At 41.4% G+C, this 209364-nt stretch overlaps 12 protein-coding genes and 1 pseudogene across 23 annotated transcripts; 7 read left to right on the top strand and 6 right to left on the bottom strand.

Annotated features, from left to right (window-relative positions):
- The first annotated feature begins 217 nt into the window (after positions 1-217).
- Positions 218-13486, top strand: LOC136964125 (myosin heavy chain, fast skeletal muscle-like; annotated as a pseudogene).
- A 211-nt stretch (positions 13487-13697) lies between these two features.
- Positions 13698-148345, top strand: marveld2a (MARVEL domain containing 2a). 8 transcript variants are annotated; one of them, XM_067258091.1, is made up of 10 exons: positions 13739-13775; positions 14020-14173; positions 14613-14709; positions 15282-16265; positions 16398-16618; positions 17110-17145; positions 17390-17541; positions 17978-18149; positions 18640-18690; positions 19023-19454. In XM_067258091.1, the coding sequence occupies exons 4-10, from the start codon at positions 15299-15301 to the stop codon at positions 19140-19142; spliced, it is 1719 nt and encodes a 572-aa protein (XP_067114192.1). In that variant the 5' UTR covers positions 13739-13775; positions 14020-14173; positions 14613-14709; positions 15282-15298; the 3' UTR covers positions 19143-19454. The 8 variants fall into 8 exon arrangements, with proteins under 8 accessions (XP_067114197.1, XP_067114196.1, XP_067114192.1 ...); XM_067258090.1 differs by having other exon boundaries at positions 13758-13775; positions 13944-14173; XM_067258096.1 differs by lacking the exon at positions 14020-14173 and having other exon boundaries at positions 13698-13775; positions 14613-14676.
- Positions 27588-34487, top strand: oclna (occludin a). The gene is made up of 9 exons (XM_067258098.1): positions 27588-27638; positions 28022-28102; positions 28439-29096; positions 29184-29351; positions 30358-30482; positions 32106-32291; positions 32477-32648; positions 33353-33394; positions 33669-34487. Exons 2-9 carry the CDS (start codon positions 28050-28052, stop codon positions 33765-33767), a joined length of 1503 nt encoding a protein of 500 aa, XP_067114199.1. The 5' UTR covers positions 27588-27638; positions 28022-28049; the 3' UTR covers positions 33768-34487.
- On the bottom strand, positions 35628-37319 carry LOC136964442 (ankyrin repeat domain-containing protein 34B-like). The gene has a single exon (XM_067258563.1). The coding sequence runs from the start codon at positions 37317-37319 to the stop codon at positions 35628-35630; it is 1692 nt and encodes a 563-aa protein (XP_067114664.1).
- rasgrf2a (Ras protein-specific guanine nucleotide-releasing factor 2a) lies at positions 47818-70118 on the top strand. The gene is made up of 28 exons (XM_067258063.1): positions 47818-48096; positions 55506-55612; positions 56851-56998; positions 57112-57201; positions 57408-57661; positions 57767-57846; positions 58002-58195; positions 58378-58487; positions 58604-58722; positions 58846-59009; positions 59172-59238; positions 59376-59512; positions 59657-59739; positions 59945-60193; positions 62544-62744; positions 62841-63052; positions 64032-64157; positions 64482-64571; positions 64972-65078; positions 65929-66041; positions 66201-66261; positions 66728-66831; positions 67099-67183; positions 67434-67631; positions 67736-67815; positions 67927-68044; positions 68213-68281; positions 68454-70118. The coding sequence occupies exons 1-28, from the start codon at positions 47818-47820 to the stop codon at positions 68547-68549; spliced, it is 3741 nt and encodes a 1246-aa protein (XP_067114164.1). The 3' UTR covers positions 68550-70118.
- Positions 70456-77675, top strand: ckmt2a (creatine kinase, mitochondrial 2a (sarcomeric)). Its single transcript, XM_067257902.1, has 10 exons — positions 70456-70477; positions 72476-72662; positions 74287-74485; positions 74837-74932; positions 75083-75304; positions 76196-76281; positions 76525-76648; positions 76760-76894; positions 77034-77159; positions 77259-77675. The coding sequence occupies exons 2-10, from the start codon at positions 72514-72516 to the stop codon at positions 77373-77375; spliced, it is 1254 nt and encodes a 417-aa protein (XP_067114003.1). The 5' UTR covers positions 70456-70477; positions 72476-72513; the 3' UTR covers positions 77376-77675.
- On the bottom strand, positions 79371-86395 carry LOC136964371 (ubiquitin-conjugating enzyme E2 L3). The gene is made up of 4 exons (XM_067258470.1): positions 86343-86395; positions 84844-84939; positions 84462-84648; positions 79371-81299 (listed from the first exon to the last, which is right to left on the bottom strand). The coding sequence occupies exons 1-4, from the start codon at positions 86367-86369 to the stop codon at positions 81145-81147; spliced, it is 465 nt and encodes a 154-aa protein (XP_067114571.1). The 5' UTR covers positions 86370-86395; the 3' UTR covers positions 79371-81144.
- Positions 92104-93949, top strand: hic2 (hypermethylated in cancer 2). The gene is made up of 2 exons (XM_067258544.1): positions 92104-92322; positions 92438-93949. Exons 1-2 carry the CDS (start codon positions 92104-92106, stop codon positions 93947-93949), a joined length of 1731 nt encoding a protein of 576 aa, XP_067114645.1.
- ajm1 (apical junction component 1 homolog) lies at positions 110771-114064 on the bottom strand. Its single transcript, XM_067258595.1, has one exon. It carries the CDS (start codon positions 114062-114064, stop codon positions 110771-110773), a length of 3294 nt encoding a protein of 1097 aa, XP_067114696.1.
- A 2370-nt stretch (positions 148346-150715) lies between the features above and the next one.
- Positions 150716-180061, bottom strand: LOC136964118 (rab-like protein 6). 5 transcript variants are annotated; one of them, XR_010879049.1, is made up of 17 exons: positions 179776-180061; positions 178756-179150; positions 178359-178493; positions 178049-178095; positions 176519-176575; positions 176031-176122; positions 175553-175693; positions 175264-175369; positions 173916-174019; positions 172714-173123; positions 169795-169954; positions 155103-155312; positions 154638-154890; positions 154311-154500; positions 154030-154085; positions 153310-153666; positions 150716-152811 (listed from the first exon to the last, which is right to left on the bottom strand). XR_010879049.1 is itself a non-coding variant. In XM_067258074.1 (17 exons), exons 2-17 carry the CDS (start codon positions 178883-178885, stop codon positions 152792-152794), a joined length of 2280 nt encoding a protein of 759 aa, XP_067114175.1. In that variant the 5' UTR covers positions 178886-179150; positions 179776-180061; the 3' UTR covers positions 150716-152791. The 5 variants fall into 5 exon arrangements, 4 of the variants coding, with proteins under 4 accessions (XP_067114175.1, XP_067114174.1, XP_067114173.1 ...); XM_067258074.1 differs by having other exon boundaries at positions 153498-153666; XM_067258073.1 differs by having other exon boundaries at positions 150716-153666; positions 176519-176571; positions 178048-178095.
- A 12733-nt stretch (positions 180062-192794) lies between these two features.
- aldh7a1 (aldehyde dehydrogenase 7 family, member A1) lies at positions 192795-201583 on the bottom strand. The gene is made up of 18 exons (XM_067258421.1): positions 201355-201583; positions 200355-200408; positions 199436-199501; positions 199270-199350; positions 197996-198119; positions 197770-197902; positions 197591-197635; positions 197355-197432; positions 197003-197100; positions 196867-196908; positions 196619-196713; positions 196361-196445; positions 196063-196169; positions 195848-195964; positions 195575-195672; positions 195158-195231; positions 194986-195061; positions 192795-193138 (listed from the first exon to the last, which is right to left on the bottom strand). Exons 1-18 carry the CDS (start codon positions 201547-201549, stop codon positions 193084-193086), a joined length of 1623 nt encoding a protein of 540 aa, XP_067114522.1. The 5' UTR covers positions 201550-201583; the 3' UTR covers positions 192795-193083.
- An 849-nt stretch (positions 201584-202432) lies between these two features.
- On the top strand, positions 202433-205745 carry phax (phosphorylated adaptor for RNA export). Its single transcript, XM_067258361.1, has 5 exons — positions 202433-202558; positions 202958-203595; positions 203759-203879; positions 204492-204575; positions 204754-205745. The coding sequence occupies exons 1-5, from the start codon at positions 202454-202456 to the stop codon at positions 205024-205026; spliced, it is 1221 nt and encodes a 406-aa protein (XP_067114462.1). The 5' UTR covers positions 202433-202453; the 3' UTR covers positions 205027-205745.
- Positions 205746-206932: 1187 nt separating this feature from the next.
- On the bottom strand, positions 206933-207964 carry LOC136964565 (la-related protein 6-like). The gene has a single exon (XM_067258721.1). The coding sequence runs from the start codon at positions 207962-207964 to the stop codon at positions 206933-206935; it is 1032 nt and encodes a 343-aa protein (XP_067114822.1).
- Between the last annotated feature and the right edge of the window lie 1400 nt (positions 207965-209364).

The following is a 209364-nucleotide window of genomic DNA, read 5'->3' as shown; positions in this document are numbered from 1 at the left end:
TTAGGGGGGGGGGGGGGGTACTGGTGATAAATCTTGCCAAGGACGCCAAATGTGCTAGGACCGCTACTGATTCCATACATCATAAACCTCATTTATGATGTCACATGTTGTGTCCCTGCAGGTGAGTTTGGTCATCAGCTTGAGGAGAAGGAAGCCCTGGTGTCTCAACTGACAGTTTGAGTAGGAACAGGAGGCCAAGGCAGAGCTGCAACGGAGCATGTCCAAGACCAACAGTGAGGTGGCTCAGTGGAGGACCAAGTACGAGATGCCATCTAGCAGCGTACTGTGGAGCTTGAGGAAGCCAAGTCAGTAGCTTATTGTTGATTTTGGAATTTAAAGTGAGCAGCATGAAATACTAACATGTATTTTCAACTGAAATACTTAACACCAAATGTATTTTATAGCCTCAACAAATAATATTGTATTTAAACCACACGAAAAAGCTGGCTCAGCGTCTGTAGGAGGTTGAGGAGCAGATTGAGGCTGTCAATTCCAAGTGTGCCTCACTGGAGAAGACCAAACAGAGACTGCAGAGAGAGGTGGAGGACCTCATGATTGATGTGGAGAGGGCCAATGGTCTGGCTGCCAACCTTGACAAGCAGAGGAACTTTGACAGGGTAAAGCAGGCCAAGACAATCTGTCCACTGACATGATACTTATGGCACAATATCTGATTCCTCTTATCAAGAATAAAACCTTGATTTCCTATATGAGCTAACTAAAGGAATTATGTCACTGAAAATCAACTTGATCGTCCTAGATTTTGACGGATTGGAAGCAGAAGTTTGAAGAAAGCCAGGCTGAGCAGGAGGGGTCTCAGAAAGAGGCTTGGTCTCTCAGCACAGAACTCTTTAAAATGAGCTTGGTCTCTCAGCACAGAACTCTTTAAAATGAAGAAGTCCTAGGAGGAGGTTTTAGAACAGCTGGAGACTATGACGAAAGAGGACAAGAACCTGCAACGTGAGAAAATCCAAACTTTTTAAACTATTTATTCCCTAAATGTTCATGGTGAATGAATAGAGGCACACATTACAACCACATCTCTGAGCAGTTTTCCATTCAAAGGGTTGGAAATGCTTTACTAAGGGAAAGATTGTACAATTTGTATTAACAACTTTCTTTGAATGTGCAGAGGAGATCTCTGACTTGACTGAGCAGATTGAATAGTCTGGCAAAAGCAGCCATGAGCTGGAGAAGGCCAAGAAGACAGTGGATACGGAGAAGGCTGAGATCCAGACCGCTCTGGAGGTAACGATATCACAGTGTATCCCAGAAAAAAAAAAAAAGTAAAATGGAATAAAGGTCAAATCAGCTGCAATGTGTCCATATTTAGGGAATATGGCATGAGGAATCCAAGATTGTTTGTGTGCAGCTTGAGCTGAACCAGGTCAAGTGTAAAGTGGACAGGAAGCTGGCAGAGAAGGATGAGGAGATGGAGCAGATCAAGAGGAACAGCCAGAGGGTAATGGACCATAAAGAGCACCCTAGATTCTGAGATCTGTAGCAGGAACGATGCCCTGAGAGTCAAGAAGAAAATGGAGGGAGACCTGAACGAGATGGAAATCCAGCTAAGCCACGCTAACAGGAAGGCTGCTGAAGCCCAGAAACAGCTCAGGAATGTGCAGGGACAACTCGAGGTGAGGACAACATACCACGTTGCAGAGCTGCAACCGTAAAACACTGTAATATTAGTGATAACACAAAATATGGACATACACGCATTTGCATAACTTCTGATCTCAGGATGCCCAGTTGCACCTTGATGACGCTGTCCATGCATCAGGACAGCGAGGACATGGAGGAGCAGGCTGCCATGGTGGAGCGTAGGAACGGTCTAATGGTGGTTGAGATTGAGGAGCTGAGGGCAGCTCTGGAGCAAACAGAGAGAGGCCGCAAAGTGGCTGAGCAGGAGCTAATGGATGCAAGTGAACGTGTGGGATTGCGTCACTCCCAGGTATTGAGATTGTGATCTCATGAGATATCATATAGCAAGGTAAAAGTTAACAAATGATTAACTGTTGATCCTCCTCCAGAACACCAGCCTTATTAACACCAAAAAAAAGATGGAATCGGACCTGGATCAGATGCAGGGAGAAGTAGAAGAAAGTGTCCAGGAGGCCAGAAATGCAGAGTAGAAGGCTAAGAAGGCCATCACTGATGTGACGGGCATTTAAAAAGCATGGACCACAAAAGACTTCCCGCAACTCTTACTTAACTAGAGAGGGTACAATTTCTGGGGAAATTGTAGGGTGTGGTTGCTTGCGTCGGTTGCATTTTTACAACTGATATTTCTGTATATTTTATATAAAAATGCATAGGGCCTACTTATTATTTATAAAGATTACATAGATTTAAAAGCATCTTTTTTTTGCTGCTCATTTACAACTCAAAATACGAGTTAAGTGTAGAATGAAATATGATGTCTTCTCATTTCCCCTGCAAGAGGCAGCCTCATAGCTGAATCAACGAATACATTTGGCAGACCGGTGTAAAAATTGACCTAATCTCTGTGATTTAAACGTCCTTTTAAGTTTTCCAATTCTTCTTGTGATATTTTCAGGCATTTAGCCTACTCATATTGCATTCACTCATTAATAAAGAACCCCCTTTGAAGATTATTCTACGACGTTACCAGCAGTAGAAGATGGAATCGAGATTCAAACATTACCATCTGATAACTGAAAAAATGCCCCCAAAAACGTAAATAAGCTTGACATTTATTTAGTGGAAAATCGCTCATTCATAAAAAGCTCACTGGTAGCGATCATTGTCAGTAACAACGCTAAATGCGATATAGCCCTGTGTGGAGAAGCTGCCCCGGTAAATTCTACTACAGTACAGTACTAGACTACTGCTGTGTTCGTCTTGGTAGCGATTGCGTTGGTTGAATTCGATTTAACGTTCCGTTGTACGGTTTAGGCTGAAATTAATTATTTTCATGAACAGATTGACAAAGTTTAGGCTGTGGCAATGAAGTTCAGGTTAGTAGTCAGATAGTTTCACCTATTGAAAGACTTTTGATTTAGGTAAGGGGAGTGCCGAACATGTTCTGTCGCCGTTTGACTTCCTAAACAGCTGTGTAGATGTTTTTGTAGTGTGCCTCGCCTAGGATACAGCGTTGCAGTGAGCAACACTGGTTTGAAACCACAGGTAATGATAATTTCACCAACAAATCGTTTACTTGTAATGTAATGTCATAATAAATCCACAACGAAAATGTATTTGTGAGGAATGTTTATTTTAACGATTGAAAACAGATGCATCATAAACCACTGTAGTATGTGTTGCCCGGGCAACAGAGGCTAATGTCATGCTAATGCTTCAGTGAAATAGTAGACTACCGTTTCCGAAAGTAGATGTGGGCCTACTTCCTTAATAATATCAGCTAATATTGTACATTACATTTCACAATTGTGTTTCACATCACAAAGTAAAATGAGTAAATAGTTATCACCCTGGCCTCTTTGCTTGTGGCGTTTCTGCAGCTGCCTTGCAGTAAAGCTATAGTTAGCCTAGCTATCCCCCAAGTTAACAGATGCGAAACGAATGTCTGCACGCGTGTTTTCGTGACGTTAGTGACGTTAGTAACGGTGGCTAGCAAATTAGCCACTGTTAGCTTCACTTTTCGCCACAAAAACTTAACTTGAGCCTAAACCATGCAACGGAACGTAAATAAAAATACAAGCAACTCAATCGCTACCAAGACGAAACGTTTGACACCTAGGTTGTCTATGTAGGCCAAATATTGACGAAGATTTAGGGGGGCAAAAAGAAATAAAAACTAGAGAGGATACAATTTCTGGGGAAATTGTAGGGTGTGCTTGCTTGCGTCGGTTGCACAGGGGTCTGTATATTTTATATAAAAATGCATCGGGCCTACTTATTATTTATAAAGATTACATAGATTTAAAGATTTGCTGCTCATTTACAACTCAAAATACGAGTGAAGTGTAGAATGAAATATGATGTCTTCTCATTTCCCCTGCAAGAGGCAGCTGACAGGCTAAATCAAAAGGAATACATTTGGCAGACCGGTGTAAAAATGGACCTAATCTCTATGACTTAAACGTCCTTTTAAGTTGTCCCTTCTCGTGATATTTTCAAGCATTTAGCCTACTCATATTGCATTCATTCATTAATAAAGAACCCAATTTGAAGATTATTCTACGACTTTACCGGCAGAAGATAGAATCGCGATTCAAACAGTACCATCTGCTAACTGAAAATATGCCCCCAAAAACGTACATAAGCTTGACATTTATTTAGTGGAAAATCGCTCATTCATAAAAAGCTCACTGGTAGCGATCATTGTCAGTAACAACGCTAAATGCGATATAGCCCTGTGTGGAGAAGCTGCCCCGGTAAATTCTACTACAGTACAGTACTAGACTACTGCTGTGTTCGTCTTGGTAGCGATTGCGTTGGTTGAATTCGATTTAACGTTCAGTTGTACGGTTTAGGCTGAAATTAATTATTTTCATGAACAGATTGACAAAGTTTAGGCTGTGGCAATGAAGTTCAGGTTAGTAGTCAGATAGTTTCACCTATTGAAAGACTTTTGATTTAAGTAAGGGGAGTGCCGAACATGTTCTGTCGCCGTTTGACTTCCTAAACAGCTGTGTAGATGTTTTTGTAGTGTGCCTCGCCTAGGATACAGCGTTGCAGTGAGCAACACTGGTTTGAAACCACAGGTAATGATAATTTCACCAACAAATCTTTTACTTGTAATGTAATGTCATAATAAATCCACAACGAAAATGTATTTGTGAGGAATGTTTATTTTAACGATTGAAAACAGATGCATCATAAACCACTGTAGTATGTGTTGCCCGGGCAACAGAGGCTAATGTCATGCTAATGCTTCAGTGAAATAGTAGACTACCGTTTCCGAAAGTAGATGTGGGCCTACTTCCTTAATAATATCAGCTAATATTGTACATTACATTTCACAATTGTGTTTCACATCACAAAGTAAAATGAGTAAATAGTTATCACCCTGGCCTCTTTGCTTGTGGCGTTTCTGCAGCTGCCTTGCAGTAAAGCTATAGTTAGCCTAGCTATCCCCCAAGTTAACAGATGCGAAACGAATGTCTGCACGCGTGTTTTCGTGACGTTAGTGACGTTAGTAACGGTGGCTAGCAAATTAGCCACTGTTAGCTTCACTTTTCGCCACAAAAACTTAACTTGAGCCTAAACCATGCAACGGAACGTAAATAAAAATACAAGCAACTCAATCGCTACCAAGACGAAACGTTTGACACCTAGGTTGTCTATGTAGGCCAAATATTGACGAAGATTTAGGGGGGCAAAAAGAAATAAAAACTAGAGAGGATACAATTTCTGGGGAAATTGTAGGGTGTGCTTGCTTGCGTCGGTTGCACAGGGGTCTGTATATTTTATATAAAAATGCATCGGGCCTACTTATTATTTATAAAGATTACATAGATTTAAAGATTTGCTGCTCATTTACAACTCAAAATACGAGTGAAGTGTAGAATGAAATATGATGTCTTCTCATTTCCCCTGCAAGAGGCAGCTGACAGGCTAAATCAAAAGGAATACATTTGGCAGACCGGTGTAAAAATGGACCTAATCTCTATGACTTAAACGTCCTTTTAAGTTGTCCCTTCTCGTGATATTTTCAAGCATTTAGCCTACTCATATTGCATTCATTCATTAATAAAGAACCCAATTTGAAGATTATTCTACGACTTTACCGGCAGAAGATAGAATCGCGATTCAAACAGTACCATCTGCTAACTGAAAATATGCCCCCAAAAACGTACATAAGCTTGACATTTATTTAGTGGAAAATCGCTCATTCATAAAAAGCTCACTGGTAGCGATCATTGTCAGTAACAACGCTAAATGCGATATAGCCCTGTGTGGAGAAGCTGCCCCGGTAAATTCTACTACAGTACAGTACTAGACTACTGCTGTGTTCGTCTTGGTAGCGATTGCGTTGGTTGAATTCGATTTAACGTTCAGTTGTACGGTTTAGGCTGAAATTAATTATTTTCATGAACAGATTGACAAAGTTTAGGCTGTGGCAATGAAGTTCAGGTTAGTAGTCAGATAGTTTCACCTATTGAAAGACTTTTGATTTAAGTAAGGGGAGTGCCGAACATGTTCTGTCGCCGTTTGACTTCCTAAACAGCTGTGTAGATGTTTTTGTAGTGTGCCTCGCCTAGGATACAGCGTTGCAGTGAGCAACACTGGTTTGAAACCACAGGTAATGATAATTTCACCAACAAATCTTTTACTTGTAATGTAATGTCATAATAAATCCACAACGAAAATGTATTTGTGAGGAATGTTTATTTTAACGATTGAAAACAGATGCATCATAAACCACTGTAGTATGTGTTGCCCGGGCAACAGAGGCTAATGTCATGCTAATGCTTCAGTGAAATAGTAGACTACCGTTTCCGAAAGTAGATGTGGGCCTACTTCCTTAATAATATCAGCTAATATTGTACATTACATTTCACAATTGTGTTTCACATCACAAAGTAAAATGAGTAAATAGTTATCACCCTGGCCTCTTTGCTTGTGGCGTTTCTGCAGCTGCCTTGCAGTAAAGCTATAGTTAGCCTAGCTATCCCCCAAGTTAACAGATGCGAAACGAATGTCTGCACGCGTGTTTTCGTGACGTTAGTGACGTTAGTAACGGTGGCTAGCAAATTAGCCACTGTTAGCTTCACTTTTCGCCACAAAAACTTAACTTGAGCCTAAACCATGCAACGGAACGTAAATAAAAATACAAGCAACTCAATCGCTACCAAGACGAAACGTTTGACACCTAGGTTGTCTATGTAGGCCAAATATTGACGAAGATTTAGGGGGGCAAAAATAAATAAAAACTAGAGAGGATACAATTTCTGGGGAAATTGTAGGGTGTGCTTGCTTGCGTCGGTTGCACAGGGGTCTGTATATTTTATATAAAAATGCATCGGGCCTACTTATTATTTATAAAGATTACATAGATTTAAAGATTTGCTGCTCATTTACAACTCAAAATACGAGTGAAGTGTAGAATGAAATATGATGTCTTCTCATTTCCCCTGCAAGAGGCAGCTGACAGGCTAAATCAAAAGGAATACATTTGGCAGACCGGTGTAAAAATGGACCTAATCTCTATGACTTAAACGTCCTTTTAAGTTGTCCCTTCTCGTGATATTTTCAAGCATTTAGCCTACTCATATTGCATTCATTCATTAATAAAGAACCCAATTTGAAGATTATTCTACGACTTTACCGGCAGAAGATAGAATCGCGATTCAAACAGTACCATCTGCTAACTGAAAATATGCCCCCAAAAACGTACATAAGCTTGACATTTATTTAGTGGAAAATCGCTCATTCATAAAAAGCTCACTGGTAGCGATCATTGTCAGTAACAACGCAAAATGCGATATAGCCCTGTGTGGAGAAGCTGCCCCGGTAAATTCTACTACTACAGTACAGTACTAGACTACTGCTGTGTTCGTCTTGGTAGCGATTGCGTTGGTTGAATTCGATTTAACGTTCAGTTGTACGGTTTAGGCTGAAATTAATTATTTTCATGAACAGATTGACAAAGTTTAGGCTGTGGCAATGAAGTTCAGGTTAGTAGTCAGATAGTTTCACCTATTGAAAGACTTTTGATTTAAGTAAGGGGAGTGCCGAACATGTTCTGTCGCCGTTTGACTTCCTAAACAGCTGTGTAGATGTTTTTGTAGTGTGCCTCGCCTAGGATACAGCGTTGCAGTGAGCAACACTGGTTTGAAACCACAGGTAATGATAATTTCACCAACAAATCGTTTACTTGTAATGTAATGTCATAATAAATCCACAACGAAAATGTATTTGTGAGGAATGTTTATTTTAACGATTGAAAACAGATGCATCATAAACCACTGTAGTATGTGTTGCCCGGGCAACAGAGGCTAATGTCATGCTAATGCTTCAGTGAAATAGTAGACTACCGTTTCCGAAAGTAGATGTGGGCCTACTTCCTTAATAATATCAGCTAATATTGTACATTACATTTCACAATTGTGTTTCACATCACAAAGTAAAATGAGTAAATAGTTATCACCCTGGCCTCTTTGCTTGTGGCGTTTCTGCAGCTGCCTTGCAGTAAAGCTATAGTTAGCCTAGCTATCCCCCAAGTTAACAGATGCGAAACGAATGTCTGCACGCGTGTTTTCGTGACGTTAGTGACGTTAGTAACGGTGGCTAGCAAATTAGCCACTGTTAGCTTCACTTTTCGCCACAAAAACTTAACTTGAGCCTAAACCATGCAACGGAACGTAAATAAAAATACAAGCAACTCATTCGCTACCAAGACGAAACGTTTGACACCTAGGTTGTCTATGTAGGCCAAATATTGACGAAGATTTAGGGGGGCAAAAAGAAATAAAAACTAGAGAGGATACAATTTCTGGGGAAATTGTAGGGTGTGCTTGCTTGCGTCGGTTGCACAGGGGTCTGTATATTTTATATAAAAATGCATCGGGCCTACTTATTATTTATAAAGATTACATAGATTTAAAGATTTGCTGCTCATTTACAACTCAAAATACGAGTGAAGTGTAGAATGAAATATGATGTCTTCTCATTTCCCCTGCAAGAGGCAGCTGACAGGCTAAATCAAAAGGAATACATTTGGCAGACCGGTGTAAAAATGGACCTAATCTCTATGACTTAAACGTCCTTTTAAGTTGTCCCTTCTCGTGATATTTTCAAGCATTTAGCCTACTCATATTGCATTCATTCATTAATAAAGAACCCAATTTGAAGATTATTCTACGACTTTACCGGCAGAAGATAGAATCGCGATTCAAACAGTACCATCTGCTAACTGAAAATATGCCCCCAAAAACGTACATAAGCTTGACATTTATTTAGTGGAAAATCGCTCATTCATAAAAAGCTCACTGGTAGCGATCATTGTCAGTAACAACGCAAAATGCGATATAGCCCTGTGTGGAGAAGCTGCCCCGGTAAATTCTACTACTACAGTACAGTACTAGACTACTGCTGTGTTCGTCTTGGTAGCGATTGCGTTGGTTGAATTCGATTTAACGTTCAGTTGTACGGTTTAGGCTGAAATTTATTATTTTCATGAACAGATTGACAAAGTTTAGGCTGTGGCAATGAAGTTCAGGTTAGTAGTCAGATTGTTTCAACTATTGAAAGACTTTTGAGTAAGGGGAGTGCCGAACATGCTGAGGAGTTTTTGTTAGCTACTCACACTAGTGTCTCGGGTAGGCTACAGCGTTGCAGTGAGCTACACTGGTTTGAAACCACAGGTAATGGTAATTTCACCAACAAATCGTTTACTAATGTCAGAATAAATCATACAACGAAAATGTATATGTGAGGAATGTTTATTTTAACGATTGAAAACAGATACATCATAGACCACTGTAGTATGTGTTGCCCGGGCAACACAGGCTAATGTCATGATGCTAATACTTCAGTGAAATAGTAGACTACTGTTTCCGAAAGTAGATGTACTTCCTTAATAATATCAGCTTATATTGTACATTACACATCACAATTGTGTGTCATATCACAAAGTAAAATGAGTAAATAGTTATCACCCTGGCCTCTTTTCTTGTGGCGTTTCTGCAGCTGCCTTGCAGTAAAGCTATAGTTAGCCTAGCTATCCCCCAAGTTAACAGATGCGAAACGAATGTCTGCACGCTTGTTTTCGTGACGTTAGTGACGTTAGTAAGGGTGGCTAGCAAATTAGCCACTTAGCTTCACTTTTCGCCACAAAAACTTAACTTGAGCCTAAACCATGCAACGGAACGTAAATAAAAATACAAGCAACTCAATCGCTAAATCGCTAAATCAAGAAGGAGCAAACATTTTAATGTATTTCAAACTGTCATAATTCAAAATTGGCTGAATATTTGAAAAAGCTGAATCATTTGGGAATAGCTGAATGTCTTGTGAACATTTTAAAGGTTGAATGGTGTCTCTAGCTGAAAGTATGCTGAAGTAGTTACATTTGAAAGAGGAGGAAGCTTTTTAATGATTTGAAAGGATTTACCATTACTTTTAATGGGAGAATAATTTGCACAAAAACCTTAATGTCTTAAAAAGTATAAAAGTAGGGAGTCAGGTGGCTGAGCGGTTAGGGAAGCAGGCTAGTAATCTGAAGGTTGCCAGTTCGATTCCCGGCCATGCCAAATGACGTTGTGTCCTTGGGCAAGGCACTTCACCCTACTTGCCTTGGGGGAATGTCCCTGTACTTACTGTAAGTCGCTCTGGATAAGAGCGTCTGCTAAATGACTAAAATGTAAAAAATGTAAATAAAAGTGAGAAATACCAAAAGTCATAGCCAACATCTCCTGAAGGAGCTGAACGTTTTGATACAAAGTGAGAATGCTGAAAACCTGAATGGTGATAGCTGACCATGCTAAAACAGCGGAAAATTGTGAAAATTTAGTAGAAAGTTATAAGCTGAAGCTTCAAAGCAACCGAAAGGTATTTTTGAAAGGGGCTGGAGCAGCATTCCAACAATGATTTGAAAGGATTTACCATTACTTTTAAAGGGAGAATAATTTGCACAAAAACCTTAATATTTAAAAAAGTATAAAAGTGATAAATGAGAAAATACCCGCAAGCTGAAAGCTGAAATTAATTTCAAAAATGTTTGAGTCACACAAAAGAGGCAGTGTGGAATCTGAACTGCATCATCTAACAACGCTAACAGCTAAAATAGCCTACAATGCGGGAGAAGCTGAAAGCTGAACTGTTAAACAGAAGAAGTAGGCTAGCTAGTCGTAACAAGAATATTATCGTTTTAACAGCTGAAATTATAGTTGGGATAGTAATAGCAGTAGCAGATGTAGCCTACCATTGAGTGTGTTTACTCGGCTTTCTTAGTAGGATTCAATGTGTTGATGGAATGAAACATACAGCAGTAGAGCCGATACAGGAAGACACGGCGACACTTTGTTGCAGAAGGATGATGGTGCAAGTTTTGGCCGTGGAGCATACAACGATTAATAAAAAAGAATCATGTAGACGCGTTTATTGAGTAATCGCATAACTAATTACACATGTAAACGGAGTAATCGTATTATTGGTATAAACCGACAATTGCTAGTAATCGGGTTTCTCATGGTCAAGTAAACGTACCAATCACCTGTGCGAGAGACTGAGTGGTGCGTGTCTGTCGTTAGGGTGATGGTGCAGCTATGATTGCTAACGCTCTGAGGGCAGAGAATAAGAGAAATGTAGCTAGAATCCACACCTCAAACAAGATAACCTAGACGCAAAACTGTACGTCCAATCCAAAATATAAGGATATTTTCCGAGACCCAAGACTCTGCCGAAACCAGAGATATTCTTTATATGTCTGTGCAGTCAGAAATACGACTCTACCTGCAGTTTCAAAAACGTGTTCCTTTTGCTTTCCTGGTGCGTGTTTGTTTGGTTGCCACGGCGATGGAGCAGCTGTGATCGCTAACGAGCTAGGCAGAGAGAAAAACGAACATTTACCTAGCATCCACACCTCAAACAAGTTGACCTAGATGCAAAACTACACGTCCAATCAATAAAATGAGGATATTTTCCGAGACCCAAGACTCTGCCGAAACTAGAGATGTCCTTTATATGTATGTGCGGTCAGAAATATGTCTCTACCGGCAGTTTCGAAATCGTCTTCCTTCCTGCTTTCTCTGACGGATTTTACCCACCTCTCCATTGAAGTTAGTGAGAGAATTTGAAAGGCTGCTCTCGCTTCAAGGCCCATAGCTGAAGATCTGTAAATGTGAGCTCTTTAGTAGTTACATTGGCTGAAAGAGGACAATTTTTCCTACATTTTAAGGTATAACTTGTTTCTGTATGTTAAACTATATGAACGTTAGAGGAATTTGTTTGACAATTTAGTTGAATATCAGAAAAAGAGCAGCTGGCTGCTCATTCATAAAAATCAAGAAGGAGCAAACATTTTAATGTATTTCAAACTGTCATAATTCAAAATTGGCTGAATATTTGAAAAAGCTGAATCATTTGGGAATAGCTGAATGTCTTGTGAACATTTCAAAGGTTGAATGGTGTCTCTAGCTGAAAGTATGCTGAAGTAGTTACGTTTGAAAGAGGAGGAAGCTTTTTAATGATTTGAAAGGATTTACCATTACTTTTAATGGGAGAATAATTTGCACAAAAACCTTAATGTCTTAAAAAGTATAAAAGTGAGAAATACCAAAAGTCATAGCCAACATCTCCTGAAGGAGCTGAACGTTTTGATACAAAAATTTTAGGAATCGGTGAAAGTATGCAGAACTAGTTAAAGGCCAAAAAACGGCGGAAGAACTAAGAAGTTGATATAATAATAATAAAGAGAAACAGGAAAATAATAGTGAGAATGCTTAACAGCATTCTCACAATAAAGAGAAACAGGAAAACAATAGTGAGAATGCTTAACAGAATTCTCACAATAATAATATATAAGTGAGAGAACAAAGGTTGTGCCCTTGCCGAAGGCAAAGCACACCCAATTATTAGAACTCTCCTATTACATCTCAGGCTGCCATGATGGCTGAGGAGCTGAAAAAGGAGCAGGTTACCAGCGCTCATCTTAAGAAGAACCTGGAGGTCACGGTCAAAGACCTGCAGCTCTGTCTGGATGAGGCTGAGAACCTGGCCATGAAGGGTGGCAAGAAGCAGCTCCAGAAACTGGAGGGGTGAGACTTATTTCCGTTGTCAACAATATTGAAATAAACAATCACAAACATAGCGCTTTGTTTTAGACAACGTAATAAACATTACATTTTTTATTATATTCAGTATTTCTAACTTATTACACCTCTGAAATGTTAAAGGTGCGTGAGCTTGAGACTGAGGTGGAGGCAGAGCAGAAACGAGGGGGAGATGCAGTCAAAGGAGTGCGCAAGTACGAGTGCAGTCAAAGAAACTCACCTATCAGGTAGGAACATTTTCTCCTCCACACGAGTATAGCTGTAAGTAAATCAGTAAATCAATTATACCACAGACTGAGGAGTATAAGAAGAACATTTGTAGACTTCAGGATGTGGTGGACAAGCTCCAACTCAAAGTGAAAGCATACAAGAGGCAGGCTGAAGAAGCTAACTCTCAGGAGGAGCAAGCCAATTCCCACTTGTCCAAGCTCCGCAAGGTTCAGCATGAGTTGGAGGAGGCTGAAGAGCGTGCTGACATTGCTGAGTCCCAGGTCAACAAAATCCGGGCCAAATCCCGTGAACCTGGAAAGGTAAATAGCCTACCTTCCTGTTTTACAGTTAAGGTTATAACCTTAACTGTAAAAACGATATCAATAACTGAAAAGATAAAAGGAAGATCTTGAAGGAGCTTGAAACATATCACGTTAAATGTATTTTCTTTGAATTTCCCTTTCAGGCCAAGGAGGAATAAACCTTACCAGACGGCTGTCTAGAGTTTTTCCTGTGTATCATAAAATATGATATCCATGGAAACATTCTAAGCATGTAATAAAAATGCGAGCATAAACTACGACGTGATGTGTTTATTTGTACTCATACACAACCCTGTTCATTGTTTCTTTATTATCGATACCCAATTCCATAAATTAGTCATCGGTATCACTTCCTCAAGGTGATCCAATTTCACCGTACGTTTTTCTGCTACAGGTAGGTGCTAGGTTGTGGTATTTGAAATGACGTCAGGACCCGGGATGGGCTAGTCACGTGGTTAAAGTCTATGCGAAAAATAAAACCTGTGTGGGTTTCAGAAAATGGGAGAAATCGCCTCACTATTGAGGAACCAAAGTTAAGGTAAGCGAACTATTTCAGTAGCCTACAACGTTTCAATGCTGATTCGCGGAACTGACCCGACAATGCCTATGTAAAAGTAGTATATAATTACGCAACGAAAGGTTACTTTTTTGAGTATTGGTGTCGTAGTTAAGTTGCAATCCCTTTTATAACCTACTTTACATTTAGTTCTCCAAGGAGGTCATGCATCAAGAAGGCTTGGGGGACTCAAGAAAGCTAATGTAATCTATTTCTATTGATGCAGTAATATAAGAAACAACAACTTCAATCAAACATTGATGAAGGATAGACTGGACCTGTCGTCGACTGGAAGCACTGAATAAATTGCCCTTTGATACTTTGCGCTGCGAGAAATGGTGCCTCAGGCGCGGAGTCAACTTGATTTCTGTGTTCTTATGGTAGCAAATGACACTTTTATGCATTTTTAGTATCCGTTAGACTGAAGTAAATTGATATTGTAACCATATTAATTAATTATTAAACACACTGTTAATTTAGTCATGATTGAACCAAAACGGTGGAAAACAATGTTTAATTGAGCCTATATGCTACAGATGTTATGACCCTGCTGGGTTTAGCCTAGCCTGAGGCGACTTTTTTCCGTAGCCTAAACAATATAGCCCATGTCAGTCATCACTTTCCTCAGGGTGCGACTCATACGAATTCCTTTTTAGAAATCATTAGACTTCACCAACAGCTAATAACATTCCACTCACTAGTGTGTACTATAGAATGGCTTTTGAATTTTTAAACGGTTTGAATTTAGACACAATTTATGAATTTCAATGATGTGCGTGTACCTCGTGCTATTTGAAAACCAACAACTTGTCTTTGCAGGTGATTCCTGGGTAAATGATTATGTATGTACAGACAAGGTTTGCATTCTGACCTGCAAGCCAATGTAAGTCGAGCTGAGTGACTGCGTGTGAAAGAGGTATTCAAACAGTATGTTTATACAGTATATACATATTAAATAAAGCCAACTCTGGTCCATCTAAACAAGGGCACTTTTGGGAGATTTGATTTTTGGATAAGCAGAAACATATTTTTGTGCTGCCACTACTATTACTTTACTGAGGCATATAAGGGTGTAGCCTACTATCAGGTGCAACTAAAATCTGAGATGGCATCTTTGTCTAGTCACACATGTGGTTGTGGCACAAAAATGAATCAGCTTGCTTGGTGAGCCCGCTGTCTTATGGTGATGGGAATAGTCCGTAGGATGCAAGATTAGCATTCATGGTTATAGAATAACATTATGCTGCATGTGGGGCTGACTAAAGGTGTCAATGGTGCATTTCTGGTAAACATGGCATCAGGGATTACTTAAATCTTTCCTGTGGTGTCATTCTCTTAATATGTGTTTGCTAATAATGTTTGCTAATGTCACTATAGTATCAACTTGACCTAGAGAGATTAAACATTTTCTTGATGATTTGCAACAATAGTTGAATCTCCCATTTTTATATTGTGTATGTGTGTGTCTGGATCTTCCCACACCCTCAGGGCTCATCTCCTTTCCCATGTCCTCTGGAGGAGGCTTGTACGGCCGCACTGAGCGTGTCCGTCATGCGCCACACTATGACCAGGTCCCCCCGGGCTCCCCACAGAGAGACCACCTCCATGATCTCCAACCCCTGAGTCAGCTGGATGCAGAGCTAGCTCTGAGCGCCGACCCCTTACCACCTCCCCCCCTACCAGACCACCCCCCTGTGGGGCCTGAGTTTGACTCAAGTGACAGCAAGGATAACGCTGACCCGGAGGCTGACCCGTCTATCGACATAAAACCAGTCCACCGCTTCATTCCAGACTCCTGGAAAAGCTTTTTCCGAGGCACCAGTGGGCGTAGCAGTGACAAGCCTTGGTCGATGCCTGGCTCATCCTCCAATAACAACAACAACAGCAGCGAGGGTGTGCGCTGCTCACCCCCCCACTCGCCCTCTCTGCCGGGGTCCCACCGGGACCCCTATGGGGGGTCGGGTAGCAGCTACAACTCCCGCAAACAACTATTGGGAGGCGGGAACCACCCAGAGTCCATTTCTGGGCGGACTTACCGTACGGGTTTGACCTATAGCGAGCGTGTGGAGGAGTATCATCAGCGCTATGACTACATGAAGTCCTGGGCGGGTCTTCTGAGAATTCTGGGGTGTGTTGAGCTGCTGTTGGGGGCAGCGGTGTTTGCCTGTGTTTGCGCGTACATACACAAAGACAACGAGTGGTTCAACATGTTTGGCTACTCTTCTCCTGGGGGTACGTATGGGAGTTATGGAGGAGGAGGGATGTATGGAGCAGGCATGGGCGGGTCTTACTACACAGGTCCAAAGACTCCATTCGTGCTGGTGGTCGCAGGCTTGGCCTGGGTGGTGACTGTGATTATGTTGGTGTTGGGGATGACCATGTACTACCGCACAATCTTGCTGGACTCGTCCTGGTGGCCTCTGACCGAGTTCACTATAAACCTGGTTCTGGCTGTGCTCTACTTGGCCGCAGGTGGGTCCCACCATGCAACACCTCTACTGGAGATTGAGAACTGGCCTCTCCTGTATTGACCCTATGCTACTATTGTGTCCTTTTGCGCAAGCTGAGAATCTCCTAAACTACGATGTTCCTTGTTCCCTACAGGTGTGGTGTACGTCAATGACATCACTCGCGGAGGTCTTTGTTCGTACCCTGTGTTCAACAACGGCATCAGTGCGGGCTTCTGCCGCACAGACGCAGGACAGACGGCTGCCATCATTTTCCTGTTTTTCACCATGTTGATCTATCTAATAGGGGCCTTCGTGTGTCTCAAACTGTGGAGGCACGAAGCGGCTCGCAGGTACCGCGAGAAGCACAGTCAAGAGGTGAGGCTCCTTCTGGATATTCGTAAGTGAAAGTGGTGGAGCGATACCTGAGACACACATTTCAGAGAATATCTAGTCACTCCCAAATTTGCATAGCATTTGCTCACATCATGCTTATAGACGGTACATACTCACGTGTATCTACATTCTCTGTTATCGCTTGGGGATTTTCTCCACTCTGTGTTGACAATTACGTAGCTGAAAAGGCTTGTGAGAAAATCATCGTCCTTTGAGAATGTCCATTAGAAGATGGGGGGGCTGTCATGGCGAGTTGCTATGCTCGCTTTGTTTTGCAGCACAGGGACTTTTTTTCCCTTTTTCATAATATTCAGTACAACATAATACATTGTTTTGTACAGTGTCTCTTGTAAATTGTTTGAAATACAACATGTTATGTAAATAATTTACATAACTTTATGTAAATAATTTACATAACACTTGATTTTGCTTTTGTGTGATATATATATTTTCTTGTATTACCTTTTGTTTAGATGCAATCGAGAGAGTTGCCTGGAACACAAGTTTTGGTAAGCGTTTTATTAATTTGTTACTGTTTCATGAAATCTTTTAAAATATGCATGTCAGATTAGCTGTTAATAGGAAGGAAACCTACAATTAAAGGGGAACCAGACAGAAAGAAATAGATTCAGGTTTCTTTCAGCTACGTTATTATCCTTTCTAGCTCAACAGATGACCCATTGAGTAAAACAGTTTTGAATCAATCAGTCTCTTCTCGGGGATATCCATAATATTTGATCCTTTCTCTTCCAGATTGTTCCAGATCATGGTATTCCTGAACAAGTCCAGCATTCCACTGTTGTGCCCGTCCAAGCTGCCCCCAAGGTCGGCCTACCCAAGGTCCTACAAGGGGCCATTCCCTCAGGACACATCCCTAAACCAGTCATCCTACCAGACTACATTGCGTGAGTGTGGCATCTGTGGGAGCTAAGAGTTAGATTTGTGTGAAAACTAACTGCGTATTTCAGACTTCTTCATGTTTATATATGTTTAGTGGCCATAAAACGGCTGCTATCATCCCGATTGGATTGTCAAACAGTGTTAGTAGGTTCCCAGTTTTGAGCAACAGTGTCATGTAAGCATTCGTTTCTTCTAACACTGTCTTGTATATATGATTAAAAGACTACAGCCATACAGTCTTTGGACTGCATTTGCTGCTACCGGTAGCCAGTACTGGAGCTTATGGGCACAGACTACCCTAACACAGACTACCCTAACACAGACTACCCTAACACAGACTACCCTAACACAGATGTCGTTTGCCATGTTATAATAATTTCACTGTTCAGGATGACCCTGTTATACTGTGCACATAATAACACGACTTTTGATGTCCTACAGTAAGTATCCAACTGTCCGCACAGACGATGAGCGTGACCAGTATCGGGCTGTATTCAATGACCAGTATGCAGAGTACAAGGAGATCCACTCTGAAGTGCAAGCAACAGTGAAGAAGTTTGATGAAATGGACGCCATGATGCGCAGCCTACCACAACAGACCAACAACCCCATGGTGATTGCCCTTGTTCAGCTATCATTCATTCACCCCGTTTTATTTTGAGGTTTGGTGCTCTTACACTTTCCAAAGAAGCTTCCTTCTATCATTTCCTCCCCCATAACAGTATTGAAGAGGTACTTGGAGGAATTGAATAACTACTAAACACAGTGTTGAGAAAAATCCTACTCTCATACATGTAAATACTGTTTGTAGTTTTGAAGGAATTTGTGTTTACAGCTATTCCTTTGATTCAATAATTTCTAAATATACAGCACCAGTGCAGAAATATGGTCTCTTGGGAATGTTTCACCCATTTTCTTTCCTCTTGTGCTTCGCTTCATTTCCCTTAGGGAACACGCCCAGATTTCCACAGGCTGTTTTTCTTCTTCCTTCCCCTCAGCTCACTTCCTCCTTCCATCATCAGTCATTTCCTCAGTGTCCTGTACTTGAATGTCCTTAATTTGCTCCGAGATATCAATGTTTTGCATCAAATTTTCTTTTTCAGGAGTATGAACGCGTAAACAGAATCCTCCAAGAGTACCAGAGAAAGAAAAATGTGAGTCAATCTTCTTACTTTGTCTTTCACTTACTGCAAGGTCATTTTGACTATTTCAGAGTCTAGTATATGTTTTGTGTACCAGTGATTCTGTTTAACCATTGTGTGAAGACTTCCCACACGCACACTCTCCACCCATTTAAGTAGAGGGTAACAGTCCTACAGTAACAGGACTATTGTATTTCTTTTTTTAAACATCATATTTCTTTTTTAAACAGCATATGTATTCTCTATACCAAACTGATCTGATGCTATTTGATCATCACATTTGATCTCTAGTACTTATTTTATTTGGAATTCATTATAATAAGCAATGTGCCCGTCAACCCTAGGACCCTACTTTTTTGGAGAAGAGAGAGCGTTGTGAGTACCTGAAGAGCAAACTCTCCCACATTAAGCAGAAGATTCATGAATACGACAAGATCATGGAATGGAACGATGGTTATAAGTAAACATCTGCAGAATCTCGAAGAGAAAAACGTCCAGGTCCTGAGAAGAGACGAGTGGTAACATCTTCAAATCAGAGAGAAGCATGTCATTTTAAAATGTGAACTGATTAAATTGGTAGGATATCCCTTGTGTTGTCTTCGGGGTCATTCTGACCCATCAGTCATTGTGACCCACCGTCGTATTGCGACAAATTTACCTCATACAAAAACAAAGTGAAGCATTTTCTTTTAACTGTCGGGCTGCCTCAGACCCCCCACATTGGAATGGTTAAAATAAAAATTATTTTTATTTGTTTTTCTATTGGGTAAAATTGGGTAAACACAACGACGGTTCGTTATGAACCTTTGGGTCATGTGACCCGAAGGCAGCACGAGGGTTAAATATATATATAATATACACACAAGCATCTAAATATGCTAACATATATGTAATATCTAAGCAGATAAATAACGTTGAGAAGAGAGTGTGTAGGTGTGTTTCTGTTTCCCTGTGTGTGAATGTATGTTGAGTAATTAAGTGGTTGGATTAATATCTGACTGAAGGGACCGCTTAACCCTTGTGCTGCCTTCGGGTCACATGACCCAAAGGTTCATAACGAACCATCGTTGTGTTTACCCAATACAAAAACAAATAAAAATAATTTTCTTTTAACATTCGCAATGTGGGGGGGGGGGTCTGAGACAGCCCAACAGTTAAAAGAAAATCATTCACTTTGTTTTTGTATGCGGTAAAGTTGTTGCAATACGACGGTGGGTCACAATGACTGATGGGTCGGAATGACCCGAAGATAAGACAAGGGTTAAGCAATGCTTCATTTTACTAAAATGATCTATGCAAGTCAAAGAGGTACTGTTAACATTCTGTAGCTGTGGCCTTCATTTCACTCATTCATTTCAACTTCAGTGGGATATTTAGTGGATTTGTACCTCCTAAAGTGTTAGGGAAGTGTAAAGGGAGAAAATGTTTTTGCTGCATTCCAAATGACGGGTTATGTAAATAATTATATTAAACTGTTATTAGTTGAATGTTTTTCACTGTCACTCGATCAATGAGCACTGGATATATTCATGTTTTAAGCACTGTAGAACCTTTACAGCCACCGTTAAATTCGCTGTCAACTTCACCTTCTGAAAGTGCGAGTTCTCTATTTTGTGATGTCCATTCCATTGTTGCGGATGCCCTATATAATTATCGAATCCATCAGATTCTGGTTTGTTTACATTTCTGATTCTTCACTTCTACTTTTTTTTTTTGGTCAAATCATATCTCTTAACAGATATGGATGGAAAGTGATGATGGAATATTACAGAATGTGTTTTAGTGGCACCTTTTTACGTTTACCACATTGCCTATGTAGTGTTAAGGCACTTTTCCCATTAAACCCATTGTAGCTTTAGCATCTTTTTGAGTTGTTCAGTAGTATGTGTATGTGTTCATGTATTCATTCTGTAAAAATGTTTGAAAGGTGTAAATGTATCCTATACCTTGATGGTTTGTCATCTGTTCTACGGCATTCCCATGTTGCCTTCTTGTGCTGTAAACATTTGGATGCAGGTATATTTTTGAGAAATGCTAATCTGTGTTGTATTGCATTGGTGCTTAAAACTACAGCTCTTTGATTGTACCTTGTGTCTGATTGTGTGTGTGTTCTGTGATATCAAGCTGCCGGATGGTAGTATTGGATTATTATTATTTATTTTTTGTAATTTTAGCACAGAACAAAGGAATCAGGTAAAAAGTAGTAGCACATGAACATCAAGTGAACTAACTTACACACAAATTATACAACATACGAAGTACATAGACAAAAATAATAATCAAACGAAAATGAAAATCAAAACAAACCTAGTCAGAGGTTTCAGGGAAAAAGGATTCTACACTTTCCACAATTTTACTACTTTTTTTGTTATCCAAAGATCTAAGAGACTTCAGTAGAGATTTAAATTCTATGAGAAAAGGCACAAAATTAGGAGATGAATTAGAGAATTTCTGCTTGTGAATATAGAATTTGGCATTCAGAATGATAAAATTAATTAGGTACTCCAGGGCACCATTACCTGAATTATTGTAGAAACATATCCATCCAGCCGGACTATTCAAATTTGGGTCTAAATAGACCCATAAGACCCGCCTTAATATCTTTGACGTCCAATCACCGATTTTAATTCTGAAAACTGCCAGATACTCATGACAATTTAAGCTCAAAGCACATATCATTGGTTAAGGGGTTACTGCCAGTCAAAAATAAAAGTATCGTCAGCAACGGCAGCCATTGTTTTCCGAAGCGGAGCCAGAGCGGATACCATGGGAGATTGCCTACAGTGATAGATTTACAGCATCGAATTGAAATCGGAGACGATATTATGAGTAAAGACAAGTTTCTTAATATGTGTTGTCAATATTGTCAATTAAAAGTCTAAACTTTTTACTTACGAAGAATTTGTTTGTGGGAGTGACGCGAGTTTTTTCAGGAAAGAACTGCGTGTCCTGCCGTGTCCGGCAGGACAGGCAGTCATGACGGTAGTAGCACTGTTTAGCCTCGATTTGAGCAGATTTCTAAAAAACTTAGAAAAACAACATTAACTAGCTAGATTATATACACTGTAAACTAAATGTACATGCCTTGATTGGCCAATTCGGTCGATTGTGGAAGAAACTCCAACGTTTTTTAGTTATCGAGAGGAGTATCCAGCCATAGCGCTAGCTACTTTTGGGGCAAATAAATTTCGGTTTCCCCCATGTTTCCACTAGTCACTAGAATGGTCATAACTTTTAATCAAAATACGATATTTCTAATCTGTCTTCTGTTCTACATTGCCCACATATTTGTGGATATTCCACCTGCTCAAAGTTTTCCTCCATCTTGTAATTAAAGTGGTTAAAAATTAAGTTGTCTTATGAGGTATGGTGGATGGAGAAGTTTTTGTAAAAAATGGCTGCCTGAAATCACCTTGATAAAATATGATTTGCCTTAAGTAATCATATATTTATTCACATCATAAAAATCCCCTAGTTCTCTGCTTCAATATGGTATCAACAGTTAAGGTGTATAATTTAATATGAAAATTCATAAAATTTGAATATTAATATGAATATCATATTTCAACAGCATATGGAATGTTTGGAATGTTGGCATGTAGGCAGGATAGGGGTGTAGATAGAGTTGGTTGGTTCAAAAAAGTTAGACTCCAAGTCTGTCCAAAACCTTTTGGAAATTTCACACAAAAAACAGATGAGATAATGTTTCAAAGTTCTGTTTACAAAATGTACAGGAGGAGTCAATGTTGGCAAACTTAGCAACGAGGTAATTAGTAGGGTATATGTTGTGTTAAATTTTGAGGTGTACTTCCTTAGCCTTGTTAGAAATACAGTACTTATACGGTAGAAGCTAAGCCCTCCTCCAGTTTATGTTCTCAATTTTAGATCACAAAACTTGCCTCTTGGCACCACTGCAGTCTTTCTCTGAATAATTTGGCGAATATGCTTATTGTTACATTTAATGTGTTAAGTCAAGTCCATCCAATAATAGTAATGGCTGTGATATATCGTGTATACCATAACTCAAGTGATTTTTTATAAGTAAAATTAAACCATTTGGGATTGCACGAATTAAAGAATTAAATTCTCTGAAAGGAATTGGGAAACTGTGTACATTCATAAACTCTTCATACGATAGCATATCACCAGATTCATTGAAAAGATTAAGAATGTGATTTTAAATCTCTTTGGAACCACCTAGGAAAATATAAGGATTTATTCTTAATAAGTATGTTACAGTTGTTCCATAGGAAAGCTTTATGCAGTGAAAAATTGTGGACAAAAGCAAGCTTCCAAGCTAGAAGGGCTTGTTGATGGAACCTCGATAAATTAATTGCCAATTTATTTGGCAAGAAATTACATTTTAAAATAAAAGAAAGACCTCCAATTTTGTTAAAAATTTGATTTGGGATAAAATACCAAATTGACTCAGGGTTTATAAGACATCTTTTTAACCAGTTAACTTTAAAGGTGTTCACTGTGTCAATGAAATCTAGGACTTCTAGACCACCTTCTGCTTTACTATTGGAAAGTACATTTTTCTTTAGTTGTGATTTATTTTTCCAAATAAAATAAAATAATAAATACAATTCTATTTACATCAGTGGCTGTTGAGTCATTTACAAATAACGATAAAGCTGGATACACAAAACGAGATAGACCTTCTGCTTTGGAGAGGAGAACTCTACCCAAAATAGACAAATCCCTTTGAAGCCAGATGTAAAAAAATATTTTTTGTCTTCTTTAGTCTACTTGAAAAATTTAGATGTTGTCTAGCAATAAGATTTCTAGTTATAAATATACCCAGATATTTTACGGAATCCTTAACTGGAATATTTCCAATTACACTAACATCACAACCATGCAGAGATAAATAACAATAATTTCACATTTGGACATATTCAATTTTATACCTGAAGCTTTGGAAAAATGCTATAGTAAGTGAATAGCATTACATACCTGGTTCTTGTCTTTTTTTTTTATCGTAGTGTCATCCGCCAATTGGGAAATTTTTAACTCCCTACCAAATATTGAGATTCCTTCAAAATGTTTGTCAGATATAATTCTAAGCAATAATAATTATGTGACTAAGATAAATAAGAAGGGGGAGATAGGGCACCCCTGCCTGACCCCTCTATTAATTTGAAATCTTTTAGAAGTATTGAGATTAATTATAACCGAGCTATTAATATCTTTATAGAACATACTGACAATGTCAACAAAGCTGTTACCAAAGCCAAACGCTTTAAGGGACTGGAAAAGAAATGTGTGCTCAATTGTGCCTTATAAAAGTCTAGAAACAAAATAAGTGCCTCAGACTTAACTGCTTCTGCATAATCCAGCAAATCTAAGATGAGTCTGATATTACAACTAATATGTTGATTCTTCATAAATCCTGTCTGAGTTTCAGCTATAATAGAGTCAAGCCCTTTCTTAAGTATGTTCGAGTAAACTAAAGCCAATATCTTATAATCTATTGTTAACAGAGTAATAGGACGCCAATTATCAATTAATAGAGAATCTTTGTCAGGTTTTGGGATAAGAGAAATAATGCCTTGTTTCATTGTAGCTGTCATCTCCTTGTGGCTGATGCATTCTTTGTATACACATAATAAAGAGATATGAAGAAGTTCCCAAAAATGTATATAGAATTCAACAGATAGGCCGTCAATTCCTGGAGATTTGCCCTTCTTCATTAAAAAAAGTGCATCTTTAACTTCATTAACTGATAGGTCTGATTCACACAATGATTTAAAGTCCTCATCAATTGAAGGGATGGTTGCCTGAACATCATCCATGAAATTTGCACAATCTGCTTCATTAAATTGTGATTGATACAAATTCCTATAAAATTGAGACAAAATCAGAAATTAACTTTGGATCTTTAGAAGGAACTCCATCAATATTGAGGGCAGATAAACATTTTCTTTTAAAATTTATTTTCTCAAGAGCAAAAAATTAGCTAGTGTTTTTTCCCCATCTTCCAGCCATTTGGCTCTTGACCTAATGAACGCTCCTTTTGCCAAGTCTAAATACATTTGGTCCAGCTGTAGCTGGATTCTCCTTATTTCAATTTCTTCTTCCAAGTTAATGTTTACTTTTGTCAGTAGAGTGTCAAGTTTGTGCATCAGGTCAGCTTCTACCCTACTTTTTTCTTTTTGTATTTCCTTACTCCTTTTAATAGCAACATGTCTGACTTTGTACTTAAAGAATTCCCATTTTGTCTTGTAGTTGTCAATTAGGCCGTCATTGAGGAATTCTTCTACTCGATTTTTGATAGTCATTAAAGGAATCATCGTTCAAAAGAGAGTTGTTAAATTTCCAATAACCCCGAAAACCAGAAATCTCCTTAGTTGCACTTAACTTCAACATAATTTGCTTATGGTCAGTTCATGGGGAATAAAGATGATTGACTTCTTTCACAAATTGAAGGATCGATGAAGAAACCAAAAAAATATCAATTCTAGACTTTAAAGTAAGACTACTGTTACACCAAGTGAAGTCTGTCAGGGCGTGAGGTGGGGTTGGACCCAAACGCAGGGGAGTCGGCAGGCATGGTTGAAACAAGGGTTTATTCACAAAACCGGGGAACAGATAGGGCACTCACAGGGACAGGTATTGTAAGGACAAGACAAAGACTGGACACAAAACAGAAACTTAAATACACAGAACCAAACGACACAGGTGGACACAATGACGCTAACGAGACAGGTGAAGACAATGACAGGGAAACACTAGGGCAGGACAAAAAACTGAAACCGGGGGGGGGGGCACGGCTGTGGCCGTGACAAAGTCTTTGGTACTGGGATTGAAGAAGCGCCATGCATCAGTCAAAGAAAGGTTGGAGCAAAGAAACGACACATGGTTATTGTTCCGTGAAGATTGGTTCAGTCTGGGGGGGTCTCTATCTATCTCGTCATCGGGACATTCATTAAAGTCCCCACAAAGAATTATATATGAACCCTGGTATTTATTATTCAGATATTTCAATTTGGAAGCTATGTCATTAAACAAGACATTGTTAAAAAGCGTGGGAATTAAACCCATATATATTGCAAACAATAAAGATCGCATTGTCTTGTTTAATTATCAGTGTAATCCATCTACCATCCTGAGAAGAAAACGTTTCAAGAATATCCCCTTTAAATGTATGTAATAAAATTAAACCCCCTGCTGAATGAGTAGTACCATGGCAAAAATGAACTAAATTACCCCATTGAGCCTTCCAGAATTTTGCATCTGATTCACAAGAATGTGTTTCCTGAAGTAAAATAAAATCTGCCTCAGTTCTTTTACAACGAAGAAATATTGCTTTTCTCTTAGTAATATCTCTAATACCTCTGACATTTAAAGACATGACTTTTAGAGAATTAAACATAAAATCCATACAAAAACGTTATAGAAAAGGGATTACCTGTAAGCACTTGAACACCAAAAAACCTTGAAAAGTGCTAAGAAAATCCACCAAAAAGGAGGTGAAGATTAACAACCATCCAAAATGGCATAACAGATAGTGACAGAGAAGACTATACATTGCGATGGCTATATAGCCATCGCAATGTATATACATAATAAAGACAAGTAGTATTATCGGCAGAACTAGCTAAAGGACCATGGAGCTTACGGCTAAATATGCCAACAAATAATTAGTAAATGTCCACCCAACAAAGGTAGGTGGAAACTGAACAATGTTAAACAGCATACTCGCAAGAAAAGGATATAACTTTAGTAGGCCTAAGTATCAAAGATCTTGAGTGACCATTCTCAGTATAAGCTATGACTTACGACTGTATAGACTTTCTATGTTACCTGTGAACAGTCTAGACTGTTCCACAGGTAACATAGAAAGCTATCTAGAAATCTATCTTTTTTCCGTTTATGAAGACAGAGGAGCCGCGAAACGAAGCCTTCTTCCCTTAATCTCTTGCTTTCTTCACTAAGGGCCACAGTTTCTCTCTGGCTGCTTTCTCTTCAGGGGATAGAGCTTCTGTGAGTCTCAGTTTGTTGTCTAAAAGACTTTCGCCTCCCTCCAGACAGCATCACGAACACGGAGCGGAGATTTTCCGAAAAGTCTCATCATGTTTCCCGGATAACACAAGGATGGCTTCTAGAATACCAGCAGTCTCTCTGTTGTCGCATGTTGCTTTTTTTTGTTGTTGGAGGTTTTAACGGAGTATCTGGAAGTGGAGTCACAAGTGACTCCGAGTCACCATCTTTTTCTTGACCGTTAGTTTCATCCACATCCTGCATGTCAAAAGGGTTGTTGCTAGCTTCATCCATGTGCTGCATGTTCGGAGTAACGTTAGTGTTATCAGTTTTCTCCAGACTCAAGGTCTTTTTGCTTTTCCGTTTGGCCATTCAGGTCCTTGTTATGTTTACATTTAGTCATTTAGCAGACGCTCTTATCCAGAGCGACTTACAGTAAGTACGGGTACATTCTCCCCGAGGCAATTAGGGTGAAGTGCCTTGCCTAAGGACACAACGTCAGTTGGCATGACCGGGAATCGAACTGGCAACCTTCGGATTACTAGCCCGCTTCCCTAACCGCTCAGCCACCTGACTCCCATGTTGTCACTTATCTATGGTGCCTTCTAGTAATATTTACAGTTGCATCGGTTAGTTAAACTCAAACCCTCCGAGTTACCTGACAGAGCGAAATCACACCGCTGCTGTCATGTTGACCTCCATCTTGGAACCATCAGGAATCGGTAGTATTGGATTTTTGTAGCATGCATAAAATTGCATAAACGTCATGTATGTTTTTCAATGCGCATTGTAGACAGCAGAGGACTGGTCAAGTTGGAGATGTTGAAATTAGAAACCAAACCAACCAACCAATTACAGCATTTTAAGTAAATGGGCGGGGGAAAGCTATGATGACGCGCTCACCTAAACTAGGTGTGGTGTTGCTTGTATTTATGAACGTCGAAGTGTCTTTGCCTGCAACGTTTCTCAAACAGGTGAGTGTTTTGTTTCTCCATTGTAAAATACAGAGTTTTTTTGCGTGCAATTTGATTCGAACTGTGATTGGATTGCATTTAGTCCTCCTTTCAATAGTGTTCTTTGTACACCTGTGTACCAAAATTACAACATTTGTTTGTTGATCAAGCAACTGTCGTTGGATATTTGCCGTTGAATTATTCTTGCCAAAGTTAAATTACTCTTTAATTAGAAGGCCATTCTAATCAAATATTTAAATGGTGTATGGCATTGGAGAGTTCTTTTACTTTCTAAACAAACCAAAAGCATTAGCAGATAGCGGGGCATATTTTAACAGAACAGTAGGCTACGTCATTGATTTAATGCCTCTGTATTTTCTTAACACTATTCTGTCTTCCAACAGAAATTCAAGAGCCTCTGAGGACTGAAAAATGTCTTCAAAGCCCTACGGGAGTCCACCTCCCTACCAGTCAGAGCATGAATTGTGAGTTTGTTTACCTTAACCTAGTATACTTTTCTTTGTGTGTCCTGCATGATTCTGTTATTGTAACGTATCAGCTTTTGGCCTCATACGTAGGTTTAGGGGTAAATAGTGACATGTCAATTGGGTTAGGGTTAGTGTCAATAGACCACCGAAACTTCCTATCCAATTATTCACCACAGAGCAGGAGTAGTGTTGGTGTACATGGTGCTACTTTTTTTTGTCCACACCAATGCTAAAGCATGACCCTAAGCCTTTGTTTGACCTAACTGTGTCCGTTTTAAGTATAATTTGCACAGAAACATGAAAGGAATTTGTCTTCCCTGTGTGTCTGCGTAGTGAAGAGCAACCTCAGCAGGCCTACTCCTTCTACGCAGACGATGAGTTCCAGCACTTCTACCGCTGGGCGTCTCCTCCTGGAATCATCAAGATCATGGCCATCATTGTTGTTGTGCTGAGTGTGGGTGTTTTCGCATGCGTGGCCTCTACACTCGCCTATGACTCCCAGGGAGCGCTTGGCGGGTTTGGGGGTGGTATCGGGGGAGGTGGTAGTTATGGGGGAGGAGGTGGTTATGGAGGGGGAGGAGGTTACAGCAGCTTTGGCGGTGGAGGATATGGAGCTAACAACGGTTATGGTTATGGTTCACTCGGAGGCAACTATAATGACCCACGGTCAGGCAAAGGCTTCATGATCGCCATAGCGGCCTTCACATTCATCGCAGCCTTGGTCTTCTTCATCATCATAGTGTCCCGGCAGAACCTGTCAGAGTCCAGAAGGTTCTACCTGTCTGTGGTGATCGTGTGTGCCATCCTGGCTCTGCTGATGTTCATAGCCACTATAGTGTACCTGGTGGCCGTGAACCCCATGGCCCAGTCGTCTAACTCTGTCTACGGGGCCCAAATTGCTGGCCTGTGTGCCCAATACCAGCAACCACAGTCAAACGCGATGTTTGTCAACCAGTACCTCTACCACTACTGTGTTGTGGAACCACAAGAGGTGAGTGGGATTCTTTCTTTTTATCTGTGTGGTAAGTAATTGTATATGCCGTGTAACTCCTTGGCCCATCTCCACATCCTCTTCTAGGCGATTGCTGTGGTGTTTGGGTTCCTAATTACAGCCGCTCTGATCATCATGATGGTGTTTGGTCTGAAGACTCGTCAGAAGATCCGAAACTTCGGCAAGGAGAACATCCTATGGAAGAGAGTTAAGGTCATCAATGAGGAAGCCCCGCCCCAGGATGTAGAGGCTTGGGTGAGTGAGAGGGGACAGGAGTGTAGGGACAGTATCCTGTGACTGTGTTCTGTGTAAGGTGCGATCAGGGCAGCCTCCTGCTAAGGTTAGGTTAGACCGTTTGTCTGCTTGTGGAGTGCAGTAGAAGCAGGTCAGAGCTGAAGTGGTTGAACTCGTTTAGCCAGTCTCTGGTCTATAGCAGTGGGGGAGGATAACTGGAGTTGTGCTCTCAGTTTCTGGGTGTGGTTTAGAATGTGTGTGTTGCTGTAGGGGGTGGGGGGTGTGGGTCATGTGGTTTCACTCTTACTCAATCTGTCAAATGGCGGATGGACATCCACAAGAGCAAGTATTAGGTTAATTATCTTTTTCTATACTGCATTACCTTACACAGGACAATGCATTTAATCGGAAAGATTTATAAACAAAGAATCAGTGTCTGAACAATGTTTAGGACCATCTTCCCTCTGGGAAAGTACCAAAGTCATGATTGACAAAAGTTGGGCATGGATACTGTATTTTGTCAAAAACTAGGAGTGATTCAAAGCTTTGTTTTGGTATGCTCATTTCTGGTATTTAAGTTCCTGGAAGAAGATTAACTGGTCGGACCAGTATTAAAAGTATACAGACTGCCAGCTATCAAACACTCTGGAAACTGCTGAAGCAGGGTTACTGCAAGGCTTGTTGCCTCCCACAACTCATTAGATTATTGTTATGTTGTGAAAACAAAATGTTCTGAAGTGTCAGTCCTATAGAGGCATCCCTGGGTGGGAGAATTTAGCAAATGTCCTTCGTTTGACTTTTTTCCCACAAGTTCAAGTTACAGTCTTACTATGTTGGCTATCTCACCAATAGCGGTGTGGCGAGACGAAATGTTAGTAATAATAATTTTAACTGAAAGATTCCTCAGATTTCAAGCTCAAAGTTACATTCATGTGGGAACCCTTTTTCAAATTTATTTTAAGTAAAAAAAAAAAGTAGAAATAAACAAGTAGACATAAACAACCCTTCTGTTTTGGTCTTTCCACAGGTGAACAATGTGTCAGGTGTCCCTGATGAGGGTATAGTGGCTGACTTCCCTATGAAGTTTGGGGGTTCCAGGAGCCACCTGGATGACAACAGCACAGACTACGACAAACCACCCATCAGTCCTGAGTGAGTACAAACACAAACAGACAGGGCTTTATAGAAGGAAGTTTCCCTGTTGGGAACAGTGCAAAAAAAAAAAGCTATGCTATGTCTATACCAGTGTTCCTCAACTGGTCTAACCTCATGACCCACTTTTGTCCTCAGTCATTAAGTCACGACCGGGGGTGGGGCGGGCGATGTCCGTCCATTTTGGGGACGGAGCAAAAACACATGTCTGCGACCCACTACACACCAGCTTTTGATGCACTTTTGGGTCGCAACCCACCAGTTGAGAAACACTGGTCTATACTGTATTATTAGGACCAAGGTATCTCAGGTTGATTAACAGAACTGTGCAGCCTTCAGTTGTACATACAAAAATCTGTACTAGCCTGTACGGTACAGTACATAGCAGTGCTAAGAAATGGCAAGTAACTAGCTGATCTGCAGTGCTGCAGTTTGAGTGAGCATGCCAGAGCTTGCTGGTGTGCAGAACTGAGTGTTCCATGAAGAGAGATGGTTCTCTGAGAAGTTTGTCCGCTCAGAAGCAGTTAGGGCAGATCTGTCCCACAGAGACAGCCCCAGATATATTAGGCGGCTCCGCAAATGAGTAACTCGCCACATGACTGCAGTTGTACAACCGACAGATGTACCTTATCACATGTTAATTAGCTAGAAGGCTAAGCACAACTCCCATCATGAGTTATGCATTAAGCTAAATCTGTGTTTGTGAATTTGAGAGGTTGTTGTTGCCTTGGCGCATCCCTTCATTTTAATTGCGTCTCAGTGCCTTGGTCCCAAAAGTAGCAATTCATTATATGGGATTGATTGAGAACCTGATCAAGTGACTGGAATTGTCTTGGGAAGATAACAGGTTAAATGAATTATTCACTGCCATCTTTTTTACTTTTGTGTACTTACTGTGGAAGCTAAAACGAGTTGGAAAGTAAGTATTCCCCATTCCAGTTCTACCATATAAACCTTGGTGAAGAAGAGATGAGAAGGGAGTGGATGGGGTGTTTGTTACTATCTTCCAGTGAAAGAAGACCATTCTAAAAATGCTGCCAATTTCCCGGCAGTCCAAAATCCATCTTTTTAAATGCCCTACCATTGTAAAGCGACTCCAATGCCAGTGAAACAGGAAACTTGATATGATGATTTGGTTAGGAATGGGTTAGGGTCGTGTTCACATTTTTCCTAGATAATCTGACTGAGATCTTCAGAGAGGTTTTGGCTGTGCTTGTTTTTGTTCAGTGAGGAGTAAGATCACCAATTTGGGAGAGAGGAGCAGGAGGAGATCCCTGTTATTAAGAAGTCACAATTGATTTGTCACAAAGACTCAGTTATACAGACTCTTCAGATGTTTGCTTCCTCTTGCACAATCATGTAATTGTCACAAATATGTGATGAGTCATGGCATATCTCCTCACAGAAACTCGAAGCAAAACGACTTCATAAGTCAAGTGTTTTTTTCAACACCAGCCATGACTAGTTTGTCTATGAACTACTTTGTCTACATTCATTGTTGATAGTCCAGTACTAGTTACATTTGTGACCACTACACAACATTATAGCCTTATACAAGCCTAGAAGGCTATAGTGATATATGGAGCCTTTTACAAGTCTCTCGCTCTCTCTCTCTTTCCACAGGCCCCCTGTAGAGTATCTCATGCCTTCACGCAGCAGCGCCCCCTACAGCAGTAGCTCAGAATTGGCCAGCTCGGCGGGGAGGCCCAAAAAGAAGCGGGCTAGACGACCTCGCCGCGCCAATGGACAGGAGCCAGACACAGACTATGCCTCATCTGGAGATGAGCTGGATGACAATGACTTTGACAGGTACACTGAACCCCTGAGTCCCAGTCATTCTCTCACCTCGGATCACATTTATCTGCATTGTGCTTAAGAATGCCGTTGCAGAAAATGCATTTCCTCCGATGCTGAACTGGCTTCTCTCCCCTCCCTCTTCCTAAACTCACATGTACCTTTTTGTGTAATTTTCCTTCCCTGGTTGACACCGTTAGTGAGTTCCCACCCATAACCAATGAGCAGGAACGTATCAACTACAAGCACGAGTTTGACCGGGATCACCAGGAGTACAAGGACCTGCAAGCAGACCTGGACGTCATCAATAAGAACCTGTCAGACGTGGACCGAGAACTGGATGACCTGCAGGAAGGCAGCCCCCAGTTCCTGGTGAGCAGAATGACATGACTCGCTTAAAACATTCATGGAAATCAATTAACAAGTAATTCTGTCGGTACAAGAAATGCTTTGGGTTTAGGGCAAGGTAGGAAATTTACATATTTTTTCGGGGACAATTGTGGCCGAAATCGGGTATTTTTCTTGGCATAGTCTCCCTCCACCCCAAGCCAATCTAGCTTACATTTTTTTAATGGTCGCTGGGTGAGTGAATTTCATCTTTGGAACCTGAGATGGTGACGGAGACTGTTTGCTGATCCTCATTACTCCTCACACTTGCAGTCACAGGTCTAATTTAAGAAGCGTAAAAAAAAAAAAAGTATATATTTTTAGAACGTTCGGTTCTTTAGGCACACGCAACATCAGTAAATGCAAAAATCTACAACATTCTATGGCAACTGGACCGGGTTATATAGGCTACGATGTTTTTGACAAGTTAATTAAATTATCATTATTATTAGAGGAAATTATGGGGGTATTTTTTGCCCCTCTCCTAGTGATATCAGGGGCAAAATTATATTTCATAGGGGCAGTTTTGCCCTCGTGTATTTCCGACGCTGGTTTAGGGGTGGAGTTTGGGTGCAGGGTTTTCTCGTAACGGATGAAAAAGCTAATAAAAATAGCTGGAAAAGCCAGAGAAGTTTGGGTCACGAACTTTCAGCTATTTTTTATTTTATGTAATTTATCTGTATCTACAGGATGCCATGGATGAGTACAACAGACTGAAAGACCTCAAAAGGGTATGCATCCACTGTTGTGCAGAAGACAAGCTCTTTTCAAGTCATCAATGTATTTCACTCCCTCTATTGTTTGTTTAGTTTCACATCATTACCTCTTAGAGACAGAGTTGCAAAGCAGGCATTTTAGTGTATCCTCTCATGCATGCTGCTAATGACTGATTTATTAAATCCTCTCTATCCTCGTGTTTACCCTAAACTACCGTTGTCATGTACCAAGCCGTATCTCAGCTGCTTCAGACAAGCGCAGAAGGCTAATGTTCCTCCTCTCGCCCAGTCGGCAGATTACCAGATGAAGAAGCGTCGATGTAAGTACCTGAAGGCCAAGCTCTCCCACATCAAGAGGATGGTGAGCGACTACAGTCGTGGGGCCTGAAAGACATCGCTTCACCCAAGGTCATCCCTTACCACACTCACTGTTGAATCATCTTGGAGGATTCATTTGCAGCAAGAGAGTCTGCCCATCAAGCACTGTATGCTAAACGGATTCTGGATAAGCTATTCCATTCTGAAAAGCTATCCCTGTCCTTCCGAATCCATGACTGGTGAGATTTCTGCATGACGGAGGGTTATGGGAGTGGAAATAATTGTATGTTTTGTGTACTATGCCACTGTTTTGTATTTTTTTTTACTCAGACATTAGGTAATAGTTGACCCTTTTCTTCTATGCATACTCACTGTATTTATTCGGTCTCTTCCAACACTGTAATTTGTCTGAATCTTTTGAGTGAATCGTGCCAGACTCGGTATGACTTGGATCCTGAATTGTTTTAACTATCACCAACATCACCAAAGTCCTTGTTACTTGTTTGTATTCTACGATACTTTTTTACTTTTAAGCAGAATGGATTGACAGTTGTAAATATGTGAATATACTGTGCTGTGATGTTCATCAAGGTCTCCAAGTTGGTCTGTTTGTGTAAGTTTTGTTGTCGCCTATAAATTCTGGCGAATTCTACAATACAATATAGTCCATAAATGTTTTTAAATGAATTTGATTGTATAAAAGTGTAATGTTATTTCTTTTATAGAATAGAGAAAATACAACTTTTTAGATTTTTATTGAATTTTCAATCAAAATAAAAAATTTACACCAGTTCCTTCTTAATATCTAATCCTTTAACAAACAATGGCAAAGCAGAAGCTGCAAATTCACACAGGACACGACTAGAGTAAATCTCTAGCAAAAACAGGAAGGGTATTACAGACACAGGTAAATTATATAGTGTACCTGGAATAAGGTGTCTCATTCTTAGTCTTAGGATATATATTTTTCATACAATATACTTAAAAGTTAAGCATAAGACCTGTCTTCAATAAATTTTTCTTGTCGGTTACGGTGCGTTTACACTGCAGCGACGCGATGCGAGCGTCATGTTTTCCATTCATTTTCAATGGAGCCAGGCGAATCGCTTGCATGGTGTATTATGGGTAGCGACGCGATCGAGTTGCGATTTTCTCAACTTTATGCAAATGAGGAGCGGTTTTTTCTTGTTTCTCGTAACTTAGCAACCATGGTAAACTTTTTTAGTTTTCAGTATTTAAGATGGAGGAGAAACTAATCACCTGTGTGGCTGCATATCCAGTCCTGTACGATACGTCTCTGTATTTGTACAAAGATATTAATAAAAATAATGAGGCCAGGCGCAGGTTTGCCGACGTTGTCGGTGCTCCTGGTGGGTTTTTTGTACTTTCAAATTCAGTCTCTCGTCACATTAGTTACGTAACTTTGTTCTGGTAACTAACGCTATACTAGTTACAGTAGTAGCCCGGCTGGAACTCCCTGGTCGTATCGACAGATTAGCAGAGACTTTGAGTAATAAAATAAAACGTTTTTACACATTTTAACGTGTATGTCTATTAAACAGTTTTGTATTTTGTATACAAGTTGTATTTTGATCGATGTTGCGAGTACGTAAACCCAAGTGCACACTTAGCCATGACAACTACAACAGAGAACTACAATTCTACATGAATCTGTTTGATACGCCCCCGCGCGTGGTGAACTGTGGGAAGGCGAGCGATGGCAATCAATTCGCTCGCTGCAGTGTAAACGCACTGTAACTCACAACTTTACCACCCATATGAGATGGAAATTGCCATCCTTGTGTCGATAAGCACATACGTTCCTTCACTAAAAACCTGGGTTGCAATCGTTAGCGTTGGCATAACTGACAAGTGACTAAACGCGACAGATGGATGAATGCACTGTTCCAAGTCTGTCCACAACAGCCCCTCAATGACCAAAGATCCCGTCAAAGTCACCCAGGTGCTTGATCTGCTCCGTCTGCATCGAGTGTCTCCTCAGCAGCATTCTCCTGGTCTTCAGCTCTTTTGGGAGGCCAGGAGGAGCCGAAGGTAGCAGGGTCTTCAGGCCTGCTACTGCTCCGCAGACAGCCCTACTTCCTGGGCTGGGGTTGGAGCCCAACCCAGAGATGTTGGGGATTGGAGAGTGGTGATGATGAGGGAATAGTGGGGGCAGGCAGCTGGGCCTCGTCTGGGAGATGTGGTCCAGTTGAAGGGACCCAGAGCCCCTGCGCTCCAGCCCAGAGAGGGCTCTTCTGGTTAGGACTGGGGCTTCTAGAGATTCCCTGGAGCCCAGCAAAGTTGAGGAACGTGACATGACCAGCTTCCTGCTCCCCAGAGGGGCTCTGCCCTCCTCAGGAAAGCCACTGGCCAGCTGAGGGTCTGAGCTATAGTGATCAGCCCCAAGGTGTCGTCTCTGGATGATGTTTCGCAAGCTGGACACAGCCAGACTGGGGAGGGGGCAGCCAGAGTCTCTCCCCCCAATGGAGGTGGAGGACGATGGGGATCCCTGGCCTGAGTGGAGACTGTGTGAGTGGAGGTTTGGGTGGGAGGCAGAGTGAGAGGAGAAGAGACTTGAGATGGATAACTTTCGGCGCAGTGGCCCCCCAGTTTCCCCCACTTTGTCCTCAGTGTTAGTGTTGATGATCTTGTTCTGGTCGGTACTGCAGCTACACCTGTGGGGGATTCTTTTGTCATATTCTTCAGTGTTCAAACCCAGCCAGTTGATCTTGACTGAGAGATCCTCTTCCACATCTCGGAGGTCTTCTGTTGATGAAGGGGCTAAGCTGGGCTGACGGACCAGCAGGGAGGCAGGGATCCTTAGCCAGGGCTCTGAGTTCAGCCTCTGGAGAGGCTGTTGCAGTCTGTCCAACCTGCCCAGGCCTCTTGCACTGGAAGGGGAGGAAGGTTGGGAACTCATGCCCCCCGACCCAGAGCACATACTCTGCTTGAAAGAGAAAACTTGGCGAGGGCCACCAGTGGAGGAGGAAGAAGAGGAACATGGAGGGGAGGTGAGGAGCTGGATCTCTGAGGGAGATGCACAGGGAGGTGCAGCTGAGGAGGGGTGCAGCCCATCCCCCTGATCCAGGGGAGCAAGAGGGGGTACGTTGAGGTACTGCCTGGCCCTTGGCTTCCCACAGGGGAACGTGTCCGTGGTGATGATGATCACCTCCTTTCCCTTGGCCTTGCAGGTGTCCAGCAGCAGCTTCAGAACCTCTTGGTCCCCAGCAGTAACTGCATAAAGCAGTGCTGAGCTTCCAGAATGATCCTCCAGGCCTGGGTCTGCACCACTGGCCAGGAGCAAGGACACCACCGCGGCCCCGGCCTGCCCCCTGCAGGCATGCATGAGGGCCGTCCGACCCGATTTGTCCTGAATGTTGAGGTCGGCTCCTCTTTCCAGCAGATACTGAACCAACTTGTCCCGGCTGGCACTCTGTGCATCGACGTGCTGGGTCCTGCAGGCCACCATTAGGGGGGTCTGGCCCTGCCCATCACTCTCATTGATGTAAGCCCCTCCCTCCAGGAGAAGGCGTGTGAGACGCAGGCGTCGTAGGAACACGGCTCGCAGCAGGGGGTTACCTGGCTCGTGAGGGGCCCCTGACACATCGTCCTCCCCCTCCATGGCCCCAGTCTCGGCCTTGGAACCCTGCTTGAAGACCTGCTCCCGCTGGACAGGTGTCTGTGAGAAAGAGAGGAATGTCTTTTTAACTAAAGTTGTTCCATAAAAACAGCTATCCACCAGTTCAACTATAGAAAGGCAACAAATAATAACTTTGTGTCATTGAAATCTAGTCTTTGTCCACAAGTTTACAGTAGATAACTACATCGGATTTAAGAGATCAAAATGTTAAGGTGGGCTGTTTGCCAATATGTATAATCTGAATAATTTTTTATAAACTGTTTCTTTTTACAGTATCAGAAACCCATTCAAAGCTGTTCTTGTCTTCTCTACATGGTTTCTATAGACCTTTGTGCTGTTAATCCTTGCCTCCCCTTTCGATCAGAGACTGAGATTGAAGTTACTGTAGTCGTGTCTCAGGCTGAATGGAAACATATACTGTACCAAAGTGGAATAATACCATTGAAATCCCCAAAATACTGCGAAAGTACAATTGATGTCTTTGTGTGGATAAGATTCTGTGTGTACACTAAAAGCTGCGAATCCCAGTACATATAGAATTTTATTCGACAAGTTTGATCCAAATATTTGTATGTGTCTTTACATCTGCCCCTCTCAGTCGCTTCAAGTCTGGTGGCGAGTCAGGTGGCTGAGCGGTGAGGGAATTGGGCTAGTAATCCGAAGGTTGCCAGTTCGATTCCCGGTCAAGCCAACTGACGTTGTGTCCTTGGGCAAGGCACTTCACCCTACTTGCCTCGGGGGAATGTCCCTGTACTTACTGTAAGTCGCTCCGGATAAGAGCGTCTGCTAAATGACTACATGTAAATGTAAAAGTCTGCTTTAACCATAGAGAAGCAGTAATTACTCTTATTTCCTGTTGAGAATATATGACAAACAGTGCAGAGGACACTCAGGAGCACAGTGTGGTGTGTGGGTGGCGGGAAAGGAGGGAAAAGCACCTTTGTCTCTTTTTAGGGCAGAGGAAAAAAAACATTTTCTCCAAAGATGTTTTTTCATTTTTAACTGAAATGTGAATATTGTGCTGTTTAAAAAACGTGTTTTTGTCATTCAGTTCAAACCTGTGAATCACTCTTAATCTCAGGCTTTCTGTTGTTCGAGCCTGAGGATCAGTGGGGTGGTTACCAGGGGCGTTGTTAGACATAAAAATCTACTGGGGCACAGGCCCCTATTCATATGCTTTTTTTCTTCTTCCAAGCGTGCTGCGCACAATGCACTACTCGGCTATAGAAACTCCCCTTGCTTAACTCTCTATACAACAGTTCAGGGACGCAAGTTTGATATCAGCTTTGGCAGGGACATCAATAGTTAATGCGAGCGCACATTTTTGCATTCATTTGAGCGCAAACTGTTTTTTTGAGCTTCATGTAATATGTTTTAGTCAAAATAAGATGATCGGTTTGTGTTTTCGGTTAAACTGCTTTGATTTTATAAGTGTTGATTGGGATACTGCATTTATTTTTTCCGGGATTATCAATCTCAATTAATGCACTGACTAATAAAGTAAATTGTTAAAACTCAAACTATAGATTTTACTGGGGCACAGCAGATTTACTGGGGCACGTGCCCCAGTAAAAAGCGTCTAACGACGCCCCTGGTGGTTACTGTCTAACACAAACGCCAACCACAGTTTCCTTCTGTTCCAATATTATATCTATGAACAGTTTATATTTCCAAATACTAAGTATTGAATGTTAAATAGTAGCAAGGGTGAATCTTTACAACAAAGGCACTTTTACAAACAGAACATGCATAATATAGATCAAGAGGGGAATGAGTATTTCAATCAAAAGGATTCAACCCATTCAAATAGGTAGCTCGTAAATACTGTATACACAATTGCTGCCTGCGTTCTGTTGAATCAAACCCTTATTCCTGAACATTGTTCTCTTTCGTTATTCTATTTCGTCTTGGCCTTACCATGCCTCGATATGAAAAATACAGTAGCTGACAGGTCACGCTAAGCTGTGTGTATTTATAACTTGTTGCCATTAGCATTGTTCTGGTTTCCATGGAGGAGTGAGGCAACAGTGCCGTGTGTGTCTTTGACTCTCTGTCCTGTCAGCAGAGTGCTGTCATGCTCCACCTGTCTGTGGGGGATCCACAGAGGCTACACTTGAGAGTGAAGAGCCCAGCTCCAACACTCAGGCTCAGTTAGAAGAGATAGCGTGTGTGTGCGTGTGTGTGTATGTATGAAGGGCCCACCAAACAGAGGAGTGAAGAGTACCCTGGATCCCACTCCTGAAGCTCATGCCAACCATACACAGAGGTGAGAAGTGGTAGAAATCGACAGAGGGAGATGGATGGAAAGAGAGAGATTCACTTCGGGATGCCAGTCAGCTCTTCCAAGACAAATTCTTTGTTGTTGCCACATTCTAAGCCACAAATCTAGACTAGGAGAGATATTCTCTATAATCGTCAGTTTAGGTTCATTCCTTTTAATGCTATGGTCCGTTTCCCCACAGAATATCCTATCTTAGATGTTTGTGTACAGACAGGATAAAGCTTACTTGCAATCAAAGCACACAGGGTTTTCTGGACATTATGATGGATAATGTGGACTCCAAAGACTACTACGGACATTACAATTGTCACTCTTCTCATCAAGATTGTGATTAAACCTGTGACTTAAAATCAGCTATGTGAATTATAGGAAGCACATCCACAGACAATCTCATCACAAAAATCGAGTTACTCACCAGTCCTTGTGCTCTGCTCAGCCCTTCTTTTCCTACAAGAGCGCTGAAAACCAAATATCCATTCAGCACGGGTGGTGTTGCGTGTGAGTGCTGTACTGGGGAAGGCAGAAAATTCAGCCAAGGATGTGAGAGTGTGTGTATGTACGCTCCTATGGGAAAAGTGAGAGAGAGAGAGTGATATAGACTACAGTAGGTGTGACGTTTGTCAGCTCCGAGAAACAATTATCCCTAACCAAGTAGTGCAGCGCAGCAGCAAGGAGAGGTGGAGGGGGCAGTTGATGTGAAGAGAGAGAGAGCAAGATGCTGAAATAAAAGAAAGGTGAGGGAGATTTTGAAAGAGAGAAAAAAATCACATTGAAGAGAAGGAGGGCTGAATAATCTTGATACATTTCATGGATTTTTAGGATGGTTCACGATGCATTGTTCATCACTTTACAATACTCATGACCACACGTCAACACCTTACCAAAAATGTATTGTTTTTCCTCGTCTGGCTTGTCTTTTAAGGAGTGAACTAAGTACACTAAACTGTTGAAATGACTGCTGAGGGGTCAAGGGCAGAGCTGAGAAATCTATGTGTTTAGTTCATCAATGACATCTCCATGACAACAGTCAGAGGGATGAGGAGGCGTGCGTGTGTGTGTGTGTCCATGCCTGTGTATGTGTCCTATTCAGATTTATGAGGTTATGATCACCATCTTATATGTTATGGTTCAATGTAATATTTTTTTTAATTTGTATTTCTAATCATTTCATAATTTAATCAAGCAAAGCTTTCTCAACAGACTGACAGAGAGAGAGACATGAGACGAGACATGGGGAGAGGATGGGAAAACAGACAAATGATGGCACATTAACAGTTGATGGGACGTACACAAACAGACAGACACAAATAAATGGGAGGACATGTTTTCTATCCATTTGTGACAGCAATCTTTCTGACAGGACTAAGCTTGTCCCTTTGTCTTGGTGGTCATGCAGAGGAAATAATGTTATGCCACTGCTAAAAGCATGACACCTTCCATTTCTGCGGTCTGAATAGAGGAGGAGCTGAATAAACCTAGGCTCCCATCCACACTGAAAAACATACCAAATCACTAATTAATGAATTATCCATCGTGATCACATCTGAATGAAAATCACCCACCTGCTTGCCTGCCGTGCTCTTTGCAGGTGCAGGCTGAAGCTCTTACATGCCAAAACCAAGACATGTCAGAAATATATTCTAACACTCAGAAACCTACATTACAACATGAATCAGGCATGAAAACCTTATATTAGATTCTGTCTACCTCGACATCAAACCTTATTTGCTTAAAAACTGTATTTGTTGTGTTGATGTGCCCAGTGCACAAAGGTATTCTTTACTTGTAGGGTACACATGTTCAAAAAATGCTTGCTTTGAAAAGTACAACAAAAGGCCCTATATAAGGCTTTGGCACAACTGCTTTATGTCCTCGGTTAGCCGTTGCCATAGGAACAGAGCAGACTTGTTTGCAAGGATAGCTGAGATTTTCACCACCAGATGGAGACATCTCACCTATCCTCAGACTCAGACGTTGCAGAGAAAACGAAGACAAGAAGTATTGGTTGAAATGTGCTAGGCTCTGCTATATAGTATGTTTTGAGTTGGGCTTTGGAGAGATATACTCACATTACATTACTGGTATTTGACAAACATTATTAGGATTTCTTCTTATTTTTAATTAGCTCTGATAATCATTCGCTAATTACAAAGGCATCAATTCAGAGTGCGAATTATGCAATGACAATCGGGGGTTCAACTTCTTCGACCAAGGCGTAAAGTAATATTTACGATTACAGATAAGAACGACATATAAATGTACCGACCCCCCAACCTGTTGTTTTTACCTCTTTTGGGGGGTCTAATGCTTAATTATCGGGGTCAACCACCCTCCCCCAATCCCCGCCGTAATTCGAACCTTGCAACAATTGGATGGAAACAGAAACATATTTTAATTCACCATCAGTCACATCATTGCAAGACATACTTTAAAAAAATCTTGTACATACTTGTACAGATAATGTTTCTTTTGCTCCTGTTGCCTTTGACCATATGTTTATGCTCCAAACATCAATAAAACAGTTTGTGGTGGGTCATTTTAGGGACTTATGGGTGGCAGTTATTTTGGGAGTGACAGACATACAGTATTGGTAATCCTCCATAATCCTTCAGTGCTTGTTCCATCAAGCAGAGGGCAGTTATCAAAGCCCCTGACACTGCAGACCCACTCAAGTATCTTACTCATCTTATGTGTTATCACAAACTGGTGTTACCGTGCAACTGTGGCCACAGTGCAAACACCCTTGTCAGAACAAATATGCTAAAAACCATTATAACAATAAAACAATTCAAACCAATGTACTTGAAAGCGATGCAGGCCAATAAAAGGAAATTGACCAAATGGAACATCGTTTTTGAGAAGAGATGCCAGGTCAAACCTTCTTTTGACCTGATAGCAACAAAAAACAAAAAGCTTGCTTAATGCTCTATGTGCCAGGTGACAGGTCAGACTCTGATAACCCTGCAGAGGTGACAAGCTAGTACCTGTCTGACCCCGGGTGGGGGACCACGCACACAAGCCCTGGCCTAATTTCTGACACACACACACACACGCACACACATACACACAAGATTGATTTAACAATAGCAATTGGAATGATTTAGACACAGCTTTGTCTTAGGAGGTAAGTAGCAGTTTGTGGCCAGCTGTGATCCAACACAAGTGTGTACTTGCTCTCTCCTTCCTCCACAGCAAAACTGTTCCTCATCATACCCACACACTCCCTCTCCCCCTCCCCTCTCCCTGTCTCCATCCACTGTTATAGAACAATGTTTAAGCCTCTAAACAATTTTTTTTCTTTCATTTGGCTGTGTTGTATGTTGTTTTATTGGTAGGTGGAGAGGTCAGGTCAGGAGAGTAGCCTTCAGGAGAGTAGCCTACAGTAAAGTAGGATCAGGCGAATCTAGTCTGAATGACGGATGGTTAAACTACTCTCTGATTGGAGAGGGTGTCATTATACTGTTTTTTCATCTACACATCACAAATCCTTCACAGATCCCACAGGTCAAGCTTATTATTGATGTGTAAACTTATGTTCTTGTGTTTACAGTACCCAAGTTTGAGACACTCACCTGGATGTGTTTTGTTTTAGAACAAGACATTATTAATAGTTCCCATTCACACTACAGTTAGAATGTTCCCTGTAGTAAATTCAGATAGGGTTTTCCCAATGCTAGTCCAAAATACTTTTCTTGCAGTAGCATGTGATAGTTCTGTACCATCTTTTTTCCATCATGCATCGCTTTTCCCCCTTTTTGTGTGCTCACCAATGCATTAGTCAGCATGTTTGAGCTTTTCTGAACCTAGCTCAGGGCAAGCTGCCGGAAAGAGGAAGGTTTGGTTGCTTTTGTGTTTAAATTTCCTGAGCGTAAGTGGGTGGGGAGTGGGTGCCTGGGCCCCTCTCAGAACCTGCTGTGTTTCTACCCACGGCTGGGTGCAGAGCAGAAGAACAGAACCGCTGAGGGCAGGTTATTCTGAACCGACCCCTCTGCTGGGAGCGGGGGTGTATCTGGACCGGAGTGCTGCTGTGTAGCTACCTGCTCCAGAACTTTTCTAAAAACAATGGGCTTGAAGCTTATGATTTTTTCTTCCTTTTTTTTTTTTTATACTGCTTTTTTGATACTAATGTACGGTGGCCGACATGTGCAAACGCGCTGCAAATTAAGAAAACACATGCAAATAATCAAAACACAAGAAAATTAAGAAAACATCTTCATTAATTTGACAACACATGCGTAGTGCTCCGTGGCCCGAAAATCAAGCTGTTCCACTTAGCGCTCCCCCTAGAGGCCTGGAGAACTTCCGTTGTGAAAACTAGATGCAGCGTTTTTGGTTTGCGCGCTTTCGTTTTTGCAACGCGTTTATGTACTGCAGCGTGTTTGGTTTGCGTGCTTTCGTTTTTGCAACGCGTTTACGTATTTGCAGCGCGTATATGTATTTGGTTGTGTTGTGTGTATTTGCAGGTTGTTTGCTGAATGCTGCGCATGTGTTGTCAAATTAATGAAGATGTTTTCTTAATTTGCTTGTGTCTTGTCTATTTGCATGTGTTTTCTTAATTTGCAGCGCGTTTGCACATGTCGGCCACCGTACTAATGCAACACAAATCACCTACAGGCTTTGTGTATAAGCGTTTCTAAATTGTGCAGCACTGGGTACGTTTTACAGTTTTTCTCGATTGGTTACACACATTTTCTGAATGCATATCTCATACTCTCAGAACTCTACACACAAATCAAGAAAACACACACACAATGGGCAAAACCCCTCACTTCTCCTGCAAAATTAAACTTTACATTCAAAACAATGTTATTTCTTCTCATAATGGTATTTTGTCTTCAAATGACACACACAACCCATCATGTGAATCGACATTTATAAGAACCATTTGAACACTGATGTGCTCAATGTAAAACACTATCATCATAGTGATTTAGGCCTTTTTTTGTTCAGTGTGTTATAAAATATTGAGAATATTGTTTTTATACTCAGATCACAGAAATACACGGTAACAAATATATTTTACGTATTTTTCCCAGAAAAACAATGTAAGCAGTGTACATCCCAACCAACACAAAGTTGCACATACAGTGCTCTACATACAAAACAACATAATCATTTACTGTATAGTGTACACAGTTACATTATTATTATTTTTCTTTGTATTTGCCGCAATGTTATGGCGTTATTTTCTAGGACCATGTTCATGATTTCAGTTTTCTGTTCAGGAGACAGAAGATGTTCCCGACCACCTTGTGTTGGTAATCTTTCAGTTCTGCCAAACAAATAGTAAAATACTGTAAATACTGTGTAGGAATACAAAGTAGGAATACATTTCCCAAATACTTGAAACATACTTTATTTGTACAGTCCTACAGAACAGTCCACAGGCAATACTGTACTACTGTACTCATTGAGTACTGTATTGATATGCAGTAGGCCTACTGCAATTTTGTAGTGAGAGTAGATTTCTTACCTATTCTCATTTCGGAAAGTCCGGATGATGGATGCTACAGTGTACCTGCTCAAATTTGGCTGTACTCTTTGCCCAACCTCCTTCATTGTTAGACCATGGTTGACTACATGGTCAACCAAAGCGGCTCGGATCTCATCAGAGATTATGGTCCTTGGCCTTCCTCATCCTCGTCCTCCCCGTCCTCCTCCTCTTACTCTCACTCCTCTGCCTCTGTTTCCAATGTTGGCATCCATTGCTCAAAAACAGAAGAGGTCACTTGTTGCCCTTTTATGCTAAAGCTCTGATTGCTAATTGTAAAACTGTGTGACAGGTGTTTGTCCTTGCGATGAGTCAGAGTGCGTATTTGAATGGCAGTGTGTTCCTTGTGAAAACAAAAGATTTTCTTCATGAAAATTGTTCCAAATGCAGAGAATTGTGTGTAGTGTTTTGAAAAAAGTGTGTTTTAGAACTGCAATTTGAGTGTAAAGCAGGAATTGTGCTTGTAGTTTAGCAGAATTGGTTCATGGGGTTGGTGCATGAGTTACATGTTGTGGTCATTGTGTCTCAAGTACCAGTATTTGTGTGTAAACAATTGAGAAAAACTATAATACTAGCTGAGAATTGTAAGAAAATGTGCTTACTTACAACCATTCAAAATACCTAGAGACTGCCACATTGTCCTGTGTACAAGTTCTTTATTAATTGCGGCATTCCAATCAGACTGATAGTGTGTGTCATGGCGTGGGCTGTGTTTTGTTTGCAGAAAAGTGTATGTGTCTGTAGCACCACACCAGCCCATGTGACCGTGGGTCCTCCTGATCTCTCCCAGCCTTCAGACCTAATCCTGACCTCAGGGCCTTGGCATTATCACTCTCCCGCAGGGTCACTCAGGGTTTATCAGCCAAACCCCCTCCTGCCCCTTCCTCCCCAGTACACCCCACCAAACACACACCTCTGGCAGCTTAGTTCAGAAAGTGGAGCAAGCTGTGAAGTTGGTAATGTGGCCAAAATATTTTGTTATCACCCCCCCATCACCCCCCTCCTCCTCCCCCCCAGCCCCACCCCACCAGTATTTACAATATCTAAATGCACTCACAGGCATCTGTACATGAAAGAGGACACGCTGACAGCACACATGCACACACAGACATCTGCATGCTCACGCGCGCAAACACTTAAGTACACACTCAGAGTGACATCTGTTTGCCCTGTCAAGCAGCCACGTAGTTTCAAAACAAACAACATTTTGAATTCAACCAGAAACTGTTTGCGCATTGTGAACCTTACAACTTCTGCTTTTGACAAATTTTGATCAAAAACGTGGTTGGGAAATGTACCAATTTTTTACATTTTAATTGACTTGGATTTCGCATGTCAAATACAATAATATGGTCCATATATGCTTTTAGCAATCTTTGCCAATCCACGTTTGGCCTGATAGTTGTCCTATGAGTTGGCTAAACCATAAGACGTGTTTAAGAAAGAGAAAAAAGGGAGATTTGTGGTGGTTGTGGATGTGTGTAGGGGGGTGGGGGTGAGGGGGCTGGTAGAAACAGTTAAAATTAGGTTATATTAATGTCTCATCCACTACATAGAGCAGGATATTAGCGTGTTACAGTTGGCTTGCAAAAAGTACTAGTGATGGGAAGTTCGGATCATTTTACTGACTCTGTTCTTTGAATTCGTTCAGTAAAATGGGGGAGGGGGGGTGTTGTTGGGAGGTGAACGAATCTTTCACCTCCCAATCGTGTCTTCGGATCAATGTTTCGTTCTTCTGCCAACCGAGTCTTCGGATCAATGATTCGTTCATCTGCCGGGTATGAGTCTTTGGATCATTTTTCACGTGACCTGCATAGGCTCAGTACTGCCTATCTAGAGGAAACAGAAATGATTCGTTCATTTTGACTGGGTCTTCGGGTACGATTCTTTGGATAATTTTTCACGTGACTTGCATAGGCTCAGAAGAGGAAACAGAAAGTATTTGTTTACTTCATTCACTTTCGCGTGACTAGGTTTAGTAAGACGTGAATGATATTCGCTCACAAGTGATAATTATAGTTTTTGTTATTTTAACTTGTTTTTTTTCTCGGCCACGAGAAAATGAACGAATCGCTCTCTGAGACTACTCGTTACTCCCGAGTCATACTAATGATTCGTTCAAAATGAACGAATCGTTCACGAACGACACATCACTAATAAGTACAATGTTCTACCTTTTCACCACGTATGCGCGCCGTTGAAGCGCGCACGCCGTTTATTGTACTGTAGCCTAGAGATCCACATCACAGCGACAGGGCATTCAGACAGTAGGCTAGGCCAGTGCTGAGAGACCTGTCTCTTTAAGTTGGTGTCAAAGCCGATTAACGCTGATCTCGGTCGTGATTCTGTTTTTACCGTCTGTTCCCTGAATCTATGTTAGTTTCCTGAATCTATTTTGGTTTCAATATTTGAAGCAGGCCTGTTTAATTTCGAATCAAGATTTTCGACGTGATACGCATTTGGATATTAAGTTGTGGTCATGGAGATCTCATTCTACTGACAGCGGGTCGGAGAGTCTGATGTACGCTGCGCAGCGTGCTAGGACACTCCAACTTTTCCTTGCGCGTCTGTGGTAAGCTTGGATTACCTCGTTCGTATACAAAGCTCCTGCTATCTATCCTGCTCCACAGTCTTCTTCAAAATATGACTAAATCTCACAGATGTGATGCCTCTCGTCACTTTTTGTAACTATTAATAATAGGCCGAAGATGCAGAAGAGCGTGCGATACAATGAGGGGCACGCTCTGTATCTGTCCGTGGTCGCGCGTAAAGAAGGCACAAAGCGTGGCTCCTTGAGCAAGAAGACGACGGAGAACAGTCGGTGGAACGAAAAATACTTCGCTCTTTATCAGAATGTTCTCTTCTACTTCGAAAACGATCAAAGCGCGCGGCCGTCAGGAATATACCTGCTAGAGGGCTGCACGTGTGAAAGGATCCCTGCGCCGAAAGTGTCATCAGTCGGGAAGGAGTCGTCGGATAAGCAGCAGGTAAATTGAAGTTCAAGAAACGAAAGGGTTTGGATAGATTATGTGACAAGTATTTGGCAAATTTTGGCACGGTACCCCGTTATATTGTGTTAAAGCGATTACTCACACAGAAAGGGGATTATTACGCACAGAAAGTGCAATTTTGGGGGAAGGCCGTGGGTAGGCTACTTCAAGATACATGGCCGGTGCATAATACCAATTTCTTTACTGTATATGGGGAATATTGTATTATATTCATCCACAAAAGTGAAAGTGATTTTATCTTAAATTAGATTTGAGCGGCTCCTCAGACAAATTGTTGACACTTGTGGCAGTGAACCTTGACAGGAAGGCTGGCCAGTCATTTCCACAAACAAGATACAGTGTTACTTATGCATCAACCCTGCAGATCGAGTGGAACTTGAACCAACACACATTTTCCATCTCATGCCAACATACAGCTAAAAGCTGTTTTACATTTATTATGGCCTTGAGATTTTTAATCTTGAAGTATTTGAATGCTAGCAATGTTGGGTTGAAAGCAATTTTATGTAATATACCTGTAGTGTGGTTCAAAATGTAAAGTTTTTCTTCCTCTCTACTACACTGTGTAAAACTAACTGACCCCAGGATTGACTAAGGCAGCATTCAACTGTGGTGTCTGAAATCACAGTGGATCTGGGTACCAACCAGGGGGGTCCTTATGCCTATTTTAGCCCCCCCCCCCCCTTTTTATACATATTTTTGACAGTTTTTTTTAAAATATAAAACTACAGAGAAAAATCACACTCTTTCTGATTGAACCTGAATCTATGAACTGTCTGAATCAATGGATATCCGCAGCCCCAAATGGGCTCCCCCAAAAAATTGCGGCAAGCTACGCGCGCAAACACGAAACTCCCCTTGGGGCTAAGCCCCCCCCCTTTTTTGAATCCTAGAAACGCCCCTGGTACCAACTGGTGCTGAAACAGTTCAATGTTTTGGAGTTTGGGTTGCTTTAAGGCCCCTTTTCTGTAGACACGTCAGTTGTCTGGGGTAGTATAGCACATGTATGTATGCATGTTTTTTGTTGTTGCAAAAGACCCAACCCAAGACTTCAGTCATTTGATCAAGTTTGTTATTTTTCATGCACATCAACTCTTTGAGAGTGTTTGTGAGGCTGTGATTGACCCCTGGCTTCATGTCTGATACCAATCAACACCCGGACCACAAGGGTATGAGGCTCCCACTGTCAATGGTGTTAACGTGACTGTGTGCCTACTAATCAATGGGAGGGGGGGGGTTGTTCGTGCGTGGGTATCTATTTAATGTTTTATGTGTTTTGTTCTACATTTTGTTTGCCACTCACACGCCAGGTTTCCTTGTTCTGCGAGGGCACTAAATAATCTTGAATCTTGAACAACATAGCATGGAGAATGGACATAGTTGTTTTTGGTGTTGCACTACCACAACCAGCTGAAAAGAGATGTACACTGCCGAACAGGTTGAATGTATGCAGTAGGCCTTTACTATATGGTGTTGCCATATTAAGTGTGTATGACAACCCCCACTACAACTGTATTACTGTAAGATTCCACAACGATGACTTTGATAGACTCAAGTAAAGTCACTGCAAATCACCTCTCTTTTTCTCCCACTTTCATTACTCTGTCTCCCACCCTCGACACACTTTCTGTCTCTCCGTCTCATGCAGACACAGTCATAGAGTCACACGCCTATGACAGAGGCCCAGTGCCATTGCCCATGCCGTCTGACAACATGTCATTAGAGGCCCAGGGGCTTGTCTTTCTCGCTAGCTCCCCAGCTCTGAGTTATCTAGACAACAAAGGGATACGTGCTATAAAAGTGGAAGGTTTCAGTTGGAGGATTTGTAACAGATGCCATGCTGCTAAGTCCTGAACTACTGCAAAGTGTAGCAATATGTTGCCCCCTAGTATACTGCAGTGATGGTAACATGGTAACTTCACATGGAAGGTTCAGCTTACATGAATATGCAGTAGTGTGTTCAGTGGTAGACTGTCAGTAGTCCAGGAAAGCAGAGGATTCATGTGCTTCAAACACAGTTAAAAGGCAGATGGGAATTAACAGAACAAAACATCAGAGAACCTAAAAGCACTCAGGGACAATGGTTCTGAATTGATTGATCAGTGTTCTACTGATGTCCTCAAATAGCCTCTCTGCTCACAGAGCTTCTGCCAAAACCTACTCCTTATTGATGAACAATTGCTAATACATGCATAATGATAAGCATGCTAAATCAAACAATCGCTCCTGAAGCAAAAAGCAGCAATCCATTCTCATTTGCTGCTGTTTTCACTTCTTCAGTCAACTTTTAACCGGGAAGTTACTCTAGAACCCTATCTCCTCAGAGGATCCAATTGTCACGTGACGCTTAACACAACTCCTCCTGATTCTTTGAGGTGGGGGCTGTGTGCATGGGTGCCGGGCCTCACCACCGGTGCTGATGACAACTGAGACATGTCGCCTCGTTCGGTCTGCGCTGCTTATTTGGGGGCCGACTGTCACAGAAGGTTCCGTGTGAAAGCCCCGGCTCTTGTGTGATCCTCGAGGGAGAGGTGATTGATCTGCATACAGCTGCAATTTGGGATGCAGTGTTTCACACACGATTTTGCATGTTTGTGCACACTTGTCGAGAGCTTAAGACAAATACATCTAAATTATGAACCATTTGGTGGAGAAGGCAGAAGTGGGAAAGGGTTGACAGGAGAGAGGCGCCATGAGGACTCGGGGTGAGAATCAAGGGGGATCTTGCGCATGCTACTCCAGCAGATATGAGTGAAACACTGCTGTATCTAGGCATTGCCGCTTCTTAGATAACCTACTTTAGGTTGGTCTCTGATAAAGAAAACTTATTTATGCTAATGCACCTGACTGCTATAGGCTACTTAACCGTGTGGCAGGAACACCGATTGATCTGTTTCCATGGAGACGGTTGGTTGGTTGGCTGAAGTGGTGCAGTTTTAAAACACAAACAGCAGCCCTTGTCAAGAAATGTTATGCAAGGCAGTCCACAAGTTCAGTCAGAGAGAGAGAGAGAGAGAGAGAGAGAGAAGAAAAAGAGGAAGATGACAGTGGGAGTGAGAAAGTAGGTGGAGAAAGACTATTGATGAAAGTGTGTTTGTGTGTTGTGGGGGGGGGGGGGCAAGGGGAGAGGTGCTGACTCTAGATATGAGAGCTGATGATGTGTGTTCGTGGAGGTTGGGGACCTGATTGACAGCAGTGGATAGTGCGGTAAGGATGGAGGGGGATGTTTCCAAAGGTTGGGTGGCCTTTAAAAGCTACGGTGTCTGCTCCCGTGCACGTACGGTTCATTGCACTTTTCAGAGCCACTGTGACAGTTGGAGATGGAGAAGGCAGGGGAAGGGTAGTGTGTGTGTGTGTGTGTGTGTGGGGGGGGGGGGGGGCAGTGGAACTGCACAGGGGGCTTTTGAATTTGAAGTCGACAGAGCCAGCGAGAAAAAAAGACGGGCAGAGGATTGTGAGTGTAAGTGAATCTTGTACGTAGGAAACAGAAAGGGAGAGAGCACGAGTGAAACAGGGAGAAAGACAATATCTGAGCTTTAAAGATGAACTCTATCACGAGATGGGTCAGTGCAAACGGGGACACGTAAATCATGCAAGGATATCAATGCTCGAAATTCCAAGGGCCTATCAGGAGATAGAGTCCCATTTCTTGAAGTGTGTGTGTGGGATGGTGTGTGTGGTGTCTGTGTGTGTATGTGTGTGGTGTCTGTGTGTGTTTATGTCTGAGTGACTGTATAAGGTTGTCAGTGCTCTTGGATGCTGTTTTGCTTGTCTAAGAATAGCAGCCTTGACTGGTTCTTTTTGCCCCAGGACCCTGTCTGAATACCAAGTCCTTCCACAGTATTACTGACCTGAGAAATACTTTGAGTGTGCGTGTGTGTGTGCAGGGAGGGTGGTGTGTGTGTGTAAGGGGTGTAAGGGTGGTGTGTGTGGTGTGTGTGTGTGTGGGGGGGGGGGGTTGTGAGTGTGTGTGTGTGTGTGTTCATATACACTGTAAAGGGGAGTCAGGTGGCTGAGCGGTGAGGGTATTGGGCTAGTAATCTGAAGGTTGCCAGTTCGATTCCCGGCCGTGCAAAATTATGTTGTGTCCTTGGTCAAGGCACTTCACCCTACTTTCCTCAGGGGGAATGTCCCTGTACTTACTGTAAGTCGCTCTGGATAAGAGCGTCTGCTAAATGACTACATGTAAATGTAAATATGTAAAGGAAAAAATAAAAGACAATTACTATATTTCAAAAAGTGAAAATTGTAGAGAGTCTTAGCTCCGCCATAGGGTCAGTCATCCAATTAGACTTTGGTGCCTCTGTGAGCAGCACCAGCTCAGCTGACAGCGAGCTGAATTTATTGTTCTATCTTCAAACGCTGAGCAGAGGAACAGAGGGGGGTTAGGGTTAGGGTTAGGGAATCCCTTCAGATCCTTTGTCATAAGGCACCAATTCTTTTTTTAAAGGGAGTCAAATGTCTAGATAGTGTTAGCATGATGCTGTGTGTAGCAGGAACACCTGTTGTGTTGTTTTGGGGGTCTGAGTTTCACCTCGAGAATGCTGGTTAAGACTCATAGGATATCATTTTGTTTATATGCCGGAGAGATAAACCAGTGTGTTTTGGGTAAGCTAGGGCTCGAAGGTCTCTCTCTCTCTCTCTCTCTCTCTCTCTCTCTCTCTCTCTCTCTCTCTCTCTCTCTCTCTCTCTCTCTCTCTCCCTCTCTCTCTCAATGTCTCTCTCTCTGTCTCTGTCTCTCTCTGTCTCTATGTCTCTCTGTCTCTCTCCCTCTCTCTCTCTCTCTCTCTCTCTGTCTCTCTCTCAATGTCTCTCTCTGTCTCTCTCTCAATGTCTCTCTCTGTCTCTCTCTCTGTCTCTGTCTCTCTCTGTCTCTGTCTCTCTCTGTCTCTCTGTCTCTCTGTCTATGTCTCTCTGTCTCTCTGTCTCTCTCTCTCTCTCTCTCTCTCTCTCTCTCTCTCTCATTGTTATCCCTGAGCTTAAAACAGGCCTGCGGCCAGGCAAGCCGCATTAGCAGCTACAAGGAACTGCACAGCCCTGATGGTTATGTAAGCTCCCCCTCCTCCCAGTCCACACACACACACACATGCACACACTCATGCACAAGTACACGTACATATACACAAGCATGCACATCCACATACACACAGAGAGTGGATACGTTCTTGTACATGTATGTGGAATGCACAAACGGAGACACACAAAAAATGAAAACACGAACAAGCCTTTAAGCCTCTCTCTGGTCTTCGTCCTGCACACGCAAGCTAGTGTCTCTCAACCGCTTATTGTTGCTGCATCAGCTTCCTTACACAGACCTATCTCCCTGTGTTACCCTCAAAGGGAAAATGTTCAGTCCATGACCAGTGTGTGCTGTATAGTCAATTGGCAATTTATTCTCAACAAGCCGTATAGTAATTTTGATGTTGTTGCATGAATCAGGATGGATTGAGGGTTGAACAATTGTACACACAGTCAGAAAAGGTTCAGTTACGGGAGGGATTTGTCCAAAATCTAACTTAGTCATTATCCTAATCTCTCTTCCTCTTGGTTTCAATTGTTGAATTGATGTCTTACTATGTCTTACTGGAGAACGTCAGGCTCTATTCATAAGTTAACCTGATTAAGATGTCAGTGAGTAAGTTGTTGGTGACACACACATATTACTGGAATTTTAGTTAGTGCAGTGGCTATGATGCAGATGGTGATGACAGTTATTCTCAGTGGCTTTGGTACCTACATTTCTCAGATTACAATTGAAAGAAAAAAAGAAAAGAAAAAAAAAGAAAGTACTTATTCAACCTCCACATCATCTAGTCACTTATGCACATTATAAAAGCAATTTATAAGCATATGGATTTTTTCCCTTTGTGCTATGTAGTGCTGAAAAATGATCTTGTATTTTCTGGATTGCATTCACATAAATTAGACACTGACAACTGACCAAGGAGACTAAATTCATAAGAACATTGTTCCTGTCGTATGCCTGTTTGCGGCTCGCTAAATCCATGGCCTATTCCTTCCTAAAGTGGTAGGAATAGGGTTCTGGTCCTGTACTCGGCTTGTTTCGATACCGACAACCGACCAAGGAGCAGGCCCGAATCATCAAGTTACAGACCCGGTGCAGTGCTCGTGAACCAGGCACGAAAATTGGGCAGGTGTTTTGCTCAGGACCCAAGGACGTGCAGTGCAAGTGTGAAATTGTTTGGAAAAGCGGTTCGCAATAAACGCTTTCGGTGCCATGTTATAAGCTGCTCTAAATTATGGAACCTGTGGTGTTCTTTCGAGACTCCCCACCCAAGGCCTACTCCGTTTGACAGATCACAAAAATATTTCTGTCAAAGGGTTCTGCACTAGTCGGGCTAATATGAAGAAGCGATCCTAAACTCATAAATCACATTACTGTTGCACATCGTTCACAGACCCCATAAAGACCATGGTCTTTTCACGGCCCATAAGATGTTTTCTCTCTGTTGCCGTTTTTTTGTCTAGGTCATCAAAAACCAAAAGAGTAATTTATGTGAAACTTGAAAAATGCAAAACATCCAAGATTGTTATATATCCGTGCTCTCTCAAAGCCAGTTATACGCCGTATTTAATGTGAAGGTTGAGCTGTAAATGCTGAGGGAAAAATAGGATTCTGTTGTGTTAATTCAAATAAAATTAGATTTTCTATAGTCCTTTTTACAGGCAATGTCACAGAGTACTTCACATATGCCCTTAGAACTGCCCTTAAACTAACCCCCTCAAAGAAGACTGGAAAAATTCCATATCCACATGTGTGTGGACATCATCCACATAATTTGTGTGCATTATCCACGTGTGTGGATGTTTGTGTTGGACGGGGGTGTGGGGTGCTTATGTTTGGAAGTGTGTGTGTTCCATTTGTACATTGAACCTTGATGAATGCTTCACTGATGTACAGTATATAAATATATTGTGTTTGTGTTCTCCATGCACACTGAAGCAGAACATGGAAGCCACTTAATTAGATAATTTAGAAGTGTTTGAGTTAAGTTGAAGGGGTCACTACAGCCTGGAATGTCATACTGGCGAGCGCACCTTCGTCAGTGGGATGGTGGCACATAGGGCAAGACAGCAAGGTCTGGGTCAGGTGGCTGAGCGGTTAGGGAATCGGGCTAGTAATCAGAATGTTGCCGGTTCGATTCCTGGCCGTGCAAAATTACGTTGTGTCCTTGGGAAAGGCACTTCACCCTACTTGCCTTGGGGGAATGTCCCTGTACTTACTGTAAGTTGCTCTGGATAAGAGCGTCTGCTAAATGACTAAATGTAATGTAAATGTAAGGTAGCAGTTGAGGTTTGTCGAGTCATTGAACGCTGCGGGTTGCCTGGAATTGTGATTGTAATTTCCGTTTCCCATCTAGCAGCACTACTTCCTGGTCGTCTTTGGCCATGATGGACAGAAGCCGCTGGAGTTGCGGACGGAGGAGGAGTCTGACTGCAACGAGTGGGTGGAATGTATCCAACAGGCAAGGTAAGGGCTTCAGTCAGTGGACTCCGTCGCCAAGCAAGGGGGGATTGGGAAATGGGATGAGAAGGAGGTGTGTGTTTGGGATTCTGGGCTGTTGAAGATATGGTCTATCTTTTAGTGTGCTGCAGTCTAAGATGCAGTAACTGTGTCCTCACTCTACCCTCTACAACCTCCCCCCCCCCCCCACCGCCGTTGTTACACATGTTCACCATCTGTTTTTGGTATGTGTGTGTGGTGTTGGAAAGAGAGGGTGCGTGCATTTGTCTGCTTGCGTGCACTCTGCTTGGAGCGTTTCACATTTAGGTCACACTCTGGTGCTGTACAGCTACAGTGATTACATCACAACCCTGGTCTTGCCACTCAGAGCCTATTTTTCATTTTTTCCCTTTCTCCTGTCCTACACACTCCTCCTCTCGCTCTGCCCTCGACCCTTTATTTCTCCCTCCTTTTATCTCTGTACTGTACTAATTTGCCCTAGATCACATACTTTGACCTAAAAAAAGCTTTGCTTTGATGATGATCTCTGGATGTTTCTATGGGTCACGGAGGCAGACTCTAACCTGGCGTTGTAATAAAGGCCGATTTATACTTCTCCGTTTTTACGGAGACGGACACAGGGAACGACCTCACCGACAAGGAATTCTCTCTCCATGCCCTCTCCGAGCCCCTCGGAGAGCTCTACGTGCGCCTCCTGATTTTCCTGACTATCCGTCTGTCCGTCATTTTACGGTTACCCCTTGGCTGTGATTGGTCCGTATTAAGAACCGCTTGCGTCAGGGGCGGGGCGGGGTTGCCGTGATAAACAGGACGAACAGAATCCTTTGACCGCCATTGCTGTAAGTTTTTACAATTCATATTTCAGCTAAACAGTACATGTAAATCAGCATCTGAATACAAATGTGACGAGAAATGGGCAGTGTAGTTGCTGAAAATGTGCGTATTTTATTGATGAAACGGCTAATTTGTACATTTGCTCCGACTTCTCGATAATCTAGGTAAATAAACACTCGACGACGATTTATAAAAAACCGTTGCGCCACCTACTCTTCTGGCGGTGAATTGTTTTCAGCACCCACAGCCTTCGGAGTACTATAAATTCAACCAATCCGTCCGACTCCGTCCGTCCGTCTGTCCGTAACGGAGTCGGAGAAGTATAATTCGGCCTTAACACTGTGTTCTTTTTGCTTCATGATTGATTTGAATGCCAGTATACACACCTTCTCTCCCCCCCCCCCCCCCAGTTACTCTGACATCATCATCGAGCGTGAGGTGCTGATGCAGAAGTACATCCACCTGGTCCAGATCATGGAGACAGAAAAGGTAGCAGCCAATCAGCTACGCACCCAGCTTGAGGACCAAGACACAGAGATAGAGAGGCTGAAAGCGGAGGTACACTTGCACACTTTTACACCCACAGAACACACTTGTGTTCATGCTTTCAAAGGTCTTCCGTCCTGTCAGTTCAATGTAGCCTGTGAACACACTGACTACTATTTTCCCAGATTGTAGTGTTAAACAAGGCCAAGGAGAGGATGTTGCCTTTCCAGCTAAACCAGGAGGAAGAGGACCCAGATATTAAGAAGATCAAAAAGGTATTTTAAACTGATGGGGCACTGGAAGGACACAGGGTAATGTAGCTAGCAACAAACCAATCCCCAGGATGTTTTACAACAACCTACCTGTAACCGTCTATTGCCAATTCACGTCTCTCTATTGCCACCAGCTAAAGTAATGTATATGTGTCAAGCTCTTACCTAATCTGTGTGTCTGTGTTTGTGTGTGTCTTCTGAACCTGCAGGTCCAGAGCTTTATGCGTGGATGGCTGTGCCGGAGGAAGTGGAAGATCATTGTCCAGGACTACATCTCCTCGCCCCACGCCGAGAGCATGAGGAAGAGGAACCAGATCGTCTTCAACATGGTGGAGGCGGAGACGGAGTACGTCCACCAGCTGTCCATCCTGGTCAACTGCTTCCTGCGGCCGCTACGTATGGCGGCCAGCTCAAAGAAACCCCCCATTAGCCATGATGACGTCAGCAGCATATTCCTCAACAGGTACAACATACACACACTCACAAATACTCTGGGATTACGATTAAGTGGATTTTGAGGCTATTATTTTCATCAATCATTCCTGGGGCCTTTTTTGTCTTTCCCCAGTGAAACCATCATGTTTCTGCATGAGATCTTTCACCAGGGTCTCAAGGCACGGATAGCCAACTGGCCCACTCTCGTGTTAGGTAGGCGATTACATTTGGAATCTTTGTACCAAGATTGTGTAACTTTTGTACCTAAACTACACTTTTATCCTTGTATCATGGTCAATTCAATGTATGTATAGTGTCCGGTTGGGGTGTCTCTGGCTGATAGGTGTCTCTGGCTGTTACGTTTTCAGCGGACCTGTTCGACATCCTGCTTCCTATGCTGAACATCTACCAGGAGTTTGTGAGAAACCACCAGTATAGCCTACAGGTGCTGGCCAACTGTAAGCAGAACCGGGACTTTGACAAGCTCCTGAAGCAGTATGAGGCCAATGCTGCCTGTGAGGGCCGCATGCTGGAGACTTTCCTTACCTACCCCATGTTCCAGGTGACGTACACATTTACACACACCAACATGTGCACATGCATTCTGTGTCACACACCCACAATGCAAACTCTGACTTCAGACCCTATTGAACATCTTAAAAAAATGTTTGTGCTGTAAGTTTGGTTGGACTTTGAGTGTGTCAAATGTTTATATTTATGTGTGTGTGTTTATTTACATTTCAGATCCCTCGCTATATCATCACCCTTCATGAGCTAATGGCACACACACCCCATGAGCACGTGGAGCGCAAGAGCCTGGAGTTTGCCAAATCTAAACTGGAGGAGTTGTCAAAGTGAGTGTGTTTCCCAGGGTTCGGGGTACAGTTAAGCATATTTATGGGTAACGAGGGATAAGCAAGAGGCAAAACAATGATGATGAAGATGGTGACATGGGCTGTCATGTTGTCAGGATGATGCATGATGAGGTGAGCGACACAGAGAATATTCGCAAGAACCTGGCCATAGAGAGGATGATTGTAGAGGGCTGTGACATACTATTGGACACCAGCCAGACCTTCGTCAGACAAGGTCAACTGTTCTCACACATACACACACTTATATTCAAACAGTCACACACACAGAGAAATAAATGCATTCAACAAACAACCAAGAACATTCTCACATTGTCTCTCTGTCTCTCTGCTTCGGCAGGCTCTCTTATCCAGTTGCCATCCAGCAGTGAACGAGGCATGCTCAGTAAGGTGCGCCTAGGATCCCTGTCACTCAGGAAGGAAGGGGAACGACAATGCTTCCTGTTTACCAAACACTTCCTCATTTGCACCCGCACCTCTGGGGGAAAGCTCCACCTGCTCAAGGTCAGTCCTGCAGGACATGCAAACACATACAAACACACAGACACAGTGACATACACACTCACATTTGACAAACATCAAAGCGTTTTGCTTACGGAACGAAGAGCTCAATAAAGCACATGACGTTGTTTCTAACCTTTGACATTCAACGTCCACCCCCTGTAGCAGGGCGGTGCATTATCTCTGATAGAGTGCACTCTCATCGAGGAGCTGGATGCCAACGATGAGGACTGTGAGTATCAGTAGATACTTGAATATTTAAAATGTCATGGCTTAGTTGGGATCTGGCTTGTAGTCTTTCTTTTACTGGACCTCAGGTAAACCAAACTGCAATTGAACCCTGTCTCTGGCATCTCCTGCTACCTGTAGACAATGCTGCTGGACAGGGCTTCAACCACCTGGAGTTCAAGATAGTAGTGGAGCCCCCTGATAGTCCTGCTTTCTCCGTTGTCCTGTTGGCCCCCTCCCGGCAGGAAAAAGCTGCATGGACCAGTGACATCAGCCAGGTGGGCCTTTCCTTGGACTTTTTGAACTACATGAACCACTTGGTGAACCAAAATAGGAAAAGGAAACGTGGTCATCGTCTCACTCTGCACATCTCGTTCTCTCTGGCTACCTCTCTCGATCTCTATCCCTCCATCTCTCTGTAGTGTATCGACAATATTCGCTGCAATGGCCTGATGACAAGTGTGTTTGAGGAGAACTCCAAAGTCACTGTGCCACACATGATCAAGTAAGAGACAATATTGGGGGTGGAGAATGCCAAAGCACACGATTGCACACAGTTTAGACCAATTCTCAGCAACTGGTTTGTCTGTTGTTTTTCACACCAATGAGGTCCATCATTGGGTCCCCAGACTTCTGAGTAAAGCCAATCACGTATGGTGATTGGCTTTACTCATCTGATCCTCCCCCAGTCTAACCTGCCACCTCTTTAGGTCGGATGCCAGGCTTCACAAAGACGATGTCGACATTTGCTTCAGCAAGACCCTCAACTCCTGCAAGGTCCCCCAGATACGCTACGCCAGCGTAGAGCGCCTTCTGGAGAGGCTGACTGACCTGCGCTTCCTGTCCATCGACTTCCTCAACACCTTCCTCCACACCTACCGGATCTTCACCACGGCCGCCGTGGTCATGGACAAGCTGTCCGACATCTACAAGAAGCCCTTCACCTCCATACCCGTTAGGTATGGGTACTTTGCACATGAACACAGTCACACACGCAAATAGTCCACACTCCTAACTACTACACACGGGCGCCTTAAAGGGGGGAAAGGTTAGGACAATTTTAAGGCCCCTGACTGACAGGGGCCTTAAAAAATAGGTAAAAACTAATATGAAATGACATTATATTATATATCATATAAACCATCATCGTTGAGTATATATATATATTTCAAATATAATAATACAATTAATGATCTCTTTGTTTTTGCTTGTGTTTGGCAATAAAAGTTAAATATCCCCATTGACCAAAAAGTAAACATCCATATTGACCGACCACCACGAAATAGTGATCACAATGTCACCTAGTAAACATAAATCAGGTTTTCAAAGAAGGTCAGAGAAAAAAGAGAGATAGGAAAGACAAAGGAGAGGTTTTCAATCTCTTGAAAACCTCAAGAGATTGAGGTTTTCTCACCCATAGAGGTGGGTAGCCAGTAGTCTGTGGTATTAACCTGTTGGCTTAATGTCCATAGTGAAATAAGATAACTAGCTACAGACCAGTGTTAGCCTACATTTCATCAACATTTAATCAGTACAGGGAAACGTTTAGCAAGATATTCCTATTAAATCATTGTCCCGTCTCCCCATAACTGTACTCCTCCCTGTTCCATTGAAGAAGGTGAGCAACATTGTGTTAACGACATGCCAGTTAGCATCATTCCAGGGAGTCTGTGTGGATTTCTCTGCCTCTCTTGCTCTCTTTACCATAACAAAAAAGAAAAATAAATAGTTATTAATGACAGAAATTCAAACTAATTATTTTCTCACATAATGATCATTATGAAAAAATGAACTACTGTCTGTACTGGATGATGGACAGTTGGAAACAGTGAGTAGTTTACTTCAGTCTGCATGTAAGTTACAGACATTTAAAATAATCCAGTTTGATACGTTCATTTAGATTGAATTATGGCTGTTAAATTACATCTATAGATACAGATACAGATTATTCCCATCATGAAGGGCAATTCATTTGAGAAGCTTGCAGACACACACACCAAAAAACTATTGGATCTAATGTATTTAATCAAGTGGTGGTGATACAGAACTGTACGTAATTTGGGTCAATGTTCTGTAGTGTCAGTGTCATTTATTGGTATATGGCATATTTTTAAATATACTGTATATATCATATATCACATGCATTGTCTAGATCCTACAGAGCCAGGGCCCTCTCAGGTAGAGCTAGAAGGAGGAAGAAGTGTGGAAGCACAGGAAGAAGGGAAAGAAGGTTACAGTTACAGTGATGATGAGGATGAGAGATGCATGGTGGAAGAAGACAGAAGTCATAAAAAGGATGTTGACCCAGGTTTGTGGCCAGCAGATTTGACTGACAGGGACAGGGAGGCTTTTGTGAGGGCACTGGCCAGCAGAGATGATGAGGATGTACACATGCAGACTTGCATGTACAAATCACCAGCAGTAAATATTGTGCTAGTACTAGTATTCAACTACAAGAAGCAAGACAGTTGCAAGCCTTTAATTAGAAGCCCTCTGTGACATGCTTGCGTGTAAAAAGGGCTATACAAATACATTTGATTTGACTTTAATTAGAGTTATGTAAAGCTTTTGATGGGACAGTTACGTCCTAGATTTGTGGTGACAACAGCTGCGCAGAGGGGGCCCAATTAGATTTTTTTGTCATGGGGCTCAAAATTCCTGGCAGCGCCCCTGACTACACGTACACAAACACACAAGGTGCACATAAAAAAACGTACATACATATTCACTCACACATAGACATGCTTTCTACTTGTCTGAAACAACTTGTCAGTGTTCTATTTGTGGGCCCACTCATTTATCATCATCTCCATCCAACCTTTTGTTTCTCCTTTCTCATAAGCCAGACACATGCATGACTTCAGTCTTTCGCTAATTCCACCTTCCATATATATATATTCTCCCCTCATCACAACCTCCCTTCTTCCCCAACCCTCATCCTCATCCTCCATTCATCTGCCTTCCCCATCCTCCTGTCCTCCTCACTCTCAGGGTCCAGTACCACTCATCCGACCGTCTTTCCATCACAGCCCTCTGTCCTGACTACAGCTTGAAGATCACACGGCTTGCCATGGATCAGTCCAAGTAACCACTCGCCCAAAGTCCACCTCTTCACCTCCCTCTGATATTTCTTAAGCATCTATACCCCTCATAAACCCACCCAAGCCATTTTCCTTGATGAGATCTTATAGATTAATTTTGTTGGATTTGTTTGGAAGTTGCTTGTAATAGTTTTTTAGTCTCAGGAATATTAAATCTCTCTTTTCTCTCTTTTCTCCATCCCTCACCTCCTTTTCTCCCTCCTTTCAGATCCTTGGAACTGTTCTTCGCCACCAACCAGGGCACGTGGGGGGGCGACCACCTCAACAACAAATCCCCTCGTCTGTGTCGCAAGTTCTCCTCTCCTCCTCCTCTCTCCATCCCCTCTCGCACCTCCTCGCCCGTCCACTCCCGCAAACTCTCACTTAGCTCCCCAGTTGGCACTAAGGTGGGGGCTCTGGACCTATCAACCACCCCCTCCTCTTCTGCCGCCAACTCCCCCACCTCCACCAACTGCCCCTCTATCTCCTCCCCGCCGCCAACCTCCATCAAGCCACCGTCTGGCTTGTCCTCCCCTCCTCCCACCACCACCCGCTCCCCCAGCTTCCCCCAGACCCAGGGGATGTCGTCCCCACCCCCCACATCCACCAAGGCCCCCTTGGACCTCAGCCGTGGTCCAAGCTCCCCAGAGCCCGGCCCTCCCGGCGGGGAGGACGGAGGGGGAGAACTTCCACGTATTGACGCCTTCTGTGGGAAGCTGAGACGCAGCATCCGCAGGGGTAAAGCTGGTGCTCATGCACACACACACACACTCACACACCCACATGCACACACAGATACACACACACATATGATTCACACAGTCAGCCACACTGCTGTGTGCACGCATGTGCAGTCCCACCCATTCACTTGCATTTAAATAGCATATTTATGTTCATTTGGTTGGTGTAATATTGCTACATTGGCTTTGTGGAGAATTCAGATATCTGTCTGTATAGCGTCAGCAACTATACATTATTTATTTTCTGTATAAATCTAATTAAATGTTGACAACTACTGTACAACACAATAATTTTGATAATTGTGCAAGCAAAGTTGAAATGTGCCATTAAGTCCCCTCTATATACTGTCTTGTTGCTACAGCGGGCTGTGTTCCGGCATTTATTTACAAGTGTTTGAGTCCAGTGTGACAGAATAAGCTCACATTGGCCCGTCATCTGAACAAGACCAGTGAGACAGAGACATAATTGGGTCATTATTACCCTCTAGGAAAATAATCTCTCTCTCAGATCAGATGCTCTGCTTGACCCTTTAGGGCCACCGTCACCATCTGGCCAGTCTAACAGCCTGCACACTGGTAAACAGTGTCCGCCTTCTACGTCAACACCTGGGCGACTAGAGGAGAGGACAGGCGAGGGGAGAGAAAGGGGAAATGGAGATGAGATTAGTAGAGAGGAGAGGGATAGAGGAAAAGGGGAGATGAGTGGAGAGGAGAGAGATGGAGAGATAAATAGAGCTCTTCCATTTCTTAAGAGGGAAATTAGAGGGAAATTACGTCTTTCAAAATGTGGAGAGCTCTCACTCGGCTCTCACATCCATTGTGGCTTTCCATTGGCTAACACCAGGCACTTGGTGTCACACCAGGATTCAATTATTATAGACTAGTGGCTATTCTACCATGATTATTCAACGTGCGCCCATCACACTAGTTCCCTGTCATTGGAATGTGGAACTTACTTTCTCTGTTGTTTTTATCAGCGGTTCTGGAGACTGTGTCTCTGGACAAGTTCATCCCTGAGGCTCCGCCCACCAGTGAACCAGGAGACATGTCTCCCTGTCGCTCGCCCTCCACGCCCAGACATCTCCGCTACCGACCGGCAGGAGGTGGGTACGGCACACACACGCTCGCACAGAAGCACGTTCACACAAACACCACACCCGCTCATTCAGTTTGGCTACCCGCAATATTTTTGGGGCTATCTCGTTGTTTATGATCATTGACCTATGCACTTTTGTAAAGCTTTTGTAAAGCTCTCCCTTGGAAGTCGCTTTGGATAAAAGCGTCTGCTAAATGAAAATGAATAAATGTAATGTAACTCACTCTCATTAACTTTCCAATGTGTTCAATCAATCGCTCTCCCTCACTCACCCAAGCATACTCACTCACTTAACCACACTCAGTAACCTACCTGTCTGTGTCTGCTGCAGTGCAATCCGGGGAGAACCCACGCTGCACAATGTCACCGGCCTCAGCCTTCGCCATCGCCACAGCAGCAGCGGGCCACAGCAGCTCTCAGGGTAACCAACCCTACTACATTTACATTACATTTAGTCATTTAGCAGATGCACTTATCCAGAGCGACTTACAGTAAGTACAGGGACATTCCCCCCAAGGTAACTAGGGTGAAGTGCCTTGCCCAAGGACACAACGTAATTTGGCACGGCCGGGAATCGTACCAGCTACCTTCGGATTACTAGCCCGATTCCCTAACCGGTCAGCCACCTGACTCCCTGACTACTAACCAGGATTGACCCACTCGTCACCCAGTGCCAGTTCATATAGTAGAACTGTTTACATACAGGTTTACACCACTGTAGCTAGTGTCCAGGTATAATGCTGGGGAATGGAGGGGTAGTGTCATCAGTAGTGTTCTTACAGGTGATGAATCATCCTACTTCCCCTATATCTCTCCTCTAGGTTTCACCAACAATGAGAAGACCTGCGACAAAGAGTTCATCATTCGCCGGGCCGCAACTAACCGTGTCCTCAACGTGCTGCGTCACTGGGTCTCCAAGCACTCGCAGGTGTGTGTACACCCAGACAGCCACTATCCTTGCTGCATTCATGGGCTTATAGTGTTTGACACTCCCCCAGTATCCCTCTTCCTTCCTCTTAATCTACTTTTCTTATCTGTCTGCCCCCCCACCCCCGTAGTCTGTCTGCTTCCCCCTTCCTCCTGTCAGACCTGCTCTGTGCTTGGCCTGTGTCTCTGCTCCCAGCTTTGATGTCTGCTGAAATGTCACCCAGCCTGGGGCTCCTGCCCTCTTCAACTCCTCTGTCAGAGCAAGTGCGTGTGTTTGGGACCTGCTCTTTTTAGCTCCTACGTAGGTTTGTGTGTGTGTGTACGTGTGTGTTTGTTTGTGTGTGTGGGTATTTGTAGGGCAGCCAGGACAGATCACAGACACAGACAGGGATATGGTGCTCTTTAGCAAAACACCTGCAGCACATACAGAAGACAGAACATGCCTCGAGGTACCTCGCAAGGAGACAGTGTTCACAGCAGGATGGCATGTAACAGAGTTGCTCAGTGCTTTTTGCTAATACCACAGATGAAAAACTGTCCTCCTTGTCAGCATAGCATAGTGATAGTGTCCCTGTGAGAGAGAGTCTGGGTTCCTGAGGTTGGTGGAAACCCTCCATCCCTGGCTGTGGTTGGCCTCTGCTGGGTACTTTACTGTGTGCTGAAAGAGATTGGAGACAGAAGAGATCAAGAGATGGTTGTGCTTTTTTACAGAGGTCAAAACCACAGATAACATTTTCCTTCGTATGTGTGTGTTTCTGTGTGTTTGGGTGGTATGTGTGTTTGGGTGTTGTGCGCATTTGGGTGGTGCACGTGTGTGTGGGTGATGTGTGTGTGCATGGCACCCTGTTCAGGACTTTGAGATGAACGGAGAGCTGAAGATGGGTGTGGTCGGTCTGCTGGAGGAGGTGCTACGAGATCCTGACCTGCTGCCACAGGAGAGGAAAGCCACTGGCAACATATTAAAGTACAAAGACAAACATGGACACACACATGCAGAGACACACACACACAGACACACGTTTACACTCACACAACTACTCAGGCACACACTCACACATGGATATCTGGATTTACATGGATTCTGTAAAAAAAACATTTATTGGTATTTGTTTTTATTTCCCAGTGCTCTTTCTCAAGATGAACAAGATGATGCACAGCTAAAGATAGAGGACATTCTACAGATGGTTAGTATTCATGTACTCACTTTCTATATTTGATGGCCGAGCACCTCACAGAACTACTCTCTGAACCTCTAAGAAATTCAATGACATGCACTACTAGAAGGCTCTAGATTGACAGTGACAATCATGTGTAAGGAGTTGCTCAACTCTGATATTATTTGTCTCCTGACGGACACAGAAAAGCTGTCCTCTGCTCCACTTCATCTTGGTAAGATGTTACCCGTCTATGATGACGGACTCTCCCTAGACAGTAACACCAGTCTTACAAAGTTGCTCACTCTGTATTGTGGTAAAGTCTCTACCCCACTCCTTTCTAGACAGAGTAGAATACTGTGTCAGTCCATGTTTTGGTCCTCGCATATCAGCTCTCAACAGCTATGCCTATTTGTGTGGAGTATGTATCAACACTGAATTTTTGTGGTCTCTCTGTGTGTGTGTTTGATCTGTGCGTGTGTGTGTGTGTTTGAAGGCGGAATGTCCTAAGGCAGAGTGTTTTGAGTCTCTGTCAGCTATGGAGCTGGCTGAACAGATCACCCTTCTGGACCACATCGTTTTCAGGAGTATCCCCTACGAGTGAGGACCAACTCCCTCCGCCCCTCTCTCCCTTCATTCACCCCTCACTCCCTAGAGCCATCCCTCCTTCCGTCAGTCACTCCCTTCCTCGATTCCTTTCTCCCTCCCTATATACCTCTCTCCATCCCTCCTTTAGGACATGTCCCAATAATCTGCTAATTTCCATGTCATTGTGTTGAGTGTTACAAGTCATTGGTAGGAAGTGCATGTGTTCCTAAAGCCACATAACATCCTGACTTGTGGCATTGTGTGCGCCCTGTCCACCAGGGAGTTCTTGGGCCAGGGCTGGATGAAGGTGGATAAGACTGAGAGGACTCCCTACATTATGAAGACCAGCCAGCACTTCAACGATGTAAGCTCTACTTTCAGGAAATGGATGTCTGAGTCAACACGCAAAAATGATCAACAAACCATCATCCCAGAATGTTTTTTAACCTCTAAACCCTCTCTCTGTCTCACTCACTCTCTCTCACACTTTCTCTCTTTTCGCTCTCCCTTTCCTCACTCTCTCACTATCTTTTCTCCCTCTCTTTTTTCCCTCTCTGTCTTTCTCCTTCCCGCTCTTTCTTTATGTCTCCATCTCTCCTCTTTCTCTGCTTTAGATGAGTAACCTTGTAGCATCTCAGATCATGACTCACACAGACGTTGGTTCCAGAGCCAGCTCCATAGAGAAGTGGCTGGCTGTGGCCGATATCTGCCGCTGCCTCAACAACTACAATGGAGTCCTGGAGATCACCTCTGCTCTCAACCGCAGCGCCATCTACAGGCTAAAGAAGACATGGGCCAAGGTCTGCAAACAGGTAGGGGACATATCCTTAAACTTATTTTTTTTACTTAACTCATGTCATAGTATGTTTGTATTTATCCGCCTTTCTTCATCTCTTTTTGCGTGTGTCATTTTTAGACCAAGGCACTGATGGACAGGCTGCAAAAAACGGTGTCATCTGAAGGAAGATTCAAGAACCTAAGAGAAACTTTGAAGAAGTGAGAATATGACCCCTGATAAACTTAAATGAAGATCATCAGGCATTTTGTATCTGGAAATCTGTCTTGTAACATTGATTGGTAATAACTGCTTATGGATTGTGTGTGCAGTTGTAATCCTCCATGTGTGCCCTACCTGGGGATGTATCTGACAGACCTGGCCTTCATAGAGGAGGGAACACCCAACTTCACTGAGGAAGGACTGGTCAATTTCTCCAAGATGAGGATGGTAATAAAAATAAAGGAGGTTTAATGGCTTGTGATGTTCCTAGTGCACTGTACTGCACATCAGTTCTTAAAGTAATTTGTCCATGTTAAGTTGAAACCCATTAGAGGTATAAATGTTAAAACAATAATAGTCTTTCTCACATCTCTTTCATCTCTCGCTCTTTTCCAGATTTCTCACATCATTAGAGAGATCCGTCAGTTCCAGCAGGCTCCCTACAGGATAGAGCACCAACCCAAGGTAAGATCTCTGCCCTAGACACTTGAGAGAAACAGCGTGGTTACACTTGTAAAGTACCGATACAGACAGATACCCAGTCATGTAGCACTCATCCGTTAATTACCTTTCATCACACTTTCCCTCCTTGACTTTCTCTCCTTCCCTCTCTTTTTCTCTCATCGCTCTTTTTCAGGTGACTCAGTTTCTACTGGACAAGACGCTGGTGATGGATGAGGATACTCTATATGAGCTCTCACTGAAAATAGAACCTCGCGTACCTCCTGGCTAAACACAAACACTACAAATCACACACACATGAAATACCTATGCACGTACACAAGCATGTGCACACATATTAGCATGTGCACTTGCATGCACGCATGCACACACAAATACACACAAACATAATAAACGTCTCTATATGTTTAATGCTTATGTATCATTTGTAAGGCTCAAACCAGTCGAATGACGGAGCTTGAGAATCACCTGCTTTTGAGTTAAATAATCCATATTTGGGATGTAGGGCTTATTACAGAGCATTGCCAATTATCTTGCTCAAAGACCTCAGGTGAAGATGTGCCTTTGTTGTTAATATTTAATGTACAATGAAAACCAGATCTAATGAACTCTATTCTTTCAGATTTTTTATTTAATTTCCTAATGATAATATTCAGTACATCGCCGTTGGCCCCACAGTCATAAGATTACACTGGCTGAAGTGTAAGCATAGCTTTAGGTATTTCTAAGACTGGCAACCTGTCCTTCAACAGGCCAAACCTGAACATCTTTGAACCTGCCAACTCACTATCATAGTTTTGTGTGGATTTAGAGAATGCGTTATGGTCGGGACATCCAATTCAGGATGAGTCGTCAGGTTACGAGAGGTTACAGTCTTCTCATTGTGGATGGTAACGGGCCAGCCTCTCATATGGGATGACTCACATATTTCTCTCTCTGTAACATATACCTATATTTATTCAGATGCTGAGTTGGGTATTTTGGTTAGTTAAATGGTATCTGTTACATTCTGATTAGCCCCTTATTCCTTTTGATGCTCATTGATTAGATAGGACTGAACTTTGGTCTGTCATTTTGCATGTTTATTTAGCTATTCATTTACTGTACTTCTCAACCATTTTGTTGAAGATGTTTATTCATCCACAGTGTACATTGGTTGCTGTTATTTCTGTTTAGCATCAGTTAAGTATTACAAAGTCACAAAAACAAAACTCACAGGATTTTCGGATGAATTCATTTGTCGGGGCACAATGAAGCCCCAGCGAGTTCAGAAAATAACTTCCAGTTTGGTCAAACAAACATTTCCAGCTGGAATCCTAAAACATCCTATTCAAAAGCCACACATTACTGTCTTTGAAAAAAGGCTGTTGAAAAGTTAAAGAAATGAGAACAAAATGGCTGTTTATGACAGTAGACAGTTTATGTACTGTTTATTTAAAACTTGACTTCCTTTTTTGTCTTCCGTCTAACTCATTGTTGTTAATTCCTGTTTGATGTATGAATTTATAGTATTATTTGAAAGACTACTTGTTTGACAGTATTAGTAAAAATCTGTGCACTGTTTTTTTTTGGGGGGGGGGGGGGGGGGTAACTTGTGCAAACATTTTTGATAATTAAACTAGGGCATGTTTTTTTCTTCCTTTTAATGTATTCGAATAATTTTATTTAATGTGAATTGCATTGGCTGAGAACTGTAGCACACTTTGTTTGATTGCTTCCTTTTTGTACAGTCCTGAAATATCAGGAATTTGTTGACAATGAAATGCACTGACAGTATATATGACCCCTGCTTTTATACATTACAAATGTACTTGGTTATGATCCCAGATGTTGTATTTTTTCATGCACTTCTATAGAGAATGTACAGATATTTACACTTCTGGCTTGTAAATAAATAAACGTTTTTAATGTCAGAATCTTTGTTTTTCCCTTTACTGAGAACTAACTAAGCACTAACTAAGCTCAAGAAGCTCAAGGACACAGTGGATATGGCTCCTGCTCCTTAATGGCAGTGAACTCCGGAGAAACATGATTGGTAGGCATGTGGTCTTGTTCCACCCATTGGCTCAATGGTGAGATAATGTCTGATTGGTCTAAAGAACAGGTTGTAATCCCACATTGGGGGAGGAGCATTTAAAGACAGTGGGGAGGCAGACTGAGTGAGATCTTAAACAGGGAGGGATAGCGATTCATCCACAGGTACTGTACCTTTTCTTCCCCTCTTTTTCTGTCATACAGGGGCTAGAGAATTCCCAAAGCATTAAAAATTCATTAACCAATAGTTTAATTCATAATATGTATTCATATTAAATGGGAAATGTATTGGGAAAATAGAAAAACACTTTTATACTGTTTTGTCTTTTATGCAATTGTTGTGTGACTGTTTTACAAGCAAGTGGATGCAGGCTTATTACACTGGTTGGTAGCTCAGTTGATTAGTGTTGTGATAAGTGTTACGGAAGTACAGTTTTGAAAATACAATTATTTATTGAGTTGTCTGTTCACAAATAGCAAACACTAACAATCAATATTTTTCTACACAACATCAAGTATAAATTGTGTTTTTTTATCAGTAGGAAATGCCAGGACACAATGTCACTATTCATTGTCAGCTGTCCCTTATCATGGAGCCATTGTGCAACTTTAACTCTGAGTTCAGCTCTCTTGCCTTATGGCCTATAGGATGAAGTTGTTCCAAGCCACTAGCCTGGGTCAGTTTTTCTGTTACTTCCCCCTATGGAAAAGGTAAGGATTTAAGGAAACTAAACTGACCTTGGATCTGCTGTTGAGAGCTGGTTATGGTGTAATCTCAACCACAAAGCTGTATAATCCACGGTGACACTAACCAATAGAGGCTTTTGAGGCCAGTGTGAACAGTACTCCGACACCACCTGGACAACCTGCTGGTGTCATTTCAAAGCTCGCGATTTGTAGATCAATCCTCTCTCCACTTTCACCTACCGTACTGCTTTTCTATCTTTTTTCGGTCATCTATTTGAACCTCTGCCCCCCCTGCCCTCTCTTCTATATGTTGGCTGGAGAGTCTCAGGAACTGTGGCTAGATCAGAATGTCCCTGGTGATCAAAAGGTCTGGGCAAGGATTTATGCCAGACAGGGCTTTGGCACAGGAGCCCAAGCTCAGGATTTCTCCAGAGGTCTATAAATAATGCCAATGCCCCAGGAAGACCCCTCAATCACGCTTGAAGATTGCATGCTTGGAGTCTAAATCCAAAGGACAGAAAGGTCACAATATTGGGTTGAGGAAACAGAAAGATGCTGATGGGCAGATTAGTCACTGTGGGCGCCTGATAATGGTCTTCCTGGCTTGCAAACGCTATGAATCTGTCAACGAATCACTGAACAACTGTTCACAGCCCTTTTTAAAGGCAAAGTCCTGCTGCTTACTGTGATTCCCCTCTGACCAGGAGATTAGTCTCCTATCTATCTCAGAGCTCCTGTCTATATCTGTCTTTCGGGTTTTAAATGACAGTAGATATGACCTTCAGACGTCTGCCTCAAGACTTAAGATGGGAAAAACCTCACCAGGACAAGGGTTATAACACAGGGGTTTTACGTGATTCATGAGGTTCACAATACAGTTTTAATAGGATCTGTAGCATTATATTCTTTATTGATTATTAAGCGTTAGTTAACATTGACAAACCTCATCCATACCCGCTGAAGAAGGACAACTTTACTCTACCTGTTTGTTGGAAGCGTCCATTTTGTGTCAGCCAGTCTGAGTGCTAAGAGGCGTATACCAAGAGGCTACATGACCTCAGCTTATGCTGCCATCTGCCACTACCTCTCCTACTCTAAGCCTGTTAATTTACTGTAAACGGTGTGTGGGTGTGTGTCTGTGTGTACGTGTGTGTATTTGTGAGTGCGTGTGTGTGTGTGTTTGTGAGTGTGTGTGTGTGTGTGTGTGTCGGTCTGCGTCTATTGTTTGGGGTCACTGATAAACCATAGTTCATATTCAATGCGGAAACATCTATGTGGTAGTTGGGTACAATTCAGAGCCTAGGGTCAGTATATGGGAGTGCCAGCTATGAGCAACACAGCCTATGATTAACTAAATAATGACCATCCGTATGCAGTCATCAGAGTTGAATGCCTAGGCTCCTCACTTCTGGAACTCTATTTTTCTGTAACCTTTCAGTAACAAAGCTTTCCTTCTCTCTTTCTTCTCCCCTCCAGTTCACCTGAATCTGACAAAAACCACCTCACTTCCAAAGATGGCTAACTCCTTCACTCGCATGATATCTGGCCGCAACACAGCTGTGCTGTTGGCTAGCCTGGGCGCGAGTTCTGTGGCAGCGGGCTACTTGATGAGTGAGTCTGGCTCTCTGATTGCTGAGGAGAGAAAGAAGCTGTATCCTCCCAGGTCAGTTGACTAAATCACTAGTTCAATGAACCATCTCCAAAATGATAACGTAATTTACACAGGCCACGAGGTGTGTGTGTGTTTGTTTGTCAGAGCATAAAGTCAAAGGTAGGGATGAAACATTAGAGGCTCACAGACAGCCTGCTCGACCTTTCCGTCACCTTCAGTGCCCTTTCGCTCACTTCTCTTACAGACACAGACAGACTCACGCACACACATACACACGTGCACACACACATTTGGCAGGAGTCAAACAGGTCATCAGACAACTACTTTAGTTTTTTTTTTTAAGAATATTGTAACAAAGAATTTACAATGAATAATTTAAGCAGATATTATTTTTTGTACAAAAACAGAGTGATTTGAGTTGACTCCTCTCTCTCTTGGCTCTCGACGAAGGCGGTCGCATTTTTCTCTCCTCCCCTCCCTGACCTTCCCTGCTTGGCTGTGTCTTGTGTCTTGTCTTGTCTCAAGATACTCTCTCATCATCACTCTCCGAAACTAGAAGCATGGAATTAATTAGCTGGTCTCTCAATGCTATTGACATAATCTTCTCGAAGAGAAGCTCGGGTTCGGGGGAACCCAACTGTCCGGACGGAACGTTCGCAGCTGGCTACACGATGGACGCGTGGGAGAATTGGCGTGTCGTGTGTCTAGCGGCGCTTTCCGTGGAGGACGTTCGGAACCATGATTACAGGCTTTCTGCTGTTTGGAATAAGCGCTGGCTTTGTATATCGGAAAATTAAGGAAACGGCTGCAGCCATCAAAAGCCCCGTTAGGCTCCCCTATATGATTGATGCGGTGGGCAGAGTTGTACAACGCAGCATTGATTACAACAGGGATAAGTTTGCGGCTCTGCAAAGGAAGATGGAGGACATGGAGACCTTCCTGAAGGGTGGACGTGAAAATTGAGTTGTGGCTACTCGTCAAAACAACTACCCCAATCTTATCCACTTTCGGCCCCGTAACCAGCACAGGCCTTGGCCAAGGCCGTCGCTGGAAAACAACTCCCCTGGAGAGCGCTGAAGCGAGACTATCTTGCTCCTCCCCCCCCCCCCCCCCCTCCCCCCCCCCCCCCCCACCGACATCTGTGGTTTGGTCTCTGCCCGGGTCATGACCGAGGATGTCTCCTGGCCAACACAATCTGCATAGGGAGAATCGAACTGATTGTGGCCTAGGTCGAGGGCGCCAACCCAGACCTACTCACACATTAACTTTCACCTACTACAGATATCACCACCCCCCCACCCCCATCCAACGCCTTCACCTGCTTGTTTCCCCAGGGTGGCTGGCGGGTCTGTGTCCAGCGCCTACAATGGCTGCAGGTCCAGATGCTGCTTGTCTACCCCCCCCACTCCCCGTTGCAAGTCACGTGTTTTTGTAAATGTTGTTGTGCTTATGTGCGGAGGTTTTTGTCTGTTCCCACACTGTACTCCTCTAGGAGCATTGTCTGGGTGTTGCCTTTTTCTCTCCTCCTCTCTCCTCATGTTATACTGTAACTTTCTAGTTGGCGCCGAAAATGGCTGCCTAGGTAGGCTCTCCTGTCAAAGTAAATTCCTTGTCTGTGCAAACTTTCATGCCGAATAAAAACCCATTCTGATTCTGATTCTACTTTTCTTTACAGCTCAGACTTCCCTGACTTGAGGAAGCACAACAACTGTATGGCAGCTGCCTTGACCCCAGCTATCTATGGCCAGCTGAGGGACAAGTTGACCCCTAACAGCTGGACCCTGGACCAGTGCATTCAGACTGGTGTGGACAACCCCGGGCATCCCTTCATCAAGACTGTGGGCATGGTGGCAGGGGATGAGGAGAGCTACGAGGTTGGTATAGGCTTCTGTTTTTCTGGCAGACCAGTGATCACAGAGGTCATTGTGTTCAGTCATTGTGTTCATGTCCCTGCAGTAGGTCATTTAGTCTGTCAAACAGATATCTGGTTATCCATTATTTATTTTCTCTGTTCCACTGGCTGGCCAGATGTGTTTCTGTCTGCTAGTCAAGTCTTGCTTTGTACATCTGTCTGAATGCGTCCCTTGTGTGTTGTTTGTGTGTTCACGTGGCAAGAAACCATACAACTCTCCATCTCGGTACAATATTACTTACTTTCAGATTTTCAGAACAAATGGCAGTAGTCTTTCCTGACAGAAACCCCTCCCTCCTCCTGTTCCTCACAGGTGTTCGCTGAATTGTTTGATCCAGTCATCAAGGATAGACACAATGGCTACGATTCCAAAACCATGAAGCATCCCACTGACCTGGACTCATCCAAGGTGAAGCTCTCCATCCATCCGTCTGTCCATCCATCCATCCATTCTTCTTTCCTTCATAGGTCAATTTTTTTCTAATAGTGCATTCAGTAAACAGCTGGCCAATGTGCATCATGTATGATTTGGGTCCTCCACCCTCACCCTCTTCTGTAGATCACGTCTGGGATGTTCGATGAGAACTATGTGCTGTCGTCCCGCGTCCGTACCGGACGCAGCATCCGCGGCCTGAGCCTGCCCCCTGCCTGCTCTCGAGCCGAGCGCCGCGAGGTGGAGCGCGTGTGTGTGCAGGCCCTAGCCGGCCTGAAGGGAGACCTGGCCGGACGCTACTACAGCCTGGGAGATATGTCCGACAAGGATCAGCAGCAGCTCATCGACGTGAGTCCCTGATTCCCACGAACATCACCCATCCATCCACCATATGCAATCTCTCGTGTTCCTTTACTTTCAACTTGATCATGTACTATGATTGAACACTGATCTGTATTATTCTGTGAACATAAATATTTTACATTCATCCCCTGAATCCAAAGACTTGGGAAGCTCACAATTAGGCAAAACAATCCAAAAAAGAATTTGAACTGGGCCTACAGTAAAATGGAATGGCTACAATATCAAACTGTCTCAGTCACAGTGGATGTCATTTCACTCTCCTAATTCTTTCTGTCCAACCCAATCATACTGCCCCTCCGTAGGAGCACTTCTTGTTTGACAAACCCGTCTCACCTCTGCTCACATCGGCCTTCATGGCCCGTGACTGGCCCGATGCCAGGGGGATATGGTAAGGCAAAAGCAGTAAAGAGACCATTCTCTTCTTCATAGTTTAGATGGACCAAGTTTATGGGCCAAAGCAGTAGAAAACAGACTAATTTCCTCGTAGCTGTAGACACCTAGCACTGTATGTGCGTAGAAGAGAAGTATTTTTATGAGTGTTCAAATGACTTCTCAAGTGTTTCTACTGAGATTCATTTAAAGTTACTGTAAATGTGCCTCCTACGCTGCCTGTTCAACTTTAATCAAGGGGATCCAGATTATACTGGAAAACTACTGCCTGTCCAAAGCATCATTTCTTCCTAAATAATAATTCCCCAACCATCACCTCTAACCCATCTTTTCCTTTTCTAGTAACTAACTATGAAGTATCACATCTGCAGAAATCAAAGCAGAATTGCACTCCTACACAGCTCAGTATTCCCTCAAACTTCCCTTTTCCCTCCTGATTTTTCTTGTTGACCCCGCCCCCCACACCAACCCACCCCTTCCTGTCAGGACCACTTCCTCTTTGACAAGCCTGTCTCACCGTTGTTGACATGTGCAGGGATGGCCCGTGATTGGCCAGACGGCAGGGGCATCTGGTAGGGTCTATAGGCTTCTCATAAACAGAACCCTCTACCCTGCATGTGTGCTGTGATTCATATATTCATGATACTTATTTGCTATTCCCCGCATGAATTGACGGGATGATTGGAATGTACTATACTGAGGTGTCTCCAAGTATAACTGACAGTTTCATGAGTGTTTCATACTAGCAGATTTCAGGAATGCTAAGAAAGCAAGTGAACCATGTTTCCCTGTTGTCTCGGTACTGTTTCTCCTAGGCACAATAATGAGAAGACCTTCCTGATTTGGATCAATGAGGAGGACCATACCAGGGTCATCTCCATGGAGAAGGGAGGCAACATGAAGAGAGTGTTCGAGAGGTTTTGCAGAGGACTCAAACAGGTGCAACTCCTACTTCTCCTTTCCGTCTCTACAACTCATCGAGACCTGTCTAACTTACATGCAGTGTTGTATGCCGTGACCTCAGCAGCACTGTGCTCTCCCGTCCACTAGGTGGAGAAGCTGATTCAGGAGAGAGGCTGGGAGTTCATGTGGAACGAGCGTCTAGGTTATGTCCTCACCTGCCCCTCCAATCTGGGCACTGGGCTCAGGGCTGGTGTCCATGTCAGACTGCCCAAACTCAGCAAGGTACCTCCCTCACACACACACAAACATGACAGAAATATAACTTATGACATTTTAAAATTAATTTAAATAAAATACAGAAAGAAACAGCAGGAGCGGTACCGTAATACAAGGATTTATAAAATATTGCCCTGGCCTGTAGGATCTCCGCTTCTCTAAGATCCTGGACAACCTGCGGCTGCAGAAGAGAGGTACAGGAGGAGTGGACACCGCCGCCACCGGAGACACCTTTGATATTTCCAACAACGACCGTCTGGGCAAATCAGAGGTCAGAAAACATCTAGCCTTCTATCCTTTTGTGACCTTATGCTGGTAATTCTCATAATGTTGTCATATCCATTTTAAATTGCGTTTGTGTGTGGTGTAGGTGGAGCTTGTCCAGCTGCTGATTGACGGAGTCAACTACCTGATTGACTGTGAGAAGAGGTTGGAGAAGGGTCAGGACATCAAGATCCCTCCCCCTATTGCCCAGTTCAGAAAGTAACATCCCAACTCTGAAACAAGAAGTGACCCACTCCACTGTTAGACCAATGGCAGGAAGTGAGGAACTAGGTGGGAGAAGCTAGCCCTAATCCCTCCACTCATCCCCAAACAGCATTTCCGGAAATAGTAGAAGTACTAGACTGTCATCTGGGCTGGATGTCCTGCTCTTGATGTTTCTTAGTGCTACTAAAGAATATTGCAGATAGAATAGTCTGATTCCTGATATTTGGTTAGGGGTACCTACCTCAAGCAAGGTCTAATCTGTATAACTAACCTCAATAAAAATCTATGCTTGAACATACTGATTTGACTATTGCACATTTTTAAGGAGTTCAATTGTGGACAGTCATTTTCCCTCTCTTTTACTGTGTCTACCTCACCAAAAAGTTACTTTAATTCCATAATGTAATGTAACTAAATGTATTGTTTGTAATGAAGATAATGCTTTAAAACTGAGGGAGGAAAGTTTTGCACAACAGATTTGGACTCACGCTTCTGCGTAGTTCACCTGGATTGACAAACTGGGTAAAATGGGACACAAAAAAAGGGAGTCAGATGGCTGAGCGGTGAGGGAGTCGGGCTAGTAATCAGAAGGTTGCCAGTTCGATTCCCAGCCGTGCAAATGACGTTGTGTCCTTGGGCAAGGCACTTCACCCTACTTGCCTCAGGGGAATGTCCCTGTACTTACTGTAAGTCGCTCTGGATAAGAGCGTCTGCTAAATGACTAAATGTAAATGTAAAATAAGATTGAATGAAGTAGAGGTCCTGGGTAAGAAGCACCTGTTTGAAATGAAAGAAGCTCTTGTTCCTCTGTCTGTAGACCCACAGTTAGGCAGCTTAGTCACTCAGGGACCAATTGACCTTCTTTAAAAGTTCTTAGTGACGTGTAGCTAATGAAGCTTATGTCTGCACTATATTTAAAATCTTAGTGGGTTAGTGGGGGTGGGAAGTATTAGACAATGTGTGGGACATAGGATCTCCAAATCTCTAAGAAGTAGTAGCAGTACAATAGTTCCTACCCCTTTACACACAAATTCATAAACCATAGAATGATGAGATGAGATACAGATTGGTTATCTTATTCCAGCGCAAAGTAGAAAGCTACCTGTAAACTGGCCTAATCAGAGGTCGTCTCTGTATCATAGGGTGGGGTGAGGTCTCTGTCCTGAAGCTAAACAAATATAAAAACAAATGCAAATACAGGCAACCCAGGCCTGGCAGACACGTCTTCAGTGTTTGGAGAGCAAATTGAACACAGCTCACCTAACACAATATACGCAGATCTATGATCATGTACTCATCAAGCCTTTATGTACATTAGGGCTGCAGCAAACGACAAACAAAACAAATTTGATTTGTTTTGAATTCGAAATATATAATCGACCTATCTAGTTACTAATTATTACACACGATAAAATTTTTGGTTTAAAGTTTCGTAAACTTTCCCACACTGCAGTTTGGCTTCGTTTGCACCATAGACTGGATCAGGTTTGCACTCCCAACCTGCGCACTCCGACATTCTCATAAGTACAGTGTAGTCTCGTCTTCTACGGGAGCGTAGTCTAGAGCTACAGCGCCGCACTGATCAAATAACGAGTTGTCGACAACAGAAATATTTGTCGACACATTTTAATTAATAGTCGATAACGTCAACTAATCGTTTCAGCCCTTCTGTACATAGTATTTTAAACAATATTGTGGCATCCATCTGAAAGTCTGAACATGTGATTATTTGTAGGTGGGCAAGTTTCACACACCAATATAATATATTTTTATTTGTGTTATTAAACAGTGCACTACTTTGTCAGTGCTCAGCATATTCAGTCCACAATCTGTCTCTCATTCTATTGCAAATACCTCTTTTTTTGTGACAAAATAGTGACTAACAACACAGCACTTCCACAGGAAAATATCTTATCGGTGTTCCTTAAAAAGAATTTGACTTCGGACTCAATGTTGAGTAATTAATCAATAAATAGACTAGTTGACAAAGTGATAGTATCATTTGTGTTTTATTGATACATGATAAGGCCCTTACTTAGACAACCCAAAAGCATATCTGATCCTCTACTGTCATCTTGTACAGTACGGCCTGCTTGTTGTTTTGTTTCTGCTTTAGCTAAATTAAACACTGTTGACACACTGATTTCTACAGTTTGGTCAGAGACAAGATGAAGATATTGGAAGAGGGTATTAAAGGCTACTGTACCCTCAACCCATTAATGTTATCAAGGATATAACTGACCCTCAACAACTGACACCAGTCTATGAGAATGGGTTTCAAAGAAAGGGCTTAACAATATGCAGGACATCAGGGAGAAGAATATGTGGGGATCAAAGGTGTCTATGTAGTTAGACATCTGTTTACGCAGACACAATAACAGACATATACCCGCAGACAGCATGTTGCCTCATCTGTGTTCTTGGTCCTGTTCAATTGTATGCTGCTGCACTCGTCCATCCTTGACATGACCTTGGGATTTTATGCTCTATAACTAAGTAATAAAAGATTGGGAGTGTGCGAGATGAAAAAGCCCCTTCAAAAGAGGCTCTTATAATAATGTCGATCAATCACTCCAGAACAGTAATGATAGAGATCATAACTAGGTGTGTTATGTTATATTATCTGATCCATATGCAACTTTACCAAAGTTGTTACACCTTTCCTGAATTCCAAGGTCATAAAACCCATCTTGTGGTGGACAATCATATACACATCTAACAACAGTTTCTGGTCTCATATAGTGGTGACTGAGTTAAAGCCAGTGAAAGACTGAAACTATTTGTCAAACAAACTTCCACAATAACCAGTGCTACTCAAGGGGTCAAAACAAGCTATTCACATGACCAGCGTACAGATGTTGAAGATGGCCAACTGCTTCCTGAAGCAATTTATGGGTAAAGGCATAAAGAGTGCAATTTGTCCTTTGGAAGTGCCACAGGTAAATTAAATTCCAAACTAATAATCTTAAAAATATACATTTTGAACTGAAGGGACACACATACAGTTTAACTTTTTATATAATCTGAAACATTGTATTGGTGATAAACTGCAGTTTTATAGTGAACTTAAAAGCTAGTTCCACAAAGTAAAGTGCAACATTAGCAACAAAAAAACATATAAAAGAAACATTCCACCACACAACTCCTGAACTTTCATGTTTTAAGTGTTATCTATCATTTTGTTGCCATTGGGGTGGTGTGTTTTGTTACATATTTTGGTGATGGGGGGGAGGGGGGGGGGGGAGTGAAAGGGAAAAAATAATTAGCCATCATACCACAAGAGCTGAGCCTTACATTTAGTCTCCAAAACTATCAATAATACAGGGTTCTGCCTTGGCTTTCAATAAACTTCTATGAACAAATCAAATGAACAAATCAAGCAGAACAGCATTTTTGTCCTCATCTTTCTTTCATTTCTGTGACGAGTTGCCTTCTTAGACCAATTCAAAATGTGTATAATTTAAGAAAATCAGTAGAAAGTTAGTAACAGCCATAAGTGGCCACCAGAGGGTGAGAGCCGGATCACTAACAAGTCCTGCTGCCAGCCCAGGGAAAAGAGAAACTGAGATACACCACTTCATCTGCAGATGGGCAGGCTCTGGGGCAGCTGAAGGGGAACAAGTATGCACGTAATGGGCATTTTTGAGGTTTTGGGGGGCAGGAGCCGTGATGGGATGGCATGGGGGGGGGGGGGGGGGGGGGGGGGGGAGCTTGGAATAAGAACGGTGGGGAGAAGAGAGTAGGCCAGGAATCACACCATCACTCTCTCAGTCCACTGGTCGCTTTTCACCATGTTTCTTTGTAAACTCTTCTGCATTCTTAAAGAATTTTTTACGGTCCTTAGAGTATTCCTCGGCTAGGTCCGCCCTCAATGGGTGTTCTGGCTGGGGGTCATTTACCAGAGCAATAAGGGACTGGATCACTGAGAAAAAAAGAAAAAAAAAAGTTAAACAACAATAATCATCATCATCATCATAAATATATGTAAGTGTCATGTGGGCATGCTAAACATTAGTTAAGTCATTATTTTACCATCTCCAGGTGAGCTAGAGACTGGCTTAGCACTAAGACTCAACCATCTTACTTAATCTGGGGGGGTGTTCCATCAACGTAGATTAAGGAAAAGCCAGGCTTATTTCGACAAGTCTCACTTACTTCAGCGAGAGTACCGTTCCATTAAGGTGGCTTATTCTAGTTCTAGCTAAGTAACCAAGGTAACTTATACCACCTATGAACTAGCCTGCTCCGTGTCAGGCTAAAAGTCGAGCTAATTTAAGATGTGTTGCAAATAATTTCAAACAGGTGGAAACAGAATCTCAAAAGACAGTTCCCTCGAGTGAGTTCCGACCCGCAAATCACTTTTGTTCTGTCTGTGCGTCCCGTAAGTGCAGAATTCTTGTCTCACAATATGACCCAGCATGAATTAATTTACATGTTTACTTCATCTCCAAAGAATGTATTAATTTAAATAAACAATTTAAGAAATAATGTCACTTTCACTGTTTTCAAAACCCTTTGGTTAATTGACATAAAATTTGACTTTCTTGACAAGTTTTGTCAATTATGGCATATCCGTTCTTCAACCCTGTGGATGAAGGTGCTCAGATTATACAAAGAGCGTTCATCCCACCAGCCCCAACGGTCTTCAGAGACAGAAGTATGCTTCCCCGGCCAGTATCTGTGGAATAGGTATAGGTTCAGCAGGCCCAGCATAGTTTATCTAGATAGATTTTATTGTCATTCTTAATATATATATATATATATATATATATATATATATATATATATATATATATATATATATATATATATAGGTTGGCAATTAACACATAATAGTAACCTACCATCCTTTGTAGAAAGGAGAGTAGTAGACTATAATAGCAGAAAGGAGGGTAGTAGACTATGCAGTCTATGTAGGTAGGCCTAGACTATCTGCTGGAATCACACATAAGGACGCAAACTCACTGTAGCCAAGCCTTGCCCACTGTTCAGTCTGTCTGCATCTCTGTGTGTCTTTTGCATGTGGGACATTCTTGAACAGGGTTGGTGACTCAGAAAGGTTTAGTAAAGGCAACTATGCCAGGAAATAAGAAGGGTATACTTTGCTCCAAAGCAGTATACCTGAATATTTTCATCATTTTCCAGTTCATCTTGAAACACAAAGAATCACTGATACTTTTCATTCAATTGTATAAAGTATTTTCATTGTTTAAAGTAGCCTATATGTTGACAAGCTGCTGTATTACTTCATCCTCTCCTTCCGGCTTCCCCAATGTTATAGGTGCAATATACTTCCCCCATGGGTGTACCCAGTCCCACTGGAAGACTCAGGGGCTGACTGCCTGGTGCCCCCAGGGTTGAAAAGGCGTTTCTAAAATGCCCTCTAGTGGCAAAAATGAGACAAAGTGCCCTACTGTCTGCCATTCACATTGGAAAGTATGCTTGAGTGCCCAGGGTGCCCCTTAACGCAATAAATGATAGTGTGCCGTCTATAATAAAATATTTAAAAAAAAGTCTTAATGAGTGCCTTTATAGTACAGAAAATGTACTATACCTGTTCCTGTGCCCTTACTTCCAATGGAAAAGGGTGCTGTTATGAAGTGCCCTGTATGTTGCCCCTACATGATGTGTCTTAAATGGTGCCCTTTCCAAAAGAGAACATGAGATGCTGTGCCCAACAGCCTGCCCTAAAAAGCTTTCCCAAAGTGAGGCCATGACGACACTTGGGGTGTCATCCCATTCCCATTGTTACACTGGTGAGGCTGTTTCCGCCCCTGCCCTTCAAACAGCCTGAGTCTGCCACTGTCCAAGCCCCATGGACCTGTGGAGGCAGACTATGTTAATTGGAAATCTTTCCATTGCCTAAATGTACAGGTGTCATCTTTCCCTTTGATTTTAAAGCTCAGCATTGATCTTATCAGTTGATAAATGCATGTGGCAAAGTTATTTTGAAGTAAATAATTAATTTTGTTCAAGATGTGAAGACAAAAACATTATTAGCCCACATCAAGTGCAAACCATGGCCTTCTTCAGTGTTTTGAATTGTATCCTCCAATTTTCAATTGCTGCCACATTCTTTTTTTGGCTATTATTCTCAATCTCCTGTTGACAAAATTGGCCAGTGATTAGGCTACTGTCAGAACGGTTTCGGACAGCTCATCAAATTACGCTAATTATCAGTAGGCCTAAATGCATTAGTTATATTAAGTAGATTTGGTAGGCCTACAATTTACGCATTTAAACAGTCATAATGGTTTGACAAGTTGTCTCCCTCGCCATGTTAATTGCGGCAATATTGCCCTTTTTGGGCAACTCCAAACTCCAAAAAAACCTCAACAAATCTATTTACGCTGCTGAAAATAACACCACTGCTGGTTTACGCTTTTCTTTTTGCGACATAACTCCTCTTTTCGACGATCGCTTGATCTGGGCTGCTTCTGTTCTCCATGTGCACGCACAATCAAAGTTTATCGAGGTCTAGCTTGAATTAGCGTTGCTTGTTAGTGGAACGTAACGTTAGTGGAGTGGCTTGAGGCTTAAAGCTAAGTTGACGTTTACCTAAGCGCGGCTTTTTCGTTTAAGCGCGGCTTTCGTTAGCGACGTTGATGGAACACCCCCCAGGTCTAGCAGTCTAAACCACCTGTGTGCACTTTCGAAAAAAATTGATTCAATCCCTACCTGCCCCATCAGGTCTTTCCCTCTATTTCATTCTCATCTTAGAGGGGAAACACGCTTAGAGTGGCTTGGAAAGTGGAAATCCCCATGCCCCACAGCATACAAATACGGTGGCAAAGAGGCATGGCGTTTGTTTCTGTGTGTGTGTATGTATCTAACCTACCTTCACAAGGAATAACATCTAAATTGTGAATACACATCAGATGTAGGCTAAGATTCTCTCCTTGCATTCTGAGCTTTAAGATCTAACTTATGGGGTAGCAGTGAGATAAAGACTACCAGAGCAAAACTACTGAGGGAATAAGTCTTTCAAGTGTGTGTGTGTGTGTGTGGTCCTTGGTGTGACTGTGTTGGTCTGTTCCCATGTATGAGTGTATAACACAAGCTGGTGAGCATGCATCTACTGTACCCTGGTCAGTTTTTGTGGCTGGCTTCCAGTTCTCTGCACTGATCACAGGCAGGCACACCTGGCCCTTCTCATCGATGTTGGGGTGGTAGATCTTTGTCTTGAACGTGATCTTGGGGGGTTTGAAGGGGTACTCAGCGGGAAAGATGATCTCAATCCGAAATGCACCTTTGTCATATGGGGGGTTGTCCTATTTGAGCAGAAAAGGAGAGGGAAAAGAAGGGGGAGGAGGTGGGGGAAAGAAGGAGTGATGGTTTGTAAGAAATGACTATGACGGCAAGTTGATCCACAGTTCAATGGCAAATGAGTATCCTTGCAAATTAACACAGCTTAATTGTCATGGGTCAATAAAACGAGTGAGATTAACTACTGGTAGACTACTTACTGGAACAATAAGGCCTTGCCAAGTCAAAATATTTGAGTCATCCACTTGAATGTTGCGGAAGTTTTTCATCCCAGATTTGCGGATTTCATCAAGTTCCTGTGAAGTATAAGAGAAAACCATCAGAAGTACGCCAACTAAGTAAACCTACTTGGAACACTTGACCAGGAAGATGATGTGTAGGCCAATGAAAACCAATGGAAAAAAGAGCACCTAATGCAGTTAATCTATTTACAGTAATTCACTATCAAATATCTCCACCTCGGTTAAACCAAATTGTGTCTTACTAGAATCCTTTAATGCCTATCTACATAGGGTGGGCCCTGAACATTGCAATGGATCAGACAGCCTTGGGTAGGCCTATTTTTAACAATCTCTCTTGCTGGGGCTGCCACGCCCCTAATAACATTAAGTTAACATAAAATACCCAATACTGCATGAATACATTTCTATTTCACAGCTTTACTTGAGCCATCTCCAGACAAACTCAATCTGGTTATTGACAATTGATTAATCTGTTATCTGCTTTAACGTTAACTAGCTATGTGATCAAAGTTAAATTGAAGTGTTCAATACATATATCTTTTTTTGGTGTATTTCCTCGCCTATAGCTAGGGGTTTATAGTTCGAGCTAGCTAGGTAATGTTAACGTTTGTTACAGTTAGCTAGTTAGTGTAATTGTAAAACACTTCTAAATTCCGCAAACAAAAGCAACGATCATCGTTTCTGTAACAGTGTTAGTAACACAGTACTTGTACCCAGAGCCATATAAAAATATTTTTATATTTCTGATTGTACCTACCTGGATAACGTTATTAGATTCGTTGATGTGATAGATCGAACAGTTGCAAGTCAATAAAGTTTGCTGAGTTATTACATGTCGCTAACTAGTAGACTAGCTAAGCTGTTGGCTTTCAACGCTGTTTACTTTGACACTTACCAATTGGTTGTTGTGCCTTTACTGTACTATATAGGCAGTTAGCTTGTGTAGCTACCTTGACTGAGTGCGCAAAAAAGCTAGCCACTGGCTAGTAGCTAACTAGCAACTTCCCCATTGTAGCAAACACTATTGTGACTGGCTACCTAGGCGCTAGCAAGCTAAATCGAAACCTAGTAAATGTATAATTAAAAATTACTTTTATAAATGGCAATAACATTTTTTACAGACGGTTTTGGTTATGACCAAAAAGTTGGGCAGTGTAGTAAGTATTGGATATTTGGAAATAATCTCATGAGCCGGTGCTTCGTCACTCGTTCCCGATAGAGCTAGCTAGCTAGCCACCTAGACTAGCACCATTAAAGTAGCTAGCTAGTACTGTGTCTGGCTAGCCCTGATTCTGTCTGCAGTTCTTCTTTCACTTTCTGACTAGGCCTACATCGCACGACGACATACTCACAGTAAACGACACTTATTTATATAATCGTGGACTTATGCCTTAAATACAATACTGATTTAAAGTAATCTGACTAAAAACGATTATTTGATTTCTAAGCAAATGTACCTTATGTAGCCTCCTGCTCGCCGCCATCGTGGAATTACTGTCTATACCCAGAATACACAGCGAAGAGGCGGCATCTCTGGAACGGAATCCTGCATTCCAGTTGAGATTTTTTTTAAAGGCCCTTTGACATCATGGGTTATATTACAACCCATGGCCATGTAAAAAAAATCATACCAAGTGGATGATAAACTTCACTACCAATTGTATTAAAACTAATATGGCAATTGTAGCCTATTAAATAATAGTGTTAGCTAGACACTCACCAAGTCAACTAGAGTTTTCATGAAACTGAGTGCCACTCTGTTTGATAAACGGCTATACATGTAGAATGTTGATGATGACCCCGACTTTAACTTAATTGTGGCTGTTTTTTGTGTGTAGGATATCTGCCCCATTGCGTAAATTATGTTTCATCTAATTACAACAAAGATGATCTAATAGTTTTAATGTACATTTCTTATTCATCGTTATCCTAATATTTGCCTCATATCTTCCAATGAATTAGCCCCCTGGGAGTACAGTGCTAAGGGCATAAAGTAGGCTATGCATGGTTCCCATTCACATAGACTACAGTTTGCGGCCCAGTCATCATCCATCATTTGAACTAAGAAGGAAGAGGTACAAGCCTATTTACTGCCTTATACCTATCAATGACAGGTCGGTAAAGAGAGGAGCATGCATTCGAAGCAGTAGGAGATACAAAAATATGGTATTCTTATCTGAGCTAATCCCTGTAAAATGGTTGGTTTACTGGCATTGTCTTACTCTGTAGTGGGACATTTTACACATTTTAGTGCCTGGAGGGTAATTAAACCAACGTTTACAGACAAATAAGAAGGTAAACTTAGCATACTTTGGTACACTATTGACCACTCAATTTTGTCCTAAAACTATACTTCCATCCACACAAATCAGAAAAAGTTTCAGTGAATGAACAGAATTGTTGTAGGCCTATTTGTAACAATGTAGGCTATTATCTTGTTTGAGATCACAATAAAAAGTGTGAGTTTCACACTTCTTATACATAAATGTATGTGATTGGTGACTGGAAGTAGACATAGCCTATACTTCCAAATTAATGCGACCTGTTCCAGATCGGAGTATACTATAGTAGCCTGTAGCCTACTATAGCCTAGACGTGTAGCCTGACTGTCATACTCATAATTTTAGTTAGAATATGAGTCTGATACCGCTCCGTTGGGCTGTGAGTATGGGGCGTGTTTCAACCAAACCCGGAAAAAAAGGCCTCTTCACTCAATTGGATAGACCTACAACCAATCAGAGCAACCTAGTATGTTGTTTCTTGAAAACGAATTCAACCAAAGTGCTCTTTGGTGATGTGGTTGATTACGTTGCTCATCTGTCCATCATCGTATAAAGCCCGCCCTGCAATTTGATTGGTCTGAACAGCTCTTGTTCGGACATAGTTTTTCCCCAACCGAGCGACCCCAGACCCAACTTCCCGACCAAATTTTTTTGTGGGCGGGCTAAGTTTGGCCGGCACCCAGGCTAATAGACGTGTGCTTTATCTCGTCAATAGACAAAACATGCGGGAAAGGCCCTTTTCTTGTAGTAGGCCTATAGGCTTATGTAGCCTACATGAGCTGAATTGGTAAAAAAAAAAAAAAAAAATTTAATCGGTCACACATCGGCATAAATGTGAGTAAGGTTATTTTAATCACTTAGTCTAAATGTAAGGTTCAGTGCCATTTATGACAAGTGCAGGTACAGGTAGGCTAGGAAATGTTTTGTAGGCTCTTGTTTCTAGCGGCCTATCTAAACCTAATGATGCCAATAACAAATCAATCATAATCCTAAAGTCTTAAAACGATACACCTCGTTAGGCTAAAACAGAGAGCCGGTATTTATTCTGCTGTCAGGTATGGAATGACAGTTGAACATCCCTTTGGCACATATTTGTAGTCTGGCGTGTGTGAAGCTCCGGGTTCTCTGTTGCCTCCCTGCCTTTTCGGAGGACTTTTATTTAAATTAGGTCAAGGGTTAGGATAGGCCTTCCAGCGTATCAAGCCCCTGCATCTGCATTCTGCAAGATGGCGTGCGAAGGGGTATGAGGGGCGATGAGGTGGAAAGGCTGGATGGTAACCTATATTATAACGCTTTCATTGATGAATCAAGGTAATATCCGTTTTCTCTCCTTCAACTTGTTTAGTATATGTACATCTTGCTAATCATTGGTCGTGTTCCATAGATGTTCTTTTTGGTGTTATTTTTTATATTTTTATAAGTGTTGGACTGCGAATAGCCTACCGTGCTCCGTGAGCCTGGAGAATTTCGTTTCAGGTTGTTCGCAACTCGAGTTACCATTGCCCCTATCTATAGGCTACCACCAGCAAATTGTTTACGTTCTACGTTGCTCTTCAGTGTGAATTGTATGCTTGTATGTTACAAGTATTGTCAATACCTATTATCTATAACCAATGCTTTTTGTGTAGCCTACTAAAAAAGCTTTTGATGGAAGACAGTCTACAAATATTCGGCGATGGATCTATTGCCTTGTTTTTTTTCTTGTCGCATCATTTAGGAGCTGTTCAAGGTGTATTTTTTAGTCCACTTTCGTACGCTGTGATCTCACCGTCCTTTAATACAGATAAAGACTACATTTTAATTCTGCGTTAATGCTCAGGGGCTTTATGTGGAAGCATAAACCCAATGTGTTTGTCATTCAAAACAGCCTACGAAATCCTTTGGCTATGCGGCCATGAAGTGACTTACCGCAGTACAGGGAAAAATCTGTCTCTTTAATTCAAAGACGGTATGATAGCTGTATGGATGATCATATTTATTTTGACGGGCAAACACACACATGCCAACTATACAGATGAATTATCAAATACAATGTGACAGTAGATTTAGATTTGTATTATTTGTGCCTAATAATACTACACCTCACTAAATTTGAGACACTGAAGCCCTGCAACTCATAGGCTAAAGTCAAAATCGAATTACCTTAATTGAATGGTTTTACACCAATTACTAAATGATTTTTATTCCACACCTTCTGCTTGTATGGATCTTAATTATACCTTTTAATTTAAGTATACTTATTTTTATTTAAACCTTTTATGCAGTTCTTGTCGCTGTCTATATGTGAAGCAGTGTAAGGTCTCTTGTTCCTTTTATTACATCATCTATATCTCTAAGACAGGGGAGCTAGAGATAAGCCTGAATGTAGTCAAACTCATGGTAGTTGAAAGTTATTTCAGGCTGTGTTTGGCCCCATCTGTTGACTTATGTTTATGTTCACAACAGATACAGTGCCAACTGGAAACATATATATTTTGAAGAGTAATAAAAGTAATTATAGATGAGAATAGAATAGTGAAAATGGTGAAGAAAATGTCTTGATTGCAATGTGTAAAGAAAAGTCTAGTGGTGCTGTATGAAAGAAAGCATTGTTTTTGTAATGAGAGGGACTGAGTGAAGAAGAGTCATGTGGTTGATCAGGTCCTGTATGAATACTCTTTAAAGGCAACCATTTCCCTTTCCTTACTTGAGGTAGCCTTTCTCTGGTAAACCTCCAGCATGATCAAATAGATTAAAAGAGGGTTTATTGACACACCAAGGCAAAGGTAAGTTGGATTTTAGGCTTTTTGTCTGACTACTACATCTGTTTGAGGTAGTGGACTGACTCAAATTACTATTATTGTCTATGCTTTATGCAATTTAGTGAAATCAGGTAATGTCTGAAGGCTTTTACATGGCACTCTGCAAACGACAGTCATATGATTGTATCCTGCTAATACTCTGGGCATGGGACATTCATGGAGAGGCTTGATATTGTGACTTTACAGGCAACCACAGGCCTGTATATGGGAGGCAAGAAATTAAGGAAAATTAACATTGGGTTCAAGCAAAAAATTGGACCTTGCTTCAGTATTTTGACATCGGTCATACGATTTAAATAATTATCTGAAGAGGTGCCAGACATTGATGCAATAAGACTCATTCATAGTTGTGGACATTTAGTCATTTATCAGACGCTCTTACCCAGAGCAGGGTTAGTGGACACACTGTCTTGTCTGCCTTTGGCCTTAAAACACAGAATTCCACACAGTGTTCACTTTTAATTCAGCTGGTTTAACAGATTAATATTTCCTCATAGTTCCACAGCTCTGTGTGCTTTAGCTTTGTGTTCCAGCTTACCATAAAGCAGTCAGTACTGCTGTTGGGTGAAATGACTCCTATGGTATGGCCTAAGCTTGTTTACCTTGAGCCGTTTACTCATACTTGACTGATCCCCAACCTTGCAAAAAGCATCTTCAATGGTTTTGCCTTGTTTTGACAATAGGAATTGCATCAGTAACCAGTTTCCTTTGCCATTATGATTGGATACTCAAATGATCATTGTACAATACAAAATTAATGCAAACTGAATGATTACGTAACCATATCAGGTTATCCCTTCACATTTGCTTTGTAAGATACATTTTCTGCCTTGTTTGTATTAAAAGGGAGTATATACGGGTGGCTGCCTATCACCGTATCAACTTCACTGTAAGAACCTTCATCACAGTGCTCAAACGTTTATGTATTTTTAGAAGAAAAGTGGGTTTCGTGTTCCTTTATCAATCTATGCCAAAACAGATGTTGCTCATTCTTATCAGGGAAAATATCCCATTCTAATGCTAAAAATAAACAGGTGTGGTGTCATTTGCTGCTCATATGCACTATATTTGGGAGCATGATGTAGATATGAAGTTATAGAGTTGTTTCATTCATTGACCCTTGAAAGTGAGTGAACACTGTTAACAACTGCAGTTTAGTCTAAAGAAGCTGTTTGTTTTGGTAACATTAATATAAGATTTTATGGGGCCCTGCCTCTAGAGAATTTGCCTGTTATTTAATGATACAATAGGCTGTAATCGGTTGTAGTTTACTGCCTTTGCATGTACTACATGTGTATCTTAGGTCCACCCTGCCCTGCAGACAGACCCAATGCTTGTGCTTGTAAAAACAAACAAAAAAAACCCCCACGAAAGCTAAACATTAATACCACTGAGCGGTGTGCTTCTGCATAACATATTTGACCAGTTGTCAAAGGCATACAAATGCTTCCAGTCCTCATTGTACTATAACGGCAACATATAATATATAACATTTTTATTTTATATTTATGGAAACCGGAGACGTTCTGTATCTCATAAGTTCTATTTATAGTGGACCAGACTCCAACAGTCATTACTGGCAGTGTAGATAATACAGTAGAACTGTCTTTAGACTGTGCAGAGGTAGCTGCAGCAGTGATAATCTTATAGGGATAGCTATCAGGGTAGTGCTGCTCCCCTAAAATTGAACAGTGGCAGAGGAGATAGAGAAACTCGTGGCCAGGGTGGGGCACCACTTTCTATTTTTACCATGTATCTATGGTCTGTCTGTAGACCTTTTTTAAGGATTTGTTTGTGTTTGTGGAAATGATAGCCTATTCAAGAATTGATTCAAAATAGTTTCCTTAAATAGCCTTTTCTCAGGCCAGTGCACTCAGGGCATTGTTGGAATTTCAGAAACATGTCTGGACCTGCAAGGGCCAGGTCTGCCAGACAGAATTATGTCTGCAGATGATTGTAAGTTTGTTACTCTCAGTGTTCTACCATAGCCAGTTCTATCTCATTAGGCTAGGGTGTTCTCTCACTCTTTCTTCTACACAGCTCTCTACACTTTGTTGAGCTGTCAGAATGACACTTTGTCCCTCTTTCCTTTTCTCGCCATGGTCCATCCAGGTGTTTAAACCAAAGTGTGTGTGATGGAACATCCAAATTATGCCAAGCAGCTGTTGCTGCAAATGAACCAGCAGCGATCCAAAGGTTACCTATGTGATGTCATCATCGTGGTGGAGAATGCTCTGTTCCGCGCCCACAAGAATGTCCTGGCAGCCAGCAGCAGCTACTTCAAGTCCCTGGTTCTCCACGACAACCTCATCAACCTCGACACAGAGATGGTCAACCCCGCTGTGTTCCGACAGGTCAGCAGCCCAGCCAGTTCATAACCTCACTCTATAAACACTATTTCAGTAAATTTAGATTTTTCTTATCCTAAATTGTTAACTCAAGCTGACTCTATACTATCTCTTCCTCCAGGTGTTGGATTTTATCTACACAGGGAATTTGGCAAACTCTGACCCCGTCAGTGACCATAGCATGTCTGCCCTGCTAACAGCCGCGTCATATCTCCAGCTGACAGACCTGGCAGCTATGTGTCGCAGGAGACTGAAACGTAACGGCAGGACAAGCTCCAGCAAGATTCCCACTTCCACGACTTCCCCGATCTCCAACGGACGTTTCTCTCACCCGCAGCGTCTGTCCTCCACCCCCCTCAGGGTCACCCACAACAACCACTACCAACACTCAGGTTCCAGGGAAGTCGAAAAGAGCCACAACCAGAAACAGGATGGGCGTTTAAAGGAGGATCTTTCAGAGGAGGAGGTGTTTATCTCAGGCTCGCGTTGCATGTCTCTCAGCCCTTCTGCTGGTGATGGGGTCAACAATGGTGTAGACATGGGGCTTGGTCTGGGCCTGGACCTATCCAAAAAGAGTCCTTCAGGAAGTACAGCAACAGAGGAGGTGAGCCCTAGCAGTCTCGCCCAAGGCTCGCCACCGTCTGGCTCCCCTTCTACAACCAACAGTGCCTCCTTCGAGTATACACCCACAAACCCCACAACCGCCAGCGTCAAACCAGGTCAAGAAGCAGGAGAGGATAAAAGGCTCCCTCAAAAGACCACCACAGACCTCCTGCAAAGGGCTGCTCACAAAAGGCCCAGACCCAGGAGCTTGGGCTCAAAGGTAGGGGAACTTAAGACACCATTGCCAAATGGTCTGGGAAAGAGCCGTGGCATAGATGGAGCAGAGCTGAGCCACAGAGGTGATAGTTTGTCACCAGAGCTGGGGGAGGGAGATGGCGAGGAGAATGGTCTGGAACAGAGTGAGGAGAGTGGCCAGAGCGAGAGTGAGGGTGGAAGACGAAACCAAAAAAGAAACGCCAATTACATATACCGACAGCCCCAGCAGGGCTTTGAGCCCCCCTTGGGGGACAACCTGTACGTATGTATCCCTTGTGGCAAGGGCTTCCCCAGCTCTGAGCAGCTTAATGCCCACGTGGACACGCATACAGAGGACGAGCTGTATATCAAAAAAGAGGAGGACGAGGACGAGGAGGAAGATGGTGTGTCACCAAAGGAAGAGGACCAAGACGACCCTGAAGACCTGAGGTCTCAAATAATGGAGACAGAACCAGACATGGATGGATCACCACCTTGTTACAACTGTACCATCTGCAGCAAAAGCTACAAGGACCCAGCATCGCTACGCCAACACGAGAAGAGCCATTGGCTGAGCCGGCCCTTCCCATGTAATATCTGTGGCAAGCTGTTCACCCAGCGGGGCACTATGACGCGGCACATGCGCAGTCACCTGGGCCTTAAGCCCTTTGCCTGCGAGGAGTGTGGCATGCGCTTCACTCGCCAGTACCGTCTGACGGAGCACATGCGCGTCCACTCGGGAGAGAAGCCCTATGAATGTAAGCTGTGTGGTGGGAAGTTCACCCAGCAACGCAACCTTCTCAGCCACCTGAAGATGCACTCCTCACCCAGTTAGAGACCATGCTGGGCCATTAGCAACCGATTACCTCATTGTTCGAAAACCTGCTCCCGGGCATCCAGAGTGACCTCACTAAGAATGTACCCATCTTTCTAAAGCCTGTCTGGCCATGCATCACGTGGGCCTACATGACCTAGTGTTTCGCCATGACCTCACTTTTTCAGAAGCCCACCTCAATGCATGCAGAACAACCTCATACCAACCTCTCACACAGGCAAACTGTTTATGCAGATTTTCTATACTTGACAAGGGCAGTATACCACCACTTTCAAACCAACCTCACATATATATATACCTCATCTAAGCCAAACAGTACATTACTGCTCTATATAACTCACCCTGGCTGGACAACACTCCTCAGGTAAAACCAAAGACTCCTCCCATCTGAAGATTTTCTCCTTGGGATAGAATTTATTTATTTCACATTTACTGCTTTTTTAAATGAAGCAAAATATTAACCGGACCTTTAATTGATCATAGCTTTGTGAATCCAGCCAAACCTCCCCCAGGGTCTGACACCATGGCATATTTATGGCTGTGGCTAGGCAACAGGGTATCTACCTTTTGGGGCATATTTTACCTCAGACGTAGGTTGGATATGAGACAAGCTTGTCATTTGGACAATATAAGTAGTGCCACTCTACAGCTGGATTGAGATGACCTACATTTAGATGCAGACATAAGACACTGAATGCATGGCATCATCATTATCAGGGATGTTTGTAATGCAAGTCTTTTCCTCTCAATGTTTTTAGTCTATCCTCAAGTCTTACGTAAAAGCCAAATTTTGGGTTCTGGGGTTGAAGATGGTATTTTGTAATGTGAAGGTGAAATGGGATCATTTGACCTAAATGAGATTGTTAGGGGATTCTTTAGTTTGTGGTTTTTGTGGTATTAATGTGTGTTTAAGTTCTCATATGTAGGTCTGTGATACTCTCCGTGTTTTCTTTACAATTATTATTTTAAACGCAGTATTGTCATACACATGCACAGTTACCTTATAATTCCTCTTTCAATTGAGTCCTGAAATATCATGTTCATAATATTTGCATGTAATTCCTTTGGGATTCTTGATATAACAACAGCTTATTATTAAGAACTGAAAGCTTTCTGCTTAAGTATTATAGTGCTACAGAGAAGTGTAGTAACTGGTGAAAGTTAAATCCAAAGAGAGAAATGACGACAAACTTAACAAACCCCCAGATAATAACCAAAGTTTTTTCATTAGGAGGGAGGTTTTGCAGTTACCTCCTTTGCTGGTATACCTTTTCCACTTCAAACTTTCTATGCCCACGTCAATTTAACAATTTAGTAGTGTGGTGTTAACCATGGTCCCTCCATAGTCTTGTACTGTACTTGCTCCAATTCATTTATATATTTTTGTCTGACCAAAACAAAGGCTAAATATACACCAAGTACAGCTAGTCAATCATTCTTTATGGCAAATCTGACTCGTTTTGTTTTTAAGTGTCTTACAGTTTGAGCATTTGTGGTTGTTTTGTCTTTTGAGCTTGTAAATATCAGAGTACAGGCAATTTAACCACGAAATCCTTTGCTCATTAGACTTTTGTTTTTAAGTCCATTGTTTTACCTTAAACTCTGTCACATGAGTTCCTGTGCTGCTTTATGAGTGTCAGGGGCCACATGTGGTTGAGTTGGGGAGGAGGCTAATCAAAAACATTCCAGCTAGCTCTGCAGCCTAGTACATGCATCACAGACAGATTGCATAGGTCTAACCAGGAGTGTGGTAAAGTGGAATAAGGAATGTGATCAGTAATTAGCCTCAGACTAGTGATCACCTGCTGTAAATCCTTGTTCCAAGTCCAAAGGTGTAGACCCCCTCTCAATTCAGGAGCATTTTCATCAAGAGGGATTCCAATGTTAAAGTGGCAGTCATATTGCGTTTGCATTTCAGTAGAAGCTACTTCTCAGTTTGATTTCACAGCTGACTTCTGGTGACTTGATATAGGCATTTAGAATGTAAATTATACGGTTGCAGTGTTTTCTTTTTCATCTTTCAACCGTGACAGTAATTCATCCACCATGAAACTTCAGGGATAGTTTATAACCTGTTGGTACTATTGTGGATTTCTCTATGCTAAATGCAAAACACTAGTTTCCTACCCAAGATTTTTGTAGTGGTGAAAGGGGGGAAATCCAGTTTCAGATAATTCTTGTTTAAAGGTAGAGGTGTTTTAATGTTAATGATTTTAAAGATTAGCTTTTTGAATATGTATGAGAAACCGCATGTTTAGTATGAAAGATAAAAGCTTGTTCCAAATTTCCAGTTTAGTTTCTAAACCAAAGCACATATTGAATGATGAATTGATGTGATGATAAAACAAATAGTGTATATGAATTGTTTGTTTCCATTGTTTACATAAACTCTTATGTCATACCTCAGGCAAGGAGAGGTCAGTTGAAGCGGGTACTTAATTTGTCCATTTTTAGTGTATTGTTAGACCTTTAACAATGAAAGTAACTGCATGTTTTTTTATAGCATTTTCTGCTGATGTATTTAGAAAAATACTTAATTCATTCTTTGATTGTGACCAAACAAATGTTTTACAGAGAAAGGCAATGAAGATTTGTTGTGTAGAAGTATACTAAAAATAAACAACCCCTACAGATAAAAGATACATTTTTTCAAATGAAAAGTCAGGGATTTTGTTACTATTCTGTCTTATTGTGCTCTAATTTATATATTTTTGTCTGGGTTTTTAGAACAAGCTTAGACTGGCCTCTCCTTAAACACAGTTTTAAAAATATTGGCAGTGGTCACTTTTATATCTGTCTTTTGAAGAATGTATTTATTAGTTTCCCTCAGTTTTTACCTCTTGATGAGAACCATATATGGTCAATATCAGGATAGGGTGTAACTACTTGTTCATCTTACAGAAAGATGACACAAAGCATTAAAGGTATAGTACGCTTCAAAATCAAAGGTGGTCTGAAAATGTATTTCTATGCACCAAAGATGTTTTCATTTAGTCTAGTTTGTATTTTGCTATATTCATTTTTATTTTATTTTACTCCTTTACTATCCAACACATTAATAAACTAGATCATATCAGCAGCCCTCAAGTCTAATTATGTTGAAAAGTGACTTGATATATGGCTGCTCTTGCCAGTGGCAGCTAATATGAACATTTTACAGAATAGATAGGGACTAACTTAAGAATTTGGCGTGTACTATCCTTTTAAAAACGTAGCCATAATCCAGGTCAAACAGTGACATCTTTTTCTATGATGAATAACTTAGCCCAAAGCATGAGGAATACAAATATGATAAAAAAAAAAAAGCTTATTTGTTTTGTGGTTCTTGTATGTCGTTTCTGAGTAAACCTGTGCTCGTTGTCACATGTCCATATCCAATATGCAGAACCACTGAAGAATATTGTGTTTCATCCACTGAAAGAGGTGGTGTTGCCAAAGCAACCTGGTTCAAGCATGTCATTTAAAAAGGAAAAAATGTAAAGCTGTTCCGTCTACTAATGCCATTTAGGAAGATGTTGCATTGTATAGGCCTACATCTGGGGGGAAAACATTACCATTCTCAGTTAACCCTTGTGTTATCTTCGGGTCATTCTGACCCATCAGTCATTGTGACCCACCGTCGTATTGCGACAAATTTACCTCATACAAAAACAAAGTGAAGCATTTTCTTTTAACTGTCGGGCTGTCTCAGACCCCCCACATTGGAATGGTTAAAAGAAAATTATTTTTATTTGTTTTTGTATTGGGTAAAATTGGGTAAACACAACAATGGTTCGTTATGAACCTTTGGGTCATGTGACCCGAAGGCAGCACGAGGGTTAATGTTTCAGAACAGCATTTGTGATGCCATCAGTTCATTTTGTGCAATATTGCAAACTAGATTGTCGATTGTGGCCATTTCCAGACAAGGAGGTCGGTACAATTTATGAAGGAAGACTTTTCATATGATTGTCAATCCTCTTTTTGTCACCTAAACTTGAGTATTCCAATATAAAAGCCACTAAACTCAAGCCAAATGCTTTTTAGGGTTTCTGACCCCATTTTGATGGTAGACTACATATACTCTGTAGTATGATTGTATTATTCTCAAGACCACATGTACTTGTTCCATTTAAGTCTGTCTTCTTGACGATAATATTTTTTCCCCCTGATAAACTTGGAACAATGCTTTCTCACAACTCCATGGGTTAGAGGGTCTGTCCAGCATTGGTAAACACAAGGCCTGCCTGTGACTTGTGCCATGTGATTTCATCTATAGACACTGTCTTAATGTACAAAAATAGCAGAAAACTTGTTTGTCCTCAGATCTTTTCATTAAAAATCTCAGAAATATGATTTAATTCTTTGTCAAACGTGTGTGCTATTTTGTTTGGGATTATATTTATAGTGCATTATAATGAATGAATATCAAACATTACAAATGTGGTTGCAGCTATTTTATGTAATTGTGCTGCCTAAAATGAGCAGGGTCTTACAACCCAGCTCATCTGAACCTAAACACGTCACTACACGATGCTATGATAAAAGGTGTGAGAGGCATCTGTGTGATCTGTGGAGATCCCTCCCAGGGGCTGATAGAGGCACTGGGGGAAGGGAAGTGTTCAGCCTAGGGCTCGAGCTCACAGCAGGGTGGGGTGGGGTGGGTTTGGGTGAGTAGATGAAGGGGGTGAGGGGCAACGTCTGCCATCTGTGGGAGTATCTATTGTGCCCAAGTTTGAAGAGAGATTCACTCAGTAGTTTTTCTATTTCTTTTGTAGTCTTTATCTCACAGACCTCCAGGTAGAACAGAAATCAAGAAGACAATTGTTTCCTATCAGCTGTGGTGTATTCACTATTTAGATGTTATGCCCAATCAAGTAACCTAGATAAACTCAAGGAAAAAGTCTATCTTGTGTATTTGTGCGCTGTTGGGTAAGTGGGTAACTCAATCATGCATACAAGGGACACACATTCAGTCACTTTGGTGAACGAACCGGTTGCCACTCTGGGCTCCTAGGCTGTTGATAATGTGCGGCCCATTATAGGCCCTCATCCTGTGGTGTCACATGCCACTTGACCCTTGAAAAGGTTAGAGTTCAGCACAATGGGCTGCATTTTGATTTGTACCCTCCCTCCCAGCCTTCTTTTTAGTCAGCCGTCTGCAAGCCGCAGCCCACAGATGCCTGTCTGAGAACACATCTGCGGAGGGCAATCATGCCCATATATGGCAAAGGAAACGTAATGAGATGCATTTCATTGTAACTGTTCCTCAGGAGTGTATTTGCATACAGAAGGAGGTGGCAAAACCGGCTAAACTCCTTAAGTGAGCAGTTGAGGGCTAGCTTGAGCTTGCCCCTGGAGCATAATGGTTAGGATTAGTGTTCTGGAGAAGACTACCTACATTATAGTGGATTGTTTTGTTTGGTGGGGAAGCCTCTTTCCATCATTAAAAAGATTATGTTGTTGCTAAACTTTTGAATTTGTTTGTGCTGATAATACTAATTTGAGTCTGTTGCGAAAGAAAACCTAGTGGGCACAAAGGGGAGGGGGATTGTACCCCTGAACCCTACAGCTGGCCTACGTAAAGTAGGTTTTTGCTGCTGCTCTGAACACCCCCCTCCTCTCTACCCAGTGCCCCGGTCTGGGCCCACTACAAAAGGACAAAGGGGGTCGGGCATTTAGGTTGGGTAGAGTGGTGGAGGGACTTACTTGGCAACAATAGGAAGGAGAGAGAGGGACCAGATGAAAACCCTGGACATCTGCTGCTCTAAAACGTATATCATGCTAATATACAAATGGCTTCTATGTCACACACAAACATGCTTCATTGACCAGATGAGGTTAAATTATGAAGACCCCCCAAAAAATTACTTTAGTATTCCTTCTTAGGATGGGGATGTAGCTAGTGCCAGATAGTGTCTGGGTGCAACATAGCATCTAGGTTATATATAATAATTGCCTTTGAATGGCACAATGTGTCCGTTGCTATGCTGGTGCTGACACAGAGTTTGTTGCTATATTGTATTGGCATGCATGTGGTACGCATAAAACAAACGCATAAAATAAAATGTCCCTGGACCATGATACCACTAACATTAATTTCTGCAATTTCTCTTTGGGTTTAATAAATTACCTAGCTACTGTAGGAGCCTGAGGTACCGTTTTAGGGAGGAAAACAAACTTAGATTTGTTTCATTTTTAGAAACGTAACATTGTTTTATGTATAATATACTCACAGCATGAGTGTTTGGTAAGCCTACAGTATAATGTCATTATTGTAGCATAGTTTTGAGGATTCCATCTTCACCAGCCTCAGAATTCTACAATGCACAATATTTGTGTTATTGTACACTTGTAATTTGTTCTTTCTTTTGAACATGGTCTGGATAAATGACTTGAAAATTGGTCTTTAAAAAGTCTGGCAACATTCTACATTAAGGGTGCATTGACTACATAGCAAAACCTATAGTGACAACATTGTGGTTACATAAGGAACTGCTCTGTAGTTACACTTCATTAGAGTTTAGTGGGACAAATTATTACACTTGTAAAACTTGGTATGGAGGGGGTTGTTCTTTCCAGGGGTGTGAATGTTAACATTGATCTTGTTTTGGTAACAACAGTCAACTGACTTTTTTCAACATTAGTGTGTGTTATTGTATGTGTAACAATGTACTGTGGCAACCCTGGAGCTCGGGGCCAGGTGATGCAGGGGAGGTTCTCGCTACCTGGCCGGCTAATAAGGACCACAGCTGCGCCTCATCAGCCAATCAGGGTGAGTCGCGGCATAAAATCTGGCCAGGGCAGGGGAGCACATGAGAGGGAAACCGTGGTGAGAGTTGCATTGTTTGATTAACACGCCCTGTTTCTTTTTTCATCATGCTAGAGAGCCACCAGGGCCACATGGGGATGTCCGTGGACCTTTCCTTCCATTGAGGAAGAATTTTGATTTGTGAAATTTGCATTTGAGCCCCACAGTACACAATGTCTGATATCATCTTCACATACTCCATAATGCATAGTATCAAAACATGGTCATTGTTTTGCATTGCATTTTTTGGTGCTCTCTGTTTTGCAATACATACATGAGTATTTGGTTAGCTCATGCAGTAAGAGCTGTAAGACCTGAAGAAATGTGTGCATCAGTTCACAAGATCCATAATTTCAAAGTAAGAGCTTCTGTTAGCGTGAGTGGCAATGTCATGGTTCAACCATTCTGTAACTGCCACAGCCACGGCCCGGTCCCTGTCCCTTTTACACCCCCTGCTGGTTCTCCTGTGTCATCCTACCTAGACCCTCCACACCTGCTGCCCATTACCTCATCATCCTGCAATAATTCAACTTGGCTTTCCAACCACTCCTGGTCAGATCGTTGTCACAGCTACTGTGGTAGTATGCCCTTTTGACCCTCAAGCATTGCTTGATTTACTTGCCTTCTATAAAACCTGTTTTCTTTGTGCCCAGGATTGTCATCCGTGTACCCAGTACCTGTTTGCCTGCCGACCCACTGGTTCACAACGCAAGACTACAACTAAAGACTACACCCCAATAAATCAACTCATTGTATCTGTGCTGCGTTTGGGTACACTCTGTACTACACCGTAATAGTAACATAACTTGTTTTATCACCCTTGAATGAGTATCATTCATTGTCTCTGTATTGACTGGTCAAAAGATGAGATAATAGCATTATTTTAACATGGGTTTATTGTTGTCATCATTTGAGATATCAATGTGAAATTTAACATGGTAGTACTTCCATTTCCTGTTCCTAAGGGAGAGGGAAATTAAGTTAAAGACACATGAATTGTGTACACAATTTGTCATTATACATCTTTGTTAATATTGCTGCAATATTGAATCATAATCACCCTATAGTGAGATATGTATCCCACTGTATACAAATCCACAGTCCTTCCAAAGTCTATTGGACCTGTGGACAGTGACGTTGTTTTGTGTTGAAATAAGGCATTTATACCACATTTTAGGTTCTAGGGTTTACAGAGTGGAAATGTCATCATAAAAGAGGGGCATAAACCGTGGGACTCAAATGTGGTTGGATTATTGTTTGTTTTTGTGTTCGATGTATTTGTTTTGTTTCATGGACCTGTAATGAGACTACTTTATAAGACGGGGAGGCAAGCTTAACGTTGAGACTAATGAAAAAGCTTAATTTGGCAACTGCAAGTATGTGAGATTCTACTTTTAGTTAATATTCTCTTATGCTGCTAATTCCTAAACTGACAACGCTCTTTTCAAGATAATATTAGAGCGGCATAGAAAAACGATCAATTATTCTTCACAGTAACTTGATGTCAAGCTTTCATATTCTAATCATGGTACCGTATTAAGATATACAAATGCTACTCTGTATGACTGAGACTACACCCTCTCCCTCAACTTTCTCAGGACACAGACATCCAAAGAGCACTTTTTTACCTCTTCCAATTAGGCAACACCCTCTAAATATTTGTTTCTGGCACCCTCTAGAGTATGTAAACATTTAGCAAGTGTTAAAACAGGTTTTTGCTTTTTCTCAAATCTGGATAACATTTCCATCAGGAGTGGTTGGTAAACTGGTGAATGATTAGTTACAGTTCACCAGCATTTCTATTTAAAGAGGAAGCCTCATATTACATAACACTTCTTATTTAAAAAGGTATTGTATATTGTAAGATATTGTTCATTTATATATGTAAATGAGGAATAACTTTCCTGTTTGAGGGTGAAACTTTTAATATGATAGGCAACAGTAATAGGACACCGCCTTTGGAGGAATGTGGAATCAAAGGTATGGGCCCTTTCAATGCTACTGTATGACTATCATAGGCATTGAATGGAACTTCTCTGTACCAGTTAGAAGCACAGCCAATAAGAAACGTGCTGGCTTGCTTTTGTTTTTCTGCCCCAGATCCCCTAAGCATTCCATCATGACCTTATTCTGCATGGAGACCCCATTAACACACTTACACAACCGACCCCATTGTCATGGTAGGAGACTAGTCAGAATGACCCTGCGGTTCCCTTTATTTCATGGACTAACAAGAAAGAACTAATGCTCTCATCAGCTTGCACTCAGCCAAGATGTCCAAATAAATATCCATACCACATTAATTTGAGTCATCCACTTTTGTTCAGTCTCTAGAGAATATCGGTGTGGTGTTGCGTAGAGTGCGGGACGAGCTAGCAATAAAGGTCTAGAACAGGGGTGCACAATTAGAATTCAAAGGCATCCTTCGACTAACATTTTCTCCACCCAAAGGTCCAAACCATTACCAACTAGAGAGTGTACAATTTCTGGAGAAATTTTGAGGTGTGCTTAAGTTGGTTGCAGCTGGGCCATTTTTTGGGCCGATCACCTCCAACTAATATTAAACATAAAAACATTCTGAGAATTTTCATGAGTGTACTTAAAATTTTACAACTGATATTTCAGTATATTTTAAACAAGTAGGCATACTTATTATTTATGAAGATTGCATAGATTAAAAAGCATACATTTGTTGTTGCTCATTTAGACTTCAAAATACTAAGAGTGAAGTGTAGAATGAAACAGGGTTCTCTTCATTTCTCATAGTACAAGAGGGAATGGCGAGCCTACAGTGCTGATTTTGTACGTTTTCCACTGACAAAGAAATGATCAATCTATAATTTTAATGGTAGGTTCATTTGAACGGTGAGAGACTGAATAACAAAAGTCCCAAAAAACACATGTCAAAATTGTTATAAATTGATTTGCATTTTAATGAGTGATATATGTATTTGACCCCTCTGCAAAACATGACTTGGTATTTGGTGGCAAAACCCTTGTTGGCAATCACAGAGATCAGACGTATCTTGTAGTTGGCCACCAGGTTGGCCATCCTAGTCAGTCGCCATAGTTCTAGTATTAGGCTGAGGCTACTCTCCTCCACGACTCCCCAACGTGACGTCATTGGCGAATTGCGCTAATATGCTAATGTTAACACCAAAAACGACAAAAAAATTTCTTTAACACCATTTGGAGACACGATTTGGAGATATTTTAAATTATATACATATCTTGAGTGCTTCATGTAGGGGAGAGTGGGGTGAGGTGTGCCAGTTTTTACTTAAAGTGACTTTAAAGCGGGGCCATAACAGTAATGCTTCCAACTAAAATATATACATATATTTCAGGATGTGGTGCAACCCTGGGAACAATCACTTTGGATATGAAATATAGTATTTAAGAAATATAGCTTTCTGAAAAAAAGTGGTCTCGTGGCACAACTTGCCCCCGGTGTGGGGTAAGTTGTGCCTTTAGAGAGAATACATTGGGGTAATTTGTGCCATTGATTATTTAAGTAAAACAGTATATTTTCATGTCAGAAACTGTGATGCTATATAAAAGCTAGACAAATTCAATAATAAAAATACTCATTTAAGGTTTATTTCAAGTTATTTTACAACATCAAAGGATTTTCTACAAGTCTATTACGCCACATGAGCACATCAAAGACTTGATTGGCAAGTCCAGTTATTTTATATCCTGGCCTTATTTCTTTTCCATCTATCTTTTTCTTCTCCATGTATCGTTTTAATTACATCCTGCATATGTTCATCTGCCTCGCCACCTGACGAATGGACTTCCCCTTCTCCACCTCTTCCACTGCTTTGTCCATGTCTAGAGGAGTGGAAGCCCTGCCTGTCTTCCTGTTATAACTCCGTAGCATGATGGTCTATTTCTATTTTCTGTATAAAATTAAGAATGTCACATAGTTTTAGTGATAAAATGTAAGAATACAATGTACAATTACAATAAAATAATATGTTTAAAATATTCATAAGTGGCACAACTGACCCCAGGCCCTTTGGCACAAATCTCCCCAATCCCACGTTTTTGGAAAAAATGCATCATCCAGCAGTTTTGAGCTAAAATCATGCTAGCTATATCGACTCATTGTATAGCTTACCAAAGCACTAAAACATGTGTGAAATGTTTTCAAACTTGTCTATAACTGTTCAGACACAACAATCAAAAAGCCTTGATCATAGAAAATGTACTTTGGAAGGCAAAAAACAGTTTTTTGAACTTAAATATGGTTACCTCTCATGCAATGAGGCTCTCTTCTTTGCAGGATAAGTAAAATGGCTGACTCTTCAAAAATGTGTGGTCACTTGACCAATTTCTTCTATGGTTCCCTAGAAACAGGGGGTGGCACAAATCCCCCCCCCCCCCCAAATCACCCCACTATCCCCTACCCATTAATCAACAGTAGTGTTTAACCTGCCATATGGCTTTTAAGTATTTACTCATATGACATTTCATTACAGTTTTTCTCGATTGGTTACACACATTTTCTGAATGCATACCTCATACTCTCAGAACTCTACACACAAATCAAAAAAACACACACACAATGGGCAAAACCTCTCACTTCTCCTGCAAAATTAAACTTAGCATTCAAAACAATGTTATTTAATCTCAAAATTGTATTTTGTTTTCAAATGACAAACACAAACCATCATATGAATAGACATTTATAAGAACCATTTGAACACTGATGTGCTCAATGTAAAACACTATGATGAATGGAAAACACTTCTTCTTCATTCATCATAGTGAGTTAGGCCTTTTTTTTGTTCAGTGTTACATTTACTACAGACAGTACATACATAAGTGTGTTGTAAAATATTTGAGAATATTGTTTTTATACTCAGAACACAGAAATACACGGTAACACATATATTTTACGTATTTTTCCCAGAAATTTTTTTACACAGTGTACATCCCAACCAACACAAAGTTGCACATACAGTGGTTTACATACAAAACAACAGAATAATTTACTGTATAGTGTATACAGTTACATTATTATTATTATTTTTTGTATTTGCCGTAATGTTATGGCGTTATTTTCTAGGACCATGTTCATGATTTCAGTTTCCTGTTCAGGAGACGGAAGACGTTCCCGACCACCTTGTGTTGGTAATCTTTCAGTTCTGCCAAACATATAGTAAAATACTGTAAATACTGTGTAGGAATACAAAGTAGGAATACATTTTCCAAATACTTGAAACATATTTTATTTTTACAGTCCTACAGAACAGTCCATAGGCAATACTGTACTACTGTACTCATTGAGTACTGTATTGATATGCAGTAGGCCTACTGCAATTTTGTAGTGAGAGTAGATTTCTTACCTATTCTCATTTCGGAAAGTCCCGATGATGGATGCTACAGTGTGCCTGCTCAAATGTGGCTGTACTCTTTGCCCAGCCTCCATCATTGTTAGACCATGGTTGACTACATGGTCAACCAAAGCGGCTCGGATCTCATCAGAGATTATGGTCCTTGGCCTTCCTCATCCTCGTCGTCCCTGTCCTCCTCCTCTTACTCTCACTCCTCTGCCTCTGTTTCCAATGTTGGCATCCATTGCTCAAAAACAGAAAAGGTCACCTGTTGCCCTTTTATTCTAAAGCTCTGATTGCTAATTGTAAAACTGTGTGACAGGTGTTTGTCCATGCGATGAGTCAGTGTGCGTATTTGAATGGCAGTGTGTTCTTTGTGAAAACAAAAGATTTTCTTCATGAAAATTGTGCCAAATGCAGAGAATTGTGTGTAGTGTTTTGAAAAAAGTGTGTGTTAGAACTGCAATTTGAGTGTAAAGCAGGAATTGTGCTTGTAGTTTAGCACAATTGGTTCATGGGGTTGGTGCATGAGTTACATGTTGTGGTCATTGTGTCTCAAGTACCAGTATTTGTGTGTAAACAATTGAGAAAAACTGTACAGTGTGGGGCTGTAGACAATGTGATGGAGAGTTAAATTAGCAAACAGTTGCACCCACAGCATGGGTAACCATTTGGCCGAAATTTTGTTTGCTAAGAAGCCTATCGAATGCCCATAGTCATTATCAGAAAAGCCCATAGGTAAGTTATGCCAACAATTTATTAACATAAAACAATAATTAGACACTCTTAAAATGAACTTTATCGTCCCCCACAGATGCATCAGATGAGATTGCGGTGGCTCTGGAGGCCGAGACCGAAGACCCTATGAGACATCAATTCATAATTTTAATTAGGCTACATTTAAAAAGTAAATGGTGTGGAAGTAAGACAGGCATTATTAGAATTATCAGTTTTAGATTTTTTTTTCCATTTTGAAAAAGTTATTAAATTTAGCATGGACTTAATGCTATTTTCCAAACGTTATTAACGCATAGGCCTACTGCGCTGCATGCTCAGCACAGCTGGGAAAGTCCCAGACAGCGCTCCATTCTACGATTTGTTATCCAATCATGTGCGTTATTTAAATCACTTTATGAAACTCAGACAATCAAAACTAAGTTTAGAATGCATGTTAGGAGAAAGACAGCGAGAGAAGCAAAAGCTAAAACTGAAACGAGAGAAGTTGTAGAATGGCTTGTGCATAAGTCAGTAAATACGGATCTCACACGCCACACCTTGTATTTCTCACGCTGAGAAGTAGCCTAACTAAGGGATACCTTGTCCCGCTATATAAAATTAATGGACGAGGCACAGGCATATGGAGGGAGGATTTCTGCCGCTTTCTGAGGTTTATAGCTGTCTCAGTTATACAGTTAAATGCCACCTACCAACCAATCTGAAACACCAGCCCCCACTCCCACTTATAGGTTATAGGACCTTAACCAATATTGTAGCACCACCCACAATATAGGTTGTAGTCTACTATATTTACATTTACATTTAGCAGACGCTCTTATCCAGAGCGACTTACAGTAAGTACAGGGACATTCTCCCCGAGGCAAGTAGGATGAAGTGCCTTGCCCAAGGACACAACGTCATTTTGCAAGGCCGGGAATCGAACCAACAACCTTCTGATTAATAGCCCAACTCCCTAACCACTCAGCCATCTGACCCCCCACTATATAGGCATTACCTATATTTTCTCTCATATATATTTATTTCTATTATTATTTTCCCACACTTAAGACTCTGTCCATTTTTGCACTAGATAGACAATGTTGGTGTCAAAATGTTTGTCTTGGTCCCGATTGAGTTGCTTGTATCTCCACCAACGTTCCGTTTCACGGTTTAGGCATAAGTGAAGCTAATGGTAGCTAACTAGCCACAGTGAGGACGTCAGAAATAGCTAGCTACCTAAACTGCTAGACAGCTGCAGAACGCCACAGGCAAAGGCCAGGGTGATAACATGTAGCTAGATGTGTTTCCAGGCTGTGAGGTCCAGGGGTGAGGTCTAAAGGCCAAATCCCAATACTCTGTCTTAAGGAGGAAGAGCAAAACGGAGCACAGCCGGCTTCTCCAGGTGAGGAAAATGGTACATTATGCCTGCTAGGTGGTGCTATTCTGTTCTGTAGCTGATAATCCAGTTCCAAAGCACACAATGTACCAGCTGTGTTAGCCAGCTACTGTACTAGCTACCAACCAGTTAGCTAATACTTCAGCTTTGTTTTCTCTGTATTTGCGCTGTTGAGCTAGTATCGTGGTGGGACTGGTCGATTATTAAAGCATAAATCACGAAAAGGGTATCAAATGATGATCATAAGTCCTGTAAATCAATCAATGGCATTAAATATCCGAACGATTGGAGTGGATACTACAAGCGCACAGTTTTCCAACTTACAGTACGGAGAGCCGGTCATCTTCTGACAGGGACAGTAAAAATTAATTTCAAGCTTATTTACGTTTTTGGGGGCACATGTTCAGTTTGCATATGGTACTGTTTGAATCACGATTCTAGCTAAAATACTGCGACAACGTTGTTTGAATCAGCTTGTTTCAAAAGGGGTTCTTTATTACTGTAATGTCGCCCAAACAGTGCATAAGCTGGTTTATTGGATCAGCTTTGGTTGAAAAGATTATTTTTGTGGAATTTACTACCCTGGATCATTTATTTCCTTATTCGATCCTGGCTGTTCTCAGCACTTAGCTAAAATATGTTTTTATTTTATTCTACTGTGAAGATAAACCATAAACTTGTCTTTGGGTACACACACAGTACAAGTCATGCATGAACATGGACACACAAACTGCAATTGGAGTGACTGATTGGCACAAGAGCTTTTGTGGTTATGTCTCCACCTAAAAACAGTCAGAAATTTGTTCCCAGTGTTCCCATGTCATTTATTACATATATATTATAAATAGCACACAATCAGACACATATGAAGAAAGGTAGAAAAAATACAATAACCTTTTCTAGACATTTTAATTTGAGGTCTTCTCATTTTCTTCATTCTCACATTTTCACTTGAATGGCTGACAATGAAAATATCCTGTATAGCATTGTTTACAACTATAAAAAATTACATTATCGAGCAGGTTATTATCAATGCTATGATAAAATCTGAGAATAAAAATAGAATTACGTGCAGTAAGTTTCTTCTTGCATTTGTACATTTAGTCAGCCAAAAAGTATAACATAAATATATCTGTGCTACAGGCTCAACAGTAGTTTGTCTTTAGGAAGTGTTGATAAATGATGCATACTCTATTTATGTCAATCCAAAAACAAAAAGCTTGACAATAAGCTACGGTTAGCTTGTTAGCGGTTGACAAAGTGTAGCTGTGTACCAAACATATTTTCCAATGAGGCTAAATAACATATCAAACATGAGGCAATATAACCTTTCTTAGGTTTCATGTTTTCTCTCCCCCCAAAAATTACAAACATAATAGAACTAGTGTGGCACAAATACACAACTAACATCATCTTCAAGCATTTTAAACTTTACATACCATACAGCTAAACTTGCCAGATTTGGCTCACCTTTTTTAAGGACAAAAACTGTACCTGCAAATCTCACTTACGAGTTTATATATTGTACTTAAGAGAAAGTATAGCTATTATAATAACTGATAACTAGCTTAAAGGAAATTGCATGATTTATCAGTAGTGCACTAACCATTTTGTCTAAAGTGGATGAACATTAAACTTTTTTCTATTCACAGTGTTTCAAATTTAACAGTATAAGCGAACACCTAATGTGTGTGGCAGACAACCGACCCATCATTAATCTACACGTTTTTGTCAAATATTGCTCCAGTAATTCTACCAAGAAAACATTAAAGCACCACTGAATTAAACTTCAAGTTGAAAGTCACATCAGTAAAATCACTTAAAGGAATAAGTTAATTTACAACACTACCATCTACAGTATGCAGTGATAGTGCAGCTACCCTTTAAAAGGATAAGAGTAGCACAACTTTCCGTTTTTTACTCATTTTGAGGAACACATTATCCCGATCATTCCAATCTCATTTTAATTTCAAACAAAAATGTAATTTTCAGGGGAGTAGCTTTGTCCTGTGGTATGTCATAATAATATAATGTCATAAAAACCGTACAATTCTTAATGTTATGGTTGTCAACAGCAAAAGGAATGTGATCAGTTAACCCATATTTTGCATAGAAAGTGTTTGTGTAGCTAAGAAAATAATATACCAATAGCCATACCATGAGTGATCCATTATGCAAAAGTCACTTAGTTTTTTCATCACAGGAAAGGACTACCATTCCAATAATTTCAAGAATGGATAAAATAATGATTTATAGTTCTTATTAAATCAAAATGGAAAAATTATGGGCAAAACCCCAACATGATTAATGCAGAGTTTGGGAATGACTTGGCCTCTCATTCATGTAGTGAAAAAGTAATTAAATGGCGTATTCCTTTTTAAAAGTATGTACTACTCATTTTGCATGTGTCCAATATTCTGATAATAAATAATACTGGCATCATAAACATGAGTTTCTTCAATAATAAAATACATATCTACAAACATTTATAATAAATAGGCTTGATATATAGATATGTATATATATAACAATATATATGTATTTCTATACATATATATTTACAACAAAAGGTGCACTTAAATAATGTCATCAAGAAGATGGGGGGTGCCTACCCAGTCGAGTGTTCTAGGCTCAGAGGCAGCCATGATCATGCACATGAACTGCTTACCTGTCCTCTTGTCAATAGGATAAATGGTTGTAGGAGTGAACCTTCTGTTGCTTTCCACAAACTCGCAAAGCTGCTGATAGACCTGTGGATATTCGTGGCGTAAGAAAACACCTCGGATTCTTAGCTCCCGTTGGATGTTGATAAAGCAGATTTCTCTGGCCTTCCTGCCCTCTTCTCCCTCTTTGTCAATATCAGCTGTGCCAGGTGGTGGTGTAAGGATCAATGTTTCCATGTCACTTTCTTTCTTGTGAACCTTCCTCTCTGGGCTAAAGGATGCCAGAGCCACCTTGGCATATTTTCTGACGGTTGGGGCTTGGTTCCTTGGCGATGGTCCATCAGGCAACTGGTCACCGACTGCAATGGATACATTCAAAAGGAAACATTCATTTGGGTCGTACTCTGTGCCAGCCTCTTGGAGCTCCTTGCAATACTCCCCCAGGTTGTCCTTGAAGCTGTCCAGTTCTCGAAGGGACAAGTAAGTAGGGGACATTAAGAGACTTTCTAGGCCATGTTGCAGGAAGTTACTGGATGACCCTGGGTTTGGAAAACCCAAGAAAAGGACTCCTCTTCCTCTGGAAAGAAAGCCCACTTTGGCAATGCGGGAGAAGGCTTTGTGCACCTCGACAGTCTCGCGGCAGTGCTTAATGATGTGACGGCACACACTGCCGATTCGTCCGTACAGACAACTTTCTTTATGAATGTCCCAATCTTCCCTGCGACAATTGCGTGAGCAATAGTAGGTATAGCAGCTGTGACAGGATTTGAAGTAGAGACAAGCATTGAATAAGGTCTCTGTCCTTCTGCATTTGTTGTTTGAACACATCATGGTGTCATCCTCATCCGGACTCTGATCTGGAGAACATTCATCTGCACTCCTCATGGCATCGCTGCCACCGTCTATGTCTCGAAGTGCATCAGGATTAATTCGTATAGAGGTGGGCTGCTTGTCTAGTGGTCCTGGTTCTTCTGACCCTGCCTTTGAGCCCTTTCTGGAAAGAGATGCTGCCTCTTCTTCATCAATCAATTTCTTGAGTTGGTCTAGAAGGTCTTCACTTGCTCTCCGAGTGGGAGGCTTGTAGTCAGTAACAAGGTCTGCGAGTAGCTCATCGAGTTGCTCCAGGCTTTGCTGGAGTGAGGCGCTGTTGTGTGTCTTTTCTTTGGTGGAGTCCACAGAGCAGGACATTGTTTCTAGCTGAGTAGCTTCTTGAGACACAGCAGTTCTTGAGTCCAGCACATCCCAACTAGCAGATCGTCCTTCAGACTTTCTGAGGTTGCCTGGTCTAATGTCATTATCAGTTATGGTGATCTCAGGAGTGACAAACCAAAGTTTGCTGGCTGTGCTCTTTGCTGTTTCAGTTGGACTCTTATCAATTAAAGAATTGTCAGACAAGGATAAAGCTGCGTAACGTCTTGGTGAAGTTGAAAGATTAACAACCACCGGCTGTGGTTTATCATCCATGGCAGAATTTCGCTTCTCTTGAGCAAGAAGGTTTTCATAACTTCGACCTCTCTGAACAGGCAAGGGCTGCTCCCTCTCCACTCGAGAGTTGAGAATATTGTCCCAAGACCTTGAGTACGGTCTTCCGTCAGTACCAATTCGTGGTGGCTCCATGCATGGATTAGCATACCAAGGTGTTGGCATTGTCTCTTGCCTAACTCTGGTTGGAGTGACCTGGGAGACATATGATGCTGGATGGGTGGAATAACCAGATGCATCCGAGCCATACCAGTCGTCTGGTTGTTGCTGAACAACTTGTGCACGTTTATGATGCTCTGTGTAATATGCCCTTGCCGGAATGTGATGCTCTGGTGGGGTTGTATACATGCCATTCGCATAGAAAATTCTTGGTGGCCCTGTTTGAATTTGATAAGTCCTTGGATCTTCCCCAAATAATGTTCTTGTTGGTGGTGTCTGGATAATATATGTCCCTGGCTCACTTGCTGTATATGCCTTTGAATATGCAGCTTGCACTTGGTATGGATAAGGCTCTAATTCAGAAAAATATGATCGGGTAGGTACAGTGTGCACCATTCGAGTCCTTGGATCCTGGACATACTGCACTTTGGGAGTAGGATTTTGACTATGTATGTCGTAGCATTCCTCCTGATAGTAAGTCCTTGGCTTAGTAGGGGCAATGGCCACATACCTTCCTGGGTCATCTGCATAAAAGAACTTGGTTGGCACATTGGGGCTGGAATGTGCCCTGCGTTCCCTACCATGATAATCACCAGACGAAGGCATTCTTTGCAGAGGGATCTCCATTGGCTGAATGTAACTATTTGGCATGCTGTGGGAATACTGGTATGCTTGCCTGTACTCTCCACTGAATGAGTCAGTGGGAGTTGGTGTCCTTGACGTGGAGAAATGGCGAGGCACTGTCAAACTTCTACTTCCGGTACTATGGTACCTCTGCCAGGGTATGTCAACTCTGGCAGTCACAGGTTTTCGTCCAGAATGTTTCAGGATGGCCATGTCCGGTTTGATGTCTACCCGACACCTGACATGAGGGCTTGTTGCTGGCTTGTCTGGCCCTCCCTCTTCTGCATTGTCTGCAACATAGAAAGGCGAATAGTGGCTTACATCGGCCCTCTGGGGCTGCAGCTTTATGGGATGCACCTCATGCATGAGAGCCCTGGTTGCTGCGTAGGAGGACTCCCTACGTGGTGATACCTCAGGTCTCCAGTTAGGGTTCCGTGGAGCCCGTTGGGCCTCCCTGCCTCTTCTTCCCATGGATGGGGAGCCTTCAAAAGAGAGAGGCGTGAGGTTGGTCTGAACTCGGGTGGCACTTTTTGATCTGGCCCTTCTCTTTTGCTCAGGTACAACCTCTTCTCGTGCCATCTCTGTGGTTAGTGGTTGAGGGGTGAGTCTATGGCTGAAAATGTCTGGTGCAGAAAAGCGGTATACCTGCTGGCGGCCCAATGCATTCCAGGCAACATCTGGATGGGCTGCATGCCTGTCAGCCTTCCTGTATGGGTATTCCATTGAAGATTTGGTGGATTTGGGGTACTCCAGTGACTTGTAGTCAAAGGTACGACAGTGCCTCTTGTTGACGTTATCCTGATTGTCCTCCAGTGTGTTGTGGTTTGGGGAATCACATTGTTTAGAGAGAGGAGAGGCTTTTGAGTGCGAAGAAATTAGATTAACTTTTATATCTTGATACACAGTTGATACCAGTATGTCAGGTGGGTCTGTGCGTGTCATCTTAAAGGGACTCTTCTAGTTTTCCCCATCAAATTGTTGTAAGGTTGATATTCCCTGAAAAATTAGAGATACAAGTCAATTTTTTGTTGTAAGCATAACAACACAATGTATGATAAGACATTTTTTAAACATCAGACCAATGGTATTTGTTATTTTCGACCTAATTTGAACAAATAAATAATATAATGCTTTTTAAAATGTGCCAATGGCATAATATTGATAGTGGGACAGTAAGTATTTTAGCCATGATACACACATACTGACTTTGCTACTCAGATTTGTCCAGGATGCACTCACACACACAAACTCACACACACAGTAAGGAAAGCTCAACATTATATAGCACAGTGAAAATACATATCAAATGGAGAATTAGGACAGAATAATTAAGAGGGTGAAAATGAACAGTAAGCATTTCTTCATGAAGATATGGATGGGTTGTTGACGTGACAGCATTTTCACTGTCACAGCAGATAGAAACTTTATACTATTTGTCACTGATAACCAGTGGCGGCTCCTGATAAATCTCATGGAGGGCGTTGATGGAAAAGGATACGGTTTCTCGATCAGTGGGTAAATTAACTGCTAGCAACAAGTATTGCTAATAGTACTAATAATACAAATAGTATTTGTATAAATGAAAATAAACTGACTCTCACAATCATCTAATTCAGTTGTCACATTCAGAATGTATTTTTATCAAGAATAAACAGCAGTGGAGCAGTATTTTAAATGATAATGTGCAATGAATATAGTAAAATAAGTGCAATCACATGATTAACTTTTTCAATTACATGACTCACTTATATAGCAATTTAGCTTGTCATTCTTTCAAAGCAGCCATGTGGTCAATTACTATCTCATTGAAAGCAGGCATGTTCCTGCTGTGTTGTCTGGGGAAATAGCCCCCGGTGGGATGTCCTAAGGCAAATTAGTCCCGATGGAGGGGCCAGACAAAGAGTGATTCACAAGACGCCATATGAATTGGCAAAGAAGTAGCTACAGCACCTCGCATGGAAAAGGGAAACCGGGGCACCCTCCTGGAGCCTGACCTAGAAGAGGAGCTCACTGGCTAGGGTCTGGTGGCCGAGCCTTGACCCACGGGGCTACGCCAGGCACAGCCCCGAAGGAGCTATATGGAGCTGTCACCCTGTGGGCCCACCATCCACAAGGACAGGCATTGGGGTTGGGTGCTTTGCAAGCCGGGCGACAGGCAAAGCCGGGAACCTGGGCGTGCTGACCCCCAGCATTGCAGACTGGTCCTAGGGATGTGGAATGTCACTTCTCTGGCAAGGAAGGAGCCAGAGCTAGTGCAGGAGGTGGAGTAGTATCAACTAGATATAGTTCAGCTCAACGCATAGCATGGGTTCTGGAACCAAACTCCTGGAGAGGAGTTGGACTTTATTGGGTGTGCTCAAGCCTTCGGCGAGAGCACAACATTTGTTCTCTCACATATATATTTATTATTATTTATTTTTGCCCCCCTAAATCTTTGTCAATATTTGGCCTACATAGACAACCTAGGTGTCAAAAGTTTCGTCTTGGTAGCGATTGAGTTGCTTGTATTTTTATTTACTTTCCGTTGCATGGTTTAGGCTGAAGTTAAGTTTTTGTGGCGAAAAGTGAAGCTAACGGTGGCTAATTTGCTAGCCACAGTCACTGACGTTACTAACGTCACGAAAACACGCGTGACTACCTGTAGCAGAACATTCCTTTCGCATCTGTTAACTTGGGGGATAGCTAGGCTAACTATAGCTTTACTGCAAGGCAGCTGCAGAAACTCCACAAGCAAAGAGGCCAGGGTGATAACTATTTACTCATTTTATTTTGTGATGTGAAACACAATTGTGAAATGTAATGTACAATATTAGCTGATATTATTAAGGAAGTAGGCCCACATCTACTTTCGGAAACGGTAGCTACTAGTTGTCTACTATTTCACTGAAGCATTAACATGACATTAGCCTCTGTTGCCCGGGCAACACATAGCTACTACAGTGGTCTATGATGCATCTGTTTTCAATCGTTAAAATAAACATTCCTCACAAATACATTTTCGTTGTAGGATTTATTATGACATTACATTACAAGTAAACGATTTGTTGGTGAAATTATCATTACCTGTGGTTTCAAACCAGTGTTGCTCACTGCAACGCTGTAGCTTACGCGAGACACACTACAAAAACATCTACACAGCTGTTTAGGAAGTCAAACGGCGACAGAACATGTTCGGCACTCCCCTTACTTAAATCAAAAGTCTTTCAATAGGTGAAACTATCTGACTACTAACCTGAACTTCATTGCCACAGCCTAAACGTTGTCAATCTGTTCATGAAAATAATTAATTTCAGCCTAAACCGTACAACGGAACGTTCAATCGAATTCAACCAACGCAATCGCTATCAAGACGAACACAGCAGTAGTCTAGTGTACTGTAGTTGAATTTACCGGGGCAGCTTCTCCACACAGGGCTATATTGCATTTTGCGTTGTTACTGACAATGATCGCTACCAGTGAGCTTTTTATGAATGAGCGATTTTCCACTAAATAAATGTCAAGTTTATTTACGTTTTTGGGGGCATTTTTTCAGTTAGCAGATGGTAATGTTTGAATCGCGATTCCATCTTCTACTGCCGGTAACGTCGTAGAATAATCTTCAAAGGGGGTTCTTTATTAATGAATGAATGCAATATGAGTAGGCTAAATGCCTGAAAATATCACGAGAAGGGAAAACTTAAAAGGACGTTTAAATCATAGAGATTAGGTCAATTTTACACCGGTCTGCCAAATCTATTCGTTGATTCAGCTATGAGGCTGCCTCTTGCAGGGGAAATGAGAAGACATCATATTTCATGAGATAATTTCATAATGAGCAGCAAAAAAAAGATGCTTTTAAATCTATGTAATCTTTATAAATAATAAGTAGGCCCTATGCATTTTTATATAAAATATGCAGAAATATCAGTTGTAAAAATGTCATTAAAAAACGGACCCCTGTGCAACCGACGCAAGCAAGCACACCCTACAATTTCCCCAGAAATTGTACCCTCTCTAGTTATTATTATTTTTTAGTTTATTCTTTTGTTATGAGTTGCTCAGGGTGAGTGGCGCAGGTGGGTGTGGGGATACTCACAAGCCCCCGGCTGAGTGCCACTGTGTTGTAGTTCTCCCCAGGTAATGAGACAGTTACCTCTATGCAACTGCAAGTTGCTGGGGGGAAGGCTCTGACTGTTGTGTGTGCTTATGTACCAAACAGCAGTTCAGAGTACTCTGCCTTCTTGGAGTCTCTCGGTGGCGTCCTGGAAGGGGTTCCATCTAGGGACTCTTTGGTTCTTATGGTTCTGTTGGGAAACTACAACCCTCACATGGGCAATGACAGAGAAACCTGGAGGGGGTGATTGGGAGGAACGGCCTACCGGATCTGAACCCGACTCTGAACTCATCAGACTTTTGGCCGTATGTCTTGGACACTTGGGTAAAGAAAATAGCAGAGCTGGCAACGTATCACCACCTGGTGGTGAGTTGGATCAGATTTGGGCTGGGCAGTATGGCCTAAAAAAATTCACTGTATAATTCTTAGGCATGGACTGTAACAGTATCATTCGTTCACTCTACCGTGGCTAGCACAGTATAGTCAAAATCCAAATCGTAGGCCAAATTCATACCAGTATATTTCTATACCATTCATACCGCCCACCCCTAGATAAAATGGCAGGGGAGACTGCCGGACAGACCTGGTAAACCCAAACGAGTAGTGAGGGTGGCCTGGGAAAGTCTGTCAGAGGCCCCTATTCGAGAGGTTGTCAACTCCCACTTCCAGAATAATTCATGCTTCACGGGGGAGGTTGGGAACATGAAATCCAAGTGGGCCATGTTCAAGGCAGCCGTTGTAGAGGCGGCTTGCAGGAGCTGTGGTCAGAAGGTAATCGGTGTCTGTCGTGGAGCTAATTTAAGAACACGCTTAAGGAAAAACATGGTTAGTGGGAGGAGTTCAGGAATGCCTTGGAGAACGACTTTTGGATTCAAGGAAGTTCTGGCAAACTGTCAGCAACTCAGGAAGAGAAACCAGGGCTTAACTCAGGCTGTGCTCAGCTGGGGGCAGAACCCGGACAGGGGATAACGTTGGGCATGGAAAGAGCACTTTGAGGAGCTCCTGTACCCGACCAACATGGCCCCGGTGAAGGAGGCAAACCCTGAATATTTTCCTAGCACAGGTTGCCGAGGTAGTAAAAAATCTCTGTGGTGGCAGGGAACAACGAATTAATGAGATTTGCCATGAGATGCTGAAGGCTCTGGACATTGTTGGGCTGTCTTGGCTGACACACTTCTTCAGTCTTGCATGGGAGTCTTTATAACATAGGAAACAGCAGACAAATGAAGGCTACATAATCATTTGCATGAATGTAGGCTACCACAGCATTGGCAATTTGACTAGAATAGATGTGGAGGTTGAACAAGTACTTCCGAAATGACAGATAATTGGGTGTGCTCAAGCCTTCGGCGAGCACAACCATTATTCTCTCACGTATATATTATTATTATTTATTTATTTATTTTAGATTTAGATTTAGTCATTTAGCAGACGCTCTTATCCAGAGCGACTTACAGTAAGTACAGGGACATTCTCCCCAAGGCAAGTAGGGTGAAGTGCCTTGCCCAAGGACACAACGTCATTTTGCACAGCCGGGAATCGAACTGGCAACCTTCAGATTACTAGCCCGCTTCCCTAACCGCTCAGCCACCTGACTCCCTTTCCCACCCCTAAGGATCCGTCAATATTTGGACTACATAGACAATGTCAGTGTAAAAAGGTTCGTCTTAGTAGCAATTGCGTTGCTTGTATTTTTATTTACGTACCGTTGCATGGTTTAGGCTGGAATTAAGTTTTGGTGGCAAAAAGTGCCTCATGTGGCCAAAGGGAACTCAGTGCTAGCCTAACGTCACAACGTCAGCACACGTTAGCAACGATGCATAGATATGACGTGCATAGATGTGCTAGTAAGACTGTTGCATAGCAAGTATTGTATCGTGCCGTGGTGTATAGCAGCATCATACATTTAAGCAATTCAAGACTTGCATGTACAGCAAGTAATGTCACATTAAACAATGTATTTAAACTCAAGCTTGTGTTGTGTGTCGTTGTGTTCGATGCCACAGCCTAAGCTTTACGTCCAAAGAAACATTTTTTATTTCTGGCACATTCAAACAATCCCCTCAGTGAAGTTTGGCTAGCAACAGCAGCTAGCTTGCTCGTAGCACAATTTACCAGGGTCGGCTTCTCCACGCAGGGCTCTAGACTGAGACCAAACATTGGCATTGTTACTGACAATGATCGCTTCCAGCAAACTTCTTTTGAATTAGCCATTTCCCCCTAAATAAATGTCTATTTTTTGGGGGCATATTTTCAGTTAGCAGATGGTACTGTTTAAATCGCGATTCCATCTGAAATACTGCCGGTGACAACGTTGTTAGAATATCTGGTTTCAAAGGGGGTTCAGCTTGTTTCAAAGGGGGTTCTTAATGAATGAATGCAATATGAGTAGGCTAAATGCTTGAAAATATCACTAAAAGGTAAAAACGTAAGGTGACGTTTAAGTCATAGAGGTTAGGACTATTTTTACACCGGATTGCCCAATTTATTCGTTTGATCCAACTTTTCAACTGAGGCTGCTAGCTCACTATTCCCTCTTGCAGGGGAAATGAGAAGACAACCGTTTCATTCTACACGTTACAACAAATGTATGCTTTTAAATCTATGCAATCTTCATAAGTAATAAGTAGGCATTTTTATAAAATATACAGAAATATCAGTTGTAAAAATTAGTTAATAAACGGACCCATCTGCAACCGACGCAAGCAAGCACACCCTACAATTTTCCCAGAAATTGTACCCTCTCTAGTTATTATTATTTATTTTCCCACCCCTAAGGATCCCTCAATATTTGGACTACATAGACAACTTTGGTGTCAAAAGGTTGGTCTCGTTAGAGATTGCATTGCTTGTATAGGGATTTACGTTCCGTTGCACGGTTTAGACTGAAATAAAGTTTTTGTGGCGAAAAGTGCCTTGTGTGGCAGAAGGGAAGCGCTAGCCTTACGTCACAACGTCATCACACGTTGGCAACGACGCACAGATACAACGTTCTAGTAAGACAGACAGTGATATCAGAAATCCCCCGCCCCCCCGGTCTGACATGGAACAACACCCCCCCCCCCCTCCCAGTCAGACACGGGGCGACCCCCTCCCACCACCACAAATTGCTTTCTAATCTGTGGGAAACACTGCAAGAAATCTGCCTGCAGTGCTTGCTACACTTGCTGAGGAGGTAGATATAAAGAAGGACCCAGTGGCACGAGGGTTGTACACATACTGTGCAACTTACAGATTCGTTGCAGCTGTTCACCTGCAGGCAGACATCCTGCCCTACCTGGCACAGCTTTCCAAATTGTTCCAGAAGGAACAATTTCATGGCAATCAAAAACCATGTAAGTTGTGATGTCACATAGATTTTTATTTATAGAATTAAATGTCAGTTTTCCTCTGTAAATACAAGTTTAATTTGCATGTCTATTTAGGTTCCTGTTACCATTGAGACATTAAGAAAAATTAAAGCAGCAGGTGAACAGCAACCCGAGGGCTCCTTTCTAGCTCAGGTCAAAGAGAAAGTGACCCTTAATATCGACGCCGAAGAAGAGAGAGGGAGACGTGGGGCGCCTCTTTCCAACCTCACCTTATGGGCACGTTTTCAGACACAAGTAAGCAAGCTCAAGAATGAATAAACAATAACGAGTATATTATCAGCCTAAATTTTAATTTTCTCTCAGTGTTTCTACCTTTTCTTATTATTATTATTATACATCTGTCATGGGAGTCTATGGCAGCCCCAACCACATGGTCAGAAGTTGTGAAATTTGCCACACTCTTTGGGACCAGTCCCCTCATCAATTTCACCAAGTTTCATGTCTCCCATTCCAACCATCTAGCGCCACCAATGGGTCAAAGTTGAAGGTGTGTTTACACATGTTACTCTCGAACCATATGCCACATTTTCCAAAATTAGGTATTGTTGGATTCCCTGGATCAAAACGAGTTCAACGCACTCTATGACATCATATCCAGTTATATAGATTCTCCGCCATTTTGTATGTAAAGGAAAAGCGTTTTTTCGCTACTCCTCCTACAATTCTTGTTGAATCCAAGCCTCACAAAAGTTATCCCCTGGAGCTTTGATTTTCGCAACCGTTTGTTAGTTACAGCCAATCAAATTGATGTGGCTGAATTGATGTGGCCGCCATTTTGAATATAAAGTTTTTTCGCTACCTTTCCTATAAGGTTTGTCCAATCTTCACCAAATTTGGCACTGATCATCTTCAGATCAAGCCTCACAAAATACATCACATGTTTTTTTGATTTTCTACACTTTTGACTGGAACAGCCAATCAAAGTCGTCAACCAAGCCACCATAAAAGAAGTGAGGTCATATCTCAGCACCTCTTTACTGCATTGACACCAAAAGCTGATCAAAGTCGGCGATGAAGCCGCCAAAACAGGAAGTGAGATCATATCTCAGGAAATATTTGCTGAATTGACATCAAACTTGGTACAGGTGCTCGGGACCCTGTTCCAAAGAGGACCACAAAAGGTTGTGTCATCTAACCGCTAGGGAAGATCCCGTGTCTGACACATTTTAACTTGTGGTACCAGATGAATTGATGTGGCCGCCATTTTACGTTTTATAAAAGTTTTTTCCCTATTCCCCCCCCCAAAAAATCCAATATTCACCAAATTTGGCACAGATTATCTTCAGACCACAATCACATTGACATGTCAAAATAGGACTGAATTACAGCTGTTTAAACTTGGGCCAAATCTGACAACCGCTTATATTTTTACACAGTAACTGAACACAGTAATTTTCAGCACTGAGAATAGCTCACTAGGACAAATTGGTGTCCCTGGCAAAGGCAAAGTAAGAAGTTCAAATCCAGCCAAAGCCAACGAGCCTGCCAGGTCACTGGTTTTCTGTTTAGCGAGACTGTAAGCCACTGCAAAGGAAGCCAGGTACAACTAGGGATGGGTATCGATAACCGGTTCTTGTTTAGAACCGGTTCCCAGTGAACCGATTCCTTGGAATCATCAGCCAAATTCTTTAACGATTCTGCTAACGGTTCTCTGTGCCGTTGCGCATGCGCAAACTTTTATCGTTTATTCAGACTGCAGCAAACATGGCAACTAGGCAGAAGCGTTCTAAAGTTTGGTTGTATTTCACACAACAAAATTACAACAACGCCACTTGTAGGGCGTGTAAAAAGTCTATTTCGTCGAAGGGAGGAAATGCCACAAATATGAAGAAGCATTTGAACACACAGCATGGAATGAAGCTACTGGAACGTCATGTGTTCGATGCATGCAGCAGCGCAGCTAACGTTCGCGCTTCATCTCTAACTATCCAAGGTAGAGTTGAAGCATACATTTTTGCTCCGACATTCGTCTCCCATTATTGATCACTTCACGTTAATTATCGGAGGGCGTGTGTTATCAGCAAACGTTCGCGTTGTCGTGTTAACCCAATATTAAACTGAGCGACACTGTCATATTATATGATTTGACCTTGGCTGAAAATGGAAGATTCTATAGCTAAGCTAGCTTAGCTGTAACTGACATAGCTTAGCTATAGAATCTTCCATTTTCAGCCAAGGTCAAATAGAAGTGTAGAAGAAGAGCAACAACAAAATTTACATGTGTATGTATACATACTGTATATGGTGTGTAGCATTATAGAAAATTATATAAAAGAAAATTAATGTAAATAAACCCGTTTGTGCTCTTTTCCCCCCCCCCCTTGCCCAATAAGAATTGATAAGAGAATCGATAAGGAATCAAATCGATAAGTAGGAATTGATAAGGAATCAGAATTGTTAAAATCTTATCAATACTCATCCCTAGGTACAAGGCAATCGCTAGCTACCTGTAGTCTAGCTGTATATAGTCATGGCAATCCTCACACAAACTATCAAAATTATTTTAGATTTTTCGAAACGGTTTGATCAGTACAGCCAATCAAAATCTGCGGCAAAGCCGGCAAACAGGAAGTTGGGTCGTATCTCAGCAAATCTTTGATGGATTAAAGCTGCATTTATTCAGAACCCTGTTCTGAGGATGTCTAAAATGTTTTTTGTTCATTTTACCTGCTTTACCGGTTTGGCCACCTCATTGCTGCTTGCAGCTATATTTGACCAATGTTCTCATCCATCAGGACAAGTCCCAGCTAGACATAATGACTGCAATGGCATCCGGATATGATGAGCTACATCTGCTTTACCCAAACCTGTCCCTCCTATCAGCAATCGCCCTCACAATACCTGTATCAAGTGTGAATTGTGAGAGGGATTTCTCTGCGATGAATAGGGTAAGTCCATCATCATCTCTCAATCTTAGATTCTATCAAAATGTTAAATATTACACAAAAGTATAAAATAATCTAAACTTCATTCACTCTCCGTGTATAGATCGAGACAGACTTGCGGAAGAGGCTGCAGGGAAACAGTCTGACAGCTTGCATGAAAATAAGCATAAATGGTCCACTTGTAAAAGAGTGCAATTACCAAAGGGCTCTTGAATTGTTCTTTTAAAACCAAGAGCCTGAAGCGATGCCAGATGTCAGCTCTGCCATAAGCAGTGACTGTGATCACCTTTGCACATTTTGACAATGTTGTTTTGCACTTTCTTTTGCACTTCAGTGTTATATAGTTTGTATAGTGTTTGTTAAAATTGCACAAATTAATTCACTGTTTTTGTTTCAGTTGTTATGTTGTTTAGCACTTCTTAGCACAAATATGTTTAAATATTTGTAAAGTGTTGTATAGTTTGTATGGTGTTTGTTAAAATTGCACATTGCAACTGTTATTTTGAACAGCTGGTTATTTATAGTGATATAATATTATTTAAATTTAATATTTAGTGTTTAATAAATAATTGTTAAATGTAGTACAGAGTCTGTAGTCTATCGCACAAACTTATAACAACATTAAAAATAAATGTTTATTTAAATACATTAAGCTACATTTTAAACCCATCACCACATCCCCACAAATATTTTTTTATTTATTACAAAATAACCAAATGCATTAATGATGGGACAGCATTTACAGCTCAACAGTCATCCAAGAATATTTAGTCATTAATTTCTTTAAAAAGTTAGCTTTTTAGACTTCAGGAAGAAACTGTTCCCCAGTTCTTAACACACTTTGACAAAGAGGAGAAAGGCATGGATTTTAAGGCTCAAAATAGTTTCCCTAGAGAGAGTTCACTCCATCGTCTCTTCAGTAACAGCGTAAGCTTGATGTCTAGGGACTGAGCTGCCAACTCTGCCAGAGACCGCATAGCATCTCATTTAATCCTCATAACAACCGTGACATCAAAAGTTTCCACAGGCCTGAGTTTGTCATCAATATATCAGGCTGAAATGGTAATGAGTTGCCAATTTTCTCATGCATCAGATATGTGGCAAACAGAATATATGTATTATTACTTTCATCAATTGCAAATAATTGTGCTCATTAACTCTAATTCAAAATCCCAGTGTGTTTCACCAGATACAATTAGAGGTGTGGAATACAATTTTGTGCATGTCAAGCTGCAACAAAGCAACATACAACATATCCCGAAGTCTGCTTACACCTACAGGGAATTGTATTTGAAACCAGACACTCCTAATACAGCTACTAGTTATCTTCAAGGCACATCGCTCAAACATCAAGACTCAAAGCAGTGAAATTCAAGCATTTGAATTGAACCAAATCTAGTGGAATTTTTCAGACCATATTGTCAGTGGTTTGGTATAATAATAACGTTTTCTGAAAAAGCTTGAAATTAATACCATACCATTGTCATTCATTCTACAATGTCATTCAACACACAAAAAAACGCTTAATTGTTTAGCCATGTATATTTTTTCCTCACAATTGATTCAGACCAGACTGCTGCTGTGCTAAAGAGACGGACCAGTGAAATGAAAACTGGGTCAATTTACTGTTATCCGGGGGGGGGAATTACGCTGCCCTTACGCTGCCCTTTTCCCTTCAGCAATTCACAGGGGTGAACTGCAATAACAAGTATTTGTTCCGTTTTGAATTAAATATGTTAGTCAGAGCAAATCGAAGCAGATTGTGTTCTTGTTCTTGCTTTGTCATCTCTGAGATATGCTAATTAACAACATAAAGCATGGCATACATTACATCCCCACAGGACCATTTTCATCTGTGTTATCCCTCACTTGGAAGCTTCTCATGGTTCCTGATGTTCACGTGATTACTGGGTGGACACACACACTGCACATCTGCAAAAACACGACTACAGAACACCGCAATCTAATACCGCAGCAGATTACAATTCTTCTGTGTGTATCTGTAAATGGTGCAATCACCTCTCAAATAGATTATCTGATCCATTTGAAATGGCTCCGCACAAGTAGAACAGTCCCTGCTATTTGCAGAGAGAAATGTACAGTAACTGCATTAGTAACTGTGATGCAATATGAGGACATCTTGTGATATAGTTTCTATGGTTGTTGATCAATCGACATTTTTTTTTGTGTTCTCGTGAACTCGTTTGACGTCATCTTTCATAGCCAAGTACTGTTGTAATCCAAAAGACGCAATTGATGAACAATGCTTAAAATACCCAGATGTGAACTTGATCTGCCCCATTTATTGATGATGCATGGGATGGTGACTTTGCCAGCGGGAATGCATCTGATATTCCAGAAGTAATTGCATGGCATTCTCGCAATCTTGCAAGACCATTCTCATCAAGAACGTTCTTCTCAAGAACACAAGTACGTTCTCGCATTCTTTTGTTTATGCAGACACTCATCTGTAAAGGAAATGTAGGGCTGCTGTATCAGTGCTGCATACAGAATATATAAGTTAATAGCTATGCTATATCATATCTGGTTTCCATGGATACTAAGAGGGCTATAGAGAAGCAATTGCTTTTCTAAGACTGTAAGTTATTTATTTTACTGCAGAATATAATGTCTACCATGAAGTAAAGGGATATTCTTTGGGAATTAATTAATCTACAAGCAATTAATTTAATCCATCACAAGCCCTGTGATCTATATCTGTGTGTGTGTGTATAAACTCTAAGGGGTTTAGTTTCCCCTCAGCTCAAGAACCAGGCATTCTGCAAAATTCTAATTTTGCAGGTGTCCTTTATATAATCCAAAGGATTGCAGTGCGGCTTTTGAAGTTGTTTGGATAAGCATTTCGACATAAAATAATGAAAAACTAATTCGCAGCCGTTTGGCTTGCTCTCTTTGCTCTGGACTCAGCCATCTTGAGTTGACTGAGCTGCACTAAGACAGGTCTCACAAGCCTGAAAAATATGTGTATGGCGAATCGAAAACAGTCATAAGGCATGAACAATATTATTTATGTCAGTGCGATACAGAAAATCCAAGACTATTTTGCTGATGCTGGCTAGCTAACTAAGAAAAAGATTATATTTAAAGTGGATGGTTTATTTCAGTAGGTGTAGCTGGAAGGTTATTAGCTACAATTGTTGCTGTAGACTAATGGCTCTGGACTACACAACGTCACAATGGTGTAGCCTAGAAAGACAACAGGGATTTGATTTTTTAATTGCTTTAGGCATCAGTAGTTCAGGTTAAATACTGCATGGCTGTGCATTTCATTCATGTGCTATTTTCCCCTTTTCTTCTTTTACGTAAAACGGGTGAGAAGTTTGCCATGGACAACAGTTGCCATTAACCTTATTTTTAATACCTTTGAAAGTGTTTACACAATATTGCATCTGAAATGAGAGACTATATCAGTACTAGTTTCTACACAGAAAAGACATGAATGATTTCATCAAGAACTGCAGTGATGTCACTTCCTTGAAGCAGAATAGTGTGGAACAACTTCAGCAGGTGTATGGGTTGAGGCTCCACAATTTAAAGAGCACACCATGGGATTCACGTACTGAGAAGAATATTTGATTTTAAGGAAAGGGGGTGATCAAAAGCTTTACTCAAAGAGTACTAAAAATGTTTGCCATTTAACTTGCCTCAATTAATAGGCCTCTCTTCTAGGCCTGTTATTCTTAATAAATTAATTCCTTTCAATGGCTACATTAAGATTGATTGGTTTTTTTGTCATATAGTTATGAGGCATAGTTAAATCTAGTAGGAACTCTCCTACTTGATACTTCTATTAATAAGAGTGTTGGCAGCACGGTAGCTAATTGTCAGATCTAAAATATCACTGTCAGCTCCTGCTTATTTTTCCTGGCTGGTTTAGCTCTATTGCCCATTTAACATTGTGTAGTCTAACAATACTGTCTGACATTTTTCTGACAAATGTTTTGTGTCAAAATAACCATCTTACTCAGAGAATGGCCAGCTCTGTAGCCATGACCATGAAAAAATAATGGGCGTGTCATTCCTAATTGTACTTCACCCTGGAAGGTCAAGTACATTTTGTAAAAAAATAATAATAATACAAAATTAATGTTTGTTTTTTTTATAGCGCCAGATCACAAAATAAGTCATTTAAGGTTACCTTTCCTATAAAACATGTCTATACCTTGCTCTGGCCTTATTATTTATCTTATTTACACGACGGCATGTCATTTCTGTCTCTACATGGTCGGATATCATGTCTGCACATGATATCTGGAATACTGTACAATTCTTTATTCCAAAGACAAAAAATAAGGTTAGTTGTTCTACACACTGCAGCTAATAAATTAAAAAAAGTTGACAAGCATATTTCTGCTTTTCACAAGCCAAATGCTTAATTATTATAATATATTTTATTTATAATTCTCTTTTCTTATACTCAAAGCTCTAGTCACCTTTAATGATGGACTGGCATCATGTTGGACTCATGTTCCAGCTAGTTCACATTCTGCTTCACTGTCACACATACACAGCTTTCAATCACACTTTTGTTTGTGAAGACAGAAGTCTTTCGTCCATATCTACTGCCAAAGTGAACAGCGGCTTAGAGTGTAGGGAGTCACGGTGTGTCAAAAAGACAACTGCTATTTCAATTCCCCATACCCCACTACCATTCACGGGCATGTGCACACACACAAAACATGTCAAGGAAATGGTGCTTAGTAACATTATCAATTTACAGTTGAAAGCTCCACAAGATTGAATGCTTCAGTCTACCATCTGCCAGATCAGTAAGCAAAACTGCTACAGGACCCGAAAGCAGACTGAGACAACAGAAATATGTAGAGATCCAACTATGAGAGCCCTATGGCCTTGTCTCTATTCTGGCGTGAAGAATAATTGAGTGTTTAGCTTAGGTTTCTGGACTACTAGTAGACACACAGAGGGAATACCAGAGTTTTGCAAAGAGCATCTCCCTTTTAGACATGCATGAAGTGTCACCAGTCAAAGCCAGTCAGGGGAACCATGGTATACCAAAGGCCTGTCTCTTGTACAACCTTTCTATTTTGACCCTGTTTCTTTATCTGTTTCAATTTACTTTGTTTCCCCTGTGCCCCATTTTGCTGCTCCTGCCTGGCCTGGTTAACTCCACCACCATCAGATTCCCTGCCAGTTCCCTCTCTGCCCAGTAGGAGCCTGATCCTCATTCCATTGTTTACCCAGACGCCTAGTTTATAACCCCCAACTTAACTCCCCAATCTTTCTCATTCAGCATGGTTCCCTGACTCCAACTCTTCAAGGAAAGCCAACACATCAATACCAGTATTACTCATCTTGATGATGATGTTTGTAATAATTGGTACTGGCAAATACTGGAATTGGACCAAGCTTAATAGTAAAATCAATAGTAACACTTAATAACTTTTACCAATATATAAAATCATATATATGGCAGACCTGGGTTCAAAACAAACACCACCCAATAATCAAACAATTTGGGAGAATTTGACAGAACCTTTGGCTGAATTTAACATGGAAAATTAAGTGCCAACATTTTTCGAGCTCAGATATTTATTGTTTTTTTTTCCAATACAGTCATAGCTGTTCAGTAATTAAGTGAATCTGTTTTAACAGTTGGTTTTCAGTGAACAAAAAACAGCACAAGCTGTTAAAGCCCCACACAGTGTTTATGCCAATAGTAAATCTCTTGGACGTTCCTATATATAACCTAGTCTAGTGGATTAAAATCTCCTATTATAGTCAACATCTGTGTAGGTTCACAGACACATTGCCCCCTACTTATAAAGCGTATTGATTCTCATTTTCTAGGTGCGGCCTATAAGTCTGGCTACTATGATTTAAATTCTCAACGCCACAAAGTATTGGGTCTGAATCTAGCAATCGTTCACTCTTGACTGCATCAGTAGATTTGTCCTCAAAAGTAGTTTTGGATTATGTTAGACAGCTCTGTCTGTAAGATTAATTGGTGTATTATCAGAGCTAGTTATGTCCCTCAAACGTTGTTGTAAATTCTAATTTGTCTGCTTATTTTATGGTATCTAACCCAGGTTCCAGGTAGACTGGTCAAAAACACTTTGGTTTGATTAAATATGTTTTAAAAGAGCTTTGTTGAGCAAAACAGTTGACGTTTTGATGGTAGAATAAAGCATAAGTTCCCTGTCCTAGTGAAGAAACATTTAGGAAACAAGCCATTCAGTGCATACATCTTTCCAGATGCATCTTTACATCTTTCAGCACATGCTATTTGCATGTATGGATGTTTGGCTAAATATCTTCTCTAATAGTTACAAAATGAGGGAACGTGTCATCTTTCTGTAAGCCACAGAACACAGCAGGGTAAAGAGGGGGGTGGAGAGGGGGTGACACAAAAGCACGTTTTCACTTTGTAAGAACACACACTACATGTCATTCGCCAGCCCTCTGGGTCTGTACAGCTGGCATAGTGAGTCAGGCAAGCAGTTAACCATTTGTAACTATGCTGCACTCTTATGAATAGTAGATATACTAAGCAAGATGCTAAATATGCCTAGCAAGCCCTACTGTAATTCGGTCAGTAATCTATGCTTTTTTTGGTGGTCATACGTAAAGACTGGCCCAGCTGTGGGGCTATATTTGAAATGCTATTTCAAAGATTTAATGTACTAGGACACATGGAACACATATATATCTAGGCCAACATGGATGAAGGAATGGCTAAAGACATTGCTAGCTGGTATATGTAAATTCCTATTGCAAATGAGAGCTGTGAAATGTTCACATGTTTTGTTCATGTTTTTTGCCTTTCCAAATATCCATCTCACCTGACTGGGAATGGGAGCATGGAGGAAATTAATGTGTGTGAGCGTGCACCTGTGTGAGTGGTGTGTGAGTAATAGGGCTGCAACAAACAATTTTTTTGTTTGTCTACTAATCTAACGATTATTAGAACGATTACTCGGCTAATCGGTGCAACATTGTCATTCACCATTTAGGCTTAATTAACTCTATTAACAAGTAACTGATTGACTGATGCAGCATTCTGCCTAATATCTCCTTTTGTATGTCTTATGCATATGGAACAAAATAAAGGTGAGTGATCAGACGTTTTATTTTTGGATAAACAATAAATTAATTAATAAATTAACACTAGGTGCATTCCAGTTGTACTCAGAAGTCGGAATTTCCTAGTGATATTTAAAAAAGGGACAGTAACCCCAACAGTAGCCTAACAGTAGCCCTCATAGTAGCCCCTCTCCCCCATCACACCTATAATACATGTCTTACCACTTTTTGATTAAATTCCTCCAATTTAACCCAACTTTTTGATGCAATTATGTTAGCTAGCTACCATCACTCATCACAAACTTTCATATTTTAAATGAAAATGTAGTTGATTCCTGTTTATTAACTACATGTAACAATTTTTTTTATATCTTTAGCTGACAGTTTTATAATAAATTTAGTCCACAGACCACTTTTTTACTTTTGATACTATAAAGGTGAAATGTTACCCTAACCAAAACAGATGTTTTATCATAGTAGATGAGTGCAGGTCGAGAAAGCAAACATTTTGATGTTACAATGTTGTTTCTGTGTCCTTCAAAACGACCAAAAAATGCTGTGTGCCAACCAACCTCTGTAGCAAACCAACCCCGGTCTCCCCTACACACAACAGATTTTTTTATTTTAAGTTTTGTAAAACGCTAGTTCGGTTTCGTTTGCACTCCTCATAACCACTGTGTCGTCTCATCTTCTATTGGATTGCATACTGGAGTATAGTCTGGCGCTACAGCGCCACACTAATCAAATTACGTTATTGCCAATAGGGTCCAACTGCAGACGTCTCGCCTCAGACCTCTCTCCTGAGGCCCCAGGTTAGCGTTACGTTTGGCGAACATCATCACATTATATTGTGTTTTAAAAGATCTAGATCTTAACTGGGTAGCTAGCTAGCTCAGGTGATAAAATAGCTAAAGGAAATATATTATTACAGAGAATACTATTGAATAATCATAGTGAAAATATATATTGGAATTTTTTGTTCAAATACTGTTATCATAAAAAATTATGCAATAATGTATTCCTTTAGTAGATGACTTCATGCAAAGCGATGTAGGCCCACAGGGTGTAATTTGGTCCTGCGACTTCTAGATCTGCAATCAAGTACTCTAACTAGAGAGCAATACTCTCCCTAATTCACCACAGAGCTATACCATCATTTGCCTACTCAGACCACACGTCACCACTCCATGCCACCACTCCTCGTAGTGTGCAGAGAGCAACAACCGGTGATCACTTTTGAGTCTGTCATGCCTGAAGCAGAATGTAATTGAGTTAACTATTTGGCTACCACATTTTTACCATTGTTTTTTCTATTCACTTTAAGATAAACCCAATAACTAATCAATTATGTCAGTGGTAGAGTGGGCTGTATCAGTGTTGCATGCAGAAAGAGACATACACATTATGCAGAGAAACGTGGCTGTACATTTTGTGTGTAGACTAGTGGTGGGCCGCCGTTATCGGCGTTAACGCGCTGCGACTCTTATCGGCGATAAAAAAAATATCGCCGTTAATCTATTCTCAAAGTTGGGTTGGGAGCTAGGTCTATACTACGCAAGCTATGATGACTTTCACCTTGATATTGTCGCGCGGATGTATACCTAGCCGAATTGCACTGTAGGGGGCGAGAACGAGTCTTCGAACCTGTGGGTAGGAAATTATCACATCAAACGTGACGTGCTAACATGGATGCAGCTATGAAGCCGCCTGGTTTGCTTCAGGGAAAATGTATTTTTAAGAAGCTTCCCAATGGAAACCTCGACAAGACTAAGGTTGTTTGCACCTTGTGCTATGCAGAATTCGTAGGAGTTCTTCCAGTCTCAAATACCACCTAAACGCAAAGCATCCCTTAGCTAATGCGGAAGATGCAGGGCCAAGCACTGATGTAGCGCAGGGGAAGAGTCGTTGTCAAACTACGATGTTGAGTGCAACCGAGGCAAGCCCGTCAGCACAGCTCTATCAGCCAAGCTAACTAATCTAATAAACAGTTAATAAACACAAGTACATCTTATTGAACATAATTTATTTTCATCACCAATTATCATAGTAAAACAGCTTTCTCAAGCAGTTTGTGATGCATTTTGGAAACAGGAGATTTAATGCGCCACCTGGCTTGAGAAACCCGTTCTCAAAGACTTACTTCTGGTCATTATTTGGGTAGCACACATATTCTGAATGCCTTCGGCGGAATTCAAATGAGCCATTTTAATCTAGATTAATGCCAAAATTACAGTGAGATTAATCTAGATTAGGAAAAATGATCTATGCCCACCACTAGTGTAGACCTATCTGTGAGAGATGCTTCATGCATGTACCTATTAACAGGTAGGGAGAACATCTTATCTCAGATTGATGAATGACAGGACATAGTAGGGGCCTTGCATTGTCTGGTGTCAAGGGGAGAAGGGCCTATTGCATTGCCATGTTTTCCTGTTCTCCGGTAAACTGACAGAAATGCAGTTTCCCGAGTACAGTATTATGATCTTACCCATTGAGACATTTACATTACATTATGAAATTCTATTGCAACCTTTGTACTTCCCAGAGATTAACTATTGAACAGACCTAGGGTTTCCCTGCCAGTAGGTAATGGTCCACTGGGTGCAGGCAGTAAGGCGTCAGCTATACTCTGCTCTGGTTGCAACGCATGCACCTAAATCTCAGCAGCATCCAAGACCACGTGACCAGGACATGCTATTTCATCATTCTATGCTGGAGGTTAATCTCAATTGGGATGCCCATAAAGATGTTTTTCCCCTGATCACGTGGTTTACGGTGAAGTGTAGTGTAGTGAGTACATGCTTTTGGGATCCTACGTTAGATTTTTGTCAATATGCTTCTCTCATGAATCCACGCAATGATTGAATTTGGTTGACAGCAGTTTATCAAGCAATGAAGCCTATTCCAGATGCATAAACTTCACGGCAGGAGACATTTATTTTTGTTGCAGTATTTTAAGCAGTTTGAGATATCTTTTTGAAAGGGCAAGACCGCACCATCAGCAAGTTTCCATCAGAGACATATCATAGGCTACATGTTGTGTTGAAAAGAACGCAATGAGCCCATCCTGCATTGCTTGTTGGAATTCTATATAACACGTTCAAATGCGTGTAGAATTTCTGACAATAACACTGTCGATCAGTTACAATTGGCCTACCGCAGGTTCCATGTTGCAAAAATCATTTACCCCACACTTAGAATGAAATGTCATCGATGCTTTGAAATGATGCACTGCACTCTTCATACCAAAGCGCGCTCGACACCTGCATCTGCGATAAAGCATCCACTGTCAATGTTTCACCGAATATTACAAAATGGAGATGAGAGAAGGCTTGAGATGCCAAGGATTGGAAAACACACACATTTCAGTTTTTAACATTCTAATGTTTAGATTATATTTTGCCGTTCATGTTGCTGAAACAATTTGCAGGTCATAAGAGATTAGTGTGACTCTTACCGCTTTAGTCCATAGAAGAGCATGCTTTTCCATTTTCGATAGGAAAGCAATTCTACTGCGTGTTCCCAATGACGACATCGGGCATTTCCGGAGGTGAAACTATAATCCCTATTAGCGTTTAAAAGGCGCCTGTCCTCACTGAAGAATGCTACGCAATGCTCTGCACCATCCACATCGGGATACTCTTCTACTACACCCAGTGCCGGGTTCAAATGCGTCTATATGCCTTTGAAAGGGGCGTGCCAAATCGTGTGTGTGCGCGCGCGAATTATAGGATAGTTTATCTTTCCTGAGTGTGTAGTTTAATGTGTGGCAAAAAGAGATGTCTTGCTAGTAGACTAATTGTATATTTGGGTAGACGGTTATTTCTATTACACATTCTATGTGATGGCTAATTTAGTGTGTTATGGTCACAATATTATCAATTTCACTCTTGGAGAGGGTCGGTAAACTATAATTGACTGATCATGAGCTCACCATCGGGTGTCAAGTTAGCATTGCCATGTAGGCTACTTTGTTGGCCTTCAAACGTGAGTAAGGTTGATTAAAACGAGTTCGTTTTGAACAGATTGAAATGGCACACCGCTGCTAACTTGAAGCTTCATGAAATAGGTACTAAGCTTTTATCAAGCTTGACACACATCAAAGGAAACTACTTTTGCAACAATTCAGTTTACTAGACTTCATAAGGCAAAAATACTACTGTTGTCTGACCTCACTGTTTCACTATTGATAGAATATCATTCATTGGACATCAGATTGTGTAGGCTACTGATAGATACCTTTTTAGAATGGAATCTAGAAATTACTAAATGATTAATATTCATAGGGTGTGATAATGTGGGATTAAGGAGACTAAAATTGCATAACTGCTTAGTTGAGTGAATAAAACAGGGATAATTTCCAGTAAATACCGGTATTGACTTTGTGCTTGGGGACCATACAATCAGCCTGTTAAGACTTAGTGGGGAAGGCCAGGTGGATAGAGAACCATTGCTATCTTATCAATCAATACCAGCAAGGTATTGGTTAACTTGAATTATGCATTACTGTCAGTCCCCTCAGAAGGTACACAGTCATGTTGGTGGGTGTAAGAAGGAATTGTGACAACCTCTCTTTAGGGGTTGTTGGCTAGCTGTATTATATCCCAAAGTATATTAGGATGTAGTCCCAACGGATAAATTGATATGTAATAAAGATGAGAAATGTGAAGGCTACAGACATTTGTACAATATCATATGAACTACTCACTACGGTGGCCGACATGTGCAAACGCGCTGCAAATTAAGAAAACACATGCAAATAGACAAGACACAAGCAAATTAAGAAAACATCTGCATGAATTTGACAACACATGAGCAGCATTCAGCAAACCCGCTGCAAATACACAAAACACAACCAAATACATAAACGTGCTGCAAATACATAAACGCGTTGCAAAAACGAAAGCACGCAAACCAAAAACGCTGCAAATACATAAACGCCTTGCAAAAACGAAAGCACACAAACCAAAAACACTGCAATTACATAAACGCGTTGCAAAAACGAAAGCACGCAAACCAAAAACGCTGCAAATACATAAACGCGTTGCAAAAACGAAAGCACGCAAACCAAAAACGCTGCATCCAGTTTTCACAACGGAAGTTGACCAGGCCTCTAGGGGGAGCGCTAAGTGGAACAGCTTGATTTTCGGCCCCACGGAGCGAAAGAGAGAGAGCATATGAGAAGTTTGGAACAACATCGAGGAGGCGACATAAAAAGGTTAGTATTCATTTTTACATGTGGCCTTCCTCTTTTACAGTTTTTCAAAAGAGCAACTTCGATTTTGGTCCCATTTCCAAAACAAACTTCTCATATGTTCTCTCTCGATCCGTGGGGCCGAAAATCAAGCTGTTCCATTTAGCGCTCCCACTAGAGGCCTGGACAACTTGTTGTCAAATTCATGAATATGTTTTCTTAATTTGCTTGTGATTTGTCTATTTGCATAGTTTTCTTAATTTGCAGCGTGTTTGCACATGTCGGCCACCGTAAAGACCGATTTATACTTCTGCGTTTTTACGGAGACGGAGACAGGGAACGCCCTCTCCGTCAAGGAACGCGTTCTCCCTGCCCTCTCCGAGCCCCTCGCAGAGCTCTACGTGCACCTCCTGATTTTCCTGATTATCCGTCCGTCCGTCCGTCATTTTACGGATACCCCTTGGCTGTGATTGGTCCGTATTAAGAATCACTTGCGTCAGGGGCGGGGGCGGGGTTGCAGTGACCAACAAGAGAACAAAATCCTTTGACCGCCATTGTTGTAAGTTTTTACAATTCATATTTCAGGCAACAGTACATGTACATCAGCATCTGAATTAAAATGTGACGAGAAATGGGCAGTGTAGTTGCTGAAAATGTGCTTATTTTATTGATGAAACGGCTAACTAGTAAATTTGCTATAACTTTTCGATAACCTAGTTAGCATCGCAGTGCAGCGCCAACTGCTCTTCTGGCAGTGAATTGTTTTCAGCACCCACAGCCTTCGGAGTACTATAAATTCAACCAATCCGTCCGACTCCGTGCGTGCGTCTGTCCGTAACTGAAGACCATTTCTTTTAGTTGCTGTAATTTCCTAAATTGCTATTGTGGAACAATGTCCCTAATGTTCCTTAAAACCCTTCAAATGTGAATCATCACCAGTGTCATTGATGTATCAAATAATCCCACTTTTTTTTGTCCATAGTTCAGAGAGTTGATCTTAAAGATCCTGTAAAGTGGACCTGGAAACGAGTTTTAAGTTCGCCACACCACAGAATAATGTGTTATTAACTACCCTTCCAAATTTGAATGAAAAAATAACACCGACAAGTATGTTAAATTAGGCTTTGAAATCGTGAAAAAATCAGCAGTCTTCTCTTCTTGAGACTGGGGGGGGGGGGGGGCGTGTCGCCTGAAGGAGCTGAAGCTCCGCCCCTCGCTGCCTAGTGCCTACCTCCGACCCAGATAATGGACACTATGTCAAGCCAAACAAAACCGTATAGAATTAGAATTTATTTGTTCAATGAGTGAAACATACAGATGCATATAAATGAAATGTTCCCCTGAGCTGTAACAGTAAAAATGGACACCAGAGACAGCAGACAGTGAGCTCTCCAACTAGGCTACTTTTCACACATTAGCTACCATTTCACCAAAATAGCATCATTCTACACCGAGTAGCCTAATATCAATTTAGCGGTTTGAACTAACTCAAAGTTATCTAGTATAATTATAACAAGCACACAGAACTGAGTGATGAACTGCTGTCGGCGGTGGATGGTCCAGGTGCGAGCGGAGGATGAACGGCCGGGGGGGCGATGCTCGGTACGGCTCCGCGCTGTTGGTGAACCCCGTCTGTCTCTGGTCCATGTTAAAACTGTCTGACCAGGGCTCTAGACTATGCGACCAAAATGTGTACGGGTGCGACTAAATTTTTTCCTAGGTCGCACCGGTGCACCTAACCTCCTCGCATCCGCTGTCTCTCCACAAACGAAGCGTTTGTTATCCTAAAACGGAACTGACACTCATGGTTGGATCATATCGTGGTCTAAACCAATCAGAGACAGAGATGGGGCGGGTTTTTGCCTCTGATTGGCTGTGGTCCAGATATTCCTGTAGCTCCGTGCTGTGTGATTGAAATTACGACCTGAGCACCAGAGAGTCAGTTTAGCAGACCTGGGCATTGTATGGCCCGCGGGCCATAACCGGCCACAGGCTGTCTCAATCCGGCCCGCGTGAGGTAAATCAAAAATTTAAAATAAGTAAATATGTAGTCCTGAAAGACTGCAGTGATCAGGCGATTTACATATGTGCACTTGCGCAACCTCACCGACAGGAGAGTTAGCTGTTGGTTAGCCCTCGAAAATGAAAAACTTTGCCACTGATTAACTTTTAACAAGACATGGACTTCTAAGTATCTGTTCACTGAGGTCAAAGTGAAAGCTGTGAAGAAAAACAACTAACGCGGACATAATAAGAACTTGACTGATTCAGTGGGCGCGGGCTGATGGTTTGCTAGTTGAACTGCAGACACTGATCATTACCTGTCAGCTGTCCTTCGCATATCCACCTCAGACATTCAGACAGATTTCGATGCACTTGTTCAAGCCCACTGGATTTCTCTCACAGAACAAAATGAACTGAAAAAACGTATTGCTTTTTGTATAAAGTTGATCAATTCCACATCTTTAACATACTGCAAAACAACTTTTCAGTGTTTGTGAAGATTAACTGGTTACAAATAAAATGAAACACTGTTGTTGTTGTTGTTGTTTATACTGTTTATTACTTCTATAATCTTTCCTATTTGACCTACACCAAAATCTAAAATATTTATATAAATATTTACAGAATATCCTTATTCTTCTGATAACCTGTAGCAGCTAATCAAAATATATACTTTACTGCTTTTTACAATGGGAGAAAATGAATAGTGAGCAAATTGATGAGGCCCTCCAACACATTTCAGGTTTCTCATGTGGCCCCTTGTAAAAATGAATTGCGGACCCCTGAGTTACGAAGCTGGGTCATGGAGCTAACCCATGGAGCTAGGATTTTGATGCTAGGGAGAGTGTGGCAAGATGATTTAGCCAAGGCCATAGGGCAAGAAGGCCAAATTACAGGTGTTGGCCATCTGAAGGGCATGGGACAGCAAGGTGGGACCCGCTATAAGACTTTGAGCCATGAAATGTTAGGTCTCATTTCAGGGAAGCTTTTAAACAGTAGCACTTTCTATTTTGAAATGTTTTATTTTGCTTAAAATGTTTTAGTTTGGTAGCTCAGTGAAGCACTTAAAAGATTTTTTTATATATATATACAGTATGATTGTGCTTCAAATAAAAAATATATTTACCTACTCCTTATTCTTGTTTAAGATCATTTACATAATATATATGAATGTATATGGAGCGTGATAAAAAGGTGACCTTGAAATTGTGGCGACGCAAGGAAAAATTTGGGTGCACCTAAATTTTGTGCTGGTGCACCTAAATAAAAAAGTTAGGCGCACCAGTGCAACCAAGGCAACAAGTTAGTCTGGAGCCCTGCTGACGTGAAATGGTCAGTGGCGCAGAGGCGGCTGTTGGAGTTTAACCTTTCCATGAGCGTGGCTCTTCACAAAATCTATCCACCTATTTTTCCTTTCATTATCAACAGGGAGCTTATAGCATTGCAGCGCAGCTGGAGTTCTTGCATCCAGGGAAGATGCAGTTGCGGGTGGTGGGAGACATCCTGAAGCTAGCTAGCTAGCCAATGTAAGCTACAATAACGGAACAGCAGGAGCAGCCATTCAGTGATCTGACGTAGATGGGGCGAAATGACGTAGATAGGGCATTTTTTGGCTCTGCCCATTAAAACCTGAACTGAAAACGGAAGAGAAACTGTTCTTCGGTCTAACTCCACATTTCAGTGTGACAAAGTTTTAGCGCTTTGCACATGCTTTCAGGAACTCATTTCACACGTATATAATGTACTTAGAAGCAAAACATGGAATTTACTTTACAGGATCTTTAACACAGCTTCCCATATACAAGGTGCAGGAAAAAAACATCCCCAAAACGCCTCAACAGGCCATTAAACAGGTGATTTGTGTCTTGTTGAGTGAGGGCCTACTACTGTGGATAGGTTATTTCCCCCTTGAGAACTGCAGGAATAAAAGCGTTGAGCCTGTAGCACCAGTATACTATTGTTTCTCACTCACTCTCAATGGAGGCACACTGAATAGTATACCTTGGGGTTTGGCCTTTTTACAGTCTTTCACTTAAAAAATTAGAGAAAACTTAGGATTTTGAGTGGAATGCATGAAAATGTGTTTGATACTTCAAATGTATTTATATCTGCAGAATATGACGATATGTCATACCTGACAGACACACCAAACACAAGCTATTCAAAGGTATTTTAAACCACATTTGACAGTTGTGCAGTTGCAGTTCAGATTCTGCAGAGTTCCAGCCGTAACATCAGGATAACATCAAGTGAAAGCATCATCCATGTGGATAGATGGGCTTAAGATCTCATTCATGGATATTCTTCATAGCTTTCCTTTTTAACATTAATATGCGCCAGCTCTGCACTCAGCAGTGTAGCATGGAGGAACCTGCAGAGGACAGGATCAATGTTCCTCCATTCAGGCAACCCTGAATGAAGAGGCCTCTAAGAAACCATCAATCAACCTAACTGCTGGAAGGACCAAAGAGCATGATCTGTTCAAATAGGATTATGTATAAGAAGCCTAGGATGGATAATTAAATGGTCATCATAATTTGGTACCAAGTATATGTTTTTGTTAAAAATGGTACACTTTTGTTTACATAGCTACATGTACAGTTCAAGGTTAACTGTTCTCCACTTGCAAATTTTTTATCTCTGACAAACATTAACACTTATTTTGTTCTGCTCTCAAATTAATAACAGAAGATAGTTGCAGGTCTAAAATGTGTCATTTACTGCAGTATGAAAAAGCAACTCCATGTGAATTAATGGTACAGTACGCGGTACGGTACATTGATTCTAAAGTAGTATTGGATTGTACTGTATTTATTTTTAAATGGCATAAGATGGTTTTTATAATCCAATTTGACATGTGGGTAAGTTGACATTGACACCAGTATGACACCATCTTGACTCCGGTCAAGATGCTTCTATATGAGACATATGAGAAGGACACTTGTACACACCGTATGGACGATGCACTTACGGACTTTAATAACCCATTTCACAATTGAAATGTTGTCTTATTTTTCACCTGGTTACACATAAATGTTTTAATGTGTTCTATTCCAGGCAAGACTGGAAAAAGTGTGGTAGCCACCACAATACATATTTTAGCATATTGTAACACATTCTGCTTATTCTCAATTATGAAGGAACTACAACATTGTCTAGAGTCTAGACTCCACAGAGACTGGCACCAAAGTCATCTATGCTAGCAACAACCTTGAAGTGACTGTCCACTCTCAACTCTAACTCCCACAAGCAAATAGGATACATTCCCCCAGACCCACAGAAGCATGCATGGCGTAAGCAGCTACTGCTGGATCAAGTGAAGCGATTTGGCTTTGCAAGGATAAGTGTGCTACTGGATAAGACCAGTATCACAAAATTAGAGACTACATGCTGTAGAGTGTTGTGGCAGTAAATAACACATATCTTGCAAAATTCTTTTAAACCCCTTTTTTTTCTTTAATTGAAAGTTTGTCATTTACAGCTGTATGTGTGAAGAGCTCAACCAAACGGAAATGTACATACATTCTTCCCATATCAGCTTTGTTAGCCTGGAGGTAATTACGTTAGCACATTGGACTAGGAGCATTCTTTGACTGGCCTGCATATAATAGCCTTCCTGCACTCTGTAGTCCTGGTGCCCAGTGCACAATCCTGTATGCATTATTAATGTGCCTTGCTCCTTGATTCTGCTTGCTGCTTGTGGGCCTCCGCCTGAGGTCCCTTTGGTCCATAGGGGAGGAGGTAAAGGAGGAAAGACATGAAAATCGTTCACTCAGCAGAACAGCTTCTGAATGGGATCTATTGGCACAGTCCACACATGTTCACACACATAGGCACACACATAAACACACAAACTATAAGTTTGCATGCATGCACAGGCCTTCTGTCATCACTCTTACACAGTGAACATGCAGACATCTCTTCAATACAAAGTTCTTCCACTGGCCTTTTTTCTGCCAGTCAGGGCATTAGTACACTATTGACATGGTAGAGCATGTTTTGATATATTGTTGACATAATGTCATTTTATGGTCTAACTCTCTGTCATCGGATTTAGCTTTGCTTCTAGAACATTATCCATTGAATTACTATCAACAATGGATAATTATATAATTTTTACTGTAAATATTTCACCTGCAATATGAAATCATGGACAACAAAGTCAAACCAAATTATTACAGCAAATCAACACAAATTTGATTGCTACCACTGTATTTTCTCATCTACTTCGGTCAGGCTTTCAAGCTTCTTTCCCCACCTAACAATTAGTGCTGTCATTTAGGACCTCATGTAGTGAAAAGCTATTTAAAAAAATCAGCAGGACCAAGACTCTTTTGGGGAGTCTGGGTGGAGAAGCAAGGTGTGCAGGTGGGAGAGTGAGTCAAAGTTGGTTATGTAAACCGTCAAAGCACCTGATGAAAAGGGCCTCATAGGCCTCAAATCAGATAAGCTCAAGGCAATCCAGCTCTGATGTACGAGGCAGAAACAGACACAAGCATACATTTGATTATACAAATGCACAGCGTAGAGGCAACCCAGACAAAATCATCCCTGAATAAGATAACATCTACATTTGTGTACTAACTTCTTGCAATTATCACTGTAGGCTGAGAGTTGATATTAATTCTATAGAGCTAGTTACTGTAAGTTGTATCACAAGGAAAACACTTTTTACTTTTACTGTAGTTTAGACAACAATTCTATCATACATGTTTTGTTGTAGCTTCTGGAATGGGGCATGTGTATAGTGGATACACAATTACTATAGCACACCATTACTGTAAATACTGAGGAGGAAGGTTTATTTAGGGGTGACTTCATAGTCTGTTTTCACAAACAACTTTCAATAGGGCAAGGGCAGCTTTTTGGAGGATTACGGAAGATTAGTCACAGCAGGGCTCAGACCTGAACCCCTTTAGAAAGACAGATTTGGGTCACAGAAAAGGAACTTTGTAACTACCCCTTTGGGAATTTCGATGCGAGTAAAAGAGTACATAGGAAATCATCCACATCAACCCTGATCCTTCTATTCCACCATCCAGCGGACAAGTGAAAAAACATCCTCGTAAGACAAAATGCATTTTTAAACAATGTGACATGGTGCAGGTCTGTTACATGGTACAAATGAAAGTCAATGTTTTTCTCTAAAAAAAATCCATAGACCTCTGCTGTTATTATTAGCAATTGCGTGAGGTCCTGGCACTTTTCTAGAGTTTTCACGGTCAATCACAGGACAGAGTGATTTTGATCAGTTTCAGGACAGAATGGTGTCGCCCAATCAGACAACAGTACTTTTTCCAGTCAATCTGAGGACAGGATATGCCATTTTAGATAGGTACATTATAGCCTATTAACAGTGTGTATTTTAAAGGGCCGTCCTTGTAAGCCACTAATAAAGGAATATGTTGGTTGTGTGTTGTTCAAGTGAAGGAATTCCATTGATCTCAAGTCTAAAATGGAGTGGTGCATTGCAGGTATTCTGCAGCATCAGGTAATTACAGAGCCGGGGAGAGAAACTCTGTCATCGTCTCAGTCTTTGACAGCTGGGGAAAGAATATAAAGCTCCAACGCAGAGAATGAGAGAGAGAGATGGCAGTGAAAGAACACTAACTAACGCCTGAACAGGAAGGTCAGGTTTGAGTTATCCTCCAGAACTGGCCAAGTGAAAAGCTCTGGCTTTTCAGTGGGTTTCAGCTGTACGTGGCAGACATTCACCCAGCATCCCTATCTGTGGCATTTACATTCTAAGGACGAGGTGAATGGGGGGAAGTGGGCAAAGAGCCGATGGCAATGTGCACAGAGCAAGCCGATGAAGAGGAATGGGAGAGTGGGAGAAAAATGGGAAAATGAGAGAGCAAAGAGTCTTCACTGTGTGAGATTGTCTATACGGCCTACAGCTGCCATTCAGCTGCAAATAATTAGCTGTCTGCTCTAATATGTACAGCTGAGAAAAGGCTTCTTGTTAAGTATGAATCATAACAATCCGAGTCATTGCCCTCTCTCTGCATCTTCATATAAAATTAGTTTTCAAAATTAGTTTTTAATGATTACAATCTGCAGTCGACATTTGCCAATGGAAATTGTGCTATTTCAACATGATTCCCTCTTCTTGGAGCTGTCTGAGGATAGCTAATTTACCCTGAGGCAAGATGTGAGCAAGACAATGTTCCTTCAAGAGTTGAAGTGAGGGAGTTTGCTTCAATGCGATGGTTGGTGTCTGATTCAGTGCCAGTGACTGGACTCTGAGCGTAGTGTTGGTCTTACTCATGCTAACCATATTATATGCTGTAGACTTTATGACAAGTATCGGCAATCTTTATCGTCCTCTTACTACATCCAATATCTTCATAATTTGATGAACAGGCCTTTTGTGTTCTAAACAAGTCAGGGATGGGCTCGCAAATTGTTTTGATCGCGTGGACTGCATTACCCAAAAGAAAAGGTTGTCATTTTGAATTCTTACATACAGTACAAACGGAGCATACTGCCTATACTGTCTAAGTGACATGCAAAGGCCTCAATTTTAGCTTTATAGCTCCAGGCCGGCAAGGTTGCTCCAATACGTTTGGATCCCTGTTCAGCAGTTGTTGGCATGACGTCACTGCATGATGGTGGATATAGATGGGCTCAGCAAAACAATTGCTGGCATGCAGAACAGTGTATGTTGACACTATCATTACAGTGAAGAAAATGACTGTGTTCATCCAGATGAAGTTAGGGTTGGTACTTCTTTCTTCAGGATTCTTATCAACCAAAGCACTTGTAATAGATTGCTCCGATCTAGCTTCATGATGTGCAATTCCATTCAGTTACTTTTTATGATTATCAAGTCTGTCAATGATCCCTTTATTTCCATCCTTTTTCGCTTGGTATTCTGTCAGTTTTTTTCTATCTTCTGGTACAACTAATCCTCATTCTCCAGCACCATCCTCAAGTAATTGCTTTCATTTTTCATCCTCAGTTTTTCTCCCTCACCTCAGTCCTCTGCCAATGGGTTGATTCTGTGTAACCCTTTGCCATTCACGCTCTCTCTCTCTCTGCTTCCCTCTTATCTCTCCTAAATGTCTTGCTCCTTGTCTGCTTGGTCAACACTGTCAACAGCAGAAACCAATGCAAGGAAGACTGGTGTGTGTTTGTCTGTGAGAGAGAGAGAGAAAGAAAGAGAGAGGATAGAGAGAGAGAGATAAAGACAGTGAGAGAAACAGAGGTCATTTGTGTTTGAGAGTTCATGTGCTGCACTTAGGTAGTGTATGTGTGTTTGTGTGCTTGTGTTTGTGCTTTGGGAGTGCAATGAAGGGAAATAGATTGGACTAGTGTGCTTGTGTGTGTATCTGTGCATGCAATTTAAGTGTGTAGGGGTCTGCACGTGCCTGAGGCTCAGTGGGCTTTAAATAGAGCACAGCACAGGAATGACTAGAGAGCTCTATAGTGTGTTCTCTACACGGGGTTTCCTTGACCCCGTTTCACATATTAGACGACCGACAGGCCACGGTCCCACTGTGACACACAATCAGCTTTCTGCATGTTATTAAGGGTTGAGTCCCTTTTTGAGTCATTTCACATATTTATGCTTTTGGATTGGGGGTCATTTAATTTATCTTATTGTGAGGAGCATCTTCATTTTGAGATGAATGTGTACAAGTGCTTTATACCTATTGTACAATGCTCACAGAAGCAGTATCTTGGTGTGGCACTATCTCACCCTTCCAGTTATTCTGTGGACTGGGCTGTAATCTAATGAAGGCCTTGGACTACACATTCAAAAATGGGATCAAACCAAACCAGACCAGGCTATAGCACTCTCTCTGTCTCTGGCTGGTGCTGATAGTGGCTATGATCAAAGCCAGCAGGCTATAGTACATGCTGGTGTTCCTATGGCACCCCAATAACTAGCGTTTAGCCATGGCTGCTACCGACACAATGCACATAGGGCTGAACTAAGCTTTCGGATTCACCCAAGGGCAATCGCATTAGCAGAAACTAGCAGTATCTCCAGCAGTATCTATTAACAGTATCTCAACTGTATGCTTTCATTTCTTCTGTTTTTCTCAGTTTCTCTGTCAACAGTTATTCATTGTTTAGTTTTTTTAAATCTTGTCATGCAATTACAAATCTATACAATTTAGCATGTTGGGCTGAGACTACACAGCAAACACTGAGGAGGAGCACACTTTCCCAAGAACCTCTTAGAGAAGCAGATATATATGAGTTAATTCAGCTATGGCCTCGCTGCTTGCGCCACTCCCCTTTTTCCTAGAGTGGATGTTGAGGTAAATTGCACTCCACCGCCTTGACATTTACCCAATTCAATACATGCTCCTGAACTCTCTCTTCCCAACACATCTACCTTTTACAGTATAAATCAGTTTATCTCTAACTAGCCCTCTTCCTATTTCCTGTGAGAACCAGCAAAGCTGTCCGACATGGTGTCTCTATAATGGAGACAAGACCTGTCAAAGGCACATTTCAGTTTAAAGATTAGACTTGGCTTCCAGTCTGTTCATGTTGTATGGAAATATGTAATGCATAACTTGTATCTGGTTGTGGCTGAATAAAGAGACGAGGCAGGCTGGAAAGCTTTCTCGTTTGCTGAACCGTGTATGTATGCAATATAAAGATGTGTGGCTATTCAAAGAGAAAAACATGTCTTATACAATGGGATGTACAGTGTACCATACTTAACATTGCACATTTAGAAGGACTTATTGGATGTTGGATTGAATAGTAGGTTAACATTAACATAGAACAACAGTACATACTGTATTGAGATGTTGACATACAAAGATGTAGACTGAACAGATTAACCTGGTCACACATAAAGGAGCTCAAACATAATACATGCAAGTAAACCAGGAAGAATGGATATACTCTTACATCCAACATCTACATATTAATCTTTAGTTTCAAAGGTAATTCTAAATGTCCACATTTTACAGATCAACCTAGACATCACTGTCAGGAAGTGATATTTATAACCAAGAAATAATTTAGCATTAGGTATGTTGTCATGGTGCCAGCATGAGTCATCAACAGCAGGCAGTAGCATTTGTTGGGATAGCTTGTTGTTGTGGCTGCTCTCTGTGACCAGGATATGACATGACCAGATGTTGACAGGCTGCTGAAGAGCCCTTGCATAGAATTTGTCTCCATTAAGAACAATAGGAGTAGAGTTGAATAGAACAGAGCCAGCACATTCACATACTGTATATTCTGTATTGACAAACTCAAAGTTATGGATCACCTATCAGAATAGGTGGTATTTAACTCAGACAACTGCACTTAAATACATATTCCCACATGCATACACAACAATATGTAGCTCACGTACACTATATTCAGCTATGTTGTCACACATTTTCTTATAAACATATCTACCTATACAATGTGACAATAATATTTCCCTCCAATGTCAGATGAAAGTCATGCAAAGTGGATCAAGTACCAGTGAGGGGAAAGATCAGGAGGACTGACAAGCAGTGTGATTTCACCCTGTTACATATGGACACAAAAAGGATTACATACATGCATGCCTCTTCTACTAATGTTCATGAACCACCAACATGTGAAACTGTTCATATTTACTGTAATAACAGTAATCTGTTCAGACATATTTGAGGATATGACCCTGGTTCTGAAGCACAAAGTGAATATGGGTTGGAGTTTAATTAGTAGGCAATTAAGCATGTAGGCAAAAGGTCTAATTCCACCTTGATTGCTATTATTTCCAACAAACATAACAGTGTGTATAATGAAAAAGAGATTGCTGTCCCTTTGCTAAATTCATCTGAAAAATTCAAAATAGTTCAGTCGTAGATTTTTTGTATCAGTAAACTACATAGGAAAATCTTTATACAACATTAGTTAGACATGGGCATTCATAAATATGTACAGTTAGGTCCATATGTATTTGGACATTGACACAATTTTCAGCATTTTAGCTCTGTATACCACCACAATGGATTTGAAATGAAACAATCAAGATGTGCTTTAAGTGCAGACTTTCAGCTTTAATTTCAGGGTATTTACATCCAAATCAGGTGAACGGTGTAGGAATTACAACACATTTTATATGTGCCCCCCCCCTCTTTTTAAGGGACCAAAAATAATTGGACAAACTAACATAATCATAAATCTAATTGTCACTTTTAATACTTGGTTGCAAATCCTTTGCAGTCAATGACAGCCTGAAGTCTGGAACCCATAGACATCACCAGACGCTGGGTTTCGTCCCTGGTGATGCTCTGTCAGGCCTCTACTGCAACTGTCTTCAGTTCCTGCTTGTTCTTGGGGCATTTTCCCTTCAGTTTTGTCTTTAGCAAGTGAAATGCATGCTCAATTGGATTTAGGTCAGGTGATTGACTTGGCCATTGCAGAACATTCCACTTCTTTGCCTTAAACTCTTTGGTTGCTTTCGCAGTATGCTTCGGGTCACTGTCCATCTGCACTGTGAAGCGCCGTCCTATGAGTTCTGAAGCATTTGGCTGAATCTGAGCAGATAATATTGCCCGAAACACTTCAGAATTCATTCTACTGCTTTTGTCAGCAGTCACATCATCGATAAATACAAGGGAACCAGTTCCATTGGCAGCCATACATGCCCACGCCATAACAGTACCTCCACCATGCTTCACTGATGAGGTGGTATGCTTTGGATCATGAGCAGTTCCTTCCCTTCTCCATACTCTTCTCTTCCCATCATTCTGGTACAAGTTGATCTTGGTCTCATCTGTCCATAGGATGTTGTTCCAGAACTGTACAGGCTCTTTTAGATGTTTTTTGGCAAACTCTAATCTGGTCTTCCTGTTTTTGAGACTCACCAATGGTTTACATCCTGTGGTGAACCCTCTGTATTTACTCTGGTGAAGTCTTCTCTTAATTGTTGACTTTGACACAGATACGCCTACCTCCTGGAGAGTGTTCTTGATCTGGCCAACTGTTGTGAAGGGGTTTTTATTCACCAGGGAAAGAATTCTTCTGTCATCCACCAGAGTTGTTTTCCGTGGTCTACCCTGAAATTAAAGCTGAAAGTCTGCACTTAAAGCACATCTTGATTGTTTCATTTCAAATCCATTGTGGGGGTATACAGAGCCAAAATGCTGAAAATTGTGTCAATGTCCAAATACTTATGGACCTAACTGTACATTTTGTAATGTAAAGTTATCACACATTTTTTGTGATAGTTTAAGTATTCACTGGAGTTAAAACGTACATTTAGTCTCTACTGGCTTGACACTAAGACATGTCTGGAGACTGTCTTCAGGGCATTTGAGACTAATGAGATGTCAGGATGCAAGCACATAATCTCAGATCATTTCAGTTTACTAAATTAATATTTCTGTGAGGGGCAATTTATTTCAATTTAAACTCTTTGGTCTCTGGAACATTCCTTCCATCTTTTTTTTTACTTCTGAAAAGTTTTTCTTTTAGTTAGACAACACTTAATTGTTACTGAATTGTGAATGGCGGAGGGTAACCCTATTCAAATTACATTAGAAAATGTCCAGCAGAAATATTATATAGATTTGAATCACTGCATAATATATTGTACATATCGATATTTTTTCTAAACCCTTGTAAACCCACATCTCAAAAGTAGCATATTATTTGGATGAATAACTACATTCATGTGAGAAATAAATACACAAACATATACACACATGAAATGTGATTAATAAGGCCTTGGAGGTAAAAACAATATTGCCTGTCAGGTTCTTAATTGCTGTATTTATGTTTTTGTGTAGTACAACAGATGAATCTGCAGCAGGAAAATGCAATTAGGCCTCCAAACATTTTAGTGATGAAAGATGTCTCTCAGATGAGACGCTGTTGAACATGTGAAAACAAAGTGCACCATCAGTTCCCTATGCAGCTCAAACAGAACTACCAGAGCACATCTTCCAACACGAAAACTGACCTACATTACGTAAGATTAAAAGGGTTGATAATTATTAAGAAGCTCAATGTACGCTTCCCTCAATTTCATCACGTCTAATCAGTGAGCAGGAGGGAGCCTACACTCACTAATTCATGAGGGGATCCCTTTTCTTTTAGGTACTTGTGATAATTAGTGCACTTTTAGAAAACTTCAAAGAGGACATCAGTAAGGAGATTTATAACCTATACGATTGTCATATACAGTAATAGTTAACCTATAGAACATATAACACAGCAAGTGCTCGGGATACCAGTCCCACAGACAAGCATCCATACTGAACGTTGAGTAACATTTGGCTTCATGCAATGAAGAATAGAGAACATTCGTACTATCCAGACTGCTAATGTGATCTGAAAATATAATCAAGCACACCACTTTGAAATGCTTGCACAATAGACATATTTGTTAGCATTTTATTTGGAGATGATTGAGTGTTGTGTTGTGAATGGTGGTAGGTTGGGGAAGGAGGGCCAGAAATATACTTGTACAGGTTCCCCAAACAGGTTTTTCTCCAGTTCTAAAGCAAATGCATCGTAACAATTACACTCTGATCTTTTATATGTTTTGATACTTTACATATTAAAATAGATCGATCTGAACAAAAACAGCAAAATCTGAAGTAAGCTTCATCACTCAGTACTTTCACTCCTAAAGCAATTGCCTGATACATTATTCTCTCGACTTACTACATTGTTTCAAAGTTATAATGCAAATAATTTTACATTGAAAGTTACTGCCATCTCACAGTATTTTTAGTCAATTAAATGGAAGTTCCTTATTATAAGCACCAGTGGGTTTTACACTTACCAGGTCTCATGAGAAGTGACTTCTGAAAGCAACACATCTTTTGATTTGTTTTTTTACCACCCTCTTGTGGCAGAGGAGAGAACCAGTCAAAGAGAAGTCAAATGTATTTCATTGTACGTCATGGGGAATAATGTAACAATAAAGTATCCAATTTCTATCAATAACCAGTAAGTACTATGCTCTGACAGGTAGGCACTTTAGAGCCTGTCACTCAAAACACAAATTTGTCAATGCACAAGTACCAGACTGAAAATATGCTTGCATTTATTAGACAATTTTATCACATGAATCATCTAGATGGCAGCATAAGGGAATGTCAAAAATGAATAATTATTTGATCTCCACCTTTCAGTACTTTACACAAAATAAACAGAACTCAACCAGATATACATATATTTTTCACACGGCCATATGTAGTTGCTGTACCAATCAATATAAAAAGAAAGTAACAACTCCACAATTAATTAGTTGTTCCATGACAATAGTCTGAAGTGCAGTCAATTAAGTGGAATGTTACGGAAGATAAAAATCTAAACCTACGACCAGTAATTCTTCAACCTCACCTGAAGCATTCATTTTTAGACCTCTCACATTCTCACTCTTACCTGTACTATAACCACAAAAACAGTACACATTGGTTCACGTTACTCTGTAAACAAGAGCTGCATTGGTTTAATACCACATATATTACTTAAAAATCACTTAAGCTTAAGTGAAAAAAGCCTCCCAGTTAACTGAAATTATAACAGCAGCCCAACAAGTGTCTTGATAGTGAGGGAATTGTAGATCAATTAAAATTAGGATTGTGGACATTCAGGTTGATGTTAATGTTCAAGTATTGTCTAATTGTAATTCAATTAATTATTCTGTAATTTATATAATCTCAAATGTAACCATTTAAAATGTACAGTAGTCAGGTATTTTATCACATTTAGTGATGGCATAATACTTGCAAATACTACGGCAAATATTTTCCGTAGCATCCCCTATTTCCCCTTCAAAGTTAGCGGTAAAAAACTTGGAAATAGCTTCTTCGGGGACAAGGTGGGTGATCAAGGGTGACATGGTTTGACCGCTCCAGTCTTTTTTGAGTGTCCCTATGCCAGCTGGGAGGGTATGACTTGGTCAGCTGGTGTAATGACGTCACCCCCCAGGGGCCATAAAAAAAAGATCCAGAATGTCCTCAGAGTACAGTACGGCATCTGACAAACAAGGATGCTATCATCACAGTTATCACAGGTGAGGACAAGACATGCTACAACAGTAAAAGTCCTGGTTCAGCTCACAAACGCAAAAGGCTAGTGGAAGTCATATGTAAAGTTTGGTACACAGTGCGGCAATGTCATATGGTTTCCCTGATGGTATGCAGTCAAACCATGGTCAGAACAGTTTCTAGTATTTAATATTTTCAAGAAAGTCCAGAATGAAACAACCAAAGGGGTTATGGAGATACATTAGGAAATACACAGTAATAATGAGGAAATACACAGTAATAATTAATAAACATTTGTGCATATTTTAACACACATGCCTTTTTGATGTCAAATATATTGTGAAATTACTTTTTTTCTTTTATAAATATGCAATGTTCACTATAAATGAATGCAAAGATGGTAAGAGTTTCAAATGAATTCGTGGCCATTTTCTTGATGTACATAAATAGTCTATTCTAAGGGGACCGTGAAGCCTTTCAAGACCATTTATTGATGTAAACATCTCTAGGAGTGTAAAGTATGGAACAGTTTATAGGTATGATTTACACACCCATATAATGTACTTACATAAACAGTTTGATAACCGTTTTAAATAATATACATAAAACACCAACTTGAACGTTGAAATGTTCTAGATGGTGAATCCTAAGTAGCAACACTGCTGTGAATGTTTTCCAACTTCAGCTGCATAAACCAGTGTGGGTGCCGCCTGTTTGTGCGTCTCACATGTCCTTTGCTGTGGCCATATCGGATACAAAGGACTTGGTGAGGCTCAATTCCATTGACACCCAACCAAAACCATCCTTTGGTGCTTGTCAAGTACTAGAATATAGGTATCAATGTAATATATTCAATGGATGTAACCACACAATAACAATACGTACAAGACATTGATCATGCTGTTTGGTTTTGGTTTGTGTAAGAATATGATTCAGTAGATTCAATTAGATTGCACAAGGATGACCATTTTAGAAAAAGAAAATATATTATGTTTACAGCAGCTTTGAAAGAAAAAAAGTAGCATGTCACCCTAAAATGTCTTTATCCAAACCAATATTGTCTTCAACAAAAGGCATCTTGATCACAAGCTTTTTGGAAGCGTCTTTACAAGACTGATAGCTTTCCTTAAGGCATTGATGACCAACCAAAAGAAACAAAAAGAAACACAAGGGGAAAATATTAGATACAATAAATAATAGTTTTACAGCTGAATTATATTTGCATAATACATTTAACAAATTGCACACAGTCTTCAAATTTCCTTAAAAACCCCTCGTTCATATAATCTGTCAGCACCCATGGATAAGTTGTTCAGGACTCTTTACTGAGGTCAATTCTAAAAGCTTTATCCGGATCTATTAGTTCAGCAATCTGCTGTACCTAATGAGAAAAGTCGACAGAAATGGAAAGTAACTAGAACATTTTATGAATACTGTATGTTACCCAGGAATGATCACTTAAAAACCGATCAATCTAAAAACAAGTTGTTGTGTCCTTTAAGTTTGACCAGAAGGCATCCCAATATGAGCTACAGCTATGTCAAACTTGAGCGTTTGTTGCATCAACGTAGCATTGTGTTTAAAATGTAACAGAATATTAAATAAACGCAAAGTTAAACTCACAATGATAAAATAGGTACCACAATGTCAGTCTGGAAGAGTGAGATGAAATCAGTTGAAGTTGCAGATCCATGGTTATTTAGCCAATAGTCAGGTGGTCATAACACCAACGTATTCATGATGTTACACTGCTGACTAGTACCGGGATTGGAAAGATCAGTTCTACAGCTCCTCATAGTCTCCACCCTCACCTTTAACTAGTCCGTCCCCCCCTCCTAGGAAAGACTCAAGGTCATCAGCATTCCCGCTTTTCTTGGTTTTAGACTTTTTCTTCTTTTTCTCTTTCTCGTCCCCATTTTCTGAATCCTCTTTTTCTTTTTTCTTCTGTTTGTGTCGCTTTTTGCTGCTTTTGTCATCATCCTGAGAGCAGAAATGTTTCATAGTTACCACCAGAGATCTTTAATTGCTACAAAAAAAATTGAAGCCCAAAAGTCAAAAAACAAACTACAGGCAACTCAATCTAGCCACCAGACATTTACTGGTATTGCCAACATTATGACAAAGATAGGTGCCTCAATGGTAGCTTTGTTTCACAATAATTAATACCGTAACAACTTTTTTAATTACATTGATATCCATATTATTTTTAGTTTAGTTTTGTTAAGGAATATGTTTATAAAAGCTTCATTGCTAAAATATTTTATTCTGAGCTTCAAAAGTTTAGATGAGACAGTACTAAAGTAAGGAAACACTTGCAGATTTGAATTGCCTATGGATCTTTACCTCTTTACTTTTCTTCTTCTTTTTCTTATCTTTTATTGAGTGTCTACTGTCTTTATCTGCAACAAAAATAAGATCAACAACATATTGTTTTGGTACAACATATACACAGATTTTACCAGAGATACGCTTTTGATGTTTAAAATTAATGTTAAAAATTTAGGATTTACAAATATTGTATTAGACATAAAGTGTCCCCCAGTTGGGGAAAATACAGTGAAGAAGAAGAAGGATGTACACAATGTAATATTTCTACACAACTGCTTTTTTTCAACCATACTCACCGTCTTGGTCCTCACTGCTGTCCTTGCTCTTGGACGCCCCTTTCTGGAAGCCTAGGCCAAACAAGTCCACCTCGTTCTGCGGCTGGCTCTTCAAAGAAAGGACAGTGGGTTTGAGAAGGTCCAGTGTTGTCCTGGGTACAAAGCTGTCATCAGATAGGTCAGATGGATCGTCTTGTAAAATGGTAGGCTCCTGTAGGAAAGAATACAATTAAAAACTTCCCTTCTTAACATTGTAGCATGGAATTGCATTATGTAGCAAACTCTCAGTTCCAAAATCACAATTGTAAGACAATTGTTATGCCACCGTACACTATATACCACGTCTACCTTCTTTTTCTTAGATGTCTCAAATTCTTCACTCTCGAAGTCTGGGTCATCCATGACAAAAGAGAGCATCTGCTTGGACACATGGGCCTCTTGATCGGTATCTGAGTCTTTGTCTGCTTCCTTCTTGTTTACCCGGTTAGACTGCACTGGGGCTGGGGTAGGATTTAGAAAAGACACAGGCTCCATCTTTAGGCCTGTGGGTCTCTTGGACTCTCCTTTCGTGTTTTGAGTCTTTGCTCCATTGGAAGAGATTCTGGAAAAAGACAACAGTATAATAATGAAATATAGTTTGTGCTGTTTGGAAAAGTAAGGCTATGGAAATGAGCCTCCTGCCTGTAGTTCTTGGATAACAATCTCAATCCTGATAATCAATCTAATCAGCCATCCCAACTTAATATATTTGTAGCTATCATAGTATAATTTAAACATGTTCAAGATTTCACATAATAGAGAGAAACGCCACACCTTTTACTGTGAAGTTCACTGTCCAGACTTGAGCCTCCATCTAGGTTGGGTTTGGGTGCTGTGGTGGCCTCTTCCTCTTCATCACTGGTTAGGGTGATGCCCAGACTGGGAGCGGCCATGGCCTTGGGCACAGCCTGGCACAGTTCTTCAGGATCCAAATCATCCTGGAACCCTGAGACCATGGGGTTCCCTCCTCTTCCCTCCCCATCACTGTGAAAGAGGAAAACAAAAGTAGGTCAGAGTGTATTTATATTATATTCTTATATGGAATTAGACTTATAATATATATATATATATTATATATATATTATCATTTTTGTAATCTTCCAAAATCACCCTCTTAACCTATATATCCACTCATTCTGTCATCATAGTTTACTAGTGCACAGTGCCCATGATGCAGTCGTGATTAAGATTTTGGTGAGACACACATTACTGGAATTTAGATAGACAGTGCACAGTGCCCCTGATGAAGTAGGTGACACACACAAAAGGACGCACACAGAGATTCCTGGAATTATAAATAGGCCAGTGTAGGGATGGGTATCGAGAACCGGTTCTTGTTTAGAACCGGTTCCCAGTGAATCGATTCCTTGGAATCGTTAGCAAAATTCCTTAACGATTCTGTTAACAATTCTCTGTGCCGTTGCGCATGCGCAAACTTTTATAGTTTATTCAGACAGACTGCAGCAAACATGGCAACTAAGAAGGGTTCTAAAGTTTGGTTGTATTTCACACGACAAAATGACAACAACACCACTTGTAACGCGTGTAAAAAGTCTTTCGTCGAAGGGAGGAAATACTACAAATATGAAGAAGCATTTGAACACACAGCATGGAATGAAGTTACTGGAACGTCATGTGTTCGATGCATGCAGCAGCGCAGCTAACGTTCGCGCTTCATCTTTAACTATCTAAGGTAGAGCTAAACTGCTCAAAAGTGATCACAACCACTTGTTACTGTGTGAAGCAATTTGCCTTTATTGTGTGTAGTCGATCTAGTTATCTTCTGTCCCGTCGTTTACATTTACATTTAGTCATTTAGCAGACGCTCTTATCCAGAGCGACTTACAGTGAGTACAGGGACATTCCCCCCGAAGCAAGTAGGGTGAAGTGCCTTGCCCAAGGACACAACGTCAATTGACACGGCCGGGAATCGAACTGGCAACCTTCAGATTACTAGCCTGACTCCCTCACCGCTCAGCCATCTGACTCCCAGATGGAGTTTGAAGCATACATTTTAGCTCCGGCATTCGTCTCCCATTAGTATTGATCTTATTGATCATTTCACGTTATCGGGGCGGCGTGTGTTATCAGCAAACGTTTGCGTGTCGCATTATTAAACTGAGCATATCGATTTTAATCTATTATTAAACTTAGCATTTTAATTGTCTGGCCCCCCAGTGGTGGAATCAACTCCCCACCTCCATCAGAGACACTGACTGTCTCTCCACCTTCAAGAAAAGGCTCAAGACGCACTTGTTCCGGGAGTACAACGGTACTTAGGAATGGTTCGCTTGACCCGATGTTAGTTTCCTCAAGGATCACGATGACTCTTGCTCAGAGACTTGTTGCTCTTGTGGTTAGTGGTAACTGATTAAAAACAATTTTACTCGCTGTGATATATTGTTTTTATTATTGTTGCTTGTTTTTTCCACAGGTACACTTGCACTTATAGCAGTTCATGTTGTTTAATTGTAACTTGTTTAACTACATGCTCTTATGGTTCTTCCCTTTGGCACTTACTTTGGTTGTTCACAATGTGTGCTTCATGTTTTGGCTACTCGCAATGTTTTGTGGCTATCTTGTTGTTATGATCAGTGACCTATGCACTTTGTAAAGCTCTCTCTTGGAAGTCGCTTTGGATAAAAGCGTCTGCTAAATGAATAAATGTAAATTGTTTAACCTTTTAATAGTCCTGTTAAATGTGCCTGAAAACGCCTAAACAACATACCCAAAGTACATTGAAAGCTGTTGTCACTTAAGTTATTTCCCCTGTAAGTCCTAATGGTGTTGAGTAATAGAAGCTTGAACACAAGGAAACTGAAAGTTTTCTATCTCCGACTAGATTTTGTTTTGAAAACAGAGGCCTGAAGAGGCCTAGAGGTGGTAGGTATTAGCTCATTTCAGAGCCAGTCAAAGCCAGTTTGAGAAATTCGTTTAGAACGAGTGTGTGTGGGGTGGGGGGGTGCAGGACACACAGACGTAGTTGTAGAGGGCAGTATCGATAAGGAATCGAATCGATAAGCAGGAATTGATAAGGAGTCGGAATCGTTAACATCTTATCAATACGCATCCCTAGGTCAGTGTCTGGGATGCAGTTGGTGATGCCCAAACTTAATTTGTGTGCGCAGAATTCCAATGAAAATCTTTGGTTTTCAAATAGAATGCATTGGTCTGAGGCAAAATGTAAATAAACCTGTCAACTCATATTACGTCTCTATTCTTTCGTAATATTTAACCTGTAAACAGAGCCCATTGCCACCAGTGTAGGTAGATCTGTGATAGCAATCAAAGGAAGTCTGTCACCCCTGAAACTCATACAGTAACGTTCCCGTTAGACTAGCTACTGTAGCCAATATTAAAACGTTTGCTAAAAATGCAGAGATTCAGCCCTGAAGAATTGAAACAGAAACACTTATCAACCAAAATTACAGTAATAGACAGAGCCAGGAAGTTTTCAGGCGATCTTTATGAGGATAGATCAATACTTTTTTGCAAAGTCTGTCAACATTCAATCAACCACTGTTCAATCAACCAACACTGCATGTACAGGTCTGGCTAAAGGGTGTGTGCAATGTTTACATTAGCATTTGTATTATTTTCCTTGTTGTTACGCAGTGCTGTAAAATTGTCTTGTATTTTCTGTATCGCATTCACATACAAGACACTGATAACTGACCAAGGATAAATTTGTAAGAACATTGTTCCTGTCGTATGCACATTTGCAGCTCGCTATATCCATGGAGGAGGCTAAAGTGTTAGGATTAGGAATAGTGCTATTGTCTTATACCCATTGTGGCTCGTTTTGACACCAAAACCAACCGAGGAGCAGGCCCAAATCATCAAGTTAAAGGGTTCATTGATTGCAGAACCGAATTTACCTTGTCACAGTTGAATAACGACAGTTCAGTGGGTAAAATGGACATACAGTGAACCCCAAAGTCCATTGACACCTCTTTCCTATGCAAATCTCACATTAAAATTTTTTAGCTGTAAAACGGTAGGTTTTGAAAAAGCCACCGTTTTTTGGCTCTGGTGTGTACCTTTGTCACGCCCCAAAATTTCCTGCGCGCTGCTCTGCTCTGTGTACTTCCACGGAATTACAAAGAAGAACGTTTTTCAAGTATATTGAAAATGGACTACGGTCGTAAATGCAGTGTTCCAGCCTGTACAGGGAATGCTGACACTTTTCAGAGTCTTCCCAAGGAACCAAACACTCGACGGGCTGTGATGTTTGTCTATGAGAAGATCCCTGTGCAGTTCGACCCCCAAATCGGTCACATTTGCTCGAACCATTTCACTGAGGACAGTTTTGAAAACCTGGGACAATGTAAAGCCGGATTTGCTATGAAGCTGTTACTAAAAAGAGGTGCTGTTCCGACCTTATGTTCATCACAGCCGCAAGCTGTTGTATGATGTTGTCGCTAAGTTATTAGCAATGCTAACGCATCGTGCCTGTATCTAGCATCGGTAGAATCAGAATCAGAATTCGGTTTATTCGCCATGTATGTTATACAAACACGGAATTTACTGTGGCAGGGAGGTGCAAAACACCAAACATATACGAATCTTAAATTAAGTAAAAGTACAAAAGTTTAACTATTTCTAAGAACTAAACAATCTAAGAATACAACAATTTAAATATAAATTAAAATATATATAAAAATAAGAATAAGAATGAGCAGCGTGAGTGGTCAACATAGTGCAATCGGATACTGAGGTAAGGTGGCTTGTGAATACTGTAATTGCTATTAGATGGACTTATAATAGTTAAATAAGTAAATGAATGTCAATGGGAGTCATTGGCCTTGTTGAAGAGGCCAGTAGCAGATGGAAAGAAACTGTTCTTATGGCGTGAGGTTTTGGTCCTGATGGACCACAGCCTTCTGCCAGAGGGGAGTAGCTGGAACAGGGAGTGACCAGGGTGGGAGGGGTCGGCCACAATCTTCCTCGCACGCCTCAGGGTCCTCGAGGTGTGCAGGTCCTCGAGGGTAGGCAGATTGCAGCCGATCACCTTCTCAGCAGTGCGGATGATATGCTGTAGTCTGCTCTTGTCCTTGGCAGTGGCAGCAGCGTACCAGATGGTGATGGAAGAGGTGAGGATGGACTCAAATGATGGCTGTGTAGAAGTGCACCATCATTGTCTTTGGCAGGTTGAATTTCTTCAGCTGCCGTAGGAAGTACATCCTCTGTTGTGCTTTTTTGGTGAGGGAGCTGATGTTCAGTTCCCACTTGAGGTCCTGGGAGAGGATGGTGCCCAGGAAGCGGAAGGACTCCACAGTGTTGACTGGGGAGTCGCACAGGGTGATGGGGGTGAGTGGGGCTGTATTCTTCCTGAAGTCCACAACCATCTCCACTGTCTTAAGATCATTGAGCTATAAGTTGTTCTGGCTACACCAGATCACCAGGTTGTCAGCTTCCCACCTATAGTCAGACTCATACCCGTCAGAGATGAGCCCAATGAGGGTGGTGTCATCCGCAAACTTCAGAAGTTTAACAGACGGATGACTGGAGGTGCAGCTGTTGGTGTACAGGGAGAATAGCAGAGGGGAAAGGACGCAGCCCTGAGGAGATCTGGTGCTGATGGACTGGGAGTCAGAGACTTGTGTTCCCAGCTTAACCCACTGCTTCCTGTCAGACAGGAAGTCTGTGATCCACCTGCAGGTGGAGTCGGGCACGTTCAGCTGGGAGAGCTTGTCCTGAAGCAGGGTGGGGATGATGGTGTTGAAGGCAGAGCTGAAGTCCACAAACAGGATCCTGGCGTAGGATGCTGGGGAATCCAGGTGCTGTAGGGTGGAGTGGAGGGCCATGTTAACGTCATCATCCACAGATCTGTTGGCTCTGTAGGCAAACTGCAGTGGGTCCAGGAAAGGGTCTGTGATGGATTTGAGGTGTGCCAGCACAAGGCGCTCAAAAGACTTCATTACCACAGAGGTCAGGGCGACGGGTCTGTAGTCATTGAGTCCTGTTGGTCTTGGCTTTTTGGGCACAGGGATGATGGTGGAGGAATTGAGACAGGCTGGCACATGGCATGTCTCCATGGAGGTGTTAAAGATGTAGGTGAACACCGGAGACAGCTGGTCAGCGCAGTGCTTGAGGGTGGCAGGAGAGACAGAGTCCGGCCCAGCTGCTTTGCGGGGGTTCTGCCTCTTGAAAAGTCTGTTAACTTCACCCTCCTGAATGGAGAGAGTCGTCACTGTAGAGGGGGTGAGGGAGGAGGCCTCATGGGTGGGAAAGGGTAGTTCAGGACTGTCCAATTGTCTTTCAAATCTACAGTAGAACTCATTCAGGTAGTTGGCCAGGCGGGAGTAGTTAGTGGAGTAGGGGTCTCTGGGCTTGTAGTTGGTAATCTGCCTGAGCCCTCTCCAGACAGAAGCAGAGTCGTTAGCAGAAAAATGACGCTTCAGTCTCTCTGAGTACAGTTGTTTAGCCTCTCTCACCGCCTTGCTAAACCTGTTCTTCGACTACTTGAATCCGTCTCTATCCCCACTCCTAAATGCTTCCTCCTTCTCTGACCTCAACCTTCTGAGCGCTGCTGAGAACCAGGGCTTGTCGTTGTTGAAGCTCACCCTGGTGCGTGTTGGAATACAGCAGTCCTCACAGAAGCTGATGTATGATGTCAAAGCCTCTGTGAGTTCATCCAGACTATTGGTAGCAGTTGTGAACATATCCCAGTCAGTGCAGTCCAAACACGCCCGCAGATCCTCCATAGCCTCACTGGTCCACTGTTTTGATGTCCTCACAACAGGTTTACAGAGCTTTAATTTATGCCTGTATGCAGGAATCAGATGGTCAGTGACCCAGTGCTGCACTAGGCACGGCGTGGTAGGCTCTGACTGTAGTGTAGCAGTGATCCAGTGTTCTCTTCTCTGGTTGGGCATTTGATGAATTGTCTGTATTTAGGGAGTTTGTGGCTGAGATTACCTTTGTTAAAGTCGCCGAGCACGATAACAAGGGAATCCGGGTTTGCTCGCTCCACACTCAGAATCTGGTTGGCGAGCATGCGTTGGGCCTCTTTAACCTGTGGACCCAGTGCCATGTAAACTCCGACCAAAATGAGTGACGCAAATTCTCGTGGCGAGTAAAAAGGTTTACAGTTTATAAAAAATGATTCCAGATCCGGAGAACAATGTTTCAGAATCACTGTCACAACTACACACCAGCCACTGTTGATGTAGAAACAAATATCACCGCCTTTGGTTTTGCCGGAGAGTGCAGTGTCCCGGAGTGCAGTGTCCCGGTCAGCAGAGTTGAAAGCCAGCCAGATGTAATGCGGTGTCAGGGATCAAATCGCACAGCCATGTCTCCGTGAAGCACAAAACAGAAGATGAAAGTCTCTGTTTTTCACCATCAGTAGCTGAAGTTCGTCCATTTTATTGCACAGTGAACGTACGTTGGAGAGGAAAAAACTTGAAGCACTGTTCGGATTCCACATCTGCGTAGCCGAACTAGCGCTCCCGCTCGCTTTCCCCTTCGGCGTTTCACTGCATGGGCAAAGCCTAGCGCGGCACTGGCTAGATTTCCCACTAAATCTGCCGCTGGAAGCAGAAAAGTGGGAAATAAGTTCACAGGAGTTGTAGTCCTGATGTTTAGTAGTACTTCTCTTGTTAGAGAACCCCGGAAATCTTGGCAGAACACTGAATTAACAGACAAAACAAGACAAAACAGAGTGCACCTAGCAACCAAGGCAGCCATCATCGGCGCCATCTTGAATGTGTGATGATTTAGTTTACTGGCAATGGGGCTAACGTTATTTCATGTTCCTGACTGTGTTTCATTCAAATAAATAACCTGTGTTGTCATGTAAATCTACAATTCAAGATGCATGTTTGTCCAGATCAATTTTTCAGCAAGATAGCTAGAGCTAACTGAAGCTGCGTTGAATCACAATAGTTTGTTTGCTAAGCTGTAGTGCTAACGTTACCCACCTAAGTCGATCCTGTTTGCTTCGACAACAGAAGTGGAAAAAACAAACGTAATCATTTCTAATTATTTCTAGTCAATCTGTTGAAATCAATGTTGTGTAGACACAATAGATTTATTTGTACGTTTTTATTTCAAGTCTCCACCTTCATGTTTCAGTGAGTGTTGGCCGTGTTGCATCTTTGCTCTGCAGCTTCACTCGTTGTAGACCAACCAATCAGCGCGCAGCTCATATATATATTCATGAGCATACCATAAAAGGAGAAAACCGTTTTTTCCCGGGACAAATTCCCTGGAAGCATCATGGGGCATAGAACAGCACCTGGGCCATTTTCAGCCCAACCAATGTTACATACCCTATTCGGAGACCTTAAGGAACAGTGTAAAATACCCCAAAAACCCAGTCAATCTCCCCTTTAAAGACTGAGGAGTGCCCGTGATGCAGCCGGTGAATAAAATGTTGCCTAGTTGATTCGGTGGCACAGACACAGAGATTCCTGGAATTATAGATGCAGTGCCCATGCCCGTGATGCAGCTGGTGATGAGCCTTTAATGTCGGTTACTTGATTTTGTGTTAGTTTAATTGGCTCTTTGCAATGTTCATTGCCATGTACAGGCAGAGTTTTAATTCCTGACAAAATTCACTGATCCATACAGAAATAAAGTATCCACTTTCATTCGTCTTTGTTAGCTAGCCAGCATTTCATCCATAAAGAAAACCCTTTGAAAGAAGCTGATTCAAGGTTATGCCAGCAGTCAGGACTGCTGTTATAATAAAGCAAATTATTTTTAAGGGATCTCGAAGAGCTTATCCAAACAACATCAAACGCGACACGTCCTTGGGTTCTGAAATGGACACCTGCAGAATTACAACTTTGCACACTGCCCGGTTCTTGAGCTAATCGTTAAACAATCGCTGCACAAAAAAAATCAGACTTTAAAACTTGCACCGACCGACATTTCTCACAATATGGTATAGATGACAATGGGTTATAAAATATTTTGGATGTGTGTACAGTAACAGGTCTATTACCTCACAGGGTAATTTAATTTGTGAGCGTTTTGTAAAGAAATTAAAACAGGTCGCACCATAATGATTATTTGCACTCGCACAAATGCTACCAAATATATTATGAGGCCGCACAGATAAACTTTACATTTACATTACATTTAGTCATTTAGCAGACGCTCTTATCCAGAGCGACTTACAGTAAGTACAGGGACATTCCCCCGAGGCAAGTAGGGTGAAGTGCGTTGCCCAAGGACACAACGTCAGTTGGCATGACCGGGAATCAAACTGGCAACCTTCGGATTACCAGCCCAATTCCCTCACCGCTCAGCCACCTGACTCCCCACTTTCTGGAGCATATGCGACTAAAATGGTTGCATCATAATTCTTTCCCTTGTTGCTTTTATAATAGGCTACTCATATCTTTCATAACTTCATTAACTGCTGCAGTGCTCCATTGAAAGTCTGAGTGAGTTATGGTAAAGATGAAGGTAGACCCCTATAGATCACCTGATTTACGAGTCAGTCTTTCATTGGTGATGCACTAGTGGGCAGTTAAACTCTTCAGATTTCCTTTAAGTTCATCCATGAGAGCACATCACAGAACTTCAAGGCCCATTTCCTCTTGATAAAGGTGTCTGACATTCTCTTCCAAGGACAATGTTCCATTTCCCTCACCCTCTCTCCTTTCATTAGTGGAGCATTAGTGATTCCCCTCATTGCCCCGAAAAAACAAGCATGAGTGAAAATGTTGTATTATATAGATATTTGGTGGTTTCCAAAATCAAGAAAACGGCAGGGGGCAGGGCTTTCACATATAGATCTACTCCCTTCTGGAACAGACCTCCTGTTTCAATCAGGGAGGCTGACACTGTTCTTGTGTTTATGGATACATTAAATCATTTTGGTCAGTCCTACAGCTGCACCATTGCGCTAACTAACATTTAAACAGTGGGGCCCTCACCCCCCACTAACTGCTGTTTGCTTGTCCTCATCTGTAACCCTATATTTCTCTGTAATTAAAATGTCTGACCCACAATTATTTTAGCTTTTTTGAGATCACCAAATACTCCCACTGTATATTCTTTGTTGTCTATTGCAGTTGAAATGTTCTGTACTTGTTTCATTACTGCTAGTGAGGTAGACTGCTTAGCTTGAAATCCATACTGGTGATCACTTAATAAGTTATGTTTGTCAATAAAGTTCTCAAGTCTTTGTACAAATAACTTTTTGAATATTTTTGCGAGCTGGGGAAGCAGAGATACCGGTCTGTAATTGGAAAATCAATATCTGTCTCCATTCTTGTAGATGGGAATTACTGTAGCTATTTTCATTGTGTTTAGAAATATGCCTGTGAGGAAGGATTGATTACATATGTGTCAACGGTGTTGCTATATTTTCAATTATATTTTTTACTAGTGACATAGATCAATGAAATTGTAGACTTGTCTGTTGACTTTTTGTTCTTGAATTCATTAACAATATACATTTCACTGAATATTACTTCTATTTTCCTCCAACAACTTACTTTAATAACTTACTTGTTACAAAAATAAATGTATAACCCCCCAGTGGTGGAATCAACTCCCCACCTCCATCAGAGACACTGACTGTCTCTCCACCTTCAAGAAAAGGCTCAAGACGCACTTGTTCCGGGAGTACAACGGTACTTAGGAACGGTTCGCTTGACCCGATGTTAGTTTCCTCAAGGATCACAATGACTCTTGCTTAGAGACTTGTTGCTCTTGTGGTTAGTGGTAACTGATTTAAATTTTTGTTCTCGCTGTGATATATTGTTTTATTACTGTTGCTTGCTTTTTTCCACAGGTACACTTGCACTTATAGCTGTTCATGTTGTTTAATTGTAACTTGTTTAACTACATGCTCTTATGGTTCTTCCCTTTGGCACTTACTTTGGTTGTTCACAATGTGTGCTTCATGTTTTGGCTACTCGCAATGTTTTTTGGCTATCTTGTTGTTATGATCAGTGACCTATGCACTTTGTAAATCTCTCTCTTGGAAGTCGCTTTGGATAAAAGCGTCTGCTAAATGAATAAATGTAAATGTTTAAGTATTATGAGATGTATCTTATATTTTTTCATTTTCTTTTGTTCTGCATTTTAGGAATTCCCTGTAGAGTGAGTTTTCTTCTTACATGCATTCTGCACCCCCTTAGTAATCATATGTTTATTGTTATTGCTTACAAAAAAGGTCAAATTTACTTAATTTTGTACAAATATGTATCCTTGACGTATTTAAAAACGTTACTTAAGACAGTTGAATCAAATACAAAATGGCTGAAAGGGGTGTATTTATGTAAATGTCCACATTGCCTCAATATTTTTGTGTCACTAAATCAAATGTCATTTTGAATGTTTTTTTTAAACCTAATAGGCTTTAAGGTGACACCCCCCTGAAGTACCCTGCAAAGTTTCACCTTGATATGTGAAAATATGACAAATATGTTTGAGCTTGGACCAAATCTGACAATGCTTGCCATTGGAGACACTATTTATAAATGTATTATCCGGTTACTGAACATGGCAAATTCCAGATCTGGGAATGGCTCAATTGGATGAGATGTTGTGCTGGTAAACGAAGGGTTGTAGGTTCAAAACCAGTCAAAGCAATTTTTTTTCGACAGAACGGCCCATTACAACACTCCGATCATCTGTTTAGCGAGTGTGTAAACCACTGCAAAACAAGCCAGGTTCACCACAGTAGCTAGCTACTTGTAGGCTACACATGGTAGTGTCAGATTCACAACCGAGTTAGCTTTGATGAAGTATATTGATTGTTCAGGTGGATCCCTTGCCTGTTGCACAAATTCATTTCAGTTACCTAAGCCAGGACACATCACCACTGATGCTAGGCATGATTTGAAATTCCCTTCCATGACAAGTTATGGCTCCCCAAACAACCTTTTTCAAAGAACTACGAGTAAGCTATTCTTTACAGAGCAACCCAGTCATCCCGTTGTCCCGTTTTTATGTCCCATATATAAATAGGACTAAATTACTGCTGTTTGAACTTTAACCAAATATGACAATGCGTAAGTCTGTGAATGGCTTAGTAGGATGAGATGCAGTGCTGATGTGCGAAGGGGTGGTGGGTTCTAATCCAGTCAGAGATATAAACACTTTCTTCTTTTTTTTTTTTATTCTGACAGAAATTACTATTTCAAGTCTTCTAGTTAATCCCAGTGTATTATGTCAATTTTACAACATTTTGCCATTTTGAAGGAGGAATCCGCCATTGCTGCTTACAGCTATATTTCTACTTGGTTTTATAATCATGGGATAAAGGCTAATGCTGAACATTGTGTTAATAAAGTCTAATGTCTTTTGGTAACTAATCGATATTGAAATCACCACATACAAATACCATCTTATTATCATGTAGTTTGTCATAAATTCCTTTAATCTTATCCTTAAATTGATCAATGTCTGATCCTGGTGTTATATATGCAGTTTATGGTTATATTTTTGGCTTTTTCCACATCAATTTCAAGCTTAATTGTTTACATTTATGTAGGCTTTGCAACCCCCCCCCCCCCCCCCCCCATCATTTGCATTAGTGTCTATAAACTCTTCATCCTCAGTGTTGCAAACGGAAATATGTTATCACTGTCAAGTCCTGTCATCAATTAGTTGGTAGTATTCCTTTGATCCACCATCCTGTCCTGTATTTTTTGAACGTTTAGTCATCTGTATTGAGCCAAGTCTTTGTTCTCTCACCACCATCACTTTTGCCTCTTCCAGTGTTCCGTTCAGTCTTATCAATACTTTACAATTCCTTGTCCATGTTGCTTGTATCTTGTTTTGCCTTCTCAAGATGCGTGCATTTCTGGCGATATCAGCTTTTTTCTGTTTAAGGTGCTAATTCAGCTATAATTCAGTCCCCTTCAGCTTTAATAGCTACAATAGTTTGATTTTGTGTTTTCTATTTACTAACCGAATTATGATTTCCAGCTTCGCGTTGATATTTTTCAGAGGAAGAATGTGACAATCCACGTTTTTGCTTTTTATAGCCGTGTCTTTACTAGGGATGCGTATTGATAAGATTTTAACGATTCCGACTCCTTATCAATTCCTGCTTATCGATTCGATTCCTTATCGATTCTCTTATCGATGTTCCCCTCTACAGCAAACTAGGTATGTGCGTCCTGCACCCCCCCACACACACACACTCGTTCTAAACGAATTTCTCAAACTGGCTTTGACTGGCTCTGAAATGAGTTAATACCTACCACCTCTAGGCCTCTTCAGGCCTCTGTTTTCAAAACAAAATCTAGTCGGAGATAGAAAACTTTCAGTTTCCTTGTGTTCAAGCTTCTATTACTCAACACCATTAGGACTTACAGGGGAAATAACTTCAGTGACAACAGCTTTCAATGTACTTTGGGTATGTTGTTTAGGCGTTTTCAGGCACATTTAACAGGACTATTAAAAGGTTAAACAATTTACATTTATTCATTTAGCAGACGCTTTTATCCAAAGCGACTTCCAAGAGAGAGCTTTACAAAGTGCATAGGTCACTGATCATAACAACAAGATAGCCACAAAACATTGCGAGTAGCCAAAACATGAAGCACACATTGTGAACAACCAAAGTAAGTGCCAAAGGGAAGAACCATAAGAGCATGTAGTTAAACAAGTTACAATTAAACAACATGAACTGCTATAAGTGCAAGTGTACCTGTGGAAAAAACAAGCAACAATAATAAAAACAATATATCACAGCGAGTAAAATTGTTTTTAATCAGTTACCACTAACCACAAGAGCAACAAGTCTCTGAGCAAGAGTCATCGTGATCCTTGAGGAAACTAACATCGGGTCAAGCGAACCATTCCTAAGTACCGTTGTACTCCCGGAACAAGTGCTTCTTGAGCCTTTTCTTGAAGGTGGAGAGACAGTCAGTGTCTCTGATGGAGGTGGGGAGTTGATTCCACCACTGGGGGGCCAGACAATTAAAATGCTAAGTTTAATAATAGATTAAAATCGATATGCTCAGTTTAATAATGCGACACGCAAACGTTTGCTGATAACACACGCCGCCCGATAACGTGAAATGATCAATAAGATCAACACTAATGGGAGACGAATGCCGGAGCTAAAATGTATGCTTCAAACGACGGGACAGAAGACAACTAGATCGACTACACACAATAAAGGCAAATTGCTTCACACAGTAACAAGTGGTTGTGATCACTTTTGAGCTTAGCTCAAGAGTTTAGCTCTACCTTAGATAGTTAGAGATGAAGCGCGAACGTTAGCTGCGCTGCTGCATGCATCGAACACATGACGTTCCAGTAACTTCATTCCATGCTGTGTGTTCAAATGCTTCTTCATATTTGTAGTATTTCCTCCCTTCGACGAAATAGACTTTTTACACGCGTTACAAGTGGCGTTGTTGTCATTTTGTCGTGTGAAATACAACCAAACTTTAGAACGCTTCTTCCTAGTTGCCGTTTGCTGCGGTCTGTCTTCGCGCATGCGTGCACACACTTTTATAGTTTATTCAGACAGACGTTCGAGTCTCCCATTATTAAACTGAGCATATCGATTCTTAATCCATTATTAAACTTAGCATTTTAATTGTTTAACGGCACAGGGAATCGTTAACAGAATCGTTAAGGAATTTTGCTAACGATTCCAAGGAATCGATTCACTGGGAACCGGTTCTAAACAAGAACCGGTTCTCGATACCCATCCCTAGTCTTTACTGTCAAAGAATTGAATGACCCATTTCTCCAATGAGTGCAACTCACTTTTTAGGGAATCCTTACCTTCTTTGACTCCATTCGTAGCCCTGGCATAGGTTTAGTGTGTGGTTTCGAACCCACTGATGATCAAATTGTCTATGCGTGAATATTGTTCCATATCATCAACTCTCCGTTCCAGGTTTTCAATCCTCTTATCTTTGATTTTCAGCTGACCCACCTCTTCCATTAGGTCAAGTAAATTTGCTTGTTGTTTGGCCACTGTTTATCTCCTCCGACATGAAGTTTAGTGATTTTTTAATCTCCTCCATATCCTTCTCGATCATTGCAGCTGTCGCTTTTTTGGGTGTCATTTTGCTCTCCGTACTTAATAAATCTGTACTTATAGAACTTAATTGCATAAATTCGGATCAAAACAGACGCAATCTCACGTCTCATTCATTCATTCATTCCATGCCACCGGAACCCTGTGTCTAGAAATTATTTCGAGACCAGTGGCGAAAATCTGCTATCAACTTTGGGGGGGACAATTATATGACATTTTCTCAAGAGCAATTCCTGAGGGGGACACCAAAATTACTGCTGTAACACATAGTACAGTAAAAAAGCACCATTGTGTCCATAATCAGCTAAGTGCTTTCATTGCGTATAATTAATGTTATTGAAATTACATATTTAGGTTTACAGTGATTTATTGGGGGGGACAAATCCTATTTTCCCCAGGATGGGGGGGTCGTGACCCCCCGGGATTTCTGCCTATGTTCGAGACACATAGATAAGCAATTTCAGTATACGCTGGGAGACTTGGCCCTACCTGTCGCTGTCCATATTAACTGCTTTGCGGGCCTTCTCCTTGGCTTTAGCTCCTGAAGCCCCTTCCTCCAGGAAACTCCGATCCAGGCCCACCTCTGGAACAAAGTCATCCACATTTTGGATATTTCCCCTGGGCTGGCCGCAATCTGACCCTAGGCCATCTGGAGGCGGTGGCAGGGGAGAGATTGAGTGAACTTGTTATATGTAATAAGTAAACACACCAGACTATATTTTCCCACTTTTGCACACCTGTCCAATCTCTTGGTTGCAGGTACATGGAAATAGTGCTACATTCAGGAAACTATGCAGAAGGTGTAACTGCAAAAAAAAAGGTGTTTTTACATTTTTGACGATGGAAAAAATATATAAAGCTTTTTCACCACAACATCCACATCCACCTCTTTAACAACATATAATTAACAAGTCACTGAGAGACACAAAATAGTTTTCTGGAGTAGGCCTCTACAATATATAACATTTTGGACCTGGGTTAAGATTGGACTATTGGCCGTTTTAGATTTATAGATATCAATACAGTGAAGTAATCATCGTAAAATCGTAAAAATAAAAAACACTAGAAAAACATCAGTGGAGTGTTTCCCAGTTGCCGTGCTGAATAAGCTCTGCAGTCTAGGCATACCACTGTGTGTTTACCTGACATTGATGGACTATTCCAGTGCATGTAAATCCAAGCATTTTCTCGTGTACGCAAGAACCTCTGCTTGTGTCTGCTTTTGTATGAGGATGTTTCTGTATCCAAAGTGTGTAACCATTCATGTGTATGTGATAAATGTCCACCACCTCCACCCCCCACCACCCCTGGCTCTGCAATGCGGCAGAGAACAACCAGTGGTACCCGTGGGGTGGGGAGTTGTTCCCTGGCCCTAACTGTCCCATTAATAGCTCTACAAATGCATGGCCTGTCTTGGTCTCTTCCTCATCAGTCTCTCATCAGTATTCAATCCACAGAACCTCTTAACCTCTCATCTTCCTGCCAGACCATACTGGAGCACTGTTGCATGGAGAATGTTCTCATATGGATCATAATTTTACACAGAGGCAAGATTTACAAACCCCTTCCAGCGCCACAGGTTGGCAGGGCTCTTCCTGTAATGTTCCCCTGAGCTCCTAACAAATGTTCTTCCACATTCATCATACACATTTCAGCCTTATTTGGTTACAATCGTGAGTAAAGGTTCTTTTAATGGGGTGTGCTCAAGCCTTCGGCGAGCACAACCATTGTTCTCTCATATATATTTATTCTTTATTATTATTATTTATTTTCCCACCCCTAAGGATCCCTCAATATTTGGACTACATAGACCAGTGGTTCCCAACCCTGGTCCTCAGGACACCCTGTCCTGCATGTTTTAGATGTTTCCCTGTAAGCCTGCTTATGACCATTCATTTGAATCAGGTGTGTTGGAGCAGGGAAACATCTAAAACAGGCAGGACAGGATGCCCTGAGGACCAGGGTTGGGAACCACTGACATAGAAAACGTCGGTGACAAAAGGTTCGTCTCGTTAGCAATGACGTTGCTTGGATTTACGTTCCGTTGCACGGTTTAGGCTGAAGTTTTTGTGTTGAAAAATGCCTTGTGTGGCAGAAGGGAACTCAGTGCTAGCCTTACGTCACAACATCACAAGTTAGCAACGACGCTCTAGTAAGACCGACAGCGATATCAGCGAGCCCTCAGCATTAGTACCGTAGCTAAAAGTCTACTAAAGTTGAAGCTACTTGGTTCCCCTTCGTTCTTTTGGTGAGCAGTCTCTACTTACCCGGCGTCATGGAGCCGACGAGCTAAATACTTATTTAGCACTAGCGTTGCTACCTGAATATACCTACAGCTGGCAGCTGTGCTCCGTTTTGCTCCTAGATTCAGACTTAGCCCCGGTAAATTGTAGAGCTAACTAACTACTACACTTCTGCTGTGTGGGAATCGCAGGAGCTAACCAGTCGAAGGGCGTACAAAAATACAGGAGCACACCCCTCAATTTCCCCAGAAATTGTGGGGTACAACAGGTTACCCTGTTGTGGGGTACAACAGGGTAGCCTGGTCCTAACCAGACTGTCGTACATTTCATTTGTACAGAGTCTGGCCTCGCTCCATTGACAAGTGTTGACTTCGTTGTAGGCGGGTACTCTGTTGAAGTTTAAAACTATTGGATCTGCCCAGAGCCACTCTGATCTGCCATAACCAATCTCTAGCGTTTGCCAATTCCTTCACCACTACTGTAACAGAGCTAGCTGCCGTAGCTGGAAAATCAAACTGTTCCCGAACCCCGTGGGGAGGAGGGCCACAACATCATGGCCACCAACAAAACTCAAACTTGTTCTTGCTCTGGCTTTAGCTTATGGATATTCGGCAGAGTTGCCACAACGGACCGAATGGCTTCACTCGCATCTTTCTCCACCGCCATTACGGAACTACAACATAAACTAGCGCACGACAGCCACTCCCTCTGTTCGCTGATTGGCCGGTAGAAAATTAACCGGAGACATCTGACTTACTTACCTCATGGCCAGACCTAGTACAGAAGCAAATTCAAAATTGAGCGGAAGTACGTAGGAGGGCAGAGCCAGGCTAACAACAGGTTTAGTTTACTAGGTTACTATCTGTTCCTGCTCATGAATGTTGGAAATGGTTCACCTTGAACAAGCATTATGTGTACCTTATATAAATCAATTAAATAGGCAGATTGGTGGGGCAATCATTTAATATGCTATTTCTTAATTCTTTAACAGATGACCTATTGAATTCACATACGTGTTGAGCAGTTTAAGAAAAATAATTATTTGTGATTCTAATGTATTTACTCTTTCATATTGAAGATAACTGTATTTTCAGACATCCTCTATAACTGAGTTATACTCTTTATTAAATCAGTCTACAAACCAGCAAAACAATACATTGCTTACCTGTTTTAGGTGGTGTCTCAGGGATGGCAGATCCAAACAGCCTTGACATGAAGCCCCTTTTCTGGGGAGCGGTCACCTGGCCACCACTGGGCAACTGGGGCGTGGTGGACTGATGGGCCGCCTCCATGTTCTGTGGGGAAGCCAGGGGATGCTGTGTCTGACCTTGGCCAGTAGAAGAGGCAGGTTGCTGAGAGGGGTTAGGGTTATAAGGAGTAGGTACTTGGGCTGGGCTTGGGGTAGGTACAGTCTGGGGTGGGAGTGGGAGCTGGGGGGTGCAGGGGCTTGAGCATGCCCCAGGAGTGGAGGGTCCACTCTGGGGGACAATGGGCGACTGGGAGCCTGAAGAGGGACTCTGGCCATTGGAGGGAGAGTTGTATCCTTTCCCCTTGGCCTCCATCATATCCATGAAACTAGCAGGAAAACAATTGTAAGATAAGGCCAAATCCCAATACTCTGTCTTACCCCTACCCCTTAGTTTACCCCTAGCCCTCGAAACTGAGGGATAAGGGCTACATAGCCCTATGAAATGAGACACCAGTTGGTTACGGTTACGTATATCAATGTCTCCAAAGCAAGTAGTGTCCATTCAAGGCTAATCAGAGAAATGCGGGACTGTTGTGCAAATAAGCAATGTAACATCAGCGTAGCAAACTAAAACTAAAAACGATTTTTAAAAACGTTTCAATTAAAAACATGGTTGCATATGTACAGGACTGTGTAGAGCACAAAACAAGACTGTCGTAAATTTTTTATCAATTATGTAAGCCGAATATTTTACTTTTATGGGACTCTGGATGATCTGGCCGCCATTGTTGCCGGTCGCGCAGGATTCACATACCCCTAGGTTTCAAGTAAGCTCCCGAAAACACTTGGTTTTAAGGGGTGTATACCCCTACATCTTAACACAACCCCTCAATAAAAAAGAGTATTGGGACACAAAACTAAGGGGTAAGACAGAGTATTGGGATTCGGCCTAAGTCTGACTTTCACTTAGTAATTTCACTGACTACAACATTAACATTATTTGTAAAATAGACTTGTGTGTGTACCAAACCTGTCTCAATTAATACATTTCTACAGCAACTAGCACCTTTTAAGCAAGTCTAGAGAAATTGTACTGTTGTTAATCTCCTTGAAATACAAATACTGTTAAGCTGGTACACCTGACAGGCACATGCAAAAGTATTGACATAGTAACATACATGTCATAGTTCTGGTCCTCAGTCTCCTGCTGAACATTGAGTTCCTCTAGAGTGGCATCTATGTCCAGCTGGTTGGTCTCAAGCTGTCTAAGAAGAGTCTCCCTCTGCAAAAAAAAGATAATGTTGTCTTAGTATTTCCTTTTCTATTCTTTACTACATTTACTCATTTAGCAGAATCTTTTATCCAAAGCGAATTACAGTGCATAGAGTGGGGGAGGGACTCAAACCCACACTACAATGTACACACTGTGCAGCACTGCAGGAACTTGACTTCCTTGGGCTATGTGGTCAAACCCAGGATGTAGTGTGCAGAAGGCACACTATCACAAAGGTGACTGCACGCTGATGTACACTACATGGATCTATCAATAAACACATACATCAGAACAAGACAAACACAATAAACAACATGACAGAATATCACCTACAACCATGGTTCCCTATCAGCTAGTTTCATTTTTGGGAAACTGTCGCAATGCCTTTTATCTTAGGTATTGAAGTACAGCATAGACTGGGGCCTTGTTCCAGTCTGGAAACAAGGTCTCCGCTCTTACCCTTCTACTGTTCATTTACTCTCCACTTTCTTTTTAAATATCATCATCCTCTCAACTACCACCACCACCTTCATCTGAACTCACATCTATACCCTTGAAGGTAGAAGCACGAGCCATAGCACTAAAACTTACATGAGTTTTGGCCACCTGCTCAGCCAAGCATTTAAACTAAATTTTCTAAATAAACAGAAGCATTAGGCTTGGTTACTTGTTTAAGTTGGTACCCCTTTGCACAATTAAATTATTATAATTAATTTACAGCACTATCCATCTGACCAACTTAAAACCACTTAAGACAGAATTTTAAAAGATATGTAGTTAGTAAGAGGATACTGTGACCTACAGTCAAACTTGCTGCCTTGAATAATGTAAAGCCTCTGAATGAACAATGACTCTGTAAATGTTTGAACACTGCGTGCGTGAGGATGAGGTTTCACCAACAAACTTTACGTATGTCTTACATCGTACTTTACCCAACAGGCAGCACTAAAAGTAGGTTATTTGCGGATGTCACTGGGACAGTAGTTTATTGTTCACTTAAAAAAAGAACTCGGAATTACGCCAATGACAATGGAGTGAGCAAGGGATCGTGCATGTAATATTAGCTATGTATGTGTGAGGCGTTGGATACAGGGGAGCAGCCATTTTGCTTAGACAGAGGACAGGTAGAAAGTCTAGGGTTTCCGACAAAAGGGTTGATCAAGTCTGGAGCACAATTGCAGCACACTTGCATGTAGCTCGTTCAGATTGAAGTGGTAGTCGAAAATACCTTTACTTTAAGGGTTTTAACTGACCTGGAGTTGTAGAAAGGGGATGTTAAAGAAACGGTGGAGGTACTTGAGGCCAAAGCCATTCTTCATAGAACACTCTGCGTAATGGATGTAGGAGGAACCAGGGGGTCTATAAACATCAGGCATGAAGAAGTAGTTAGGAAGGAACTTGTGAATGTCAAAACAAGGGTCCGAGATGCTACTAGGAATCATGAGACGCATTAAAAGGTAGCGATTGTAAGACCCTCAAGCACTCAACTGTAAATTAAATGGATCGACTAAATAAACCCCCATATTATTATGGGCAACATACCTGTTCAGGTTTGATATGAACTCTCGTGTGTCATCAGGCAGGATAACCCGGTGTTCACCCATGTCCCTCTGGTTTCCTAGCACACACACTGGCACATGGGTGGGTACCTTGGGGAGCTCTCTCATGATGTAGTTAAAAGTCCTGTGAAAAATATGGTTCTGTATCACAATTGCTTCTGAACGCAAGCCAAAGACATGAGTGAAAGATTCAAGGTTGAGCATTAATCGTCAATGATTGTGACTTGGTTGTGAATGGTCCCCTTAAATTGCATTGCAAATTGCAAGCTCTAAAACAGTGGCCATAGTCAGAGTCTGGTACTATTGAGACATTGGCTGTCAAACAGTGGATGGCCCAGTGGTAACCAGATGCCTCAGTGTCTTGCAGCCCGGTACATAGAGTCAAATTACTAATGATGGTGATGTTGGTGGTGGAGTAGAGATGGAGAGACAACTATGAAGCAAAAGACAGAGGTACACACCACTGTTTTGTGATGTCAAACATCATGATAACGCCATTGCAGTTCTTGTACACATCCAAGAATTCAGCATCCAGAGCCATCTCAGTGTCAGACTGGTACAGACAACAGAGGAGCATAATTACAAACCTCTTATGATAGTCATAAAAAACAAAGGAGGTAAATCATCTTGGGGTATATGAAGGTAATGTAGAGCTAGCCCTAAAGAAGATACATGAAACTCCTATGAATAACAAATTGATATTTAATCTTTTGATGGAAAGCAGGAAATAAATAGCATAGGTATCCTGCTATCATAATAGTAGGAAAGCTAAAATCAACATGAGCATATAATAAGGTTAGAATACCGGTAACTATAATTTGTAGCTCTTTTATAGAAAGGATTGCTTTTGCATATAGTTCAGACTGTAAGATCAGTTAGGAAATAATGAAGGTGATTTGTACCAGACGATCCTGTATGCTATATGATTGAAAACAACATGGCTCTTTACCTCCTGGGGTTCATTTTCCAGTTTCAGATTTTCTCCTCGCTTCTTCCCTTTCCCTGCAGTGGTTGGGCAAATAGGACATTACAATTAGTGAGGCAGAAAAACTTTATTCAAAGAATTATTCGAAAAGCCCCAATAACAAATTTACAGTTGAAGCAATCAGCCTACTGTATATATCAGCTAGACTTCATAACTAATTAGGTATAGAGGTGGCTACTGTCACTGGGCAACATTTTTACAGAACTAGGAAAAGTTCAACCTATATGGCTAAAAGTATGTGCAAGAGTATACCTGCTCAGTATAAAGACACCTGCTTGTCAGAATATTTCATTCCAAAATCATGGGAATTAATATGGAATTGGTCCCCTCTTTGCTTCTATAGCTGATGTTGGAACAATAGATGTCGGAACATTGATGCAGGATTTTCTTCCATTCAGCCAGAAGAGCTAGTGGCTATACTAAGCATGTTTACACACACTTTTGGCCATGTAGTGTATTTATGCAAGACATCCATTTTCTACAATTTGGCATTTGCTTATTCTTTCAAGGGTTTTAAAAAACATTACATATTTAAGATGTGTTACTATATTGTCAGTTCATTGCATTTATTCAGAAAAACCTGTCACAAAAAGAGGGAAACAATTTTTACCCAAGATGCCAGAAAAACAGTTCAGTGTTTTTTCAAAACAATGAAAGCATTCACTTTATTAGTGTGCTTTGTGAATTTAAAGAGCCTGCCAAACCCAAAAATTACTGTCATTATGTTTTAGATATGAATTTGTGTAAAGCATACTAGATGTGTATACAAATCAGATATACTACCACTACGTCAAACTCTACTGAATAATTTCAAACCAGTCCTCTTCAGTCATTAGAGGCAACTATTGGATAAATTAAAAAATGTATGGTACACACCAACGACACACAAACTATTTATTTCCCACCTACTAACCAATTCCACATCTTCAACCCAAGACACATCATTGATGACCCCAAAAAGTAGGCAAAGTAGAGACTTTACCAAAGCCCTGAGCTGAGACCTACAGACAGCTATCAATATGACCTTCAGTCAGTTATCAATAGTTATTTGGGGTTAACTTGGTATTGATAATAGTGTTACACTTGTACAGCACAGCACACAGAAGTAGGAATCACTCCAAAGCACAAGCACCCTGAACTAACACAGGCTAGGCTAGGTCTCACCAAAGCCCTCAGGGATAGGGTGCTTTTGCCCTAAAAGGAGTAATGGGAGGTGAGAAGAGCATGAAATAAAACATGGAAGACCTGTTAGTTAAAAGAAGACAGATAAAAAATGAGTGATGCATCAATTGATGCAGTTTGCCAAAAGCAATACGTTATGCTATTTTTGTAAGATTGTTCCTGTGAATAGGTAAACATTCCAAACTTGGGAGCAGTACATACATTGATGTTAATGTAACTTGTGTTTTTTAACAGTCAAATAGCTGACAGTGCATATAATTTAAAGGTTTCAGCACAATTTCTTTGAAAACAAAGAAACATTCAATGCTCACCTTTGTCCACCACATCCCAGACTTCCACCTTGACAATGTCATCTGTTGCTGTTGAAACAGAAAAATAATCAAAATCCTTGACAGAACTTTAAAAAGCTTTTGGTTACACCATAAAACCCTAATAAATGCTAAATATATTGAACAGTGAATTTAAACCCCTGCTATTCTTTTCCTGTTAGGAGAAAGTAGCTTTCTTCATCAAGCCTTAATTCCTAAACCAGTTTACTTTAACAGCATATGCAACATCTATTTCTAGTCAACAATGAATATCATGGAGGTTTAGTTTAATTGCAAACATCCCATTCTCTTACTTTTGTAGTTCCAGTGGATGCTGGTGGCTTGAATCTCCTGTGTGGGAATGTACTCTTCTAGAAACTTCTTTCCCTGTAATCGATGCCACAGGGCACTCTTGCCCGTGTTTCGGTCACCACGGATGACAATTTTCACTAAAGTTAACAGAAAGTCACGAATAGTCATTTTTATGAAAGGTTCCCTCATGGAGAGAATAAATAAAAAAACTGTTTCCATGGTATGGAGGGCACCATCTGGGTGGTCATTTGGGAAATACATTGATTGGATTTTATTTTATTTTTTTAAGCCATTAAGAAATCCAAGGCCAAAAGTCATTTTAAATCCAGACTTTCTTTTTGTTGCAAACAGGCATAATTTATTTCATTGAGTCAGAGTAGCTAGCGTTATATCACTTACTGTTGTACTGCACTCCCTTGGCGAACCTTCTTTGCAGACTCTGGTTCATTGACTGCAGTCCAGCAGGAATATGTTTGTCCCTCAGCTGTCCAGGCTCAGAGCCCACCAGCTTCTTCAAAGCTGAAAACATCTTCCAGTCAGTTTGTTTTACAACTTTTTGGTCCTCTTTGTACCCTTTGGCACACCTTCTGTGTGGTAAAATGCCTAAATGAAATGGACACTACTAAAGTGAGGAAGTCTGGAGTAGCTCGCTATGTCTTCATTTTATTTTTACATCATTGGTGATTGACTCGTCAATGAGTACTGTCTCAAGAAGCACAATACAGCTTTTTCAAATCTTCGGAGGAGTCAGTCTCTTTTTGGCCTTGGTGCATAGAAAGCCATTGGACAGTCACCTGAAAGAGAGAAATAGCGAGAGATAGACTAGTTTAGATAAATAGTAGTTTTGATGCTATAGGTAAGGAAAGGTAAGAACAGTTATACGTGGTGACCTGATTTGGCAGCTATTGTACGTGTAGCAATTAGTCTGAATGAGCCAAGATGTTTTGAGCCATCATTAGACTGAACGTTAGGACTTGGTGCATTAGCCTTCGCTATCGACGGCTACAGTGCATGTTTACCTTAGCTGCTGTGTGCTCATGCAGTGCATTCTCTGATATGACTTACAGCAGCCTTGGCAAATGAAAGCTAGCAAGTTAGCTTACTCTGGTGATGACGCTGGAATAACATTCGTATCTAGCCTTGTTGTTGTGCACTGTCTTTTTATTTAAGTTTGATTCTAATTGAAAACACGCCATAACCGTTTCCGTACGGAATTGTCTCATGTGTAGAACATTGCTAGCTAATATACATAAGCTAGCCAGTACTGTACAGCTAGCTAGTAGTCTAAGCAATCTTGTGTAAACGTGTCATTTGTGAGATCCACGTTCCCATACATTGCTATCTGGTTAGCTCGCATTTTTTCATCACACATCCCTCCTTCTCAATATGGGGGTGGCAAGCATATATTCCTAAATTTACCTTAATTCAGACGAACGCCGCCCATCATGCAAGCCCCTTCGATGGAAAATGTCACGGCATGCTATCAATAACAATGTCCCTAGCTGGCTAGCCTGACTGTACCTCTCCTCATCAAACAAACTGCAACTGCAGAGAATCAATCAGGAGTGAATACCGGTGTGCCGTAGAATTCAGTTCCCCTGTTCCCCCTGTCATGCGCGTGCGCGAAATAGTAACGTTTTATCTTGTTGCTAGGTTGAGCTGTATGTGATATCATCGCATGCGTTAGCTTGTAGTGTACTCTACCATACGTTAGTTACATTTCTTGTTTTTCGTGAGTTAATTTGCATTCAATACAGGATTTAAAGTATAGCATAGTAAGTTGTGTTGCTCAATCGTTAGTCAGATGCAAATTCTAGCTTTTGCCCTGTTTTCAGAGGCTGTGTAACAGCAGCTAATGTAAAGCTAGTGTAGCCTAGCTCTACTGCAATTTACAGTACTGTACTAATGGATCCCAATTTGAACTGAAAATGCCTAGTTCTTCAGTAGCATTCTGTTGTTCGGACGGTTGTTTATGTTTTGTTTAATGTTTTTAATATTATTGTGTTTGTGTTGTTTTTAACACACAACTTTACGTTTTGTTGCAGGCACACAAATAAACTATATTGTTCAAGTTCAAGTCTTTTATTGAGAGGCAGTTAGAACCGGTACTGTACTGTAGCTAGTGGTACGTGCCAGTGGAGCGAGTGGTACGTGACAAGACAAGTTTACGCGCCAAATCCCAGGGGGCCGCCATAACTCTACACAAATGCACTTCATTTCCGCAGGAAGTGGTTTGCAAAGCGTCTGCCGGTGTAAACACAGCGATGTCGATGCTAGCTTGGGATCACGGTTCTACTACTTTGACATACTTGTCGTTTGACATTTACTACTGGATAAGTTGCCAACGTCGTCTCCATACTTTTAAGTACATTTTAGAGTAGATTTATAGTTATAAAGCTTTTGCCAGTCCATCATTTTGGAGCTTTTAACATGGAGCAAAGGCAATGTCAGAAGATGACTAGCTAGATGACTAGTCGGTGATTCATTAGAACATTTGTTGTCTAGCTCTCTCAGCAAAATGTAGGCTAATTATTTGGCTAAAGGATGCCACACGTATCAGACAGAAGTTGTTCTATAAATTCGTAGCCCGACATTAAAAACATTTATAGTCGGTTGACTGATCGCGTTGTTGTACCCAGTCAAAGGAATAAACACACAGGAACATCATGAACATTCAATGGTCTTGCCAGTTATCCTGGCAAAACATGTAGCATAATGTTCTTTATTTATTGCCAGGACACGGTCCAAGTAGCCTAGGCATACGTAACATTGAAAGCTAATTCTTTTGGAATTTCTAGGCTATTGATGTTACATGTTGATGTTCAGCCTATTCAATTTAACAACTTCAGGGCCCCGTTCGTTGTAAGGGTTGAAGCTAAGTTAATCAAATTGTCCCTTTAGCCCGTTAACATTAGCGAGATGAGTGAGAACAGCAAATATCGGTTCGTCAACGGCTGATCTGCATCCAAATCATGTGGTTAATTTCAATCAGGCTAAACTTATCAGGGAAATTGCACGTGCACGTCCTACTTCAAAAGGCAGGAAAGGTCGATCACCAAAACCGTGATTTTCTAACGGTATGATGGCGGAAAAGACGAAAGAGAGAGCGGTGATAGGCTATTCTCGCCATCCGAGCAAACTATTATAATGAGTCTCTAGACAATAAGCATATTATCATGGCTAAGTCAAACACCGCCACCGCTGCCAGAGCAAGACAAGCAGCTTGGGAAAAAATTGCCGATAAGCTAAATGCGAAGGTTTTGGGGAAATGTATAGGCTCATCTTAAGTGCCTCATTACCCCAGTCAATCAGATCACATTTCTTTAATTGTGCCTGCTGGTATAGGCTTAATGGAAATTAATAATCGAATGAGATCTTGCTAGCGAAAATAATGATCTCAACTCTTTCAGAATAAGTAGGCTAGATAAAAACAAGGCCAAAGAGTATCTAATTGATACGAATTCATAGACAATTATGAGGATATATGTAGGCTACTGCGCTTATTTCATGTACTATATGTGTATATGCATGTAGGCATATGTGTAAATCCCTCTTTGATGTCATTGACTGGGACATGGCCAGGGAATATGATGAATTGATTCATCAGCTGGTTAAGCGCCAAGTACACTTTTCTTACAGCAACGCATGCTGCGGCTTTGCCAATGTTTTCTGCATCGCCTATACTGTATAAAAATGTAGCCTATAGCCTACCTGACGCAATAAACTCAAGGCTATGCAGTCTGAAGCACAGTTAATGTTTCAAGTAGCTTTATTGTCAATTTGTTCAAGTCAAGACATAAAAAGGAATCGATATGACGTTTCCCACTTTCCCACAGTGAAACATATAAAAAGCACAGGCACAACAGATAAGACAAGACATTTCCTAAAACATAGCGTTACATATTCACATACAGCAGCATAAGCTCATAATAAAGCTTGCTGCGGCGTGTGATATTTGCAATGTACGGCCCGAGAAGGTCTTTCAAATAAATGAGTCCATGTCGGCTGAATCGATATCGCTCAAACAAGAACTCATCCGTGTGAAATAAAGGATCTTGGCAATCGCGAAGAACTCTATTGGTATGGAAAGCTAATCGAACTAAATTATAGCTCCTTGGTCAACTGGGTCTCTCAAAAAGGGAGCTGCCATGTTATTTTCTGGGGGTGTGGCAAGCTTATCCAGCTACACTTACGTTAGCCTGCTCTGAAGCAGGTTAGTGCTAATTGATATGTTACTATGGTGATTTATCGAAAGTTGCTTCCACGAACCAAATAGAGGGGCGTTTTTTATCTTAGCCTGAAAATTAGCTCGCTAAACCGCTTAGCGAGCTACGACGAATACCCCCCAGAAGGTTCCTATGAACCCGGTTGTGACTGCTTTAAACAAGCACCGGTTGGCTACACAACTCATGCCGGGCTTTTACAGATGTGTGTATTGGCACTTTGAAAGGTTTGAATTATTATATCCACATATCAATGTATAATGATTAAATCCACTGCAACAATAGGACAAAGGAACACCAACAAAATGTGAATAGCCTACAAACAATAAGCATACTACTGTAGTATAACTGTAACAGGCTAGAGGCGATTCTAGGTTTTAAAACTGGTGGTCGTAGCACTCTATCTAACCACTCGTTCAGGTGCTTTCTTGAGTGTTTGCAACCAACTACCGCACACATCCTTCCCGAACCACTTTTCTTCATGTTGTAAATTGTATATCCTCTTTGTCACAGCGATATCAGTGCTTTGTCGGCACAACGGAGCTAGATAGCAAAACAAACCCAGCCCGCCAGAACGGAAGTGGATTGCATCGAGGGGAGGAGTTTAGGAAGTAGAGCGGAAACGGCTCATAAACATGTCTATTCTAAAATGGCCGCGGGGCAGTTACACGACAGTAAACAAAAGCTGCAAGACACCCAATGCAACTGTCACGACAGTGGAGGCGCTATCACGTACCACTAGCTACTGTCACGTACCACTAGCTCCTCTGGCACGTACCACTAGGTGCCAGTAGAGGCACTGGCATGTACCACTAGCTACTGTCACGTACCACTCGCTACAGTACAGTTTCGGTTCTAACCGCTACTGCTTTTATTGTCAGATGCACAGAACAACACAAGGTCAGACTGGGCACTGAAATTCTTAGGACAATCATTGTACTGAAGGCTACAATAAGTAGGCTAGTCGGTGTTATTATTTTAGGATACTCATCTTTCACTCATAATTTTACCATGATCCGTTACAACAACTTTCATCTACACATCAGTTTCTTACACTGAGAACACAGGGGGAACACATTTACCTGAAGGCCTGAGGAAAGTGTTTTCCCCCTGTATATTACAGTTTGACTACAGTGATGCTGGTGATGTATTTTACAGTGAGCATTATGTATAACAAGTTTCATATTTTACCTGTACCTCCTCTCTGTCCTCAGTTGACGCTTGATCGCACACATTAATTAAAGGTACAAACAAGCTTTAAATGCCGGAACAAAATACTTTTATTGGCAAATCAAGAATTAAACAAAATTATGCATATACAAATATAAACATTCATAGAAACAAAAAGCTAATATGCAGGGTGCCCTGCGATTGACCAGTGTTCCCAGGATAGGCTCTGGATCCATGACAACCATAACCACGATAAAGGACTTTTTAATTAAACAAAGACACAAGACCATAACATTAAATACATACAGTTTTGAAAAATACTGTTACAACTAACCTTGATGTTAGTCAGTCATCCTCAGAAGGTGGGTTGCCAACACATGACTGGTGGTACCACCTGTCACATCCATCACAGGCTATCTGAATGATAATACAAGGATTAATTATGTAATGATTAATCATTATTATTATTTTCATTTCCTGTAATTGCTTAGGTTACAAGGCAGGAATTCCCTTAGCTGTAAAGTCTTTTGACAAGTTTTCATAACAGCCAATAAAATAAAAATGGTCCCATTACCCAAGCAGGTGTCAACACTGGATCACGTGGGTTGATGTCTTCCCCCACAGATCTGACAAATATCACTCAAATCTTCTACAAAAGTATATAGAGTATAATAACATTTAGACACTGGATTAATTTTACATCAATCATCCATAACAATTAAACCACTGACAGGTGAAGTGAATAACATAGATTATCTTGTTACAGTGGCCCCTGTCAAGGGGTGGGATATACAGTATAAGGCAGTAAGTGAACAGTCAGTTCTTGAAACTGATGTGTTGGAAGCAGAATAAATGGTCAAGCGTAAGGATGTGAACAACAATTTAAACTTATTGTCAATATGTAATGCACTGCTTAAATACTCATGGAAAACAAACCTTTTTGCTATTGGTAACTGTAATAATCAATTTGTCAGCATGATTGCTGAAAAGGGGTCACAGCCATTACTTTCCTTATGATGTTAACTGCCTTATTTGTGTTGAGAAGGTGATCGGCTAGTCGGTCAGGATTCTTTCAGCAAACTAAAAAAGGGTAAAAAAAACAGTGTTGCATGTCCATCTTGAAACTTTGCAGCCTTTACTCCTCATAAAGGCTCTACAAATAACATTTATGAATATTCATGTAACATTCACATTTTACCCATAGCAAGGATATATAATATTATTCAAATGTGTTACCTTGTGGTTTCCAGGTAAGTGTTCTGCTTTGTTTGTGACCCAGGGGATTCTTTTTTTCAATAGATAATTAACCCAAAATATATACCCCTGTAGGCTTTATTAGTTCAGTCTAGAGTCTACACACTCATGTAATTTCATTTGAGCTTTTATTGCTAAACATATGCATTGAAATAGGTTTGACTTTGGCGGAGTGGATTTATGTAGGGGAAGTACTCCCTGCCTCTAGCATTAGCAAGTGACATACAATATGAGACAGGGATCAAATAGAGTAATAATCAGAAGAGATGTTTTCAATATTTGGTGTCAAGTCTTTGCACACAGGTTTTATCAGATCATCAGATAATTCTGAGGTACATTGAAGTACACTCACAGCAATAGTCTGCCACCTATCACTTTGATCTTGAGAATAATAGAATATAATCTGAGTGTTTGGACTGAACTAATATACATCTGGCAAAAATGGATTATGTAGAGAAAAACACGAGGCGGCAGGACATCAATCATGAAACCTACATAGACCCTGTGGGTTATCACCTGAGAACCCTGACTACACTGTACTGCGGCCGTCAAGAGACACCTGTGTGAAGTCAGGGTGTGTTGACAGTCTCACTGACTCAATCCTGGATGGCTTCAGGGATGACTCTTTTTGAGATGTTCCAAGCTCCCAGATAGCTTTTCAACAAGAGGTTCTTTAGAGGGATGAGAAGAACCTCTGCCTAGATGGTGACAAGAATTCCACTCCTGTTAAAAACCCCAGAAAGGCTTGTTGAATACAGGAATAAAAGGGAAGTGACAGATGTTCCCCCGAAGGCGAGAAAGAGCATGACAGATAATATGATTACAGCCATGATGTGCAATGCAGCAGCTCCTTCTGGTGTATCTAGGACTACAGTGCAAAAAGAGGCTGTGGTTACAAAGGAGATCAGTGTTGCCATGCAGGCCATAAAATCTGTCTCTATGGAGACCACAGACCTCAGGCCTTCCTTTGGTCTTCCCACCAAAGTGAAAGAGCTCATTTCCATCCTCAAAGAAATCAAAGACTTGTATGGTGACTATCTGGCTTTATCCTCCAAAGTTCACTTAAAAATCCATTAATGTGATTAATTCTGTTCTTTGCTTAATGAGATTGAATCTATCAAAAGCTGTTCATTTGTGTATATGTTATATTGTGTTTCATCTGTATTTTTATATTGTATATTATAGCTATGTTATACTTCATATTTATTTTACATACCTTTCCCCTTTGTACTAGTTAGTATTAGTTAGTTATTCCTATATGTTGAATGTATGCACCTTACTGCCAAAGTAAATTCCTTGTCTGTGCAAACTTTCATGGCGATTAAAACTCTTAAGAGAGTTTTACACTGCAGTGAATATTTCCCTTGTTCAGGTTCGAGGGTTGGCTATCTTTGGCCTGGAGCTGGACTGGAGGAGTATGCTGGCAGTAAGGGCAGGTTCCCCCCGGTGAAGAAAAGAGGGAAGAGGTCCTTGTATATCGCCACCAAAGAGAAGGCCCACAGCTTGGTTAACTCCCTCATTAAGGCAAACAGGCTTGGTAATATTGGACTGGTGGTTGTTGATGAGGTATACAGGTTGTTTTGAAATAAGAAAATCTAAGAAAGAATACATTCAGTGACTCTGAAATATCTAATAATGACTTATTTTAGGTCCACATGCTGGGGGATGGCAGCAGAGGAGCCATTATTGAGATGACTCCTGCCAAAGTATCTCAGCGGTAAGTGAAATCAAGCGGAGCTGGTTCATGCAGGGGACGCGAGACATAGCGCCTCACTAGCAGCGCCTCACTAGCAGCGCCTCGTCACTAGCAGCGCCACGTCACTAGCAGCGCCTCGTCACTAGCAGCGCCTCGTCACTAGCAGCGCCTCGTCACTAGCAGCGCCTCGTCACTAGCAGCGCCGCCTCACTAACAGCGCCGCCTCACTAACAGCGCCGCCTCACTAACAGCGCCGCCTCACTAACAGCGCCTCACTAATATCACGCAGTAGGGGCACACCCTCTTAGCAGGGTGGGCTATTTAATCAGGATATCGCTGCACTCTGCATTGCTTAGTGCGACACAGGATGCTATGTTTAATCGGCTGCCTCCGCCTCCCTGGCCTCCACCCTTGGTTCTGTGTTCCTTTCGTAGGGGGAATGCGTCGCTGCTCTCTGATCGGGGGTCGAGACAGTGTCTCCGTTGGTTGCGGCAGGGAGCTGATGCAAGCAGAACCATAATGCCAAATCAGTGTTACAATCATGTGTTGTACCGTGTGAAATAAAGTATCAAGTAAATACTATACTGAGTCCTCCTGCCTGAACCGTATTCTTATACTTATCCTGGCTAGAAGAATTTGAATAATGAAGTTTATTATTCTATGTTGCACTCAGGTTCAACTCAGGTCATTGGAATGAGTGCCACTCTGGGCAATGTCCAAGCTCTTCAGAAGTTTCTGAAGGCAGAAAATTACACAAATGATTTCAGACCTACATGTGATAATCCCAATAGATTTAAGGTATGCAAATCTCTATTCTTTCCTAATAATGTGTTTGCAATTGTACTGACAATGTTCTTGTCTGTTCCAGATCCAGTTGAATGAGTATGTAAAGCTGAAGGACAGGGTGGAGTAAATTGGGATTTCCTGTGTATTTCAGAATCAGAACAAAACAAACACACAGTGCACCGACTGACCGAGGCAGCCATTTGCGGCACCATCTTGAATATATTTATGTTATTCACTAATAATTTTAATTTATATAGGATAGTAGTTAGTATGTTCTCATGTGAGTTTGCTATTGATAAGAGTAAATTGTGTCTATGTGTCAGGTTGTATAGATGTTTGGGGTCAGGAGAAAGTTCTGTGTAAATGTCCCTTACGATGACTACGGGGAGAGCTCCACCTATGATCTCTCTCTGCCGAGAGAGAATGGGCTGGGAGCTGTGAATCTATTTTTCTTTGACTGTTGTAACACCATTACTGCCTGACTGTCACTATCTATGTTTACTTTCTTGTGCCCTATAAAAGATGGTCCTCTGGCCTTCAGAGCTGAGAGAGACATGATCAAAACCTAAGCCTGGTGTTGTGTTGTCATTTATTGTCAGAGATCTCGTTTTCTCTCCCAATGTTCAGATTGATAATACTTATAAAAATCCAAAAGAGAAGAGACGGACACAACACTTTCTTCATCAATTGGCATTGTCGAGCAGCAGGATTGCAGAACCAGATCCAGGAGAGACCCACAGCAGCACCAGTCTAAAGCAGAACCCGTGGTGCACAAAACTAAAAGCTCAGCCCTCTGAGATGCTGGTAACGTAAAAAAGAAAAACCTTTTGTCATGATGTTCAGTTGGGAGCCTGGTCTGAGCAGAGTTTTGGTTTAGTACATTTGGGTCAATGGCTTGCTATTTTTACTTTGTCTTGGTCAGAGCCTGTAAACTCTGATAGCGTACAAGAACCCTGGTTGTCTGTAAGAGTAAACTCTCAGGGAAGACAAGGAAAACCTCCCAGGAAAACACATTTGAGAAAATATTAAGAAACCTTGGGAGGAGCAGTTCAGTGAGGGATCCCCTCCTCCTGAGACGGTTGGTGAAAGAGTGCTGACCTCTGTGTTTGTGTAGCCGGTGTAGGTCGGGTAACCTCACTCCTCAGGTATGTATAGAGGCCACCCGTGCCAGCTACGCACAAACCTTTCTTTGGCGTAGCTGGTAGTGGTTGTGCTTGGGATGTCGGAGGTGGTGGGTTCGAACCCAGGTGCGGGCAAACGTCGGCCGAGTGTACCTCCAATGGGGGCGTGGCCACATTTGTTACATTTGCGTCATGCAGCTGGATGGTGACTCGTGTAAGAACCTGTTCAGAGAAGGCATGTACAACAAGGTTTACACAGAGCACATTCTCTTGGTTCTGCTGCCTTCGGGTCATTGTGACACACCTTTTGCACCACGACGGTGGGTCATAAAGAAGGTATGTCCTTCACCCAAGCCAGCATGAGGGGAGAGGCATCATAGGAACTGTAGTCCTGTCCTCACAGAAACCTGGTAGTTGTGTGTGTGCGTGTATAATGTGCGTGTTGTGTGCGTATGTATTGGGGTGGCTTCAGGTTCTGCTTCCTGAAGCTGGGTCTGCTGCTCATCGGCATGGCGATCCACAGCGAAGACAACTAGATGAGGTGTGTGGCTTCCTGTTGACACCCCGTTCACTTACATTTACATTTAGTCATTTAGCAGACGCTCTTATCCAGAGCGACTTACAGTAAGTACAGGGACATTCTCCCCGAGGCAAGTAGGGTGAAGTGCCTTGCCCAAAGTCACAACGTCATTTAGCATGTCCGGGAATCGAACTGGCAACCTTCAGATTACTAGTCCGCTAACTTCCTGTTAGAAAGACGTTGGATATCTCATCATGTTATCATACATTTGATACAATTGATCACGACATCCTAATCAATAGACTGGAAAAGCTTATTGGGTTCACGGATAGTGTATTGAACTGGCTGAAATCATATATCACAGGAAGGAAGTTTTATGTTAGTTTAGGTGACCATAGGTCCAAGAAACATGAGAACTGCTACGGGGTTGCTCAAGGAAGCTGCTTAGGTCCATTACTTTTTTCTCTTTATATGTTACCACTCGGCGACATAATCAGAGAACATAACATAGATTTCCATAGCTATGCGGATGACACACAACTATATATATCCACTGAACCCAACGATGCAACGGCCATCAATTCCATTACCAACTGCCTGTTGGCAATAAACAAATGGATGAATGATAACTTTCTTAAATTAAATGAAGACAAAACCGAAGTCCTACTATGTGGCCCCAAATCCAAAAGAGAGATGCTTATTAAGAATCTTGGAGGCTTAACCCCCTGTCTTAAACCATAGGTGACGAGTCTCGGTGTAATCCTGGACTAAGATTTGAATTTCAACTCTCACATTAATAATGTGACCAAAACAGCTTTCTTTCACCTGAGGAATATAGCAAAGGTACGACCTTTCATAAACCAAAATGATGCAGAGAAGTTAATTCATGCTTTTATATCCAGCCGGCTGGACTACTGTAACGCACTTTTCACTGGTCTTCCCAAGAAAACCACTGAAAGACTACAGCTCATTCAAAATTTGCAGCTAGATTATTAACCAAAACTAAAAGGAGAGAACACATTAGTCCTGTCCTAGCTACTTTACACTGGCTCCCTGTTACCTTCAGAATTGACTTTAAGGTCCTTTTCCTCACATACAAAGCTCTACACGGACAAGGACCTAGCTACATTGCTAACTCCTTTATAAACTACACACCAGCTAGAACACTGCGATCATCAAATGCAGGCCTATTAGAGGTCACCAGAAGCAGTCATAAGAAGATTGGTGATTCGGCCTTTGTCAATTACGCCCCAAAACTATGGAACAAATTACCCATAAATATTAGGGAAGCAAACACTCATTTTTAAAAGACAGCTTAAAACTTACCTTTTTACCGAAGCATTTAAGTAATTTTATCTCAAAAGGGTTTTCTTACTTTTAAAGTTGTTTTCTCTCTTGAACAGAGATCTTATTGGGATTCTGGGCTTCCTGGTGGCCAGCGATGCCACTGATGCCAGGAAGTATAGGCAGTCTGGGAGCCCCTCTCACCCCAGGACTCACACACTCACATCGTGTTAGGAATTAAGCCTGTCAGCTCACTGTACAGAGATTTCTACATTACTACCAATGCATGTTTGTGTGTGTTCTCCAGGGCCAGTATCTATTGTGAGAGATATCATAGCAATGTTAAAAAGACATGCAGGATGAGACGATGCAAGTGTCCTGAGTTTAGACAGGGTATACTCCAACACTGGAGTTGAGCGATAATCAAACTGGCTCATGGGAGCAGTGACCCTAAAGCTAGATGTGCTGCACAGGAGCTTGCCCGTCTCAGTTTTGTCCCAAATGGTGTCTGACCTTATCACACTCATGCTGTCTTCTGCTGTATTTATGTACATTACATTTACATTTAGTCATTTAGCAGACGCTCTTATCCAGAGCGATTTACAGTAAGTACAGGGACATTCTCCCCGAGGCAAGTAGGGTGAAGTGTCTTGCCCAAGGACACAACGTCATCTCGCACAGCCAGGAATCGAACTGGCAACCTTCTGATTACAAGCCCGCTTCCCTAACCGCTCAGCAACCTGACTGTACATCTGTATGTATGTGTGTGAATGCTTGTGTGTGTGTGCTGTCTGTATGTGTGCATGCTTGCAAGCGCAAAAACACGCACACACTCATAAGAACACACAAACACACTCTCTCACACAAACATGCTTGCATGTGTGTCCTGTCCCCCCTCCAGACCAGACAAAGTGCCAGTGCCCTGGCCCTCCAGAACCCCGGTGTGGCCTGTGTATATGGGGACCGTGGCTCCAGGCTGCTGGGCCTGCATGATGCCTCTGAGTGCCAGCAGCCTGACCAGCCCCAAACTGCCCACCGTGGTCTTCCTGGGGAACAGAGACTACTTCCAGAGGGTGTGGCCCGACATCCACTACTTTCCCTACATTTACTTCCTGCCTGTGAATCTATAGGGTTGTGGGGGAGGAACGTGGGCAAAGAGTATAGAAGCACAAGAGGCGACACTGATGCTTTTTTGGTAACAGTCACTAGGTGACGCTTCGGTAGCACGCCGCCATTGTGGAGTGAAAATTCCAACTGGAGTTACTGGACAACAGCACAGATAGTTAGCTACATACTAGCTAGTTATAGGTAACAGATGATTTTATATATATTTTTTGTGCTGACGTCAATATAAGTTCTTTGACGTGGGTTTGTGTGTGTGGTTGGATGAGAGTGTGTGTTTGTGGGGGGGGGGTGAGTGGTTGAAGTGAAAGAGTGCGTATTGTGGGGTTCTGTTGAAAAGTTCTGTTCCTTCCTCTGTCTGACTAGTCCCCTCTCTTCCTCCCCTTCCTCCCTCCCACCCTCTCGGGCAACACCTTGAGCGTGAAGTTTCTGAATGAGACAGGCTGGAGGAGGCAGACAGCTTCCCCCTGATGCAGGCCTTCTCTGTGGGCACGGTGTTCTCCCTGGATATGCTGGACTCTCATGGCCGCCGTGAGTCACAAGGAGGCTTTAGTCACTCCGTACTCATCCCTCTTCATTCACACCCATGGTTTACTCTCTAGGATGAATTTATCGTCCATTATGTAAAACCCTTGATTTCTGGCCTTTAGCCACCGATGTAGTGAAGTGAAATACAATCGGGAATCTGCACACACTATTTGAATGCCCAGTGTTTTTATTTTGAAGTGACCGGGGGCCTGTTCCATTAAGCGAATTTAAGCAGGCATGCCAGTTACTGTTCCGTTTATTTGGTAAACTTGCTTTATGGAACAGGCCCCCGATTTTCTGACTTCTTTTTTATTTTACTTGCGGCTTGAACGCGACGTCCGTCAAATAGAAAATCTACCTATCTCTCGCAAAGCTGCGCGGAGGCCCTTTGTCCTTAGGCTTTTAATAGATATCCAACCAGAATCTTCTGAAACATACAAAATGCCATAGCAATGAAAAGACCACATGTTAAGAATCAGTCAACAAAAATGTATCACAAAATAATTGAGATAAAAGTTGTCTATTATATAGATATAGACATAAGTATATATTATATGCATATTTACTGTGGCTACAAAAGTCATTTCAAATTCAAGTTGACAGATTAATTCTCTGAATAATTCAGAATGTTTAGTGGCTTTGTGCTGTTTTGTTGTCCCAACAAATATTACAATTTTACTACTTTGCCATCTTAACAGTTCAGAAAAGGCAACACTAAAAGTAAAAAATAAACGTTTTATATTTTCAAAATAAAGGCATGATTTATTTGTACAAAGCATCTGGTCCAGTATTAAAAGGCAGAAGTGGCAATTACAGATAAGTGCTTTCAACCAGGTGCATACTATGAGGATGGTTAGTTTTAATCTGAACTAGAAAATAAATGGAGGAGCCTTTTCTTTGTAACCACTACAAATACCAATCATATAAACATGGCAGAGAAGACTGCACAAACAAATGGTTAGTGTATTTCCTTGTGGGTTCATCAAGGTTGACTGGTTCCTGGCTGATCAACTTTAGCAAACTTCACTCAAACTTGATTCCCTGGGCCAAGGGGAGATCCTTGCTGTAGTTGATTGTGCTGGAGTGGAAGAAAAAAAAAATACAGTTTTGTGAGAAAATGCCTATCGATAAAAAGTGTACCATCTGTAGAACTGATAGGCTTGTATACAGTACTGTTGGCATACATTCCACTCAAATGCCGTGACATACACTGCTGTGTTTTATAACACACAATGAAGGTGCCACAATGATGTGACTTTCCAGTAAGTTAACTGTGAAACTTCATAGAGGAGTGTGACTTGTTGGGTGTGCTTTGCCTTCGGCAAGGACACAACCTTTGTTCTCTCACATATATATTATTGGGTGTGCTCAAGCCTTCGGCGAGAGCACAACCTTTGTTCTCTCACATTTATATTATTATTATTATTTTTATTCTTTTTGCCCCCCTAAAACTCAGTCAATATTTGGCCTACATAGACAACGTAGGTGTCAAATGTTTCGTCTTGGTAGCGATTGAGTTGCTTCTATTGGAATTTCCGTTCCGTTGCATGGTTTAGGCTCAAGTTAAGTTTTTGTGGCGAAAAGTGAAGCTAACGGTGGCTAATTTGCTAGCCACAGTCACTGACGTTACTAACGTCACTACGTCACTAACATCACGAAAACACGCGTGACTACCTTTGGCAGAACATTCGTTTCGCATCTGTTAACCTGGGGGATAGCTAGGCTAACTATAGCTTTACTGCAAGGCAGCTGCGGAAACGCCACAAGCAAAGAGGCCAGGGTGATAACTATTTACTCATTTTACTTTGTGATATGACACACAATTGTCATGTGTAATGTACAGTATAAGCTGATATTATTAAGGAAGTACATCTACTTTCGGAAACAGTAGTCTACTATTTCACTGAAGTATTAGCATCATGACATTAGCCTGTGTTGCCCGGGCAACACATACTACAGTGGTCTATGATGTAGCGTTATCTGTTTTCAATCGTTAAAATAAACATTCCTCACATATACATTTTCGTTGTAGGATTTATTCTGACATTAGTAAACGATTTGTTGGTGAAATTACCATTACCTGTGGTTTCAAACCAGTGTAGCTCACTGCAACGCTGTCGCTTACGCGAGACACTACAAAAACATCTACACTACACAGCTGTTTAGGAAGTCAAACGGTGACAGAACATGTTCGGCACTCCCCATACTTAAATCAAAAGTCTATCTAACTACTAACCTGAACTTCATTGCCACAGCCTAAACGTTGTCAATCTGTTCATGAAAATAATTAATTTCAGTTTAAACCGTACAACGGAACGTTAAATCCAATTCAACCAACGCAATCGCTACCAAGACGAACACAGCAGTAGTCTAGTACTGTACCGTAGTAGTACAATTTACCGGGGCAGCTTCTCCACACAGGGCTATATTGCATTTTGCGTTGTTACTGACAATGATCGCTACCAGTGAGCTTTTTATCAATGAGCGATTTTCCACTAAATAAATGTCAAGCTTATTTACGTTTTGGGGGGCATATTTTCAGTTAGCAGATGAAAATATCACGAGAAGGGAAAAACTTAAAAGGACGTTTAAGTCATAGAGATTAGGTCAATTTTTACACCGGTCTGCCAAATTTATTCGTTTTGATTCAACGATGAGGCTGCGTCTTGCAGGGGAAATGAGAAGACATCTATTTCATTCTACACTTCACTCGTATTTTCAGTTGTAAATGAGCAGCAAAAAAAATATGCTTTTAAATCTATGTAATCTTTATAAATAATAAGTATGCATTTTTATATAACATATACAGAAATATCAGTTGTAAAAATGTCATTCAAAAACGGATCCCTGTGCAACCGACGCAAGCAAGCACACCCTACAATTTCCCCAGAAATTGTACCCTCTCTAGTTTTTTTTGTCTCTTACCACGTTGACCGTCTCATGTATTGCTTCCAAGAGTCACTACCTGACTCGCGTCCTCCTCCAGTATGTTTCTCACCACCTAGACACACACACACGCACACACACACAATTAGCAGTCAACTCTTAATGCAAAAAGGACGTAATAGTCAGTAATACATGCAGATTCCCAACTAACCAAAGGCTCCTCCAATCTCGGCTCCACTGGTAGGGATGTTTACATTGACAATACCGCAGTCTGATCCTTTGGGTCTAGAAAAATGACAAACTTGGCTTTAAAATCTGCACCTTGAGATTACACTTCTAATGGATTAAATCCTATATTCTTATAGCAACCATAAACATTATCTAAAATCTAATTCCATACACAGGTTTCCAGTAGGGATGCACAGATGACCACTGGCTCTCTTCAGTGTAATTGTATTTATTTTAACAGAAAAGGTTGGTATTGGAAGTCCACCATTGTCTGATACTCATCTAATGAGGTGTATAGCAGAGCGACAGGCCCACCTCCAACAACGCAACAAGCTGAGGGACAAGTGTAGTCGTAACATTTGACAGATGGTATTGTGTGAAGTAGACAGGACTGTCTTACCCCAGCCAGCGGAAAACACGACCCATGTCCTTTGTAAAGATACTGCTGGAAAGACCCTGTTTAACCTCGTTGTTCCAGGCAAAGGCCTCTTCCTCCGTCTGAAAAGAGGGTTTAGAATAAGGAAATTGTACATAAACTGTACATAATTCAAAGCAATATTGTACTTTCTTAGTGTTTCAAAAGCCAGTGTTCTTTACAAAAGTAGTTTGAACACTTGTGTGTCCTTTGACAAAATCGGTTTGTGTGAGCCACAACACGACAAGCATTTGATACCTTGAACTTGAGGATGTAAAGGATGGGGACGAAGGTCTCGGTGTGGACGATGGGAGCATCATGAGCCAGCCCTGTGATGATGGTGGGCTCCACATAGTTGCCAGGGCGATCCATTACCTGGCCATCACACAATAAATAGCAACCTGTTGGCCAACACTTTTGTATAAGACAAACCCACCTCAACTCACTCAACTAAAATATATGTCTCCAGGTACCTTTCCTCCACACACTAGCGTGCCGCCCTGCTGCTTGGCCTGCTCGATGGCGGCCAGGTACTGATCCACAGCCTGTTTGGTGTGAAGAGGTCCATACAGGGTACTTGCTGTTAGATAAGAGGGATAAAAAACATGTATTAAATCGGTCAAAAACTAAGTGACACAGTCGGAGTGATCTGAAATACAATATGAACAATCCCACAGTGTATAATAAATATTAGTTGGTTCAAATGTTAAACAGATGTTGGCCTGCCCCTTCCCCCTCAGAGATGCATATTGGATGGTAAACAAGACTCACGGTCCCAGGGGTCTCCGATTCGGACTTGTTTGTAGGCTTTGGCCACCCTCTCCACAACTACATCGTGGATGCTTTCGTGCAACATCTAAATGGACATTCAGACACGATCATTACATATGTACTACAACACATTTTCTATGGGACTATTGTCACTAATCCAAATGGGAGAAAGTTAGTCATTTCCTTTGGACGCATTTGAAACTCGTCAGTTGCTGTAAACACAGTGGTATGCAGAGCTGCCTGGGGGACTGATCTTACCAGTCTCCGGGTCGTGGTACAGCGCTGTCCGGCAGTTCCCACAGAGGCAAACACACAACCTGGCACTACCAGGTTCAGGTCAGCATCCTCAAACACTGGGAAGAACAGATCGTTATGTCTGCATGACTCTAACCAGCAGAATACATGATCATTTATGCGATGAGCTTTATTTTGCAACCTGCTACATACTGTACAGTATGACAATTCTTTACTGCTACAAACAGGGCTTTAAAAACATTGTATCTTACCTATGATGGCATTGTTGCCGCCAAGCTCCAGCAACTGTCGACCTGTAGATGGATACTATATTCTTTCTCATGTTTTAAAGAACACCTCACATGGCAAGTAGTAAAGCCAAATGTCTGTGACCAGTGGTAGACTCACCAAACCGCTCTTGAACAGTCATGGCCACCATTTTCCCAACAAGTGTGCTGCCTGTGAATGACACTAGGTCCACTCTCTCATCCTTGGACATTGCCATGCTATCAAAAATGTAATTAGGTTTTAAAAGGTCATATTCTGCCACTTGTACACCATGTCCCATTAAGTTAATAATAATAGATGCCTTGTTCCAGAGTTGCCCGTGTTTCACTATCTGCGGGTTATGAGTTCAATATGTTGGTGTATGATTGCAGCTAAAACAGCTACTTTCTTGGTTTTTTTGAGGATGTAGAGGAATGTTAAATGTTAAAAGTTTTAACATTTTAAAATATTCAAAGCAGGATATGAAACTCACCCAATATCAGCCCCTCCACATGTCATGGAGCAGATCGCACCAGGCAGGTGGTTCTCCTCCAGCACCTCTGCTACAATTCTGTCAACCCACGCACACACACCTGATTAATTCATTTGCTTTAAATTTAACTGCATCTGCTTCTTTGAAAATATTCCTTCGCTAGTGTTTTCACATCACTTCACTGCATCAGAAGAATTTGCATCTGTACTGAAACTGCATGTGCAAAGGCCACTTACTTAGTGACAGCCACACTGGTGAGTGGGGTGGTGGGAGCTCCTTTCCTGTGGAGGGCATTGAACATAAGATTTTTCTCCTGGTTACACTGTAGCAATGAACTGATACCTGATAACTTTTGTCTGAACAGGTTTACATTTCAGACATTTAGTGACTGAATAATGTGACCGTTAGACCTTACCAAAGACAGACATTGCCACAGATAAGAGCAATGGCATTGTTCCAGCCGTAGACGGCTACAGGAAAGTTAAAGGCTGTAATGATGCCCACTAGACCCACAGGGTTCCACTGCTCAATCAGCGCATGACCTGGCCCTGGGAAGCAAAGATTTTATTAAAACGTTTTATTTTCAAAATAAAAGAGAATGTTTCTTGATACATTACAGTCCACTACTAATCCACACTGACTTTCAGATGGAAGGATTGGACCACCAATCATTCTAGATAGGCCCACAGCGTAGTCACAAACGTCAACATATTCTTGGACCTCTCCGACTCCCTCAATGTAGATCTTCCCCATCTCAAGAGACACCTAAATCCAGGAGAAAATATTATGTGTATACTGCAAATCAAGATTCCTTGAACATCAAACTGCCCTTTTGTTCTTGACCAGGCCATTATGGATCAACTACTTCGAGTACGATATGAAAGGTCAACATGTGCTGAGAATTCAATAGGCATGGAGTAGGCCTGTCAACGAATATTCTATATTCGAATAGTGGTTAAAAACTGAAATTCGAATGTGAAAATTAAATATTCGAATGTAAAAAAGGAGGTTTAAAAAAGCGACAAAAAAAAACAACCGCGGCAGCAGCGGCGCGTCTGTCTGCTTTGCGGGTGGGCGTGAGCCTCAGCGTCACTGCTGACAGTTGACTTGCATGGAACATGGCAGAAAGTGCAGAACCCAGCTTGACCGCAGCAGAGAAAGTGATTGTAACCCCAAAAAATCTAAAGAGTGATGTCTGGAAATATTTTGGATTTTGGTCAGTTGATGGTAAACTTGTTGAGCCTACAGCTAAAGTAGTGTGTAAGCTATGTAAGCTAGAGTTAGCTTACAATTCAACAACTAGGAAGTTGAGGCTACATCTCCATGTTTACCACAGCACAGCTCGCTCGGAGCGTTCAATGTCGGTTCTATACTGTAAAACTTCAATTAATGTTACAGGGCTCCAGACTAACTTTTTTTTACTAGGAACACCGTAGCCCCTGAAAGAAAATTTTATGAGCGCAAGCAGGAAATTTAGGGGCACACCTTTCAAATATACCTGTAATTAAATTATTAATGTAACAAGAGAGGGTACAATTTCTGGGGAAATTGTGGGGTGTGCTTACTTCGGTTGCAGATGGGTCATTTTTACAACTGATATACAGCGACGCACCACACAAGCTTGAGTTTAAATACATTATCTAATGTGACATTACGTACTGTATGCAAGTCTTCCTAGAAGGGGCGATTTTAGACCCTTTTTAGGGGTGCTCAAGCCTGTCCTGTTATTGACGTGCCTAATGGGCAACCAGAAATTCTAATATATGTGTTTTTTTAAAGGGAATATTCGAACGTCATTTTTGAGCAATTTTGACAGCCCTAGTATGGACAAACATGCCATAAGATTCACAATCAAAAACATTGGCCTGTTATGTCACTTTTTCTTTCTGTCACAGCACACAATAAGGGGTCTTACCAAGCTGCCGAGAACTTTGATTTTCTTCCTCAGTGCATCGCCGATCTGTCTCACAATCTCTCCTCTCTTGGGAGCTGGGATCTACGTTCCACAGGAGAATTGGTGAGTCACTCGAGTGGCTGAGAAGTGATAGACGCAGGTGGCATTCAGTCATTACTGTACTTACATCAGCCCAGACTTTCCATGCTTCCCTCGCCTTCTGCACAGTTTCTTCATACTCTGCCAGGGTAGCCTGAACAACAGAGGAGTTAACCTAAGTATATATTAACTCCAGAACAAAATATTTAAAACTTTGTATGAAAAGAAGCATTATCAGTGAACCTCACCTGTTAACCTGTGGTTAACAGGTGAAACGTGGCCTTTGCATAATGCCTTTGGCCACCCAGTCTAGATTTATATTTAGACACCTGGAACCACGTAGCTAATCTCATTGCTTACCTCTCCTTTCCCATTTAAGGTTACCTTTCCTATAAAACAGGTCTATAGCTTGCTCTTTTATTAAACAAACTAAATGGCCTCTACATGGTCGGTCGCTTTTTTTGAGAATCGTAGTTTGTGCTCACAATCCAACATTCTGATTTCATTATATTTCTTGTTGGGCTCTCACCCCTACGGTGTTCAGCAAATTTAAAATATTATTTGTCACTGAAAGATACCCTGACTTGGTGTGTCCCTTGTTGGGCACACAGCTAGAGGAGGGACACTTAAGATTTGGAAGAATGATGTCATATCACAGATGGGGGTGAGTGCAAGACTGGGGGTATGAGTGTTACGGGGGGGGGGGGATTATTTAGAAAGACTCACTAGAGTATTTGATATGCATTCAAGTTTTGAGACTGAAGGAGCACCTATACCAATCAGTCATGTAATCATATGGGGACTCCTTCCAAATTTACAGGCTAAAGTGAAACGACCGGACGTGAATTGGGAAAACAATGTCTAGATGTACTTATGGATTATGTAAAACATAACTACAATCTGATTCTGGAGAGAAAGTTCATTCACATTACCCCAACAACAAAAGGTTATCCTGAATGTTGGGAAATCACATTTTCCTGTGCCAACTCAGACCATGTGTACTTTACCTGGCGTACTCTGGCAATAGGCTCATTATTCGCAGGGCAGTATGATGTGACAACCTTTAAGACAGAACACCAGTTTAGACACAATATCTCACCACAAAGCTGCAATACACTGACATTAAGGAAGGGAAATAGAGAGATAGCAACAAAAACATGCCAAGAAAGTCACTGAAACATATTACCAATACTGTTTCAAATATTGGAATAAATGGTTGGATGAAATAACAGTATTATGTTCTCATGAAATTTCTATTTCTGGACATTTTTGAAAGTCAATTGGGCAAGATTTTTGGCAACTACAATTTACAACCTTGCAAGTCACCACTAGGGGTCACTGAGGATCTATTTCGAAAATGACAAATTAGCTAGCTTGTAGTAGCCTACATGGCTTAGCTTGCTAGCCTGCTAAAGAACAGCTGACAAGTTTGTTGCACAAATTCAACCTCCAAGTTAAATGCTTTTCATTCAAGTTATTCAATTACTTACTTTGCTTACTTTGGCATTTATTTTGTGCTATGGGAGGATCAATAGACATTTCATTTAGTAGTTATAATATGACAGTTGAAGAGCTAAGTTGCTTAGTTTTAAGACCGTGAGCTGTCCATCATGGGTGTCACTGTAGTGTTAGTGTCCCAAGCGCTGCAAAGATGGCTTTTTGAGTTGACCACAAGAACCGAGCAAACTTAATACTGGTTGCCACAAATTATGAAACAATGGCAAGATACCTCTCAAAATAAAATATTTTAATATTTCAAAAAACAACAATAAAACAAGAGATATTGCATCAATGGAAAAGTTTAGCCAACAAGCAAGATTATAAAAGAATTGGCACTTGCAGCAACTGTTCGAATTCAACAGTTTTAGAAATGTTATGCTGAACTGAATCAAACGTGGTTAACCTGTGGTTAACAGGTGAAACGTGGCCTTTGCATAATGCCTTTGGCCACCCAGCCTAGATTTATATTTAGACACCTGGAACCACGTAGCTAATCTCATTGCTTACCTCTCCTTTACCTCCCCAAGTCCCGTTGTAAACACCATCATTATCCTCACTTAGACCCAACTCTTTTAGCCATGCATACTTGGGCTGGTTTATCAGGAGTGTAGACATAGCCGCGGATTGCTGACAGCGAACTGTGAGAAGTTTCCTTCGGAGGGCCCAGTGCCGTACAATTGTTAACGTGAGGGAGCGCTGCATGGTTGGATGAAGGGTGCAATAAAAGACGTGTATGCACACTTTCTACGCAAGTAGGTAGTAGCTAGTTGTCCTCGTGACATGAACTTTGATGATTGGTCCTCGAGCGGCACAGCCTCCTTTTTTTCTTATTTATTGCAGAACAACAACACAAATACGCTCCATACAGAAGATTGCAATGTTGTTTCTGTCACAAGATACATTGTAGCATCAACAGTTATAAATAAAATGTTTAAAAAAAACAACAAAGCGGCAAAGCCTCTTGGAGAAACACGACCGTGCTCTTCCTGGTCATACAAATTCTCCAAGTACATTTTTCCTAGGTCATAGCCAAGGTCAAATTAGAAACATCATGTTCATTCAAAAAGCCACTGTGCTTTTAAGTCATGGCAGAAGTAGCTGCAACTGAGTCTAGTTATCAGTCCCCAGAAATTCACTGTGTGCATATACCGCTGAACAATTTCAGTTAATTCTTTCACTAGTCACATTAATAGTATTAAAGTAACTTTTCAACAACTATAACTAATGATTACAATACTGGACTGATATCCCTCTATGCATGATTTATACATAGATTAACTGCACTGTGAGAGGTTGATAAACGAGATAAAATGTAAATTAAATGTCGTCTGGAAGGAATCATTTTAGTATTGAAAGGCATCATCAAAGTGCTAAAACATCTTTGCAGCTAGATATACTGTATATACTATACTTAGAACTTTATTATTTGTTAAAACCATACTTTTTTTCATGGAACAACCTACTTCTCAAATCATACGCAACCACAAGAACTTGATGACATTCTTGTAAAAACGAACTAATAATTTTGTCGCTTTCGATTGGCTCAGCAAAGAGGAAGTAATCCACAACTGTACATGCTCTTGGTATTTACTTCCGTTTTGCAGAAATGGCGGGTCTCGCAGCCGCAATGGACAATGATCTGGAAGATGGCGAGATTTCTGGCTCAAACTCTGATTCAGAAATGGGAACTACACTTAATGATCGATCCCAGGTAAGAATTAATGATAGCAAAGGGCACACTTTGATAACCGCATGCATTATGACTTGTTTGTGAATTGTTGTGGCGCTCTTGTAGTTTACTGTACGTGTTAGCAATCGATAATTGCATTCAACACTAAACATAGCTTGCTTGCTTTGTCGTGATTAGAAATTGTGGCTGGCTACTCAGTGTTTGGAGGAATGCGTAACGAATTGTAACTAGGAAGGAAATGTTATGAGTGCTACTTAGCTGGCTGCTATGCATGGTAGGTAGCCACCATTTGCCATCTCAAATGTGAGGGACTGGCCCATTTTGTTAAAATGGGTAGATGGCTAACCTGGCTTTTGTGTCAACAATGTATAAACTGAATTAACTTAACTGAATGTTCATCTTAAATGTTTCTTGCCTTAGATGCCTGAACCTACAGTTTTCAGTGGCCAGCCTTTCCAGTCCAGGGCTGTGCCACAGTCAACCCAATCAGTGACAAGCTACCGTAACATCATAAGAACAGCAGACTCCAGCGATAGTGACCATGATTCTGACGAGGATGCGTCGCTGTGGAGGAGGAAACGTCAGAAGTGCTCTAACGCTCCACCACCCGCAACTTTTGCCGCCGGGCGCGTAGGTACCCAGGTACAGCCTAGTGCCCCGGGAGGCCGCAAAGTCAATAACATCTGGGGCTCCATAGTCCAAGAGCAAAGCCAGGAAGCAGTGGCAGCAGAGCTCGGTATTCTTGGGATGGAGGGCAGTGTTAGCATGGCAAGCAGAGACGTGGAGACCTATAACTACGTTTTGGCTCGAAAGCTTATGGATAAAGAGAGGGAGCTTGAGGAACTACAGCAGAATCAGGGTGAGGTCTCCATGTTGAATGCTCAGCTGGATGAGTATATGAAGACCCGGGGGGAGTCAGAGAGTGGAGGTGGCCATTCTAAGAGGAAGCGCTCAGCGAAAGAGCGACTGGGCCCTAGAGCAGAGATGGACGTCAAAGGCCGATATGAGATCACGGAGGATGACCCGGAAGATAGGGTCATAGATGAGATTTCATACAGGTGTGTTAAACCAGCTGCTACAAATTTCTCTGATAGCTTGTTAAACTCCATGTCCAAGCCATATGTCCTAAAAACATCTTATTTTTCTTTCATAGGGTCAACAAAGTCACACAATCATACAATAACCTGGTACTAACTTGCGGATCCTTCTTTTCTCTTCAAGGCTTCAAGAGCCCAAAAGGGAATTAATAGAGCGTGTTGTTAGTGTCATTGGAAAGAAGAAAGCAATAGAACTTCTTGGAGAGACCGCAACACTTGAGGAAAATGGTGGTGTATACACTATGGTATGTAACTGTATTGATATCAGTGATTGATATTGAATTATATTGTGTATTTTGATGGAAATGGTTAAAATCACAATTGTTCAAGGCTAAAGAGTTACCTTTGATGTCCCAATTAATCGTAATATATTCTATTGAAATCTTCTTGTCTTTTGTAAAGGCTGCTCAAATGGACTATTGTGTCTGCATGTCATTTAAGGCAGGGTAGGCAAGTTTTGCAAAACAATCAATTTTAGCTCAAGTTCGAAAGGATTCAAACCAAAATATTCCACCCCCTCCCTTCAAAGCTACCCCTTCCAAACACATAAACACGCTGTCTGACTGCTGCCAGGAGGTAGACAGACAGACAGACAAGTAAGCCCGTCCAATCATTGCATTCGGTCTGAATGCCGTCCAATCATTAGTGCCGGTCTAACTTTAATGATTGATCATGTTAGTTACAGCCCACAGATACTGGATTGATTTAATTTTACCGTAAACCATTTAGATTTATTGGTTGCCATGAGGATGTGAAGTTTATTTCAGCAAATATAAGAAAAAGTGTTTCTCAACTGCATTACCTACCCAGACTTTAAGTGCTTATTTACCTCTCCTGGGTGTTTTCCTCCCCTGTAGGATGGCAGCAGGCGACGAACCCCAGGTGGGGTATACCTCAACTTGCTCAAGAACACCCCCAGCATCCTCAGTGAGCAGATTAAGGTAAGACACATTTTCTACTTCTTAAATGGTTGACTTGATGCATGCACCTATAGTATACTGGAATTATTAGCCAGCATCCTATCTTTAAGTTTTATATGTATTTCAACCTTTTGAATAATTAGTTTCTTGTTCGTATTATGGTGTATTAACATAGATGCCTTTTTTGTAAAACAAATAGGAAATATTCTTTGATGAAAACCAGAAAGAACAGAAGAGTAAAAAATCTGCCCAAAAGAGAAGGCGACATGTGGTGGCCAAAAAGATGAAGCAGGCCATCAACACACTGAACATGCAGGACCATGATGATGTCTCCAGAGAGACTTTTGCAAGTGATACCAATGAAGCCTTGGAGTCTCTCGAGGAGGTTGCTGAAGAGGACCAACCAGAACCTGCCCAGGGAACTGAGGAGACACCGGTAGTCTACAACTCCACTGACCTTGAGGTTTTTTGAGCCAAAGGAACTTGTGCTTGTTGGACTAAAAACATTTCATGAAACTGGATGAGAGATAAATGATGATGTTTAGATAAAGGATGAAAGCACTGTAAATTACTGTTCTCGCCTGTGTTGCAGTACTATTAGTACTAAGTACCTGCTTTCCTTGTCTAATAGCTCCTAAGTTGAAGACAAAAACTAGGAATTGCTCATTAATATTATTATATTTGTATCTTAAAATGCGTCCTGAAATGCAGCGGTTTTCTTTTTGAGGGGGGGGGGGGGGAATATATAATTTTGCCCCCATAGTAAGATACATATTTGGAAGTATCCTACTTTTATTGCAAAAACACATGGCCATGTCCAAAGAAATATAGAACTGCTTGCTACTTGCCACTGTGTATTAGCAAATGTCAGCTTTATGCAAGTTTCTCTTAGACCAATCTTCAGTGTTTGAGATACCATTCATCCCCCCCCCCCCCCCCTTTTTAGGTTTGACCTTATGTCTTGAATTGTGTAGAAATGCATGCATCTAGGGGAGGCTAAAAGTAAGAGTGTAGTTAATTGCATTTCCTAATATGTGTGGTGTTTGTTACATTGAGACACAGAAGTGCACTAGTGTCTAAATGAGAAGCCATTAACACTTTTTGGACATTTAATCCGTCTTAACTACACATTCCTGGCTAAATATCACAGAATGGACAATTGCTCAAAAATAAACTTTTATTTCCACCTATCGTTGAGCCTTTTTTTCATAGCCTTCTACAGAAAGTTTAAATAAAAATGAATAAATCAGATTATTCCAACACAATTAATGTTCATCTCAAATAGAATTAGCTGTACGCTGTCCTAGATGTTTGCACAGCTGACAAAAGAGCTCTGATGAAATTATTATTGACCTTCAGCTTCCAACAAAGTGTAGCACCCCTTTACCAAACTGTATTTAATGGACTGCAAACAGCACTTAATGTCTGGCCATATGTTGTCATGGTGACAGGCTGGTAAATGTGTCATTCTAAAGGTTGAAATGGGTTTTCAGGCTATATAAAATATATTTTGTATACTGTACTGTTTTTCTCCAGAAGAGCGTGACTCATTATGACCTTGACCATATTCAATGAAAACTTCAGAATTGCTGAAATAAACTGCAAATCTGAATCATAAGACGGGTACGCTGGAAAAAAGAGACATGGAATTGTAGAGCTCATGATTTATCATTTGTTAAAATTACAAAATATAATCCATTCAATACAACTCACTCAGTTTACAGAAGTTGAACAAAACAATTATCTAAGTCATTAAGATGAGGAGAAAGACAAAGCTTTGTCTTCTTTATCCAAAACTGACTGAAGTACTCAATACATTTATACTAGGGTTGTAACGATACACTCAGATCACAAAACAATACGTATCACGATACTGGGTGTACGATACAATACGTATCACGATATTTTGAACAACATTTTAAATGAAACTGAAATTCAATTAACAGATTTATTTCCAAAACATTAAACATTTTCAAGAATTTTCTTTGTTGTACATACAATTTAGTTAACTCAGTTCATGCGATTTCTGTGTATGCAATGAATGCACGCATGACGCAGGTGCAGAGTAGGTCACGCACTGGTAGCTCAACCAATAGGATCAAACAGACGTCATATTGTAAACATGTTGCCATAACTCTACGATACATATTGTAAAAAGGTTGAATTGCGATATATTGTTCCACGATATATTGTTACAACCCTAATTTATACTACTGTACATTTATCAAAAACCATTGGAAATTAGTTAAGTATTTAAGTAGTACATGTTTTACCATCCCTCCCCCATTCTGCATAATGGTCCAATCAACTTGCAGTCACTTAAACGCAATTTGACAAAACACCACACTGTTATCTATTAATAACACAAACAGCTAAGCTCACATCTTGAGTGTGTACAGAAGTCTTCGTTCAACCTTAGTGATATGAAATCCACTTGTCTCATCTGGTCCATATGGGAACCGAATGACCCCGAAGGGTAGCGTATCCCCCATTCTCTTGTTTCCTAGACGACCCTGTCTAATACTACTGTCATCGAGCATAGACGCTTCTACGCCAGATAGCTCGCGCCTTTGAGCCCTTGGTTTCTGGATGTTGCAAATATTAGTTGCATTGTGATGGTTCCGCCGGTTCAACTCAGGGCTAGTGTCGGGACTCATCCACACCTCGGAGACCAGGAGTGGGGATGCTCGGGGGACAGCTGGGAGGGACGTGCGGAGGACCCTAGGACTGGAGCGGGGGCTTGAACGTGGGCTATTCCATGGACTGCTACACACTTGGCCTGATGAGAAGTGAGGAATGTGGAGTGGGGAGCATGAGGCCACTTCCGATTCAGACGAGCTGTATGCTGAAGAGTCATCCCCTCTGTATTGGAGCTGGTTCATTCGGCGGTTGACGATTTCTACACCTTTACAATTGCCTTTTTCCTCAACCAGGTCCAACCCTGCTTTCTTTTTTAAGGTTTTTCCTATTAGAATAACTTTCACTGAACCTTCCAACTGGGACAGCTGGTTATAGGCCCTTCCTGCACCTTCTAGGTCTTCATACTCCACCAGAAAGCTCTCCTGAGAACAAAGTTCAGGATACCTGTAACTATTCCTTTGCACCTCTGGTGGGAGCTCCCTTCCAGGCCTGAAGACCTTGACTGTGCAGATGCTTCCAAAGGGCTCCAGGATGCTGATAGCAGTTTCCATAGTGCTACTAAGAGGTTTAGGGACCTTAGTGTCAGAATTAGGAGAGACATCTGACAGGTTCCAGACCAGCAGAAATTTGCTAGGTACTTGAGCCAAGAGAGACTCTGGTACTGGGTCTTTTCGCCTCACCTTGTTGCCTTCCTCGTTGAGTTCTAGCTTTGAGGAGTAATGTTGGAGGGCATAGGCTGTAATCCTCCAGTCTTTGGTCAGATGCTTCATCTAGTCAGAACATAAAATGTATATTATTTCATTTCAATGTGATGTATAGGAAACAAAGTTTAACTATTTTGAATTGATATAGTACTATAAGTGAGGAGACGATGATGTGAATTCTTTAGAGAAGAAAGATAAAGCATCTTACCTTTTTAAAAGATGTCAGAAGCTTTACGTTCACATAACCCATCTTATTTCTTCTGACATGTTTCAGTAAGAAAGTATCTTTGGCTAGGTTGTCATCTGAAAGATAGTGTTCAATTTGTGCAACCATTTTCCTGCTGACATTTGCATCTGGAGCTGCCCAGTCATCCAGTTCAATGTCATAATCATTTTCATTGTAGACAAGTCGATTGATGAATCTAAGGAAGAGCAAAATATGACATAATGACTGTCAGATCACATTTTGTTCTGTAATTGTCAATGTGTTGAACATTTAACCTTCAACTCAGTGACTCAGTTTTTAATCACATCTAATAATTAGGATGCTTTAAAATCTAATAATGTTTTCAACCTCTTAAAAACATTGACTGTAAACAAACATTTCTTACCTGTCATCACTTAATATGGGGCTCTCCATTCCTTCCTCTTTGTCTTCTGAGAACTTTACTGAGATTAGTGAAAATGTCTCATCAAAAAGATTAAGCCATGCATCCATAAGATCAACAGACACAAAGTCATCACACTGCTCCCTTGCTTCCAGATTTATAGGCTTGAGCAATTCTGATAATCAAGGCTCTGGGCTGTCAAGTTGAAGTATATTTCCGCTTCGTGAGCCACAACACGATTGTCTGTCAAGGACCATTCGGTATTGTATTGTGCTGCTGTAAATCCCCATAGATGGGCATTTCAGCGGTTTGACATCATCTGATTCATTCAGACCTTTTGATAAGAGGTACAAAGCAGTAGGGGGGGAGTTACCAAAAATAGCAACCTATAATTGGCAGAAGGCAGATGATTTTATCATTCAATAGAAGGAAAACTGTGAATTACTACTGCTATACAATTACTATATATACACTATGACACCATACAAAGACACTCCTTCAAATTAGTCCTGAATAATTTAGTGCCTTAAAATTATCTTCTATAGCCACACTCACTTGAGTTCCATACTGCCTCTGAACATCGTCAGCACAAGAACTTTGTCGAAACCTTCACAAAATATGGTTCCATGGCCTTAGATTACCGTACCTTGCACAATGCCAGTTGGCTGGAGTCAGGTAAAACCCACCACCATCGGACTATAAAGCAGAAAACATTCTCTGGAGTTATAATTACCATATTTTGGTTTGACAGATGCTGGAAGAACAGCCCGAATGCATAGTGCTAATTACGGTTTGATGAAGGAATTATGAAAAAATCCCAGTTGCTGTATCCCTTTTCAAATAACATTAAAGGTATAA

This window comes from Osmerus mordax, chromosome 20 (assembly GCF_038355195.1).
Source record: "Osmerus mordax isolate fOsmMor3 chromosome 20, fOsmMor3.pri, whole genome shotgun sequence".
NCBI lineage: Eukaryota > Metazoa > Chordata > Actinopteri > Osmeriformes > Osmeridae > Osmerus > Osmerus mordax.
Note: the sequence above shows the minus strand (reverse complement) of the source record. Positions and strands in the feature narration are given on the sequence as shown.

What these genes read in the sequence shown, in the direction of transcription:
- LOC136964442 (XM_067258563.1), bottom strand. Translation starts at nt 37,319, where the DNA reads ATGGAGGGGGAGGACGATGTGTCAGGGGCCCCTCACGAGCCAGGTAAC.
- ckmt2a (XM_067257902.1), top strand. Translation starts at nt 72,514, where the DNA reads ATGGCTAACTCCTTCACTCGCATGATATCTGGCCGCAACACAGCTGTG. An exon ending in AAGAAGCTGTATCCTCCCAG is followed by an intron (nt 72,663 to 74,286) that starts GTCAGTTGACTA and finishes TTTTCTTTACAG; the next exon opens with CTCAGACTTCCCTGACTTGA. An exon ending in ATCAGCAGCAGCTCATCGAC is followed by an intron (nt 75,305 to 76,195) that starts GTGAGTCCCTGA and finishes CCTTCCTGTCAG; the next exon opens with GACCACTTCCTCTTTGACAA.
- rasgrf2a (XM_067258063.1), top strand. Translation starts at nt 47,818, where the DNA reads ATGCAGAAGAGCGTGCGATACAATGAGGGGCACGCTCTGTATCTGTCC. An exon ending in GGACCAGTGACATCAGCCAG is followed by an intron (nt 59,513 to 59,656) that starts GTGGGCCTTTCC and finishes ATCTCTCTGTAG; the next exon opens with TGTATCGACAATATTCGCTG. An exon ending in TTCACCTCCATACCCGTTAG is followed by an intron (nt 60,194 to 62,543) that starts GTATGGGTACTT and finishes CCCTCCTTTCAG; the next exon opens with ATCCTTGGAACTGTTCTTCG.
- hic2 (XM_067258544.1), top strand. Translation starts at nt 92,104, where the DNA reads ATGGAACATCCAAATTATGCCAAGCAGCTGTTGCTGCAAATGAACCAG. An exon ending in ACCCCGCTGTGTTCCGACAG is followed by an intron (nt 92,323 to 92,437) that starts GTCAGCAGCCCA and finishes CTCTTCCTCCAG; the next exon opens with GTGTTGGATTTTATCTACAC.
- ajm1 (XM_067258595.1), bottom strand. Translation starts at nt 114,064, where the DNA reads ATGACACGCACAGACCCACCTGACATACTGGTATCAACTGTGTATCAA.
- oclna (XM_067258098.1), top strand. Translation starts at nt 28,050, where the DNA reads ATGTCTTCAAAGCCCTACGGGAGTCCACCTCCCTACCAGTCAGAGCAT. An exon ending in GTGTTGTGGAACCACAAGAG is followed by an intron (nt 29,097 to 29,183) that starts GTGAGTGGGATT and finishes ATCCTCTTCTAG; the next exon opens with GCGATTGCTGTGGTGTTTGG. An exon ending in CCCAGGATGTAGAGGCTTGG is followed by an intron (nt 29,352 to 30,357) that starts GTGAGTGAGAGG and finishes GTCTTTCCACAG; the next exon opens with GTGAACAATGTGTCAGGTGT.
- phax (XM_067258361.1), top strand. Translation starts at nt 202,454, where the DNA reads ATGGCGGGTCTCGCAGCCGCAATGGACAATGATCTGGAAGATGGCGAG. An exon ending in CACTTAATGATCGATCCCAG is followed by an intron (nt 202,559 to 202,957) that starts GTAAGAATTAAT and finishes TTCTTGCCTTAG; the next exon opens with ATGCCTGAACCTACAGTTTT. An exon ending in ATAGATGAGATTTCATACAG is followed by an intron (nt 203,596 to 203,758) that starts GTGTGTTAAACC and finishes TTTCTCTTCAAG; the next exon opens with GCTTCAAGAGCCCAAAAGGG.
- LOC136964565 (XM_067258721.1), bottom strand. Translation starts at nt 207,964, where the DNA reads ATGAAGCATCTGACCAAAGACTGGAGGATTACAGCCTATGCCCTCCAA.
- LOC136964371 (XM_067258470.1), bottom strand. Translation starts at nt 86,369, where the DNA reads ATGGCGGCGAGCAGGAGGCTACATAAG. An exon ending in CGAGCAGGAGGCTACATAAG is followed by an intron (nt 84,940 to 86,342) that starts GTACATTTGCTT and finishes TATACTTCACAG; the next exon opens with GAACTTGATGAAATCCGCAA. An exon ending in AGCCACAAAAACTGACCAGG is followed by an intron (nt 81,300 to 84,461) that starts GTACAGTAGATG and finishes TTTTTTTCTCAG; the next exon opens with TGATCCAGTCCCTTATTGCT.
- marveld2a (XM_067258096.1), top strand. Translation starts at nt 15,299, where the DNA reads ATGTCCTCTGGAGGAGGCTTGTACGGCCGCACTGAGCGTGTCCGTCAT. An exon ending in TGCCTGGAACACAAGTTTTG is followed by an intron (nt 17,146 to 17,389) that starts GTAAGCGTTTTA and finishes TTTCTCTTCCAG; the next exon opens with ATTGTTCCAGATCATGGTAT. An exon ending in AGTACCAGAGAAAGAAAAAT is followed by an intron (nt 18,691 to 19,022) that starts GTGAGTCAATCT and finishes CGTCAACCCTAG; the next exon opens with GACCCTACTTTTTTGGAGAA.
- aldh7a1 (XM_067258421.1), bottom strand. Translation starts at nt 201,549, where the DNA reads ATGCAGCGCTCCCTCACGTTAACAATTGTACGGCACTGGGCCCTCCGA. An exon ending in AATCGGAGACCCCTGGGACC is followed by an intron (nt 196,170 to 196,360) that starts GTGAGTCTTGTT and finishes CTTATCTAACAG; the next exon opens with CAAGTACCCTGTATGGACCT. An exon ending in CGTGTTTTCCGCTGGCTGGG is followed by an intron (nt 195,232 to 195,574) that starts GTAAGACAGTCC and finishes TCATTTTTCTAG; the next exon opens with ACCCAAAGGATCAGACTGCG.
- LOC136964118 (XM_067258072.1), bottom strand. Translation starts at nt 178,885, where the DNA reads ATGTTTTCAGCTTTGAAGAAGCTGGTGGGCTCTGAGCCTGGACAGCTG. An exon ending in TTCATATCAAACCTGAACAG is followed by an intron (nt 175,370 to 175,552) that starts GTATGTTGCCCA and finishes TGATGTTTATAG; the next exon opens with ACCCCCTGGTTCCTCCTACA. An exon ending in AGAAGAAGAAAAGTAAAGAG is followed by an intron (nt 153,667 to 154,029) that starts GTAAAGATCCAT and finishes TTCTGCTCTCAG; the next exon opens with GATGATGACAAAAGCAGCAA.